Source organism: Sardina pilchardus, chromosome 13 (genome assembly GCF_963854185.1).
Source record: "Sardina pilchardus chromosome 13, fSarPil1.1, whole genome shotgun sequence".
NCBI lineage: Eukaryota > Metazoa > Chordata > Actinopteri > Clupeiformes > Clupeidae > Sardina > Sardina pilchardus.
In genome coordinates this window covers 1,512,501-1,794,474 of record NC_085006.1, presented here as the reverse complement: position 1 = coordinate 1,794,474, position 281,974 = coordinate 1,512,501, and the positions used below count along the sequence as shown (strand labels likewise).

At 40.4% G+C, this 281,974-nt stretch overlaps 6 protein-coding genes and 2 long non-coding RNA genes across 10 annotated transcripts; 3 read left to right on the top strand and 5 right to left on the bottom strand.

Annotated features, from left to right (window-relative positions):
• Nucleotides 1–21,992: 21,992 nt before the first annotated feature.
• On the top strand, nt 21,993–25,223 carry hmgb1b (high mobility group box 1b). Its single transcript, XM_062552478.1, has 5 exons — nt 21,993–22,149; nt 23,642–23,803; nt 23,943–24,088; nt 24,173–24,347; nt 24,435–25,223. Exons 2-5 carry the CDS (start codon nt 23,657–23,659, stop codon nt 24,555–24,557), a joined length of 591 nt encoding a protein of 196 aa, XP_062408462.1. The 5' UTR covers nt 21,993–22,149; nt 23,642–23,656; the 3' UTR covers nt 24,558–25,223.
• Nucleotides 25,224–30,288: 5,065 nt separating this feature from the next.
• Nucleotides 30,289–63,363, bottom strand: supt5h (SPT5 homolog, DSIF elongation factor subunit). Of its 3 annotated transcripts, none has more exons than XM_062552359.1 (31): nt 63,213–63,345; nt 62,459–62,615; nt 62,045–62,170; nt 61,720–61,876; nt 61,541–61,609; nt 55,211–55,222; nt 54,095–54,164; nt 51,477–51,545; nt 50,996–51,061; nt 50,768–50,798; nt 50,612–50,680; nt 50,252–50,503; nt 49,167–49,256; nt 49,008–49,078; nt 48,758–48,863; nt 47,813–47,906; nt 47,580–47,716; nt 47,176–47,331; nt 46,906–47,052; nt 46,679–46,825; nt 44,449–44,574; nt 42,266–42,353; nt 40,770–40,895; nt 40,578–40,680; nt 40,345–40,472; nt 39,880–39,985; nt 34,662–34,820; nt 33,377–33,545; nt 32,972–33,175; nt 32,400–32,495; nt 30,289–30,681 (listed from the first exon to the last, which is right to left on the bottom strand). In XM_062552359.1, exons 3-31 carry the CDS (start codon nt 62,123–62,125, stop codon nt 30,541–30,543), a joined length of 3,270 nt encoding a protein of 1,089 aa, XP_062408343.1. In that variant the 5' UTR covers nt 62,126–62,170; nt 62,459–62,615; nt 63,213–63,345; the 3' UTR covers nt 30,289–30,540. The 3 variants fall into 3 exon arrangements, with proteins under 3 accessions (XP_062408343.1, XP_062408342.1, XP_062408341.1); XM_062552358.1 differs by having other exon boundaries at nt 62,459–62,618; nt 63,213–63,307; XM_062552357.1 differs by lacking the exon at nt 62,459–62,615 and having other exon boundaries at nt 63,213–63,363.
• Nucleotides 63,364–78,379: 15,016 nt separating this feature from the next.
• Nucleotides 78,380–102,357, top strand: si:dkey-182i3.8. Its single transcript, XM_062552365.1, has 5 exons — nt 78,380–78,653; nt 89,560–89,797; nt 98,454–98,527; nt 98,644–98,731; nt 98,825–102,357. Exons 1-5 carry the CDS (start codon nt 78,480–78,482, stop codon nt 100,225–100,227), a joined length of 1,977 nt encoding a protein of 658 aa, XP_062408349.1. The 5' UTR covers nt 78,380–78,479; the 3' UTR covers nt 100,228–102,357.
• Nucleotides 102,358–104,626: 2,269 nt separating this feature from the next.
• Nucleotides 104,627–107,096, top strand: LOC134099487 (uncharacterized). The gene is made up of 3 exons (XR_009941132.1): nt 104,627–104,912; nt 106,425–106,630; nt 106,796–107,096. It is a non-coding gene; the product is annotated as an uncharacterized LOC134099487 (long non-coding RNA).
• A 2,824-nt stretch (nt 107,097–109,920) lies between these two features.
• Nucleotides 109,921–115,451, bottom strand: LOC134099483 (cytochrome c oxidase subunit 7A2, mitochondrial). The gene is made up of 4 exons (XM_062552372.1): nt 115,318–115,451; nt 112,587–112,673; nt 110,505–110,589; nt 109,921–110,104 (listed from the first exon to the last, which is right to left on the bottom strand). Exons 1-4 carry the CDS (start codon nt 115,330–115,332, stop codon nt 110,043–110,045), a joined length of 249 nt encoding a protein of 82 aa, XP_062408356.1. The 5' UTR covers nt 115,333–115,451; the 3' UTR covers nt 109,921–110,042.
• A 30,849-nt stretch (nt 115,452–146,300) lies between these two features.
• Nucleotides 146,301–151,217, bottom strand: dlc (deltaC). The gene is made up of 9 exons (XM_062552364.1): nt 150,966–151,217; nt 150,616–150,855; nt 150,445–150,505; nt 150,078–150,323; nt 149,260–149,621; nt 148,935–149,151; nt 147,850–148,558; nt 147,548–147,659; nt 146,301–147,430 (listed from the first exon to the last, which is right to left on the bottom strand). The coding sequence occupies exons 1-9, from the start codon at nt 151,017–151,019 to the stop codon at nt 147,425–147,427; spliced, it is 2,007 nt and encodes a 668-aa protein (XP_062408348.1). The 5' UTR covers nt 151,020–151,217; the 3' UTR covers nt 146,301–147,424.
• Nucleotides 151,218–177,020: 25,803 nt separating this feature from the next.
• Nucleotides 177,021–250,669, bottom strand: timm50 (translocase of inner mitochondrial membrane 50 homolog (S. cerevisiae)). The gene is made up of 11 exons (XM_062552369.1): nt 250,435–250,669; nt 237,171–237,327; nt 229,238–229,269; nt 216,811–216,832; nt 211,449–211,507; nt 211,238–211,357; nt 196,795–196,899; nt 194,401–194,499; nt 186,681–186,837; nt 185,787–185,893; nt 177,021–177,641 (listed from the first exon to the last, which is right to left on the bottom strand). The coding sequence occupies exons 1-11, from the start codon at nt 250,639–250,641 to the stop codon at nt 177,543–177,545; spliced, it is 1,164 nt and encodes a 387-aa protein (XP_062408353.1). The 5' UTR covers nt 250,642–250,669; the 3' UTR covers nt 177,021–177,542.
• A 19,778-nt stretch (nt 250,670–270,447) lies between these two features.
• LOC134099484 (uncharacterized) lies at nt 270,448–273,324 on the bottom strand. The gene is made up of 5 exons (XR_009941129.1): nt 273,170–273,324; nt 272,336–272,400; nt 271,820–271,897; nt 271,145–271,220; nt 270,448–270,789 (listed from the first exon to the last, which is right to left on the bottom strand). It is a non-coding gene; the product is annotated as an uncharacterized LOC134099484 (long non-coding RNA).
• Nucleotides 273,325–281,974: the final 8,650 nt, after the last annotated feature.

Sequence of the window (281,974 nt, the reverse complement as noted above, 5' to 3'; positions counted from 1 at the left end):
TCTCAAAATGTGGTTATATCAGCAAGCACTGTAGATAGTTAAAAAATATGCTGATGCATTTTACAGAAAATTGTGTCGTGAACTACAAATGAAAAAAAGGATGAGTCGACTTACTGTTGCCTGCATATTCCGCCAAAAATTGCACATTAGAGCCACATGAGCCACAGAACATTTGCACGGCCCCCAGAGCATGTCCACAGCAAGGACAAAACATAGTGGCCTGGAAAAAAGATAATGATTTATTCACTACCTCTTGATATAGACCGTTTTAGCAATGTAAACGAAAGCAATGCTTGAACATTCTATTTCGTTCCCTGACAATGTAATGTTAAACAGGAAGACTTGTGGTAACAGCTATGGAACTAGAACCTGAAATGGTCAAACAGATCTTTCATAAATGCTTAACCTACAAGTTATCTGCTGTCATCACATTACTAACTTTTCTTATGTTCCTGGTTGCTGCCACACGCACGCACACACACACACACACACACACACACACACACACACTGTTAATGAGGGCTAAAGGACTGTATGGATTGATGTGGACAGTGTTGCTTGGGTGGCGTCAGGTAAGGTATTCCATACAACAGTATGAATAAACGTCTAAATGTATATGTGTGTGGTCTGTAAAGAACCAAATAAACTGCCATTAGTGATATGGTCACTAAACGGAATCGCTATATTTCTCACATTCTATGAGCAAAACTTCTCTCAATTACACGTAACATAAACAGGATTCATTCATCCCCCTTAATGCTAATTCTCCGCTTAGCATACTAAGTCCTGCATATCAAACGTGAACGACACATCCCACCCACAATATACATAACCAAACGTTATTTTCACTTACTTTTGTTGTTATACACGCACACAACTTCAACTTAAGGTAATTGGCAGTAAACTCACTCTGTACTAATCTCTGTAAAGCTAATGTCATGAACTTCACCAACACTGTGGTCTGTAAAGCTAACGTCTGAATGAACTGCACGAGAGGGCGTTTAAGTCTTTCATACACACACACACACCAAAACTTTGTGATTTGCAAACCTAGTCCACACAACGTTGTATAATAAGGAAGACTGGCATTAGAGGGCTTTTTAATGTACTATTAAAACAGGTGTTTTGCATTAGTCTCTAATCTTATCCAGACTGTATCGCTATTCACTACTAGCAAGCAGGCTAATCGACATGTCAGTGTGCAACCTTGTAAAGTCTGGTGTAAAATGTAGTACAACGTCACGTAATGTACAGCGTTGTACATTGACATAAACATAATATATGAGTATAAACAAAGACAAGTCACATTACCTTGCTACGCTGTAATGCAACTTCTTCTTGCGATCAGTTTTTGATTGAGAGTGAGACGTTAGAAGAACTCGTCATCCTCCTGTGTGTCTGCCTCTCCATGGCGCTGTCACTGTGAGAGCGCCGTCTGGAGGTTTGGAGCACTTCCGTTGTAGGAGCGCTGTTCTTGCAGCTTTTTTGAATCTTGCATCGTTTCTCTATTTGTAGCGCATTTCATGAAGATGCAGCGTTTTGTGTTTTGCATCGTTTCTCTTCCTGCAGCGCATTTCATGAAGATGCATTTGCTTTTGTTTCTTGCAGTGCGTTTTTTCCATTTGTACCACGTTTCTCTGTTTGTACTTTTGTTAATTTGCACCGTTTTGTATTTGAAACTGCTTTCTCTAATTGAGCGCGTTTGGCCCTTCTCGGCCACCGTAGTAAACAGTTGAACAGGATATGTACTCTTAAGAGAGCCAGAAAGCCTGAGACAGAGGCTCCGTTCGAATCGGGAAAAACTGCTGCCTTCTATATCTAACTAGAGAGCAAGGCAGCGAAGGCCGTTCGAAACCGAAAAAACGATTTTCGCTGCCTTCTAAGATATCTTAGAATTCCTGAATAGCGGTCAATTTTGAAGGCAGCTTCGATGTACACTTCAAGCTCCCTTCTACCCATAATCCTTTGCGGCCACGTCTGAATCTCTGTGTAAACAAAACAAACATGACTGCCGATATCGGTAAACGACTGCCGAATCTGTTGAAATGTCATTTGTGTGACGTTATTTAGCTTGGATTTGTGGAAAGTAGATTGAAAATAAATGATTTACTACCTGGTTATACCATTGTTGTACCCACTAATAACGCCTGGTCTGAGATATTAGCTGCCAGTGAAAATTTTTTATACCGTTAGTCTGCTAGCTTACGTAGGCTAATTTAGTTTAACGTCAGGCTTTTGCTAACGTCATACCGTAATGTTAACCAAAGATTCTAGAGTGCTACGCTCATTTTTAAACGATGCGTTTAATCTAAAGTCATGTCTAGTTAGAGAGCTCTCTATTTAGGGAGGGAGGCAGTAGGCAGCTGCCCTCCGATTCGAACGGAGCCAGAGAGTTGCTGCCAGGTGGCTTTGAACACCTGGCTTAAGATTCTAATTGCTTAATGACTTTATTGTGATGTCATAATCCAATGTTAAGTCTATGGGAGAAAAAATTTGTTTAAAAATTCATATAAATTAAACGATAAAGTTTTCAAAGATGAAATTTACATAGCTGAAGTCACCTAAGTAAGACCTACGCAGCGCAGTTTGAATGAAGTTTCTACGTCGAACGGTTGAAGCTGAATTGAACGCACAAAAAGCGTTAGAAGAATAATATCGCCTATAAAGAAAACTAGAAATGCAATTCCAAGGAATTACCAGTGCATGAAAATGCAAAAATGTGTAGATAGATAATGTAGATATGGTTACTAAGGTGTAGCTAGGGCAAACATGGTGGTTGCATAGTTTAAATAGAGTTGATAGTGTGAAGGTAGACAGTTTAAAGCTTAAACATTACAGTTCTAACTTAACTAATGATTTTTAACAGGTATGTTAAAATGTTAACTATGTTAACAATGATCACCAGGTTTATTGGTTTACTTAGCTAATGATTTCTAACACTTATGGTAAAAATGCTAACAATGCTAACTATGTTAACAATGCTAACAGGGTTGATCAGCTAACTTAGTTGATGATTTCTAACAGTTATGTTAAAAATGCTAACTATGCTAACCATGCTAACTTTGTTAAATGCTAACCAGGTTGAGAAGCTAACTTAGCTGATGATTTCTAGCAGTTATGCTAAAAATGCTAACAATGCTAACTATGCTAACAATGCTAACCAGGTTGATTAGCTAACTAAGCTGATGATTTTTAGCAATTATACTAAAAATGCTAATTATGCTAACCATGCTAACTAGCTAACTTGCTAGTGAGGACTTTTATTTTGAAACATTTTTTGCTAGGGTATCCATGGTTGCCACTATCAGGAATAAAGAAGTTGCAGTAGTATAATCATGTTGGTTGCTATGGAAACAGTCATAAACGTTTAATTTTAATGGTTGCTATGTTGGTTGCTAGGTACATGGAGGTTGACTGGAGGCGTAGTTGAAGATAACTGACAGTTGGAATGGTTGAACAGTTAAATAGTTGAGTAGTTATAATGGTTAAATGATTTAATAGTTTATTATTGCAGTGAGGACTTTTATTTTGAAACAGTTGTGGACAGAGGAAACAGTTTAACAGGTATATGTAGTCTTCATAGAGAATGTATGCTTAAAGCCTGAGAGAGAGAGAGAGCTGCTGCAGCTGGCCTGGCCACCTGGCAGAAGATTCTAATTGCCCTATTATGATGTCATAATCACAATGTTAAGTCTATGGGGAAATTGTCATTTTGATTAATTAATAGTTAAAAAAGTATAAAAGTTACAAAGTTGAAAAATACAAAGCCCGGATGGCCTAAGTAAGACCTACGCAGCGCAGTTTGAATGAAGTTTCTACGTTAAACGGTTGAAGCTCCATTAAGTGCGTTACAAGAAGAAGAATAATAAGAAGTTTTGGAATAACAGTACAGTGCATTTTCATGCACTGTAATAACTAGAAAAGCAATTCCAAGGAATTACCAGTGCATGAAAATGCAAAAAAAGATAGATAATGTAGATATGGTTACTAAGGTGTAGCTAGGGTAAACATGGTGGTTGCGTAGTTTACAGAGAGTTGATAGTGTGCAGGTAGACAGTTTAAAGCTGAAACATTCCAGTTCTAACTTAACTAATGATTTCTATTCATGTTAAAATGTTGATTAGCTAACTTAGCTAATGATTTCTAGCAGTTGTGCTAAAAATGCTAATTATGTTAGCAATGCTAACTTTACTAACAATGCTAACCAGGTTGATTAGCTAACTTAACCGATGATTTCTAGCAGTAATGCTAAAAATGCTAACTATGCTAACAATGCTAGATTTGCTAACAATGCTAACCAGGTTGATTAGCTAACTTAGTTGATGATTTTTTGCAGTTATGTTAAAAATGCTAGCTATGCTAACAATGCTAACCATGCTAACTAGATAACTTGCTAGTGAGGACTTTAATTTTAAAACATTTGTTGCTAGGGTATCCATGGTGGGCACTATCAGGAAACAAGAAGTTACTGCAGTATAATCATGTTGGTTGCTATGGAAACGGTCATAAATGCTTAATTTTAATGGTTGCTATGTTGGTTGCTAGGTACATGGAGGTTTCATGTAGTTGACTGGAGGCATAGTTGATGATAACTGACAGTTGGAATGGTTGAACAGTTAAATACTTGAGTAGTTTCAATGGTTAAATGATTTAATAGTGTATTATTGCAGTGAGGACCTTTATTTTGAAACAGTTGTGGACAGAGGACGTAGTGAAACAGGATCTGTAGTCTTAATGAGATTGTATGCTTAAAGCCTGAGACAGAAGGTGCCTCTCATATAGCGTTTACGCGTCCTCTCTCGCTCCTCACTGATCTACATAAAGAATGATGGAGCGGCAACAATGGGATAGTCTAGCCATTCTTCTATCTTTCTTTATGTAGATCATTGAGGATCGAGGAGGTTGCTAGGCGACGTCGTGGCGCTGCTCTTGTGGCGACCGCTGTGTTGGCATAGTGTTTTTTGTTATATTGTTTGTTTTATCGGTGTTTTTAACGTTTTAATGTTCCTGCATCCTCTTCCTCTTTGTTTTTAAGTCATAACGATATAAGACACTGCTTCAGTTGGACACGGCAAACTTTTTCGAGCTGCATAGTAACGGAATGCGAAAAGACGCTACTTTGTTTCGTTGTATTCCATCAAGCTACCGCAACTTCAAAAGGCTACTTTTGATTCCATCCGCTATGGGATTTTCGAAATGGACAAGTGCAAGCAGTCTCCCAGATGACAACCAACCTGTCAGATACTCAAGAGATTTTTTACTAAACCGGAGAAACCTGCACGATTATTTGCGGTCATCATGGATAGGCCTATGGAATATTCCGGAGGAGCTGACTCAAGCTGACAATCACAGAAGACGAAGGAAACGAGGTAGGAAAGCTGGTGTCAGAACTAAACTCAAAAGAGAAAGTAAACACCGAGCGCTACCCTCTGTCATCCTTAGTAATGTACGTTCCCTAAGGAATAAGATTGACGAGCTTCAAGCAAATGTAAACTACATGCATGAATATAGAAATGCTTCCATCTTAGCGTTCACGGAAACGTGGCTTGATAGTAGCATAGATGACCAAGCACTTTTTATTGAAGGCTTCAACACTCCGTTAAGGCTGGATAGAGACAAATGCAGCACTGGAAAGGCACACGGAGGCGGCGTCTGTCTTTATATCAACAACCGCTGGTGCTCTACAGCCATCATTCGCGAGAGTCTGTCTACGCCTGATATAGAGCTCCTGGCCGTGTCACTCCGTCCTTTTTATCTACCAAGAGAATTTCCCCAACTATTTTTTATTCTAGTGTATATTCACCCCAAAGCCAATGCGAACACAGCATCTGAAGCAATCAAGAACACTGTGAATAGACTGGAGCTGATTTCACCTGACTCACCCAAATTTATTTTGGGAGATTTTAACCACTGCCCTATTGACAAATCATTGAAAAAATTCCAGCAATATATCACATGTGCCACACGTTTTGACAGAGTTCTTGACAAGTGCTATGGTTCTATTTCAGGGGCCTATAAATCTGTACCCCTTCCTCCTCTTGGAACTGCTGATCATAACTCTATCCTCCTTGTCCCTGAATACACACCAGTTGTGAAGAGAAGAGAGAAAGTGGTTAAATCTGTAAAACAGTGGAATGAGGAAAGCATTGATGAATTAAGGGCATGTTTTGAGTGTACATCTTGGGACATATTTTTGCAACCTGATCTCACCCTGAATGAACAGGTAGACAGTGTCTCATCTTATATATCTTTCTGTGTAGATAATATTATCCCCAAGAAAGAAATCACCATCTTTCCCAATAATAAACCCTGGGTCACTAAAGAACTTAAGTCTATTCTAAACAAGAAGAAACGACTGTTCTACACTGGAACTATGTTGGAGAAGAAACAAGTAAACAGAGAGGTGAAGCAGGCCATCAAAAAAGCTAAAGCAGCTTACAAAAGTAAGATCGAAAAGAAATTCACACAAGGTAATCTCCAGGAAGCCTGGCAGGGTATAAAGACAATGGCAGCAGTCAACACTGTGCGTGACTTCAGACCCGTGTGTGTGGCTGGCAGCAGCGATGAATCCCTCCCCAATGAGCTTAACTCTTTTTACACCAGGTTTGAGAAAGATCATCAGTCTCAGTTGGCGGACATCACCACTAGTTTGACCCCGAGTGACCCTATCATCGTCACAGTTGAGTCTGTGGTGGAGTGTTTGAGAAGGACACAGATCAAGAAAGCTCCTGGTCCAGATCACATCTGTGGTTACACACTGAAATACTGTGCTGAGCAGCTTGGAGGCGTTTTCCAGCAGATATTCCAGAGGTCTCTATCTACTGCCACTGTCCCACAGTCATGGAAACACTCCACAGTTATTCCCATCCCCAAGAAGACCAGCATTAAAGTCCTGAATGACCTAAGACCCATTGCCCTCACCTCCCTTGTCATGAAGGCCTTTGAGAGGACTGTGAAAGCTCATATCATCAACGCCACAGCTTCAAAGATGGATCCTCTTCAGTTTGCATATCGTGCGAAAAGAGGGGTGGATGATGCCAAAATCTACATACTGAATACCATTCATGCACATCTAGAAAGCCCAAATTCTTTTGCCCGACTCCTATTTGCAGATTTCTCGTCTGCCTTCAACACCATTCAACCTCACATGCTGGCTAAAAAACTTATCAACTGTTTCAACTTGGATCATCAGCTAATTCTGTGGATCATAGACTTTCTCACACAAAGAACACAGAAGGTGCTGGTCAACAAGAGGTTCTCTGACAGCAGATACACATCCACAGGCTCACCCCAGGGTTGTGTCCTCTCACCACTGCTTTTCATCTTATACACAGATGACTGTAGAAGCCGCCATCCTGATCGTCATCTAGTGAAGTTTGCCGATGACACTGTTCTCCTGTCCCTGTTATCAGGTTCTATCCAAGATCACGGGCCTGTCCTCAGTGAGTTTGTGGAATGGTGTGATAGCTCCTTTTTGGAGCTTAATGTTACAAAAACCAAGGAGATGTTCATTGACTTCAGCAAGCATGGAGGATGCAGGACTGCAACTATAATACATGGGGAACCTGTTGAAGTTGTACAGGAGTACAAATACCTGGGCACCGTCATGGATGACAAACTGCGTTTTGACTCCAATACAGAGGTGATTCTCAAAAAATGTCAACAGCGGCAGTATTTCCTGAGGAAACTATACTCCTTTGGAGTGAGCAGGAAGATTCTCAATATTTTTTACACCTCCTTTATTGAAAGTATACTGACCTTTTCATCAATATGCTGGTTTCACTCTCTATCGATCAAAAACAAGAAACACCTCCAGAGCATTGTGCACACATGCTCTAAAATCATTGGCCACCCTCTTCAGTCTCTGACGTCACTGCATGACAAGGCAACCCTAAGAAAAGCCAACTCCATCTTAGAAGACTCTACCCATGTCTTACACAGAGTTTTTGAATGGCTGCCCTCTGGCAGGCGTCTGCGCTGTCCTCTTGCTAGGACCAACAGGAGGAGGGCTACTTTTACTTTTGAGGCTATTCGCCTTCTGAACTCAAATATGCTCCCAGCCCCCTCCCCCTCTCTCTCCTGGTACTAGGAGACTGGGACCCACACACACACACACTCACACCCCTGTCTGTCCTGTCCTGTGTGTCTTGTCTTTTGTCGTGCGTCTTATGTCACTATGCCTGCATGGAGAAATTGCCCCTCGGGGATAAATAAAGTTTTTTGAATTGAATTGAATTGAATTGAGCGAGGGAGGACATATAAACGCTGCTTGAGAGGGACCCACAGTAAATACTTTAAACGTTGTATGTAGATAGTCTAATTAATGTTGATAGACAGAATGTTTATTGGATGTTGATAGGCAGATTGTTTAATAGATATTGATTGACAGTTTAATGGGTGGATGAGTGAATGGTCTGAAGAAGATGAATGGATAGAAGGTTGGATGGAATGTGCCTTATATTCTTGTTAAGAGAGACACTGATACAGCTCTCTGAGAGTAGTTGACACAGGTGTAATCAATTTAACTGGCTAGTCTTAAGAGAGCCAGAGTACTCTTAAAGCCTGAGACAGAGTAAATCATTTAAAAGTTGAATGTAGATAGTCTAATTAATGTTGATAGACAGAGAGTTTAATGGATGTTGATAGACAGATTGTTTAATACATGTTGATAGACAGTTTAATGGGTGGATGAGTGAATGGTCTGAAGAAGATGAATGGATAGAATGTTGGATGGAATGTGCTTTATATTTTTGTAGAATGGAGAGACACAGCTCTCTACTGAGAGTAGTGGATACAGATACAGGTGTAATCAATTTAACTGGCTAGTCTTAAGAGAGCCAGCCTGAGACAGAGTAGATTGTTTAAAAGTTGAATGTAGAGCGTCTAATCGATGTTGATAGGCAGACTGTTTAGAATGGGTGGATGAGTGAATGGTTTGAAGAAGATGAATGGATATAAAGTTGAATGGAATTAGGAGGACTTATTTTGATACTGTTGTGCGCAGAGGATACAGGGGAACAGAATATGTAGTCTTCAGAGAGATTGTAAAGCCTGAGAGAAACTGACAGTTGGTGCCCAGGTGGCTGACCAGCTGGGGTAACATTCTAATTGCTGCCGTGATGTCATAATGAGCCATGTTAAGTCTATGGGGGAAATTGTAATAGTTTTTAACTAATAGTTTAAAAAGTATAAAAGTTACAAAGTTGAAAAATACAAAGCAGGCATGGCATAAGCAAGACCTACGCAACAACGTTTGAATGAAGTTTCTACGTTAAACGGTTGAAGCTGAATTGCGTGCGTTAGAAGGAGAATAATAACTAGAAATGCAATTCCAAGGAATTACCAGTGCATGAAAATGCAAAAAAAGATAGATAATGTAGATATGGTTACTAAGGTGTAGCTAGGGTAAACATGGTGGTTGCGTAGTTTACAGAGAGTTGATAGTGTGAAGGTAGACAGTTTAAAGCTGAAACATTCCAGTTCTAACTTAACTAATGATTTCTATTCATATTAAAATGTTGATTAGCTAACTTAGCTAATGATTTCTAGCAGTTACGCTAAAAATGCTAATTATGCTAGCAATGCTAACTTTACTAACAATGCTAACCAGGTTGATTAGCTAACTTAACCGATGATTTCTAACAGTAATGCTAAAAATGCTAACTATGCTAACAATGCTAACCAGGTTGATTAGCTAACTTAGTTCATGATTTTTTGCAGTTATGCTAAAAATGCTAACTATGCTAACAATGCTAACTATGCTAACTAGCTAACTTGCTAGTGAGGACTTAATTTTTGAAATATTTGTTGCTAGGGTATCCATGGTGGCCACTATCAAGAAACAAGAAGTTACTGCAGTATAATCATGTTGGTTGCTATGGAAACGGTCATAAACACTTAATTTTAATGGTTGCTATGTTGGTTGCTAGGTACATGGAGGTTTCATGTAGTTGACTGGAGGCATAGTAGATGATAACTGACAGTTGGAATGGTTGAACAGTTCAATAGTTGAGTAGTTTCAATGGTTAAATGATTTAATAGTGTATTATTGCATTGAGGACTTTTATTTTGAAACAGTTGTGGACAGAGGAAACAGTTTAACAGGATATGTGTAGTCTTCTGAGAGACTGTATGCTTAAATCCAGAGAAACTGACAGTTGGTGCCCAGGTGGCCGGCCACCTGGCGTAAGATTCTAATTGCTGCCGTGATGTCATAATGAGCAATGTTAAGTCTATGGGGGAAATTGTAATAGTTTTTAACTAATAGTTTAAAAAGTATAAAAGTTACAAAGTTGAAAAATACAAAGCCCACATCGCATAAGTAAGACCTACGCGACAAAATTTGAATGGAGTTTCTACGTTAAGCGGTTGAAGCTGAATAGCGTGCGTTAGAAGAAGAATAATAACTAGAAATGCAATTCCAAGGAATTACCAGTGCATGAAAATGCAAAAATAGATAGATAATGTAGATATGGTTACTAAGGTGTAGCTAGGGTAAACATGGTGGTTGCATAGTTTACAGAGAGTTGATAGTGTGAAGGTAGACAGTTTAAAGATGAAACGTTCCAGTTCTAACTTAACTAATGATTTCTATTCATGTTAAAATGTTGATTAGCTAAATTAGCTAATGATTTCTAGCAGTTACGCTAAAAATGTTTATTATGCTAGCAATGCTAACTTTACTAACAATGCTAACCAGGTTGATTAGCTAACTTAACCGATGATTTCTAGCAGTAATGCTAAAAATGCCAACTATGCTAACAATGCTAAATTTGCTAACAATGCTAACCAGGTTGATTAGCTAACTTAGTTGATGATTTTTTGCAGTTATGCTAAAAATGCTAACTATGCTAACAATGCTAACTAGCTAACTTGCTAGTGAGGACTTTTATTTTGAAACATTTGTTGCTAGGGTATCCATGGTGGCCACTATCAGGAAACAAGAAGTTACTGCAGTATAATCATGTTGGTTGCTATGGAAACGGTCATAAACACTTAATTTTAATGGTGGCTATGTTGGTTGCTAGGTACATGGAGGTTTCATGTAGTTGACTGGAGGCATAGTGGATGATAACTGACAGTTGGAATGGTTGAACAGTTCAATAGTTGAGTAGTTTCAGTGGTTAAATGATTTAATAGTGTATTATTGCAGTGAGGACCTTTATTTTGAAACAGTTGTGGACAGAGGAAGTAGTGAAACAGGATCTGTAGTCTTAATGAGATTGTATGCTTAAAGCCTGAGACAGAAGGTGCCTCTCATATAGCGTTTACGCGTCCTCTCTCGCTCCTCACTGATCTACATAAAGAATGATGGAGCGGCAACAATGGGATAGTCTAGCCCTTCTTCTATCTTTCTTTATGTAGATCATTGAGGATCGAGGAGCGAGGGAGGACATATAAACGCTGCTTGAGAGGGACCCACAGTAAATACTTTAAAAGTTGTATGTAGATAGTCTAATTAATGTTGATAGACAGAATGTTTCATGGATGTTGATAGGCAGATTGTTTAATAGATATTGATTGACAGTTTAATGGGTGGATGAGTGAATGGTCTGAAGAAGATGAATGGATAGAAGGTTGGATGGAATGTGCCTTATATTCTTGTTAAGAGAGACACTGATACAGCTCTCTGAGAGTAGTTGATACAGGTGTAATCAATTTAACTGGCTAGTCTTAAGAGAACCAGAGTGTGCTTGAAGCCTGAGACAGAGTAAATCATTTAAAAGTTGAATGTAGATAGTCTAGTTAATGTTGATAGACAGAGAGTTTAATGGATGTTGATAGACAGATTGTTTAATAGATGTTGATAGACAGTTTAATGGGTGGATGAGTGAATGGTCTGAAGAAGATGAATGGATAGAAAGTTGGATTGAATTTGCCTTATATTCTTGTAGAGTGGAGAGACACAGCTCTCTACTGAGAGTAGTGGATACAGATACAGGTGTAATCAATTTAACTGGCTAGTCTTAAGAGAGCCAGAGTGTAAGCCTGAGACAGAGTAGATTGTTTAAAAGTTGAATGTAGATCGTCTAATTGATGTTGATAGGCAGACTGTTTAGAATGGGTGGATGAGTGAATGGTTTGAAGAAGATGAATGGATAGAAAGTTGGATGGAATTAGGAAGACTTATGTTGATACAGGGAACAGAAAATGTAGTCTCAAGAGCCTGAGAGAAAGAGAGAGCTGCTGCACCTGGACTGGCCACCTGGCGTAAGATTCTAATTGCTGCCGTGATGTCATAATGAGCAATGTTAAGTCTATTGGGGGAAATTGTAATAGTTTTTAACTAATAGTTTAAAAAGTATAAAAGTTACAAAGTTGAAAAATACATTGCCCACATCGCGTAAGTAAGACCTACGGGACAAAAGTTGAATGAAGTTTCTACGTTAAGCGGTTGAAGCTGAATTGCGTGCGTTAGAAGAAGAATAATAAGAAGATGAAGTTTAAGAATAGGAAGAACAGTACAGTGCATTTTCATGCACTGTAATAACTAGAAATGCAATTCCAAGGAATTACCAGTGCATGAAAATGCAAAAATAGATAGATAATGTAGATATGGTTACTAAGGTGTAGCTAGGGTAAACATGGTGGTTGCATAGTTTACAGAGGGTTGATAGTGTGAAGGTAGACGTTTTAAAGATGAAACATTTCAGTTCTAACTTAACTAATGATTTCTATTCATGTTAAAATGTTGATTAGCTAACTTAGCTAATGATTTCTAGCAGTTACGCTAAAAATGCTTATTATGCTAGCAATGCTAACTTTACTAACAATGCTAACCAGGTTGATTAGCTAACTTAACCGATGATTTCTAGCAGTAATGCTAAAAATGCTAACTATGCTAACAATGCTAAATTTGCTAACAATGCTAACCAGGTTGATTAGCTAACTTAGTTGATGATTTTTTGCAGTTATACTAAAAATGCTAACTATGCTAACAATGCTAACTATGCTAACCATGCTAACTAGCTAACTTGTTAGTGAGGACTTTTATTTTGAAACATTTGTTGCTAGGGTATCCAGGGTGGCCACTATCAGGAAACAAGAAGTTACTGCAGTATAATCATGTTGGTTGCTATGGAAACGGTCATAAACACTTCATTTTAATGGTTGCTATGTTGGTTGCTAGGTACATGGAGGTTTCATGTAGTTGACTGGAGGCATAGTGGATGATAACTGACAGTTGGAATGGTTGAACAGTTCAATAGTTGAGTAGTTTCAATGGTTAAATGATTTAATAGTGTATTATTGCAGTGAGGACCTTTATTTTGTAACAGTTGTGGACAGAGGAAGTAGTGAAACAGGATCTGTAGTCTTAATGAGATTGTATGCTTAAAGCCTGAGACAGAAGGTGCCTCTCATATAGTGTTTACGCGTCCTCTCTCGCTCCTCACTGATCTACATAAAGAATGATGGAGCGGCAACAATGGGATAGTCTAGCCCTTCTTCTATCTTTCTTTATGTAGATCATTGAGGATCGAGGAGCGAGGGAGGACATATAAACGCTGCTTGAGAGGGACCCACAGTAAATACTTTAAAAGTTGTATGTAGATAGTCTAATTAATGTTGATAGACAGAATGTTTAATGGATGTTGATAGGCAGATTGTTTAATAGATATTGATACAGTTTAATGATACAGTTTAATGGGTGGATGAGTAAATGGTCAGAAGAAGATGAATGGATAGAAGGTTGGATGGAATGTGCCTTATATTCTTGTTAAGAGAGACACTGATACAGCTCTCTGAGAATATTTGACACAGGTGTAATCAATTTACCTGGCTAGTCTTAAGAGAGCCAGAGTACTCTTAAAGCCTGAGACAGAGTAAATAATTTAAAAGTTGAATGTAGATAGTCTAATTAATGTTGATAGACAGAGAGTTTAATGGATGTTGATAGACAGATTGTTTAATACATGTTGATAGACAGTTTAATGGGTGGATGAGTGAATGGTCTGAAGAAGATGAATGGATAGAATGTTGGATGGAATGTGCCTTATATTCTTGTAGAATGGAGAGACACAGCTCTCTACTGAGAGTAGTGGATACAGATACAGGTGTAATCAATTTAACTGGCTAGTCTTAAGAGAGCCAGCCTGAGACAGAGTAGATTGTTTAAAAGTTCAATGTAGAGCGTCTAATTGATGTTGATAGGCAGACTGTTTAGAATGGGTGGATGAGTGAATGGTTTGAAGAAGATGAATGGATATAAAGTTGGATGGAATTAGGAGGACTTATTTTGATACTGTTGTGCGCAGAGGATACAGGGGAACAGAATATGTAGTCTTCAGAGAGGAGCCTGAGAGAAACTGACAGTTGGTGCCCAGGTGGCTGGCCACCTGGCGTAAGATTCTAATTGCTGCAGTGATGTCATAATGAGCCATGTTAAGTCTATGGGGGAAATTGTAATAGTTTTTAACTAATAGTTTAAAAAGTATAAAAGTTACAAAGTTGAAAAATACAAAGCCCACATCGCGTAAGTAAGACCTACGCGTCAAAATTTGAATGGAGTTTCTACGTTAAGCGGTTGAAGCTGAATTGCGTGCGTTAGAAGGAGAATAATAACTAGAAATGCAATTCCAAGGAATTACCAGTGCATGAAAATGCAAAAATAGATAGATAATGTAGATATGGTTACTAAGGTGTAGGTAGGGTAAACATGGTGGTTGCATAGTTTACAGAGAGTTGATAGTGTGAAGGTAGACAGTTTAAAGATGAAACATTCCAGCTCTAACTTAACTTATGATTTCTATTCATGTTAAAATGTTGATTAGCTAACTTAGGTAATGATTTCTAGCAGTTACGCTAAAAATGCTAATTATGCTAGCAATGCTAACTTTATTAACAATGCTAACCAGGTTGATTAGCTAACTTAACCGATGATTTCTAGCAGTAATGCTAAAAATGCTAACTATGCTAACAAAGCTAAATTTGCTAATAATGCTAACCAGGTTGATTAGCTAACTTAGTTGATGATTTTTTGCAGTTATGTTAAAAATGCTACCTATGCTAACAATGCTAACTATGCTAACCATGCTAACTAGCTAACTTGCTAGTGAGGACTTTTATTTTGAAACATTTGTTGCTAGGGTATCCATGGTGGCCACTATCAAGAAACAAGAAGTTACTGCAGTATAATCATGATGGTTGCTATGGAAACGGTCATAAACACTTAATTTTAATGGTTGCTATGTTGGTTGCTAGGTACATGGAGGTTTCATGTAGTTGACTGGAGGCATAGTGGATGATAACTGACAGTTGGAATGGTTGAACAGTTCAATAGTTGAGTAGTTTTAATGGTTAAATGATTTAATAGTGTATTATTGCAGTGAGGACTTTTATTTTGAAACAGTTGTGGACAGAGGAAACAGTTAACAGGATGTAGTCTTCTGAGAGACTGTATGCTTAAAGCCAGAGAAACTGACAGTTGGTGCCCAGGTGGCCGGCCACCTGGCCTAAGATTCTAATTGCTGCCGTGATGTCATAAAGAGCAATGTTAAGTCTATGGGGGAAATTGTAATAGTTTTTAACTAATAGTTTAAAAAGTATAAAAGTTACAAAGTTGAAAAATACAAAGCAGGCATGGCGTAAGCAAGACCTACGCAACAACGTTTGAATGAAGTTTCTACGTTAAACGGTTGAAGCTGAATTGGCTGCGTTAGAAGAAGAAGTTTAATAATAACTAGAAATGCAATTCCAAGGAATTACCAGTGCATGAAAATGCAAAAAAAAAATATAGATAGATAATGTAGATATGGCTACTAAGGTATAGCTAGGGTAAACATGGTGGTTGCATAGTTTAAAGAGAGTTGATAGTGTTTAGGTAGACATTTTAAAGCTTAAACATTCCTGTTCTAACTTAACTAATGATTTCTAAAAGGTATTCTAAAATGTTAACTATGCTAACAATGATAACCAGGTTGATTGGTTTACTTGGCTAATGATTTCTAGCAGTAATGCTAAAAATGTTAACTATGCTAACAATGCTAACTATGCTAACAATGCTAACCACGTTGATTAGCTAACTTAGCTAATCATTTTTAGCAGTTATGCTAACAATGCTAACAATGTTAACTATGCTAACAATGCTAACCAGGTTGATTAGCTAACTTAGCTAATCATTTTTAGCAGTTATGTTAAAAATGCTAACTATGCTAACAATGTTAACTATGCTAACCATGCTAACTAGCTAACTTGGTACTGAGGACTTTTATTTTGAAACATTTGTTGATGGGGTATCCATGGCTGCCACTATCAGGAATAAAGAAGTCACTGTAGTAAAATCATGTTGGTTGCTATGGAAACGGTCATAAACGCTTAATTTTGATGGTTGCTATGTTGGTTGCTAGGTGCATGGAGGTCTCATGTAGTTGACTGGAGGCATAGTTGATGATAACTGACAGTTGGAATGGTTGAACAGTTAAAGGAATAGTTCGGAATTTTGGACATAGGACCTAATTTCCAACTTTACCGAGGTGATATAGGTCGGTGGAGACCGTTTTTATCGCGGATAACCCCTTCCTTCAGTTGTAGCGTCCCCCTTTGCTAACGCTGTTTCTTAGCTAAAGCATTTCTACGGTAACATCAGTCTGACATCAACAACAGTCTTACTCACTCCACCGCACACCCGAGACAAGTCAATTAAAACGTCAGACTATCGATATACGTGTCCGTGTTGATAGAATAATTTTAGAAGTAAAACTAACCTTGCAACTCAATGATTTATTACATTTTGAGGGACTAGTTTCACAATATCAATCCGCCACTGCCATACAGGGAACAAAGTAGGCTATTGCAATGCGATGCAAGGTTAGTTTTATTTCTAACATTGTTCTATCAACACAGGCATGTGCATTGATAGTCTGACGTTTTCATTTATTTGTTTCGGGTGTTCTGTGGAGTGTTTTCAGTGGCAGGCTGGATGTTACCGTTGACTTGCGTTATCTCGGCACCTAGGTTAGCACGAGATGAACGCTGCAACTCAAGGAATGGCAGAAATTCACTGAAAATGGTCTTCGCCGACCTATATCACCCCGACTAAGTTGGAAATAAGGTCCTATGTCCAAAATTCCGAACTATTCCTTTAAATAGTTGAGTAGTTTCAATGGTTAAATGATTTAATAGTGTATTATTGCAGTGAGGACTTTTATTTTGAAACAGTTGTGGAAAGAGGAAACAGTTAACAGGATATGTAGTCTTCACAGAGAGATTGTATGCTTAAAGCCTGAGAGAGAGAGGGCTGCTGCAGGTGGGGCTGGCCACCTGGCATAAGATTCTAATTGCTTAATGATCCGATTGTGATGTCATAGAGGCCAATGTTAAGTCTATGGGGAAATTTGTAATAGTTTTTAATTTATAGTTTAAAAAGTATAAAAGTTACAAAGTTGAAAAATACTTAGCAGCCTTCCCCTATTTAAGACCTACGTTGCGACGTTTGAATGAAGTTTCTAAGTTAAACGGTTCAAGCTGAATAGAAAAAATGAATTTGATCAGCGGAATAATAAGAAGAAGCCTTGGAAGAACAGTACAGTGCATTTTCATGCACTGTAATAAGAAGACTTGGAATAACAGTATAGTGCATTTTCATGCACTATAATAATAATAATAAGAAGAAGACCGAGGAAGAACAGTACAGTGCATTTTCATGCACTGTAATAATAAGAAGAAGAAGACCGAGGAAGAACAGTACAGTGCATTTTCATGCACTGTAATAAGAAGACTTGGAATAACAGTATAGTGCATTTTCATGCACTATAATAAGAAGAATAGGAAGAACAGTACAGTGCATTTTCATGCACTGTAATAAGAAGCCTAGGAAGAACAGTACAGTGCATTTTCATGCACTGTAATAATAATAAGAAAAAGCCTATAGGAAGAACAGTACAGTGCATTTTCATGCACTGTAATAAGAAAAAGCCTAGGAAGAACAGTACAGTGCATTTTCATGCACTGTAATAAGAAGAATACTAGGAAGAACAGTACAGTGCATTTTCATGCACTGTAATAATAATATCGATAATAAGAATAAACAGCATAACAGTAGAGTGCATTTTCATGCACTCTAATAAATCGGATAACAGTAGAGTGCATTTTCATGCACTCTAAAAATAAGAAACCTAGGAAGAACAATATAGTGCATTTGCATGCACTCTAATTAAATTAACAGTGAAATTACAAAATAGGGAGAATAGTAATATTATCAGTAAAACAATAATTTTAAGCACTAACCTAATGAGAAATAAAACAGTGAAATGAGAATAGCAATCAAATAAGTCACTCAGTTAATTATATATAATAATAATAACTAAAGCATGTAAAGGCTAAATTTAAGGACAATAGCAACATTCTATCAATGGACAAATGATAACAAAACAATACTATTATACAAACCATAACACATCACAAACTCAAAGGACTAAGTGCATATTAAACAAATATGTCTTAAGACCCCTCTTAAAAGATCCAAAGCTGTTGCTGGAACGGAGAGCACTGGGCAACTCATTCCACCAACACGGAACCACTGAAGAATAGGATCTACAATTTGACCTAGCATGTATGGTTGGTCGACATAACAGACGCTCCTCAGAAGATCGCAATGGGCGGTTGGGAATGTACATCGTGATTAAAGAACTGAAGTAGCTGGGAGCAGATCCAGTCAGTGTCCTATAGGCCAGAGTGAGAGATTTAAATTTAATTCTGGCAACTATATGGGAGCCAGTGGAGAGTAACTAGGAGAGGGGTTACATGTGTCCTCTTTGGCTGATTGAAGACCAGTCGTGCTGCAGCATTCTGAATCAACTGTAGTGGTCATAATACACAAGCAGGTAGGCCAGCTAACAGAGAATTACAGTAGTCCAGCTTGGAGATAACCATTGCCTGTACAAGAAGCTGAGTGGAATCTTGTGTCAGATAAGGTCTGATCTTCCTAATGTTGTACAGGGTATACCGACATGACTTTGCAATTGAGGCAACATGCTCAGAGAAAGTAAGTTGGTCATCAATTATGACACCCAAGTTACGTGCCGATCTAGTTGGAGTCAGTGAGGATGAATCAAGCTGGATATTGATCTGTTGGGGAATAGCTGTTTTTGCTGGAAACACCAAGAGCTCAGTTTTGGAAAGATTAAGCTGAAGGTGCTTAATTAAAATATAAGTAATTAGTAATTAGAAAATACAAAAATACCCCCACAATAATCATGGTATACCAACTTTTAAAATAAACTACAATAAATACTAGTTTTTTATTGGCGGACAGAGGCCTAAATTATTTACTTTGGGCTGAAGTAGCCTGGTCCTACCATACTCTCGTACATTCATAATGTACAGAGGGTCTGGACACTTTCCATTGCCAAGCATGAATTTCCTTGAATGCGGATACTCTGCCCAGAGCCTCTCAGATCTGCCATAACCAATCGATAAACGTTTGGTCGTGAGGTGACATGCTCAAACTAGCGACCTCAACGTCATCGTTCTCAGCTACTCCCTGTTCGCTGATTGGACCTGCACATTTTTGCCTTGAGAAAACCTGTGATTATACCGCAGACCCAGACTACGTAGTGGAGTGAAATGAAAACTGAACGGAAGTACGTAGGAAGGCGGAGCCAGGCTACCCATGAAGTAGATCTAGTAAAAAAAAATAATCAGCATCCTATATCAATATAAACGATGATTGAACTGACAACAAGCAGGCTTTGCAACAGTGGAATCAACTCTGACGAAGCAAACTACCCACCATCATTTTCCGTATTCAATGAAAGTAGTACAACAGATTGAACAGGTTAGCCTTTTTAAATTGAAATGCATTTCCCTTTTTGTGCTATAAATGCATGCCTTTTGCCTTCATACATGACTGCCAACACGGGGGACAAATAAAGTAACATCCTGTAAGGTGTCTCAATATACAGAATTAATTACCGGTAACTGGGAGGTGAAAACTCGAGACTGTTTCCCATTGGGGAGGTTTTTGCCTCTGTCTCCTCCATTATTTCTGCAGATCAGGACACCTTGGTTGATACCTTACATAAATCCTCATGTCATGGGGTTCATGTCCTAAAGGTTCTGACCTTTGGCTCCCAGACTATGATAAGCATAGCATATTGTCATGGTTATACTACAGTTACTACATGTTTCTGTAATCTCGGCTTCATTGAAAATGAGGGCTACCCTCAATGACTCTCCGAGAATAAATAAAGGTTGAATGAATGAACATACATACCTACAAATGTTGAGGATTCAGAACTGCCTTTTTATATTAAATGATGCTTTTGTATATTTCAGCTCTTCTGCGTGACCTGCTTGTGAACCAACAAATCATGTTGGACCAGCAGAGGAGCATGTGATACATTCAAGACCTACACTAATCCATCAAGATGTCCCCCACCTCCAGGCATGTATTGCCTATTCTCCCCTGGCAACCCAGCGGGACCTTCGTCAGGAATTGTTGAGCTGTTTTGACTTCTAAGTGGGTAATGCTGAATGAATGGTAAAAATGTTATGGTAATACAACCGGACCGGTTATTTTTCTTTTGTAGGTCATCACTATTGGATTGGCAGGGGGAGCCAATGTCAAAGATGTCTTTTATAGAGAAACTGCATCTGAAGGCAGTAGTGATGGGTAAGCATTTACAGTAACTGTTCATCACTGTTTATTACAAGCATCCTGTTCTAGGCTCTGATCAGAACTGAACTTCCAGAAAACTTCCTGAAAGAGTTCTGGGAGACACAGACACACAGCCCCACACACCTACAGTGTATCTCGTACACTATGAGTTCTATTGGAACTTGCATAGTGAAAAATATTGTTGCATGCATTATTGCTGTTTAAATCCAGTTATATCTCTTAAAATCACTGACACAAACTTACTTTGTGTATGTCTTCAATTTCAGATGCAGTGAGTCGCAATCCAACCTGCTCGGCTGCTACGGATTTACAGATCGCTACAAAGGCTACGAAGAGGTGGTTTTACTGGGAGCGATGTGAGGAAAAAAACCTTCAGCCAGCTCCCAACCAGGAGCAGCAAACTGAATGAATACCAATAAAAACAAAAATTCACTTTAAAATACATTGTCACATTTTTTTTTGCATAATCCTCATAGAACATAATTTAACATTTTAACTTATGAGCCTAGGACATTTTTGCGCAACTAATCCACATAAATAAATAAAAAATAAATTAATTAATTAATAAATAGCTATACTTTGGGTCAGTTATGGCGTCTTTTTGGCAAGGTTTTGGGGATTTGGCCACTCTTTGGGATACTTCTGGCTACATTTTGGTATTCCACAATAGGTTTTGGCTGGGTTTTGGCCTGCTTTTGTTTTTCTTTTGGCACGCCTAACTTGGGCCAAATTTGGGCCGTACATCATTCCAAAGCTTTGCCAAAATGGCATGCCAGTTTTGGCCCAAATTTGGGCCATAATGATTTTGCTATCTGGGTTGGATGTAACCCCAGCTAATCGTTGCCTTGTTTTGTAAAGCAATGACTTGATTTGTTTAATATGCACTTAGTCCTTTGAGTTTGTGATGTGTTATGGTTTGTATAATAGTATTGTTTTGTTATAATTTGTCCATTGATAGAATTTGACATTTATTTTGCTATTGTCTTTAAATTTAGCCATACCATGCTTTAGTTATTATTATTATTATATATAATTAACTGAGTGACTTATTTGATTGCTATTCTCATTTCACTGTTTTATTTCTCATTAGGTTAGTGCTTAAAATTATTGTTTTACTGATAATATTACTATTCTCCCCATTTTGTAATTATTCACTGTTCACTTAATTTGTATTGTTATTTATTTGTATCGCTTTGGACAAAGGCGTCTGCTAAATAACCATAACCATAACCACTTGATGGCTACGATTCGGATTCCAGTGAGGGCCCTTTTTGATGCGAATGAAGAAAACACAATAATAAACGTGCCACTGGCAAATACACGACGTCGCTTCAAAACAAGCCAACCAACTGTCGTAGATATTTCGAGGATGGACGTCGAATCAAATGAAACCATGAGTTGGCGGTAGCCAATCGGATCCGTCATCTTGCTGTATTCCGCTGAGGCAGGTCTAGCTACAGGCACCTTCAAGACCGCGTAATAACGTTTTGTTAGACCCCATTATCTAGCCGGAGAAAGAACGCCTGCTACGGGTATGTATTTCACTGTGATTGAATGTAAAAAAGGATAGTGATGTTAGCCAGAACACTAAAACAGTGAATGCAGCGAGTTTAAAGGTTAAAATTATTGCCAATGTGTCTGTTAATCTTGTCAGTTCGCCAGTAACGTTAAGCTAAACAACATCTCCGTTAGAAAGGGCATGCCTTTGTTGGATTATCATTACGAGTGTTAGCGAGATAGACAGGGCCATTTGTCCCCTTCTTGAATTAAATAATGTCATTTTCTCTGGAACTAGTCCTTGTTTTTTGTTAAATGTGTGCGTGGTGTAGCATGAATTTGTTTATTTGTCTTACATTGCCATTGCATGAACGTTACCAGGATTGTGATACGTTCATGTTAGTAGTTTTGTTGGGTTTAGAATGGCAAACGTCTGTTGGGAAGCGAGCGGTCTTACGTTAGCACATATCCATGTTGAATACTTATTTTCAGTGTGTTTTGGTGCGCATGGCATAACTATGTTATGTCATTCATTTCATATCTTATTTATTTGTAATTTACCTTGTACCTCCGTTTTCTCTTACAATGCCAGCTAGCTTTGATAGCTACTAACGTAACATGGCTGGCTGCTGCGTGGTAAGAACACAGCACTGCTTGACTATGAAAGAGGGGGTGGGGGCGAGACGGGCGCAAATTTATCTGACAGAACTTTTTAGATAAATATTTTCCTTCGTTGTCAGCTACATGCAATGGTTTGGAATTCCACAGAATCTACGTCGTTTTTCTAGTGTTTTGCCTTATTTTAACAGTTAATGGCCGTGCATTAATTGATGGATGTTTTCTCCTGGCCAACCCGACCCCAGTGCTTGCTGGAAGGCTGCAGCACACATAAAGAAAGGAAGCCATATTGGCAAGAAGAGCTATGCTAATGCTAGTTTAGTTAGCATCGTTCGACGGTGACGACCATTCGCAGGTTTCAGCTACAGAATGTAGTAAAAGGGCGAGTAGCGAGTAGGTCTCATAGCAAGCTAGCTTACGGCTAATAGACATAATATTGAAGTCCATTCAGTAGTTGCACAGTATTTGCCGAAATGGCTGGAAAACTAATATTAGATTTTATTTCCAGCCTCAAACTTATCTGGGAATGTGGGTGGAGACAAATGAGGGGGACTTTCTCTCATGAAGATGGCTTTTTCAAAATGGATGAAGAAATGTTATTGTTAAAACGTTTGCGTTTTTCTCTTTGACTCGGAAGGAACATTTACTGTTAGTGTACAGTAGGCTCTTGGAGCAATTAAATGTACATAAATCACAATGTTCTTTCATCAAATTAACGTTTACTCTTTACTCTGAGGACCTGTGTTTATTTATGCATGATCACGGACTGATGTGTGTTTTTTGTTTGTTTGTTTTTTTTTGGGGGGGGGGGAGGTCACCATTTGTTCAGTCTCCAAATATGTGTTGTTGACATGGGAAAATAAGTGATGAAAATGGTATAATATATTTATTTATTTATTTATTTCTTAGGACAAGGTTGATAAGATGGGTAAAGATCCAAGGAAGCCACGAGGAAAAATGTCCTCATATGCCTACTTTGTGCAGACGTGCAGGGAGGAGCACAAGAAGAAACACCCTGAAGCCTCTGTCAATTTCTCTGAGTTCTCCAAGAAATGCTCTGAGCGATGGAAGGTGATGCAGAAGGAAATGTGGCAATTAAAATCAGACATTGTGATCCTCCATGTGTTATTAGTAGTACTCTGAGTGATTAAAAAAAAAAATGGGATGGGTGCAATCTACTTGACATTGTTTTCTGTTTTTTTGTTCATAGACCATGTCTGCCAAAGAGAAGGGGAAGTTTGAGGACATGGCTAAACAAGATAAGGTCCGCTATGAGCGAGAAATGAAAAATTACATCCCACCTAAGGGCGAAAAGAAGAGACGGTTTAAGGACCCCAACGCTCCCAAAAGACCACCGTAAGAGATCTCAAATTCTAGTGGATTTCCAGTGAATCTGTTGCTGTACTCTGAAGTAAACCTTCCTTGTTTGTGGCCTTGCAGGTCTGCCTTTTTCGTTTTCTGCGCAGACTTCCGCCCAAAGATCAAGGGGGAAAATCCAGGTCTGACTATTGGAGACATTGCAAAGAAACTAGGGGAACAGTGGAACAACTCCTCTGCTGAGGTTAAGCAGCCTTATGAGAAGAAGGCTGCAAAACTGAAGGAAAAATATGATAAGGTAATAAACTCAGAATGTCATTTGAGAAATGTATGGTTAGAATTCTTAAATGTCCAAACTGATGTAAGGTGTACTTGCTTCCAATAGGACATTGCTGCATATCGTACAAAAGGAATTGCAGGTTTGTCCAAAAAGGGTGATGGAGACGACGATGAAGATGAAGACGACGACGACGAAGATGATGACGATGATGATGACGACGATGAATAGATTAGCTACTGATATAGCCTGAATTCCTGTTGATGCCATTAAACCCAATTGTACACACTTTCACCTCTCAAAGTACAACAGGAACAAGACATGTTAGGCTGTGTATATGAAAGGTTTTTAAGATGTACAGTGTTATTCTCCTTTTGTAAAGTTAACACTATGTGTCTTCAGTCCTATTTTTTATTTCTTAGTGGTAGTTCTTGCCTGGAGCAGTTTTAGGGAGAGGATTTAAACTATGGAAGTAGCTAACTGTTTTCCCAAAGGTGCACAGCACAATATCTTGTGTATGTAGGTTGGTAGGTACATCTATCATATTTTAGTTTTTTTTTTTTTTGTATTTGCCATCATAAGGTCCTTATAACTGTACTTTGAATACCACTCTAATTGCAAGAATGCAGCTCTTTTGTTGACATTCAAGAATGTGTCTGAAATAAATTTTCTTTTTTTAAAAAAATAAATGTTTTAGGACTGCTTGTATTTTGCTTGTATTTTACGTTTTGCATTTGCAGAAATGTTTGGTGAAACTCATGCAGGGACAGGATAGCATATTAGCATTTCCACAAACATGAACTATATGGGAAAATAACTCATCATTCCCTTTTCTTCCCCTAAGGTAGTCTGATAGTGTCATTGCTACATTTGTGAAATAAATCAACTTGTGGGTCATGTCAGTTTTTGTCTTTGTAGATTAAAAAGAACACCACAATGTGCACAAAAGACCACAGGGTGAAGTTAAATTATTTAAAATAATAAACAATACTGTAACCAACTAGGTTTCACCAAAAGTGGACTAAATTGAGGTATGGCCACATACAGACTAGCTTCTTCATGAAATGTAGAATTGTCAACCATTAATGATGATGCATCTTGATTAGAAATGTGCAGCACAGGAAGAATGGTGGAATGAATAGCTTAGTAATGAAGTTTCATCTGGTTGATTACCTAGCAGATGCTTCCAAAGTGACTCAATCATGTTAGAAACCATAAAACTATAGACTTCAATAGTGACAAATAGCACGTTTTCTTGAAACAAACCATGACCGTCTTGGTTTGAGCACTGGTGCACAGCCATGTTGGAACAGGAAGGGGTCATCCTCAAACTGTTCCCACAAAGTTGGGAGCATTGCATTGTCCAAAATATCTTGATTAATGCTAGGAAATTCAGAGTTCCTTCTTTTCAATGGGACTAAGGGGCCAAGCCCAGCTTGGGGATGGCCTCTTCCTGTTCCAACATGACTGCATCAATGTACAAAGCAAGGTCCATAAAGACATGGATGACAGAGTTAAGTGTGGATGAACTTGACTGGCCTGCGCTGAGTCCTGACCTCAACCCAATAGAACACCTTAAGGATGAATTAGAGTGGAGACTGAGAGCCAGTCTCCTCATCCAACATCAGCGTGTGACCTTACAAATGTGTTTCAGGAAGAATGGTAAAACGTTCCCATCAACAATACTCCTAAACCTTGTGGAAAGCCTTCCCAGAAGAGTTGGAGCTGTTATTGCTGCAAAGCGTGGACTGACGCCATATTAAACCCTATGTATTAAGAATGGGATGTCACTTCATATGCGAGTCAAGGCAGGTGATCTAATACCTTTGGCAATAGTGTACTTTCAGTACACTTTCATATTGCATTAACAAACCCAACAGGAAAGTGAGATATTTGGTATTTTATGCATTGTAATCACATGATCAATTTCAACACACTTTTCCTAGATGATTCATTTGATTTATGTCAAATATTTTATACAAGATGTTGCTGATTTTAAATTGAGAGGCTCTTTGATATGTTGTAATATGCAGAAATAGCGATATGATGAATTTGCATACCTCGCCACATAAACAGGAAATGAGGCTTGAGCCATATTATGGCTCAAACCTCACAGGTTGTTATGGTAATGATGATATTCACATGCTCACAATGCATATTTGGCATAGCGCCAACATCTGACAACTGATGGCTATTACAATCGTGGCACATGATCAATTTCTACACACTTCACTTAAGTAATGCATCAGAACCATATCGCCACCATCTGACCACTGATGGCTATTACAATCGTGGCATGATCAATTTCTACACACTTCATCTAAGTAATGCATCAGAACCATATCAAAATTAGAGGACATGATGTTGTTGATGATAAATAGTGAAGGTATTGTTGAGATGTTGAAATGGTGATGCAATTCATTTAAATGTCACTGAATAAACACTAGCTATCACCATACTAAGCTCAATCTTTTAAGATTGAACATTAGTCTGGGGAGTCTGCACTTTATTTCCACTGCACAAGAGGTGTGATCAATGGGCGTAGTTCAAATGATTGAACGTTTGTCCTTCAACTAATCAGACCAACGATCCGTTGTATCTTTTGGATAAGCTAGTTTGTGATTGGACCCAAAGGTTGTGGAAGCAGGGGCGATAGATAGGTTTTCAGCCTGACAGGGGAGCTAGACGCGTAACTGAAGCGTTCCATTCGCGACGCGTAAAATCCATTTTAGAAGATGGGTCTATTTTTTTCGAATGTACGTGCCACTGTCGCGTCTGGTGTATCTACTTCCATTGATTATAGTGATTATTGCTGCAGCATATGCTTCGCGAACTGAACGCTTCAGTTACGCGCCTGGTAGCTCCCCTGTGAGTTGCGGGGCGTTTATTTAGGCTGGTTCACCCAAAATGTTTCATAAAGTTACAAAGCATTAGCTGATTTGTCTGAAACTTCACAATTCATGGTTATTATGGTAATGATGACATTCACATGTCCAAATGTTTACCATAGCACCACCATCTTAGCCTGGGTGTTCCCATGCTGCTTTGCGCACAATTTCATTCACATTGCAAAGGCAGCCTAGAAACTACCGCCCTAATTTTTGCTTGAGATAGGGGACCAATCACAGAACAGGGGGGAAAGCAAGACAATGGTGAGCCATGCACAGGCACATTTGATGAACGGATCTGGGGCCGGTTTCCCGATAACGTTCACTCTTAACGAGCTACGAAGATTCCAAAGGTACTGTATAATTTACCAAAGTTGTTTACCTTTATAGTCGTGGTTCCCGAACTATCACTTAGGAGTCTTCTTACGAGAAGCTCCTACGTCCGACGTACAAGGCACTGTCCACCATGAAGGTGCTGAGTGACATCGATTGCTCAGAAATCGATTTTTTATTTTACGAGGAGGCATGACAGTATTATGAAAGCAGTCTTTGCACAAAAAAACATTGCTCATATAGCATATAGCCCTATAACATTCACGCAACTTCAGCGTGGATGAACTTATTAGCATAGCCTACAATGATAAAAAGTAGAAAATCAATGATCTAGGCCTACCCTTTATTGCGTCCGCCAAGGAGGTTATGTTTTCATCAGGGTTTGTTTGTTGGTTTGTTAGTTTGTTTCCCGCATTGATAAAAATTGCCAGACCACGGGTGCGTTTCCCGATAACGATGGATAGACGCACTTACGAGGGTTTTCTACGATTCATCTTAAAGAGACCATAACTTTTTCATAGTCATAAAATCGCTTAGAAATCGTTGTTTTGCTTGACTGACCAGTTTAATCGAAAACAGTAATATTTCCTCCTGCCCCCAGTGTCCCTATCCGCTATTGTAACCTTGCAGTTTCTGCAGGAAGCGATCGCTCCTTGTTTACATCTGGAAGTTTGAGACTCGTAAGGAACAAGAAGCTTGCAATTTATAAATATACATATAGCATATGTATTAAATATAGGCTACACGCTAAAGCTGTAGGGGAAGCTCTGAAGAGAAATATGCAAGCATAAAAACGAGCGAAAACGAAACGCGAAACCGGAGATGAAATCGCCAATCCTGCATAGTTTCTCTTTAAGATCGATCGTTTGGTTTTTCCGACTGTTTCCCGAACATGCTCGTAGCGTGAACACGCATGCACCGCTCTTAAGCACCGTCTGAACTTCGGATCTATACATTAATTAACATCAATACGAAAATAGAAAACCATTGCCATCTGCATGTAAGCATCCCAAGTAGGCTGCAACTCCAAAAGTATTGGAACACATGCTTAAAGTTTAATATAAAATCATCTTTTGGAAATTGATCTTAATGCCTTAAATGAAACAATGAGGAAATATTCAACCTTTAATGACATCAATTTTCTTTGTGAATGAATAATGTATTGTAAATGAATAAATGTTTTCCTTAAAATATAGGGGGTCATAAGTGAGCAAACGCTCCATCTTACAGCTGTCCAGCAGACCTTTCGAACACATCTTCAAGACGCCTCGCATTCTTGTGCTTACTGGGCGAGTGTTTTCTTAATCTTAAGCTACGATGGTTTCGGGAAACAGTCAGAAAACCTTAAGACGTTTGTAAGAGGGACTTTACGATCATCTTAGGCTTACAATGCTTTCGGAAAACGCACCCCACGTCTCATTGAGATGTGGTCGCGTCAGCCAGGCTACCACCAACAGACAGAATGTCTATTTCATGGTCTTACCTCTACCATTTCTAGTTTCATCAGATTTATTACCTCTGCCAAGGAGGTTATGTTTTCATCAAGGTTTGTTTGTCTGTTTGCAAGATAACTCAAAAAGTTGAGGATGGATTTCGATAACATTTTCAGGGAAGGTCTGAAATGACCCAAGGAAGAAACGATTACATTTTGGGAGTGATCCGTATCACCGTCTGGATCCAGGAGGCGTATCTGGGTATGTTTTCGCTTGGTGGAGGTCTGCGCTCTTCTAGTTTCACATTTGTTGCATGAACTTGCAGGTGTTTTGATTTTAAATTAGATGTACCGCAAAGCACTACAAAATATGACCGCAGCTCAGTCCTGCACATTCTCTCCGCAAAAATAAATCACTCGTTTGTCAGTGTGTGTGGTGAGGGTAATGGTATGTGTGTGTGTGCACGTCTGCTTGCCTGCATCTGTGTGTTTTATGTGTCCGCGTGTGTATGTGTTCATTTGTGAGGTTGTTTTTTAATGTGTGTGTGCGTGTGTTTGTGTCTGTGCATTCGTGCATCACTGTGTGTACGTGTTCATGTGTGTGTGCCTGCCTGTCTACTTAGTGTTTATGCATGTGTGTGCGTACCTGTGTGCACGTACACTATATTTCCAAAAGTATTTGCTCACCTGCCTTGACTCACATATGAACTTCAGTTAATCCATAGGGTTTAATATGATGTCAGTTCACCCATTGCAGCTATAACCGCTTCAACTCTTCTGGGAAGGCTTTCCACAAAGTTTAGAAGTGTTTATGGGAATTTCATCATATTGAATATCGTAATACCATCACTCCTGAAAAATCCTCTCTTTGGTTCGAGTGATTATATTGCTGCGCAGAGTCCAAGTGCTACCAAGTGCTATTCCACCATACATTATAGTTCTCCTTTTTACCCGCTTAGAGAAGTGCCACGGCTAACGATTAGGCAATGCATGCATTTGATATAAAATGGTCAGGCTGCCAGTCGAATAATAGCCTTGATAATGTGAAAAGAAACTTTCTAACAGTGGTACCAGTTGCAGACTCTTAAAATGCATGCGGTTGGAAACACGACACCTGAGCTGCAAATTCACACTGGGAGCAACAAAAATTCTAGGTATCCACACGTTTCTTATGTCTCAAGTCTACTTAATTAAGAGTCATTTTAGAAGTAAATTATTACTCAATATTGACTCGGCGTGTTTATTATATTATCACATATAACAAATAGTGTGTAGATCTTCTAATTCAGAATTTCAGTGACAAAGGAGATAACCAGAAGACACTTTATTGACATAAAATTAAGACACCCAAAGTGGCATCTATAAAGAGAGAAAACAGCATAGACAGGATGACCATAACAGACTAATGTCAGCTTTGATGGTAAGGGTAAAATAACTTGCAACTCATACTTTGGACAATCTGTACTATAGTAAGTACAAATTATGAAGTACAACAACAGATTTGACATACTTTTGCATAAAGTATAAACTAAGGATAGGACTTGCGATCATCATTACTGAATCAAACTTCCAGCTTTCCAAGAAAGCGAAGGTTAAGAATCTTCAGCTGTTCGTCAAGCTCCATTCGGACAATGCCATCTTCTCCATCAATGCTGAGCAGGACGCCACTGGCCTCTCGATCCTCTCCCAGAATCACCTTCACCTGAAAGAATACACCACATGAGCTGGATCAATAACAGGATATCATCTGGACAAAATCTGTTAAATGTTAAATTTGACTTAGTGGCAGGGGCGCCACTAGGAGTGCAAAAGATCTGGGGCTTTAGCCCAGCATTGTTTTTTTTTGTTTGTTTTACGGGGTCCGGGAATTTCTTAATATTGGGTTGTTAAAGGAGAACTTGTCAACTATTTCAACTTAAATAAACCTGTCTAAACCTGTTCAATTGGATTAGGAAATTATCTGTTCCGGTGAAATTGGTAACTTTCCCTGCTCCCTACAGAACCTTGCAACATTGGAACTTATTGCCCCCATAAGAGAAGTGAGAAACAGGAAACTTGTGTTGTTCTGCTGAACTTATGCTAACCATTTCACTAAATTGTAAACAAATCCATGTGCTTTACTGTTCCTTTTTTTCCACAGATAATTATAAATAACATGCACACTTTTTCCAGTAGAGGGAATCATATAGCTAATTCTAAGGGGGACTTAAAGGGATATCATTACTCCAGATGAGAGTGTAGTTCCATCTCAAATCAGCCTAGAAAAACGCCAGGTTTCATTTTCAGTTGGTCTTATTGCACTTTCTAACTTGAGGAGACACGTTTTAAATGGAAAAATTACCAGAAATCTTAGTCACTTTTAAACATGAAGCTAGCAGGTGAGAAGCTAATGGTCTAATCCGATTCAATGATCTATGCTAGGCTGAAGCTAAAAGTTGTATCGCCAGACTCACAGAATGGCTGGATGAACGGGAACAAGGTAAATATCGATTGTTTTGCTCGAGGGGAGGTGGAAAATTAGCGTATTTCCAAAAATGGCGGAATATCCCTTTAAATGATGCAATTTAAACGTAGTTTGAGAAGGAAAGGAAGGCCAATCATTGGGGTCCGCATTATATTTTAATAACAAATAAAGCTAATTTTCCCTCACTAGACCTAGGCCTACTGTGTATATGGTATTTATGGAGCACAGAAAAAAACAACAATATAACAGAGACCTTACACCCAAAATATTTTTTATGCTTGTGACGTGATGAATGAATGCATCACTGTCAGGTGTCACTCTAATCGCTAACTCTAAATGGATTAATCCAACATAAGTCCTTGTTCAATTTTCAGTGTGCATGGGAATCATTGGTTGCCTAGGACTACCTGTGGCTAGCCTGGCTCTTCCACTTGGTTTATACCTTATGGTAGCTAGCTAGCAGTGTTTTAAAAAAGCCTGTTGACTACTGTACTAGTCGACTTAATGGAACAAGTTCATGGAAAACAAATACTTACGAAGAATGTAATTCGATCCTACAGAGCCGGTAGGACACAAGTAAGTTTGTTTCTTTAGCTATCCAAATGAAGTGTCTTAAAGCTAATATGAGGTACAGAGGCTGGCTAGCTAATAAAACAGACCATTAAAATCAAAGCTAGAACTGGCTGCTTTTTTCACAAACCTGAGCTGATAGAGGTATTATCATCTACCACCAAGACCAATCTGAATAAATAATTATAGAAAAAACATTGCCAAGACTATGAAATCAGGTTTTATAATAATTTATTATTAATTTAACTAATTTGATTGTTGGTGTATTTGTGAAAAATAAATGTTGTAATACTAAGTAACTTGACAACAGCACTGTACTTGGTACCTACCTACCTACCTACCTACCTACCTACCTACCTACCAATGTAGTGTATGATCTTCCTCACCTTGTTGTTCTTGGTGGGAGTGATGGGTTCCAGGTGTTCACTGGAAATGCTGACCACTTTCTCAGTGTCCTGCAGGAACACAGAGCACATGCCGCCCTGCAAGGAAATATCAAAAGTAGGCTACAACTTAGTCCATCATCAAGTCCAAAAGTGCTTTTACCATGATTAAGAAATATTGCTGCACTTTTACAATAACCATCACGATAAAATGAGACCAATTCCCTCGTCATTCTCAATTGGTTTCTCAATGATGCAATGTCACATTTTTTATTTAACGGAACATGCCGCTGTTTTATGAAATCGGGCTATTTGCCGTCTCCCCTAGAGGTAAGACAGTGAATAATGCAATTCATAAAACAGTGTCAGGTTCCTTTAAGTCCAAAGTTGTCAAATGACTCATTTTACTCGCATTAATTCATTCAATTCAGAGAAGACACCCCAGTTGTATTCAATAGATTAAATATGTAAATGAAGTCACATGCTACACATTGTGGTATCAACATCTTTTTTTTTTATCATTATTTGCTTTTATGGTACAGTGCAAATACAAATGAGATACTTAAGAAGCTCACCGTGACACTTCGGATGACGCCAGTCTGACTGACCACACCTCCATCTAGGAATGTGTCCTTGACCCGCACCAAAATGTCTGTGGTGACCCAGTCACAGGAGGTCTGGTCAATATTTGACCCAGGAGTATGGGGGTTATAGCCGCCAGGAGAAGGAGCCCCTGGAGTCATAGGACTATAGCCCACAGGGCTGGGGCTTGGACTGGCCTGCAAAGCCACACACACACACACACACACACACACACACACACACACACACACACACACACACACACACACACACACACACACACACACACACACACACACACACACACACACACACACACACGGAAAGCGTGGTTATGTTGCATGATCATGTAGCACAATCTCAAATGGTTTCAAAAGGGACTTATGGCCTAACTTTACCTGATAGGCCATCGGAGAAGGTGTGGGATGGTAACTGGCAGGTGAGTGAGTATTCTGGTATCCTACAGGACTGGGAGCCACCTGGTGGTAACTCTGAGGGCTTGGGCTGGGCTGGTAGGAGCCCTGAGGGGACGGTGCAGCATAAGGAGAATACTGGTCGGTGTTGTACCTGAAACACAGCAACTCCAATCATTATGAAGCCAAACAACCCATAAATTGCATTAAATACATTGAAATGTTCCCCTCATAGGGCAAACACAGATAGAAGCTGTTCAGAGAACTTCTGGCCTTGGCAAAAGCAATACTAACAGCAGCAACATAGGCTGTGTCCAGAAGTCAAGCACGCACGCTGGATAGTACCTTCTTTCCAGTAGCGTCTCAGTTAGCTTGCTCCTCAGTATGCGTCCCTACCTACACTAACTAGTTGGCGTCACCGGACTCGCGGAGGGGGGTGTGTTGACGATTTGCATGACGGGTGGAGCTTGACCTGCGCTGCGCAATGGATTATGGGATATCTTAGGCCAAAAAAGATGCATGGATACACGCTGGGAAATCACGCCAAACAAAGTACCCATCTAGTAAGAGCGCTTGACTTTCGGACAGTCTATTCTGACGTAACTTCCGGAAAATGCACACTGCCCAGCGTGTGTACTTATGTTTCAGACACAGCCATAGCTAATCCAATGATGCAGAGTTGTTAACACTGTTTTTGACTTTGACAATATAGGCAAATGCAAACAGATATCAGAGCTGCTTATAGCCATAGTCAAGAGAGTCTTGGTACCAGTCTTAACAATCGGCCCATAGTTTGAGAAACTAGCAGCATTGAAATATTCAATAAAAGACATAATTTTATTTAAAATTCAAATCAACATTGTATGTGTTGTCAGAGGGTTAAAAGTTGCTCCCCATTTGTGCCCAAGTGTCCCCCTATCTGCTGCCTCCTTCACAGATGCCCCCGTTGAGAAATCCTACTCTAAATTGTATCAAAGGTATGCTTGAAGTTTGTTGCAAAGACACACATTCAATTCATTTATTGTTGCGCTTCTCAACTGTAGGGGCATCCCGAGGGCAAAATGTTCTTTAGTGCTGCTTTGTCCTTATGACATTTTCCACTGAGATAAAAGAAAAGTGGATAGGATCCAATGATAGGAAAGAAAATCTGATCATGTCACATATGTGCTTGCTCCAACAAACATCAAGAGGCAAATACTTGATCTCAACTACAGTAAGACATCATGACATGACAATGCATCAGCAATAAATAGAAGTAGTCGTGACTCACATTGCAGGGGTTCCTGGCGTCTGGGGGTTATACTGAGGGTTGACCTGTGGTGAGGGCACCTCTGGGTAGCCTGGTGTTTGAGGGTTGGGGGTACTCCCGTAGCCCTGAGGGGATGGTGATGGCTCATCATCATATCCAAACTCATAGTCATCATCCGCACTAATGAGGAAAAGCAAATGGTTAGGCTGCTCTGAAAGTGTAGTGCAGCTTTGCATAGCTCAGGGTCACAATATGGTTTAATGAACTTGTTGGTTAGTTTGTCAGTGTCCGATGGATATCAAAAAGTTAACCCATTACATTCCCCTTCCACACGATGCTGGATGTTTTGAAAACCAGTGTTTCCCCTACAATGTATTGAGCAGTAGCGTAGCACCACGGCTGGATTTTTAGCGCCACTGCAACGTCTTCACATGATCAGTAATGTCACGGCAATTAAGCCTACTTCCACGTTCTAAAAGCACAACAGTCAACGTCACCGTCAAAATAGTTTTCTGAAAAGTCTTCACTAAGTTGCATCAAATCCTGGTTTAGCCTCTATATTCAGGATTTTTAAGCTACATAAAGATTTCATTTCAGGCTATTAGAAAACTGAAGACAAGCGGCGCCTGCAGCAGGCAGCAGCCCATACGTTCTGAGGCAGTAGGCTTGGCTAACATTACGGCTACATCATAACATCCCATCCATCGGCAAGCCAAACAATTCAGTTTACTGTGCCACAGGAAAATATTTCGTCCAGGTTCAACCAGCCTAAATTCCTCGCGGAGTAACCTAACCGTCGTAGAAATGTCACACCATACATCACATGAACGAGTGAAATCTCATCTCATCCAATGGAGTTAGCGTAAAGTTGCTATGATAATTTTGCAAGAATATTAACATTGAACTTGCCTGAATCATATTTACATTCTGCGGTGCACAGCCCTATGCATCCATTGCTCTCTGTGAAATATTTCACAAATTCATTCAACGCATGGCAACCCGTATAAACAGCAGACCTTACCGAATAGGATGTAAAGCATGTCTCTGCAATGAGCGATTGCTGAGTAATTTCGGTTTTGAAATTGCAACACATTTTTGCAAGGTCTCCAATTTAGGGCCGACATTATAACATATTCTAAAGTTAACTACTATGTCAGTACAAAACATTTTGTACATTGCTTATAGTCAGTTTCCTTGTGTAATTTCGTTCAATTTTTTGGGGGATTATGAAAACTATATATTTTTGGAATCCTTAGAACCTGAAGAATAAACGGTTGTCTTTCAAATTCCCTCTCCACGCAATAGGATAGTGCTACATCCAATCATCTTCTTGTTTTCAAGTAGCAGGGCGGGGAATTCACGATTAACAGTCGCAACTTATGGTCGCAGGTCAGTCATCATTATGTTAAGCCCACCCACCAACTCTATAAAAATGTGATTGGCCCAATAGAAGTTTAATTTTTCCAGCTTGCAAGCCAACGGAAAGTTGCTCGACTACCATGACCAACATTTGCTGCTGCTAGGGTGCATCTAGATTTCTAGGCTATGACTGACATACTCTAAAGGCCTATTCGGACGGGATTAGTTTTATGGGGGGACGTAGAGTAATGCAGGTTTATCATATGACCTCTGTAATAAAAATGTCCAATTCGGACGGGACTAGACATCTCTGTCATTTTACCTGACATGGGAGGAGTAACTACGTTTACGTTCTGCCGTCACATCTTCGTCGCCGTGCACGTGATACTTTGCGTCAGGTACGTGCGGCATTTTCAGATTTGAAAGACTACACAAGTTGGTTAAACTAGCAAACATTAGCTTTATGTTATGCCATACGTAGTTTGAAATGGCTAACAATATCAAGCTATTAGGCAAACTAGCGACATCCTATTAGGAGCTGCACAGCATGTTATGTTTTCATTCAGACTAAAGGCCTATTCGGACGGGATTAGTTTTATGGGGGGACGTAGGTTTATCATATGACCTCTGTAATATAAATGCCCAATTCGGACGGGACTAGACATCTCTGTCATTTTACTTGACATGGGAGGAGTAACTACGTTTACGTTCTGCCGTCACATCTTCATCGCCGTGCACGTGATACTTTGCGTCAGGTACGTGCGGCATTTTCAGATTTGAGACTACACAAATTGGTTAAACTAGCAAACATTAGCTTTATGTTATGCCATACGTAGTTTGAAATGGCTAACAATATCAAGCTATTAGGCAAACTAGCTAACGTCCTATTAGGAGCTGCACAGCATGTTATGTTTTCATTCAGACTATGGTGGAATTGTTTTCAAATCAGGATGTGACGAAATATTACAGACATCTTTACAGAGGGTTGCGTTCGCACGGGATTAATATTACCTAAGGTAATTTCTCCGGACCGTTTTACGGAAGGTAAAAGTGTCTGTAAATGTCACCGACATACTCCGTTATGTTTACTGACATGGCGCGTCCGGACGGGACTACATTACCTGGTAATTATTACTTTACCTGATGTCACCCCATAAAACTAATCCCGTCCGAATAGGCCTTATGGTGGAATTGTTTTCAAATCAGGATGTGACGAAATATTACAGACATCTTTACAGAGGGTTGCGTTCGCACGGGATTAATATTACCTAAGGTAATTTCTCCGGACCGTTTTACGGAAGGTAAAAGTGTCTGTAAATGTCACCGACATACTCCGTTATGTTTACTGACATGGCGCGTCCGGACGGGACTACATTACCTGGTAATTATTACTTTACCTGATGTCACCCCATAAAACTAATCCCGTCCGAATAGGCCTTAAAGGCCTACATTACCTGGTAATTATTACTTTACCTGATGTCACCCCATAAAACTAATCCCGTCCGAATAGGCCTTAAAGGCCTATTCGGACGGGATTAGTTTTATGGGGTGACATCAGGTAAAGTAATAATTACCAGGTAATGTAGTCCCGTCCGGACGCGCCATGTCAGTAAACATAACGGAGTATGTCGGTGACATTTACAGACACTTTTACCTTCCGTAAAACGGTCCGGAGAAATTACCTTAGGTAATATTAATCCCGTGCGAACGCGACCCTCTGTAAAGATGTCTGTAATATTTCGTCACATCCTGATTGGAAAACAATTCCACCATAGTCTGAATGAAAACATGACATGCTGTGTAGCTCCTAATAGGACGTTAGCTAGTTTGCCTATTAGCTTGATATTGTTAGCCATTTCAAACTACTTATGGCATAACATAAAGCTAACGTTTGCTAGTTTAACCAACTTGTAGTCTTTCAAATCTGAAAATGCCGCACGTACCTGACGCAAAGTATCACGTGCACAGCGACGAAGATGTGACGGCAGAACGTAAACGTAGTTACTCCTCCCATGTCAAGTAAAATGACAGAGATGTCTAGTCCCGTCCGAATTGGACATTTATATTACAGAGGTCATATGATAAACCTGCATTACTGTACGTCCCCCCATAAAACTAATCCCGTCCGAATAGGCCTTATGTGTCACTAATTGTGAGAGGAGGGGGAACTACAGTAGCCTACTTCACCAGGAGCATCAGTTATTTCGTAAACTCCCACAACTGTTCCATGAAGGGCACCCTTGCCATCAACTGTGTCCTCAGCAAAATCAGTGTTGTTGGCAGCAAAGCAGACAAATGTTTCCCTTCTTCAGGAGAAGGTGTGCATACATGCCTGGGAAGTGTTTTGTGTTCCATAGCATTGGCAAGAGCTGTTTCCATACAATTGCCCTGCTTATTCATATGACCCATCAGTTCTTTTTAATTTGTATCATTGTTTTTAATAGTTACCGTACTGTTTTTTATCAGGAACTATTAAGTATTTTAATAATAAAGGGCTAAAACCTTAATCCTCCATAATAGATAGCTACTATTATATGTACATGTCAGGTTTGGAAGTTTGTGCAAATGAACGCCTATTTCAGTATATTACGCCTCATTTGCATACCCATTTGCATATTTAAACATTACATTTCAGAAAACTTGTAATACAAATAAATCTTGTCTTAATACAAGTGAATAACTGGGAAAGTTTTGTGGTGATACATAAAAGTTTAAAATGTTACCCTATCTACCAATATAGCATTATGGCGTTTTTAATGCAATAGTACACCATTTTCAAGACCCAAAATGACTGCTTTAATGACTTCTGAAAATTGTCAAACAAAGATTTCCTGATTCTTCAGGTACACTATACCAGTGTGATTAGAACTTTGTGAGCAATCCAACACATAAGAATGGGAGTGCATTTTGCATTTTTCGCCCGTGGCTGATAATGTGCAGAATGTTAACATAATTACATTTCAAGTAGCCTAAATTCACATTGATTTTCTCGCAAACCCTTTATTACAGCAACTAGAATTTAATACCATCAATGACGATTAACGATGACGTCGAGCATATGCTTGTTGTGAACGTTAGCGATTGGGTAAAATCAGGCCTAATCGTTTCAAACTTCAACAGAGTTCACGCCTCCTGCCTGAAATCGATTTTGAATGGAGTAGGTCAGACCCTCAGTACGATATTAGAGGGTTTGGTATGACCAAGCTACCAAAATTGGCCATAAATTATGAAATATTGTAAACATGAAGATGCATTGTGGTACCCTTAGATCATGATCAATCTTCACTAAACTTCATATTTTGTGTTTATTCATCAAAGAGCATAATATTATCCACCACAGAAGAGGGGAGAGCACTTAATGCACCCTTACCGTCATCCCCCAGACACTGGTTTATCTCTGAATTTTACCTGGACCAATAAATCCAATAGAGTCCAGGATCAGACCATTTGATTTTGGTGTGTGTGTGTGTGTGTGTGTGTGTGTGTGTGTGTGTGTGTGTGTGTGTGTGTGTGTTTGTGTGTGTGTGTTTCAGGGACACTTCACCGATTAGCATTAAGCTTTGTATCTTTAGAAAACCAGTCATGTTTTTGAATGGTTGTGCATCATTCCCTCAGCTTGCCTTGAGATGGGAGAAATACGGATTTCAATCATTAAAAAAAATCATAATTTTAAATAATTGAAAGCAGGAAGTCCTATTCATGGGTTTCACTGAAATCCGTATTTCTCCCATCTCAAGGCAAACTGAGGGAATGATGCACGACCATTCAAAACATGACTGGTTTTCTAAAGATACAAAGCTTAATGCTAATCGGTGAAGTGTACCTTCAGCATAGCTCTCTCAATGATGGGATGTTGAGTGGTGTGAGAAATGTGGCTAACCGTGATGGTGTGTTGGGGTTGTTGGGGTCCCACGCTCCACTTTGGCCCGGTGTTCTGCTCCCATCATGCAGTGGGGTCTGAGAACCATAATGGGGCGTTCTGCTGCCTAAGAACAGAGGGACAAAACTGCCGTTAGCTGAGAACAAGAGGGCAAAACTGCTGTTAGCTGCTTCAGAATGTGTAAAATCTGCATGATTTGTGCTCACTTTTTCTACAAAAAGGGAGCACACCTTTACTGTAAGGCACATTGGGTATCTGGGGAAAGCACTTTATAAATGTAATGCTTTGTGATGACTCCTAATTGTGATTGAACAGTTAGGAATTATCCGGACTTGGTATAAAGCTGAAGCACTGGCTGTGGGCAGTAATGAGGTACTGAGATGCCATGGACATAGTCACTCTGCTGTACCATTTTAGGCTGAGATAAGAGACAAATGGAATGTTTCAAGATGTTCCAAGTCTTACCGTCATGCAGCGGCGTTTGGCTGCCATACATGGGTGTGCGAGAGCCAGTGCCGTACATGGGGGTCTGAGAGCCATACATAGGGGTACGGCCATGGGTAGAAGTCATGCCGCCATGCCTCTTTGCACCACTGTAGGAGGAAATGAGATTAACAGATTAGCCCAATAATGATGTGTAAGAATTAATGTCAGATTTTTTGTCTTTTTTCAGAAGTAAAAGCAAGTATTGCACGAACACAGTGGTGAGTCGCTGACGATCAACAGAGATGGTCTGGCATGTGGAGTGCAGCTCAACACGAGCTGTAGACTCCGTGGCATCTTTGACGACCCCAATGTAACCTGAGGGCCAAGGAAAACACACAGTCAGACTGGCACCTCAAACCTTCATAATACTATTAAGAAAGGAAATACAAAAACTCAAGACACACCTTTATAGGGTCCCTGAGAAATCCTGACAGTTTGACCAATTAGATCATTGTCACGTCTTCCTCGACCACGCCCCATTCCTCCACCTCCTCCTCCTCCTCCTCCTCCACCTCCACCCCTTTGCACGCCTGTTAACCACAAAGTCACACACACACAACAATGCATGAAAGCATTTAATTAATGACCTACGGACAAACCTGACCCATCTGAACAGATGTTAATAAGGATAAGATCAAGGCATGCTCTGAATGCACAACATAGGATGTATTTTATAAGCAGAACCCAGCAGAACATAGATGAAAACTCAATCTCCTAAATCTCATCAACTCGATGTCCTTATCAATGATGAACCATGCACACAGCAGAGACAGCAGCCTTCAGAGTACTACCTATAATGCAGACATATTTGAGTCCCCTTTCCCTGGCAAAAAAGTTTCACTGCATACACACCATAAACACTACCCACCACCAACAAGAGTGTAGGCTACATTCTGCTGCTAGTCAGATATGCGTTCATACTGTTGCAATGTCGAAGACTTCTCTTGTCCACATCCATCCTACCTGCTTGTCCCAATTTTAGTTTCAAAGATCATATGATATCTTCCTATTACAGAAGCAATTCCTAAATGCATGACAGTGTCCCATCTTCTCATGGCCTGGACAGACTATACGATTTTTTTGTCGCTCACGATTGTCGTTTACGATCTACTACGTCACACTGTACGATTTTAGAACTATGAAAACATATCCGCATCTTGGTCGGGAGAGTGGGCACATACACCGAAAGCATCGGTCGCGTCATACGACTCCCCGTCAAATTTCTGACAAGCCAGACTTTTTGTCGGGCTGTTTTAGAACGTCGTGAACGACAAATCGTAAGTCGTGAAGCATGTCACATTATAAGATTCACTCCGCGTTCGATGTCGTGCCCGACCATTTTAAATCGGTTACGACGCTGTAAACTTATCGGTCATGACAAATTCGGGCCAAAATCGGGCCAAAATCAGACCTCCTATTTTCTACAATTCTAGAATTCTTAACTATAAATGTCAATTTGATTTTTCATTCATGTTTGACTGTGTCTGCTTAGAATATAAAATACTGCCTGTATCTATGATTATAATGTATGTCTGCATTAGTAATGATGAGACAACATCTACAGAATCCTGCATAGAAATGTATGGGGACAGTTGATATCACCAAGATGGGAGCTGTCTACACATCTGCCACCCTTTCCTGTAATGGAAGTAGCCAACCGCATTGTTGGAAACGGCATGACTGACCCTTTGCCTTCTGTTCACTTCCCCGTCATCATGGTAATAGCCATGCTGCAAAGTTGTGTCAGACCTCTGACTGTCAGCTAGGTCTGTGTGCGTCCAAAGAGTTATGCCCCAAACCAACCTACCCACCACTCTCTCGTTTGCTGTAGAGCCTACTCTGTGGGGTTCAAGCTGTAGGCCATGAGCATTGAGGGAGGCAGGAATCCCTGGAGACTCACCTGCTCCACCACCAGGATGCATGGGGCTGCTGATGCGGGGACTCATGGGTGCAAAACCACCAACCGTGAAATTAGTCACATCTCGGGGCTGTGAACACAAAGACAGATAGTCTTGAAAACCTATCATATCAGACAGAAAACAATAACATACATTACCGCAAGTGGTTATCATAAGGGTCAAGCAAAAATGCAAGAAGTGCATTAAAGCAGGAAAAGGGTGCATGTCACCAAGAATATGGGATGAAATATGAGTCAAAATGCAAATGTGCTCATGTGAATCAGCCATTTACAATGGCATATCCTGCAAACTGAAATTTGATTGGTTGCCATTTAGAAGAGTGAGTTAATTGGCACATTATGAAATGAGATGAAATTAAATTAAATTTAACATTTTTATGTAGAATAGTTCTTGGGATATTGACATGTGGCAGGTGTAGTGTCCCCGATGAATGGGATTTATTGGAATTGGGTGTGCCTCCACAGAATGTGGTGATTATATGTGCCAAGCATGATAAAAAAAACTAAAAAAGCACTCAGAGAGCGCAGAGCCCCGTTTGTATTGTTCCTGTAACTAGGCTATGAAATGAGAGAATCCACCTACAGATGGTACGGGTTGAGAATGCTCCTTTCTTTGCCGCACATCGGGAATCCCGAAGGGTGCAGCATTTGTAACTAAAACTGCAACCGCAAGGGGGCAACATAAGACCGCCCTCATAACATGCAGGTTCGGCTAATGCCGGAAAAACACGATAAAACCCGAAGACACCGCGCTGGTGACAAGCGGAGAAAAGAGACATGACGCTCAGCATATCAGATCGCAGTTGCAGAGTTTTCGAACGGCTTGTTAGCTTTCACCGACTCTTGCTACACTTTCTCTAGCCTACTTCTTCCGTGGTTGTCAAACATTTGAACATGAACCGCCTACACGTGGCCATACTATGCCATTACACCGCCAAGTGAAAAACAGAAATGTAACATGTAAATAGGTGTGATTATCATAGGAATGGTTTGCGTTACAGTCTGTCTGTTCAGATTCGCCCGTGTTTTAGCTATCATTTCCATGCCCACGATTTGCATTGAAAGGAGGAAACAACCATGTTTCTGGTTCAAGGTAGCTTCGTGGCAAAGCTCAGAAGTCTCCTTATTTACGGTTAGGCTGGAGTTATACTTACTGTTAGACCAAGCGTAAGCGTATGCGCCCGTGTGCGACCTGCTTTGTCCTGTGTACAGACTCGCAGCAGCATTATGCACCCTACTGGAGGTCTTCACTAGGGGGAGACTAGCCTAAAATCAGATGTGGATGTGGCCATGTGCAATTGTTTACTCTCATAATTGCCCCCAGCTTTGATGTCGATAATGCATCTCGCAGTCACCTTTTTTGGCAATGATCGCCCCTACTTTCTTATCAGTATTGCATCTCGCGGACACGTCATGTTCATTTGCGACGACGTGCACGACCGACGCACCAAACGACCGCAAAATACGTGAGGCAGGCATGATGCGAACCGGAACGCAATGTCTGCAGCAAGTGTAACCCTGGCTTTACAGTTATGCGTAAAGTTTTGCCAGACGCCTTTGTCCAAGGTAACATACAAATAACTAGCATTTGCACTCAGAGAGCGCAGACCTCCGCCTAATTGTTCTTCCTAGGTTGTCATACATTTGAACCTAAACTATTCAGATCGCCACCGCGTGGCCATACCATGCCAATACACCTCTAAGCGAAAAACATAAACACCTCCTGAATCCCGACGATGATACGGATCACTCCCAAATTTTGGAGTCATCTTGCTAACAAACAGACAGACAAACAAACAAACCCGGATGAAAACATAACCTCCTGGGCAGAGATAACAAACAATACTATAATTAATGCAATGTGAACAAGTTCAAAAACTGGTCAGACTAAACAACAAACCCAAGTCAAAAATATTTTTTCCATTTCAAGCCGTTTTTAAAAAAGATTTTTAGTTTGATGAAATCAATGCAAATGTATGTTCATTTTCTTTTCAACTACCAATTCTACCCTTTCATCTCTAAATGACTAGGTGGATCAATGATTGAGTGATTTGAGACTAACCATGACAGTTTCACTCAAAAGCCCTAATACAAATGTAGATATTAGGAAAAGTAGTCAGTGTGTAAAAAGGAAGAAAGATGAATGTATGAAGAGTGGAACTAACCTTGGAACCACCGGCGAGAACTACGTGACGCGTCTTACAAACAAACATGCCACCATTTTCAACCAGCTTCTTACAATGAAGGAAGGCGAATCCTCGGAATAGGTGACGGATCTCTCCTTCACGCCCCTGCATCAAAAACACACAACCATTAGTTAATGAAAAGACAGATATGCTAAACAGTGCTGCAACAACCTATTTGATTTGACACAGAAGTGTGTGTGTGTGTGTGTGTGTGTGTGTGTGTGTGAGTACACATACTACACAAGACCAAAAAAATGGCAAAAACGTTGCTCTGCATCATCAGTAATTTATAGCCTCTACATCTATTTGCCTCTATATAGCCTCTACAAAGGAGGCGTAGGCCACCTTTACCTTGACTGGGTGAACTCTGCCTGATCTGCCGGTGAATTTGGATTTTGCCCGGCAGCTCGGGCTGGAAACCTGCACATCTATCTCCCCTGCTTCCTGTCCACAACCTTTGGGTCCAATCACAACCTAGCTTATCCAAAAGACGGATCTGGATCGCACTGGATCGTTGGTCTGATTGGTTGAAGGACTATCCAAGCGTACAGTCATTTGAACGATGCCCATAGATCACGCCTCTTGTGCAGTAGAAATAAAGTGTAGACTCCCCATACTAATGTTCAATCTTAAAAGATTGAGCTTAGTATGGTGATAGCCAGACACCTTTACCCTTAAAGGAATACGCCACCCAAAAATTAAATTAAGCTAGTCTTGGTCACCCCCAGAGTTAGAACAGTGAAAAAAACCCGGTTAAAATCCGTCCGGGCATTCTCCTGCTTTGGGAGCAGCGATTTTAGCTTTAGCTTAGCACAGTTGCTGTAGATGAAGGGTGTCAGTGAGCACGTCCTCCAAAAAAGTGACCGAGACGTCTACATTTTTTTCTAAATATATCTTGGGAGCCGTGTGTTCAAAACGAGTACAAATCATAATGCAAAATCGAACGAGACTATTACCTGGACAGATCTTTACTTGGAACTATATTTAGCCTCATCGCCGGCAAAGCACCGCTAGCTAGGCGAAAGTTCTCACGTAGCACTTGAATCCCATCCCGTGAAGTTCCAGTCGAATCTAGAAGTTGGGAGTTTACAAGACTGCTACGTGAGAACTTTGCGCCTAGCTAGCGGTGCTTCGCCGGCGATGAGGCTGAATATAGTTCAGCCTCATCAGTAGATGTCTTGGTCACTTTTTTGGAGGACGTGCTCACTGACACCCTTCATTTACAGCAACTGTGCTAAGCTAAAGCTAAAAACGCTGCTCCCAAAGCAGGAGAATGCCCGGACGGATTTTAACCGGGTTTTTTTCACTGCTCTAACTCTGGGGGTGACCGAGACTGGCTTAATTTCATTTTTGGGTGGCGTATTCCTTTAATGTGCATAATGGACTGGGATATTGGCTGCTGTTGTAGGTACTGACTCGATTAAATTCATTCTGGACTCTCTATCCGACCACATAAAGACGTGGGGATACTTCGGTTTGGCTTTAGGGACCCTCTACTCACTACCACGTAAGTGTAGTGTTGTTTGGAACAGTAGAAGAGGTATAAAAATAGCGTTTTGTAGCGGCGAAAGGACTTGCCCCGGTCACTTCCAGGCTAACGAGTTTTGGCTAAAAACGGTGAACTGGAACTTTCTCAAAATACATCCGAATTACATGATTTTGGTGTCAACTCTACGTATGTACTCCCAAAAGTCCGAAAAATTGATCTAAAGTGCATTTCACTCCGGATTATCCCTTTAAGAATGCTTTGTCATGCATTTCAAACAACTCAATAAGCATAACCAAAATACAAACCGTTTGAAAGAGGCATGCAGAGTATTTTGGACCCACACTCTGAGGTGCATTTCCCAAAACCATAGTAGGCTGGTAATGGAAAATTGTTGCTAAATTGCTAACTTAGTTAACAATTATGGTTTTGGGAAGCGCGCCCCAAGTCGGAATTTCATTCTGTCTCAACATTTTAGTAACTCAGACTAGTTGCAGTTCACTATCTAGCCACAGCTTCACATTGTTTTAGATTGGGCAATAGGGGGGCGCTATTCTGTCAGCGCAGAGGATGGCTGACCGAGAGAGGGCAGCTGAAAGTTTCCATTTAAATGTGTCTCCATTCCATTATGAAATCGAAATATATTGGCTTAAGAAAAACAAAACAAAAAAAAACATAACCATCCCAAATTTTAAGTCCCTTCATACAGGACATGCTACATACCGAATGAGGTCCATCGATGACTTTCACAATGTCCTTCACATGGATGTTGTTCTGCTCAGAGTCCAAGGCCACAGCAAAGCGGTTGTCCTTGCGTCGGTTCACTGCCTGGTGGCGCACTGTCTGCACTTTACCATGCATATTCAACACCTAAAACAGAAAACAGATGGGTGATGAGTGCAAAACCTCTGATGAGACATGCACTCTGAGCTCAGGGAGTCTTGGTGTACCTGGAAGGTCTCTCGTTCCAGCCTGACAATCACTCCTACAGTCTGGGGCTCCAGCTGCACCAGCTCTCCCCACTCATGCTGCCCGCCTGCATCAACTCCAGAGGCCGTTTCTGAGCATAACTGGAGATCTCGTGGCAAAACTTTCAACTGTAGCCAAAAGAAAATGATGAACAGTTAAGAACAGTTATGAAAAACAAGTGCCAGGGGGCTATGGTATCACCAGCCACAGAATTTAAACATCCAGAAAGCATCCTAGTAACAGTAGCTTACCTCATGCATGGTGAGGTCAGAGAAGAGGATGACAAAATTCTCTTCGACTCGCACAATGAGTCCTGTGTCACCTTCATAGCGCCCTGCGATCACCTTCACATGATCACCCATGCGGAAGTATTTCCTCAACTCATGTGCAGGGAACTCCAGTGGGTCCTGTGTAGAACCAATCAAAAGTATACAATAACAGCTGCAAGCAACACGGGAGCTTCTTTTTGTTTGAGCAACACATGTTGCAATTGTTACCATTATGACAACCCTGTATTGCTATCCTATGAAACACCACATCATACAGTTATTCTTCCAGCATCAGTATTTAGCATTATGTGCGTCAGTGTTATCAGTAAGTGTGTTCACTATAACACAAGGCATAAGATGAGTGATGCTGTAGGTAAATGTAGCACCTTGAGGTCTTCGTGTTTGGGCATGATTGTGATCTTGTTCCCATCCACACTGAGGATTTTTCCCTGGAGGTTGATCAGCTCACCCTCACACACCTCCACGTTGTCCCCAGCCTGGAGATTATGCTCCTTTTCCTTACCTGCAGAAAGAGACCACAGTCCGCTTCACAACACTGAAGTCACTTGACAGACCACAGACAGTAAAGTATAACAGATATCCACATGAAAAACAGTACCTGTGGTTTCTGTGACCACCTCCAAATCAATTCCCTCAGGCTGATCCTCAAACTTTTCCAGTTCAGACAGAGTGGGTTTTACACCTTCAGTAATCTGATGGAAAGTGGCAGAACCAGGAAAAAGTCATAGAATTCAGAATCACATTACACTTGGGCATGTTAGCTTAATTTTAGAAGTGCTTTGGACATAGATATGGGCACACGGCTTTGTTTAAAAGTGCTGGGGACATATGAGGCGTTTACATTATACTACTTTAATATAGTTATGACATATGAGGCATTTACATTATAATGCTTTTATCCTAACACTTTAGTTATATTTGTCATTCATCCATACTACATTAGAGTTTGAGACCCTGAAAAGGAGCAATTTGGGGAAAGCTGCTGACCCCATTCCAGTTCCCCATATGCGGATAGGCAAAGCAGCTACAAAAACATACACACTAGCCTATACTACAAAAGATAGACTGACTAGTCAGCTTGAATGAATTAACTTTAAGCATCAGTACTGGATTGATGGGCTGTAGGGTGGGCTACGCCATAACTGTTGCAGAGCTTCAAGCATAAGACGATCAATTCTTCTATAACATTTTTCAAAAAGGAAATCAATATGATGCACTCAATGTGTATTTTGTAGGCTTTGGCAAAATAGATCTCAGAATAGTCTCAGCTCAAGTCCTACACCCCAAGGTCGTTTAAGCAGCTTAGCTCTGCTGGTTATTGACAGCACAATGGTCAAGTCACTGGAAAAGATGTCTAGTTGGTTTGACAGGGTCACAGAGCATTTTCTTGAAAAGGAACGTAGGGCAGAACTTCCGTATAAATAAATGGACAATTTTTATGATGTAGGCCAAAAATTAACTTCCCCTCTTTGAAAGACAAGCAGCCGCCACTGCATTTACACTATACAGTCTCAATGATGTAGCTAATAGCATGGAGGCTCACCACAGCAGACATGGCAAACGTTTTGAAGAGGAAACCTTTACGGCTGTAGCGGTTTCCTTCAAAAATCATGAACTCCACATCATGAGTCACTTCCCCTCCAAGAGACCTGCATAGTTCAATTACACAAGAAAAGACAACATTAAGCCAAAGCAAGTACAAGCTTTTTATCTAAAAGTTGATCTCCTCTATGTAACCTGCTATACATCTAGGTCTCTTGCTCATGATCAAAAAGACATGAGGAGTATCATACCTAATCTTTTCAGCATCAAACAACCTCTGAGGAGGCCTCTTAGACTTCTTCCTTTTGGCAAACCAATCTTTCTGTGAAGGGAAGACGAACTTTGAGTAGAACAAATACAGAATGCAAACATCCATTAACTCAACCTACTACATAACATTAAAGCCTCACCATGCTCATGCGAGCTTTAATGCGGTCCAGATCTATTCGTGGGATCAGTTTCAGTGATATGGTGTTCTGACTAGGTTCAACATAGTCAACCTATGACAAAAACAAAAAGACATGAAAGAATCATTAAAAATGGGATATGCCCACTTGACAACGGGAGAGATAGAACTAACGACTGGCTTTTGGCCGTAGCAACCAGCCATTTAGAACTAACGAATGGCCTTTGGCCATATCAACCATCCATTTAGAACTAGTAACGGCAGTTTTGTCCTGCAAGTAGAAAGTTGATATGTGGCGGAAAATAGTTCCACAATCAAGACTGTTTTCGCGATGTAATAAACGTTTACATTGTAATAGAAAATGAACACTACACAAGTGGCAACCGGTCACCTCGTCGGCCGTTATCCCTTACGTATTCGGGACACCTGACTGATTCCAAAACACCCTTTCATGAAGTTCAAGAGGAGAACAAGAATTTTGGAAATGTTAGCAAACCAGGAAAAAAACACATCAAGTTTGAGCCATTCTTTGTTTTGTGTTTCTTGAAACTTTGCAAAATTCGGCTAACTAAAGTCTAATGTTTAATCTCAAAAGATTGAGCTTGCTCTGGTGATAGCCAGGCTAGATCTCTTGTCTTGAGTTGTCTACTTAAGATGTCTTGTTTTTGTTTCTTTTGTTGTGTTTCTGTGATTAAATTTATTAATTTCAACTTGGCATTGAAGAACAAATTGAACAATCAATTAATGGCTGTTACAACATCTTGCCAGATTGCACTTTCTAATTTGAGAAGAGACAGGTTTTAAATGGGAAAATTACCAGAAATCTTAGTCACTTGTAAGCATGATGCTAGCAGGCGAGAAGCTAACGGTCTAATCCGATTCAATGATCTATGCTAGGCTGAAGCTAAAAGTTGCATCGCCAGACTCACAGAATGGCTAGATGAACGGGGAAAAGGTAAATAGCGATTGTTTTGCTCGAGGGGAGGGGGGAAATTAGCTTATTTCCAAAAATGCCGGAATATCCCTTTAACTGTAAGTTAACTATAACTTAAGTGCACTTATTTGTTTGTAAGGGACTTGGATACTTACTTGAGCAATGTCGTCTTTATAGAGGCCTCTCTTCAGGCGAACCCAGGACTTAGGCTTGAGATTAGTCACTTCTTTCACTACCTTCAGCACATCAGTCATTTCTTTGATGGGGACCATCTGCTGGTTCCAGAAGCCCATGCGCAAGTTTCCGACACCCTCTATAGCAGCCTTTACATGGGTCTGCTTGTAAGACTCCACATAAATGTAGCCTTTCACATGCTCAGGAGCAACTACTGACTTGATTTGGAGGGGCTGCGTAGATGAGACAAATAGCTCAGTCAATAGTACAACAGAAAGACACTCATGAGTCAGTCAGTACTGGGGGAAGATCGTGGATCAGTGGCCCTGCAAAACACTCACCGTGTCAGTAAACTGATAAGCAATGAACTTCCTCATCAGGGCAATGGCAGTGGCCCTCTCCTCTCCAATCTGACATGGGATAGAATTTAACATTTACATTTCCCATCAAATTAAACTGCTTATATCTGGAAATCTGATAATAGACTGAGCCCATACCTTACATTTGACGGTCCATAAGTTAGGATCTCTTTAAAAAAGAGAGGGTGGGTGGGGTAAGTAATCACCTATTCCATTGCCATTTACTGATTTGGCACACACAGTTAAAAAATTAACACATTTAAAAAAGCAAATATCTTCACAAACACAGCCCTCTAAATAAATATAAAATGACAATTATCTGACAGTGAATCAAGTCCAAACAGCTGTGGAACCGTGTATACATACTTGACACCAGGAAGAAGCTGCTGCTGGGTAATGTCATCAGACAGATCCTCTGAACCTCCATAAAAACTAGAGAGAAATGATGAACACATATAGCTTCAGCACACTCATCAGCAGGTCAAGAGCAGCAGGGTTTCACAGACGTTCTAATCACATTTTCAGTGAATAGATGTGATCCAGGAAGCATAACCCACATATACCTCACAGTTCCAAAATTCAAATTGAGTCCATTTACTTCCATTGTTTTCACTAATTTGGGAGCAATAGGCCTATTAGATGGAAATTAAAATATTCAAACATAACTGAAACTAGGCCATAAAAAACTTCCCAGAATTTCTGCCAGATGTCACAGAGACGTATACTGTGCGAGGATTGTGTTACCCACAACAGGTAGCATCTTTCTCAGCCAATTTTTGACACAACAGCACAAGCAATGAGGCAAGATGTAATAGGTCACAACTTGATGGGACATTTTCATACTCACTGTTCTCCTCCTGAAGACTTGGCATATTTTCTCATGTAGTACTCTCCTAAGGCCTCTTCTCTTGAGTCTCTGGAGAAAGAAAGCACAGCTACATTGCATAACGAGCAACATACAACATATCCTTCCGACACATCATATAAAATGCATTGCTCAAAGCCTGTTGGGGAACAGTCACCAAATTACATCATGAGACAACATATCAAACACATTCAGTCGCTAGCACATACACAGCATAGCTATATTATTACAATTTATATGCAAGTTCTCAAAGAAGCCATGCCCACCGAATCAAATTAAACCATTAATCATCAATAATGTTTTTCAAGTATTACAAAAATGACAATCAAAACATAGCAATTATTTTTAGGGTTACATTTGTCAACAATGCTCCTGTTTTGTCTTGAGTAACAAATACAATGTAATTCACTGTTTGATAGGGTTGGGTACCGACACTCGGTACAAGTACGTGATGAGGGCGAACATCAACGGTAGTAACCATCCCGGAATACAATGTGAATTTCGGTGCCTCATTTCGGTATTAAACATGCAGCTGCTTAATCGCGCCCTCTCGTGTTCACTGTTAAAAACGGCAGCGTCAGTGCACACACCACTGAAGGCTGTTTTCCACCGACAGCGAACCTGGTGTTGAACTGGTGCAGCCGTTCGAAAGTCTTTGAACCGTGGTGCTATCTAGTGAACCAGCCCGCATTTCCACCAGTTCTGAACCGAACTAAGGATGTGTCATCAACAATGGGTGTTGCATGCAAAAGCAAACGTTAATGAGATGCATAAACGGGAGAATGATATGATCAGTTGTCCCATAAAAATGGCAACACTAGCTGTTTAAAATGCAAGTCAACGTCTGCAGTGCAATGCTAGTTGAATCGTTTTGTTTACTCATGGCAACAGTTGATATGGACGGAAAACTCATGCTTTCAGCAGAGACATTTCTTAGGCAGACTGGTCAGGTAAATGTCATCGGTAAAATGAATACATATGTATATTTACATAGCCTACAAGTGTAGTGATACACGATTAAACGGCAGAAGGGGATCATCCGTGTGTTGCTGTTTAACTGGTAGCCTAACGTTAGATTGCGAAGTTGATGAGAAATGCATGCATTCCATGGCATGACCGGTTAGATCAATCGGTAAAACGTGCAAGAATGACATATTTTTCACTGTAAGACGGCATTGCATATCAACCATAAGTACGTTAAACTCTCTGGCTATAAACTTAGTAGGCCTATGTGGTTGCTGTTTAGCTGGTTGCCAAAAAAGATCGATAGATGCCTAAATGCGATGTCTATGAGAAATGATTGCATTACATGTAACATGACCTGTTAAAAATACACATTGGGTTATTTATTTAGTGGGTTTCAAGGTAGGCTACTGCTTAATATGCTGTTGGTCAAATTTGACCTCTGGCCTTATAATATATGTAATAATATGTGATTTTCTGTTTTATTATTTGCATATTATGAAAGCTTTTAGATTAAAATATTGTTGGTTTGTTCTTGACCTTTGCCTCAGAAAAAAAAAATCATCATAAAAACTTGTTTTTTTTTTTTTTTTTTTTAAAGTACCGATTTAATTACCGTTTAGGAACCGGCACCGCTTTGAAAGTATCGATTTAGCACCGGTATCAAAATGTACTCTTTCAGTACCCAACCCTACTGTTTGATGATTGATGCTTCCAAACTCATTGAGTAATTATGTTAAATAATCATGATCTCAATATTGACCAAAACTAGATGTACTGCATAGCGGACTAGATGTATTGCATAATCCTGTTCATCCTCTCTGCGACAAGAAATCACACTTGTCAATTATCCATCTCCTAATTCATCTCCTACTCTTGCAACTTTTAAGTATGCTTGTCTGTGCGTGCCTGTGTGTGTGTGTGTGCGCATGTGTGTGTTTAAGTGTGAGCGTGCCTGTGCATACCTGTGTGTGTGTGTGTGTATGCATGCATGCATGTGTGAGTGTGTTTATGTGTGTGTGTATGCGTGTGCATTTGTGTGTGAGAGAGAGTGAAGAAACTTTAAAGCTAGTTAACACTTAAAGGGGTGATCTGGTGTATGCAAAACCTAGGCCCTATTTATGGATAATAATTAGTGCTCTCAAAAATATCGCACTAACGAGTTAACTCAAAACAATTTTAACAGTGTTGCTTTTTTATTGCGAGATGAACACTCTTTCTGACCTGTGACAAGTTTTTTTTATAAACTGCTGTGGCCACGTTAGTAAAACTTAATAACTATGATTTTGAAAATTTGAACAATGTGACTGATTTCGCCGTGGAAGGTCACATATGTTTGATTGAAGGGTATTGTCGTGCACCGTTTTTTTTTTTTGAGGAGGCTGACAGAAAGCATTGTTTACAGGATCTTGTTCTTGTTCTTCTGTCAAGACAGCAGCACTTTCTGTTTAGAGCACCATTGGTGTAGCTTTAATTTGGTTCTGTGCGGGTTGTGCTAATCTGTGAATGGTACCGGATGTACGTTTTTCTGAATGTTGACGAAAAGGCGGTTTAGGAGAGCCTTCACGATTTATTAACCGTGAAGTTTCACACCGTGGTTAATAATAATACCGGTTTATCGTGACATCCCTACCTACCTCCATAAGTTCTGAAGTCTGCGAGACCCTGAGTGATCCTCATCCAGTACCACATGGTCCAGGTTAGAAGCTGGAGGAATAAAATCAGGCAGGATAAGCATCACATCCAAAGCATTGAAGACATTGAAGAGACAGCTCATTTTAAAGACGCCTATTACCTGCACATTAAAATCCTACATGAAACTCCTGTAAATGACAATTAACATTGCTACAGGTATACAATTTAGACATCCTCGCCTTGACCAACAAAACTTTTCTCCAAGATACCTTTGGGCTTTCTAATAAATGAATTGTGTAAAAAAGTTATTGTGTAAATAATTCCTGCATTTACAAGATATTGGCTACCAATGGTCTTTACATACTGTAGAAGGGAAAACTCCCTAGCATTAAACTGACCTAAGTTCGCTAAGCCCCACCCATCAACCACAAATAAGCCAACAGCAGTTCAGTATCAGCTGCACTATGACCATTTCAGCCTACAACTCCATAGAGTTGCATTAGAAGCTATAATTCTTTTATGGCTTCATTGGATTTTATAGAGATTCTGAGAAATCACAGATCAATAGGCAAATGGGAGAAGCCTCATTTCTTGGTCACCATGCTAGTCCAGCAGATAGCATCCTAACGTTAGACCAACATTGGGATTGTGCACAGCAATATACTGTAAGATTAAGTTACTTTAAGTTAACAAGGTTGGTGGTCAATTAAACATAGACTGATAAATAGTCTATGTTTAATTGTGTTAACCTTAACCTTACATGTCAGTGTCCTTGTAACATAACATATGCAAATCTAGTATAACTGTGCATACCATAATATCAAAATAACCGTCTCAGTTTGTCCTTCAACAAAGATAGATTTGAATTTTGTCCTATGATGGATACTAAACTAAATCAGATCATTAATTCTCCAAAAGTACCTTGAGTGTTCATTTTTACAGACATGCTGACACCTGTTCTAGTCAACCCAGGTAATGTTTGACCAAGGAATTAAGGGGGGCGAAGTTTAGCAATAGGTCTGTTCTCAGAGCACTTAAAATCTTCAATTACCACCCAGATGCTAACGCTGAAATTCTGATTCCCATTACAAACATATTTTATAGAAGAGAGCACTCACCCTCTGCCTCCTCTGTCCATTGTCCAGGAGAGTTGCAGTTTAGAAAACATACACACACAAAATAAAGGGCAGCAAAGCCACAAGTAGCACAAAACAACCAGATGGAAGGGGAAGAAAATCAATTAAAGAACAATTGTGACCCAATGCAAACATCAAGTGATACAATTATCACAATGTAATCAACACATGACAATAAACAGAAACAATGTTCAGCAAATACAACAATCACTAGATCTCATCCACTAATGTACACAAACAAGACTGCACACTTGCTGAAATGGTGCATGCAAAATCATTTCCCATTATCTCTGACATTGCGTTCCCAAAAGACTTGGATGAGTGTATGAAGTACGGAAAGCGCAACGGACAAGAGAGAATGCTGCAGCACTCTAACGTCATGTGGAAATGCCAAAAGCTGTGGAGCCCACGCCACATTTATCACAAAATCAAGACCATGAGATTACTACTCTTCTTTTATCTTTACCACCTCATGGCAAATCCTGAGTGAAATGGGTCAGTACAATCTCCTCTTTATGAATAAAATAGGAAAAAAACAGGAAGCCAAGTGTGGAGCAGATCTGAACAAGGACCAAACCCGGTCTCACTAAAAGGACTGATTCTGTCCAAACAGGGTACCCCCAGGATCCAACTTAAATTCAAGACTTTTTAATACCACTTTAAATGAAATTTAATACCAACTTTGCATCTGTTCCCACCTATTTTGGAACTGCAACTGTGCACGCGTGCATGAGTGCGTGGTGGGGATACTTAAGGAGTAAAGAATATCATACAAATTACATATAAAGGCTACTTTTCACATAAAATATAATTTGGGTGTGTGCAATCTTAGGGCTGGGCAATATGGCTAAAAAAGAATATCTCAATATTTTTAGTCTATTTCACAAAAGAAGATATATGTACCGATATTTTGAAATTTTCTAAAAAGGACTTCATGAATTCTTACGTTCACACCCTGTGATTTTAAAATCATACCAGTCCAATCCCTGCAATGTTATTTTAATTTATGGCCTGTTATTTGGCTTTAGCATTCTCTAGTCTTCTTTGAAAGGCCCATTTGCCTATCACACAAAGAACATTTCTGTGCCTGGATTATCAAGCATTTCTGAAGGGGTCATGGGCCTTATGGACACTTATTAGCATAGCTACTAGCTACATGATAAGATATGCATATATGTTGGAACAAATAAACTTGCTTGAGGCAGGCACTTTTTCAGGCTAACATTACTAAATAAAACAGGGTAGACGAGGCTTGTACAGTGCCCTCCAAAAGTATTAGAACACATGCTTAAAGTTAAATATAAAATCATCTTTTGGAAATTTATCTTATGCCTTAAATTAAACAATGAGGAACTATTCAACCTTTAAGGACATTCATTTTCTTTGTGAATGAATAATGTATTGTAAATAAATAAATGTTTTCCTTAAAATACAGGGGGTCATAAGTATTGGAACGCCCATGTTAAATTCCCATAGAGGATTTTTATTTTTATTTTCAAAGGCCAGTTATTTCATGGATCCAGGACACTATGCACCCTGATTAAGTCCCCTTGGCCTTTGGAATTCAAAATAACCCCATGTCAACACTATACCTTTAACATACTAAGAGTTTGGCATGCTTTATGTCAGTTATTAGCTGTTAGCTAATTAGCTGGTTTGAATTGCATTGAGCTCAATGAGAATGAAACCAGCTAATTAGCTAACAGCTAATAACTGACATAAAGCATGCCAAACTCTTAGTATGTCGTGCTAACTGACTCCCTTCATTTACAGCAACTGTGCTAAGCTAAAGCTAAAAACGCTGCCCCCAAAGCAGGACAATGCCCGGACGGATTTTAATCGGGTTTTTTTCACTGTTCTAACTCTGGGGGTGACCGAGACTGGCTTAATTTCATTTTTGGGTGGCGTATTCCTTTAAGACCCTGTGGGTACCCTGTGAAAAGACAGACTTTCAGACAAACAAATGGAGGGTTAGCAGTCAAAACTTTGCCGGTTGTTTCTATGCAGAGATTCTTCTTCAAAGAATTTTGTCAAAACATAATGAAACTTAATAACTTAATGAATTTAAAGGAGAATATAGATTCTAACTGTAAGTCAACATAGATGGAATGACGTCCATGACTATATAGTAAAGTTGCCTGTTCCAGACCTGCCAAGCCAACCTTTATATAAAAAATATTTGAGTACCACCTTGAGTCGGGGGTGTGTGTGTGTGGGGGGGGGGGGGGAGATTGCTCACCCTGGCTGCATGCATGAGGCCAAAAACGGACATAGCAAAAAACACAAGATATGCCTAGCCTACATTTAGCAGACCCATCTTTAATGTTAGATATCCATCTAAACCCAATCCAGTGTGTTCCTGAAAATGCAAACCAAATCTTTTACAGTTGGCCCAATATAATTTTTGACAATCTGTTAGATCCAAATCTTTATCTATGGAAAACACTTGATACGGACGCAAAATAATTCAAAACTGCCAGCTGGGGAACGTGAATCTGCAAGTGACACTTGTTAATGTCACCTCGGTGACTCAATTTCATTTATCCCACTGGGATAAACTAAAAGTGACCGTGAGACACACTATGGTGTTTCACATCACGTCTATAAGCAGAGATACACTTAAAGCAACACCATGGAGTTTTTTAACCTTCATAATATATTTCCAAGACCCTTGTGATGGTACATTGATTTACAATCGGTTGAATGACACGTCTGCCATAGCCTGACGGTGTCTGTATCGCTTTTACTGGCACTACGGAACTTTGGATTTCGGGTGTGAATCCATGCCCAAAAAGAACTACAAAATTAGACTGCTTTATGGCATAGGCTACACTTCCCCCACCACTTCAAATTCAGTGCGAGTGTGTATGTTGAATAGACAGTTGATGGCCGAAGCAGCAACGAAACCGAAAGTGTTATGATACAAGTGTAAACTTTGTAGGCTACAGCCTAATGTTGTAGTAGCGATTTATGACGAAGACCCTTTTATATTAGGACAAAAAACAGTCAGTTAACGGGGTGTAGGCCTACACGTTTGGTAGGGGCTATCCTACACTCTTGAAAGTAAATCACGATTAGACAGAAATAAGATTTTAGGCTAACTACCTAATGACTGAGTCATGTTTGTTTATTTACTTTTCTGGTGAAAATGTCTTGCCACAGGCTATAATGCAAATCGACTTTCCTACTTTGCAGATTTCTTCATATCATAATATTGACCATATAGCCTATGCCATTACCATAGGCCTACAAACAATTGAATTATATTCATTCTGTAAGTATAATGACGCTGCCTTATAAACGAGCTACGCAATCTTTTGGCGTTTGAAAAAAAAAAAAAAGCCATGAAATTATATTCATATGATGATATGCTGAAATGTATGCTATAGGCTACTGTAGGCTACCTGGAATATACATTTCACACGCAACGCAGGCAGTCCGAGTTTGCCCAAGACGTGAGAACTCCTCCTGCAGAATTCGGCTCGTCAACAAATGCACATGTATCCTAGCTCTATCACCATGCTGCCAACCAAACTGCTCGGGAGCTGGTTATGTGTGCTAGTTATAGCTCAACGTGTAAATCTACTGCCTATAGGCTACTGACCAAACAATTATCTTGAAAAACAAAGTTATCACGTGTAAGATTCTGTCATCATATTATAAGAGCTCTGCCTCTCCAAACATTTTGGGCGTGCAAATATATGCATATATAGATTTTTTTTTTATGTTATAGAGACACTAAAAATGACCACCCTAGATTAGGCTACGCTATTGCTCATAAATATCGTAATCGGTTTTTTTAAATAAGTAATTGACCAACATTATCCCAACACCGAGAACGTGCACAGACCAGAGCTAAAAGCCTAGTTTTACAAATGTATCACATAACTGGTATCGTAGTACCACATAATTTAATATTTAATGTGCAGCCTCAATATGTCTAGCCTATATTGTACGCTATGTCTAACTTGCTTCTGGTTTAACCGTGACAGATTTTACGACATAAGTAGAAGAAATTACCGTTTCCCAACTGTAGGGGGACCCCGAGAGCAAAACTTCCATGGTGTTGCTTTAAGTGTAGCATGAACTTTGTTTAAAGCCCTATTCGCACGGGATTAGTATTACCTGTGGACCTTTGGTGATTTGTGATAATTGCGGAGAATGTCTGAGATCTTAGTCCCGTGCGAATGTGCCATGTCTGTAATTTGAAAAGTAAAAATTCCGCCGCAAATTACCTACTATACTTCGCCAAACACAGACGTCCGGTGATAATACTAATCCCGTGCGAATCTGTATCTCAGTGATTGCTGTTGCAATTGCATATCTTTTCTACTTTCTGTATTGTTTTCGGACGTTAGCATACGACATATCCGGGTGTAATGTCAGTGAAAATAGAGTAATTTACAGACTTTGCTTATCCCGTGCGAATGCGCTGCAAGTAACACAGAGGTGGGGCGATAATTTGAAAATGACCGGAGGTCCACAGGTAATACTAATCCCGTGCGAATAGGGTTTAAGACATTCTCTTTTTTGGAGCCTTCCGGCAGTTATATCGCTGCAGTAGGTTGTGAGTAAATCCATTTGCAGGACATTCCAATTCACGCCTTTTAAGGAGCTTTCTGGAATAGTGGGATGTATGCTTGAGTTTGTGTACACTTTAAGCAACAAATCGTAACGGTGTACTTTCACATGAAAGTGTGTGCAAGGTATGCAGAATGCATACAGGTTGGCAGGTCTGTTCAGCTAAAAAAAGGCAATAATCATTTGCCAGGATCGGTTCAATGACTGTGCCTTTAAGGTCATGTGTTATTTAAGCAATGAACAGTACATGGAAATTATCACACTTGGCTTCTTCCCTGCTCTAAGTTACATTAAAGGGATAGTTCGGGTTTTAAGACACGAAGTTATATGGGTTCCCTGTCAGCAACGTTGTGCATCAGCACTGACTTACCCCCCGACAGCGTCCTGTGAGCCGAGATCCAGCCGGTTTTTGATGCTGAAGAAAGTAGTCCGGCAAGTTGCTGGGGTCACGAAAGTAAAGTGTTTTTCTTCTCAAAACCATATGCGTTCAAAAGAGTGATATATTTGCACCACAAAAACGTTGTCCAGGAAAAATTCAAACCTCGTTATCACTTGGCACTATTTTTCTCGATTCCTATCACTGTGCGCTACTGACAGCTGGACAACGTTTTTGTGGTGCAAATATATCACTCTTTTGAACGCATATGGTTTTGAGAAGAAAAACACTTTACTTTCGTGACCCCAGCAACTTGCCGGACTACTTCCTTCAGCATCAAAAACGATCAAAAGCCGGCTGGATCTCGGCTCACAGGACGCTGTCGGGGGGTAAGTCAGTGCTGATGCACAACGTTGCTGACAGGGAACCCATATAACTTCGTGTCTTAAAACCCGAACTATCCCTTTAAAGGAGAATTCCAGCGATTTGTTACATAGATGTCTGTTTCTCAAAGTCATTGAGGACTGTTGGGATGACCCCCCACCCCCCCCCAAAAAAGTACAGCTCAAGTTACTGCAGCCAACAGCTAGAGCTACCAGGCTACAGAGCTACACTCTGGGGGCATGTTCATGAGCCCCCATGTTTCTGTCCTCTGTGAAAAATCGCTGGAATTCTCCTGTAAGTCGAAAGTCCCGTCTAAAAGACTACTTCATCCATTTCACCAACAGCCAACTGAACAGCCCAATAGTGTGTTGGCCACACAGTGCTCCCCATCTTCTGTGCAAAAGTATACCAACACATTAGAATGCCACTGCCACATCAAGTTAAACAGTGTGCATATGGATATGGACTTGAACACTATGTGAGAATGAGATTAATAAATTGCTTGATAAGTTAGTGTGCGTAACAAAGAGCAGGAAAAGTCTGGTCGTTTTTACCGTTAACTGAAGGAAGCATGCATGAGAAATAAAAAATTGTGAGCACAGCAGACATTTTAGAAAAGACTAGCATTTAAAATATACACTCCCTCAGAATTTAGTAATGGACTATTATCTATGCATAGCATTATAGTGCAGACATGTCTAAGAAAACAGTATGAACATGTCTGCACAATCAGAAAATGTGGCAACAACTGAATTTAATATTTAGCTTAAACCGGTTACAATCTTAATATGTTGCTTTCAGTCAGTCTATCAACTACTGTTACAGCAAGTATCTTAGAAAGCCACCACATTACACTCTCAATTTATGGACAAAAAGCTCTCTGATTGAAATGGATGGATGGACAGAGAACCCACTACAGCTAAATTATTAAAAAACCTAAAATAATAATCAATAGTATCAATAGTTCATACCTTTCTCCAAAATGTCTTCCGCTCCTTCCTCCCAAGGGTCCTCTTCGTCTTCATACTCATCATCCACATCTGAAACCATTTGTTAAATATATCAGTGAGTTTGAGATGAGTGACAGGCAGATGGTATGCATTAGGTATTACAATAGCCTAAAAATAAATGTAAAAGTAAATGTCCATACCGGCTTCATCTAAGATGAAGCCACCATGACGTGGTTTTTTCCTGGGTCGGTCGTCATCCTCTTCTTCCTCTTCTTCATCATAATCCTCCTCATCCAGGTCCTCCCCTTCCTCTTCTCCTTTATCACTGCCAGCTACACTTCCTGCCCCTTCCTCTTCCTAATAAGAGCACAGCACAGACAAGCTGCTCATAGCGAAATGTTATTTCCTTCTACAATAAAAACCTCCAATAGCCTAATAATTCAAATTTAGAATGTAAAGTTGTTTTCTAAGTTTACAACATGCATGTCAGAAAAAGGTAACAAGCCAAGCCAAAATTGACATTACCTCATTTTCCTCTACCTCCTCTGCTTCGCTGCTATGTTCGCTGTGGTTGTCAGAGAAATCACTGTCGTCGCTATCAGACATTTTCAAATTACACAACTTTGGTGGCGACAGCAGATGGACTGTTTCCTGTAATAATCAATGAAGAGGTTCATGTATGCGGTAGGTAAAAGACATCAGCAAATGAAGATTAACAGCTTATGAAGTTAGCCAACAATGCTACATAGCATCAGAATTGGGTTTAAATGATTGTGCAGAAATCAAAGTTGGCAAAGTTTACACATTCCAGATTGAAAGTTGTTAAGAGACAAACTTAATGCAAGCGCTATGGCATGTACCTTGTGTGCCCTGTAGGCTGTGCAACTATTTATGACCGTTGCCTGTCACATAGCTGGTTTAAGTGATGATGAACCTTACCTATAGTACTTCTAGTTGTTTTCAGATATGTAACAGCTGTTGTATACTCATGCTACAGATGTTGACCTGTGCTACAAAACCATCTCTCTCTGTAGAATCAGTAATAGGTTTTTTTTTAATGTCCAAGCCCTGGTGTCATCAACTGAATCTAGAGCGTCTACTTTTTAAAATGAAAAACAGAAAACGTGTACATGCATTAATGAAATAAACAGGCTATTGATGAATGTCACATGGTTTAGCTTAAAGTTGCCACTTATGCTTATTGAAATGCAAACCGACAAAACCTACGAAATACGAACATTATGATATACATTTCAGAATCAACATAAGACCGCCAACATGGTATCCCTGTCGGTCGTGATCACGTGATTGACTACAACATATCCCAGGTATCAACTCAGTTCCGCACAATAGGGTTTTGAAAATATCAATGCTAACACAAGACAGATACCCTAGCTGTCTGGTTTCCCAACGTTACCAGTTCCACCACGAATGCAGTTAATTCTACTGATGAAGCGTTATAATTTCATATTGCATAAACACGAGCAAGTGAGCTAACAAACCAATAACCTCGCAAACATCAGGCTAAATGTTAAGGCAAGAACGAATAGTTAGCTAATGGTAAGTTCGCTAACAATAACTTGCCAATCGCAAGTTAAACTGTTTGTATCTACCACAGATAAGGTACCTAGGTGACGTTAAATTATATATTTAAGTCATCTTAATATCTTATAATTGTTGTATAGGGTCTTACCTGTTAAAGTAGACAGCACTTCGTTAGTAATAAAATAAGTTAATGTCGATTCCACAGCTTAACGAAATCACACTCACTGGAGAGCTGCTGCATACGTTCTTCTTCTTCAACTTCTTCTTGAGGTATACTGGCGGATTAGGCACCATTCAGCGCATTACTGCCACCTACAGAATACATAAGGTTACTTCAGTTTATTACACGACCTTGGCCTTTGGAATTACAGTGCCCTCCAAAAGAACGCATGCTTAAAGTTAAATATAAAATCATCTTTTGGAAATGTATCTTAATGCCTTAAATGAAACAATGAGTAACTATTCAACCTTTAAGGACATCAATTTTCTTTGTGAATGAATAATGTATTGTTAAAAAATAAATGTTTTCCTTAAAATACAGGGGGTCATAAGTAGGCTATTGGAATGCACATGTTAAATTCCCATAGGGGATTTTTATTTTTATTTTTAAAGGCCAGTTATTTCATGGATCCAGGACACTATGCACCCTGATAAAGTCCCCTTTGGAATTCAAATAACCCATGTCAACATTATACCCTTAACATACTAAGAGTAAAGCATGCTTTACTGTTGGCTAATTAGCTGGTTTGAATTGCATTGAGCTCAATGAGAATGAAATCAGCTAATTTGCTAACAGCTAATAACTGACATAAAGCATGCTTTACTCTTAGTATGTTAAGGGTAAAATGTTGACATGGGTTATTTGAATTCCAAAGGCCAAGGGGAAGAAGTTCCAAGCCCGCAAGTAAGTTCACTCACTTATTAGCGAGGTTAACGAGGTATGTTGAGCTCAAAGCCAGGATATGCTGTGACACGAAAGTGGTTCTGTTTTAGCGTCGCGATATCACCATGGTATCTTATGCTCACAACTAAACCTGGTCATAGTTTTTATACAATTATGCAAAATATTTACACTTAGTAGTGGTAGAGACACACATACATACACTCATACACGCAGAATCGCATATAGCATTAGCCTATATTATGTGTGCATGTATTTGTGTCTGTAGCTGTTTAGTTTATCCCCTCCTTTCATGTGTTTATGTAGTGGGCTCCATCAACTGTCCAGGGTGAAGTCGGTCTGTACTGATTGCACTACCTTCTACTTGATGATGTCTGGTAGCCGTGGCTACTGCCCTCAACCTGGTGTAAGTGTTTGTGTGTTTTGAATGTAATTTTTTTGTTCCATAGTGAGGGCTGTAGGGTACGTTATTGAGCATGCTCTAATTTGTTTGTCATATATGTGCTATTTAATGCATTACTCCAGAAAGTAATCATGATTATTACAGTTACTTAAAATAGTCCTCTTTATTAGAAGATTTTAAAAGCAAGTTTCTTTGAAAACAGAACAAAAACTTGCTCTGGAACAGTTCATACAAAAGAAGTTTAATTCACCAACTAGCCCGCTCGTGGCAATTGCGTGAGTCATTTGAACAATGCCCATTGATCACGCCTCTTGTGCAGTAGAAACAAAGCGCAGCCTCCCCAGACTAATGTTCAATCTTAAAAGATTGAGCTTAGTATGGTGAAAACCAGACTACCTCTTTGTAGGCTATTATAAAAAACACCCGACTGGTGAATGGTGGTGTATATGTTGTACACATCTGCATTACTTCTAAAGCCCAATTCACACCAAAGAAGAGTTGCAGCGGTGTGAATTAGAGGTTGCATGGAGTTGCAAGCTGTTGCAAGCCGTCTCAAAGCATTCAACATTCATGACTAGTTCACGCATAGACATAGCGATTAGGTGAACTCATGGAGGTATTAGTCAGGTAGAACTTTGTGGAATTTGGGCATAAGTGTGACATAAGGTACTAATGCAATTTTTTTGCATAAATTGATAGTTTAGGGGGTGTCCTTTCAGAATCTGATGGGTGCCGCTCCGGCACCCTTGAGCATTTTCTTTAAAATGACATCATCTGCCACACCCCTTTTTTATCATAGAAAGTCGTCTAAATATACATTAACATATAAACCCATCATGTATGGTATCAAATTAAAGCTCTTCTCATGCAGGAATCAGCACATGCATAAAAATCATTAGTTAAGTTAGAACTGGAATGTTTCATCTTTAAACTGTCTACCTTCACACTATCAACTCTCTGTAAACAATGCAAACACCATGTTTACCCTAGCTACACCTTAGTAACCATATCTACATTATCTATCTATTTTTGCATTTTCATGCACTGGTAATTCCTTGGAATTGCATTTCTAGTTATTATAGTGCATGAAAATGCACTATACTGTTCTTCCAAAATCTTCTTATTATTCTACTTCTTCTAACGCACGCAAATCAGCTAGAACCGTTTAACGTAGAAACTTCATTCAAACTGCGTTACGTAGGTCTTACTTACGACATGTGTGCTATGACTTTTCAACTTTGTAACTTTTATACTTTTTAAACTATTAGTTAAAAACTATTACAATTTCCCCCATAGACTTAACATTGCTCATTATGACATCACGGCAGCAATTAGAATGTTACGCCAGGTGGCCAGTCCAGGTGCAGCAGCTCCCTCTCTCTCTCTCAGGCTACATACACTGGCTCTCTTAAAGGGATAATCCGGAGTGAAATGCACTTTAGATCAATTTTTCGGAGTATTGGGAGTACATACGTTGAGTTGACACCAAAATCATGTCATTCGGATGTATTTTGAGAAAGTTCGAGTTCACCGTTTTTAGCCAAAACTCGTTAGCCTGGAAGTGACCGGGGCACGTCCTTTCGCTACAAAACGCTATTTTTATACCTCTTCTACTGTTCCAAACAACACTACACTTACGTGGTAGTGAGTAGAGGGTCCCTAAAGCCAAACCGAAGTATCCCCACGTCTTTATGTGGTCGGATAGAGAGTCCAGAATGAATTTAATCGAGTCAGTACCTTCCGGAAATGTCGCTGTGGCAGCTGCGCAACGCTTCCACAACACTTTACTAACATTTCCGGAAAGGTACTGACTCGATTAAATTCATTCTGGACTCTCTATCCGACCACATAAAGACGTGAGGATACTTCGGTTTGGCTTTAGGGACCCTCTACTCACTACCACGTAAGTGTAGCGTTGTTTGGAACAGTAGAAGAGGTATAAAAATAGCGTTTTGTAGTGGCGAAAGGACCTGCCCCGGTCACTTACAGGCTAACGAGTTTTGGCTAAAAACGGTGAACTCGAACTTTCTCAAAATACATCCGAATGACATGATTTTGGTGTCAACTCAACGTATGTACTCCCAATAGTCCGAAAAATTGATCTAAAGTGAATTTCACTCCGGATTATCCCTTTAAGACTAGCCAGTTAAATTGATTACACCTGTATCTGTATCCACTACTCTCAGTAGAGAGCTGTGTCTTTCCAGTCTACAAGAATATAAGGCACATTCCATCCAACTTTCTATCCATTCATCTTCTTCAGACCATTCACTCATCCACCCATTAAACTGTCTATCAACATCTATTAAACAATCTGCCTATCAACATCCATTAAACTCTCTGTCTATCAACATTAATTATCTACATTCAACTTTTAAATGATTTACTCTGTCTCAGGCTTTAAGCATAAACACTCTGGCTCTCTTAAGACTAGCCAGTTAAATTGATTACACATGTATCAACTACTCTCAGAGAGCTGTATCAGTGTCTCTCTTAACAAGAATATAAGGCACATTCCATCCAACCTTCTATCCATCCATTCATCTTCTTCAGACCATTCACTCATCCACCCATTAAACTGTCTATCAATATCTATTAAACAATCTGTCTATCAACATCCATTAAACATTCTGTCTATCAACATTAATTAGACTATCTACATACAACTTTCAAAGTATTTACTGTGGGTGCCTCTCAAGCAGCGTTTATATGTCCTCCCTCGCTCCTCGCTCCTCAATGATCTACATAAAGAAAGATAGAAGAAGGGCTAGACTATCCCATTGTTGCCGCTCCATCATTCTTTATGTAGATCAGTGAGGATCGAGGAGCGAGAGAGGACGCGTAAACGCTATATGAGAGGCACCTTCTGTCTCAGGCTTTAAGCATACAATCTCATTAAGACTACAGATCCTGTTTCACTACTTCCTCTGTCCACAACTGTTTCAAAATAAAGGCCCTCACTGCAATAATACACTATTAAATCATTTAACCATTGTAACTACTCAACTATTTAACTGTTCAACCATTCCAACTGTCAGTTATCAACTATGCCTCCAGTCAACTACACGAAACCTCCATGTACCTAGCAACCAACATACCAACCATTAAAATTAAGCGTTTATGACCGTTTCCATAGCAACCAACATGATAATGCTGCAGTAACTTCTTGTTTCCTGATAGTGGCCACCATGGATACCCTAGCAACAAATGTTTCAAAATAAAAGTCCTCACTAGCAAGTTAGCTAGTTAGCATGGTTAGCATTGTGAGCATAGTTAGCATTTTTAGCATAACTGCAAAAAACATCAACTAAGTTAGCTAATCAACCTGGTTAGCATTGTTAGCAATTTTAGCATTGTTAGCATAGTTAGCGTTTTTAACATTATTGCTAGAAATCATCAGTTAAGTTAGCTAATCAACCTGGTTAGCATTGTTAGTTTAAGTTAGCATTGTTACCATAGTTAGCATTGCTAGCATAGTTAGCAATTTTAGCACAATTGCTAGAAATCATTAGCTAAGTTAGCGAATCAACCTGGTTAGCACTGTGAGCATAGTTAGCATAGTTAACATTTTTACCATTACTGCATCAAATCAGTAGCTAAGTTAACCAATCAACCTGGTTATCATTGTTACCATAGTTAACATTTTAACATGAATAGAAATCATTAGTTAAGTTAGAACTGGAATGTTTCAGCTTTAAACTGTCTACCTTCACACTATCAACTCTCTGTAAACTATGCAACCACCATGTTTAACCTAGCTACACCTTAGTAACCATATCTACATTATCTATCTATTTTTGCATTTCATGCACTGGTAATTCCTTGGAATTGCATTTCTAGTTAAACTTCTTCTTCTAACGCTCGCAATTCAGCTTCAACCGTTTAACGTAGAAACTTCATTCAAACTTTGTTGCGTAGGTCTTGCTTATGCCATATGTGCTTTGTATTTTTCAACTTTGTAACTTTTATACTTTTTAAACTATTAGTTTAAAACTATTACCATTTCCCCCATAGACTTAACATTGCTCATTATGACATCACGGCAGCAATTAGAATGTTACGCCAGGTGGCCAGTCCAGGTGCAGCAGCTCTCTCTCTCTCTCTCAGGCTTAAATTGATTACACCTGTATCAACTGTCAGTTTCTCTGGCTTTAAGCATACAATCTCTCTGAAGACTACACATATCCTGTTAAACTGTTTCCTCTGTCCACAACTGTTTCAAAATAAAAGTCCTCACTGCAATAATACACTATTAAATCATTTAACCATTGAAACTACTCAACTATCTAACCTTTCAACCATTCCAACTGTCAGTTATCTTCAACTATGCCTCCAGTCAACTACATGAGACCTCCATGTACCTAGCAACCAACATAGCAACCATTAAAGTTAAGCGTTTATGACCGTTTCCATAGCAACCAACATGATTTTACTATAGTAACTTCTTTATTCCTGATAGTGGCAGCCATGGATACCCTATAAACAAATGTTTCAAAATAGAAGTCCTCAGTAGCAAGTTAGCTAGTTAGCATGGTTAGCATAATTAGCATTGTTAGCATTTTTAGCATAGCTGCTAGAAATGATTAGCTAAGTTAGCTAATCAACCTAGTTAGCATTGTTAACATAATTAGCATTGTTAGCATAGTTAGCAGTGTTAGCATTTTTAGCATAACTGCTAGAAATCATCAACTAAGTCAGCTAATCAACCTGGTTAGCATTGTTAGCATGGTTAGCATTGTTAGCATAGTTAGCATTTTAAACATTACTGTTAGAAATCATTTGCTAAGTTAGCTAATCAACCTGGTTAGCATTGTTAACATAGTCAGCAGTGCTAACATTGTTAGCATTTTTACCATAACTGCTAGAAATCATTAGCTAAGTTAACCAATCGACCTGGTTATCATTCTTAGCATATTTAACATCTGTTTACAGCATCTGTTTCTAACATTTGTTAGAAATCATTAGTTAGGTTAAAACTGGAATGTTTAAGCTTTAAACTGTCTACCTTCACACTATCAGCTTTCTTTAAACTACGCAACCACCATGTTTACCCTAGCTACACCTTAGTAACTATATCTACATTATCTATCTATACATTTTTTTTTGCATTTTCATGCACTGGTAATTCCTTGGAATTGCATTTCTAGTTCTTCTTCTAACGCACGCAATTTAGCTTCAACCGCTTAACATAGAAACTCCATTCAAATTTTGTCACGTAGGTCTTACTTACGCGATGTGGGCTTTGTATTTTTCAACTTTGTAACTTTTATACTTTTTAAACTATTAGTTAAAAACTATTACAATTTCCCCCATAGACTTAACATTGCTCATTATGACACCACGGCAGCAATTAGAATCTTACGCCAGGTGGCCGGCCACCTGGGCACCAACTGTCAGTTTCTCTGGCTTTAAGCATACAGTCTCTCAGAAGACTACATATCCTGTTAACTGTTTCCTCTGTCCACAACTGTTTCAAAATAAAAGTCCTCACTGCAATAATACACTATTAAATCATTTAACCATTGAAACTACTCAACTGAGGCCTTGAGACGAAGAACCATATAAGTCCATATTTTCACATTTTGAATAATAACATTTTCTTAATTTGGGCTGTGAACATTATATTATACATTTTTATTTTACTTGAAGATAGACAACAAAAGCCTCCCAATTCTAATGAGATACCATGTTTCAGTGTGAATCTTACAAATAAACAGTAAGAGTAATTTACATTTATGGAATGTGGAAGAACGGTATATGTCCAGATGATGTGGAATAACAGTATAAGTCCAATTCATCATATCACTTTAAACCACTGGAGGTCTAATTCCTTTAGCTATATTTATTTATTTATTTATAAATAAATATATATATATATATATATATATATATATATATAATATATAAATATGTATATAAAATGATCTATAGAATGTAATACATATATAGTTTTAATACAGTAACAGAGCCTTAAAAAAGCATTTCTTTCTTTCATTTTTTTTTATTTAACACCGACCTCGCTTAGAGAGAGCATAAATAATCACCCCATTCATTCATTTCATAAAAATAAATAAATAAATAAAAAAATAAAAATAAATAAATAAATGCATAAATAAACAAATACCTATTTCTATTATAAAACATACTATAATACATACAAGATAAAACTACTATAATGATTAACTTTATACAATATACATGTGCAGGCCATGTGCAGGTTATGGTAGAGTATATTGTGTATGTTGTATATATCGTATATTGATGAACTATATACAATACACAATATACTCTACCATAACCTGCACATGGCCTACACATACTAGTACTACACATACTAGGCCTACTCTTCACACTGTAGGTTTTCATAAAACGCTTGGGCCTCCGCTGGCATGTAGGCGAGCATGGTCATGAGGTCACGGTGCTTCTCCTTCTTGACAGGCAGAGGGTCCTCGTACGCTCGAGCGTATGAAGTGGAAAACAAAGGAGCTCGAGGTGGTTGGTTTTTCCTCTGTTTGGTTATTAGCCAAGTGTTCCATCCCTCATAGTGGCTGTGGCTGGATTTTGTGTGCACACACCATGGATCAGCAGCTGAAATCATGATCCAATAAGAAATTCAATTAGGATTCATCCTTCACACACATATCCCCAACACTTTTTATCTCAGAAACCCAATTCTTTAGTTTTTTACCTGTCACTTTCAGCCACATCATGGATGTTATTAGGAAGCCAGATGGACGCTTCAGTGTGGCATCAGGGAGTTGCCTGAAGTCTGCACATTTCATTTCCATGGTGTTGAAAGGATGCTGCTGCCTGGCTCCACGGATCATATCAGTGACATCGCTGGGAGTGTAGAGGGTGGACACCTTCCGCCTCTTCTCAAGCGTGGCAAAAGAACGGTCGCAGGGGAGGAAGGAGTGACCTGATACCATAAACTTTTGCTCTATTTGGCTAAAGTAACCTCTGGATATCAGAAGGGCGAGAAGGTTTAGAACCCTCCAGTTGTTATTCTGCCCACAACATCTGTCACTATACATGATCAGCTTCCGTTCCTTTGCCTGGACAAGGGGAGCAAAAGATGTTTCAGCCCACTTCAACAGACAGCTTGCCACCTCGATGGAACCTCTGTGAGCGATGCCCTCATGCCAGAGGCACATTGTCGGAGGATTGTCAGTGCCCATCTCCTGGATACAGAGGTTGTAGTTGGCCAGCTGCCGTTGATAGTACACGTTGGAGTGTGTCAGGTTTGGTGTGTACACTACCCCCTGCATGTCGATGCAAATGACATGGCAGTCATCATTGGCTTTGGCCCACTCTGTGTCAGCCTGCAACTGAGTGTACGCCTTTTCAGCTTTCCGATGGTGAAGCTCACTCTCGGCTGCAATCGTTGACCTTTCTCCATCTGATGTAGCAGCTGTTAATTTTGAGAAAAAGGCGTCACATTTTGCACAAGTGTCACTTCTTGGCTGCCCAAAACGGAGGTTCTGCTGCTTGAAGATGTCCCTATAGAGCCAGAACTTTGCAGTGGATGTTGGATTGTTTTCCTTGTACAGGCGGTACATGCGGAGCAGGTTTAAATCGGGGCTCAGGTACTCCCTCTCCACATCTCCCTTCATCCGGGAGTAGTGATTTGGTTGGCGTGGGAAGCTCAGGATATGCTCTCTTATCCCCTCTCTTACTGGAGTAGGAATGCTATGAGGCCTAAAAAAATAAACACAACTCATGAACAAGGAAAATATATTAAACTATACTGGTCTGTTTTGCACATTTGATTGTTTCTGTGACAATAAATGTATAATTCTAACATAGTTGATTTCCTCTCAACTATAGGATTTTGTTTTCATATACAGTCATTAAGATCAACATGTTGTAATGATACAAAGAATAATCATACACAGGGTGACAGGGTGGCGGCAGTAAGTTGAATCCTAACCATTACCGTATGTGCACACTGCCACTGTCAAGAGTGAAATCAGCCGGCGACCATTCACTTTCAATGGGCACTGGCGTTAAGGGTAGCAAGGCGTCTGATGCCCTATAATGCCAGCGTCCATTGAATGTGAATGGTCGCTAGCTGCTCTTAACGTTCATGATGGTGGCGGTGTATGCGCACCATTAGACCAGAGAATGTTGTGGGGCAACTGATTCTGACATGATGCAGCATAGCAGTACAAGCAGGACAAGAGTAGGAAGTCCTTCCATTTTTTTTTTACATAGACTAGGCTTGGATAATAACTTACCTGTTCTTATGCTTTCCTCTTAAGTCCTCTAATGGAGACCTGACTTCAGCTACCTGCTCTGTTTCCTCACTCTGACTGCCTAACTTTTCTTGAATAACCTTTTCAAAGATAAGTAACTTTAAGTAAATATGCTATTGACAATGTATCTCATTAAAATCATGCATGAAATAAAAAGTTAAACAGACAATACTAGGGTATATTAAACTTGCCTGTAGGCGACTGTTAGTCAGTTGAAAGACTGACATAAATGTCAGTTTACAGACACTAAGTCTTTGGCCTCCTTGTTGGACATGGTACATAAAGGTGTACCTCCTCTTAGGAATCTCAGTGTCAGGCCCACGTGGTCGCCTGCGACTCACCTTGTGCTAGAAGTAAAAATAGAGTAAAAAGACATGAAGTGAAAAGACATTTACCAGGCTAGCTGTTGTGTAGAGCTGTCAAGTTAAAGTCATTAAGTATGTGAATGCTTTGTTGTTTGGTTAGGAGAATGCATAAGTCACTTTTTAGGGCTTATGTTATGCCTACATGATGCTCATGCCCATCATCCTGCATCTATCCTCACAAAATCATCAGTGATCAGGCACATGTGCAGTCTTAGTGAATTGAAGGCATACAGTAGCCTAGGCCTACAGTATGTGTACAGTAAGAGTACAGGGCCGCTCAGCCTCATCTAAATATGACGGGAAAGTGCATCAAATAATACTATATTACATTAGCCTACTATTCCAACTAGAACATGCTAAAAGTGTTCAATTGCATGGCTAGTTCGTTCAGCAAAAAGGTTTTGCCCATCATCTGTCGTGATTTCGCACTCTTAATACATTGCTGTGATGACACACACAAAAAAAAAACATAGACCTGGGCAGAGTGGGCTGATTAAAAGCTGATAAGCTAGATGTTTATTGGACAAACGCCACACAATCGTCATTTCCAGGGAAGCTGGGCTTCTCTGGGAGTGAATGGGACAGTGGGATGGCCCACTGACCTTCTGCGTGATGATTGGAGGAACTGCATAGTGGCTGGACTCTTTTTGATTGACAGCATGAGTCGCGATTGGAGCAGAAGAGTTTCAAGTTCAGGGATGCATTATCGTTCGTGTTGGCAGGTGAAGTCGGGAGGCAAGGCAAGTTGCAGCTCAAATTCTCATATTTTGGAGCAATACAGTACGTTTCTATTCACTTTTTTTACATATCCTACTGTAATTAAAACCTTAATATGGAGTTACAGAGTTAGTGACTTGCTTTTGTTTCAGTTGTAAGTTGTAGCCAGATAGCTCACTATAACTTATAGCGTCCCCAAAGAGCAGCAACCTGTCCTAAAGACTTAGCTTGGGCAAATTCACTTGTTATTTCATGGGCCTACAATGTGTTATGTTGCATTGCATATTGTTGACATGATACGGTCATGAATCGCTGAGTTAGCCTACCTGCTCCAAACCAGAAAGAATAATAGCCTGTTGCCTCTCATAGGAGACCGCATAAAACTCCGTGAAGAGCTGTAGTTTTCTTTGCTCTGTTAGGCTTGAGCACAGTCTTGAACACGTCTCCTTGCACACCTTGCCCTTAACAGAAACAAAGTCACGTTAACGTTTTTAGTTTTAAACAGCCTTATTAAAGTCACTAGCTAGAATATACAGCTTACACAAATGAATTGTTATTACAATGTTAGCTGCTAACCTACGTGACGCAGCTAGGCTGGCGTTGGAGAGACATAAACACACCTAAAACGTTTCGATTGATTTCTCCGTAATTATAATGACTAGATACATGCTTTAAACATCTCCTGAATCCTCATTTTCTCGGATTTCATTCTGACCCACTCATGATTTGATACATTAAACAGACTGAGTTGTATGAACTGTATTAGACGAACAGTACACGCCCCTCTAACTGTAACCGCTAACGTTAGATAGATACTTTGTACATGTACGGTTCTTCCACTCACCTCTTTCGGTGGACTTTTTCCTTGTTTTTGTACTCCTTTTCGGTTAACGTATGGTTTCCCAGCGTCCCTTAAGGTCTTCCTGGCTCTGTCCTTCCATTCGGTTAAATGGACTTTCCTTTTTTTGCCGATATTTTGCCTTCGTATGTCTGCGGCGGATACTGATGCAGCCGGCGTCTCCATTTTTGGCAGTGGACATAAACGTTTTTTCCGCGTGAGACTATTTTAACTTTTAAATAACAAAGTTTTGGTCGCGCGACCACCGCCCAAACTGCTTATGTATACAAAGTGGCACTAATACATCCATGTTACATGGTTATCTCATTTTTTTTTTTTTTGGACTTATATGGTTGTTCGTCGCATGGACACAACTATTGAACTGTTCAACCATTTCAACTAGCTAGTTAGCATGGTTAGCATAGTTAGCATTTTTAGCATAACTGCAAAAAATCATCAACTAAGTCAGCTAATCAACCTGGTTAGCATTATTAACAAATTTAGCATTGTTAGCATAGTTAGCATTTTTAGCATTACTGCTAGAAATCATTGGTTAAGTTAGCTAATCAACCTGGTTAGCATTGTTAGTAAAGTTATCATTGCTAGCATAATTAGCATTTTTAGCGTAACTGCTAGAAATCATTACCTAAGTTAGCTAATCAACATTTTAACATGAATAGAAATCACTAGTTAAGTTAGAGCTGGAATGTTTCATCTTTAAACTGTCTACCTTCACACTATCAACTCTCTGTAAACTATGCAACCACCATGTTTACCCTAGCTACACCTTAGCAACCATATCTACATTATCTATCTATTTTTGCATTTTCATGCACTGGTAATTCCTTGGAATTGCATTTCTAGTTGCTTTCTGTTGTTGTTCCACATTTTTACATATTACTAGCAGAGATCCATTTCTCAATTTCTTAGCGCTTCTTACCTCCCCAATATCTTTTTGAAGAGACTTAGTTGAATGGACTCCACTCATCAAAATTAGTCCCCTCTTGCACTAGTTCAGCGTTTCTCAAACTGTGGGGCGCGCCGGAATTTTAATTGCCGCGGAAACAAAAAAACCCGTCTATGTTCGAGACGAGCGCAGTAAAATTGGCTTGGCTATCTGTCCGACGACACAATTGCTGTTCTGCGATCTCGAAGAACAACTGCTTGACAAACGCAAACACCCATGTTTTGCCTTGCAAGTGGACAAGGCCACCCAGTTACAGAGGTGGTTTAGTTATTGCTTATGTCCGCTTTGTTAACTTGACAGCGGGCGAAGATATTCTATTCTGCGAGTATGCCAAAAGTAGGCCCACTGCAGATGAACTATTCAACATTGATCTCAACAATTAGTCTACCTGGCAGAACATGACATCAAATGGGAAAACTGTGAGGGACTTTGCTCGGTTGGCGCACAGACGATAGCAGGTAAAAGAAATGCTATCGTCGTGATAAAGAGGGTAGTGCCCGATGCGCAACAGACGGAATGTTTCATTCAGGGAAGCGCTCGCGTCAAGGCTTGACCTGAATAAGATTTTGAACGAGGTTGTGATAGTGTTGAACTTCATTTATAACACAATGGTAGCATATAGTTGGCCCTTTTGCTGTATTATTGGAAATCAGTTTTTTTTTTGAAGCAAGGATTGACACCTTGTCAATGACAAAAAACTGACTTTATTGGTCATTGATTTAGATTTTTATTTTCTCTATTTTTGAACTGATATTTATCTTTAGTAGCCTAACTGTTATTTGTTAGGCCTACTGATGTAGGCCCTATATTTAGCAAGTGACGTTATAAATATGACAATTTTGAGCTTGACCTATACTTTCTATAGAGCGATGATGGACAGGTCAGGTGGGGCTCGAGAAAGCCCCCTTGATCAAAGTGGGGAATGAAAGAAAAAGTTTGAGAACCACTGCACTAGTTTGATAAATACTTTGATCTCATCTTCACTCCGTTTCACCGTTTTAATTTCTTTGTCAATGTCACTACTCTCAGATTCGCCTCTATCTTTATTTTTGCGTTTTTTGTTATTGACTAATTTCCACTCTTCTTCGAAACTCCCGCGTCCAAGATCCATTTCCCCATTCTCACTTCCTGAATCATCACTTCCTAACCAGAGACGGTTTATAAAGCTATATAGTAACTATACGATCTTTGTCCTAACCCTTGACCACTCACAGCCCAGTTGTTGCCAACCGCCTGAAGCTCACTACGCTCCTTTCCTCCAGATGTCGCCATACCGTCAGCATAGAGAGCCGAAGTCCCGCCCTTCTACTTCCGGTCTATGGGACCTATTTTACGATTTTTAATGCACGGGAGTCAATGGAGAGATAACAATTATTTTTTGGTCCCGTTCGAGTTGGACCGTGCATTTCACATATGATGTGTGGGAATTTAAAAGATAATTTTTCACATGAATAAAGTTCTGTTTTTCGTTAGACTTTAAAAGTTATGTAAGTTTTGTGCGAATCCCTTCAGTGGACTACATGTCTCGTCTCAAACGATGCACGTCACCAACTAGCAAATAAGAGGCTGGCTAGTTAGCTAGGTATTATGCTAGTTAACGGTTACATCTTGCTGCCAGCTAAGTCACTTAACAGTAGTGTTTGTACAGTCTATGAATGAAATACAACTTATCTGATGTGTTTAATCCTCTGACTCATGATATTTTCATCGGCAAGGGGGAAGCTCAAATAAGACCTGTTGCTGTCGCCCGTGGCTATGAATTGGTCTAACGTCACTAACGCGACTGATGTGTTTGTAGTCGTTGGAAACACGATCTTTCACATTGTTGTAATTCACTAGTTACGACATACTTTTCAAATGTCTTTACATGAAAAATTGTCATTAAAATTGACAAACATCATATGGGTAATTCAAGGCACAAGACGATCGGGACCAGAAAATAATTTATTTTTCTCCATTGACTGCCATTAAAAAAAAATCCAAAGATAGGTCCCATGGAGGCAAACGGAAGGGGCAGGACTTCGGCTCTCTATAGGGAGGGAAAGTGAAAACCAGCGCCCCAAGTGGTTGCGTTCCTATCGAAGAGCAGCTAATGTTAAGTCCCATAAACCGACTTTTCAAAAAAATACTACGCAGCTATTCCAGCGATCTTATCCACCAAAAATATTTTTCAGTCTTCATACTGTAATAATCTACTAACTATCAGACCCTATTTCGCCTTAATAAAAAAAAACGTAATTGCTCGTTTCATTTCATAAATGGACTACAACTTCAAGTGACGTGACACCCTTCCACGACGTTACTCGCCTAGCATGGTTTGTTTATTAGCCTGTTAGCTAGTTGGTTAGTTAGTAGACAATCAGACTTACTGCCAGCTCTTGTGTGAGTAGGAGCACAACACAAGTTGTCCCAACATAAAGGTAATTACCACGCGGTTTACATCGCTCTCTGTTATTACAAAAATATGTAAAGCCAGTTCAGCAAATTGCCGTTTTGATCAGTTGGAGATGAAGCGCCCAAACTGGTGACGTCAAATGCTACTGTAGCTAGTACTGTAGTTCGTTATCACCATGTTACAAACAAACTCAAAACAATTAAACTGATCCTAAAAAATAAAGTATGACCACTAGAAGCAATAGAGCTGACCTAAATGCATAGCATATTGAGGGCATTTAACTAAGTTCCCATCATGGGCCGAGATGTATTTTTTCTAAAAGAAAATCCCATCCCCTCCCGCTAGCCTCTAGGAACGCAACCGCTAGATGGCGATGAGATTACTTTCCCTCCCTATTGCATTCATGGCAACAGACTCCGTTGTTCCCCCTCCCTCGTGCTATTTGGATTCCCGGAAGTGATTCCGGATGAAATATCTTTCTCCGCCATTTACTCTTTGTCATGGCGACAATATCTTTGATTTCACGTCGGTTTTTTTGACGACAGGGCGTTTATTTTCAAATACATAGTACAATATGGCAGTTCCAGATGTCTTCCAAACTGAAATTACTGTTGTTGTTAAGGAGTTAGTTAATGTTGCCATGATAGAAATCGCCAGAGTTGTAACGTCAGGCGGAGATGGTGAACTAACAGCAAATGAGACCTGCAATGCCCTGTCACATACAGTGGCGTTGAGGAAGGACCACATGGTGAGTAAAGTTAACTTTGCCTTTGCTTTATCAACAAATGTCTTCAGGTTTAAACGTATTCATAAAATAGTAAGTTACAACATTCATGTTTTAAGAGGGCACACTGTCCGTATTTGTTTAGTCACTCACAACTAAGAAGCGCCAAACAATTAGCTCTGAGGAAAAAATCATAGGCAGTACAATAAATGTACAGAGCCACTAACTTATCAGAACGTCGCCCTCTTCCGTGTATGAGTCACTTAATAAGACGGAGGATTCGTAAAGAAACGCAAGCACCCATACCACAAGTGTGTCTTACCAAAAATGACATTTTACCGTGACTCGAAGAGCTATAAAACACTGTTATACGGCTGCAATGCATGTACAAAACCGCATGGCGCTCCACTTGTATTTTGATCAGCAACGAGCTAACCGTTGATGTACAGCAAAGATTCTAGAGCGGAGCAAGATGGATCAGATAATATTTATACCCAGGGGGGCAAAGGGGGTTTTACAGTCATAGAGCTCGTAGCCTAAGTCACGCCCCGATTTTTCCCCTTCCGTTTTCCCCATGGGACCTTAAGCTTCTATCTTTTAACATGAGAGGGGATAGATATCTTCTGTTCCCAGTCCTTGTATGACCTGCATTACACATGCTGATTTAGGAACTAAATATGAAATGTTCATGCAAAAACATTGTCAATTTGTTCGGAGATTGTCCAGATAAATTATGTTAAAATAACGTTCGGATAACAGACTACATTTGTCGCATAAGTCACGTCACTGTCATTGTCCCTCCAACTTTCAACACTAGTACCAGAGAATGTCTAATAAGGGGAGAAGGACCACTAGCGAAATACTTCCGCATGGTACTGCAACTAGAGGGCGATCGCGAGCAAGTGATGAATGAATGGGTAGCAATGGAGCTGAACCCCCCAGTACCACATTTGTCGTTATATAATTTTTTCTCCTAAAATTGCATTAATGCATGCGATGCAGGATAACTTGACTTGACAATCAGCTGACCAATAAAATTTTCAATATGTGTTGTTATTCCTAAAAACCCTTTCAAAGTTTTCATGTCACGTGACACAAGCGAACCACTTTACGGCCATAGACCTAAAAGAAGGTTCAGCTTCACGACGGTCGTAATCGGTCGCGAGTGTCGCGAGCATCCATGAGCTAAATGCTAGCATGTTACAGGGAAAACGGCCCATCCTATGAAAAGCAGAAAGGACATGAGTGACTTTTTATTTCATTTCCAGTGGAAAACCTATACTCAGGTAGCTACTACGACAATGTACATTAAGAAATGAAGTTGTCAACTGTGAAAAAAACGAGTTCTAGCCGCTTAGCCCCATAGACCACAATTCATTTATCACTTGCTCGGCAACGTCCCTAGCGGAATTTCAACAGATTGCAGGAACAATCCGGTACAATGGAGTTAATAGGAAGTGGACCGGCTCTCCCTAAAGGGGCTCTGCTAGTACCTTTCCAAGTAAGATCGCTAACGTAGTTTGTGCTAAACTCAGTATGCCTGTTTGTTTTGCTCCTCAGTGGTTCCCGAAAGACCAAAATAGCAGGAGTAGCTGGATAAAACTTATCAGGTGGGAGATATATGCACATGAAATGAACTTATAGTTGACTTAGCTGCTAACTCGATTAGCAGCTAACAATCGTCAACAGCTAATCGCCTGGATGCTCTGTTCCCGCACCTCGACGTTGAGAGGTGACGTTGCTGTAGTTCGTTAAGTGCTCCCGCAAATATCTTATCAGTATCAAGCATCTTCCCACTAGATTGTTACGTTATCGGTACTACAAATTCTATAAAAATTTCAGGAACAGCATATGTGTTATTTATGACCCAAATCAAACGGGACCAAAAAAATTATTTAATTCCGCTATTGACTTACATGCATCAGAATTTCTTTTTGAGGTCCCATGTACAGGAAATGTACCGGAACTTGAATGGCGTCACTTACGAGCTCTATGGGCTGCTGTAAAAGGTTGTCATGCAAAAATAAAATCTAGGATCCCAGCTAACAATTTCTAACCTGACTTTCGCGAGATCCTGTAGTTCGCTGTCTGCTTCACACAAGGATCTGGGACTTCTCGATAGGAGATATATTTATGAAGGCGGGTCCTTCTAAAACATCCTCGCATGTGATTTGATAAACCACTTGCCTGTTATCTTGAATGACGTGCTAGGCTTCTTCAAGCTCTTGCCAAACCCGGTCGGAAGAAGAGTAAAAACATCCTTGCCACCAATAAATGTCTTCAAAACTATTCTCTGTTAATCTTTTAAAGAATGAATACTCGATAGATTCAACAAAACGGTTAAAATAGCAGAATCAATGTCAGCACAAGACTCCTCGCTGCGTGCCGCCATTGTTGTTTGAATCAAACACTCCTGATTGGATGATCAATTTTTGCTCGCAGGAAAGGAGTTTGGATTGCCCTCGAGTCCAGACCCTTGTGTGGAGCTCAGCGAAACGCCTCTGGTGGAGCATGGCGGAACTACAAGGGTCTGGCGAGAGTCAGGCTAAACAATTTCTGGTTAGGAGAACGTTTATAGAACGTTTTTTTCTTGGTTTGGGGAACGTTGCCTGAAAGTAGCGAAAGTTGCCCCATGGTTCCCCAGGAAAGTTTTCCTGACGAAAATACAACGTTTTTTTCTGGTTATTTATATTGGTTAGCAGAACGTTCTCCTACCCTTTAGGGAACGTTACAATATTTGGTTGCATTAACGTTCCCCTAACCTCCCAGCAAGAACGTGTAAAGGGGAAAAAAATAAGTAAATTTATCGTGACATCCAGACATGGCTCCGCTTTACACTCGCCGTCTGCGACGACAAGCTCTCTGTGACCTGGGAGCATGAACGTCTCTAATGATTAAGGCAATGTCAATTCACTACACGTATATATTTTCACTTACCGTTCACTGCTTGCTGAACTGCGACGAATACGGCCCGTTACTTCCTGAATGTGTCAGCTAAACTTTTAATAATCAAGGCAACTTGCAAACGTACCATAGGCGCAGTGATATCGTACGCAGCATCTGAAAACAGTCCCCATAGACAACAAGCAGTAGTAGTGCCAGTAGTTTGCAAGTTGCCTTGATTATTACGCCAGATGAGAGTGTAGTTCCATGTCAAATCAGCCTAGAAAAACGGCAGGTTTCATTTTCAGTTGGTCTTATTGCACCTTCTAACTTGAGAGGAGACACGTTTTAAATGGGAAAATGAAATCTTAGTCACTTTTAAACATGAAGCTAGCAGGCGAGAAGCTAATGGTCTAATCCGATTCAATGATCTATGCTAGGCTGAAGCTTAAAGTTGTATCGCCAGACTCACAGAATGGCTGGATGAACGGGAACAAGGTAAATATCGATTGTTTTGCTCGAGGGGAGGTGGGAAATGAGCGTATTTAACTCGGGTGTGCGAGTTAACCGCTTCATATTCCGAGGCTCGTAACTATTGGTTCTCCAGTCAACCTGGAATCCCCGAAAGTCATCATCCTCCTCCTCGTCAGTGTCCCACATGGTCAAATCCCTCACACTCTACCTCACAATCTACATCAATATCACTTCCCTCGCTGTCAAAATCCTCCATATTCATTATTGCTAATTGACCCTTCCAGAGCCACGCCCTAAAACCGCCACAGGCCAATCGTGGCTTAGCAACCCGTAACTACGCAAGCAAGGCCTGGCAAGCTTTCGAGTTTTTGCCATGTTAACCTATGGAGACTGCACAGCCTGTGGGCCATTAAGGGCATTTATTTGGATGTGTGGTGCCCCCAAACACGTGAAATCACGGTGAAATAACATGTTGAACTATAAAGACATGATATAGTTTCAAATACGTATTTTTCTAACTTTACATTTTGCATATTGCGTGATATTTCCATAACCGCGAGATACGTTTCACGATGGCGGCAAAACGTTCTTAACAGACATTCAACGAGACGTATGTATAGCCCGTCAGCAATTCTGTCTAAAATAATACCTATTTGAAGTACCAATCATGTTATGTTGTCAAATATTGACGTTATGGAAGTATAGCTTAAAACGTTATGCTAGTTTTGTCCCCCGGCGGTTTCATTCGTACTAGCCTGGAGGAACCATCGAAAACAACGCGTACCTTAGACTTTTGCTTGAATAACTCATGAACGGTTTTGTTCAGAGCTGAAAATGCAACTGTAGTTGACAGAGGACAGATGTAGCTCGCTAGTGACCAAATATGAGCTTTCAGTGTGGTGCGATGTCTTTGTAAATTACATTTGTTTAAAAAATCCCGTGTCTCCTCCATTGTAATAGACGGGCAAGGTGCGAAAGTTTGACAGGCGTAGCAACAGTAACTATGGAGGGCGGGACTTCTGGAAGGGTCAATTATCGCTAGTTCTCGCTAGTTAACTGTTTACCGCTAAAAACATAAACAAAACTGCACGTGTATGTTTGATTGATTGACATGATTTTCAGCAAACCACAGTACATTTTGGTTGCCAAGTGGGCTTTGCCAAATAAACAAGGCCCACCTCATGTGTATTTGAACCAATGACAGTGAGTTATATGCCACACTTGTCTTGAAAACGATGACGCGAAAAAATGTTGCGCTACGCAGCAACCAGCGGGAGATAGAATGTTGCGCTACGCAGCATACGGCGTGAATGGGTTAATTGATTGTGATGACGCACAAGGAAATTGGCATCGTTTGGACTCTCTAGGGGGCGCTGTGATACAGGAAGTAAGCTCGTATCTCAGCAACACTTTGATATACGAAGTTCAAACTTGATATGTGGACTTGGTACCTGATTGTGAGGACGTGCTAGGAAATTGGAATTATTTGGCATCCATAGGGCGGGCTGCGATACAGGAAGTGAGCTCATATCTCAGCAACGCTTTGATGTATGAAGGCCAAACTTGTTACGGGGGATTGGTACTTCATTGTGCGGACATGCAAGGTTTGTGTCATCATTTGACCTCCGGGGTTGCTGTGATGAAGGAAGTAAGCTAATATTTCAACCATTCTTTATCCAATTGCCGTGAAAGTTGCTGTGAGTGCTTGCTCATGCCATGGCAAGTTGCTGCTTGCAATTGTATTTCTGTAGATGTTCAGTGTGGATATTGTGTGTGTGAGGGGTTACGCCATATTGAATTACAAATACAATATACGAACAAGGGACTTTTTAGAAGAAAGAATACAAGCATTTGATTAATACAGATCATTTATATTCAACCTTCCTATTATCATTGGAACGTTAACTTAAAAAGAAAAACACAGAACGATAGGTTTATTCCCTGTGTTGCAAGGTCGAACTTTCAACTTTTTCTCAACAGAGTCCAGATATGGGGGATGATGATGAGAACTCATTCAGTGATAGGAAATACAGTAGATGTGAAAATCCTATTTTGCATTTGCAGCAATGGATACCAGTTACGTGACCGGGATAGCCATTCTTGTGTGCACACTTGCCACACGAGCAGAGATCTGGAAAACCTTCAGGCTTTGATATTCCAATCTCAGGGACTAATAAACTAGCCTCGCGAGCCATCCACGTACTTCCGGCCAAGGATTGCCTCCACTACGAGTTTGGCCGTGCTCCTCTGTGGAGCATTCTGCTCGGTAGAATTGTAACAGAACGCCCCCCCTCCAGAAAGCAGCCAATAAACGAAGAGACGGGTTGGTGGGGGCGAAAGGGGGAGGGCGCTCGTGACGATGACGTTAAACGCCTGCGCTATGTTGTTATGAGTAACTATCGCCGATTGGGTGAGAGCTCCAATCCAATCAATTCAAACCAGAACTGGGCGTTACTTCCCGCTTCCTGCAAGCGCTTCAGAGCAAAGAAATGCCAGACCATAATACGAAATGAAATGGTAGTATTATGGGATGGTTAGGACCAGGCTACTAATAAACTGCCCTTTCTCACAAAACCATAAGCATTCTGCATAAGACCAGGGTGGTGACTGTAAATTGTGCTTGGACCCAAAGCTGCTATAATAATCTTATATTAAGATCAAAAATCTTTATTTGGTATTGTTTTAAGTATGAACATACAACCTAGTGCTCTCTCTAGGGATGTAACGGTATGAAAATTTAACCCCACGGTTATAGTGACCAAAATTATCACGGTTTTCGGTATTATTGCGGTATTTTAAAAATTGTGTGTACAATATGTTAAGAAAGCGCTGATGGGTGTAGACAAGCTGAAATATTTCAGTTTAAAAAAGTGTTTCTTACATTAAAAGACAAACCCTTATTGCCTTCAGCAGGATACCGATCATTCACAGCAGTGGCAATCCTAGTCTCTGCTCAACCTTCCACACACACAGAAAATGGCTTGTCTTGTTTCTATTGCATATTTTGAATTCATAAACTTTGTATATTTTGCTAATAGTTTAGAATATGTTAGGATCTGCATAATTACTTATACCTAAAAATATTCAGTAATTTGAATACTTCATATTGATTTTTAAACTATTACACTTCTTTAATGACATTACAGGGGTGTTGTGTAGGTCAAATTGAGAGCCTGTCACTTTAAGAGATACGTGAAGTAGCCTAATTATATTAACCTTCATTCGGTTTTAGGAAAGTAGTCACGCATAGTTCAAGGATATCCGTTTTCATTGAATAAAATGAATGTTCAAAAAATTAACAAGTCAAAGAAAATATTGCTGGGATCATAGAAAAGATAAGTGTCTTGCAATGTTAACTTCTATGATTTTGGTGAGCACTAGGCTACTACTGTACATTAGCCTAATGATAGACATGATGCGTGAGCTAACGGGATAGTTACCTTGATGGAAAAGATTGCCAATAGGCTGTGTAGCTTTTTTCGGAAATTGAATTAAGCACTACAGTAGGCCTAAATGAACTAAATTCCATAGCCTACTGTAGGTAGGTTACCATGGCATTGTGCTCACGTTTTCCTTGGTTGGAAATGTTGGCTGCTTATAGCTTAACTTATGATTTGGAGTTTGGTATATCTGTTATATCCAATGAGTGACACCCAGCGCTCAACATAAAACTTTACGGCATTCTCCTGATAACGTTAGTGGAATAGCCTAGATTTAATGTGAACGTGTAGGCCTACATAAAAAGACGCAGAGTGGCTACATGATACAGCGCACGTTTTGGGGTGAAAATGTTGCGCCCTTTAAAAGCAGGTGTAGCCTTATCCGAATCATGGTTAAATCCATCAATTAGAAAACAGAATTAGTAAGATAAAGTTTTGTTTCATAGTAGCCTCCCAGCTTGTGTCAAAAGCAGGCTCGGATGAAGCTGGGAGGAATTAAACACGCGGTTATCACACCGTAATATCAACCGTGATAATAATGATATTCGAAATGAACGCGGTAATTGTTATCATCAACATTTTTATCATGGTTTACCGTCACACCGGTAATCGTTACATCCCTAGCTCTCTCATAAGATAATTTTGACTTAATTTAGGAAGAGTTTGACTTATTTTCAAGTCAAGACAAATTCACTTACTGCACTGGCAGATAATTGGGGGCCAAGCAGCGAAGCTGCGAGAACCCCATTGTGTTTGTATTTGTTAGTTTTCTTATTATTATGCTTCCGCCATGGGAGTCAATGGCAGCCCATAGAACCGACTACTGGAAAGTTGTGAAATTTGGCACACTGATTAGGGACAGTCCCATTATTCATGTCACCAAATTTCATGTCGGCATCTCGAACTCTCTAGCGCCACCAAAAGGTCAAAGTTGGACGTGCGTTCACGCACGTAACTTTTGAACCCTTGGGCCAATTTTCAAAAACCAGGTATCGTTGGATTCCTTGGACCTGCCTGAGTTCAACGCACCCTATGACGTCATTTTCCGCCATGATGGATTTCCCGCCATTTTGGATTTTGTCAAAAACACTCAAAATGTATCAGGGGTCACAAATTTTGTCCGATCGACACCAAACTTTTTTTTTTTTTTTTTTTTTTAAGATTATTTTTTGGGCTTTTTATGCCTTTATTTGGACAGGACAGTTGAGAGAATGACAGGAAGCGAGTGGGAGAGAGTCGGGGTGGGATCTGGAAAGGACCACGGAGCGGGAATCGAACCCGGGTCGCCAGCGTACGGTGCAGGTGCCCCAGCCAGTTGCGCCACTGCCGGGGCCGATCGACACCAAACTTGACACAGAGCATCCTCAGACCATGGTCTATTCAGCTCGTGCTTTTTGTCTTCGGAACTTTAACCGTTGGCCTGTGATAGCCAATCGAAATTCACGGCGAAGCCACCAAACAGGAAGTGGGCTCATATTTCAGCAACCCTTGCACGCATCAAAACCAAACTTGGTGCATGGACTCAAGACCCCATCAGGAGGAGGCTAAAGAAATTTGGTGACCTTTGACCTCTAGGGGGCGCTGCAATTAGTAAAAGACATTTTGGCCTGTAGCTGTTGATTTGTTTGGAATTTAAACTTGCTACTGGTGTCTGGTTATACTGTGGGAGGTCCTTAGGCTGACCCAGCTCAATTTGTGACATCAACCTATTTGATTCGGCCGCCATATTGGATTTAATCAAAACCCCCTAAACATTTCCACAGGTCACAAAGTTTATCCGATCTGCACGAAACTTCACACGGATGATCTTCAGCCCGAGCCTAATATAGGCCTTGGTTTTCGTAATGATGTCTTAAACCGTTCTCCCGCAACAGCCAATCGAAAATAGCGGCGAAGCCGCCAAACAGGAAGTGGGCTTGCATCTCGGCCAATCTTGGGTTGTTTGACATCAAAATTCTTGTGACTGCTTAAAATTATATACCTGACTGAACAGCATTGAGTTACCATGGCAACTCTGGCCTTTTGACCTGCCTGCTTGGCCCCCACATTGCTGCTTGCAGCTATATTTGTGCTTGTTTTACGACAAATTTACTTATTGCACTGCTGATAATTTTGCTTGTTTTGAGGGAGAATTGATTAGTTTGATTTTATTAGACAAGCAGTTTTTTGCAGTGTTGTATTTATAATTCCATACAGCACAACACAGGACATCCTCCTCACACACACATCCACACTGAACATCTACAGAAACAATTAAAAATGTCAAACCAGAATTCTTACTTTACATGGTCATTGTAAACAGTGTGATCACCTAAGAAAAACTGTTGCTTCAAGAGTGTATCTACGCATATTTAATGAGATATTGCCTCATTTGCACATTTAATATTTTAAAGTGTAATGCAAAAAGCATTTCTCTTAATATGAACATTAATCTGGTAGAAATGTATGAGGATATCTATAAAGGGAAAAATAGTCCCACCAAATAATGTCAATTTCCTAGCACGCCCTCACAATCCGGTACCAAGTCCACGTATTAAGTTTGAACTTCGTACATCAAAGTGTTACTGAGATACTTACTTCCTGTATCACAGAGCACAGAGTCCAAACGATACCAATTTCCTAGTGCATCATCACAATCAGTTAACGAGTCCCCTTACCAATGTTTGGACTTAATACATCAAAGCGTTGGTGAGATAGGAGCTCACCTCCTGTTTGGCGGCTTCGCAGTCAATTTTGATTGCCTGTATTGAGTGAATGCTTATGCATATCGAAACTCTGCAGCTTTGCTGCTAGACCCCAAATATCAAACCAGAATTCTTACATTACATGGTCAGATAAACATTGAGATCACCTCAGAAAAGCTGTTGCTTCAAGAGTGTATGCATATTTAATGATATTGCCTCATTTGCATATTTTTTAAAAAAAAAATAGACAAAGTGTAATACAAGAAGTATTTCTCTTAATATGAACATTAATCTGGTAGAAGTTTATGAGGATATCTATAAAGGAAAAAAAGAGTCCCATTCACCTCTAGTGTAAAAGTGTGATATATAGTGTCACCTATTGTGGTCATTTTCAGGACTTTCGTCCCGGATAGAGATTTTGGCACACATCCCATGTTGTTCAATGGGGTCATATTAGTCTAGAACAGTTGAGATATTCTCCGCTAAATGAAGCACATACAAATCTTACACAGGACCTGACTGTTTACTTAGTTCATTGCAATGCAGTAAAAACAAATATTATAGAGAATCATCATCTGTGCACGTCATGTGTGCTACCACGCAAACAAGTCAGGTCAGATCAGTGTCACAAATATGGAGCGCAAAAAGTGTCAAAAAGTCATTTCTCATCACTAAATAAAAATGGGCATTTATTTCTGGAAGGCACACACCACATATTTCTGTAAAATTGCTCAGCCCCAAAGTATACCTCCACCATAGTTCTTATATTGCAATTTTCAGGACAGTCAGGCCTATACAACCATGCAAGTCATGTCAAGCTGTCAGCTTGCTGTGGTGAGATATACGTCAAAATGTAAGAATTTGTATAGTATGCTTTTTAATTTTTTATTATTTAAAAATCTAAATCAAATCAATGCAAGTTTACATGATATTGTGGCAGATCTGGGTAGCCTAGACTGTGCTGAAAAAAACAATATGTAGCAAGTGTGAATGGCTCTTACAATGATACATTTGATATGCGTATCTGTGCGATGCCGGGTTCGCGAGTAATTGAAGCGAGAGTACTGGATGCCTGGGTGAACGCAGAGCAATATAGACTGTAAATATGATATACTTTGATTTAACTTCATGATTTTATTTTATTTTCATACTTGATCGTACAGACAAGTCACTAGTGTCGTTGGAAAGCCCCGGTTCTGCTCTTTCGTGCAATATAATGTAACAGAGAAGAATGGGTGTGTTTTTTGACGCACTTTGCGTCTGTCGAGCTCATGGGGTTAAATAAATGGTTTATCCTCGATGCACACCGGCCAGAGGATGTGCTCTGTAGATGTTGTGGTGGGGCACCACATTACCACAACAAACAGCTCCTAATGTCAACTACAGACTGAATTGTCTTTGGTTTTTCATGTACGCGCAACTGATTCATATTTGTATACTACTTTGCAGACACTTATTGCTTCCATACTGGGAATGTTGGGACAAGAGGCTGTACGCAAGCTCAGCAGAGTTTTCACAGAATGCTGTGCAGTTTTGCAAAAGCAGTGTCAGCAAAGTGTACAGGAGAATAAAAACCTAAAGAAGACCCTAAGAAACATGGAGAGGAAGAATAGTGAAGTTGACTTGAAGGACACAGCACATCTCAAAGTCCCTCCTGAGACTGAACACAGCAGCACAACAGGAGCAGGTAAACTTTCCCTAGCTCAATTCTCAAGCTGACATCCACTTCACTTTCGCTTCACTCCAATGTTTGATTACTTTTCTTCCATTTTTTCTATAGCTGTTTTCGGACTAAAAAGTTCTCTGAGCTATTGACTGGACATTCTACCCCTGGAAGTACACATGGGGGGGGCATTACCCCCCTCATAATATAGCATCCAGTGTTGTGCCTGAACGCGTTCATTGAACGAAAGTTCATGAACTCATTCATAATTTTGGTGAACTTGAACTGAACGAACTGTATTTCTGCCTGATGAACGATTCTGTGAATGGGTTCATTCTGGTGTATGTGAAAGTCACGTTTACTCTTGTTTAATCTCGTTCAATAAGGTTCCGGCAAAAAAAAAAAACCTGTCTGAAAATGGCTAATGAAATAATTGCAATTTTAAAAGAGTATAGTTCGCATATTATTCCTACAGTTTCATTTTTTTGCATTGCATTTTTTGTAACTGAAAAATCTAAATAAACCATGAAAAAAAAAAAAAAAAACGGATCATCGGCTATTCACAAAAAAAAAAAAGAGTATAATTCGCAACATATTGAAAAAATTAACTGAACTAGTTCATTTTTGGAGCTGTGAACTTGAACTGAACTAGTTCATTTTACACCAAACATGAAATTAATCTGATGAAACGTCTAGGAATTCTGAAGTAAAGACCAGTGAAATAGATTTTTTTTTCTGTTGCCAGATGGTGGCACTATGCCAAGACGTGTGTTTTGGGCATGTGGATAGCATCATTACAATAATAATCAATAGACTGTTAATTATCAACCAGTGCATTGTGACATTTCCAATTTATTGTGCAAGACTTTGAGGAGGGGAGACCAACGTCATATTAAACCCTGTGGATTAAGAATGATAAGAAATAATACTAACAGAGGGGTTGCCAGGATGTCATCTTTGTGGGGGCATTTGGCCTATTAGGGGGGCAACAAAAATGGGTGCAAAAGGTATCAGCACAATCTTTAAGTGCAGGCCCATTGGCAGACACATGGGGCCCATAGCCTAGACCAGCGGTTCCCAAACTTTTTGCCCCGCGTACCACCAACTACATCCTGGACTCGGCTCACGTATCCCCACCACCGGGCTCGGGGGAAAAAGTAACACATTATATTGACGCGTTCCAGGCATCATGTTTGATTAGCTGCCCTGCATGATAGCAAATAACTAAATCTACTATGCATCTATGAGCTCTTACATTAAAAAAAAAAACAGTGTGGAGAACAGCATTATGAAACGCCACTAACAGCAGTGTTATGACTTAAAAGAGAGGGCCCACCCCACTCTAAAACCCACCTGTGTTTGCGCTTTACTGTATTACATTACATTACATTACATTTCATTTGGCTGACGCTTTTTAACCAAAGCGACTTACAACATGAAAAAAACATTTAGGTTTTTAAAGGAACACTTCACCGTTTTTTCATATTAAACTTTAGCACTTAAGGCCTATTCGGACGGGATTAGTTTTATGGGGTGACATCAGGTAAAGTAATAATTACCAGGTAATGTAGTCCCGTCCGGACGCGCCATGTCAGTAAACATAACGGAGTATGTCGGTGACATTTACAGACACTTTTACCTTCCGTAAAACGGTCCGGAGAAATTACCTTAGGTAATATTAATCCCGTGCGAACGCGACCCTCTGTAAAGATGTCTGTAATATTTCGTCACATCCTGATTGGAAAACAATTCCACCATAGTCTGAATGAAAACATGACATGCTGTAGCTCCTAATAGGACGTTAGCTAGTTTGCCTATTAGCTTGATATTGTTAGCCATTTCAAACTACTTATGGCATAACACAAAGCTAACGTTTGCTAGTTTAACCAACTTGTAGTCTTTCAAATCTGAAAATGCCGCACGTACCTGACGCAAAGTATCACGTGCACAGCGACGAAGATGTGACGGCAGAACGTAAACGTAGTTACTCCTCCCATGTCAAGTAAAATGACAGAGATGTCTAGTCCCGTCCGAATTGGACATTTATATTACAGAGGTCATATGATAAACCTGCATTACTGTACGTCCCCCCATAAAACTAATCCCGTCCGAATAGGCCTTTAGACTCTGCGCAGTAATATCATCACTCCAAAGTGAAACTGAAAGTGCAAGAGTGAAGATATTACTGCGCCCAATCCCTCCCCATCTCTTTCACTTGCACACTCGCTTCCTGTCTATCTTCACTGTTCTATCTGAATAAATGTCCAGAAAATATACTTGCAAAAAAAAGGAATATAATCTGAGGCTATAAAAAGTTAAATCTAAGTAATCTCATTTTACAACCAGCATTTTATGCTTATTAGGGCCCGAGTACTGAGGTGCGGCCGCTGAAGAAGCGGCTGCACCGTAGGTGCAAGGCCCTATTGTTTTTGCTCAGATTATTATTATTCGGGCCTGAGCACCGAGGTGCGGCCGCTGTAGCAGCGGCTGCACCGTAGGTGCAAGGCCCTATTGTTTTTGCTCAGATTATTATTATTATTATAGTTTTTTCCTCCTTACCTGTTTGGCCTTTTTTCACCAACTTGGCATGCCTTAAAAACTCATGTAATTTGGCAGTCATTTGTAGAATTGCACTCGAAACTCAGAGACAGAGCTTTGGCCTAGGGTGTGGCTCAGGGACAGTATAGCGCCACCTAGCGCTTTGTCTGTTGTGGTTGACACATACATACACGAAAATGTACCAAATTTGGTGGACATGTGTGTTATGTTAATCTGAACAACTTTCACATTTAAACTACTTAGTGAATCTTACAAGAATTTGAGTTATGATTATGATTATGATTTTTGCACATCATGTATTTTGAAACACTTGTCATATCAGCACTAAAATGATCTTGAGGGGTTGCTCAAGAGGAATTTCAACCAGATTTTTTAATTTTCGAAGTATATTGAAATGGCGAAGGTTTGAATTATGGCGTTTTATTAAGAAACAGGAAGTTGGTGTTATAGGCAGAAAAAAGGTTATGAATTGGATGTAATTTGGCAGCTACATGTGGACACGTACATTCACGAAAATGAACCAAATTTGGTGGGCATGTGTTTTGTTATAGCTATTCAGAGACAGAGCTCTGGCCGAGGGTGTGGCTTAGGGACTCTTTAGCGCCACCTAGTGTGTTACCTGTTGTGGTGGACACATACATTCACAAAAATGAACCAAATTTGGTGGGCTTGTTTTGGTTGGGGTCTTTGTATTTGCCATTTGAGTCTTGTTTTAGTAGCAATGAAATTACACTTTATTTTTGGGAATCAGCAAGCGTGCCTTTTTCATTAGAGAAGTTAAAACATTCAAGCAATGGTTTCCTTATATATTTATAGAATACTTGGTAAATCTCTATCGGAATAAATAATATCTAAATAATTGTTTATCCCAGCCCTACAGCCTATTGATTCGATTTGTCTTTTGCTGTGGCGTTAACAATTCATGTCATGTGCAAAGGGTAAATATAAAATTTCTGATTATGGCATAGCTTTCTCCCCCCTCAATTAGGCTAGTAATGATTCAAAAATAATAACAATAATAGTAATAAAAACAAATGCTTATTCAAGGGCCCGACCTGGGGCCTGTACTACGAAGCGGGGTTACTGGCTTAGCTGGATAACTTCGAGAGTAAGTTGATCACGTGTGGCGTTAACCACACCCTTTATAGGCGAAGTACCACCCCACAATGTCGACATAGGCTACCTGGAAGATCCATTATTGGAGCGCAAATTGTAAGCGGCTCTCTTCGCAAGGCAAGGGTTTTTAAAGACCGCCAGAATCTTTCTCCATATATAGAATATTCTCTATGAAAGATAGCCTATACATTCTCAGCAGAGGGAATTTGTTGCATTTGTCAGCTCATCAAGGCAAAGTGGAGGCTATAAGCATAGGCAATATAACATATTTTCATAATTAAGAAATATGAAAGCAAGCTATAACTAGGCCTCTATAAACCTTCTGAATGTTTTTGAGTTTAATTTTCACCTTGTGAGGGACCGAGGCGGCCACCCCACGTTGTGGGAGGTACAACACTGGATGTGTTGGTGTTGAGGAAGGAGATGGCAGGAGACAGCAGTTCCAAATACAAAAAATATAATTTATTCCACGGGCAGATCAGGGAATCACAGGGTCCAGGCATGAAACACAGGGCTCTTCATGTCCTCTAGGCAACACCTTTTCTAGGCAACATACTATGCAACAAACTAGGCAACAGAACTAGGCAACAGAACTAGGCAACAGATCCACACAAGGCGACTTCGCATAACTATGGACCGACTTCCCCGCCTCACAGCAAGCACGGGTTAACTTATTACACTTCAAATAATTACAGGGCTTCCCTTTTCTCTGGACCTCCAGCTCTTCCTTGCAACTTCCCTGTCTCCCGTGTGAGTCTCTCATATGTCTCTCCCCCTGTGTGAAAGAGCCCTACCTTAAATAGGCTAACCAATTACCCAATTAGTGTTGGACTGAACCACTATAGGATGTGTGTGTGTGGGGGGGGGGGGGGCTGTACCATTAACACCACTGTTAAAATCAACAGTTCAACACAGACACCTACATACAAACACACATACATATACACAACAATGAAAACAAAACTAGTGCATGTGTGTGCGCAAAGTCTGTGTAGGACAAGGCAGAGTCAAAAGTTATCAGAGGGGGAAAAGGAGAAGTTTTCTTTTTCACACCTGCTGCCAGCGGCACTGCCGTTGCATCTAAAATGTTCACAGCTATTAGGCATTCACTAAATCAGTCAATGGGGCTAAACATTCAAATATCGGTAACACTTTACATTACAGATCAGTAATAAGTGGGTAATGTTATGGTAATATATATATGCAATTTCATGGTAATAATATTTAAGCATTATCGCACGAGTGGGAGTGGTGTTGTTGGCCAATATCGCCACGGCTGTGGTTCGCCGCAGGCACGAAGCCGAAGGCTGAGTGCCGTAGGTAACTACAGCCGTGGCGATATTGGCCAACAACACCACGACCACGAGTGTGATAATGCTTTTATACAACAGTTCCATTGGCAACAAAAAAAAGATACCCGAGTGCATTTTTAGGACGGATAATTATTATTTGACATCGTTTTATTTATCCCAGTTCCTCCGCTATGCGAAGTAGGCCTAGCTCAGAACGCTTGTGGTTGCTATGCAACTGCTAACTCTGGTTAAATGAAAGCGAAGAATCAACCGTCGCGGAGTGATTATTAGCTGTGAAGAGTCACCAGTGGTGATATCGGTTAATATCACCACTGATAGAACGCGTCTCGTCCAATCAGATATAGCTAAATCGTTCGACCGGACCTAACTGTTGTATAATTTTAGACCACATATTACAAATAATTAATGTGTAATTTCTAGACAATTACTGTGTAATTGCCATACAACAACAATGCAAATAACTTGGGTAAAATAAAATGGTAATAACTGCTGTAAATATGTACTTATCGAAGCAATAAATATTTAGGATTTACTTATTGTGACATAATATGTAATTATACCAAGATGATGGTGCTATGAAGGACTAAATTACATAGTAACTTTTAAGTGTTATGGCACAATTACACAATGGTCAAAGTTTTTGTGGTAGTTAGTTTGATGGTAAAATGTGACCTGTTATCTGTTATTACGATGAAATAAATACGGTAATTTCGCAATAACTATATGGTATCAGGGCTGTAAAATACTGTGTTGTCTTTTCGAAAGGATTTCAACAACTCCCCACCGTACAGAAAACCTTTGGAAAAGACAAAACAGTATTTTACAGCCCTGATACCATATAGCTATTGTGAAATGACCTCATTTATTTCATCATAACAACAGATAACCGGTCACATATTATGTGACAATAAGTAAATCCTAAATATTTATTGCCTCAGAAAGTACATATTTACAGCAGTTATTACCATTTTATTTTACCTTTAAACCCAAGTTACTTGCATTGTTGTTATATGGTAACTGCACAGTAATTGTCTAGAAATTACACATTCATTATTTGTAATATGTGGTTTAAAAATATTATTACCATTAAATTGCATACATATATTACCATAACATTACCCACTTATTACCGATCTTTAATGTAAAGTGTTACCCAATTATCCTTATTAATCTACATGATTTGAATTGTGTTGCATCTGTAGGACTCTTATGAACTCAAAATGTATTTAATTCAACACATTTCAGACATTCCGCAAGCTATTAATCCTCCGTGACACATAGGCAATTTGAGGAACATGAAATAAAACTTTGCTTATGCATAAATCCGATCTGCAATACGTTGCCAACAGCCTTGTCTTGCTTTGTTTGCTGCCGACGTATTTGATTTGTGTCGTAGAGTGGGTTTTTAATTCCTTGCAACTTTTTATAATCATTGACCATTCCTTATCCGTAAAATAACGTGATTGCGTCATCATTAAAAGTGGTGGCTTTGCGCTGCAACCCTCCCATTTTATGTGAACGCGCACCAACTCCGATAAGGTTAACCCCAGTTCAACAAATCAACTTCTTACTCAGCGTTGTAGTACCGAATAACACCAATGAAGATAACCAGGTTTTGTCAACCACGGTTTAGCAAAGTAACCCTGGGTTACATCTGGGTAGGTTGACCTCCCTTCGTAGTACAGGCCCCTGAGGATAGTGGCGGGAAATAGGCTTTTTCTCTAATAACAAGAGAAGGTAATTTATTTGTTCATTTTCTTTAATGATCATCACAAAAGTACAGTGGCGAGGCGTAAGGAAAATTCCTGAGGAAGCCAAGTGACAAATGCATATTTATTTTTTTATTTGTTTGTTTGTTGTTTGTTTGTTTTTTTTGGGGGGGGTATACATTTTGCGCTATGCATAGCGATATACTCTAACCAACAGACCATACAAAACAGACTGGACGAGGGACATTGATGACTGCAACGCTGTCTCTCTCCCTCCCTCACACATCTCCATACAAAGTTACTCGGTCATCACTACACTAGGCCTATGTGTAGACATAGCGTAGGCTACGGAGATATGAATAAGCTATATGGCTACACGCATTGTCACGGCAATGTAAGCTAACAACTCAGCTTGGACTAGCCTACTGCCACTCGTAACTCGCAACAAACAGGGGCTATCTCTCCCTCCCTTGAAAGTCCTAAAAACTTCTACCTCGAACCTCCAGATTTAGCAGTGGACTGCTGTTGGCTTTAAGTCATTGTTGAAGTAGTTGTTTACTAAAATAAAATTGAAGGCCTGCTAACAATTCCAAATCTCCTCTGTCCTTAAAGACACTTGCTAACGTGATCTGACCTCGATGAAACTCATAATTATCGCACCTAACGAAACGACTGATAGAAAGGGAAAGACGAGGCGGATGGCTTCCCTTTCTAAGGTGTTGACGAATCAGTTTTACCGCGACCGTGACATTCCCTAATTTGATTGGTTGATCGTCTTTTTTGTTTACACGTTACTTGGTGATAAGGAATCCAACTCGAGCTGGGTGCCACTTGGAGACGACGGGAGTGTAATTACTGTGTTTCACCACATTCACATGCATACAATTTATGGGGGCGCTGTTTCACTCATTGCAAAATACAAAATGAAAACGGGAGATTACGGCACAGAAAGAATGCACAAAACCATAAAACGATTAAATGAAGTGCTGTATTTACAATAGCGATTGTCTGACGAAATAGGGGAAGCATGGCTTCCCTTGGCTTCTGGGAGAAAACGCCACTGCAAAAGTAGGAAGCGATAAGCAAACTCAAAAAAATTATTCCATCGAGATGCATCGATAATCGGTTTAGAACCGAATTGTTAGCCTCTGAATCGGAATAAAATCAAATTGTAAGGTGCCAAGAGATTCCCACCCCTATAGTCAACTATGCTACTTTGTTTACAATATTTGCAGGCTTCAACCAGACAGCTGAAGCATCGAGATGTATCTATCGGTTTAGAATTGAATTGTTAGCCTCTGAATCGGAATAAAATCAAATTGTAAGGTGCCAAGAGATTCCCACCCCTATAATCAACTATGCTACTTTGTTTACAATATTTCCAGGCTTCAACCAGACAGCTGAAGCATCGAGATGTATTGATCAGTTTAGAATCAAATTGTTAGCCTCTGAATCGGAATAAAATAATTTTGTAAGGTGCCAAGAGATTCCCACCCCTAAAGTCAACTATGCTGCTCTGTTTACAATATTTCCAGGCTTCAACCAGACAGCTGAAGAGTTAGCTAGAGCTAGAGGTATAATAAAGAATAATTGGCTACAATTTGCATAAAGTGTGCTGCAATGAATATCAGAAATTCAGTGTATTCTCCTGAATTCTATCTTAAATTAAGATATAATATAATATAATACAGATATACAATAACATTCTAATCATCTGGTGTTCCAAGGTAGGCTATTGAAATGTTATTTATTAAATTATCTAAAAGTAACAGGCTCTAAGTGGAGGTCTGGATTTCTGCATTTTCACTTGATTTCGGTATGGACGAGGATATTTCTGGAAACAAAGTAATGTGGACACGTTACGTTTTGAATACGCAAAGGAAAAATTTGGTTTTCAAAAATGTTTTCATGTGGATGATGCTAGTGATATAGCTGTACTGTATGTTGAAGGTGAAGTTTTTTTCGCTTTAATTATGTCCCCAGGCTTGATATTTCCCCCCTCTTCTCAGACCATCCCAGAATCTAGTCTGATGAAGACAAGCACCGCTAAGAAGGAAGTAAGTTCACCAACATTGATCTAGTTTTGGCTAGTACACATGTCAGTTTTTACACACTTCCCAATGTTAAGATGAAATGCTGTTGATTAATTCTGGGTAAACTTTGTTTCATGCAGCTTCTTGAAAGACAAATTGGCTCAAATGCGGTCCTCATAAGCAAGGATTTGGAAGATGAGTCAAGTGAAGTGGCCATTATTAACAGAGGTGGTAATTGTATAGGACTTTTATAGCTATAGTTTTTGTTTGAATATTCCTTTACTTATGTTCCCTTCATGTTTTTTCTGTATTTGTCTGCAGAGAAAGAAGATGTTTTTGATGCTAACCAAACTGATGCCCAGAACAGGGCTGCTGAAGAGGATGCAGCTGTACTTAGTCTGCTAGAAAGGGATAACTTATCCAAAAGAAAGGCTTTTGTAGTAAGCATCAGTCTCACTCCACCAGACCTCTCCTCTCAAAGTAAATCTAATGCTGTTGTGAACCACAGAAAACCTGAAAAACCACATAGCTGTGCGCTGTGTGGAAAGAAGTACTGGCATCTGAAAGCTCTTAACAAACACAAAATGCAACATGATCAAAAATACAACTGTGAGACCTGCGGTAAAATGTTCAACAAAGAAAGTTCTCTGCGATTACATGAACTTGTACATGCCAAAGTGAAGCCTTTCACCTGCACAATATGCGACCAAGGTTTCACTATCCACAGGAGTCTGGTGAGCCACCAGCGAATTCACACTGGAGAGAAACCCTACATGTGTGAGACCTGTGGAAAGGGCTTCATTCAGTCAGGCCAGCTTAAGATGCATGAGAGAGTTCATTCAGAGGCAAAGCCCTTTAAGTGTGACAAGTGTCCAAAGGCCTTCAGGAACCCAGGCACACTGAGGTTGCACCAGGTTGTTCATACAGGTGATAAGCCATATAAGTGCAACATATGTGAACGAAGGTTTGGGCTGGCTGTAAACCTTAGAAGACATCACCTGATTCATACAGGTTTGAAACCATATGTTTGTATGGTGTGTGGCAAAAGCTTCAACCAGAGGAGTATCTTGAAAGGTCACATGCAGGTGCATACTGGTGAAAAGCCTTTCATGTGTGACATTTGTGGCAAAACCTTTGTTTACAATTATGCCCTAAAAAATCACATGCTAACACATGATGGAGTCCACAAGCAAAGACTGAGAACCAGTTTAGAAAGTTCAAGAAACCCTCAAAGGTGTGATGTGTGTGGCAAATGCTATAGTTCTGTGGCCTCACTGAAACTCCATAAGCAACTCCATACAGGAGAGAAACCATTTAAATGTCAAGTGTGTGGCAAAGCCTTTGCTCAGAAAAGCGCATGTACGACTCATCAAAAGGTTCACACAGGAGAGAAGTCTTACAAATGCGGCTGGTGTGCAAAGTCCTTCAGTCTGTCTAATTCACTGAGGGTGCATGAACGCATTCATACTGGGGAGAAACCATACAAATGTGACTCCTGTGGAATGGCTTTCCGTATGGTTGGGAATTTAAAGAGACACAAGCGTGTACACACTGGAGAGAAGCCTTTCAGCTGTGATATTTGTGGGAAGAGATTCGGCCAGACTAATAATGTGAAAGCACACATGCAAGTCCATACGGGTGTGAAGCCATATTTTTGTCAGAAGTGTGAGAAGAGATTTGCCTATGTTAGAAATTTTAAAGACCATAAATGTGTTCCATGTTAAATTTCTTGTTATCTATGTTGCAGACAGAAATGTGTTTTTAGAATTGCACTTTTCATGTAAACCACAGAATGATTTATGGCTGAAGAATGTTATTAAGAAAAATATTGCTGGGGGCCGTGTTTGAATTTGGGATAGATTTTGTTCTCATCAAAAAGCCACACATTAGAATCTTTGATTCTCATTTAGTTATTGGATAACATTTCAAATAAAAGATGTATTTCTACATTATAAGGGCATACCAATTATTACATTTCACTTCAGCCCACATATGAAACATTTCTTAAATTGTCTTTAAGTTGTTGTAAAAAGTTGGAACATTGAAGGAATGTATATAAAACCAGAATGTAATCTGCAAAAAATAGTAGCAAGCATCAAATGTTGGAAGTGACCAATTTGATTGTTTCATGGAAAATATAAGCTACTTTTGATGTCAGCTTTTTGTCTCCAAAAGGCTGCTACTCTGATAGCACTTAGCTAGCCCAGTTTATTCATTAGGATCCAAACAGAGATGAAGTTAGAAGCGACCAAACACCTCCATGTTTTCCCTATTAAAATACAGTTACACGAGTAGTCACACGACCAAGTATGGTGAGACAAAATAAAACATGGTCCATTTCTAAGCAGGTAAGAGGGATAACTATATTGTGTGGCAGAATAACAATTGGGAGCACTTCGGCCCAGCTCAGTAATATCCTCACTCCAAAGTGAAACTGAAAGTGCAAGAGTCAAAGTCAAAGTGCTCCCAAGTATTATTCAGCCACATAACATAGACGTGACGCTACGGGAGATGGAAGGACAGAGCTTGCGGCAGCTCTGTCATGTGTTGCACCAACATTTATGAGTTCCTGTGCAAGTTCTAAGAAGCTGTCTCCTTGAACAAAATAAAATGGCAGTAGCCTATTGTTGCTGGGCTATACGTCTTCGTGAATAGCTAACAACTCATCATGAAGCATTTGAAGTTTTCTCATTTATATCATGTTTCTATTTTGGAAAATATCGTTTCACTAGGTTTTATGTGGGCTAGGTAGGCCACTGCACATAATTGTGCCCTTAACGACCGTCCGTCTCCATAGATAACATAGGAAAACTCGACCGCCGGCGTCGGGCTGCGGGCCGGGTTCGGGTAGATAATTCAAATTTATGTGTCGGGTTACATCGGGCTCGGGCTTTGAAAGCCACGGACCGGGTCGGGTCAGGTTGTAATTTTCAGGCCCGTTGAGAACTCTAACATAGTTTACCTCTGCCAAGGAGGTATATGTTTTCATCGGGGACCGGCGTTTGTCTGTCTGTTTTTGTTTGTTTGTTTGTCTGTTTGTTAGCAAGGTAACTCAAAAAGTAATGGATGGATTTCGCTGAACTTTTCAGCGAATGTCAGGCATGACCCAAGGAAGAAACGATAAAATCCGTAATTCTGTCGGGATTCTGGAGCCGTTTATGTATTTAGCTTAGTGGTGTAATGGCATGCTATGGCCACGTGGTGGCGATCTGAATAGTTTAGGTTCAAATGTATGACAACCTAGGAAGAAGAAGGCAGGCGGAGGTAGCTGCGCTCTCTGAGTGCTTTTCTAGTTTAATATGAAAAAATGTGTTCCTTTCATGTCAAAACAATATACAGTCATGGTTGAAATTGTTGGCACCCCATGCTAAAGTTGACTAAAAAGAGGAATATAAAATCATCTTTTGGAAATTGATTTTAATGGCTTAAGTAATAAAATTAGGAAAAATCCAACCTTTAAGGACACGCCAATTTTCTTTGTGAATGAATAATGTATCATAAATAAATAAATGTTCTTCCCAAAATACTGGGGTCAAAAATATTGGCACCCCTATGTAACCCTATGGGAATTTAACACATATGGTTAGGCAGTTTTTTATTTTTAAAGGCCACTTATTTCATGGATCCAGGATACTATGCATCCTGATAAAGTTCCCTTGGTCTTTAGAACTAAAATGTACCCACATCATCACACACCCTTCACCATACCTATAGAGGCAGGCATGGTGTTTTGTTCAGTTAGCCTATTAGCTTGTTTGATTGTTATGGATTTCATAGTGGATCTGAAGTTTGTATTTACGCCATTTTCTTTCAGTCTTCCTACACTCTCTTATGAGGAGTTTAACTGCAGCATTCTGCTTCCATGGTGCTTTCTGTTTCTCCTTAACTTTCTTGAATTTTAATGGAGCAATGTCATCCATATCATTTGCCATTTTTGCATTAAAGTGATCCAGTAAGTCTTCTACCGAGTCTGACAGATTACTTGACGCCTGTGAGAGTGCTTGCTCAAAAAGAACACTTGTCTGTTCATTTATGACTCTCCTTTTTACCAACATAGATCTGTTCTGACTGTGTGGGGACATAGACACATCAAAAAACACGCAGAAATGATCGGATAACGCCAGGGGCCTCATTTATAAAACTTTCTTACGCACAGATTTGATCTAAGACCGTGCGTACGCTCAAATCCATGCCAACGCTCAGATTTATAAAGACCGTCTTTGACGTGGAAAAGTGCTTATCTCCACGTCAGGTTCCAACCTGACGTACGACCATTTCCTTGTGGTAGTGCCAGGGTACTGCAAGTAATCTGAGGTCCAAATGCGATGAATTCTCAAAATTCCAAGAAGATCAACGATCTCATGTAGTTCTCTACCATATGCATGATCAATATCAGCAGAAGTTGTAAGTAGTAAGTATAGAAGTTAAAGTTTTAACTAACTCTTAAAGGTTGGAAAAGGAAAGTGAAAAAATCCTATAATATTGTAGTGGAGGCTAAAAGTAAGTAAACGCAGTTTATTCACCCCAGGCATTTTAAAAATAGAGTTTATCAACCTCTCCAAAGACGTATTCACCTATTTCAACTTTTAACATTGAAAAAGCACACTGTATTATCTGCATTCACAATATGAACACTCATCAACACGAACCATTTAATCCACCAATCTTGAATTTCCCCTTGGGGATCAATAAAGTATCTATCTATCTATCTATCTATCTATCTATCTATATCTACCTATCTAGCCTATCTATCTATCTATCTATTTTATAAACACTTGATAATATCCTCTACCATAATCAAACATATTCTGAATGCGTTATGAAACAGCGCATTACCGTGATCACAGAATTCATGGGTTACCCACTTCTTATTTTACTACTACACCCGTGCCATGCCTAGGCTATATCTTATCTATTTCATAGCATTCAAAAAAGCAGGCAGGCCATAGAGTCATCTATATATTTAATGTTCCCATCGATATTGACCATAAAGTGTCCATTTACGCTTGTTTAGAAGAGGGAAATATGACTTGCGTTCATGATATTCCAAGCTCCACAACAGAAAGATAATATTATAATGTAGGCTATATATGGACAGGTATTTTTCAGCATCTTTACATCGCAAATAGACATAATCTATAGATAGATAGATAGATAGATAGATAGATAGATAGATAGATATTTTATTGATCCCCAAGGGGAAATTCAAGAATTTGGTGTTAACATTCCATTCTCACGGTAATTGCATTGTTGCCTTTATCAAACGCACGCACAGGCGCATTACCGTGATCACAGAATTCTTGGGTTACCCACTTTAGCCTATATAAAAATATATAAAGGTAAATAGACATAATCTATCCTCTGAAAAGCAGAGTTTTGCATCTTCATAATTGCGGCCGAGTTGCAATGAGTTATAGCACGCGTCTGATTGCATAGCCTGTGTCTGATGGCAGTGCCCAAGACCAGATGGCAATACGTGGATAATAACAATTAGGATAATGCAGGCTAACATATAAAAAGATATAAAGGTAGGCCTAAAGGTCACTGGACATTCTTGAAAGTAAACAGCCGCTGACATCGATATTGCTTGAATCCCGACGCGCAGAATGAATGAAGAATGACCGGTGAACTACTTATACTATTCGCTATACACTAGAAACATAGCCTATCCATAAACGTTCGGTCTACATGACATACAGTATCTCGCTTATAATGTAGTCCGCCGTAGGCTACATGGGCAGTATCTAACCCTGGGTCATATTGGAAACGCCATACTGTACCATAACGTATAGGCCTAAATTAGTATGATGTAGGCTACTGTAGGTATTTCCGTCATAAGGTAGCCTACTATGTTCTATTACCAAAGTAAACCTACTACATTTGCCACACATTGCCTACTACATTACTGCAAGCAGAAGGAATAAAAGCAAGCAGAGGGCAATGGACATGGATGCATATTTCTTTCCAGAAAGCGCTGCTTGGAAAATTATAATTAATTATTCGAACTAACAGCGCATAAACATAGGTTAACATCAGATGGCATAGGCTAGGCCTTTACAGTTTTCAATATATGTATTTTAGGTACAACTCAGCCATTGATTGCATTAACCCTTTGTTGACGAACCACGTAAATATCGTTCCTCCAGGAACGATGACGTTGAGTCTAATAACTCCGCCATACCTCAACTGATTTTATTAATGAAAACTTCCTCATAAACGTCACATCATAAGCTTTACAGTGATATGATTGGTTAAGGGATTTGTGGCGCGAAACTGTTTCACTACTTGAAGAGAAAACAAGAAGTTGAAATGTCCCTCTGCCTGCTGCATCTGAAGGAGCAACGCTAGCTGTCACCATACATCAGACATGATAACGTCGTTTGAAGGACAAACTGGTGGATGAACTGAGGTAAAACAGTCTTTTTATGTGTTGTTATTGTACCTATCCACGTTATTACTTCAAAATCGTTTTTATTTAGCTGTTTTTACCAGTAATTGCACCGTGAGTGTGTGACCGTAACATATGCGTCTGTGTTTACTTCAGCTCGCAATATTTGCGGGTATAGCAAACTGTTATCTTTAGTAAAATGTTGCTATTTTCAATGATTTTTTGGGGGTAACTATATGTAAAACATGATGAGCCAACTACTAGGACTGTCACCTTAGATATGTATTCAATTTGAACGAAATAGCCTGTCATGTAATGCTACAGCAACTCATAACGTTAGCTGTAAGTAGAGCTTCTCTCTCCAGAAATATTTTGCCCACGACGCGTCCTCCTGTCCTGACCAGTGTCTCTCAAATACTCTATCTATATCATCTTATGTGAAGGACACCTGATTGGTAGGCTATTTTATTCCCAAATAAACCAGTTATTTCGTCGTTTTTATTTAGCCATTTAGTAATTGCACCGTGTGTATATGACCATTTTGCGTGTGTTCACATCAGCTGGTTGCTGGTGTTTTAGCAAACTGTTGTCTTTAGTAAACTGTTACTATTTTCAATGATTTATTGGGGGGTAACATGGAAAACATGGAAAGCTAACTACTAGGACTGTTACTTTAGAGATGTATTCAAGTTTGAACAAAATAGCTTGTCAGGTAATACTACAGCAATCATTACCGTTAGCACGCTAGCTGTACATTTCCAGCTCCAGATATATTTTTGGTTCGACATGCCCGGGACGCGCCCTCCTGTCCTTCAGTTTCGCTCAAATGCTCTATCTATATCACCTTATGTGAAGGACATCTATTGGTAGGCTATTTTATTCTCAAATAAATCAGTTATTTCGTCGAAATATGTACCACATTTTACAGTTATATGCAGCCAAGTTGGTTAGCTTGCTAGATATGATCTGTCAAACATGAAAGGTGCTAATGTATCCAAACGCGATGATTGTGCCAGGGGTCTAACGCAAGGTTTTCGTTTATTGTCGGCTACTTTTGCATATGAAGACGTGTAGTAAATGTGTCATAGCTATTGCTTAGGTCGTAGACTATAATTTTCTTGATCAAGGTTATGGCGATACTTGCCAACTAACGTTAACACTTGTAAACTCAAGTGGGTATTTTCTCTACTCCACGTCGAGACGCAATATTTCGTCTTTACGCTGCCACGAAATAACACGGTGTGTGTGTGTGTGTGTGTTTGCATACATGTGCTCTCTAGATGGTTTCTGTCTTATTTTCTTGCTTAGTTGTCTTATATCAGTGTTGGTTTGCAAGCTGGTCTGTAATGTTTAGTCAAGGATTTAATACTAATTTGCTTCAAGTGAGTTCACAGGCTAATGTTATTTCTCCAAATCATCAGTCAGCCTTCCAGTGACTGATGAAAAAGGACATAGTTAGAGGTGATTCAGATTGTATTGTAACAACCAAGTAAGTTATTTACAGGCTTATCTTTTTTCTCCTCATTATTTTAGATGGAGGGGGAGAAGAGCCAGTATGCACGGTTGATGGAGTCTCTCAGGGAAAGGAGACAACTGATCGCAGAGGAGTTCCAGGTCATCTGTGAGCATCAACTACAGGATCATGAAGGGATGGACACTGAGTACATGGATAGCCAGCTACTGAGTGAAGAGGATGTGGAAGAGGAGGTGGAGAGTGATCTCCCATCATCCTCAGCTGGGTAACTAAATGTTTGTGTGTGTGTGTTATTTCTCCAAGTCATCAGTCAGCCTTCCAGTGACCGTGTCTTTAGTGAAAAAGGACATAGTTTGAGGTGATTCAGATTGTATTGTAACAACCTAGTAAGTTATTTACAGGCCTATCTTTTTTCTCCTCATTATTTTAGATGGAGGGGGAGAAGAGCCAGTATGCACGGTTGATGGTCTCTCAGGGAAAGGAGACAACTGACTGCTGAGGAGCTCCAGGTCATCAACTACAGGATCATGCAGGGATGGACATGGAGGAGTACCTGGATAGCCAGCTACTGAGTGAGGAAGATGTGGAAGAAGAGGAGGAGGAGGGGAGTGATCTCCCATCATCCTCAGCTGAGTAACAATGTTTTTGTTTGTGTGTGCGCACGCGCTTGCGCAACTGCGCATGTGCACAATTTTTATCGTTACAAGAGCATTACTTCTTATAATAATGACAGGAATAGTGGTAATAGTTTCATTACATTTATATTTACATTTCTACTAATTAACATTCTTATGACAAGATTATTTTGGGTTTGGTTAGCCATTCCCTGACAGGCCCATGTCAGGTAGAAAGCGTAGACGCTTGTTACAGTGTTGTCTTCTTACTCTTGTAGTTCTAGTACTGCTTGTTTGTAAATGTTTAAGTGTTATACCTGGGTTCTTAAAGATTTAATATAATTTATCAATTTTAAAATAAAATGAACTATATTTTTTCCATTAGAAATCGTGTGTCAGTGTCTTTTCTCTATTCTTGTTTTCGTAACAGAATGATCCATAGAGAGAAGCATTCTCAATCAGCTAGTCTTTACTTCACCTTTAGTCTTTTTTCACTCACAAAGGTTATTGGCTCTTAAGGCAAGGTAAAACATGCCACATTTAGCTATACAACTGAGATGGTTAAATACACTTATACTTATTACATGAACAACATATCTGTGTATTTTGGAGTTGAATTTTAAATCAGGGAATGAAAGCATTCTACTTTTTAAAAATTCTACTCGTCACTTCAACTTGCAGTTATGAGTAAATTGATCATAACTTTTGAACCAAAGGTAATACATTGATTCTGTTTCTTTCACTGAAGAGAGCACAACATTGTCTATAACTCACACACTATATCTGCGATAGCTATTAGGTAAAACATAAGATTTATCTTGACAAATATATGTTTTCGTGTTTTTTAAGGTTGAATTTTGAAGGTATTGTTTGAAAACAATGTATGTTACACTTAAACGTATTAACCATGATGTATACCATTTTAAAGGGCTAGTTCTTCTGATCACAATGATAGGTATACTATATCTCTAGCATCTAGCATATCCACACAACAAGCCTTTTTGTGTCACGGGGGCATCAAGTATGAAAAACGGAATGTTTAGTGCCATCTGCAAAGGTCCAATAAATTTATCATAACTTTTGAACAAAAGGTGACAGATTGGTTCTGTTTTTTTCAGTGAATAGAGGACAAAATTGTGAATCCCGAACATGCTCTAGGTTTTTCTCTACCTACAACAGAAATTGGGGGAAAAATGAGATTAATCTTGACTAATTGATATTTTCATGTTTTTTGGGGTTGAATTTTGAAGATATATTTTACAAATATGTATGTTCTCTTCAAAGATATTAGCTATATTTTATACCATTTGAAAGCCCTGTTTCTTCTGATTACAGTGGTGGGTATATTGTATCTCTGCCATGTAGAATAATCACACAATACACCTTTTTGTGCCATGAGGCCATTGAGTATGAGAAAATGGAATGTTCGGTGCAGGCAGCAAAGGGTTAAAGCCTATGCTAATGTTATTGATGAGGGGGCGTGTACAAGGCGGAGACCTAAAATCACCCGGCTGCGCACAAATTCACGTTCATTTGCGATTTATAATGGCCACATCTGCAAGAGTGGCCTACGCACGTTTTTTTGTGCGTACGTTCGTTTCTCTGAATCACACGTACGATCATATCAGAAATGATCTAAGATCAAATGAAAGATGGTTTCTACGCGATACTTTTATAAATGAGGCCCCTGGTCTTTAACAGCTGTAGAAACATTGAGACCCTTTGTGATAACAGGGTCGAGTGTATGGCCTTGAGAGTGTGTTGACTCCTGTTTATGCTGTGTTAGGGAGAACGTATTGATTAGTGCAATGAATTCCTTGGCATAATTGTTTTCAGGATTATCCACATGCAGGTTTAGATACATTTTGAGTTATCTTGCTAACAGACAGACAGACAAACAAACAGACAAACGCCGGTCCCTGTTGAAAACATATACCTCCTTGGCGGAGGTAAATAATTTAGTGACATTACGAATTGAATGATGCTTTCTTAAACTAGCCTACCTTGTCACAGATTGAATGGGTCATAGACTCATTGAAAATACGAAGGCAGGCGGAGGTAGCTGCGCTCTCTGAGTGCTTTTCTAGTTTCTATTTTGTGGTTTGTGCACTGTGGGCCAAGTTAAACCTGGTTTGCGCCCCATCACCGGAATAAGCTAAGTATGGCATCTCACCATATTTATTATATTATTTATTTATTGAAATAAAAATGTATTTTACAACACCATTAAGAGCATCCACAAATAGAAGTGGCCTATCCATAATTACACCTAGGCTACTTGGACATGTATGCGGAAACCTATTGACATAATCTGCCTTGTTTATGGATGACTCACTGGCACTTGCATCCCATCCATGGAGCCGGTGATGTTAAGAAAACCTGAAATAGCCAAAGCCTATAAATTGAAAGCTCACCAGCATATACAGTATATTTTTGGTGCAAATTTGGGAAACTTAAAGTAAGTGATGATGGCCTGCCAGTTGGTGAAACTACACTTTGATGATCCTCGCAAGTTCGTATGAAGTTGCGCATTAACCGCAGTGCAAGGCAAACTTTACCCACCGACAGCTTTGTAGAAATGCTATGCGTCTCCAACACTGCGAAAACTCCCTTTCGGAAAGCGATCGCCAGTGCACATGCACTATATTGTCAAAAGTATTTGCTCATCTGCCTTGACTCACATATGAACTTCAGTCACATCCCATTCTTAATCCATAGGGTTCAATATGACGTCGGTCCACCCTTTGCAGCTATAACAGCTTCAACTCTTCTGGGAAGGCTTTCCATGAAGTTTAGGAGTGTCTTTTATTATTTATTTAAGGGTGTAGAGATGCATGCAAGATGTCTCAAGGCAAAAAATAAACATATGAATATGAGGAACTCAGACGAATTTGTATGGGGTTAATGGCTGAAGTGTGTCAATAAGTCTGAGAGAGACGGATTCTGGCAGGCATATCTTTATTTTGCACATTATTGTATACGTCAAAAGTTATTTTGGTATGGTCAAGAAAAGAGTGAAGAAGAAAAGAAAATGACCAATCTTAGGGCTGTGTTGGTGGCCTCTTAGTCCTTCTTACTCCTGGGCAGACAGGCAAACAGAAGCCAGTATAGGGACAAACAAGTGCCTGAAACAGTAGACCAGGGCATTAACACCAAAATCATTAGAGTTTTTAACAGTACACTAATAGACTCACTACACAATAAGACTGTGATCATAGAAAACAAATGTCTAGGTGATTAAATTATACTATACTACAATACTGCTACTACATGTATAGGATACTAGAAATAGTCACACCTTATAATGGATTTCATCACTATCATTTAACATTTTTACAGTTGCCTGTCGCTCAGATATCACAGTGCAATGTTTACAACCAGGCTTCTTTCTCTTTGTGCAAACAGGATCTATCTCAACACACATTCACACTATTCTACAAGAGATTCATCTGAATGGAGTAATTTGATTATTTTGTTATGTGCCATACAATGTCACTGAATATGCCAAAAGACAATGTCTGTTACCTGCCATGGTTATAGTCATGGTAATTCGGTAGAGCAGAACATCTGTGGTTCCACCCTTGATGTGAATAGGCAGACCATTGTCCTCCTGTGACACAGTAATCAAATTTAAACTATGCACTCTCAATAATACAAAATTATTAAATATTTCAATTTATTCAAGTACTGACGAAGTAGAATTACTGACAAGGTAGAATTCTAGAGTGTTCACAGACAGTAGTGATTAAAGTTTTCTGATGTGGATTTCCATCCGATGTAAATGAGAAAAATACCATCTCTGAGATTAGAGTTTATCTGAGGAGATATTGGGCCCCATACTGTAACATGAGCTAAGGAATACGATGAGACGATTTTACACCAAGTCATGAATTTCCATGTGCTCCATTTTTATTAAAGTGTAACTGCACTCCATAACTCCACCCACTTCACATTTCTGAAAAAGGCTTTCAAAAGTGATCTTTGGTTCATGTCTATGGGCGCAAAACGGGGATCACTTCCTCTGCATAAAGAGGCGTGTCATTGCGTGTCAGACGTACAGTATTCATGGCTTTCATCAAAGATCATTAAGGGGCGGAGCAAGATACTTCATGAGAAGCCACTTCCTGGAACCCGAATCGCAAGAGGGGGGGTCAAAATCCCCCTTTATGCAGAGCAGAGGCAGCAACTGTTCCATTGAAGTCTATGGACATAGATCAGAATTTCAAGTATATGCTAAGATCTCCGCTCTCTAGAGTTAGGAATGTGAATTTTGGGCACGGTTTCATGACCCTCAACCCCTTCTGACCACTCCAGGTGCATTTTTAGCATTTTTGAGCATTCCAGTCTGGAGAAAATCGATTTTAAATCAGGTGTGCCCCTCTTGTTTATTCTGCTGATGTTGGCCAGTTGCTACGTACGCTCTACCTTGACAACACATTAGCCAGCCAGCTGAACCAAATCCTGATTTGTGCTAACGATGATCAGATGGCGCTGGGGTAACTTAATGAGAGCAGCGACATATTTCCATTATTCCATTGATGTTTTTATTCAATTCCTTGAAAGTGTACATGCTTTGTGTGTGTTACTTTCCATATTAGAATTAATAAATGTAGAAGGCTTGAAAGAGCAGCAAGATTATTTTGGAACATCATCAAGCAACTGATAGCATGAAAACTGACATGAAAACTTTGAAAGGGTTTTTAGGAATAACAACAAATATTGAAAATTTCTATTGGTCAGCTAATTGTCAAGTCAAGTTATCCTGCATCGCATGCATTAATGCAATTTCAGGAGAAAAAATTATATAAAGACAAATGTGGTATTGGGGGGTTCAGCTCCATTGCTACCCATTCATTCATCACTTGCTCGCGATCGGCCTTTAGTTGCAGTACCATGCGGAAGTATTTAGCAAGTGGTCCTTCTCCCCTTATTAGACATTCTCTGGTACTATCCAGCGTGCACGCTTGACTTTTGGACACAGTCTATGTCAGCATTCCAATAGCATTTTGGACCAAAATGCCATGGCATGTTTCAACATGTGGAGGGCGTGGAGAGCTATATCTCCAATACAAAATCATACGAAATGTAACTTTTCTCGGGAAACACGATTTTTGTCAATATTAACCCTGGTAATAGTGTAGTTCACCACTTATGAGTAATTTCAATCAATCAACAGCTCAAAAAATATATTTTAGGGTGCAGTTACACTTTAACCCTTGTGCCCAGGGGTGTGGCAATTAGCAAAATAAGGGGCCTTATCGTCCACCTGGTGCAAGGAGGCGCAAAGCACAACGCAAGTTTTATTCATATCGTACACCCAGTCAGTGGTGAATTTGTTGCCATGAGCTCCACTTTTATTAACATAACATTTTGACTGTGCCCAGGGTCCTTTGCAGATACTGTGCCCCTAGGCAAGTGACCAGTTGCCCAAATGGTTACTCCAGCCCCGTGCAACACGTTTTCAACTCAGTAATTGTGAAGAAGAAACTGTATAAATCCAGTGTTTGCACATGTAGCCATACAGTATACCCGTTTCCCTCTGTTGTTTCCTGTAGCCTAAAAGTCCATACCAAAGTCAAACTCATGCCTTATTAATGATGTTCTCACCTGGAAAAGCTTCTGATGCTCCGGAACTTTGTTTTTCAGCTGTTTTGTGGTTGTACTGAAAGCTCTGTGAGCCACCCTGGGAAGATTCTGGAATAAATCCACATATAGTCAAGTCAAGTTAAGTAATTTGTTTTATATACACTATAATGCCAAAAGTATTGGGTCGCCTGCCTTGACCCCCACATTAACGTCCGTCATATCCTATTCTTAAAGAGACCCTATGCAACTTTTTCATAGTCATAAAATCCCTCAGAAATCGATGTTTTGCTTGACTGACCAGTTTCATCGAAAACAGTAATATTTCCTCCTGCCCCCAGTGTCCCTATCCGCTATTGCAACCTTGCAGTTTCTGCAGGAGATGATCGCTCCTTGTTTACATCTGGAAGTCTGAGACGCGTAAGGAACAAGAACAACCACACTTGCAATTTATATATTTATATATAGCCTATATGTGTATAAATATACACGCTAAAGCTGTCGGGGAAGCTCTGCAGAGAAATATGCAAGCATAAAACGAGCGAAAACGAAAACCGAAACCAGAGATGAAATCGCTAATCCTGCATAGTTTCTCTTTAATCCATAGGGCTTAATATGACAATATAACAGCTTCAACTCTTCTGGGAAGGCTTTCCACAAGGTTTAGGAGTGTGTTTATGGGCATTTTTTTACCATTCTTTCAGAAACGCATTTGTGAAGTCACACACTGATGTTGGACGAGGAGACTGGCTCTCAGTCTCCACTTTAATTCATCCCAAAGGTGTTCTATTGGGTTGAATCCTTTTCAATTTCAAGGTATTAGGAATTTCTGCTTCTTTTTGAATACGAGAAGTAAAATACAGCCTTTCCATTCCATTCAAATAGCTACCAGAGTTAATGCCTTGTAAAAGTAGCAAAATGCTACTGTTTCGCCAGAGGGGGGTGCAAAACTTTTTTTTTATTGTAAATGTTTATTCTGGTGTTACCAAAACACCTGTAACTACATGCATTTATTCTGTGAACGGGGCTTAGATGCAATATTAGAACTTTACACACTACATGTCCATATACTTTTCTATTTCCACATAGATTTTCATGATCCTACTACCTACCCCACATAGCATTTCAGTTACATGAAAATGACACAAAATACAAACATGCCTTGTTTTATTGTTATTATTGTCATGGTTATTTGTTGTGGAGACTTCAAATTGTGGGAAAACATTAATTAACTGCCATATTTGAAGAGGAGATAGTGACTGATACCAAGTGAAAAAGATAAACAGTTTTTTTAATACCCTAAATATCACACTTAATGCACGTTTTTCCAAAATTGAGGGCCCTTTCGAGAGTCAAGAGACATTTAGTACAAACTTTAAATTGTTTACACATGCTAATTATGAGTTGATCTTCCACCCTAGAAAATGTGGGGAGGCTAGGGAACATATTTGTCAAGATATTAATGCCCAGACATGGCATGTGTTTTTCAAGCTGTAAAAATGAAAGAATTTCAAGGTCTAAAAAAGATGTGAAGACAGATGATTTCCACAGAAATATTCCACAGGCCTTGGTTTTAGGACCCATTGATGATATACACAAAGTCTGAACAAAATCTGAGATGGTGCAGCAACAATCTTATCTGATTTGACACGGAATGACCCGTATGTGAGTTTTCGCTGTGAGTGTGTGTGTGTGTGTGTGTGTGTGTGTCTGCTTGCCTGCTTGTGTTTTATGTGCCTCTGTGTGTATACTTGTGAGTGTGTGTGTGTGTGTGTGTGTTTGTGTCTGCATGCATGTGGGCATGTTTATGCATGTGTTTGTGTACATTTTTATGTACGTGTGTGTGTGTTGGTGCGTGTGTACGTGCGTATGCCTGCCTGTCTAGTAGGTATGTGTCTGTATGTGTGCATTTATGTGAGTGTGTGTCTGTGCTTGTGTGTGTGTGCGTGTATTCCTGTGTGTATGTGTGTGTGTGTGTGTGTGTGTGTGTGTGTGTGACAGTAGCATGGAGCAACCCTTCGCTAAATACCACCATCTGCAGGTAGGCTTAAAGCCTACCTTACACTGACAAGATTTTGGAAAGATTCTTGAAAGATTGTAGTCTTTTGAGTAAAGCTTGAATGATGGGCATTAGTTCAAAGACTACAATCTTTCATATCAAGAATCTTTCCCAAATCTTGGCAGTGTAAGGTAGGTTTAAGACGAGTCTCAATAAATCGTTTACTAAAAGGTTTAACAAAAGCATTGTAGCACATTATAGTATTTAAGGTGTCACCCGTCTTCCAGGAGGGTCAAAGCAGATCATTTCTGTACCACCAACACAGTCGGTTTCTACACGCTGGGACTCATGTAATGAATTTGGCTACCCTTGCCCCTTTGGCTAGAGTGTTTATCTTAACGCATGCGTATGTGAGCTAAATTTGGAACAGACCAGTGTGATGGCGATAGAGAGATGTCCTGGTTTGACCCCTCTGGAAGAAGACTAGTAACTATGGTTAGATACTACAAAATGTGCCATTGATTTACAAATCAATAAAAATACAGTTACCACAATACGTATTTTTTAAAGAAGGTATATAAAACCTTGGAGATGAAAAGGAAATGACAGATAAAGAAACAATGACCTTAAGGACACTGACCCATTCTAAATCAACATGTCAGATTAATTTACCCATATATATTAAAATGTCCTGAAAATGGTTACCGAAGGCAGAACAACATTGGCAGGCTCAAGTAAAAATATAAAAGTGCTCACCATAAGGATCCTCATGGTCAGCACTTGTCTGGGAAAGCTCCTGCTGCTCGTCTGGCCTCAGCTTTCAGAAGGGCACACAAACATATCTCTGACTCTGAACCTCAGCCAAGTATGGTCAGCAGCAGAGAACAAACTTTCTGATGGCACAGGCGTTACTTGGAGTTGAGCCCTACTCCAGAGCCTTCCCAGTTTCAACTGTTCCATCAGCACTGTAGTGATCATTATATGCCACAAAATTACTCTGTCAAAAAGATGAATGAAAAACACAAAATGAACGTATCCGAAGTATCCAAGAATGTAAAATTATTTCTCTGACTTGACGCAACACAATTACATGTAGTTACCTAAATGGCTTTAAACTCATTGGGATGCTTCACTGTGCACCTGTAATGCCTGGTATTGCAGTATATAAAATTGCTGTTGCAGGTAGGAACTTGACTTTTTAATATTATCCACCATAGAATAGTTTTTGAGAAAAAGAGGGGCACTTGATGCACCCTAGCTGTAAGATGGTACCCAATTAGGCTAAAATGGATAAAAGAAAAAGTGAAATTCAAAATATATGCAGCTGTTATGTTTTTTTGTAAACAGAAGCTAGATATATCATTAATTGTCATTATTAAGTTTAAATAGTGTAAAGAAGATTATTGGAAAATAACCAAAATCAGCCATAAAATATGAAATATTGTCAACATAAAGGTGCATTGTGGTACCCCAGATCATTCTCAATCTTCACCAAACTTCATGTTTAGTGTTCATTCATCAAGTGGCATAATACTATATTTATATAAACTTCAGCCTGTACTGATACTGCACTACTCCCACCCTCTCTTCAATTGTATTTTGCATCCTGTGTCTTGCCTGTGCCTGTTGGGGTGTCCACGACCATGGTATACTTGACAGGGACAACAAGGGCATACTCTCCCTCCGGACAATTGTTTACCCAATCCCACCCTTAACATCTATTTATTTGTAAATGTATGTAAAAAAAAAAAAATCTATATAATAGCAGTTCATTTGTGAGGACAGTACTATTGAAATCAATTGCTTGTCTTATTAAAACCAGCTGCTGAGTGGGGTTGGAAAATTGAGATGGCGGGCTCACTCGTACGCACACACAGAGATACACAAGCTGACACAATTTTTTTTCTAATGTTCTGATGTCACTAGTCAAAACACACACAGACACAAAGAGGCACACACTGAAGACCCTGACTCTCCCTTTTCCACTGAGTTTTATAATGTTTGTTTAATTATAGTGCATGAAAATGCACTATACTGTTCTTCCAAAGTATTCTTATTATTACAGTGCATGAAAATGCACTGTACTGTTCTTCCTAGGCTTCAACTTTTTATTATTACAGTGCATGAATATGCACTGTACTGTTCTTCCTAGTCTTCTTATTATAGTGCATAAAAATGCACTATACTGTTCTTCCAAAGTATTCTTATTACAGTGCATGAAAATGCGCTGTACTGTTCTTCCTTTTCTTCTTATAAAACTTCTTCTTCTAACGCAATTCAGCTTCAACCGTTTAACGTAGAAACTTCATTCAAACGTTGTTGCGTAGGTCTTGCTTATGCCATGTGTGCTTTGTATTTTTCAACTTTGTAACTTTTATACTTTTTAAACTATGAATTAAAAAACGATTTCCCCATAGATTTAACATTGAGCTATTTCCCCATAGACTTAACATTGCTCATTATGACATCACGGCAGCAATTAGAATCTTACGCCAGGTGGCCGGCCACCTGGGCACCAACTGTCAGTTTCTCTGGCTTTAAGCATACAGTCTCTCAGAAGACTACATATCCTGTTAACTGTTTCCTCTGTCCACAACTGTTTCAAAATAAAAGTCCTCACTGCAATAATACACTATTAAATTATTTAACCATTGAAACTACTCAACTATTGAACTGTTCAACCATTCCAACTGTCAGTTATCATCCACTATGCCTCCAGTCAACTAAATGAAACCTCCATGTACCTAGCAACCAACATAGCAACCATTAAAACTAAGCGTTTTTGACAGTTTCCATAGCAACCAACATGATTATACCACAGTAACTTCTTTATTCCTGATAGTGGGCACCATGGATACCCTAGCAACAGCTGTTTCAAAATAAAAGTCCTCACTAGCAACTTAGCTAGTTAGCATTGTTAGCATAGTTAGCATTTTGTAGCATAACTGCTAGAAATGATTAGCTAAGTTAGCCAATCAACCTGGTTAGCATTGTTAACATAGTTAGCACTGTTAGCATTTTTAGCATATCTGCAAAAAATCATCAACTAAGTTAGCTAATCAACCTGGTTAGCATTGTTACCAAATTTAGCATTGTTAGCATAGTTAGCATTTTTAGCATTACTGTTAGAAATCATCGGTTAAGTTAGCTAATCAACCTGGTCAGCATTGTTAGTAAAGTTGGCATTGTCACCATAGTTAGCATTATTGCATAGTAAGCATTTTTAACACAACTGTTAGAAATCATTAGCTAAGTTAACTAATCAACCTGGTTAGCACTGTGAGCATAGTTAACATAGTTAACATTTTTACCATAACTGCAAGAAATCAGTAGCTAAGTTAACCAATCAACCTGGTTATCATTGTTACCATAGTTAACATTTTAACATGAATAGAAATCGTTAGTTTAGTTAGAACTGGAATGTTTCAGCTTTAAACTCTCTACCTTCACACTATCAACTTTCTGTAAACTATGCAACCACAATGTTTACCCTAGCTACACCTTAGTAACCATATCTACATTATTTAACTATTTTTGCATTTTCATGCACTGGTAATTCCTTGGAATTGCATTTCTAGTTATTATTACAGTGCATGAAAATGCACTATATTGTTCTTCCTAGGTTTCTTATTATTACAGTGCATGAAAATGCACTGTACTGTTATTCCTAGACTTCTTATTCCTCTTCTTCTTATTCCGCTTACCACTTTTTCCGTACGCAATTTCTCTTCAACCGTTTAACTTAGAAACTTCATTCAAACTCTGTAACGTAGGTCTTCTAATGGATTAGGTTGCTATGACTTTTCAACTTTGTAACTTTTATACTTTTTAAACTATAAATTAAAAACTATTAAAATTTCCCCATAGACTTAACATAGTGATCATGACATCATAGAATATGCAAATGTGAACCACTCAGAGCAAATCAGAAGCCTGCGTTGTACACAGAGGCGGGAGTAACAAAAAAAATCAGAAAACAATGGCGGCGGCCCTGGGGTTCGTAACAGGAAATATTAAATGTGAATTAAGGTTTCTTGACCACTTTTAATGGTTTATTTTGATACGTTTGTTGTTTATATGCGACATAAATGTGTTCAGGACACACAGATCATTGTAGGTTAACGTAAGCTCTCTAACGGTAGAGTTAGCTTGTTAGCTTGTTGACCCATTATAACCTATTGAAAACACATAGCAACTAAATCGCTAGCACACTGAAATTAACTACTATCATGTTTCTGTACAACATGACTTGTTGTCAACATAAAAACATTTAACGGATTGTTGTGTGTATGCCACCTGAACATACTTGGGCTAGATAAACCACTGGATATAATCTGAAGCACTAGACTGTCTCGCTAACTAGAAGGCTACGTAGGCAACAAACAACTTGGACTGGTCCGCTTGCTTCTACTATTATTAGTCCACATCTGTGCGGTTAACATCTGTGCGGTTAACAAACCAAACGATTTCCGACTAAAACAAATAGCCTAACGTTATCAACCCAGGCAAAATTGCTAGCCTAGGCTACTTGAATTAAAATAACGCAGACCACGAGAGACCTAGAGTTCAGCTGTAAATAAAGCTAACTTCACTGAATCAAATGTCAACTCCCGGTGTTGATCCCCGTCTTTTGGCAGGCGATTAGGCATAAATGTTTACCACCGTTAATAGCCTATTGTGAAACTCATAGCCTGCTTCATCTAAAGTTAGGCTACAGCCAGGATGAATATTGTTATACTCCAGACACTTTGTCACACTTGAGGGAAACTTCCCGTGCTTTATTTATCAACCAAGTAGCTTATATCACAACCGAGTTGCTGTCTTAGCCACAAATAGGGTGACCAGATTTCTCTGAACTAAAACCGGGACACTTTTGTGCGTGATCAAATGTAACGTCAACATGCGTCAGGTGAAACTTTTTTTTCGTAGCCGTCCTTAAGTCTAAACGGTAGTGGGGGTTCGGGGGTGTCACCCCCGAGAATTTTTTTTAAATATTGCTGTGTAAATGCACAAATTCTGTGCACTTTCAGTCAGAGATTAGGGCCTGCACTGTCTGACTTCTAAACATTCATCACCTGTTATCTAGCCTGCATGGAAACATTTTTTGAAAACGAAACTCAGCCATATTATTTTCTCAACCTTAGTTTACATTATGTGTGATAACCCTAAACAGCTACTCTTGTCAGATGGCCATTATACATCACTGAAAGGCTGAGATTCCAGGCTTTCAGTAAAGGTATGGTTTGTCCCCTTTTTGATAACGACCAACCCCTCTGGCTCACGGACTAAAGTTATTGAGAATGATGACTTTCTCTTCAGCATTGTCGTAGCGTAACCTGCTAGCCATTAAAACGAGGCAATGAGGCAATGAAACAATGTAACGTTGACTGCAAAGATTGTGCAGACTGCGATTGACTGGCACACGATCACACACACACACACACACACACACACACACACACACACACACAAATCATACGTCGGACGCTTTATGCTAGTTTCTACATGGGTTTAGGTAGTGATCGGGCTATATTAAAACCACACTTCAACAGTGGTTGGTGAAAACCGGGACATATTAGCGTCCCGACGGGCTTTTGTCGGGACTCGGGACACGCCACTCAAAATCGGGACTGTAGTGACTATTTTGTCCTGAGTTTCTTTCTTTGTCACAATGGTGTTTGACTGGGGGAATCTTTGACGCTTGTGTTTGTTCCAGAAAATCAGAAAAAAGGTATCCAAAGGAGTAGTTGAAAAATAGATGGTATTTTATTGTAACCAAAAACATTTAACTGGTAAGGTATAAGGCAGACTGGATATTTGTTAAATCTTTAAGCAAGAGCACAACGTTAATCCAGCAGGTAGCAGGCAAACAGCAAGGTCAAAAAGCTGTGTGCTCCCAGTCAGCCACACCTCCACCAGGTCACCTTCCTATTTAATGCCCTTTTGACCTGTAGAGGGCACAGATTCTCCAGAATAGGACAAAGCATACATTATTGCAAATAATTCATAATTTAAATGAAAAGGTTAAAAATGGCTCCTACACAACCGGCCCCTAATTGTATTTGTAAACAAAACAATTATAGATTAAATCAAAATAGGAGCCTTAAATTAATTATTCTGCCTTTGTATTACATATGAAATAGAAAACAGAATACTAGACCAGATTCTTCAGATGTTATCTTCGTCTGCTTCTAACATCAGGCATAACTTCGTGATTGGCCTCTCTAAGATGTTGTTCTGGGTCTTGAGCCTCACTGAGCGCACAAGTCCTTTTTGGTCTGGGAAAACCTTGATTATTCTGCCCAGAATCCAAGAACCTCTTGGGGAAGCTGGATCGACCACCAACACAACATCTCCACACTGAAAGTTCTTTCTTTTGGTGTTCCACTTCTGACGCTCTTGGAGCAGCGGCAGGTATTCCAGTGTCCAGCGTCTCCAAAAGAGGTTCGCCAAGTATTGAACCTGCCTCCAGCGGCGTCTGGTGTACTGGTCGTTCTTGTCAAATACACCAGGTGGAAGAGTTGGTTTGGATTTGAGTAGCAGGAGATCATTCAGTGTGAGTGGGTTCAAGTCTTGAGGGTCAGTGGTGACTGTTGTTATAGGGCGACTGTTTAAAATGGCCTCTACCTCACACAAGACTGTCAGGAGCCCCTCATCATCTAGCGTTTGCTGTTTAAGAACAGAACAGAGGACTTGTCTGGTGGATCTTATCAGCCTTTCCCATATGCCTCCATGATGGGATGCGCCTGGTGGGTTAAACGTCCACTTTATACCTTTTTCTCTCAGTGTTTTCTGTACTTTGTCCTGATCTACTGCAGCAAAGGCCTTTTGCAGTTCCTTTTTTGCACCAACAAAGTTGGTTCCATTGTCTGACTGTAAGTGCTTCACTTGTCCCCTCCTACAAATGAAGCGCCTTAAAGCGTTAATACATGAGCTTGTGTCCAAGGAGCTGGCCACTTCAATATGAACAGCTCTGCTGGTCATGCAGGTGAATAGCACGCCATACCTCTTTGCCAGTGCTCTTCCACGCTTAACTTGGAAAGGACCAAAGTAGTCCACCCCAGTGTTAGAAAAAGGGGGCGAGTCAGGTTGAAGTCTTTCCTGTGGTAGATCGGACATCTTTTGTTCTCCAACTCTGGCCCTGTATCTTCTGCACACAACACATTTGGTCAGAATCTTCCTGGCAGCTGAATTAGCATTTATTATCCAATATTTTTTACGGAGTTCAGATAACATATGATTTCTCCCCCCATGTCCTGTGGCCTTGTGCACATGCCTTAAGATAAGTGTGGCTACATGTGAGTTCTTTGGAACTATGACAGGACATTTTCTTTCTTCCCCTATGGTTGTTCTGTTTAACCTGCCTCCTACTCTTACCAGGTTGTCCTTTACATGTGGGTCAAGTTTGTACAGGGCACTTTTCTTCTTCAACTCAGGAGTCTTTGAGGTGAGTATCTTTATTTCATCTGGAAAGAGCTGCATTTGAGTGAATTGAACAATGGCAATTTCAGCTTTTTTTAAATCCTTATTAAATACTTATTTGCTGTCCACCCAATGTAGGATCAGGTAAGTGTTTTATCTTGCTTCTTGTGACTACCTTACTCTCACTCATTTTTCTTTTTTGCACCAGTGTTTTTAACATTTCCTTGAGTTTCAGGTACCATGCAACTGCAAGTCGGAGTTTTGTCCAGTCAGAAAAATGAGTAATCAGCTTTTGTGTTGCGTTTTCTTCCTTTGTACAGGTTGCATTCACTGTGTGTGTTCTTTTTACTTCAGGGTCATCCAGGGGTAGTGCACTGTTTTCTTTGAAGTTGGTGAACTGCTTTTCTTGTTCCTGTACCTCTTTCCATAGAATGTCTGGACCATGGAGCCATCGCTTGTTGTGGATGAATTTGTCTGCACTTTGACCCCTTGTTGCATCGTCTGCAGGGTTGGACTTGGAATCAATGTACTTCCACTGAGAGAACTTTGTGGCATCTCTTATTGCTGCAACTCGATTGGCCACAAACGTCTTGAATCTGGAATGTTCATTTGATATGTACTTTAGTACAGACTGGCCGTCTGTCCAGAACATGGAATGGTCTAGGTGCAGCTGTAAGCTTGATCTCAGCAGCTTGTCCATCCTCACAGCTAGGACAGCGGCAGTGAGTTCAAGCCTTGGGATTGTTACTCCTTTAAGAGGAGCCACACGCCCTTTTCCCATGACGAAAGTGACATGGACATTGTTGTTGCCATTGACCAGCCTCACATAGCTTACAGTTCCATAGCCTTGGTCGCTTGCATCAGTAAAGTGATGCAACTCTGCATGCTTTATTGGTCCAAATTCATTATTCTTGAAGCATCGTTGCACTTTAAAGTTTGCAATTTGAGTCAAACCAGCCGCCCATTTTGACCATTGTTCACGTATGCTGAGGGGTGCCTCTTCATCCCAGCCTAGGTTCATCTTGCAGAGTCTCTGTAACAAGAATTTAGCTGTTAATGTGAAAGGGGTTAGGAAGCCAAGAGGGTCGTAGATAGAATAGACCATTGACAATATTCCTCTTCTTGTGAGTGGCTGTGATTTTGGCTGAACATTAAAGGTGAAGTTGTCACCCTCAATGCACCATTGCAGACCTAAAGCCCTTTCAGTTGGAAGTTTCTCTTTGTCAAGATTGAGATCCATGATTTCTTTGGCTCTATCCTCCACAGGAATGAGAGACAACACTTCTCTGCTGTTTGTGGCCCACTTTGAAAGGTGAAAGCCTCCTCTTTGGCAGACAGATTTGACGTCAGCAATGAGTTGCACCGCCTCCTGTACAGTTGGCACTGACTTCAACAGATCATCTACATCAGGGGTCGGCAATTAAGTTTGGCCTCGGGCCAGATATTTTCCGAGCCATTACATAGCGGGCCACAAGTTCACAACCAAAACAATGGCTAATTTAATTCATTAATATCGGAGGAGGTAAAAATGATAGGCGCTCTTGAAATGACATTCAAGCAGGCTGATGTAGGTTAAATTTGTCGACTGGTCATTGGGGGCGCTATTATATGCCTGTGTCTTTAAAAAATAATAATAAAAAAACACCAGAAAAACATTTCCACGCGTTGCTGTTAGCTGTCAAAAAATGGCACTATGAAAAAATCTGAAGAGAAAAGTTAACAGCGAAAACAGGATCTTTAATGATGAATGGACAGAGAACTATGCCTTCATCCTCCCTAATTGTATTAATGCAAAGCCCACATGCCTGATCTGTAACAACTAACGAGGGTTTCTCTGCATGCAAAGAGTAGCCTACAAGACGGCACCACGAAAGTAAGCATGCTAATTTAAAAGGTTGCGTTCCTAAATAACACGCACGCTATTAATGTTTGAAACTCGTGTTTTACTTTTCACAGCTCTATGTGCGTAAATTGCCTGTTTGATGTCAGGCCTGTTTAAAAGAAGTCGTGTTTTAATTATCACCATAAGCCTATGTCCGTTGTTTGAATGACAACATGTGTTTTAAGGACTAGCTTGGAATTTGAGAACCAGCGCTGTCCACTGACTTCATTTGATTTTGTATGTTGTGCGTTCACGCTGCACCTCGCTGCATGCCATCGTATTCAGATGAAACAAATATCTAAGCATTTAGATTGATTGAAATTCTTCTGTTCTGGAAAGTTACATTTCAAAATAAAGAGCATGTTTGAGACTGGCAGTCCGATTTTTAAAAAGTTTTTTTTTTATTTTCATTCTCTGGTTCAAAAGATCTCACGGGCCAGATGTTTTTTGCTTGCGGGCCGCATCTGGCCCGCGGGCCGCCTATTGCCGACCACTGATCTACATAAAAGTTATGCAGAACTGTATCGATTACCTCCAGCTCGAAGTGCTCTCTGTTGTCCTCTGCTGTTCTCCTAAGAGCATAGCTCGCGCAGCTCGGGGAGGACGTAGCTCCAAACAGATGGACAGTCATCCTGTGTTTCACAGGAGGTTGGGATACATCTCCTTCCGGCCACCACAGAAACCTCAGGAAGTCAGCATCACTGTCTGGGACCTTCACTTGATGGAACATGGCGGTGATGTCTGCCATCAGTGCTATTGGCTCCTGGCGGAATCTGTTGAGCACATCTATAAGGCTATTGGTTAAGTCAGGTCCTTTATGTAATTCTGCATTCAATGCTTTTCCACAGAAAGACGCTGCACAATCAAAAAACACTCTTAATTTCCCTTTCTTTGGGTGATAAACCCCATGGTGAGGTAGGTACCACACCTTTCCGTCTTTTCTTGTCAGCTGCCCCTCTGGCACCTTTTCTGCATATCCATTACTGATCACGCCAGTCATGAATGTGACATACTCTCCTTTGAATGACGGATTCCTATTGAACTTCTTTTTCAGGCTCTGCAGACGTTGCTCTGCAATGCAATGGTTATTGGGAAGCACAGTATCATCTTTTCTGAAAGGTAGCTTAAGACTGTAATGTCCATTCACAATTGTAGCCGATTCATCTGCTATTTTCAGAAAACGCCTATCCTCAACGGACATTTCTTTTACTTCCTCAGACAACCTTTCACTGAAATCAGTGTTATGGGCAATCAGCATCTCATGCAGGTTATGCACTGATATTCTGTTGACTGTGTGAGAGGGCATGACATTGCTAGAACCTGTTCCTAACGGGCCATTCACTACCCATCCAAGCAATGTTCTCATGGCATATGGGCCGTCTCCTTCACTGTTCACAATTTGCCACGGCTCTATGGCTTTGGGTGCATTTGTGCCAATCAGCAAATCAATGTCTGCATCGATGGTGGAAATTTGGATATCTCTAAGATAAGGCCACTTTGACAGAGTTCTCGGGTTGGGTATGTTACTCTTTGACACAGGAATCTTTGCTTGTGTGTATGTCTCTGGCAGAGATATGAACACATTGGTGTGAAGTCCACTTACTTCAAGTCCAGTGATGACATTGGTTGACACAGTTCTCTCCTGGCCCATTGTGCGCAACAAGATGTTTGTTCTTTTCCCTTGTACATTTAGTTGGTGCATTAATTTATCTGTACGAAATGTGGCAGAACTGCCGGGGTCAAGAAATGCATATGTCTGTATTACAGTGTTACCTTTGTTTAATTTTACCTTCACAGGCACAATGGACATTAGACACTGTTCTTCACCGGCCCCAGTATGACTGCACTCTTTAAGAGAGACCTGTCCTGTGGTCACCTTTCTTGGTTCTTCATTGGCCACTCCTCTAGTTGTTTCTGCTCCTTTGTCCTGCTCCAGTTTTCCTATGTGCAGTACTGTAGGATGTGGTCTCTTGCAGATAGTGCATGAGTGATGCTGGGTGCACTCCTTGCTCATATGGCCTGTAACGAGACATGCAAAGCAAATACCTCTTTCTTTCAAAAATGAGATTTTGTCAGTGTGACGTTTCCTTTTGAACAACGAACAGCTGGCCAGTAGATGTTCTCCTGAGCAAAACAGACAGAATGGCTTATGTTGGACTGTTAAAGCACTGTTCCTCTGTTTGAGAGTAGGACTGACCTGGTCAACAGCTGTAGCATTGGTTGTGAAGCTTTTGTCAGTGAATTTGGGTTTCACAGATGTTGATTGTGTGGGCTTTACGATGCGTGCCCTTGGTGAAGGATCTTGTATATCACCAAAGACAGGATCAGTCAAGATTTTGACTTGCCTTTCAATGAATTCAACTAAGGTTCTGAATGTGACTCTGCGCTTGGTTGTTTCTTGAAAGTGGCACGCTTCAACTCGCCATCGCTCCCTTAATCTGTAAGGCAATTTGCTGACCAACAGTTTCAGATTGGAGGACAGATTTAATTCATCCATATATGCAATCTCATCTATGGCATTCAAACAACCTCTGAGATACAGAGCATAAGACTTCAGAGTTTGGGAATCTTCAGCTCTAATGGGGTTCCATGACAATGCCTTGTTAATATATGCACTGGATATCTGATACTCATTTCCAAAGTGCTCTTGGAGCAACTCTTTGGCCTTTGCAAAGCCTCTATCTGGATCTAAGAAGAGACAAGTTTTAACCAGCTCTCTAGACTGACCGGACGTATATTGCTCTAGATAGTACAGTTTATCCTTTGCATGCTCAATTTTGCTCTCAATAATATGCTCAAATGAAGTGATAAAAGATCTGTACTCAATTGGATCATTATTAAATACCTTCATCTCCTTTCGTGGCATAAATGATTTGTCCTGTTGCTTTATCAGTGAAACTGATGTCATTTTGCCTCTGTAGAATGTTGTAGAGCTGAGTAGTATCCTGTGGGATCCCAATGGGAGGTTCAAGAGGAGCAACGGGTGGGTCACCTACTGGCTGTTGCCTTGAGCGAGGCCGTGCTGGGCCATGATGAGTTTGCTGAGTGGTTTGAGAGGGCCGTGTTTGGTGAGAGGCCACACGGGCTTGTGGGGGCTCATACGTCTGTGAATGAGATGGGCGCAGCTGCGTTGGTTGGGCAGGGTATGTACAGAGATTGATCTGGCCAGAGCGACTGCCGCACTGATGGAAGAAAGTAGGGCTCCTTTTGGGCATGAAGTTGCATTGGTTGAGGTGGGAGGGCATGAGTTTTAAGTCTGACACTTGCATCTTGAATTTTTGTATGAACATTTTCTGTCTTCGGTTCACTCTCCTTTCCTATGAGTTCTTTTGTCTTTTGTAATTTGAGTGATTTATCTAAATGCTCATTCATTCCATCTCCCACTGAAACATTGCTTTCACTTTTACTTAATATATTGAGTTTGGCAATAGCAGCATCCAATTCAGTTCTGAGGGCTAACATTTCCTTTTGCTTCCTCAAAATGTCCTGTCTTTTAGTCAATTCGGCCTCCTCATTCTCTATGCCATGTTTTTCTTTAAGACCCGTCAATTGAATTTCTAGCGCAGCCTTTTCTGCTGCCGCACGTCCTAACGCGGAGGAGGCTACGGAGATCTTTGAACTCGCATCTCCTGCCTTCTTGCCGAGAGTTGCAGAAACACTGTCATCTGGGCCTATTTAATCTTCTTCTCCTTTATGTCCGTGTGCAACAAGCCATTCTTCCACGTCCTCAACGAATATCCTATTAGTTTGTCTCTTAGATTTATACCACGCTTCACTATCCAATTCGCGATCCTTCTGACTTAATACGTTCTGATACTCCTTATGTCTATCTTCAAAATCATTCATTAACTCTTCGTACTTATCCATTTGTTCCATTACTTCATTAACATGTGTTTCTTCTTTCAGCAACATGTCTTTTACAAAGTTCATTTTGCGTGTAAGCAATCCAAGCTTTATCTTTCGTGCATTACGCAAATCGCTCTCAATTTCTTGAGCGTCTCCCATATCGGGAGGGTTTTTATCCTCATCAGTTTGCAAACACGTTTCTTCATTCTTTTCTGTTTGATTAGCCATCGTGTCCAAAAAATCCAACGCAAAAATATTCACCAAATCTAAGTATCTTTTCAAAAAATATTATTTCACGTCTTCAAAAACTAGACTTTTCATTATCGCTTTAATTCCAAAAAAGTGCGCGCATTAACAAGCAACGCTTCTCAAATGTTCTGTTTAGTAACTTAATATTCGTCCAAACTTGATTCGAAAACAGTCCAAAATTCAAATGAGATTTATATCTAACGAAATCCTCCAATATTTGGTTCCTTAATCCTTGATTTCTTCTGATTTAACAACTTGAAGCAGCAGCGGCTTACCACTTCTTCGGCGTCTTTCGCATGCGGCGTCCGTTTTCCTTTGTTCCTTTGCGGCCTGTTCCTTGCGCAGCTTCCAAATTCCAATCCAAGTAATCCACAAGGTTTTCAAGATCCTAAAGCGAGCCTTTTGACTAATGTAGTGACTATTTTGTCCTGAGTTTCTTTCTTTGTCACAATGGTGTTTGACTGGGGGAATCTTTGACGCTTGTGTTTGTTCCAGAAAATCAGAAAAAAGGTATCCAAAGGAGTAGTTGAAAAATAGATGGTATTTTATTGTAACCAAAAACATTTAACTGGTAAGGTATAAGGCAGACTGGATATTTGTTAAATCTTTAAGCAAGAGCACAACGTTAATCCAGCAGGTAGCAGGCAAACAGCAAGGTCAAAAAGCTGTGTGCTCCCAGTCAGCCACACCTCCACCAGGTCACCTTCCTATCTAATTGCCCTTTTGACCTGTAGAGGGCACAGATTCTCCAGAATAGGACAAAGCATACATTATTGCAAATAATTCATAATTTAAATGAAAAGGTTAAAAATGGCTCCTACAGGGACTGTCCCAGGAAAACCGGGACGTCTGGTCACCCTAGCCACAAATCACGCTTTTAACAGAGCATTCTTTTTTTTTTTTTTTGAAGTATATTTTTTTGGCTTTTTTATGCCTTTAATGATAGGACAGTTGAGAGAGACAGGAAGTGAGTGGGAGAGAGCGTTGGGGTGGGATCCGGAAAGGACCACGGGGCGGGTATCGAACCCGGGTCGCCGGCGTGCGGTGCAGGTGCCAACAGAGCATTCTTTAACAGACCTCTCTGTCCAACTCCTTCACTCTCCGACTCCGGTCCGACCTGCTCAAACAAACACACGCAAACACACGTACCTAAAACTCCACCCCTAAGTTCCCCTTAAAGGGACACAACTATTTCAGGAACTCAACAGGTTGGCTACACAGCCTGCCGAAATGACCGTTGAATATTTTATCAATTTGAAAAATGTAGACCTAATCATTCAGCCAATTACGTCGGCGTCGCCTAACTGTGATTTTTGTGTGCAATGCACACCCTAGCTCTTCTACAGTCACGATAATGCAATTATGATGTTTAACGTAGGCCTACAGTAGGCAATGTGAGCCTGCATGATAAGACAGTAAAAGAATGACCTCTGAAGATTTCACCATTTCTAAAAAAAAATATTTTTCCACGCATATTGTCTACTCAAATGATCTCTTGCTGTGATCCCTCGTGCTCTCATCCTAAATTGCAGAGTTTATTGTAGCAAAAAAAACAACCATTCATGGTTTAACCATAAATGCATGACTTCATATCACAACATAATGTTAGTGTAGTCTGACCAGTGTTAAATGAGAATGATTAATATCCTAGAAATAATACCACAGAGGTAGATAACGGTTGGAAATATTAAAAATAGAATTTATTTTACATGTATTTCATGGAGAACAGTTTGAGAGCACATGCAACACTTAGTAAGCATTCCCCAGTTAGCTAGATCCACCACAGCTTCTAATCGTTCACTTTCTGAGACAGAGCAGGGGGTTTACAACCAAAAAACACTCACATCAAACCAAAAGATCAAATACACTCCAGGGGCCTATTGCACAAAACTAGGATAAGGGATTAACCCGGGATATCTTGGTTATCCTGGCTCAATTTATCCGTGATCCAGTTGCACAAAAGCGGATAGGGGGCAGCAGGATATGTTATGGTATAAGTTACCATGGCGATTTATTCTGTGGAGCTAGCCTGCTCCTGACCAGGCTAACATCCAAGATAAGTTGATTCTAATGGTAATTACATTATCTGATTGGTTCAGCTAGCTGTCATTCAAATGAGACCTCCACGTGATTTTTTTTAAAGAGCTGTAGATTCCATTTATATATTATTTGCTACATGCATTTACTCGCAAAACACAGCAGAATGTCTGCCTAATACCATATGGATGTCATTTAAATTATGGTGGCCTTATAATTAATAACATAGCCTACTCGTTGTTTGCTTCTTTTTTTGACAGATGTTTGATGAATAGGCTGCTGTAGGCTGGAAGTTGATTGGAAGTGGAGGGGACATTTTTCGAAGGTGTTTTCAACTAATTCGGCTTTTAAGACAAATTAAGATACTTTGTGCATTGCGGTGGCAAAGCGCTTCCTTAATGACGTTGCGTGCCGAGACAAGGAAGCTCTCACACGTGGGTGCATACGTAAATTTGCATTCAGTTGATCTGCCACACCTACTCCCGCTATGTAACAGAAATAATCATGAACCCCCATCCAAAAAAGTAAAACTTTACCTCGTTGTTAGTCTATATCAAAAGCGGTTGTTCACTTTGTGTGCAAGACGCTATTTTTCGCGTCTTTTTTATTCCAACCGCGAGTTATTGGGGGAGAAACGAGAACGCGCACATACACCGAATAACTTACACCTGGCTTGATGAATCCGTGTCTGCTCATCCTGGATTGGTCTTTGTGCAACCAATTCAGCCGGTATGCTCTTGTTTAGGATTCAGTGATCGCGGCTCAGTAACTTATCCCGGGGGGTATTCCATCAACCTCGCTAAACAAGGCGGCGCTCAACAGAAATAGCCTGGCTTGAACTAGTGTAGACTTCCACTTGAAGCTAAAGCCGTTCCATTAACTCAAGTTAGCTGCATCTTGCCCTCGTTTATTCAAACGAGGCTAAAATCAGCTTCATGTCTGCTCGTGCACGAGGTAGAAAAGTAGACCAAAACCATAGATTGACGAAAAGACGATACATGTCGTAAAATTAAGGCAAACTAGAAGATTTCAGTTCGATTTACAAGCGCCATCTACAGGATTTCCATCGGAAGTAATCAAATTGAACACGAGAGAAAAAACATACAGTTGTTGCCTAAAAAGGAGAATAACGAAATCGTAGGCCTAGGCCTACTGTAAATCGCTAAACAGTAATTATGATGGTTTGAATTGGGACTTTGATTGTCTTCACTCTGAACAAAACGAGTGAATAAATAGCCTAGGCTATTTAAACTCAAAACAACTTTGGCAGCTATTCAACATTAAAGATAACCTACGTTCTATTAAAAGGGTTCACTCTAAAATATTTTTTCGGTGGTCATAAAATAAATTAGTAGGCCTATTGTCCTGGGAGTATTGGGAGAAAACCTATTGTCTCCCATAAGCATTAGTTCTGCCAAAGTGTTTGTGAAATATCTGAAATGCAATATTGGCTTTCAATATGTCATTTCATATTTAATTTGTGTAATACAGTTGGTTTGATATCTGAACTATAGGCCTAATCAATAGACTAGCCTATATGAAGCGGTTTTAATTATTATAGCCTTTACAGAATTAGGCAGGCTGGCCTCATCACTGACAGCCTGCCTACTGTCACTGAACAAGCTACTGTACATGACCCTTTATCAATAGTGATGCCTTTCATTAAAGAGTATAACTAAACATGGCAATATTAATGTGTTAACATAGCCTATGTAAATTCATCGCATGGGAACCGAACCCGAGAACACGCAAAACAGATCTCGGCTGATATCCTGTCACGCTGCGCATGACACCACGCAAGTTGTGCTTTGAGCAGAGCCGCAAGAGTCCTTGGACCACACACAGATCAAGTTCAAACAATGTAAGTTGCATAATTTTCAGAAATTCTTTGAAACTAGCGAATAGGTAGCCTTAATCAATGCTTGCAACACTGTCGGAAAAAAGTTTCTCCTTCTATTTTTTAAGTTGTAGGCTACAGGTGACGAAAGCACAGGTTGACGGAACCAATGGTTTGGGACTCGTTTTCCGACTGGTGTTTTTTTTTGCAACACAGATTAATTTAGCTCGGCAGTTAGCCTGCCACCGACCAGGTTAGTTCAGAAGCATAATGTTACCCCAGCAACTCAGCTGAGATTCCTGTTAGCGGGAGTAATGGAACCAAACTCTCTCTAAAATTAGCGAGGCTTATCAAAGTTAGCCGCGATTTACGGTTAGCTCGCTTGATGGAATACCCCCCGGATGTCTTAATTCTGCTTTTGTGCAACGGGCCCCAGGCCTCACAGTGCCAAACAAAAGATTCCAACTCAAGCACATGTGTCACAAACATAAGCCCTGCTCCACCTCCCAACAACCCCATACATACACTAGTCGCTGGGTTAGACACAGACACTTATAGGGAATGGTTGGACAAAACAAAACAAACAAACAAACAAACAAACAAACAAACAAACAAACAAACAAACAAACAAACAAAATAAACCTGCTAACCAGCACAGCAATTCATTCACGTAATACACATGAGCTGATTCATATATCAGCAATTACCACGGCTGCTGGCTAGCAGAAAGGAAAATACAAGCATATACACACAGTTACACATAATCAAAAGAAAAGACAAAAAACCCAAAAGGAACAGCGATTGCCACACCCAAGCCTCTATGCGGCCTTCCTCCCAGAAGCAATGGCCAAAGATCCCCGTAGTCTCTACAACAGACAAAAGTAGCATCACCAGCATATTCTTACAAAGGTTAATATATAGAAACTAAATAAAAGAAATTCTCATTACCTGCAGACGCTGAAATTACTCATACATACCACCGGACAAAGTACATCTGCTTACATCTGTTACAAGATAAAACAACTTTTAAGAACAGTCACAATCTCTCCAAACAGAGAACAAAAGAGGCCTAGTACATACCTCCCAGCGTGGAGAAAACTCACAACCTCCTTTGGCTGGTTACACACCTGGTCTGAGGAGCAGCAGCACACAGGTGCTGACAATCAGTGGCACTCCCCATTCCTTCCCTTCCACACTTTATATAGGGAAGGGCCATAATGAGCGCTCATCCCCTCTAGTGGCCATCAAAAATAGTGACCCAAGTGCCACATTAGGTTATAAAATAAACTAAGCCTAGTTTGCCTTTGGACTGTTCAAGAGCTCCATGCTGGTGTGTTATCTATATTATCAGTTTGGAAATTGTCCTTCTGTTTATCAACACTCATGTCTGATTCAATTACCACCTAGGAACCTCCACCTAATTTAGCAACCTACATAGCAGAGTAACCACTATGAATACCCTATGATAAACCTAACAGCTATCTCAATTACCCTTGCAACAATATAGAAATCATCGCAATCACCTTAGTAATGTTAACAAAGACCACTTTCCATTCAATTCAACTTTCCATTTCCACTTTCTCTCCATCCATTTACTTCCAACTATTTATTCCTTCATTAAACTGTCCTCCTATCAACATCCATTAATCTACCTATACACTAATCCAGCGAAACACGGAAGTAACACAATGCCGCCATTACTGCGTGCCTGGCTGCTAAGAAATTAGCCCGTTGGTTCCATAGGCGGCTGTTGCAGAGGTTAGCTGTCATTAATACACATCTTAATACCTTATGGTGTTAATAAATTAAGTTTTGGTACAGTCTGACATCATTGACCCAATGTTCCCTTTCACCTGACATTTTCATTCATGAGCAGGACCTCTGTTAGACATTCTCTGACATGATGCTTTCATTGAAAAGCACAGGCAAGTGTCACTCGTCACACTCGCAGGCACGCAGTAATGGCGATATTCAAGATGGCAGCGCCCATAAAGTTCGCGCTGAAGTAGCGTATACATCCATTAAACTATTTGTCTATCAACATTCATTAAACTATCTGTCTTATCAACATCCATGAAACTGTCTACCTCTACACAGCCCTTAAACTATGTCTATTAAACTATCTGCCTATCAACATTTATTAAACCACGTCAACCTAGCAACCACCATATATGTCTTAGGAACACCTAACAATCTCAATTACCTATTTATAGATCAGTGGTAAATCCTTATTCGCTCAGTTTTACCCCATCTCTTTTTTTTTATATTATTTGTGTTAACTACAAATTATATTGTACATTTCATTTTTGGCATTTTCATGCACTGGTAATTCCTTGGAATTGCATTTCTAGTTATTATTACAGTGCATGAAAATGCACTGTACTGTTCTTCCTATTCTTCTTATTACAGTGCATGCAAATGCACTGTACTGTTCTTCCTATTCTTCTTATTATAGTGCATTAAAATGCACTATATTGTTCTTCCTAGGTTTCTTATTACAGTGCATGAAAATGCACTGTACTGTTCTTCCTAGACTTCTTATTACAGTGCATGCAAATGCACTGTACTGTTCTTCCTAGACTTCTTATTATTATTCCGCTGATCGATTTTTCTAACCGCAATTTCTCTTCAACCGTTTAACTTAGAAACTTCATTCAAACTCTGTAACGTAGGTCTTCTAATGGATCGGGTTGGTATGACTTTTCAACTTTGTAACTTTTATACTTTTTAAACTATAAATTAAAAACTATTAAAAATTACCCCATAGACTTAACATGGGCCTCTATGACATCACAATCGGGTCGTTAAGCAATTAGAATCTTATGCCAGGTGGCCAGCCCCACCTGCAGCAGCCCTCTCTCTCTCAGGCTTTAAGCATACAATCTCTCTGTGAAGACTACATATCCTGTTAAACTGTTCCGTCTGTCCACAACTGTTTCAAAATAAAAGTCCTCACTGCAATAATACACTATTAAATCATTTAACCATTGAAACTACTCAACTATTTAACTGTTCAACCATTCCCACTGTCAGTTATCATCAACTATGCCTCCGGTCAACTACATGAAACCTCCATGTACCTAGCAACCAACATAGCAACCATTAAAATTAAGTGTTTATGACCGTTTCCATAGCAACCAACATGATTATACTGCAGTAACTTCTTGTTTCTTGATAGTGGCCACCATGGATACCCTAGCAACAAATGTTTCAAAATAAAAGTCCTCACTAGCAAGTTAGCTAGTTAGCATGGTTAGCATAGTTAGCATTTTTATCATAACTGCAAAAAATCATCAACTAAGTCAGCTTATCAACCTGGTTAGCATTATTAGCAAATTTAGCATTGTTAGCATAGTTAGCATTTTTAGCATTACTGCTAGAAATCATCGGTTAAGTTAGCTAATCAACCTGGTTAGCATTGTTAGTAAAGTTAACATTGCTAGCATAATTAGCATTTTTAGCACAACTGTTAGAAATCATTAGTTAAGTTAGCTAATCAACATTTTAACATGAATATAAATCATTAGTTAAGTTAGAACTGGAATGTTTCATCTACTGTCTACCTTCACACTATCAACTCTCTGTAAACTATGCAACCACCATGTTTACCCTAGCTACATCTTAGTAACCATATCTACATTATCTATCTATTTTTGCATTTTCATGCACTGGTAATTCCTTGGAATTGCATTTCTAGTTATTTTTCTTCTTCTAACGCTCGCAATTCAGCTTGAACCGTTTAACGTAGAAACTTCATTCAAACTTTGTTGTGTAGGTCTTGCTTATGCCATATGTGCTTTGTATTTTTCAACTTTGTAACTTTTATACTTTTTAAACTATTAGTTAAAAACTATTACCATTTCCCCCATAGACTTAACATTGCTCATTATGACATCACGGCAGCAATTAGAATGTTAAGCCAGGTGGCCAGTCCAGGTGCAGCAGCTCTTTCTCTCTCTCAGGCTTTAAACACACTGGCTCTCTTGAGACTACATTTTCTGTTCCCCTGTATCAACTGTATCAACATAAGTCTTCCTAATTCCATCCAACTTTCTATCCATTCATCTTCTTCAAACCATTCACTCATCCACCCATTCTAAACAGTCTGCCTATCAACATCAATTAGACTATCTACATTCAACTTTTAAACAATCTACTCTGTCTCAGGCTCAGGTATCTCTACACTCTGGCTCTCTTAAGACTAGCCAGTTAAATTGATTACACCTGTATCTGTATCCACTACTCTCAGTAGAGAGCTGTGTCTCTCCATTCTACAAGAATATAAGGCACATTCCATCCAACTTTCTATCCATTCATCTTCTTCAGACCATTCACTCATCCACCCATTAAACTGTCTATCAACATCCATTAAACTCTCTGTCTATCAACATTAATTAGACTACATTCAACTTTTAAATTATTTACTCTGTCTCAGGCTTCAAGCATATACACTCTGGCTCTCTTAAGACTAGCCAGTTAAATTGATTACACCTGTATCAACTGCCAGTTTCTCTGGCTATAAGCATACAATCTCTCTGAAGACTACATATCCTGTTAACTGTTTCCTCTGTCCACAACTGTTTCAAAATAAAAGTCCTCACTGCAATAATACACTATTAAATCATTTAACCATTGAAACTACTCAACTATTTAACTGTTCAACCATTCCAACGGTCAGTTATCAACTATGCCTCCAGTCAACTACATGAAACCTCCATGTACCTAGCAACCAACATAGCAACCATTAAAATTAAGCGTTTATGACCGTTTCCATAGCAACCAACATGATTATACTGCAGTAACTTCTTGTTTCCTGATAGTGGCCACCATGGATACCCTAGCAACAAATGTTTCAAAATAAAAGTCCTCACTAGCAAGTTATCTAGTTAGCATGGTTAGCATTGTTAGCATAGCTAGCATTTTTAGCATAACTGCAAAAAATCATCAACTAAGTTAGCTAATCAACCTGGTTAGCATTGTTAGCAAATCTAGCATTGTTAGCATAATTAGCATTTTTAGCACAACTGCTAGAAATCATTAGCTAAGTTAGCTAATCAACCTGGTTAGCACTGTGAGCATAGCATAGTTAACATTTTTACCATTACTGCATAAAATCAGTACCTAAATAAGCGTACCGAACCGTACTGTTTTAGGGGACCCTTCTGTTGAGGTACCAGTTTGTGGTACGGTATTGAGGATTCCGGGCGCGTCACTATTCCTCACTGTTCCCATAACAACCAGCATATAGATATTAACGCCGCCATTTTGGGAGTCAAAAATTAGCAGAGTCCAATAGCGACACACGTGAGATTGAATCAAAGTTTGCTTCATTGAGTATTTTAAATAACCTGGTGCAAGGTGATCGACTTCCTAGACCTCAAGTAAGATACTGTGACACTGATTATTTAGTTAACACCACGTCTTGATGACGCTTGACCATTAAAGCTTAGAGTTTGAAGATTTTCAGGCTGGATTTATGTAGGCTTTAGATAACGCTGCAGGGAACAGCTTCTATTATCGGTCCTAAACAGTGCTATTTATTCCTCAGGCTTGAACGTGACAGGCAGTCAGCCTACATGAATAAACAAAAATATTTGCCTAGGTATATTGCCTGAAAGAGTGGACGTGCTAGCAGTGCATCCAAGCTGCCTACCACAGATCCTTCAGCGAACTGTTTTGACTGGCTATCAAGCATATCAACGGGAGCTACAGTAGCCTGGGCCTATCTGGATTACATCTATTTATTTCGTTTGGCAAAATGACGACGTGTTGGTCGTAGACGCTAGTTAGCAGGAGTTAGTAATTAGCCCACTGTGTTTCTAAATTAGGCATAGGCTACAAGTTATCTTAACTAAGTTTACAGCACACTTGGATTAACTCTGAAAGACAGCATGACGTTTACTGGATATCTGAGGATTTTTCTCTGTGGACAACTAGAAAGCAGGAGAGAAGAACAGCTAGACTGGCCGTCAGTTTAGCTGGCTAGCTTTCAAGCAAGGTAAGAAATTTTCCCTCCAGTGCTAGCAAAAAAGGGCAGGATATTGTTATTCAGTTGTGGTTATCATTTGCCTTTAAATTGAGTGAACGTATCTATTCAAAATAAACTAAACGTTTCCCCAATCTGGACATACGTTTTAGTTTGGTGCCACCGATTCATGAGCAGTCGTGCAATGTGTGTGGTCCCTGCAGTGAAACCATACGAAGCTAGCAACGATATTTAACATACGATTGATTCCTGCAACTATATCCATGCAAACAGCATAGGCAGACTGCCTAATCCTTGTTTTTGAAACGATTTAAGATGATATGATGGTGAAACGATTTAAGATGGTATGAACACAAATATCCCTTTGCATAGGCCTACATTTGCAAACATGCGTTGGGTAGACAAAACGGAACAACTGCTATCCCGCCTGTCATACAGTAGTGCCTTTTGCAGTGGGTACACAAAGCGGACCGAACTGTACCAAAACGTTCCGTACCAAAACCTAATGTACTGAACCGAACTGTACCGTACTACTCAGTCGAAACGTAGCTTAAGTTAACCAATCAACCTGGTTATCATTGTTACCATAGTTAACATTTTAACATGAATAGAAATCATTAGTTAAGTTAGAACTGGAATGTTTCAACTTTAAACTGTCTACCTTCACACTATCAACTCTCTGTAAACTAAGCAACCACCATGTTTACCCTAGCTACACCTTAGTAACCATATCTACATTATCTATCTTTTTTGCATTGTCATGCACTGGTAATTCCTTGGAATTGCATTTCTAGTTATTATTATTACAGTGCATGAAAATGCACTGTACTGTTCTTCCAAAGTCTTCTTCTTCTTCTTCTTCTTCTTCTTCTTCTTCTAACGCACGTAATTCAGCTTCAACCGCTTAACGTAGAAACTCCATTCAAATTTTGTCGCGTAGGTCTTACTTACGCGATGTGGGCTTTGTATTTTTCAACTTTGTAACTTTTATACTTTTTAAACAATTAGTTAAAAACTATTACAATTTTCCCCATAGACTTAACATTGCTCATTATGACATCACGGCAGCAATTAGAATCTTACGCCAGGTGGCCGGCCACCTGGGCACCAACTGTCAGTTTCTCTGGCTTTAAGCATACAGTCTCTCAGAAGACTACATATCCTGTTAACTGTTTCCTCTGTTCACAACTGTTTCAAAATAAAAGTCCTCACTGCAATAATACACTATCCATTTAACCATTGAAACTACTCAACTATTGAACTGTTCAACCATTCCAACTGTCAGTTATCATCCACTATGCCTCCAGTCAACTACATGAAACCTCCATGTACCTAGCAACCAACATAGCAACCATTAAAATTAACATTACTGCACCTGACTGGCAAGTCCTGAAACGACTTGCTAACAAACAAACGTGAAAATGATAGCAATGCAGTTTATACTAGAAACGACTGTGAGAAGAAGGCTTGAACCTAAATGGTGCAACTAGTTGCTTGTAACTTGCTAGTAACTTGATTGTCGTTAGCTAAATACAGTGTTTACGTTGACGTTAGGTTAGATTGTCTTTAGCTGTTGATAACGTTACCGAGAGCAAACCGGTTACTGTAACGATATAAACAAATCAAGTAAGGAGTAGCAGGAGACAAGACGATAACGTCCTGGTTTACAGCAGCTGTATGGTAGAATGTTTTCATAGCTGTTACAGCTTAATGAGTAGATATAACATTCAGGTTTAGCCTGGTTTAGCGCAGCGGTGGCATTTGGATCAAAGATCCTTGATTACTGACAGCTGAGCACTGACGTAACAATTAATCTTTGCCGCCAAAGGGTCTCAACGTTAACTCTATGGGAATTTTAAAACCTTTTATCGTAAATATCTCTACAAGTATAAAGTTCACAAATGTGAAAAACGCATTGGACAAATCTCCGTTACAAGACCCTTGTAGGAGTGTTTGAATGACGTCAAACGGTTAAGTGGTTTTAGCGTTATAAACCGTGGATTTTGGTCGGAGGAAGAATAATAACTATACTAAGAAGAATAGGGATAACAGTACATTGCATTCACATGCAATGTAATGATTTAATAGTGTATTATTGCAGTGAGGACTTATTTTGAAACAGTTGTGGACAGAGGAAATAGGATATGTAGTCTTCACAGAGAGATTGTATGCTTAAAGCCTGAGAGAGAGAGAGAGAGAGAGAGAGAGAGCTGCTGCAGGTGGGGCTGACCACCTGGCATAAGATTCTAATTGCCCTATTATGATGTCATAATCACAATGTTAAGTCTATGGAGACATTTAATAGTTTTTATTTAATAGTTTAAAAAGTATAAAAGTTACAAAGTTGAAAAGTCATAGCAACTTGGTCCATTAGAAGACCTACGTTACAACGTTTGAATGAAGTTTCTAAGTTAACGGTTGAAGTGAAATTGCATATGGAAAAAGTGGTAAGCGGAATAATAATAAGAAGTCTAGGAAGAACAGTACAGTGCATTTTCATGCACTGTAATAACTAGAGAATGTAATTCCAGGGAAATTACGAGTGCATGAAAATGCAAAAATGTACAGATAACTCATGTAGATATGTTTACCAATGCTAACCAGGTTGATTAGCTAACTTAGTTGATGATTTCTAGCAGTTATGCTAAAAATGCTAACTATGCTAACAATGTTAACTTGCTAGTGAGGACTTTTATTTTAACATTTGTTGCTAGGGTATCCATGGTGGCCACTATCAGGAATAAAGCAGTTACTGCAGTATAATCATGTTGGCTGCTATGGAAACTGTCATAAACGCTTAATTTTAATGGTTGCCATGTTGGTTGCTAGGTACATGGAGGTTTCATATAGTTGACTGGAGGCATAGTTGATGATAACTGACAGTTTGAATGGTTGAACAGTTAAATAGTTGAGTAGTTTCAATGGCTAGATGATTTAATAGTGTATTATTGCAGTGATGACTTTTATTTTGAAACAGTTGTGGACAGAGGAAACAGTTTACAGGATAAGTAGTCTTCACGGAGAGATTATATGCTTAAGGTACCTCATCTCTAGGTTACTGATAACAATTTTATGTCAGTGTTTTTCCTAAAATTGATTTGTTCAAATTAGGTTTGATCTCTAGCTGTGTTGAGTTTGCATTTACCTTTTGCATTTACCCGAATCTTTGGTCCACGCATCCCAGCGGCCCATCACTTTCCGAAATAACTAATGGATTACTAATGGACAATTTATTCCCTACACTGGACTATTTGAACTTTCATTTTCATTGTAACTTTCAAACTACAAATGACTGTACTGTAACTGACCCAAGGCAGATGGGTTGGGCCCTTGAGTCGTGGATCTGTCTGAGGTTTCTTCCTATATGTATCTCCAATTCTAGGGAGTTTTTCCTTGCCCCTGTTACTCATGGGCTCTCTTTGAATGTCTAACACTCTGTAAAGCGCCATGAGACATGTGTAATGTATTGGCGCTCTATAAGCGACATTAAATTGAAATTGAATTGAATTTTGAAGACAGAAATTACATACTTGTATATGTTTCAGGTGTTTGAACCACATTAACGGCCAAGCTCTAATAGTCTTGCCCGCTTTATTTAGATCTTTGCAAGTCACTCTATCCTCCATAAAAGTGGATGTGCTGGCCTGGGAAAGCATTGTGGCAAAGGCCTCAGACTCTTTGAAGTGGCTGTGACTCCTCTCACCCTTCCAGGCCAAGCTCCTTAGATCCTCCTCTTTCTTTATGGTCCATTCCGGAGATCTGAAATCGTACTGCTGTGTGCTCTTACACAGTGACCACCAAGAATGTTTCATCTGTTAAAACACATTAGTATTATTATGGTAGTCCAGATTCCTTATTACTCAGAGATGTGGTGTTGAGTGATGATGTTTGATAAAGGCATGGATTGAGAAATAGCAAAAGCTAATGTCTTGCAGAAAAAAACAAATGTGAAAAGAAAAATCTATTTTGAAAGCATTCAATGCACACTACAATAAGATTAAATGTGTTCACTAAATAAAGAAAATTAGTTAGTAAATAAATTAAATGAATTTATTAGTCAAATGAGTCAGTGAAAGGACAGTCAGCCTCAGTGTCTCATTGAGGAAATACTATCAACACAACATACCTGTAGCTAGAAGTAGAGCTAATGATTACTAAATCTCTATCACCTAATGCTGGGCAAAGCCTTTGAACTCAGGGATCATTGTAAAAGCAGTCTCCTGACACCTCACAGGAGGTGCGACTGATTACATGAGAAGAATCCACTGAACCTGCGGGAAACTTCCTTTTACCCATATGGCAAAAAGGACAAAGACCAATGACAGCAGGGTGTTTGGCTGGAAAAGTGTACAGATAATAACCATTCCAATGCAGATTACATGATGTTTGACTTTTGAAAATATCCTTGCAAAAGCCATTTTGTTTCATTTTAAGGAATTGTTAGATTCCCTCTGCTCAATGGCATGACTGAAAAAGAATACATCTCCTGCTGAAAACATTGCAGTCTTGTTCTTTTGTGTTTATTTTTTATGTTTATCATTATGGTTGTTGTTATTATTCTGTTCAGTTCTATTTAGTCTATGATTATTTTCTTTTTTTTTAACTCTAGGATATGTGACTATTAAACTGTGTTAATGTGTTAATTCTTTGTTTATTGATGTCATTGTAAGTCACAGTGGACATAAGCAACTCGTAAGAACTATAAACATAAACGTTTGTCATGTTGTTTGCCAATAGTTTTAGCCATGTTTTATGTAGTATCTTACTAGATTATGGCAGCATTAACCTGAAGCAGTAAGTAACAAGAATGAATGCACATGCACTATTTCAACTACAACTGTTTCATGTGATGTTTTGGTTTACTTTTATAAAGCTTTATATCTCCTCTACATTTTATATGCTTCACATGTGAATTAATCTTGCCTTTCTTGCTTATTCAGCCAGGTACCATCAGTTGAGTTTGCTTTCTCTTCTGAAATTGGGACTCAACAGGCTTTAGAAGAATGTGATTGATGACTGGATGTCAGCTCCCTTGTCACCATCTCTTCACAGAAAGAAAATTCAACAAAATGAGTCCAGACTGAAGTTGAGCTGGGTGAGCAACAGGAGGTTTGAAAACAGACCGTTTTTTTCTCTGCCGTCTGTTGGAGATGGGGGGTCAGGTGTGAGTTGGTCTGCTAGAGTCATTTGTGCTAATGTTCTTGGTCACGCCAGATCCTACCGTTCCTGTTCCCACAGCTTTGGGGTCATAGGGGAGTTACTCATCGGATGTAAGGAACTCTAAACCCAGTGGATAAGCACCTCAAACACACTTGCACACAAGCAGGGATCGCATGAATCTGCCTAAGACCAGATGTATTGCAATCAAAAACAGTAGTGGTCTATTTCAGGTTACATTAGTGGTCTATTTCAGTAGTGTGGCAGCTACATGCTGACCCATCGCACACAGCACACGTATAGTTTTAAATGTTTTGCACACAATTTTTCAATTTTCTTATGTCAATAAAATGTCATAAGTTTAAGTTTGGGCAACTATTTAACTTGTATAACTATTTGCTATTTGTTTTTGTCTAGTTTGGGTTGAAACCTACATAAAAGCAACCTAACCATAGAAACCTAACTCTAGCAACAGCACAGCTGGCACAGATAAACATTTGTTAACATGCCAGATTGTTTTTTAATGTGATATAGTTGGTAATATCTCTGTAAAAACCTTTCTTACATTTTCATGCTGTAAACAAATGACTTAAAACATTTGAAAAAGTGTTGTAAACAAGAAATCGTCCAATAAACACATGCCACAAACTTTGCACAAACACAAATGAAAAGGAAAAGACATGTCATAGGAAAGGATGCCATAAGTTTTGATGTGTATGCTCAGAAGACTACACGTTGCACGTAAATAACTGGACATTTATAAGTGTGAAAAAAATCCTTGGTTGAGATAGGGCAGAGTCAGAAAACCCAGAGTCCATTTCCTTCAAACTAATGGAGCACTGAGGTAAAGTTCACTTCCCTTGCCTTATCAGGACACAAATACCCTGAAAACAGGAAGCCAAGCAGGATGAAGGTGATTGCCAGATGTAATGCTGAATACATTCAAACAAGTTCCCTTCAACCCAAGACATGCCATTTTCTGTGCCCCCACTGCAGTTTAACGCAAAATCATGTTCATGCCTCTTTCTGTTAGAACAGCGCAGACACATGTGCTCTGTGGGGCTGTTCAGCATTAGCCATTAGGCACAGGCCCAGAGGTGCCAGTACCAGGTGATGCCCATGCATGTCCATGTGTGGGTGTCTATGGCACTCATCAAACCATCTGGCTTGAGCTATTATACATGTAGGACCGAAGGTCAGCACTGGGCCAATGTCAAGTTTGGTTTTGCTACTGTGCTACTCTATTGCTTTCTATTCTATTCTTCACCATTCTTTCCCCAAATACCCTAAAGCACACACTATGCCATATTGGTGACCGCTCTATTTTTTCTCCCTCCCTACCACTTGGCCCGCTTGAAGAGGTGGACTAGGGCACGGTTCAATTGAACTTGAGCATGTTACACATCTACTATGATCACAAACATGCCTCTACAAAAAGTGAATTATGACATGATAAACACAACTGTTCTGTTAACTGTTCAAGTGCAAAGCTGTACCAGAGAGGGTTATAGCAGTTAGTAATCAAGGATCTTTGTCTGTACTCTCAAGCAAAGATTCTAGAGTACTTCATCTCAACCATGCTCTGGTAAAGATTGATAAGTGCAATGTGAGTTTGGCCCAGTGGGGGAAAGGACAGGGGTCTAAAACAGGGGCACTAAAGCAGGTATTTAAAATTCCTGTTTTGGTCATTCAGTGCAATTTCACAATGAGGGAAAATCCTACCTTGAAAGGAAGCAGATTCATTCTGAGAAACAAAAGTACTTCAAAATAATGGGATAATACCCTACCTCCCTTTCCCAATACAGCAGCTCATGATGTTCTCTTTTGACATCCCATCAAGTTGGAGAATACAAAACAATGATTTGAGACCATTCCTCTTTACAAAATCTCTCCAGACAATCCCCATTCCTAGATCCTCACTTGTGCATTCCCCTTTGACTCATACCTAAATTCTGAATTATGTATACATGTTTTGATAAACTGAATGGGTAGGCCTAATTGTACTTTTAAATGTAGCACCAACATTTCAGGCAAATGGAATGAAACTGGGATATAAAGAGGTGATATTCAAGAGGTGAAGCTGTTTGAGTTACAGTAAAAAGTTAGCTTGCAGTTTATCCTGCAAACTTAAGAAATGCACAAATCTGATTTGGACCACATATGTACACTTTCTCAATAGGCCACATATGCACATTCTTCACATATCCACATTCTGGGCCCTACCTTCCTTTCACTACGTGGAGCCTGTTTTTCTCAAATAGATTTTGGATAATGTTTTTGAACTGAACATACAGTATGTTATAGCCCACATGTGTACATCAAGGTAATTAAGTCACTGTATATCTTATGCTGAGTTATGTGGGGTAGGTCATTGCCATACCACTGACTTCTCATGAAGCTGGTTCACTTTATTGTTATGTTTATTGTTTTTTACGTTACAAAGTAGCTTCTGATATAGCAAACTACTTTCGTGAAATGTATGTAACTTAGCTTGCTACATTTTGTCTATAAGTAGCTTTTGTGTAGTTAAGCTTAATTTCATTTTCCAAGTAGCTTGCCCATCACTGCCTAAACTTAACCATTGTCTAAATGATATACTATTGAAGAACCAGTCATGCACATACTGTACTGATTCTAAAGTGCTACTTCAGTAAAACACATACTTCATGTTAACTACACTGAGGACTGCATTATTTGTCAACTCATGCCCCAAGGTGCTCTGATGACAGTAAGCTACATACTTTTGGAAATTACCATGGATTTCTCCTGTACTATCACCATTGGCGAACCCTGCATGCCACAGTTAACAACATTGGGTAAACAGGATATGAACAATGAACAACAACCTCAGACACCCCTAACCTACTGTATACAACTACATCCTGTTTCCTTTGGCCTCTCAGGCACCAATCACCAATTCCAGAAATACCACCCGGACAACATGCATGTGGCTCTTAACAAAAAGTACATTGGACAGACACTCATTAGCCCATTTCTGTAAGTAGGCAAATAGATTAATGTTTAAAAGATTATATTAGAAGTTTTAGCGGTTAACTGCTAGTACATTGGAATTGCATTTCTGTAAAAGATAAAATGTTCCTTATTTAGGCAACAAGGTCTAAATAAAGTAGCTTCTGATATAGCAAACTACTTTCGTGAAATGTGTGTAACTTAGCTTGCTACATTTTGTCTGTAAGTAGCTTTTGTGTAGTTAAGCTTCATTTAAAAGTAGTAAAATGTTCCTTATTTAGGCAACAATGAGTCCAAATTCAATCTACTTGATTAGTTTTTATGATCCTTTGAATTGAGAAACAACACAATAGAACATTTGAAAGTTTTGTGTTTATTTATGAAAAAATATATGCATATATATTTATAGATATAGATATATAGATAGACTTATTCGTAATAGAGACATCATAGATATAGATATATATATATACAATTCTCCTCATAAATACAGATTATTTACAAAATTAAATAGATGAAAATATATTTAAGGAACATGTGCATATTGCATAGTCAACTTAAAAAGCACATGAATCACATAAAACAAGCATTAATTTACTTTCAAAGCTAAATGGTCTTAAAAGACCAAAAACAAAATATCTTCAATTTAGTCATCCCCATTGTTTGAATTAAATGTTTTTGCTTGTTCATGTGATGAAACAGTAGGAAATAGCTAAACTTGGAAAAGTACAGCATCCACTTAAAATTGCTGTGCAAAGAGGCTTTATAAGAAATTGTTTTTCATCCAAGAGAAAAACTGAAAAGTCAAGTCAAGAATGAAGATCTCCATATCAAAGTATGTTCAACAAGGAGTACCTTTTCAGTGGGCCATTGTAAATTACAAGATCAGGCACGTCCGTGTTTGACAATCCCATTCTAGAGATCACTGCAGTAGTTCGTCTCATCCATTAGGCAGGTTTCTCTGTCATCAATCCTGTCTTAACTCCTCTATTCCATGCATTGTCACAAATGATACCCATCCATGGTAGCCCATGTCCATTTGGTTATGGAATAGCTGCTGGTCAAGGCCTGAGCCATACGTGTTTGCCCTTGTCCATGATAAGGCGTGGTTCAGAATTTAAGCATTCACAGAAAAGTTCCAATCTTGATTGTGATAGACAGATCCTTAGTTCTCTTTGGTGTCTCCAAAATTGTCAAATTTGGAATCCCATCGAAGCCGTTTATGTGGTTATGAAAACATAACTCTATAAATCATAGTGCAAATAATTCTCAAAGTCCTTAGCAGCCATCTTGATTTGTCACAAAAGAAAATTTGTCCAGATCAGGAATGAACCACCAATGAGCAGCATAAATAAATATTAAATATAATATATAGATATAGTATACTCTCATATTATCCTTCAATTGTTCTTTTAAAAAGTGTAAACATATTTTAGTAGGTCCCATGGTGATGAGGTGCTTCAGATTTTGAATACTGTCAAACCTACAATAAAAAGACAGATAAGAATTGTTAACCCTTTAGTTTCCTTTAGTTTACCTTATGCAAGTACAGATACTGTATTGAAAAAAGAAAGAAACAGCAATTGACAGCAATCCTTACCTCAGTTGCTAAAACATGCTGCTCCATTTGAGAAATAATGTAGATTGGATGGTATAGGCCGTCTTTAGGAAAGCTCACTGAAGGGACAAATATGCTCGTCTCAGATTTATTTCTAGAAGAGAAATGAAAGTATTTTAGTTATAAAGTAAATCCAAGGCAGGACAGGACAAACAGCACACAGAGAACAACACTATCTAAATAATGTCATAAATCTGGGCATAGTCCAAACTGTGGTTGATAACTACAAGCTAGTTTGATAACATTTGTAAAGCAGTTAAGATGATAAATGACACAAAACTTACATGTCCAAGTTGTTCTTGGTGAGTTCATTGTCCTTGGTTAGGTTGGTGTCTGCAAACTTGTTCTTGTTATGTGTTCGGTCCTGTGGCACCTCCAGTGTAGGAGTACTGAGGGCTGCATTCTTGTTGGACACCTTAATCTGGCTGCCTGGGATCAGGAAGGCTTCCTTCTCCCAGCAGCCAGCAGAGCCACTGCTAGGGCTCAGGGAAGTGCGGTTGTTGGCTGCATCCAGGTCATTGCGCACTGATGAGGCAAGGGCTTTGTGATTCCTCCTCATCTGACGCAAAACCATAATGGCCGCACACACCACAAGTGTAAGTGTGATCAGGCCTAGGGTGAAGGACAAGGCCAGGGCGGCTGGGAGGGCTCCTGCCACTGTAATGGGGGGCTCCTTGGTAGGCTTTGAAAACTCACAGCGGGATCCCATAAAGTTGGGTCGGCACTGACAAACTGGCCCACTAAAGTGGGCATAACATGTGCCACCATTCTGGCAGGGGTTCTGGGAGCAAACATCTGCACGGATATGGCAGTCTTTGCCGGTGTATCCAAGTGGACATGTACATGTGTAGTCGTTAATGCCATCAACACAGGTACCAGCATGACGGCAGGGGTTCCTGGCACATTCATCAATGTTTATCTCACAGTGAGCACCTCTGAAGCCAGGACTACATCTACATTTCACACTGTGACCAAGGTCGAGACACTGACCGCCTATGGGAGAAAAAGAGGAAAGGAACAAATGGAACAGAGTTAGCAAAAAATTGCCAAAAGTGAGCTAAACTCAGCACACTCAGTAATGAGATCTCATGGGAGGCATAATGATGCATTCATGCAAGACCAGTGTGGGCAGCTTCACTATCTCTGCTGCCTGTCTGCATATGTGTCTCTGATATAAAGGCAGTCATATCATGTTAGAACAACATTCTCTGCCGCGGATGACCAAGAAAAAAAAGAGCAGAGAATGTGGTGACTGCCAGACAGTACCTAGTGATGCCAGATAAGGTTCACAACAGCCGTGACAGACTCATAACAAACAAAGTTTTTCTTCCATGAGCCAAAGTAGAGGAAGAAACGATCTGTTGCATACCATTAGCACAGGGCTCACTGCTGCAGCGGTCCATTTTCTTCTCACAGTTGGATCCCGTGTAGCCAACAGGGCAAGCACAGCTGTAGCCTCCACTGCTTTTCTCAGTGCATGTCCCACCATTGAAACATGGGCCATCTGCACACTTCATGGCGCTCACCTCACAGTTCATCCCATAGAAACCTTGAGGACAACTGCATGAGTAGTCATTAACCATGTCCTGAAAAGAAACAATGATTTAGGTGAGTTTCATGTGTAGGTGTAAAGAGATCAACAAAGCTCTTGGAAACAATACATTATTTGGGGCAAAGGTTGTTTGTCAACGTACATTACAGCTGCCTCCATTCTTGCATGGGTTGCTGTCACACTCGTTGATCTCTATCTCACACCTTTCACCAGTGAAGCCTTTCTGGCATGTGCATGTGTACATGGCCTGGCCTGTGTTGGTGCAGGTTGCTCCGTTCATGCAGGGCTTATGGTTTGTGCAGAAGTTAAGGTCCTGATCACACAGCAGGCCTCCCCAGCCCTCCTTGCAGTTGCACTGCCATGGCTGGCTGCATGTGCCATGCACGCAGCTTGGGTAGAGAATGCACTCATCACAGGAGCCACCCTCCCAGCCAAGGCGGCATTTACATTCACCAGGCTGATCACAGTAGCCATGGCTCTCACTACAGCCCGATGAGCAGATTGCTGTTGAGGAAGAAGAGAAGAGAAATTAGATTGATTCAGGTCACAGAACAGCAACCCTTTGCAGGACTCTGGCACACCAAGTAGTCTATTTGTTCAATATGAAAACAAAGAGATAGTGTGCACACACAAAAACAAACACATGCTATATTTTCCATTTAGAGCATGCTATGGTCAAGTTATAGCTTCTATGACGCCACAAAGCAAAAGCAAGCGAAACTGACAAACAAGCCTTTCAAGTGAGGGAGTTTGTAAATGAAGATTACATTAAAAGGAACATACAGACTGGTGACTGTGGTCCCTGATCCAAATTTAAGCAACGATATAACTACCGTGTTAGTAGATGACTCAATTAAGGACGACGGACTGCGTGGCAGACTTTTGCAAGTGGGTTAGTTGGTCTCTTTTAGGTCTCTTAACAGTGCGCTAAACAGACAATGAGACAGACATATTACTTACGTTCTGAGCAGTATTCGCCTTTCCATCCAGTAAAGCATACTCTGTTGCCAGTTGCATCACAGGAATAATGTCCGAAGGAATCATCGCGGGGACGGCAGAATTCCGAGCAACTCTCTCCATGATAGTTTTCATCGCACACGACGTGGTAGGAGAAACGCAATTCACTTTGCACATCCTGTGACCATTCTTCACCGACTGATAGCCTTCTTCGAGTGGCCAATCTACTAATCAGGTTGTTCTTGTTTTCTGTATGAGAACATAAGCAGGTTAAATACGCAATGATAAAAGAACAATCAAACGACAAACAAACAAACAATCAAGAGCGCAATAATGATGATAAAATAGCCTATAGGAAAGAGCTCCTCACCTAAGGAGTGGTCAGCGGAGGACTCTGCGTTCCAAGCCTCTACGATGAGCGAAAAAGTTCCCTGTTTAAGGAAAATGAATAAAGTTCACATCATTTCTGATGAACGGCCATTTATAGCTGCATAATTGCCATGATCACAAGGAGGGTAGCCTATAGTAGGCCTATACTCACCGGCCATTTGAAATGAAATGGTATTTTTACTGGTGAGCTCCTGGAGATGGAATCATCGTCAGCGCGAAAAACGTCCGTGGCACCAGTGCCGTAAGTACACGGGGGTTCGGGCAAAATCACATCTTGGGAGTGTTTCAAGCACACTAGGAAAAAAATTTGACATTCTTTGGACCGTTTGCAGACATCATCAGTGGTGGAGAAAGAATGAACTTTCAGCTCAAACACGCCAGACGATTCTACCTGCAATAATAAAATGACATTAAGTTACAGGCGAAACTTTTATGTAGGCCTATAGGGCAAATGTAGGCTACACATTGTCTTATCTTTAACGAAGAGAAAGGCAGACTTACCAGCTGTGTAGATAAGAATGTAAAAAAGCATACTAATAAAAACGTGTAAGCCATCTTCTCTATGGGTTCAATATCCCTGCTAAGCAACGGTGACAGACGGCTAAATTAGACGTAGGCTTAGGCGAACCACAAACAAAAACCCCCAGAAGAAACTGGTCTGGGTGGATCAACAGAAAGAAAAACTGTAGCCTAAAACCGAACTGCAAGGACAGTTCAACGAAACAAGGTAGGCTAGGCAAAAGACAAGTTCCAGTTCTCTTCTGTACTTTGAACTGAAGTCCAACGCGATGGCAGTAGGCTAAATAGGTACTCGCACACGGGGGCGGGCCAGATATGCAAATCATTATGAGAGCGACCCTCATCCTGGGTGTCATTTCGTCTACCCTCGCACATTTAAACAGTCAACCTAACACAAATAGCCTACATTTAATACTATGGATGGTTTGTTTAATAGAACACATAAAATAAAATTAAATAGTCTATAGGCTATATTGAAATACGCAGTCTAAGCTGTGTCCCTCTGTGGCTCTACCTTACACCGCCTATTTTGCAAGCCACCTGCAAAATATTCCATGGGAATAAAACAAATAGCCTAAACAACGGGTATCTTAACGGTAGTGTGGTCTGGCAACTATAGGCTAGTTAGGCAATACATTTTATTAGTTTTTCCAGTAGCCCCTTGACATTTTAAGCCATACCATTATGAAGTGGCCTGGATGTATCATGAATTAACGATGTCATTACTGAAGCCTATAGCCTTGCATTACTAGGTCTAGTTTAACTTACTATGCGTAGGCCTATCACTCGATTACCAAAATTGTATGAAAGGTCAAACGTTCAGTGTTAGGCCACAACGCTAGTTAAACTTTTTAAACGGTTCTTTATACATCGTCGAAGATGGGATCTCCTGCGGAGGGGAGGGGGCGCGTGGATAGATGGAGTGGGTGGAAGCCACATTCACCCCAGAATTGCTAATTGTCTTGACGCGTGTGGGTCGTTAAACCGACAAGGTCTTTTATCATGCCTCAGAGAGATCCGGGTGGAATGGCGTCGGGTGGGGGTGGTAGGCCTACGTTGAACATTTGAGATTTCTGATCAACCGCTTTTGTGCGCGTGCTGTGGAGGGGGTGTTAGGCTAGACTAGTTTACAGCTGTATGGTAATTTAGAGCACCTGGGTTTTTCCACCACCCGTTGTGATGACCTGGACACTGAATAACCTAAACAATTGGAGCACTGACATTTTTTACTATTCCAATGTCAGTAGACCTATTTTGCTAAACCACAGCATATATGATTAAGCCCGATCTTGAATATGTGCATGTTTGCAGTTATTCCCCAGGCTCCGAAAACTGGAAACAAAGAGTATGGACAACCTGCTCATCAAACAAAATCGAAACTGTGCAATATCTGGGAATACTGGTGTGATTCGTTTGGTCTTTGGTTAGGCTACTGTATGCCTTTTGGCATAACTTCTCTGTTAATACATGTGGATATAGGCTAAACATAAACAAAGACGTGTTTAAGACCGACATCAGTTTGATTTCGACCGTTTGTGGCTGGGCTCATAGGCCTACATCAGTATTTGTTCGCGTGTGGTTTACGCGTAATGCGTGCATGGAGATATGGACAATCGGGTGGTTGGAACTGTTGCGCTTTATGCTATATTATGCGCGTGTCTATTATGATGGTAATGAAGTCAACGCGTGCCTCCGGTAGCCTGGCTTTGCCGTCACCCCGGCACGTCTGTTCACTGTAGCAAAAGCACGTCGCTGCAGCTCACTAAGCATCGACAAAAGAATTAGAGCTATTAGGACACACATACGCGCGCGCAGGCATACACACAGGCTTTGTAGCTTAGGCCTGCTATTCGTTTCAAGTGTCTTGAAGATCTAGGATAGCCTAGTAGGCCTATGCTTTATGTGCTCATGTTTTTGTAAAGTTACTAACATCAACGTTGGTAAGGACTAGGTCTGGTCCATCATGAGAAACATTGACACCTCAACACCTCTCCTCCATATTGCACGTGTCACGGTCCCACAAATGGTGAGGCAACTGTCGCCTTTGATGAGTGGTGGCGTGTGTCTCGTTTTAAGTGAGAAAACGGCTTGTGGCAGGGATGAAGAGGACGGTAAGGCACACGAGTCGAGGCACACGGGTAGGCGGCTACTGGCATAAGGCAACAGCTGTGAAAGTTCTCACATTTGGACAAAGGTGTAAGTTTCACTTTGTGGTTTTGGGAGCCAGAATGACTTAAGGATGCACAGGGAAAATTAACTCATAAAGACAGTGTAGGCTATGCGTGAAAGGGTTTGTAAAGGCCAGGTCAGGCCTACACTTTTAGGCTACAACCAAGCTAGCCTATATTTTACCTTTTTATTATTAGGTCTATGTGACAGACCTTTGTTTCAGCTCAATTTGACACATGAGACGGCGAGCTGTCATGCAAGCGCCTAACGTGTCCGGAGTCTGGATGAGCTCTGATAACGTCACAGACTAGCATAATGTGGCAATGAAACTATGAAACAAACTGTCGCTGTGAAAAACGCTGTCAAATCCACGGAGCTACTGAGATCACCCATGATTTAAGACTGCTGTGTGCTTCCAGTGCTCTTTAAATGACTGCGAGTAAATCCGTTGGTCACAGCTGTGCGCGGTCACGCAAGTCATCATTGCCTTGTACATTTTTCGCCTGTTAGATGTTAGAATGATTAACTAATGTAAGATGAAATATTGTAAATGTATTTTCTTTCTTACATTTGAGCATTTGTTAATTTCTTTGTTTTCTATCTTGGTGTCAGGCTACACTGCACTACACGCCGCTCCGTCCTCCTTGTGTGTCTTGTAGGCTGTGGGACGTTTTCATCTGCACTGTGCATACAAAATGCGCTAGAAATAAAAGTGACTGACTTGATGAAATTTAGACTAATACATGATGGCTGTTAGTCAAAACATCAAGTGCTCACACACTACATATAGGTCTATAGGCTATATGCCTCATGAAGATCGATTTCAAGTTGATTCTGGAAAGTTCTCAGCACCCCCTTTCAACTTTGATCTTTCCTTATGACAAACTCCGCATTATAGGTTAATAAGCGACTGCAACCATTCTGCTGTTGGAAGAGTAGCCTAATGATCTTTTTCTAGCTCGATGACTGGCTGGTAGGTTACAGCTCCCCTATTATAGAATAGCCATATCGATAAATCAGTTGCACTGCTAAGCACTGGAGAAACTAATCCGGCTCGGCCTATGCTTAGTTTAACCTGTTCTAGGTTTGGCCTACATTTTTTTGTTAAATTCATGTTCTTTAGGCCTATAGCCTACGACAAGGAGAGGGGAGGCTGACGACTAGCCTGGTCTACCATGAGAAACATTTACACCTTAACACCTTGGCTCTAAATTACTGCGCGTGTCATGGTCCCACAAATGGTGAGGTAACTGTCGCCTTTGATGAGTGGTGGCGTGTGTCTAGTCTTGAGTGCTAAACGTCCTCTATGAGAAGAAAAGGAGCGGAAAGGCACACGCACACAGGTGTTACTGGCAGAAGGCTACAACTGTGAACGTGCTGGCTACAACTGTGAACGTGCTTTCCACACTCAGGTGTGAAGTTGAAATTTCCCAAAGCCTCTTTCATACGGTTGCCGTTTGCATCTTTGTCCTTTAGCCTACTGTAACGGGATTTGCTTACATTTCCTTTCGCAAAGTGGCTTTTGTTTTGTGCTCAAAAGCTGAGGTGCTCGTTCTGCGTTTGGTCTGCAGCATTTTTTTTTTAACAGGGAGGATATTTCGAGTTGGGGGGCTGAAGTAGAACAATTATTAGATCTAATTTTCTTAATTCTGGTGCATTTTAACAGGTGCTGCCATGAAGAAGGGCGGCCTTTCGTTCACATTCGTAAAGCGGCCTTCTGATGCGCGGTTCGGCCCATTACCCGCGGTCGGGCAGATTTGGGTAGTTTTTTTCTAAATATTGTGGGTGGGTCGGGTTAAAAAAAATAAAAATGCAAATTTCTCACTTGGGAACTAGCCTAATGACATATTGTGCAACGAATTAGGCTAACATTTTGCATCTTAATCGCATGCGACATGCGATACGACCTTATAAAGGCAATTAGCCAATTGTGCACAATGCGAGAACACCTTTGCTTCTGTCCTAGGCCTAGGCGAATAAACAGCTGTGCTCATGTAGCCTGGAAAACCAGCGCCAACTGCTGGACGGCAAAATGTTTTGCCTGCATTTGGGTCTGGCCTCGGACCACTGTACATTTTGAAAACTCTGCCCTGAATCTGGCAGATGGCAACTAAACCAATCACAACGCAGAGATGTGTTTTGAATCAACGCGGGCGGGGCAGAGGGCTCTGGGGCGGGGTTTTGAGGGAGCGTTGGCCTATAGGCACACGGTTTGAAAGACAACGGGTTGTGCTCATCAACAATGTTCCGTTGTATCCATTCATCGGAGCCAGACTAAATTAGACATCCAATCCATTTAGGCTGGTTTATCAGGCTAGTGCTCATGCACATATCGTTTGTCCATGAAGGTGAGATTTAACGCTGGCTATGTCTAGGCAGATTCCAATTATGAATGGTGTGGAAGAGCGCAGATTGTAAAAATGAGCATTTTAACCACTGCTGTCCTCACGTGGGAGAATGAGAGAACTTCATTTCAAAGACAACGTTTGGGTAGCCTAAGTCCTGCACTGTAGGTTGACATTTAGATGGGTCTGAAGATTTTATACATTTTTGATTGCGCACCCTAGTTTGTCACAGATGTTAGCCTAGGTCGAGTTTGTTCTTTCGCCACATCTGCCAAGTTGCTTTGCCTATACTCATGATACGATATAGGAATCCACAGTGTAGGCTACCTTTGATACGTTTAATATTGTCCTTGTATTTCATAACTTTGAAAAGACTGCCTGATCCACCAGAGTTCATATGAGGAAACATCGCCTCTGTGCGAGGCTATATGGTCAGTCTGTCATAACTCCAAAGCACACAAATCGCGTGCGCTTCACGTGATAATCCTTATACAACTGGTAGGCTATAGGCTATGTCTTCATCCGCTGGATTATTAAACAAAAGAAAATCATACTCGTGATTAGGCTACCACTGTTAATTGATATATCCGGTCACAATTGCCTGCTGTATTGGTCTGAATGAGTTAGGTTCAGGCATTGAATGCGTGAGTTTTTTTTCTTTCCTCGGGTCGGGTCGAATTTGGGTCACGATTCGAACAAATTTTTGCGGATTGGGCTGGGATCTCCTGAAGATGTGAAGAATCGGTTTCGTGCGTTTTTTTTTTTTAAAGCCCACCCGCGCGCTATTAGGAATGAGAATGTGTCGTCACAGCCGTGAGCTGAGCTCCTCCAAACGGAGCTCCTCCCCTGGTTGGAAGGGTGGTCCTGATACCGGGCGGCAAAGAATTGTTCAAGGTCGTGTGTTGTTAACCCGGTAGGTTCTAATTCCGCACAACTTGACAATGATTGGAAATCACTGCTGTGTGAAGAACTGCCCCCGTACCTCTTCTTTGTTTTCCCACTTAAGAACTTAGCTAGATAAGAATGCCTTGCACCATTCGTACACTAAACGCGATCATGCGGTAGAGTTTTGTTTACAAGTGGCAACCGTTGCTAAGAGGAAAAGTCATGCCTTCAGGCACTCCCGGTTATCTTAACTTTGAAACGCTTTTCTTTCTTGGAATTTGCCGTTTTTACTAGATAATGCTGCCATTTCCATGGACTTTAGATATTTAAGAAATGAAACGTGTTCTACTCTGACGTCGACGTGCGCCGAATGCTGGCAGAGCCCTCTCAATGCTGGCAGGAACCCTTCGGTCTAGCAGCTATGCGAGTTTTCAGAGGACTGAGCTACCGAAAACAATAGCAGCAAGCTAAAATTAGCAATAAATGTTTGGCTCATATATCGTGAGTACACATAATAAAGGCTGATATTTCAAACGAGCTGTCTAAAACTGGTAAATGTGTTTATATTTATGACTATAAGAGGCCCGACTTTACACTGTAACGTTTTTTAAGACAGGTGCGGGGTTGTCTTAAAGTTGCGAGGAAAATTAAGCCTACATTTAAGATCTTTGTTTTCAAGAATACCATTTGTTCTTAAGTCTTTATTCATGAATATCAAATCTTCTTAAATTTGCTCTTAAGACAAAAGATAAGAAGAAAGCACCACTTGAAGTATTTTTGTCTTAAAAAGGCTTCGTGAATCCGGCCCCTCGAGGCTTGTAGATCCTGCACCCAACCACAGCAGAAAGTCTCATAACTTTCTAACGACTTGTGGCTTTTGAACTCTTGCATAGTGTAGTAACTTTGGATGCTGGAGAGCTTCTCCAAATATCGCTGCTTTGCGCTTGGTATAAGCTTGTCCTTGTACGGTCCTTGTAGACAAGAATCTAGACTACAGTTTTGATGAGTCTCTAAACGCGACTCTTCGGAAGGCGTTGCCCCTGGCAACCAATGATACACCCTTCCAAGATGGAGGATAGGCTCAACCCCCTCCCAAATTGTCACGTGCTCGCTCATTCCTAATAGGCTACTGTCTTCACGCTGGCACTCGACACTAGGCTCGTTTGCGATGAGCTGCGGCTGACTTAAAGTGCGTGCGTTAACTTAAAACTTTTATTATTATTTATTGGATAATGGTTAGATAGCTCAGTGAAGATATAATTACCATTAAAAGTATTACTATAATTGCAATACAGTAACATTTATAGCCATTTCTGTCAAAATCACATTTTAAAATCACAGCTGAGTTATGACGTCAGAAGAGTAAGTCCCATGTATATATGTCTATGGTGAGTCCTGCCACGAAAGTTCTATTTAAGTATTATGCAATATGGAGAGTTTTGAGTCTGAGGAGATCCAAAATCTCTCTCAAACCTCTATAATGGCACCCAGCCATACAATTTTGAGCATCCCAGACATGAGAGGGATGAGGGACTAAACACAAATATTAAATAATTCCCATTAAGGAATATAAATATCTGGTGTGAAGAAGTCAGTTGTCTTGGTAAAGTAGCCTATAACTTGGCCAAAGAACGATAGCAGCTACTTTTTTCAAATTCTCACTCTCATCAATTTTTAATAAAGCCAACTCAAAAGTTCAGACACTTTAAATAGCAAACATGAAGATTAATTTGGAGGCATAACTTGCAAAATAGGCCTAGGCCTATCCAATGTAGAAAAATGCGCCTTCACTAAAACACCTTGAAAGTAGCCTACAGCTAATTTAGCTAATCGTCCTCCCTCTTAACATTCACCTGACCTTCCTTATGCTTCATTTAAATCTGTCTGAAATACATCATATGACCTCTAGTGTTCAACGTAACTCTTTCCACTACGCTTTGTGTGCATTTATGACAACTCCCAACTCCGACAGGCGCTCGGTGTCCAGGGACGCACCTCAGTGTATGCTGCTTGTAGGATGTGCTACCGTTGTGTTTAGCATTTCTGAATGACACGTTTGTGCTGTTTCTGCAAGCTAAAATGCTGCTGCAGCCACCCACTATCCAATGTTTAATCGAGGAATCCCAGGTGGTGCATACAGGCCGGACTAGCCTATTTCAAAACGGAGAGGTGAAATGAAATAAACAACATAAATATGTCCGGTTTTTGTTTTGTTTTTGGCTCAGCGATTTTGGTTGACTACGGTAAAGGCTGGCTTCATACGTCAACGAGAGCTGCAGAGTCTTAGCAGGAGGGGCAACTAGCACACGCAGCTCATCCCGGACAGTCTGACCAGAGCCCCTTTAGGGAGAGCCGGTCCACTTCCTATTAACTCCATTGTACCAGATTGTTCCTGCAATCTGTTGAAATTCCGCTAGGGGCGTTGCCGAGCAAGTGATAAATGAATTGTGGTCTATGGGGCTAAGCGGCTAGAACTCGTTTTTTTCACAGTTGACAACTTCATTTCTTAATGTACATTGTCGTAGTAGCTACCTGAGTATGGGTTTTCCACTGGAAATGAAATAAAAAGTCACTCATGTCCTTTCTGCTTTTCATAGGATGGGCCGTTTTCCCTGTGACATGCTAGCATTTAGCTCATCGATGCTCGCGACAATCGCGACCGATTACGACCGTCGTGAAGCTGAACCTTCTTTTAGGTCTATGGCCGTAAAGTGGTTCGCTTGTGTCACGTGACATGAAAACTTTGAAAGGGTTTTTAGGAATAACAACACATATAGAAAATTGCATTGGTCAGTTAATTGTCAAGTCAAGTTATCCTGCATCGCATGCATTAATGCAATTTCAGGAGAAAAAATTATATAAAGACAAATGTGGTACTGGGGGGTTCAGCTCCATTGCCACCCATTCATTCATCACTTGCTCGCGATCGCCCTCTAGTTGCAGTACCATGCGGAAGTATTTCGCTAGTGGTCCTTCTCCCCTTATTAGACATTCTCTGGTCCGACTGAGCTTACGTACCTGAAGTTACTCGCAAGAGACCTGGCTGGAGACCTCGCGGTAGATATCGCGGGATTTTGTATTAAATACAGTAAAACTTTTATTCTTGCTCATTAAAATGAGCATGGTGACTGACGAAATAAATTGATATGATGTGTTTAAATAAACCACTGTTGTCATACAGTTAACAGGCCTGCATTGCAGCACATTAATTAAATATCAAGTGTTTTCCGTGTGTATATATTTAACCAACAGCATAAAATAGCAGAGTATCCTCACGTTTTCAGTAGGCTAGCCTACCGCTGTTCCAGAAATCACAAATAAGAAGGTATCCGTTCGATTTCTGTTCATTTTAGCAGATTCTAACGTAAGGAGCAAAGATTCTAGAACAGAGCAAGATGGATCACAGGGATAAGCTCCAGCGTCATCCCAGACGTTGGTTTTAGTGCAGTTGAACTGATCCGTCTTGGTCCGCTCTAGTGTCTTGGGTAAGGAGGCAGAACGAGACACCTGTCATACTCGTCATGGGGAGATTCTTCCAAACGGCCCTATCACAACTTTGAACTGACGTCATTGGGGTGGGTTTTGGCCAGCGCAGTTGCTTAAAAACCAACTGCGCTGGCTGAGCTAAGACGCAGTCTCCCGAGATCTTGTAAGGACATGTGACATGATGTCACGGGGGTAACTCCCACCGCGACTGCAAGAAGTCGGACATGATTTCTAACCAGTTTGCATTTCGTCTGTCCCAGTATGCACTCTGTTTAACCCAGCATGCATCACATCAAGTCAGATCTGCGCAGATTTTCGTCAAGTCAAACGCACCTAATGCCTTGTAAAAGTAGCAAAATGCTACTGTTTCGCCAGAGGGGGGTGCCAAACTTCACTTTTTTTTTTATTGTAAATGTTTATTCTGGTGTTACCAAAACACCTGTAACTACATGCATTTATTCTGTGAACGGGGCTTAGATGCAATATTAGAACTTTACACACTACATGTCCATATACTTTTCTATTTCCACATAGATTTTCATGACCCTACTACCTACCCCACATAGCATTTCAGTTACATGAAAATGACACAAAATATAAACATGCCTTGTTTTATTGTTATTATTGTCATGGTTATTTGTTGTGGAGACTTCAAATTGTGGGAAAACATTAATTAACTGCCGTATTTGAAGAGGAAATAGTGACTGATACCAAGTGAAAAAGATAAACAGTTTTTTTAATACCCTAAATATCACACTTAATGCATGTTTTTCCAAAATTGAGGGCCCTTTTGAGAGTCAAGAAAGAGTCTTTTGAGAGTCTTTTGAGAGTCCGGAAATGTCGCTGCTGCAGCTAGCAACGTTTTAACAACACTTTACTAACATTTCCGGAAAGGTACTGACTGGATTAAATTCATTCTGGACTCTCTATCCGACCACATAAAGACGTGGGGATACTTCGGTTTGGCTTTAGGGACCCTCTACTCACTACCACGTAAGTGTAGTGTTGTTTGCAACAGTAGAAGAGGTATAAAAATAGCGTTTTGTAGCAGCGAAAGCATTTGCCCCGGTCACTTCCAGGCTAACGAGTTTGTCAACTCAACGTATGTACTCCCAATAGTCCGAAAAATTTATCTAAAGGGCATTTCACTCCGGATTATCCTTTTAAAGCTAAAGGAACTACCACACCTATGCTGAGACGATGTAAATCCAGAGTTAGTGTTACCAGACAGAGAGCTGCCAATTGTAGAGAAATGCTGGCTGAAAGCCTCAGCAATTAATAAAGGTTCACTCACAATTTGATTGTTGAGTGTAATATGTGATGTAGGGCTTTTTGTGGATTTATTGGTTATACCATTAATATTTTTCCAGAATTTCTTTGGGTTCTTAAAATCAGTTGATAGGCAATCCTTATAGTAATTTGCTTTAGCGTTTCTTGTATTGGTTGTACATTTATTCCTTAACTCTTTATAAGCATTCCAGTCAGCAGAATCCTTTGTTTTACGATGTTCTTTCCAGGCCTTGTCTCTTTGTTTAAATGAATGTATGTATATACCTTGATCCATTTCTGCCCTTGACCTCAATTGATATCAGAGGAGCAAGCTTGTAAATAATCTCGACAAACTCAGTATAAAAATAGTTCCAAGCATCTTCAACAGATGGAATTAATTGGAATCTCTCCCAGTTTATATTTAATATGTCCTGTATGAAGAGTTCAGGGTTAATTTTTATTGAACTGTCTTACTTTAATCAATTTAGCAGGAAGATGAGGCACTTTAATTTTCCAAATACAAAAAAAACATAGAGTGGAATGAATCAGGTAAACCCCAGATTCTAGAATTCTGCCTGGGTGGGAGACTAATCAAGCAAGGAAGAAGAAGTAGGACTGACTCTAGTGGGTTCAGTTATGAGTTGTGTTAGATTTGTACTGTTAAAGAGATTGCGATCTTTTTGAGAGGAGCGATCAAGCCAATTGGAATTAAAGTCACCTAATATAATCTTTTCACTGTTGCAATCTAAGGAATTAATGGAATTCCAGAATACAGTCAGTCGTTTCTGCTGGAGCAGATGGAGGTTTATAAATATTTCCAATGATAAGTCGTTTATTTTCATGAAGAATGCACGAAAAGGCCTTCAAAATGCCGGGGATTCTCATTTGGAAGAATAAATTCTGCAGTCAGATTACAGGATACATAAATTGAGAGGCCCCCACCTCTTGAACCTCTGTCGTTCCTAAATAAAACATAATTGTCAAGTTTGACTTCATCATCAGTAATATTGCTATTTAGCCAGGTTTCAGGCAGAGTGATTATATGAGGTTTTGTTATAGGTAAGCCAGGCTCTCAATAAATCAATTTTAGATAGCAAGCTCCTAATATTCAAGTGGATGACATGCAGACCTTTAGTGCAATTCATTGTTCCAAAATAAATAAATAAGTATGCATATAATCTGGCAGTGGAAGTGCACACAGAGCATCATCACATGTTGTGGTGAACAGCAGGCAGGAACAGGTGGAGAGAGGGGCAGATGGAGAGCAGTGGACACAAACACAAGCACACACACATTCACACAGATCATTTTGGAGAAGGCACATATAGCACTTAATAAAAGTAGAGTGTCCACGCACATCCTACGTCAATTTGGCCCGGGTGCAAGATCTTCAAGAGTGATAATACAAAAAGATAAAAAGTATCTGCACACCAGTTCGGTCTGTGTTTAAGAAAAAAACGGAATACAGGATGGCTGATAACCTGGATAAAGAACAAAGAGATGAATTAAGGAACTTAAAAGAGGACAAGTCATTAGTGATCCAGAATGCGGATAAGGGCGGCGCCATAGTGATTTTGGACAGAACACAATATGATCAAGAGATCAAGAGACAACTCGCCAACACTGTGTTTTATAAAAAACTTGAATGTAACCCTACTAAGACCTTTCAGAAACGCATTCATGGCATACTCAAGTCTTTGCTGCAACAGGGTATGATCACTAAACAAGAAAAGTCATTTATGACTGTGGAGTTTCCCATCACCCCAGTCTTTTACATTCTACCTAAGATCCAGAAGACCTTTGTAGACATCCCACCAGGGAGACCTATTATCGCAGCGATTGGCTCTTTAATGGAAAAAATCTCAGCCTTTGTAGACCATTTTTTACAACCACTGGTCACAGGTCTCCCTTCCTACACTAGAGACTCTATGGATTTCATAGAAGTAATTAGGTCAATTGGACAAATTGAAGACTCCTATATCCTTGTGACCATGGATATTGAATCCCTATACACCAACGTTCCATTTGAGGGTGGTATGCACGCAACCAAAACTTTTTTGGACAAAAGAATTGAATGCAACCCCAGTACTGAAACTATATTAAGTTTAATTAAGGAAGTTCTGACTTCTAATACATTTTTGTTTGATGATGACTATTTCCTTCAGATCTCCGGTGTAGCCATGGGTTCTAGGATGTCCCAAGTTAAATTCCCATAGGGGATTTTAACACGTCTCAGGAACGCCCATGTTAAATTCCCATAGGGGATTTTTCTTTTTTCTTTTTAAAGGCCAGTTATTTCATGGATCCAGGACACTATGCACCCTGATGAAGTCCCCTTGGTCTTTGGAATTCAAATAACCCCATGTCAACACTATACCCTTAACATACAAAGAGTAAAGCATGCTTTATGTCAGATATTAGCTGTTAGCTAATTAGCTGGTTTCATTCTCATTGAGCTCAATGCAATTCAAACCAGCTAATTAGCCAATAGCTAATAACCACCAGGAATCCTCCCGAATCTCCCGATTAGCCACCCGGGCCTGCACACACACACACACACACACACACGCACGCACACACGATACATGCGTAGCCTAATTGCACCTGTAGGGGGAACACGGGGCGCTGTGTGTGGCTTATAAAGAGGTGGGTGATCGATTTGCCTGGCATCGATTGATTCAGTTTCAGCACCACAGAGGTGAACAGCTCTCGTTAAGAGCTTCTTTAGGAGCTTCTTTGGCTTGATCTTAAGGTTCTCCTAAGAAGGCAGTTAAGAACGCGTTTGGGAAACACCCGTATCTTAGCGCTCCTTCTTAGCGATTCCTTCTTTGGAGCCTTCTTATGTCCTTAAAGGAATAGTTCGGAATTTTGGACATAGGACCTCATTTCCAACTTTACCGAGGTGATATAGGTCGGTGGAGACCGTTTTTATCGCGTTTAGCCCCTTCCTTCAGTTGCAGCGTCCCCCTTTGCTAACGCTGGTTTTGAGCTAACACATTTCTACGGTAACATCAGTCTGACATCAACAACAGTCTTACTCACTCCACCGCACACCCGAGACAAGTCAATTAAATCGTCGGACTATCGATATACATGTCCGTGTTGATAGAATAATTTTAGAAATAAAACTAACCTAAACTAAACTAAACTAACAAAGTGCTATTGCAATGCGATGCAAGGTTCGTTTTATTTCTAACATGGTTCTATCAACACTAGGCATGTGCATCGATAGTCTGACGTTAAAATGTATTTGTTTCGGGTGTTCTGTGGAGTGTTTTCAGTGGCAGGCTGGATGTTACCGTTGACTTGCGTTATCTTGGCACCAGATTAGCACGAGATGAACGCTGCAACTCATAGGAAGGGCAGAAATTCACTGAAAATGGTCTTCACCGACCTATATCACCCAGACTGAGTTGGAAATGAGGTCCTATGTCCAAAATTCCGAACTATTGCTTTAAGAAAGATCGCATTTGGGAACCGCGGCCAAGAAGTTCACTGGAAGGCTATAAAAACAGAAGAGTTTGTGAAAGAAAAGAGTTCATCAGTAGGCAGAGTAAAAATGCTTTCGCTGGTAAATAACCTACTCCTCTGATCACCAGCCATCAGTCTGCTGCCATATCAGAGTCCATGGTGGAATTAAGGGAGGTGATTGACCCGAGGAATTTTTCAGCTTCACCAGGTGTATGAAAAAGGTGTTTCTTACCAGCGTGGGTAACTCTGAGCTTGCAGGGATAGATCAGGCCATATTCGATGTCCCGATCACAGAGCTTTTTCTTCACTGCATCAAGCTCTCGGCGTCTCTGGACTACACCTGCGGAGAAATCCGGGTAGATGTACACTCGAGCGTCTTTCAGAGAGCCTTCCTGGTTGTCAGCCCTTGCATTATACTGAAGGGGATCCTTTTTGTTCCTGGCTAGTTGCATTATCTTCAGCTTGTCTTGAAAGTACTGAAACTGTACTAAGATCGGCCTGGGACCCTTAGCTTTGGTGTTATCCACTATGCCGATGCGATGACAGCGTTCAATCATAGGAGGAACGGAAAAATGTACTTCACCTAGGAGCTGTGGGATCAGACGACTCATGAAGCCGAGGATATCCTTGGCCTCTGCTTTCTCAGGTATGCCAACAAATCGTAGATTAGAGCAAAGCCATCAATATCTCAAAGTTGCGACACAACCATTCACTCCCGTGTCCAAAAAATGGCGGCACATCCGGTATGTCATGGTCGTTCAATAGTTCCTCTCAATGGGGAAATGAATGAATATCTCAGGTGTTATCATAAGACTTTTCTACACGACTTATGGTCGTGTGCATAATGCATTTTCAGTGAGTAATATATGTATGTGGCAATGCAGTTTATAGTAATTTTCATTGAGTATTAACCGTAAATATTAAGCGATCGCTGCTGTCAGTCCCGTAGTAAACCAGGGACCAAAGGAACTACTGAGACTACCACTAACCACGTGACCGCTCTAATCTGGCTCTAACAGCGAAGTCAACGGCTGACGAAACTTTGAGATATCGATGGCTTTGGATTAGAGCGTGGACTTCGGTTCTCGGCGTCTTCAGTCCATGATTTAAGGTCGGTGTTTTCCTTTTCAAGTATCTTTACACGGTTGACCAGTTCTGTTATGTAATCTGCATTTGCACTAACTCTCTGCTGAATCTCACTGACTTGATCTCCGAGCATAATAAGTGAGTTATTTATTTTCGCCAGACTCGGTGCAAGTGAATCAATTTTAGAGTCAATGTGTGAAATCATGTCGAGCTTCAATTGCTGCATCATATCAGAGATGTTCTGAAGGGTAATTTAGGGCGTATTCACACCAGGAAGGTCCGTTAGTTCACTTGCTTTGGTCCTGGTGCGGTTCGCTTTCACACTGTGATTAATTGCAACCGGACCAGAATTTATAAACAAAGCACATGTGCTAAGGTCGTTCAACCATTGGCTGGTAAACGTGTAGGCGGGGTGAAGAATAGGAAGCCAAAGTCAAAGTTGGCCCACGTAAATACTATGTTTGCGTACTGTACTCGTTATTATCCTAGCAATATAGTTTATACAGTTACAGCTTTGCAGAAGTGAAAAGCGTCAAGACCGTTTGATGCAACATGAGTTTAACAATATCATGCTCGTAATTTTGCAACGACGAAGACGTGCAGCAAAACAGCTGAGAAGAGCTCTTATGTGTGTTCAACATGCTAACAGCAGGCCTATGGAAGACGGAACGGGTAGGAGATGCAAAATCAAATTATTGTTGCCAAAAATTGTTAGCCCACTGCTGCTTACAGCTGTTGTGCGTCACGGAGCTATCCTACATTTCCCATAATGCGCAAAAACTACGGGAGCTCGTCAAATCCAAAAAAGGTAGATTTCTGCAACTGGGTCGGATCGAGGTCGGGCTGCTTTCACACCATAAACGAACCGCACCAGGGTTCGATAGGAACCGCTCCGAGACCACCTCCTCAGCTGGGTCTCGGTCCGCTTGTTTGGTCCGCACCAGAGTTCGAGTGATTGTATTCACACCAGTCAAAAAGGTCCGAACCAAGCAAGAAACGAACTTGAGTTCGTTGTAATCGAACTAAACAAGGCAGGTGTGAATACGCCTTGAATCACCCATTGTCTAGCCAGCAGCGTTTCCACTCACACAAAGAGAAGGGTGTAGTCTCAAAACTCCATAAGTTTGTGCTGGTTTAGTTCTCCTTTCTTGTTTCACCACAGTTCATTAGCACCAAATACTTTATCTGGGGTGGGGTTTTGACTTTGAGCCCCCAACGCTGCCTGGAAGGCGTATAGGCATGGGTTAAAGGGATAGTTCGGGTTTTAAGACACGAAGTTATATGGGTTCCCCGTCAGCAACGTTGTGCATCAGCACTGACTTACCCCGCAACAGCGTCCTGTGAGCCGAGATCCAGCCGGCTTTTGATGCTGAAGAAAGTAGTCCGGCAAGTTTCTGGGGTCACGAAAGTAAAGTGTTTTTCTTCTCAAAACCATATGCGTTCAAAAGAGTGATATATTTGCACCACAAAAACGTTGTCCAGGAAAAATTCAAACCTCGTTATCACTTACTTATTTTTCGCGATTCCTATCACTGCGCGCTACTGACAGCTGGACAACGTTTTTGTGGTGCAAATATATCACTCTGTTGAACGCATATGGTTTTGAGAAGAAAAACACTTTACTTTCGTGACCCCAGAAACTTGCTGAAGAAAATAGTCCGGCATCAAAAACGATCAAAAACCGGCTGGATCTCGGCTCACAGGACGCTGTCGGGGGGTAAGTCAGTGCTGATGCACAACGTTGCTGACCGGGAACCCATATAACTTCGTGTCTTAAAACCCGAACTATCCCTTTAAGGTTAGGGTTAAGGTTAGGAGTAGGATTAAGTGCTTTTAAGTCAACAGTGGCAGCGCTGCCTGGAAGACAACTCAGAAAACAACTCTTTGAAGTAGCTTGCCTTTGATGAAGCTACCACATGACCACTCATTAGCCTAATATTTGTATAATCACTTCCAAGTAACCCAGAAATGGCAAAACAGCTAAAAACTGTTGAAAACTAAATTAGGCCTAGCCTACTGTAGAGCTGGTAAATACACAGGCCTATTGACAGAGAACATGGATGTTAGACATCGGGTGTAAATAGTATTGTTGATTATTACACTATTTACGCCCAGGTGTAAATAGTATTGTTGATTATTACACTATTTACACCCGGGTGTGAATAGTATTGTTGATTATTACACTATTTACACCCGGGTGTAAATAGTAATGTTCATTATATCCACCCGGGTGCAAATAGTCTCTGCCATATATATATATATATATATATATATATGAAGTGGCCAAAAAAAGCAAAACAGGCAACAGGACAATGGGGCGGAGAACAAAATATGAGACAGTTGTGCAGACGGTGTAGGAGAGAACTGGGAAGGGCAGTGGGGCAAAAACACAGGGAGGATGCAAGGTGTGCTGGTGGTGATTGGTGACAGTTCTGTGGGAGGGAATAACCCAAAACATCAAAAAAAGGTTTGGATGACATCACGGCGGGCCTCAAAACCAGCCTGATAGTGTCAGCCATGGCTGTTACACAAATTACAGCGCAGGCCTTGGCTGGACTGAAGAGGAGTCCCCCGCTGGATCGGTGAAGACACCTGAAGCGCATCTTCCACCGCCCGATGGTGCGCTCGACCACGCTCCTCGCCAGACGGTAAGCCTCGTTGTAGGCTCGCTGGTGGTCGTCTTCAGGGTTGGCCACAGGTGTGAAGAGGAACCACTGTCGCCGAGGAGTCGCCACTCACCCCTGGATGCAGTTGCCTCCCGGCCAATGGTGGATTCCCTGAAGATGAAGGAGTCGTGGGTGCTCCCGGGCCAGTTCACCACGATGTCGCGAATGATGCCTCGGTGGTCACACACAACCTGGCAATTGATGGCCGCGTAGCCCTTCCTGCAGATGTAGATGTGACCATCATCGTGGGGTGTCAGTATGGGAACTAACGTGCCATCCACCCCTCCGGTCACCTGCGGAATATGATGCGTGCGGAAAAAATGCCCCTGTATCCCCGTCATGGGGAAGGCCAGGTGTTCAGGTACCAGGCGCAACAGGCAGTCGGTCACCGCCTGAACGGACCGTGACACAGAAGCCTTGCATAGGCCATGGCCATCACCCACGACCTGGAGGAAACTCCCTGTGGCGTAGAATCTGAGGGCGGCCAGCAGTTGCGTTTCCGCGGTGAGCACAAAACTCACGCAAACCTCCCTCGGCAGCCTGTACCTCTCAATGATCGCACGATCATTAAACACCTCCATGGGGTTGTTATTCGCCCGAAGGGTAGCGTTCAGACGCACAAGGTGACTCCGGGGACGCCTCTGCCTCTCTCTCTCTGTCGCTCTCTCTCTTGCGCACGGAGCGCGAGCACTCGCTGTCTTCCAGCCATGGTTTGCTCTGCCGGCCTACATTTTCGCTAAGTATATGTAGGTTTGTATAGTAACTACAAAAACATGCAGATGATTAAAGATAATTGATGTGGAGGCTGTGAGGTATCATCTTGATGTAATCACATGCGCAACAATTAAGTGTGTGTATGTGGCCAATGCGTACTGTATGTGTACGTCTGCCAAATAAAATGTAATTACACACACTGGCTTATGTGAGGGTTCATGTGTACAGGTTACACAACACTGCACAGGTGACTCTGATCCTTTGAGCCATTAGGAGTGTGTGTTTCACATCAAGGTACTTGTGTGTCGAAAATGCAAACGACTCATTTGTGTAATTCCTCATGGCAGGCAGGCAATAACGGTTGTCATTAGTCAAGGTTGTGTTCTGCATGTTCTTTATATTATGGCTCAGACACATGCAACAAAGGCAGCATCATTATATGCAGGAGTGAAACTGTGTCATGTGTATTGGCTTTAACAACTGATGGTTCACATGTAAAACCTTTAAAATTAAGTAAGCATTTAGCCCCCCACTTTTCAATGGGAATAACTTCATCATACTTTATGCATAATTAGCTGGTTTGAATTGCATTGAGCTCAATGAGAATGAAACCAGCTAATTAGCCAACAGCTAATAACTGACATTAAAGCATGCTTTACTCTTAGTATGTTAAGGGTATAGTGTTGACATGGAGTTGTTTGAATTCCAAAGGCCAAGGGGACTTTATCAGGATGCATAGTGTCCTGGATCCATGAAATAACTGGCCTTTAAAAATAAAAATGAAAATCCCCTATGGGAATTTAACATGGACGTTCCAAACATTTATTTATTTACAATACATTATTCATTCACAAAGAAAATTAATGTCCTTAAAGGTTGAATAGTTACTCATTGTTTCACTTAAGGCATTAAGATACATTTCCAAAAGATGATTTTATATTTAACTTTAAGCATGTGTTCTAATACTTTTGGAGGGCACTGTAGTTGGCCGAGCCAACTTCTCCTCCAAGGCCACCTGTCGAGCCAACAGGTGCAACTTGGCCCTCCTCAGAGCCAGGACCTGCTCCTGATAAGTGGCATCGTGTTTGGAGGCCTCCCTTGCGATGCCACACTGCTCCTTCAGCAGCTCCAGCTTCTCCTTCTCCAGCTGTAACAGGTCCTGGCTACACTGGCAGGTGGCAGCGGGAGCAGCAGCAGCAGCAGGACCAGCAGGAGCAGCAGCAGGAGCAGCAGAAGGAGCAGCAGCAGGAGCAAGTCCAGCAGGAGCAGCAGCAGGAGCAGCAGAAGAAGGAGCTGCAGCAGGAGCAGCAGCAGGAGCAGGAGAGGCAGCAGCAGGAGGGATGTTGTGTAAGGGGCTCCTGGATTCCTGGGGTGGGGGTGGTGGTCCTGCTGAGGTCCCTGGCTGTTCATGGTCGATGCCCCCCATGACATCTATGCCCCCAGGGATCCCCAGCGACGCAGTGGTCCCCAGGATACCCAGGGCCATCTCCTCTTCAGGGGTTAAGGGAGGTGCTGTGCTGCTGCCTCCACCTGTTGCAGCTATCTGCTGCCGTACAGCAGCAGCTTTTTTCTTCGCTAGGCTGGCGAAGTCCTGCCACTTTTTTCGCAAATCTGGCCCTGACCGCAGAACCCCCGTAACAGCTGCCAGGTTCTCTGCTATTTGTGCCCACACCTTCTGCTTTTGCTGATTGGTGTGGGCACCTTTAAATCTGTCAAAAATTACCCGTTTGTGCGCCTCAATCTCCTCGATGAGGAGGCGCACTTCGTCTCGCCGGAAGGACTGCTTGCGCTTTCTCTCCATTTTGTCCAAACCCCTCGGTGTTGATTGTGGCCATTAAATAGACAAGTCTTTCCACGTGACCAATTACAACGGAGGTTGATTGAATACATTTCACAGACGTTTTTTTTTTTACTTGAACATGTTTTTGTGCAACGACATGTGATAACGGAGAGATGCGTTAGTCATTTCAGAAGCAATTTATTGTTTTACTATAAACATCATCTTCCAGGCGCGCGGGAACATATTTTTGACAAAGGGTGCTGAATAATAAAGTAGCCTAGGCCTAATGGATGTCCAACTATTTCTCCCCCAACATGACGTTTCGAATTTAGACAGGTCTTAATGCCTCCGCCAAAGAGGTTATGTTTTGATCAGGATTTGTTGGTTTGTCTGTCAATTAAATGTTCGGGACGTTGAGTGATCCGTCTGGATACAGGAGGCAGTTATGTGCTCACTTAGCGGAGGTTTGCTTTCTCTGAGTGCTCTGTAAGTGCGTTTGATTGTAAGACATGCATATTAGCCAACCTGTTAAAAGCAAAGCAAGATTTTCGGTTTTGTTCGGGATATTTACTCTTGGAATGCCGCATTCATTCATTGATGGAATGGAAACGTTATGCATAGCCAAAACCAAATAGAATTATTTTACAAGTATACATGATATACTTTCTTGAATTTGTAGGCTGGAGTGAATCGCGCCAAAAGGTTTTACTGCCGGGAGAAAAACGTCGCCTATAGGCCTAGTCCTATTCTTTTCTGTGGGCAAATATATTTTCTGCGACTCGAAATAGTCAACTAGCCTGCTTGCGACGTCTCTCCTCAGCGAGTCACGTCACTTTCACTTACTTTTATACTTAGGCTGTAAAACATTTAATGTATGGATATCTATAGATAGGCTACTCAAAGCTATTCATAACTGTTTTTACTATGTGCATATAGGCTACAAAACGTGCTCGCTTAAGGCAAATTTTGTATTGATAAAAAGGAATGTTTTGCTATAGCATGGGATACAGTACCCTCAGCACCCACTTCCCGCGCCCTTGTCATCTTCGTGCTTACGTGTCTTCTTTCTAACAGAGTTGTGAGATATTCAGCACTGCTTCGGTGGACAGCTCCCCTTAAGAGCATCTTAAGAGCTGTTCACGCTTCGAGCATGTTCGGGAAACAGTCGGCAAATCCAAATGATCGATCTTAAGATGAATCGTAGAAAACCCTCGTAAGAGTGGCTATCCATCGTTATCGGGAAACGCACCCCTGAGCTATACCATTTTCATCTGACCCCAGAGAACTGTTGGTAACACTTTATTTTACAGTCTTTTCTGCATATAGGTTACTTTTATTGTGTGTTGAAATTGAATGAACAAATACAAAATTGTTGCACTGCCAATTTGCTAGTGATGTTTAATAAGTTCAGAGCACTGTTGGTGACATTTTATTTTACTGGATTTTCTGGATAAGGTTACTTTTGTTGTGTGTTGAAATGATCTAAACAACTACTGTACAAAATCGTTGCATTTGAAATCCACTGCCATTTGCTAGGTAAGAACACTGATGGTAACACTTTATTTGACTGGCTTTTCTGAATATAAATTACCTTTGTTGTGTGTTGAAATTAAATAAACAGTTTAAACACAGTGCCCCCCAGCGGTCAAAGGTCACCATTTTTGGGGTATCCCCAGGATGATGTCATGAATCTATGTACCATGTTTGATTATGATATGTTGGTATCTGAGAAATGGCCTTACTTCCTGTTTTGCAGCCATACTGTCGTATTTGGATAGGTGTAGAACAGCCAAGCTGTCTTGAAATTTGAAAAAAAAAGCTGTTTGACAAATTTGTTAAGCTTTGCCTGAAGATCATACGCCAAGTTGCATAAAGATTGGACAGAGCATGTAGGGTGTCCCCAGGATGATGTCATGAATCTATATCAAATTAGGTTGAGATGTTAAAGGGATAATCCGGAGTGAAATGCACTTTAAATAAATTTTTCGGACTATTGGGAGTAAATACGTTGAGTTGACACCAAAATCATGTCATTCGGATGTATTTTGAGAAAGTTGGAGCTCACCGTTTTTAGCCAAAACTCGTTAGCCTGGAGGTGACGCGGGCATGTCATTTCGCCACTACAAAACGCTATTTTTATACCTCTTCTACTGTTCCAAACAACACTACACTTACGTGGTAGTGAGTAGAGGGTCCCTAAAGCCAAACCGAAGTATCCCCACGTCTTTATGTGGTCGGATAGAGAGTCCAGAATAAATTTAATCGAGTCAGTACCTTTCCGGAAATGTCGCAGCTGCAGCTAGCAACGTTTTAACAACACTTTATTAACATTTCCGGAAAGGTACGGACTCGATTAAATTCATTCTGGACTCTCAATAGTCCGAAAAATTGATCTAAAGTGCATTTCACTCCGGATTATCCCTTTAAAGGCTTGCTGAGAAATAAGCTTACTTCTTGTTTGGCGACCTCAACACCTAGTTTTATTGGTCGTCACGGCTAAGCACCTTTCAAGATGATGTTGAATGCCGGTGTGTCATGGTCTGAAGATCATCTGGGCAACGTTTTGAAAAGGTTAGACAAAATACAGTATGGGACCAGAGAAGCCATTTAAGGGAGACACTACAGGTGAATAGGACAAAAAAAAAATAACTTACAGATATCATCATGAAACTTCACCAGCTGATTACTCACGAACGCTAATTAGGCGTTCTAATTAATTATGCGCTAATTTGCATATAGTTAAAACCTCAAAAACTCATTAGACAAAGCCAGGTCCAAAATTCTGTTTTAATGTTCTATATATAGTAAATCCAAAGACATGTTCAGAGGGGTTTATGGATTTCATTTCGTTTTCCAGTAAACCTGAAAATACTGCCAATACCCATAAAAATGTGATTTTTGCCTCATTTTTAAGAATAAAATGTCATATTAATCAGGATTATAATAATAAATCAACAAACCCCTTTGAAGAAGTCTTCACAATATACTTAGGAATAAAATGGGAAAGTTTGGTGTATGTAGGTGATACAGAAGTGGAGTCTTTGAGCTTAGAGTGGGAGAGGAAACTGGAGGAAACTCGTTTCGAGATAACAGCCTTGAAACCATAGAAACACAGCCATTGAGATACCGTTCTAAAGCCTAGACCCGCCTATGAACGTTCGCGATTGGTTGCTAATACAAAGGAAATGCCTACAGCGCCCTCCACAATTATTGGCACCCCTGGTTAAGATGCGTTAAAAGCCTTAACATAAATACATTTTTTATTGTAGAAGCATACTCTCACACTGAAAATTGTAGAAAAATGTAACCTTCAACTCAAGAGAATTTTAAGGTGGGAAAAAAATCCCTGACTGAGAAATAATTATTCTTCATAAAATCACCTGTTCCACAATTATTGGCACCCCTAACAATCAGAGTATGTAGGAACATTTAATTAGTAATTCTTAACATCCTGTTTCCCTGGGCTATCAATATGACGTGACAGAGGCCATTTCTCTTCAACATGGGAAAGACAAAGGAACACACTGTTCAAGTAAGGCAGATGTGTGTCGACCTTCACAAGTAAGGCAATGGCTATAAGAAAATAGCCACTCGCACACCTGCCCATATCTATGGTCAGAGGAATCGTTAAGAAGTTTAAAACAACTGGAACAGTGGTAAACAAGCCTGGAAGAGGACGCAAGTTTATTTTGCCACCACGCACAGTGAGGAGGATGGTAAGAGAAATAAAAAAATCTCCAAAACTCACTATTACAGAATTGCATCAAATGGTTGCATCCTGGGGTCACAATGTCTCCAAAACAACAATCAGGCGCTATCTACATGCCAACAAGTTGTTTGGGAGGCATGCAGTGAAAAAAACCTTTCTCACTCAAAATCATCAGCACAAATGTCTGGAGCGATACTGGGCCTTCAACTGGGACCGTGTGCTTTGGTCAGATGAGACAAAGTTAGAGCTTTTTGGCAACAAACATTCTAAGTGGGTCTGGCGTAACAAAAAGATGAGTATGCAGAACAGCACCTCTTGCCCACTGTGAAGTATGGGGGAGGATCGGTGATGCTGTGGGCCTGTTTCTCTTCCAAAGGGCCTGGGAACCTTGTTAGGGTGCATGGCATCATGAATGCTTTGAAATACCAGGACATTTTAAATCAAAATCTGGTGGCCTCTGCCCGAAAGCTGAAGATGGGTCGTCACTGGGTCTTTCAGCAAGATAATGACCCTAAACATATGGCCAAGTCTACACAGAAATGGTTCACCAGACACCGTATCAAGCTCCTACCATGGCCATCTCAGTTCCCAGACCTCAACCCCATTGAAAACCTGTGGGGTGAGTTGAAGAGGAGAGTGCAGAGGAGAGAACCCAGGTCGTTGGATGAGATTTTGTGCAAAGAGGAATGGTCGAAGATCCCTCTTTCTGTTTTCTCTAATCTTGTGAAACATTATACGACAAGATTAGGTGCTGTTTTATTAGCAAAAGGGGGTTGTACAAAGCATTAACATCAGGGGTGCCAATAATTGTGGCACACATGATTTGATGTAAAATAATTATTTCTTAATGTGGGATTTTTTTCCTTCTAAATAAATGCACTTGTATTAAAGGTTGGATTTTACGCTTTTTTTCATTGTGGTCCTATATTATTTGGAAAAAAAATGAATTTATTAGAAGCTAAAGAACACATCTTAACCAGGGGTGCCAATAATTATGGAGGGCACTGTATATTTGGATGCATAGCGTCGCGCACGAGGAACAGGGCTTTCCAACGGTGCCACACACGATATGCTTCGGATCACGGTCGCGGTAGGACATGACACTTAAGAATGGGAACTTTTGGTGAAATTAGGAAAAATATATAGGCGCGAGTAGACAAAATGTCAGAAAATAAACACCTAAATGTGCCAATCGGACTTTGTTGTTGTAGTAGGGTGAAAGAATACATGCTAAGGCAGGGGTACTCAATTAGAAACTCAAAAGGTCCACTCACCAAATTTGTAATCTTTCCAGGGTCCGGGACAGTGCATTTCCAAACTTAGAAAAAAAAAGTAGGCTAAATAAAAAGGCAGTAAACAAAGGGTTTGTGGATAATTCTGCTCGAAGTGAACATGCTTTGTTTCATAATGACGTTTCAAGTTTCCACTTTTGATAAGTGCAACTGTTTCATTACCTCCGCCAAGGGGGTTATATTTTCATCAGGGTTTGTTACCACCGTCAATTAAGGAGGTTATGTTTTCATCGGGGTTTGACTGTTTGTCTGTTTGTTTGTTAACAAGATAACTTGTTTCTTAAGGAAGAAACAATTACATTTTGAGAGTGATCAGGATCACCATTTGGAATCCAGGAGGCGCTTGGCGAAGGTCTGCGCTCTCGGAGTGCTAGTTAGAGATTAAACACATTGATTTCGTTCGTGCTCCCCGCAGGCATCAATGCGTATTTGCCCGTCCTGACGCACTCTGTCTGAACTCACGATTTTCGAAATCCAACTTCAGCTTTTTGTCAATTTTGGAGCATACCATGATATTTGCTTGGCTTGCTAAAGAAACAAATACCGCTTGTAAATCGTTGTTGTAGGCTTAGGCTAGCTTTCTGATGTCCCGTGGGTGAGCCCAATGGAACAGACTCGCAGACCAGGCGCTAGCGGCTACACAATGAGTTGTCATAGTGATGTAGGCCATAGACATATATACATATATATCTATGGTGTAGGCTGTTCAACCACTGATAGGACATTAGGATTGGGCACGAGCTAGTAGATGAGTGATCGGAAACACAGGTAGAAATCTCAACCCAATGAAATCTCGCTTGGATCACTATGAAAAAAAAATAAATGAATAAAATCTCGATTTTTGGCTCAGTCCGGATGTCACTACGTTTGGGTCCGGATCCGGACCGGAGTCCGCCTATTGAGTACTCCTGTGCTAAGGTAACAAACTAGCACAAAATCTCAAAATTGGGCGATGCATGGAAAAACAATATTTTCACCTGCCGTGTCTCGCCTTAAAGGTTTTTAAGCAGCTTGACCCAAGGGTTCCAGTGATCCATTGTTTGTGAAAAATGGATGAACAGGTCAAAGTTAATAAACATTCATGTATGTCTTTATGATCAGTCCACAGGCCAAACTCAATCAGCAAAACATACAGGTGATTCAAATGAATGAAAAGAAGACAAAATGATGGTTGCCAGAGCTTATTTATTGGAGAATAACTGGATAGGCAATAGAAACGGCACTATACACCACAAGCACTTCAGGCAACAGAGACGGACACTGACACTGGGTCTGAAGAAGCTCTGAACTTCAACATAAACATCCCAGTAGAAGTCAGCTACCCTTTTATTACAGTCTGAGTTGAGTGTTGCCTTAAAATGTGTGTACCCTCGTTTATTGCCAGTCTTTGCAGACATGTTGTGTAACCTTTATGGAAATATGAGCCGACAGTCGTCAGAGAAAAGAGCCCACCCACGTAATGCCAGTGAGGGCAGGAGGACCAGTGCTGTCAGTCACCAACATCCATAACAAGTCTCTTCACTAATGTTAAATGAAGGAGGTATCCTGCCCCCAAAAAGGTGACAATTCAGTGGTGGTGACAAGATGGGGTTTGCTTGTGTCCGCTTGTATCTCCAACCCCATTAAGAGACTGTTTCTTTGGGGTCCTCTTCCACTGGTGGGTTATGTATTTTCTGTATTTTCTGCTTCATTGCGGCTTTGATCTAAACCAGCGTCCAGCAATAGAGCCTAGAGAGAAGCCTTGCTTCTTCTGTTGAGCCAACTCTGATTGTCGCTGTTCTTCTTCCTGCTTTTATAAACAAATGAGGAAGAATTAATGTACACATGCATGAACAAAGGTAAGCATGTAGATTCAGGGTATTGGTATTAAAGGTGACATAGAATGGATTTTTGTCTTGGTTTTGATGACGCGGTGGGGCATGAGGTTGTGCATAACCAAAGAGCTATCATGAACATGATGGGCATGGTTGTGCTCTCCTTTATATGAAGATCTTTATCTTACAAATAGCCACTAAAAAATGGGCGAATTAGAACAAAGCCTACTTGTGATGTCAAATATCGCAAAGCCATTGAAGTTCAATTGGGGTTGCCAAAGAGGGCGCCATTTAGTCAAAAGGACCATTTCAATACCCAGCCTAGATAGATAGATAGATAGATAGATACTTTATTGATCCCAAAGGGGAAATTCAAGAAAATAGAAGAAAAAAAGAAAAAGAAAAAGCCTAAATAGGGTTTTAAAAAAAGGTTTTAATTGGGCTTGTAAAATTGCAATTGAATTTATTATTTATGAAAGTTGAATATATACTATTTTAACATCAGAGAAGACGATACAATACTAGATTCATACATTCTATGTCCTCTTTAAGAATGCTTTTAAAGACCTGTTCTGGTTGGGCTGCTAAAGAGTCTGGATCATCAAATGATTATATACAGTGCCCTCTAAAAGTATTGGAACACATGCTAAAGATGACAATATAAAATCTTCTTTTGGAAATTGATCTTAGTGCCTTAAAGAGACCCTATGCAACTTTTTCATAGTCATAAAATCGCTTAGAAATTGTTGTTTGGCCGCTCTGACGTGGTAGCATTCTATGTTCGTTTGCTGGTTGTTTGATCGCTGAACCGCGTAATAGCTCATTACCATTAAGTTGAGCCACTTTCAACTTTCTCAAGTCGCTCAAGACACCCAAAATGCTGCAACGCCGTTGGATTTACCGCTGCTGGCAGCTGAGAGAAGCCGGCTTCCATTGAAAATGAATGACTTCCGGAATCTTTGGAAGCTCAAGTCGGCGGCGGTGTGAATGCACAGTTATTCATAGTTATTAAATAAGATGTTGCATAGAATTATGACCTAAATATGCATGGCTCAGTATGGGGCTTGTAAGGTGGTAGTACCACAAGAACATTTATTCATCCCTAATAATCCACGATATTCCGTAGCCAACAATGGGGGTCGCCATAACACCAGAAACGGTTATCTATTTCCGGCGAAGCTGCGTTGTATCTATTTTAACGTGACGGTTGACAGTACTTAACTTATCATAACGCATATAAAAGTAAAGTTTTCTATTTTATATTGGTTATATGATGTAGTATATCCATGCTGAGGGCAGAATTGTCAACATTTTGAAATAAATTTAAGTTGAAGCATATTCTAGATAGTTAACGAGAACGCACATGTAAACAGAATGAATGGAAGTTGAAAACAGTATCTTTTGACCGCAGTGATAAAAAAAAAAAAATCCTTTCACTCGATTAAATTCCAGGACCCTACGTTCACGACTTATCCTAAATATGCATGTTTTATCACCCAGTATTTTTACATGATCAAAAGCACACCGGTACAAGCTAGTTTAGAGCTATTTTGCTCTTCTTATGTGACAACACTGCAGTCTCACGTTCGGCCATGTTTTTTTTTCAGACTGCTCTTCTCTTTTCTCACAGCAGATGTCGCAAGAACTCACTCGTATAAGTTTCCTGTCAGTTAGGCATGAGAATAATATTTTACCATAAACATATCGTTTATATATGTGCAATATGCATTATATATGTGATTTATTTTAATAAGTATTTTTCATTTATATGGCATAGTCTATGGAGGCAATTTACAGTGGTAAAATGCAAGTTTGTTTTGAAAACGTTGCGACGTTGTTCTATTAGGCAAAATATTTTCAGCTGAAATTCGTTGTAGCCTATTTAAATTAGTTTCGGCCAAATAATTCATCTGCGTACAACTAACAAAGGACATTGGCTAGCTATTGTTATGAATTATTTCCAGATGAAACTCGTCGAATTTAAATTAGTTTCGACCAAATCTTCTTCAAACTTTTCTTATGCATTTATTTGGGCTTACTTAGTATGCCTACGTACATTCATAGTTGTATATCTTCTAAGTTGTATATCTTCTATAGTTGTAGGCTATCTTTTACAGCTCAGACTAATGTATAAGCATTTTCTTACATATTTGCTGGACTGAGTTACGTCTCGACAGAGACTTATTTCCTACGCATTTAGAAGTGTAGTGTGAAGTGGCGCAACGCTTGCTCTCTCGTGTAACACTCAGACGACCCGGGTTCAATTCTCAGCGTGTGTGTTATTTTGCAGCTTACATTGACTGAATTCAGTGACCGTTTTTCAACGTCGAGGAACAACTATTTTTTGTTAATGGTTTTTAATAACAAACTATCTGAAATAAACAGATTAATCACAATACTGTTTACAAGTGTTGCGCAGGTGGGCTTTTTAAAAAACCTGCCCAAACCTGATTCTTCAGGAGATCCAACCCGCCCCGCCCGACCCGCAAAAATATGTTCGAATCTTGACCCAAATCCGACCCGACCCGAGAAAAAGAAAAAATGCACCTAACGTCTTTCGTGGCCTAACTCAGGGATTCCCAAACTGTGGTGCGCGCACCCCCGGTGGTATGCGAGCTGCTTCTAGGGGGTAGGCTATGTAGATGAAAAGGGCAATGGCGGACAAGTGTTCAAAAAAATCAACCAATTTCGAATCAGGTCATAATGATATGGAAACGTGAAATTAAGCATGATGCCTGGAATAGCGATGCATCAATAGAATGCGTTAATTTTGAATGTGTCGGATGGTGGGTTGTCCATAGGCTAAAAGTTTTGGAATACATCCCTGACAGACGTTGTTGTAGGCCTTTTATAAGATATTGTATGTGGATGTTGTTAGCCTATGCAGGCTACTTTTTAGCTGACCAATGCACGAACCTAACCGGGAACCGGTTACAAATATTGTCAACGCTTTGAACATTTCGTTGCGGGGGGGGCGGGGGCGGTGGCAATACAATGCGTTACGTTTGCATTGTATGTGTCGGATGGTGGGGGTGCGCGAGTAAAGTCAGAATGTAGGCAGGGGGTACGAGGGGGAAAAAAGTTTGGGAACCGCTGGCCTAACTAATTCTCCCACGTGAAGACAGCAGTGGTTAAAATGATCTGTCATTTCGACAATCTGCACTCTTCCACACCATTCATAATTGGAATCTGCAGCCTAGACATAGCCAGTGTTAAATCTCATCTTCATGGACATAACGATTTTCCATTAATTTTCCATTTCCCCTTGCAACTTCAGAGGCTACTTTTGCGTGAAACACTGCCAAGCATAAACAAATTTTGCATGAGCACAGCTGTTTATTCGTGTATGACAGAAGCAAGGTGTTCTCGCATTGTGCACAACCTTCCATATCCCAGATCATTAGGCTAAAATAGCGCGATTGACTTTTTTCAGTCAGTCACACATGGTGCAATTGGATGCTGTTTATTTATATACCTTCGAAGAAAGGGACGCGCCAGATTCAGACAGTTGTGCATGTGAGAGCGCTTTAGAGTGCAAGAGAGCTCTGCATGTGTGAAAGTGGTCATGTTAGCCTAATGTTAGCCTTTAAGGTCATAGCATGTTGCATGCAATTTAGAAAGTCTAATGCAAAATGTTAGCCTAATTCGTTGCACCTAATATGTCATAAGTTCCCAAGTGAGAAATGTGCATTTTTACTTTTTTGACCCGATCCACCCGCAATATTTAGAAAAAACTACTAGGTCTACCCAAATCCGCACGACCCGTGGGGAAACACGCGGATATCCGCGGGTAATGGGCTGAACCGCGCATCACATTGTAAACATAGCCTATTTGAAAACTTCGCACATGGAGGCATTCAATAGAAGAGCCATTAGCAGTTGTCTTGTGCGATCATTCCCCCTCCCCCATACACTCGTCTAACCAGTTCACTTAAGGCTCTTGCATGGTCCTGCGTCTGCGTCACGCGCACGCGGCACTGGACGTTTGATGAGCGTCATTTTAGACGCGTATACGAGGCATACTCCAATGTCTGTTGTCCTGAATGCACGCCAGCTGATCAAGGTTAGCGCCTGCGCACTACGAATTAACTGTGATACTCTGCGATGTGCGACCACTGAACGAAGTAAGAGCCAGGGAAGGAGTGTTCCACACTTATACAAAAAATGCGGCTGTTAGATGAGGAGAAGCACCACGAGTACTTTTGCATGTCTGTTGAAAAGTTTGATGAGTTGGTTCGTCGCATCTCTCCATTTATCATCCACCAGAATACCCACAGCACACCACACATAGGCTAGCATTCAAATAGAAACGAATGCGTTAGCTTATGGCTAATGTCTATGAGAAATCCCATAGAGATGCTAACGGTTAGCATAATCGATAAAAGTATACATTTAGAGCGAACTTCAGTCCATTTACACAACTTGGATTACATAGGAGGTGTTTATTTACAACTGAGTATTAAAATACTCAAAGGCTAATGTTTTGTCTCCATATAAAAACGCTACCATGTAGGAAAAAACACCTGTAAGTGTTCTTCTGTCTCTGTTTGCTGCGTTGTTTCTGTGCGAGCTCCACCTACTGGAGCGGCGTCTTTACAGCAGTTCCGTTTCACACATGCGCGGTCTTAAATTTTGGTCGACTCAAAAACGCGACGCATGCCGTAAAAATTACGCAATTCTCGTCACGCGCTCACCAGTGCCGCGTGTGCGTGACGCAGACGCGGGACCATACTAGCCGCTTTAGGCTACAGACATCACTGGAGCATTGAGGAGAAACTTGCCCCCCACCCCCCACCCCCTCTCTCTGCCCCCTGCATCTTTTAGTAGGCTAGGCCTATTAGTTGTTTGATTTGTGAGGCAGAGCAGGCTGGCTGTTTCGGCAACTCGTGGAAGAATGCGCAATCATGTTTCATCGCATATGCGCGTTTCAGAATGTTCGAATTCGCCTGCGTGTGTGTAGTTGTGTAAATAGAAAAGAATAGAATAGAATATATACTTTTTTGATGCCTTGCTCAAAAGAACTTCACCTATGAACAGGTCGGGGATCGAACCGGCAGCATTCTGGCCCTAACCAGTAGGCCACAGTTCTGTCCCATCTGGGCATGAACATTTGTAAGTGAATGCTAATCCACGATTTAACATAGACGTTAGCTCAAAATGTAGAAAAAATATAGCTCTTTTCAGCAGACATCGCAAACATAGCCTACAACATTCGCAAAACGGAGAACATCTTTCACTCATAATTTTTCATATCTTCTCGCGCCTATGCCTGCTCAGCACAGCCTATAATTGCTCTCTCTATCTCCCTCCCTCCGAGGTAGCCTAGACCCTAGATGCTTTTCCCTAAATGAATGAAAATTATTTTAGAAAGTAGCCGCGGTAGCCTGTAAAATTCGGCATAAAATCCTGGCTACTATGTAATTGAAACCAGACTAGGTTTCGTCTTTGTTCAGGTCCGATCATTTTCGGCTGCGCGAACATAGGCTACCTATTAAATGAATAGAGGTGAATTTGGGGAGTGAATTAGAACTAGCCACCCATTCATTTTAGAGCTTAGATTATCTGCCCAAACCCGAACTGCAGGCCGGTGTTACGGATCTCGAGATCCAACACCACCTCGGTTCCGTCGGGTCAGGCTCCTAATCACAGAACGCATGCCTCCGTTTTAAAATAGCCTCTAAATAACATTTCTAAGTAGCATACAAAATGTACAAAACGGAATATAAAAAATTAAATACTATGAAAAAGTTGAAACCACAGACACAGACTATCAACACGGTCTGACACGAATGATGCATAGCTTAGTGCAAACTGAATTTATGACCAAGCGATTTGATTCGTGCACAAAGCCCATCTAGCGATCATTATGTGTAAGTAACAGCGTCTCAGTCTAAGGACTCAGCCTCGCTTTAAGTAGTCCACACCAGCACGGCGCTTCTAGTAGGACATAAAGCGGTCAGATGACCGGGGCGCGGCGCTTCTAGGTATAAGTGGGTCAGAACAGCACGGTGCTTCTAGTGTTAAGGCCCAGATACACCGCCCAGACTCGAGCCAACTCCCAACTCCCGATTCCCGACGTTGGCGTCTCAGCCAACGACAAACTGCGAAACACACCACTGCGACGTCAACCGACCCCGCCACCGCTTAAACTTTGTGCGCCTGCGCATATACTCGCTGGGATGGCACCGATAGCACCAGGGGCGCTAGGGTGGCTAGTCTCGTGCGCAGCACATAAACAAAGCACACACATTTCACACGTGTCCAATGTCCGCTTGCCAAGAAAGTATCTTGTTGTAGCACTAGTAGGCTAGTAGTAGCAAAACTAGCAAGTGCTAGACTAGCAAACAAAGCAAGCCATTTCGTTTTGCAACCAACACGGACAACTAGCCTAGTAGTAAACAAAACAAACCAAACCAGCCTGTGCTACACTAGCAAACAAAGCAAGCAATTTCGTTTTGCAACCAACACGGACAACTAGCCTAGTAGTAAACAAAACAAACCAAACCAGCCTGTGTTACTCTAGCAAGCAAGGCAAGCCAAGGGGTAGCCATTTCGAGGTGCAGCAACCAACAACACCTCCCGCACAACCAATCAGAGTACCCCAACCGCCAACACCCCGACGCCGACGCTAGCCCCGACTGAGCAAGCTCAAACTCTCCCAACGAGGTCCCGACGGGAAAAAGTCTCCCGACCACCTCTGATGAACTGTTACACACCGAACCGATTTCTTCCCAACCCCATCCAACTCCTCCAGACGTCCAACTGTCGGGTTGGTGTCTCTCGTGCTTTAAACCCCTTGGATTAAGAATAGGATTTGACTGAAGTTCATATGGGGGTCAATGCAGGTGACCCAATACTTTTGGTAAGAGCTGCAGAGCTTCCCCGACAGCTTTAGCGTGTATATTTATACATATATAGGCTATATATAAATATATAAATTGCAAGTGTGGTTCTTCTTGTTCCTTACGCGTCTCAGCCTTCCAAATGTAAACAAGGAGCGATCGCCTCCTGAACAAACTGCAAGGTTGCAATAGCGGATAGGGACACTGGGGGCGGGAGGAAATATTACTGTTTTCGATAATGTAAAGAGTTACTGATGATTTTATATTGTCAACTTTAGCATGTGTTCCAATACTTTTGGAGGGCACTGTATTTCTTAATGGGTAGAAGTTTGACACAAGACCACATAACGTCCATTTAATAACCAGGTGGTTTAACCAGGCCATGTTTTTGCACTGTTGCCACCTGCCACTTTCATACAGCAATTATCATGTAAGTTAAGCTCCACTGAGGAAGTGTAGCTTAGTACCCAACTCAAACAGTAAGCACAAGACTAATGCTGCAATATACTTTTTTCTGTGCAAAGTAAAACTAAAGATCGACCAACAATGTTCTTCAGCTGTTGAACTGGAATTTTGGCACAGAATGTTGATACATATCAGATTATTTTTTCCAGGTACTGGAAAGGTACAGCTCCTGTAATCAGTAAATCAGTCTAGTGAAAAACTGTGAGCATATCTATTCTACGAATGCAAATCTTGTGCTGTGCACAATGTGCAATGGGATACCTGTTCACACTGTTGTCACTGTTTTTTTTCAGAGTTTTCCCCCTTGCCCTCTGGACGTAGATTCAGAATGCCTCTGACTAAAACCAAACGTACCATTACATCATTTGTGCCAAGGAGCATACAGTTACTGAACAGATCAAGCTCAGGCACATAGACATTTTAAATGTGCACCATTATGTATTTAATTTTATGCATTTTAGATACTGGACTGATGCATTGGACTGCATATCACTGTCATTCCTGTGTTGATCCTGTTGTTGTTGATGATGTTAATGTTCTGTATTCTCTACGTCCTTAATGTTGTTAGATGTTTGTTGTGTCTTTTTTAGTATTTATTTATTGTTATTTATTGTTGTCTGTGCTGAAATGTTCATTGTGGCTCCATTGAGTGCAAGACAAATTCCCCTCGGGGCAATAAAGGTTTCATTTATTCATTCAACTAGACAGCAAACATGTACACATTTCAGTGAACATATTAATGTAGATACCGCCTGGGAATCCATTACATGTCCTTGATCTGATTCAATATATTTTATAGGAATAGTTTACCTGTGCCAGCTGTGCTTGTCTTCGTTTGAAGGCTTCAATAGGGTCATCCTCATGGGCATAATTCTCCAGCACTGTGCGTACATCCTCAACCCCACTGATTGCTATGGCTATCATAGACAGAATCCCATTGTTAGGTTTTGTGCACTGTATGAATGGACTGAATAATTGACTAACTATTTTCACAATTTCACATTCACATTTTCACAAAATGCTTATTGTGATTTGCTTAATAGTGGTAAAATCCATTAAATGCAGACATCAGGCACAGCAAGTAAACTTTGAGCAAACAGTTACCTATATCTGCTAAACAGTCATCCTATATCACACGATTAAAAAAAAGAATGCTTTAATACTTAGTCCTTCAAGGGACACTTCACCGATTAGCATTAAGCTTTGTATCTTTTAAAAAAACAGTCATGTTTTTGAATGGTCATGCATCATTCCCTCAGTTTGCCTTGAGATGGGAGAAATACGGATTTCAATGTTGGACTTCCTGCTTTCAATGATGTAAAAATCATCATTTTACATCATTGAAAGCAGGAAGTCCTATTCATGGGTTTCATTGAAATCCGTATTTCTCTCATCTCAAGGAACAACGTAAAGGTGTTTCATAGTCCTCTATGTTGAAATAGAAAGAGGTCAGAGGACCACTGAGAGATGGTCCACAGAGATTTTGCAATGAACACAGTAGCTGTCTTCAGAGTTGGAATATATGCAATTTGTATTAGGAATTTCTTCCATTTATAATAAATAAGTGATTTTGTAAAGTCTTCAATTTCAAAAACATTTTCAATAATCAGGGAGCAACATCATTCATACCACAAATGTAACATATCATACAGCTATCTCAACAGAAAGCATAGTCTAGTAGATACATTCTACAAACAAACATACTTTTCAGAAACGCAGCCAAGTCATAGAGAGTGCGGTCTTCAGAGTTTCCATCCCACTTGCGAAGCGCCATACCGTTGAAAGGCTGCAGGCTGAAGGCCTCCCTTTTGCAGTCTACCACGATAACTTTAGAGGTGTCCCTGTTCAGACAAGATACATCCTGCAAAAGACAAATCCTTTTCATAAAAGTAATACTGTAATTCATGTAAGGGATAACAGTGAGATACCCGACACACAGAATGAATGGACTAGGTGGAGGCCATTAACTCCTCCGCCTTGTCTGTTAATTCAGTGTACTGGGACACCTCAAATGCTGTTATCCCCCTTATCTCCCGATTACAACTCATGCATGTAAGCATTTTTTACAGCAGACAAAGGATTAAAGATATTCCGAAACAGTTTTAAATCCAGACTAAGTCTAATATGACAGCAAACATTTTTAATGTGGCAATAGAGCTGGTTAATTATGCCCCAAAAACATATTCACATAAAATACACACTTACATACTGATACTGATCATACTGATCAACTAACATATGCATGTAAACAGTGCTGATATGCATTTTTATAACCATCGTTAACACTAGAAGCGCCGCGCCCCTCTGACCCACTTATACCTAGAAGCGCCGCGCCCCGGTCATTTGACCGCTTTGACGACCTACTAGAAGCGCCGTGCTGTTGTGAACTACTTAAAGCGCGGCGAGGCGGTCAAAAGACCGCTGAGTCCTTAGACTGGGAGGCTGTTACTTACACATAATGACAGCTAGATGGCGCTTCGTGCACGAATCAAATCGTTTGAATACATTTGTCAGACTGTGTTGTCTGTGGTTGTTTCATTATGACATAGGCCTACAGCACGTTTGAGTTATCTGTTTATTTATTTGTGTTGATTTGTGTCGTTTGAGGAAAAAACTCTGGAGGAGTTCTTGAACAAACCTTGAGCAAACTTGACTTTCAACTTTTTCATAGTATTTCATTTTTTATATTTCGTTTTTACATTTTGTATGCTAGCCTACTTAGAAATCTTGGCTATTTTAAAACGGAGGCATACGCGTTCTGTGATTAGGAGCCTGACCCGACGGGAGGGGAAGGATGAAAAATGTCGACCCAACACCGGTGTTGTTGGATCTCGAGATCCGTAACCCGCAGTTCGGGTTTGGGCAGATAATCTAAGCTCTAAAATGAATGGGTGGCTAGTTCTAATTCACTCCCCAAATACACTTCTATTCATTTAATAGGTAGCTATGTTCGCGCCACCGAAAATGACCGGACCGAACAAAGAGCCTAACCTAGTCTGGTTTCAATTACACAGTAGCCAGGATTTCATGCCGCATTTTACAGGCTACCGCGGCTACTTTCTAAGACAATGTTCATTCATTTAGGGAGAAGCATCTAGGGGGTAGCTACCTCGGAGGGAGGGAGATAGAGAGAGCAGAAATGCTGAGCAGGCATAGGCGCGAGAAGTAGCCTAGGCTAATTAAAAATGATGAGTGAAAAAGATATTCTCCGTTTTGCGAATGTGTAGGCTATGTTTCGATGTCTGCTGAAAAACAGCTATAGGCCTAGTGTTATGTGAATTCGTGATTATGTATTGAGACACACATTAATGTTACGAAGGGACAAAGCCGTAGCCCACTGGTTAGATCTTCAGCCCTTACATCAAAGAGTTGCTGGTTCGATCCCCGACCTGGGTAGGCTATGGCAGAAGTACTTTTGAGCAAGGCATCAATAAAGTATATTCTATTCTTTTCTATTCACACAACTAGGCCTACACGCACGCTGGCGAATTCGAACATTCTAAAACGCGCGATGAAACATGATTGCGCATTCTTCCACGAGTTGCATGTAGACAACAAACAGCCAGCCTACAGCCATGCAGTGGGGGTGGGGAGGCATTTGTCGATGCCACAGTGATGTCTGTAGCCTAGACCATGTCCACACGTAGCAAAACGACCCCCACCCCCATCAGTGAACTGGTTAGACGTGTATGGGGGAGGGGGAATGATCGGTTTCAAATAGGCTATGTTTGCAATGGACAGTGTGTTATGTAGCCTATAGACCCCGAAGCCATTTGCTTTGAGAATACCGGCTGGCTGAAGTTTTCATGGCTGATGATGGCTTTAGTTGCCACTTCATGTCTACAGAACATGCAACTGAGTCCTGTGTAGCCTATCGTAGGAACGAGCACAATACTGATAGTGTATCCAGTGGGAATCGTTTATAGGCTCGCGTTTATTTTTCGCGTGTGTCTCTGATATAATTATTTTTAGATGCAAAAAGTCTAACTGGCTTAGCCAAAGTTTGTCAGATGGCGGCTCAATTTGGCTTAGAAAATTATTGGCTGGCGAGATTATTTTTCGTTAATGGTAAACACATTTCAGAGAGCTTGTTATTAAAAAACATTAACAAAAACTAATTGCTCGTCGACGTTCAAAAACGGTCAATGAATTCAGTCAATGAACTATAATATTACGTCCCTGCCAGGATGTGAACACGGGTCTCCAGCGTCGCAGTCAGGGAAGTTAACGCTGCGCCACTTGACGTTCTCACAACACTGTAACGTAACTCAATCAGTCCAGCAAACAAGTAATGTCTCAGTCATGCTCTCAGCAAAATCTGGAATATAAAAGAGGGCCGTGCTGGTGTTGCTCTTTACATCCACCAACGACAATGAGAGTGGTTGTGTGGCGATGACGTATTTTGACAGTTCAGTCACTTGTGCGAAGTCGTAGGCTACTCAGAAATGAAAGCCTACCTGTAAAGTTTGATTTCGTACTTGTAATTTTTGAATTCGTATTTTTTTCCCATCCGTATTCTGATGGATAAAATACACACAATATATTTTATGCACGACTGGACTCATTTGAGAACTCACAAATATTTATTTTATGCACGACTACAGACAAATACGAACGTGCATCAAATCTATGACACGAATATATTGACAGCTATCTCACTCCATACAAATAGAAGATAAGATATACAACTATGAATGTACGTAGGCATACGCGCCCTACGTACATAAATAGGCTACGACGGACGAATTTCAGCTGAAAATATGTTTTACACATGTAGGCCTGCCTAATAGAACGTCGCAACGTTTTCAAAACAAACTCGCATTTTACCACTGTAAATCGCCTCCATAGACTATGCCATGTAAATGAAAAATAGTTATTAAAATAAATCACATATAATACATATTGCACATATATAAACTATATGTTTTATGGTAAAATATTATTCTCATGCCCGACTGTCAGGAAACCCTTCCGACATCTGCTGTGAGAAAAGAGAATAGCAGCCTGGACAAACATGGCCGAACGCGAGACAACATAGTGTTGTCACATAATGAGCGCAAAATAGCTCTAAACTAGCTTGTACCGGTGTGCTTTCGATCATGTAAAAATTCTGGGTGACAAAACACGCGTATTTAGGAAAAGTCGTGAACGTAGGGTCCTGGAATTTTTTTTTTTTTTGTAATCGCTGCGCAAATGACCGCAGCCCGGCAGTTCTAGGTATATCTAGGTCAAACCCACACGGCGCTTCTAGGAATACGCGTCAGCGGTCAAATGACCGGCGCTTGGCGCTTCTAGTGTTAACACAGGGCTTGTTTATGTTTCTGGTCTGTTCTGTTTTCTTCAATGATTTTGGTCAATGATAACAAGACCCTATTTCAAATGTCACAGAAGTTGGAGGAATGGGCACATATTCGGACTAATTCTGACTCCAGAATTCTTAAACAACCTACATCACTTAACAGTTTATAAACCAAATGCAAGGGCATGGCACACCAAGACGTACATGTATGGTAGATGAAGGAACACTTTAATACTGCAATACACAGTGGCTTCAATGTTACAGATGTCAAGTAAACCAAGGCCGTAGCCATGATGTCAACATTGGGGGGGACCAAATTATTCATTCTTAATAATAATTTTCCATACTTTTTCCAAATTTTCAAATATTTCAGAATAGTTTTTCTCCTCACACACCTCCAGGTCAGCATGCTCATGCTCTCTATCAGGGAACCCCATAGCCTAGACCATAGACTACATAGGCTATATAAACATGGTAGTTGTTCAACCAGGTGAATAAAATAGAACAGAATGGGTTTCCCAGTGTTATTTGTAGTGGTGACTGATACAACTCACACTCAATACAATAATAGTTAGCCTAATTACAGAATCATAGAAGTTCTGTAGGCTATCTATCTATCTATATCTATCTTGCATCAGTCAGGAGCCATAGCCAATGAAAAAGACATGATAAGAATTTTGGTGTCACAATTGTTTTGAAATTGATAATACGTCAAGAAGTTTGATATTTCTTGATTTGATTTGGGAGTGAAAAGTCTTTGTTCCTCAAAGTCAAGAGCGCATCCTTGATAGAATGCTTTCTTTCGAGTCGGGTGCTAGAGAGACAAGGCTACACACCTTCCCAGTACCCTCCCCAGCCGTCAAGATCACATGCAATGGAACAGCCTAGCGAGTGTGGAAGTGCACGCCGGTTCCGGCTGCGTGCTTCATTTGAACCGTGGAAATTGTGCTGCTTTTACAGGAGCTCCGACAACTGTGCAGCTGCACTTTCCTCTAAATAAACATTTTTGAGTAGCCTACAGTAATTCCACATTCGACTTGGTCTTCACATATCACAATCCGTAGTTTATAATTGTGACCTTCCACGGCGAAATCAGTCACATTGTCCAAATTTTCAAAATCATAATTATTACGTTTTCAGGAAGGGGCATAATCAACCTTCAAAACGATACCTATATCTAACTAGAAAATGTAATTCCATGGAAGGAATTACCATTGCATGTAAATGCAAAAAGGTTGCTAGCTGTGTAAAACATATTAGGCCTATAGTTAAAAAGACAACTAGGCTAAACTGAAGAATAGATAAATAACAATTACCCAATTACAATTCCAACTTGGAAAGTCACATTTAAAAAGGGATTTATGAAAATGCATCAAAATTGTGGATATAGGCTATTTTGGAAAATGACTCTTCATTTATTAGAATTTAAAAGACTGAAATGAAGTTCCCAACTTCAAACGAGTTGCAAGAGCTGACTTTAGTAGCCTACAGTGAAACGACTGGTAGGATAGCTTACATAGCCTTTACTAATGCAGGTTAAAAGTAGGCTATAAACACCATTGGAATACGGAATACAATCTCAAACAACGCCAATCAACGATGATGCAGCAACAGGTAGGATATCTAGCAAATGTAACGTTAGCTTACAGTAGGATATTTTATGTAGGCTACACATATTACAGGATGAGCTAGTATGTTCTTCGAAACCGTTTCCAGGTGTGTGAGTGTGATTGTCCTAATAGGAATGTACAATAAGCGACTGTGAGAAGGCTTGAACCTAAATGATGCAGTAGGCCTCTCTATCAGGTTGGACTTCACTTAAAACGCTGCTCTGTCGAGATGGCTAAAAGCCCTTGTGTAAGCCCTGTTCGCCTTGCAGCTTAGTTAGCCTGGAGCAAGTTTGGTTGTCGTTAGCTATACAGTGTTTACGTTGACGTTAGGTTAGATTGTCTTTAGCTGTTGATAACGTTACCGAGAGCAAACCGGTTAGGCTACTGTAACGATATAAACAAATCAAGTAAGGAGTAGCCTAACAGGAGACAAGATGATAACGTCCTGGTTTACAGCAGCTGCAGCGGTTACTGCTTAATGAGTAGACGTAACGTAACATTCACGTAGCCTGGTTCAGCGCAGCGGCGGTGGCATGGCTTTGGATAAGAGATCCTTGATTACTGACAGCTGCGCACTGACGTAACAATTAATCTTTGCCGCCAAAGGGTCTCAATGTAAACTCTATGGGAATTTTAATTTCTTTTATCGTAAATATCTCAAAAAGTATAAAGTTCACACATTTGAAAAATACATAGAACAAATCTCCGTTACAAGACCTGTGTAGGAGTATTTGAATGACGTGAAACGGTTCAGTGGTTTTAGAGCCTTTGATCGTTGATTTTGCAGGGGTGTGATTGGCAAAGGACAAAAAAAAGGAAAATATATCCACGGTGTAGAAACCGTGCGTTAATTCCTCCCAGCTTTACCCGAGCCTGCATTTGACATAGGCCTGGTAGACTTCCATGAAACACAAATGGTATAGCCTACTGATTCTGTTGTCTAAATGATGTAGCCTATTTAACCACAATTCGGTGTAGGCTACATGGCGGAACATTTTCATCGCAAATGTGCGCTGTACAGCATAGCCACTCTGCGTCTTTTTATGGCTACGTTCACATTAAATCATTCCACTAATGTTATCAGGAGAATAGGCTACCGTAACGTTTTGTTTTGAGTTGTCACTCATTGAATATAACAGATATAGGCTACCAAACTCCAAGACAAGTCATGGCAGAGTAAGTTAAGCACCCAGCCAATTAAACATGACCAAGGAAAAAGTGAAAGGACAACTCACAATGCCATGCCACGGTAGGCTACCTAAATCATAGAAGTTAACATTGCTGGACACTCATCTTTTCTATTACACCGGAAATATTTGTCTTTGCCGTTGTTAGTACTTCTTAAAGTGACAGGCACTCAATTAGACCTACAAACCACCCCTGTAATATCATTAAAGACAAGTGTAATCAATATGAAGTATTCAAATTACTTTGAATTTTAAGCTATAAGTAATTCTGCAGATCCTATAATGCTATGAATTGTTAACAAAATGTATACAAATTCTGAATTAAAAATATGAAATAGAAACCAGACAAGCCAATTTCTGTGTGTATGGAGGGTTTGAGCAGAGACTAGGATTGCCACTGCTGTGAATGATCTGTATCCTGCTTAAGGCAATAAGGTTTTCAATGAAATTTCATGGCGGTAATGCACCAAATTGGTATGCCAGCCGCCAAATACTAAAGAAGAAGAAGAAGAAGAATGAAATTTCATAGTGCTCCTAAATTGTTTTCTGTGCTTCTAAATTTTTTCATTTAGGAGCACCTATCGCTCCTAGTGAAAAAGCTAAGCGGACAGCCCTGGCCCTGCAATGAGAGGTACCACACCATGAAACACTACAAGAAGTGTCACCTGGATGAATAGGGATTCATTATCTCAACAGCAAAAGGCCTGCTACATAAAGTCGCATCATCATCATTCCCATCATCTTGCTATTAGTAGCCTATGATTTACACTGTTGATTTACTATTTCCATAACCATTCAGTATGGTACAATGTTTGTTCTTTTTGTGTTTTCATGTCCTTCTGATGTGTATGTCTGTCAGCAAAAAAATCATGAAAATTCTAAAATCCGTATGGCCGCCACCATGTGGCTGCCGGACTACATCTTGACCCTGGTGAAAGGCTGAGTCTAAGGACACAGGAGATACAATCAGCAGCATTGTGATCAAGCCAGGGGTGTCCATTGGATTATCTAGATTATCTAGATCTCGTAGTGGATTTAGCCTCACACTATAACGTGAGATAGATAGTGAGATACTTTATTCATCCCAAGGGAAATTTTAGAGAAGTTAAAAGTTTTATTTGGAATATTCCAGGCGATCCCTAAATTGGACTAAAAGGCGAGAGAAAGAAAGACTACCAAGTGTGAAACTTCAAGTAAAGTAACACAAAACTGCTAACGGGAGGTATAGTTTCATACTGCATATGGATTTTATTCTATGGTTCACACCAGTAACGTTTTTCAATGATAAAATAACAAATGAAAGCAGTCTTGAAAGAAGGAAGACTTACCTTGACATGATGTCCCTCCATGTAGCGTGTGGCATCTCTGAAAAGGCGGTACATGACAAAGCCCTGGGGGTCTATGCTGTCAATGAGGGGATATGCTGTCTGGCAAGAGAGATTGAACATATGGAACCTGACAGTCTGACATAGGACCATGTTAGGAACAAACAGCATACAGTCAGGTGACGGGTGTTACCTAATTATTATAATCAATAATCACTACTTCCAAACCTCATACTGAGAAACACTCAAAATCGTACACACAGGCTTTTGCATGCTAGCCCATCTCCTAAACCACTATGCTAGCACCAATTGGTTAGTCACACTAGGAGGTACATTTACCGATGTATCCTTTGTAAAGCCAACCAACTTCCCAACAATGTGATTAATTACCAAAGTTAAACGTGATAATCCTGCAAACGTAGTGTTGTCGGCCAATGTAGTAAACCAATTTCCCATCAACATAACAATTATTACAAAAAAATATTAAGAGTAGCCTATGAAGTCTTAAATGTAGTGCTGTCAAAAATATTGCGTTATTAACGCGTTAACGCAAAACAATTTTAAGGGCGTTATTTTTTTTTATTGCAAGATTAACGCTCTTCCTGACCTGTGAGAAGTTTTTCCATAAACTGCTGTGGCCACGTTAGAAAAACTACAGGGCCCGGCTGTAAACCAGAAGCAAAACAGTAAGCGCCGCCCCATTGCCATTGTTTAGATGTCCAGCTGAAGAGTTCAAATGGGCTGCTAACAAACTAATAAATGGAACGTTTAGTTTTAAAACATTGCCAGGGTCAGTTGATAAGAGCAAAGTTATCTGTACTGTCGATGTGAACTTAGTTACCATCGTAGCACGAGTTATTCTTAGCTGCATTGAGAATTTGCACGAAACTTAGAAGACTGAGGTAGAGCAGGCGTTGGGGCAGACGCAGTTGCGCTAACGGGAGATTAGCCTACTGGACTCAGTAATGAGAACTATCTCGAGGTAACGTTAATGTGAGTGAGTGTGTCTGTGTGCGACATCTCCCTGGCTCTTCTCTCCCCTTCCTATTGCTGCGTTATCTGTCTTGTGCCTGCGTGCGTGCGTGCGTGCGCGTGTTTGAATTAGGCTTGAATTAGGCTACAACAATTCAGAGCTTTTTTCACTATCCCAGGGTAACGTTAATGTGAGTGTATGTGTTTGTCTGTGTGCGACATCCCTCTGGCGCTTCTCTCCCCTTCCTGCTGTAACTTTAGGCTAACGTTATCTGTCTTGTGCCTGTGTGTGTGTGTGTGTGTGCGCGTGCGCATGCGCGTTCATGCACATTCGGTGTTTGTGTGAGTGTGCATTCGTGCAGATTCGGTGTGTGTGTGTGTGTGTGTGTGTGTGAGTGTGTCTGTGTGCGACATCTCCCTGGCTCTTCTCTCCCCTTCCTATTGCTGCGTTATCTGTCTTGTGCCTGTGTGCGTGCGTGCGTGCGCGTGTTTGAATTAGGCTTGAATTAGGCTACAACAATTCAGAGCTTTTTTCACTATCTCAGGGTAACGTTAATGGCCGGGTTTCCCAAAATTGTTAAGAAGCTCTTAAGTGCTAAGAACTTCTTAGGAGCGTTGTAAGAATGTTCTAAGAACGCTCCTAAGAAGTTCTTAGGACTTAAGAGCTTCTTAACGATTTTGGGAAACCCGGCCATTGTGAGTGTATGTGTTTGTCTGTGTGCGACATCCCTCTGGCGCTTCTCTCCCCTTCCTGCTGTAACTTTAGGCTAACGTTATCTGTCTTGTGCCTGTGTGTGTGTGTGTGTGCGCGTGCGCGTTCATGCACATTCGGTGTTTGTGTGAGTGTGCATTCGTGCAGATTCGGTGTGTGTGTGTGTGTGTGTGTGTGTGTGTGAGAGAAGAACTATGTTTGAATTAGGCTTGAATTAGGCTGCAACAATTACGAGCTTTTTTAAATGTTATTGCAGTATTCTAGGAGGAGAGATGTTTGTTTCTTGCTCAGTGGTGCTGCTACAGACATGAATGGCTGTAACACTATACTGTGGTTTGCAATAAAAAAGAAAAATAAAATAATAATAAAAAAACATTTGCACAAAGCAAGCCTATCCACTTTACTTTGATATGAGTGTTAAAATGATAAATCAAGGGACATTTTGAACCTAAAAATGTGTGATTAGTGTGCGATTAATCGCGAGTTAACTATGACATTCATGCGATTAATCGCAATTATTTTTTTTAATCGATTGACAGCACTACTTAAATGCTTTCATATTTGGGCAGCAAAGCTTTGCTGTGTCTCTACCTTTACATATTCAAGGTTGAGTCAAAAAAGCAGGGAAATGTGTCTTCCAACCAAGTCTCAAAACAAGCATCAATCACATGGATTTTTTATTAATTTTCAAAATTGGGAAAAGGTAGGCTCACCATGCCAGTCTCTGCTGTGAATATAACAATCTCGTAGAGTGGAGCCAGTTGTTGGAAGAGGTAGTCTATGCCGGGTCTCTTTTTGAAACGCCAGCCTGTGGCGAGCTGTGGAGAGAGACACACAGAGACACAGAGATAAGCCCAGAGGGCATCACCTGAAGGCACCACTACCATCCAAATATCCACATACAGTCGTTGTACATCAAATTATTTGAGATCAATCAAACTACAAAAAATAAACTAAAACAGTACCATGGTCATCAAGAGCAGAAGCTCAACAACATGCAACCTTGTCTGCTCACATTACCAAGAACAACTCAAAGTTGCATATGTGTAGTATAGTCATAGCCATCAGACGCTTTTGTCGAAAAAGGAATAATAGCATAACAACCATACACATACCCACCATGACAATGTCCTTAAAAGCTTGTTGAAGATCCCAAAACTAACCAAAAGTATTAGGTAAATCATTCTACTAATTATTTGTAGTATTCTGATTACCAACAGTATTATTCAGTTATTCGCATTCCCAACGCGCTGTTTCGAGGGTGCATTATCAAGACCTGTGTGAAGTTGGCACCCCATATGTTGAAAATATGAATAAAAGTGTTTTGATTGGTTTGTCTATAATTTCTGCACGATCGTGCCGGCAAAATAAACATTTGTGCACAAACCATTTTAAGGATATCGAACTTTGGGGCAGCCGTGGTGTACTGGTTAGGGCTTCGGGCTTGTAACCGGAGGGTTGCCGGTTCGATCCCCGACCAGTCCACCACGGCTGAAGTGCCCTTGAGCAAGGCACCTAACCCCTCACTGCTCCCCGAGCGCCGCTGGTTGGGTAGGCAGCTCACTGCTCTGGGTTAGTGTGTGATTCACCTCACTGTGTGTGTGCTGTGTGTGTTCACTAATTCGGTTGAATTGGGTTAAATGCAGAGAAACGAATTTCCCTCACGGGATCAAAAAAGTATATTCTATTCTATTATTTTTTAAACTTGTTTCGTGAACTGGGATTAATCAGCACCCGATCAACATCTAAATAACTGTAAAATAGTTTGTGCTTCGTTTGTGCAGACAAAATACACATCTGAGCACAATTGTTTCTTACGTTATTAACCCTTTAGGCGCCAGAGGTTTTTTCCAAAAACTTTCGATTTTGACGTCTCAATTTCAAAAGGCTTTAACTTAAAAGTGATAAGAGATAGAGACTTTCTGTAACTAATTTGCATATTATGACGTCATAATGACGTTATAGTGGCGGCCATCCGGATTTTTGAATTGTCTTGATTTGTTTAGTTTTTTTTTTTTTTTTCTTCCTGACAGACATACACATCACAAGGACATGCACACACACAAAAAACACACATTGTACCATACTAAATGGTCAGGGAAATAGCAAATCAACAGTGTAAATCATTAGGCTATAATAGCAAGATGATGGATATGATGACGGTGCTGAGAATTTATGTAGCAGGCCTTTTGCTGTTGAGATAATGAATCCCTATTCATCCAGGTGACACTTCTTGTAGTATTTCATGGTGTGGTACCTCTCATTGCAGGGCACAACACAAAGGCCCACCCCACACTGCCTACACCTGTATTTTGTCTGACTGTGGCCTTTAGATCTGCCACTTTTGTGTTTTTGGTTAGCTGACATACTCATCACAAGGACATGTATACACTAAAATAACAAACATTGTACCATACTAAATGGACAGGGAAATAGTAAATCAAGTGTAAATAATTACTAATAAATGGCAAGATGATGGGAATGATGATGACGGGAATGCAAATCGTAAAAGCATTCATTTTGCTGTAGAGATAATGAATCCCTATTCATCCAGGTGACAATTATTGTAGTGTTTCATGGTGTGGTACCTCTCATTGCAGAGCATGATACAAAAACCCACCCCACACTGCCTGCACCTGTAGCCTATTTTGTCTGACAGCAGCCTATTGGTCTGCCACGCGCGTCTCCCGAGTGGAGTGAATCAGCATGGCTCTGTCCATTCTCATTCTCGTTGCGACTCCCCATGCTGCTTCTACGTTGCCCCACAGCTCTCCCATGGACACTTCGACCTCCATAACATACCTATTAGTGTTAGGCAAAGGCTCCATCACGTTACCGTCCTCGCAATTATGGAGAGGCACACAGAAGACGAAGGAGCAAAATTGCTAGCACGATAAAAAGGCACTGTCCCGACGCTATTTTCATTCTCTACACAACTAACACGTCTTATGAGGGTCTGCTAAATTCCAGATGAACACCCCGACCCCTTGATACACTGTTCCTAACACTGACATTGGGCAAAGGATCCACGTTTGTGCTTGGTGTGACTAAACTCTCACATTGTCCAGCTGCATTACTGCTAGGCAGAGACGCATGAAGCATGGTATTGATATTCATATATTCCCCTTCAGAATCACAGTCAGCAAACAGAAGACCCAATACTTCATTCCTGGTAAACTTTTTTGATGCGTTTAGACGATTATCTAATGCTAGGCTCCATCACGTTACAGTCCTCGCAATTATGGAGAGGCACACGAGGGAGCAAAATGGCTAGCGCGACAAAAAGGCAGTGCCCCGATGCTACTTTCATTCTCTACACAACTAACACGTCTTATGAAGGTCTGCTAACTTGATGAACAGCTTGACCTTGTGAAACACTGTTCCTAACACTGACATGGGGCAAAGGATCCATGTTTAGTGTGACTAAACTCTCACGTTATCCAGCTGCATTACTGCTAGGCAGAGACGCATGAAGCATGGTATTGATATTCATGATATTCCCCTTCAGAATCACTGTCAGCGAACAGAAGACCCAATACTTCATTCCTGGTAGTTCATTCAAGTTTTTTGATGTGTTTAGACGATTATCTAAAGCTAATAGTCGTTTACGTTCACAATACCGCTCCAGTACAATGGCTCACACGCAAACTAGCTCTGCTGATATTTCGCACTTATTTAAAGGGATAGTTCGGATTTTAAGACACGAAGTTGTATGGGTTCCCTGTCAGCAACGTAGTGCATCAGCACTGACTTACCCCCGACAGCGTCCTGTGAGCCGAGATCCAGCCGGTTTTTGATCGTTTTTGATGCCGGACTATTTTCTTCAGCAAGTTTCTGGGGTCACGAAAGTAAAGTGTTTTTCTTCTCAAAACCATATGCGTTCAACAGAGTGATATATTTGCACCACAAAAACGTTGTCCAGCTGTCAGTAGCGCGCAGTGATAGGAATCGCGAAAAATAAGTAAGTGATAACGAGGTTTGAATTTTTCCTGGACAACGTTTTTGTGGTGCAAATATATCACTCTGTTGAACGCATATGGTTTTGAGAAGAAAAACACTTTACTTTCGTGACCCCAGAAACTTGCCGGACTACTTTCTTCAGCATCAAAAACGATCTAAAACCGGCTGGATCTCGGCTCACAGGACGCTGTCGGGGGTAAGTCAGTGCTGATGCACTACGTTGCTGACGGGGAACCCATACAACTTCGTGTCTTAAAATCCGAACTATCCCTTTAAAGCGCCCTTGCTCGAATATTTTGTATAGAAGCATGATGTAATTCTGAGTCGAGGACGTAGTATGACATGTCTGCCAACTAGTGGCAGGGAGTTTGAACGAAGTTTGACACCCTATTTGACTAAATCGGCCGTTTTATTCAGTACCGCATCTTGTCAACTATATCCGCCCGTTGCGCTAAGAGGGTTAAATGTTATTTCCTGGCGAGTGACGTCACCCAGCACCCCATTAACACCAAAATTACTTGAAAATGGTTGGAGTCGTTTGTGCTTTGTTTGCGCGTTATTGAGCAGGGAAAATAAACGTTTGTGCATAAGCCATTTTAATGATAGTAAACTTTAACTTGTTTAGTGACCTGTGGTCACTTGCCAGCACTGTTAACACTAGAAGCGCCAAGCGCCGGTCATTTGACCGCTGACGTGTATTACTAGAAGCGCCGTGTGGGTTTGACCTAGATATACCTAGAACTGCCGGGCTGCGGTCATTTGAATTTTTACATGATCGAAAGCACACCGGTACAAGCTAGTTTAGAGCTATTTGCGCTCACTTATGTGACAACACTATGTTGTCTCACGTTCGGCCATGTTTGTCCAGGCTGCTATTCTTTTTTCTCACAGCAGATGTCGCAAGGGTTTCCTGTCAGTCGGGCATGAGAATAATATTTTACCATAAAACATATAGTTTATATATGTGCAATATGTATTATATATGTGATTTATTTTAATAACTATTTTTCATTTACATGGCATAGTCTATGGAGGCGATTTACAGTGGTAAAATGCGAGTTTGTTTTGAAAACGTTGCAACGTTGTTCTATTAGGCAGGCCTACATGTGTAAAAAATATTTTCAGCTGAAATTCGTCCGTCGCGTAGGGCGCGTATGCCTACGTACATTCATAGTTGTATATCTTATCTTCTATTTGTATGGAGTGAGATAGCTGTCAATGTATTCGTGTCATAGATTTGATGCACGGTCGTTCGTATTTGTCTGTAGTCGTGCATAAAATACATATTTGTGAGTTCTCAAATGAGTCCAGTCGTGCATAAAATATATTGTGAGCATTTTATCCATCAGAATACGGATGGGAAAAAAATACGAATTCAAAAATTACAAGTACGAAATCAAACTTTACAGGTAGGCTTTCATTTATGAGTACGACTTCGCACAAGTGACTGAACTGTCAAAATACGTCATCGCCACATTCAGAGACATTACTTGTTTGTTGTTTGCTGGACTGACTGAGTTACGTCGCGTCAAAGACCTATCCTATTTCCAATTTCGAGGTGATTAAAACGACAAGTGGCGCAGCGTTAACTTCCTTGGCTGCGACGCAGAAGACCCGGGTTCACACCTTGGCAGGGGCGAAATATTATAGCTCATATTGACTGAATTCACTGACCGTTTTTGAACGTCGACAAAGAATTATTTATTGTTAATGTTTTTAATAACAAACTCTCTGAAATGTGTTTACCATTAACGAAAAATAATTTCGCCAGCCAATAATTTTCTAAGCCAAATTGAGCCGCCATCTGACAAACTTTGGCTAAGCCAGTTAGACTTTTTGTATCTAAAAATAATTATAGCAGAGACACACGCGAAAAATAAACGCGAGCCTATAAACGATTCCCACTGGATACACCACATCAGTATTGTGCTCGTTGCTACGATAGGCTACACAGGACTCAGTTGCATGTTCTGTAGACATGAAGTGGCAGCTAAAGCCATTATCAGCCATGAAAACTTCATCAGCCAGCTGTTATTCTCAAAGCAAATGGCTTCGGGGTCTATAGGCTACATAACATACTATCCATTGCAAACATAGCCTATTTGAAACCGATCATTCCCCCTCCCCCATACACGTCTAACCAGTTCACGGAGGGGGGTGGGGGTCGTTTTGCTACGTGTGGACATGATCTTAGGCTACAGACATCACTGTGGCATTGACAAATGCCTCCCCACCCCCACTCTGCCTCCTGCATGGCTGTAGGCTGGCTGTTTGTTGTTTACATGCAACTCGTGGAAGAATGCGCAATCATGTTTCATCGCATATGCGCGTTTTAGAATGTTCGAATTCGCCAGCGTGCGTGTAGGCCTAGTTGTGTGAATAGAAAAGAATAGAATAGAATATACTTTATTGATGCCTTGCTCAAAAGTACTTCTGCCATAGCCTACCCAGGTCGGGGATCGAACCAGCAACTCTTGGGCGTAAGGGCTGGAGCTCTAACCAGTGGGCTACGGCTCTGTCCCTTCATGAGGTTAATGTGTGTCTCAATCCTGAATCACGAATTCACATAGAAGTTAGCTTAAATTGTAGAAACAATAGGCCTATAGCTGTTTTTCAGCAGACATCGAAACATAGCCTAGACATTCGCAAAACGGAGAATATCTTTTTCACTCATCATTTTTAATTAGCCTAGTTCTCGCGCCTATGCCTGCTCAGCATTTCTGCTCTCTCTATCTCCCTCCCTCCGAGGTAGCTAGACCCTAGATGCTTCTCCCTAAATGAATGAACATTGTTTTAGAAAGTAGCCGCGGTAGCCTGTAAAATGCGGCATGAAATCCTGGCTACTGTGTAATTGAAACCAGACTAGGTTAGGGTCTTTGTTCGGTCCGATAATTTTCGGCGGCGCGAACATAGCCTAGGCTACCTATTAAATGAATAGAAGTGAATTTGGGGAGTGAATTAGAACTAGCCACCCATTCATTTTAGAGCTTAGATTATCTGCCCAAACCCGAACTGCGGGTTACGGATCTCGAGATCCAACAACACCGGTGTTGGGTCGACATTTTTCATCCTTCCCCTCCCGTCGGGTCAGGCTCCTTATCACAGAACGCGTATGCCTCCGTTTTAAAATAGCCAACATTTCTAAGTAGGCTAGCATACAAAATGTAAAAACGAAATATTAAAAAATGAAATACTATGAAAAAGTTGAAAGTCTGATTTGCTCAAGGTTTGTTCAAGAACTCCTCCAGAGTTTTTACCTCAAACAACACAAATCAACACAAATAAATGAACAGATAACTCAAACGTGCTGTCTGTCATGTCATAATGAAACAACCACAGACAACACAGTCTGACAAATTTATAACCAAACGATTTGATTCGTGCACGAAGCGCCATCTAGCTGTCATTATGTGTAAGTAACAGCCTCCCAGTCTAAGGACTTAAGGATCTTTTGACCGCCTCGCCGCGCTTTAAGTAGTTCACAACAGCACGGCGCTTCTAGTAGGTCGTCAAAGCGGTCAAATGACCGGGGCGCGGCGCTTCTAGGTATAAGTGGGTCAGAACGACACGGCGCTTCTAGTGGTAGTGCGTCTTGAGCAGGTGGTATTGTCACGGCTTTGCCTGGCTCCTCCTCCTGTTTGTCCTACGTCTGTCTCCTACAGGTGAGCTGGGCGCAGGTGTTTGAAGTTGCAGTAATCACTTCCTGGTTTGGGCCTTTAAAAGAGTTCTCTAGACGAGGCTGGAGGTCGACCGCCGCTGCTCTGTCTCTCCCGCACCGATTTAGGATTTTGCTTTGCTTATTCATTGCACCTCATTATACTGATTACATACACTTTTATTTTCCAAGTTCAACTCCACTACTGACTTTACTTAACCTATTCTGTTCAATTCTATTCATTTAATAAATCTAATATATATGTCGTTACTCCCCGTGTGGCCTTTCCCGACTCTGTTGCGTGCTTTGAGCCAGGCTTGTAACAGTACACACTCAGGAGGAGTCAAGAAGTAGGTTGGAAGATGGGATTTGTATCTCAGTTTCCCGAATAAGGCCAATAATTGGCAATAAAAATAATAGAAAAAAGATAACAAAAATAAATACTTCCAATAAATGAAATAAAAAGTTGACATAATAGTCAAAATCATAACAATATAATAAATGAAGCCGGCAAATACAATTAACCTTATAGCAGGTCACAAATGAGAACACACAGGACCCATGTCCTTTCACTTGCTGCTCTCCCGGATAGACTGTGAGACACAGTATAAATAGACCTAAGAATCACCCCTCAAATTGGCACATACCAATATAGAACAAAATGCAGGGGTGTTCTAGGTAAATACAATAGAAAAGCTAAAACAGCCATAATACAATCTCCTAAAAAGCTAGGAATTACCAGTAGGAATCTACTCTTCACATCGCTCACTTTGGCATAACCAAAATATTTAAAAACAGCGAAAATAATAAATATCTAAACTGCGGGTGACTTCCTGTCGACCCGGAAGTTTAGACTTCAATTTAAGCAACACAATCGCGGCAAACACTCTCTAATACAAACAAGGACACAAGACGAGACACCAGTGAGACAAACATAACGCTATGATAATTGTTACCAATGTATAGGTAAAGACATGCTGTGTGATTATTGCAACGGAATATGTGAAGTGGATGGTAAATGGGTGTAAACGGTAAACCAAAGTGGTTGCTAGCATGTAATAAATCACCGTAGTGTTAGATGGTAACGTCGACTAATTAAAGCATCTACCGGATTACGGCAGAGGTGTATGATGAATGACTATGTTAACAAATGATTTTAGAACAATATGAAGGTCAACTGAAAACATACACACGGCAGACAAACACAGATAACAAGTACACAGACTGTTTTAACAAGGTAGCGCATCGCTACCGTGATGGTACGCATGCGACCCGTCACAAGCACATAACGCTTTATAACACAAGAAACAATAGTTGACTGCACAATATTATTCCTGCACAATCGTGCACAAACTGGATGTTGATGGGGTGCTGGGCGAAAAAAGTGAAAGTTTAATATCCTTAAAACGATTTGTGCACAATTTTTTATTTTGCCTGCTCAATTGTGTTCAAATGAATCAAAACACTTTTATTCATATTTTCAACATATGGGGTGGCAACTTCACACAGGTCTTATCAAGGCCATAAGGTGGACAGCGCCTGGTCTTTCCGGCATGGTGTGCTTAGCAACTAGTCTAGCAATGCAATAACAGTCCTAGGGGTGTAACGGATCATCAATGATCCGTGATCTGTTCGGATCAATATTTTCGGTTCGGCACACACATGATCCGTGGATTGATTTATGGTTAAAAAAAAACAAAACAAAAAAAACGGAGGAGCTTGAACGTCCCGCGTCATTTAAACCCACTGTATGGGAGCATTTAGGCTTCCCTGGCAAATGTAATGATGAAGGAAAGAGGTTAGTGGATAAAGCCCTGATGGTGTGTATGCACTGTCGCTGCTTTCTGACAGACGTGTAGCCTATTTCCGCAATGTTCAGACTTTTTACGGTAGTTTTTTTTTCGTTGTGTTGTCTGAATGCATATGTCCGTCTACCACCGGAACTTTTCCTGCTGCCGACCTAGTCATGTTTCCAAAATGTTGCCGCCACAACTGCTATGCGAATGCACTCCCAGAAAAACTAAGCACTTGTATTAGGCCTACTGTACGTGTATTTAAAGCACACGGTGTCACTGAACAGTTCCATCTCTCTAACACGCTGTCAGGTAGACTATGCACAGCTGACAGCACGGCCCCAGTTATTAGGCGCCATTATCTGCCCAGCGAACTAAAGCCCAATGTGCAAAACTAGGACTTTAAACACATGCTGACAAAAGTGCTTGATCCACGTTACGACATCCCGTCAAAGACACAACTATATTCATTTGTATTGTATTGTCTTTTTTTTTTTTTGCTGATCCAAAAAATGATCCGATCCGAAGACTGATCCGAGGAACGATCCGGACCGTGATTTTTTCGATCCGTTGCACCCCTTAACGGTCCTACATTAGACTGTGAATTCGGTGGTCTCCCTTTTATTTCCTGTTTATTTCTCGGTATCGTGTAGGCTACACTCACAAATACATTACATAAACCAGAAATGGAAAAGGTCTGCAAACTACTTCTATGCTATGCTATGCTTGCTGTGTCATGCTAAATAGGCACATTAATGTTTGGATAGTATATCTCAAACAGTTAACCGATCTATTCACACAGTGTTGGGAAGTAAAGAGTTACATGTAACGGAATTACGACATTTACTTACATAATAAATACACTGCTCAAAAAAATAGAGGGATCACTGGTTCATTGGAGTATAGCATCAAGTCAGTCACACTTGTGGGATATTGATCTGGTCAGTTATGTAACAGAGGTGGTTGTGAATCAGGTTGACCTACTACAGGGCCAGCTGTGAGACGACCCCCAAAACAGGAATGGTTGTAGAGGTGGTGGCAACAGGTAATTTTTCCACCTTCGTCCTTCTTGACTGATTTTTCACTAGTTTTGCATTTGGTTAGGGTCAGTGTTACTACTGGTACCATAAGCCAGTATCTGTAGCCTACAGAGGTTACACAGGGTAGTCCAACTCCTCCAGAATGGCACACCAATACTTTCCATTGCTAAAAAGATTGCTGTGTCTCCCACTGCCGTCTCAAGAGCATGGAAGAGATACCAGGAGACAGGCAGTTGCTCTAGGAGAGCAGGGCAGAGTGGTAGAAGGTCCTTAACCCAGTGCAGTATCTGCTCCTTTGTGCAAGGAGGAACAGTAGGAGCCCTGCTAGAGCCTTACAGAATGACCTCTAGCAGGTCACTGGTGTGAATGTCTGTGCCCACAATGTCTGAAACAGACTTCATGAAGGTGGCCTGAGGACCTGTGCTCACTGCCCAGCACCATGGAGCTCAATTGACATTTGCCAAAGCATGCAATATTGGCAGGTCTAACACTAGCGCCCTGTGCTTTTCACAGATGAGAGCAGGTTTACCCTGAGCACATGTGACAGACATTTAAGGGTCTGAAGATGTTATCGAGAACATTATGCTGCCTGGAACATCATTCAGCATGATCGGTTTGGTGGTAGGTCAGTAATGGTCTGGGGATGCCAGTGGCGTGCGGTGAGGTCTGTGGCCGGGTAGGAAGTGGCCATTCAAATATGTAAATTCCATCCGTACACTCGCAAATATTAGGCTACTATATTTTCATGGTAATACTCCTCCTACTTAATCATTTCATAGAATAATTGTACAGAGATGTACAGAGCCATTCAAGCAGAGAGCCATCACATTTAAAACAATATATATGCCAGTATGCCTATCCTACGTAAGTTGAGATAATATTGATAACTAGCTGCATCTTTCATCCACCTTCCATTGTTACCGTGAGAAACTTGGACAAACAAACCAGACTTGACTAGAAATACAATATGAAAAACGGCAGCTGAAACTATATCAAAGCAGGCTTTGAAGACGTTTTGGGCAATGAAGGATTCATTTTCAGCCGAAGCAATCAAAAGGGTCTTAATTTTGTTATGGAGGGGTATATTCAAAACTTTAAAATACATACAGAAGTTGACTTAAAGTAGCCTAGTGGAAGCGAGCAGATCACAGTGAAAACAACGCTGACGTTAATGCTAGCTAACTAGTGGACGATTGAGACTGAGAGATGCTAGCCTACGTTAACATTCAATGTAGTAATAATATTGTAGTTGACTAATGAACATTTTCATCTTGGGATTTAACAGGGAACCTGGTTACTGTGCCCACGTTGTTGGCTTAGTAGCCTATCACGCTGACCTGCTGCAAACGTGAGAGATGTCTTGTAGGCTACTGTTGATGAAATATAACCTCGTTTTCTAGCCTGTCGGTGTACTGGCTATCGGTATTACTGTACACGCTCCCTAAGCATTATTGTTTGACCATGGTTATCCGTCTGGGTTTTTAATTAGCTAAACCACATAAATCCACCATTCATTTGTAATTGTATGCCTCATCCCAGCTGTTTCCTATGGAGTTGTTCGAACTGATGTCCGATTCCCGTTGAGGCCAGACAGTCATTGGCTTATCTGCGTTCTAAAGGCAGCGCTTGGCGGGAGTAAGCATGCTTATGCTCCCCATAAACTTTCGCATAAATCATGTAATACGCATGCGCAACCTCTGAAATTCACAGCATTGAATTGAATGCTGAGGATAGGCAGAGACCTTAAAGCCTACCCTGGCCTTTGGAATCCAAGCAAGCTTTTGTCGGGACGGCTTGCTTGGGCGTTCCCATGGCAACCAGGCATGTTTGCTTTGCTGCGTAGTTCAGTGTTGTGAATCGCTGTTTGCATAAGCCTTCACGTTTGAGTTTTTTACCTTAAAAAAGATGTCAATTTACTTTTTAGAATTGAAATTGCATTCCAATTTTATTGTTGTGTTGTGTATTGTGACTTCAGTGTGAGCTTTAATAATATTTTTTTTTTAAATATGTGTCGTCCTTCTTTTTTAAATGAAATTTACTCAGGGAAGGCACTGCCTACCCTGCCTACCCTGACTGCACGTCACTGGGGGAGGCATACCCTTGGAGGGATGCGCAGAACAGGGCAGTGAACACAGGTCCCTTTAGAGGCCATCGGGTAACCCTTATGAAGTCTGTTTCTGATAGTGTGGTCTGTAGGGCTTTAGCAAGGCTCCTACTGTTCCTCCTGCTCTCCTAGAGCAACTGCCGGTCTCCTGGAATCTCTTCCATGCTCTTGAGACTGCAGTGGGAAATGGAAAAATTACCAGTTGCCACCACCTGTAAAGCCATTCCTGTTTTAGGGGTCGTCTCACAGTTGGCCCTCTAGTACACCTGCAGAAAGCATCAATGAACATCAAAGCAGGTGAATATGATTCACAACCACCTCTGTTACATATCTGGCCAGATCAATATCCCACAAGTGTGACTGACTTGATGCTATACTCCTACGAACCAGTGTTCCCTTTATTTTTTTTGACCAGTGTATAACTGTAATCCATTAGCGTTACTTGGAAAATGTGTAATTAAGTTACATACACACTTAGGCTAAACAGAAATTCGGCAAGATGAAGGTGTATAGAAATAACATTGATGCCTCGCTGTCTTATAATGCTGTCACATTTCTGTCACAATACTGTCACATTAGGTGCTTCTCAACATGCCTCCTCGATCCTCGATGCTCGATGCTCAAGGGGCGTTCCGATGGGACGAAACGATGTGACAGCGGGCTGAACAACTCAAGTTACCATCGAGCCAATGAACTTGTTGCCCCTGATAACACATCAACAATAAAGAATGAATGCTACCCTGTAAAACAACTGCAATCGTGTGAAAAATGATCCTATTCATCACTATCACCGTGATCCTCAACTAGGCTACAAGTTGATTTGCGAATTCCTCCTCCTCGTCGCTCTCCTCCACTTGCCTGCCATGCATCCCTCTTTGGAGACAGACGTTGCAGCTCAGCCTTTACGCACCCTCTTTGGATCAACCGAGAAATATCTTGCAGCTGCTACTCCCGAATTTTGCTAGGCAAATTTGACAACTGTCATCTTAAATGTCACTTAAATCAAATCATGTCTTTGTCTTTTTCTTTTCCGCCATGGTATTGAGAGAAACGCGGAGAAACGCAGAGAAACGAGAGAAAGTGAAACTAAACAAAGAAAGTTCATGATAAAATATGTTGTCTAGTGCACAAATTTAACAAAATGGCATTTATTAAACTAGGGCAGTGCCCGTGCAAGCAATATTTTCCAAGAAACATGTTACCCTATGACGTTGATGCAGGTAGATCATGTTAGATTGGTGATGATGTAGAATCAGGCCCGTGCAGTTAGAGCTTTTTACGGTCTTTGCAAAGTAAAAAAGTGAAGGGGAAAGGTGTTTGAGTGGCAGCTAATGGCAATATTAGACACATTACATACCCGTGCGTTTTTGCTGTTGTTGGGATTATTATTATTTATAGCCTAAAGTTAACCGCATGACCATGGCCATATGCCAGTGCTATGAACTCGGAGTGATGTTTGAATGAATGTTATGCCCGTAGCCGATGTCCAGATAGAGTCAAGAGCCGCTGTTTTAAATGCAAATTTTAACAGAATGCTACCGACATGTGTGTCGGCCTGATCAGGCAACAGAAGCGCTAGGCAACCGCGGTTGTTGATTAGTAGCCTAGCCTAACCTATGCAACGTTACGTGACTGTAACAGCCTGCTTACCAACATGGGTGCATGTGTGTCGGACTCAGCTTGTTTATCCAACATGAACATCTTGAAACGGCCCGTTGGTTATATGAGACATCTTAATTTCCATGAATGGCAACACGTGAGTTTGTTAGCGACATTATTTTCTATGCTGGACTGGAGTAAGCCAGAGTGAGAATTGGGGAGTGGAGTGTGGAAGGCAGGGGAATTGTGGGATTGCGGTAGAGTTGTATTTTGCTTAATTTAACGTTATCTTTGTCATTTTTTGTCCATAAACAACCAAACTTTGCACTGCACTCACGCATGTCCTTAGCAAGACCTGTGTCAAATTTGAGGTCAGTCGGATGAGCGGTTCGAGAGTTATGCGTGCCACAGACAGACAGACAGAGTGACACACAGACAGACGTTCCTTGCATTAATAGATAGATAATGCAGGACATAGCATAGGCCAATGTCGAAAAAAGTTAAGAATTTGGAACTCTGGCTTTCACCTCCGCAGTCATGCAATTATAAATTTAGTGTGCGCAATCTGCACCATGCTGGCTTAAACAGACGATCTGACGGGTATAAGAAGAATAAATACAACCCGAAACTAAAAAAACAGACCAGGCTTCTGTTGGAGACCGGCCTTTAACCCAAATCTGTAGCCACACCAGGCGTTTAAAAGAGACATGCGTCTATTTGGGACTCGGCTATTGTTTAAAGTTTTACGGTATAACTAACACTAAATAGACTATCCCATTGTTTTCGCCCCATCATTCTTTATGTCGATCAGTGAGGATCGAGGCCCGAGGAGCGAGGGAGGACGTATAAAAGCCCAAATGAGAGGCACCCATTGACTGGAAGGAAAAAGGAGACATACAGTTCTTCCAGCTGATTCGGATGAGTGAATTGGGCATATAAGACAGATCTACAATAAGAATTCTTAGTTGAGGCCCAGGAACTGTGAAAAGCAGGTAGTATACTCACCGACCACTCTGGGTGAAGCAAGACATCAGTGAGCTCAAGCACTAACGTGTATGGAGGCTGATAGTATGGCTCTCGCAGGGGGTCTGGAAGAAGTTTGGGGCTTGTCGGTTCAATGATCATCTATGAAAAAGCAGAAGAACCCGGATAAAATTCAAGCTAAATATTTTGGATAACTAAACCATCTGCAAGTTTACTATAACTTCACACTTGCCTGTCTGTAGTCTTGAAAGTATTTCCATGTTCTCTTCAGTTGTTGAACAACTGGCACATCTATACAAAGACAGAAGAGGGCGGACCAGGTACATTTTCATTGCTTCAAAGGTTTTTCAAAATCTACCTTTTCTAATCTGACCTTTGACCTCTAGGGGGCGCTGTAATACAGAAACATGCCTTTTGGTCTCTAGTTGCTGTTGCGCTTATAACTACAACACACTAGTGATGTCTGATAATACTGTGGAAGATCCTTATGTCACCAGATGGCAACTTGTGACATCAACATAAATGAATTGCCACAATGTTGGATTTCATCAAAAACACTAAAACGTTTTTGTGTGTCACAAATTTCATCTGATCCTCACCAAAATTGGCACAGACCTCCTTCAGACCATGCCTTATCAGTGCATTGATTTCTGTAACAATTGTCGAAAGTGTTAGCCTGGTCCTACCATACTCTTTTACATTCATAATGTACAGAGTCTGGCCACCTTCCATTGCCAAGCATTAACTTCCTTGAATGCGGATACTCTGTTGATGATTAAAACTATTGGATCTGCCAAGAGACACTCAGATCTGCCATAACCAATCACTAACGTTGAATAGCCCACAACCTCACGTCATCGTTCTCAGCTACTCCCTCTTGTTTGCTGATTGGACCTGCACATTTTTTAACATGAATATACATGAATATACCGCAGACCCAGACTCTCTGTACATTATACGAAAGCGTTTGCCCGTCACAGCCAATCAAAATTGGTGGCAAAGGAAGTGAGCTCATCTCAGAAACCCTTGCATGTATCAAAACCAAAGTTGGTACATGGACTCATGACCCCATCAGGAGGATGACCAAGAAATTTGGTGACCTTTGACCTCTAGGGTCGCCGCAATTAGCAAAAATGCAAGTAGGCTTGTCATTTTTTACCTGCTAGACATGAAACTCTCTCTGACTGCTTACGGCCATATGTCTGATTGCAGCATTGAGCTAACGGCATTGAGTTGCCATGGTTACTCCGACCTAACTGTTTGGCTCCCTCATTGCTGCTTGCAGCCATTTTTTGGAATGTTATATTTCAGACAATTCCATGCAATGTTGAGCAAAACATTGCAAATAGTAACTTTTCTAAACTATGTGTCATAAATAAGTCATATTGTAAGCAGACAGAATGCCAAATGGTGTACCTAACTAATTGCTCACCCCTGAAGATATCTCTATACACTTGGAGGTCCGGGGCCTTTTCAGGCACTTTGAGGCAGTCAGCTATACCTTGAGATTTTTAAGTTTTTCAACTAACTAAGAACACCTATGCAAAAGTGGCACATATAATTATATTCTAGAGGTCCTCCACAACAATTACATGAGAGTAAAGTGGATGTAAGTGGATTCATTATGATTCAGTGTAAACAACTATTTAAAAAAATGATTTTCAAAAGTCAAAGGTAAAAATCACCGTATAAATATATTGAGCTAAGGCTTTTGAAATTTGAACCTTGAAAACAATGGTGTTGGCTCTAAGTAGGGATGTCACGAGAACCGATACTTGCGATACCTCTCGACTAATTTGTGGCCATGCGCCACAGATTCAGCACTGGCCGCCACATATTGCGTTTCTTTACTTTTTAATTTATTTATCTATTTTTTAACGCTATTGAAAAACACGCAACATTCGTTAAGCTGAATTTCCTTTCCCTGCTCTCCCTCTCTGTCACTCACGCGTCTGTCTCTCATGCACACACACACAGCCTCTCCCCTCCGTGCACACAGCGTCTGTCTCCATGAAAACCAACCAGGTCATTTCTGGAAGCGTGGTCGTACTGATGCACCTGACGCTGCCCGGGTGGAAGTATAGCATATAGTTCTTCCACAACTTTTGTAGACTATGCGTGCAACTTTACCAAACAGTAGAAGTAGACTCGTTCTCCTTGGCCCGCTCTCGTGCGTGCTCAATGGACACCCGCCCACGACATGCACATTTAATCCAAATAAAACATTCACAATCGTGAACGCAATGACGTACAGAAGACGACTAGCTAAATTGCTATTTAAAATCCGGTTAGCATCATTAGCAGGCTATGGTGCAGTATTTGATTAAAACTCTTGCGTTCAAGTTGACATCTCAGTACCAATGTTTTTCAACTCCAAGACTTAAAAGGGCATGTCCCAAGGAGAAAAAGTAGCTTACCTTGAAAACACATGTGGGGAAACTGAACAGTCCAACCAGTAGAGTATGATAGCTTAGCCTGCTACTTTGTTTACAATATTTTGAGGCTTCAACCAGACAGCTGAATTTAAGAGGTGGAGTTGTAATAATATGAATAGTAGGCTATAATCTGCATAAAGTTTGCTGTTATGAAGATCAGAAATGTCAGTATATAGAATGTATAAATAGTTACAGAATGTGCGTGTGTTTCAAATAAAGACTTTACATCTTGTAAAAAAATCACATTATATGAAAGCAGAGCGATAAAAAGGCAATGCAAGTTGTTGGTTTTTATACAATCCATTAGAAAAGTGATTTAATTAATTATGTGTAAGCCTATGTGATATGCTCGCAATTGGATACTGTATTCTGTTATGCTCTGTATGTTATTGAAATTATATTTCAGTATTCTGCAAATATTTCAATAGAGAAATTCATTAAGTACATGGGATTTTAGAAAATCCTTTTTTTTTTAAACATAGTATCAAATTTGGCATCGAGAATCGTGTAATTTTACTGGTATTGGCACCGACTACTGATTTTTTGGTATCGTGACACCCCTAGCTCTAAGTAAAAAGACCATTCAAATAAACTGCTCACAAAAAGTAAGGAAACTTGACTTTGGCCCATTATATCTCCCCTTTAGTAATACCAACCAGTAAAGTGTTTCATATCATTTTTATCGTTGATTTGTCGCCTTTACAATGAGGTATAGCTTGTAAGCATAGGGCAATCATGGAATGAGCAATACAGCCAAATGTCTGAGTAGTGCCAACCAAAAATGTAGTTATGTAGTTATGTTATGTAGTTTTACTACAAATTAGAGAAAAGCCAGACTAAATGTGTCACTTGGTGAGTGTCTCTTTCAAATGCAAATTAAGTTGAATGGGCTTTTTGAATGGGCCTGCTGCAGGTGAGAGGACTGAAATCCTAGGATTTTCTTTTATTGTTTTTACAAAGTGCCATTGATGCATTTTCTTTTAAAACATATATTTTGGAAACTAGTTGATTAAAGGTGTCTAATGGTGTCACTTATACATTTCTAGGACCAAAAACTAGCATAGATTGAGATGTGTGTTTGGAACAGTTCTTCAAATCCCCAGGGGGGGGTTTAGGCTTTGTTCACACTGACAGTCGAGATCCGACTTTTTGCTTATCTGGATTGTATCTAGCTTGAATTTTGGGTAGTCTGAACAGCACAAAACCACATGAAATGCGATTTTTCCAATGCAGATTCGCACCACATACGGAAGTGGTTTCAAAATCACTTACTATCGGATATGACTCAATGCCTTCAATATGTAATGCATTTAGGTCAGCTCTATTGCTTCTAGTGGTCATACTTTATTTTTTAGGATCAGTTTAATTGTTTTGAGTTTGTTTGTAACATGGTGATAACGAACTACAGTACTAGCTACAGTAGCATTTGACGTCACCAGTTTGGGCGCTTCATCTCCAACTGATCAAAACGGCAATTTGCTTAACTGGCTTTACATATCTTTGTAATAACAGAGAGCGATGTAAATCGCGTGGTAATTACCTTTATGTTGGGATAACTTGTGTTGTGCTCCTACTCACACAAGAACTGGCAGTAAGTGTGATTGTCTACTAACTAACCAACTAGCTAACAGGCTAATAAACAAACCATGCTAGGTGAGTAACGTCGTGGAAGGGTGTCACGTCACTTGTAGTTGTAGTCCATTTATGAAATGAAACGAGCAATTGCGTTTTTTTTTTTAAATAAGGCGAAATAGGGTCTGCTATTTTCAGTTAGTAGATTATTACAGTCCGTCTATGGGACTTAACATTGGAGTTGCTCTTCGATAGGAACGCAACCCTCCCTATAGGATTTCAAAGTGCCCCTTTTGTCATTTGCACTTCGACAAACAAATACAACGTAATTCTGAGTGACGGAAGTGATTGATTGATTGATTCAGCGCGTGCGCCAGGGCTACCAGCAAAACAAAAACCAACGTCAGACTCAATTCATCATTTTATGGTGAAACATGGAAAACTGTAACGTTAAGGGTGACGAGATATTTGCGCCGCGGCTACACATAATAAGTTGGAAAATATAAAAAATAAATCCACTTTCATCCATGACGACTTGGTTGTGTACAACTCTACCTAATGAAACCAATGAATCCAATGAATTAATATGCACTTAGTCTTTTGAGCGTTTGTTATGTGTTATGGTTTGTATAATAGTATTGTTTTGTTATAATTTGTCCATTGTTAGAATTTGACATTTATTCTGCTATTGTCCTTAAATTTAGCCATACCATGCTATAGTTATTGTTATTATATAATTAACTGAGTGACTTATTTGATTGCTATTCTCATTTCATTGTTTTATTTCTCATTAGGTTAGTGCTTAAATGATTGTTTTATTGATAATATTGCTATTCCCTATTTTGTAATTGTTCACTGTTAATTTAATTTGTATTGTTATTTATTTGTATGTCGCTTTGGACAAAGGCGTCTGCTAAATAACCATAACCATAACCATAACCATCCAGGTGTGTGCAATTTATATCGGATCTGAGCATTGCATGCCAAGATCGGATGTTATCGGATGTGATCACTTGCAATATGCAATGATAACAGTCAGTCAGAAAGATCAGGTTCTGATCGAATATGCAAGACATCCCAAATTTACCCAGGAAGGCCACTCTTGCATGGAAGTTGCATGGATGGTTTTCTCGGGAGGGACTTGCTATGTCTATGCTGTATAGCTATGATAACTGAACGATTCGCCTATTACAAGTTCATTTACAATCAAATTGGGCTTCATAAGATGAAAATCTTGCATAATGCACCTTTAATGTAAACAAACAAACAAGCAACTTGTTTAGCCTTCAGAAATGTACTAAAGGATACAACTTTACAATGAAAACACTAATTGGGCAAATATGTGTAGATATGTGTGAAATAATTCCAGAGGGGTTGAATAACTTTGCAAGCCACTCTACCTGCTCACTAGACAAATTAACTAGTGAGTTTCCAGAGTAAGAAATTGAGCAACAAATATCCCTCCTGAGTTATGAGTGATATCATACAAAATGTATGTGAGCCATGAACAGCTAGTGAACGTTTAGTTTTAAATACACAACATACAGCAACACAATATATAGTATATGGTCAGAGACTGGAACTTACCATTATCAAATTCATCTGGAATCTGTAAAATAAAACACACATGTGAAGGTAATCAAGCTTCAAGCTTCAGTGATCAAGCTTCAGTGCCATATAGTAAGCACTTTCTGTCAACTAGTTTACTAGTGAACCACTTTTTCCTGCCCTAATTAACATGTGAGGGCCAAAATGCTTCAACTAATTAACTAGCCAACAGGCCAACGCTGCAAAAAATCTGGTTACATCAATATCAAGATTATGTCTTATTATTTTTTTTATTTTTTATTTATTATTTATTACCTTCTTCCTCCTCACTCACGCACACACCTAACTGCCATCCTACCCCACCTTAAACTACAGTAACCCACATACTTAGCACACTGGTCTACCATCTTTGCCCATACAAGGAGATACGGTATCTGACGATTTTTCCTATGGGAAATTAACATGGGGATTTTGAATTATCACACCTGTTAAACTCTCGCGGGGATGACAAAATTGGAAATTCAGGTGTTTTCCTGAACACACTTTTGTCCTCTGCCTTCGACAAGATACCAGAGATGGGAGTAAGTCACACATATGCAAGTCTCAAGCAAGTCTCAAGTCTTAACCTTCAAGTCTCAAGCAAGTCCCAAGTCGTTTTTGTGAGGGTCGAGTCAAGTCAAGTCAAGTCATAGCTTAGGTCGAGTCAAGTCAAGTCAAGTCATAGCTTAGGTCAAGCAAGTCACAAGTCAAGTCATATAATAAGCTGGAAGACAACCGTCTTAAAACTTGAAGAGACGGCAGCCTACGTTTTATGTAGCCCTCCTTTGTACAAAAGGGCTAACAAATAGAAGAAGGGGACATAAGGCTAAAGAAATGCTCACTAGGACCAGCAGGATCAGAATTACTAGGAACGACTACAGGGCCTGGTGTACCAAACAATAATTACCAGACAGAGTACTCAACACGGTATGAGTACTCAACTTCTATGTCCACTACTCCTTCAAAAAGGCCTCACTCTCTCATACTTTATGTTGTGAATGTGTGTGTGTGTGAGAGAGAGAGAGAGAGAGAGAGAGAGAGAGAGAGAATGTGTGTTTAGCTCATGTTTTCATTGCATAATATCCCATTAATAAATACCATACGGAAATGAAATGGAGACACTTCTATGTTAGGCTATATACTCTTGAAAGTGGCCCATTTCTCATTTATGTCATACATCTCTCATATACTTTTACATACATTTACAGTAATAGGGTTTGTGCATGTTGTTTGGCTGTTATAGGCCTACTTTATATAATGATTTAATAAAAATAGAAGCAGCTAGCGCTAACAAACTAACAGCTACATTGCAGGGATGGGCAACTTTCATGACTAAGAGGGCCACAATTTCTTATCATCACCATCAGAGGCCAAATAGTGGCTGCGCACTTTCGCACATCTGACATGAGAGAAGCTACAAAATAATTCTGAATAAGAATAAAATGTATATAACATATATTTCATTTTTTTCATGCTCAAATGCATTTTTAATAGGCTTATGCATTCCCTAACGACAAATACAAGTATTTTACAGCCACATGAGTGAAAAGTATTAATTTCAGTGCAAAGGGCTCACATAAATCACCATTCAATGATAGCACAAAACTGAAAACCAGTTAGTGCAACATAGCCTCATATTCAATGCATTTATGCTCCCACTCCATTTTTAAGAATGTATCACATTTCCTAACGTCCATGGTGAGAGTACAGATGTGATGTAACATCCATCGCATCTGTAGCCTAGCCTACTCTCATCCAACACAAAGAAGTAGGCTAGCCTACTTGCAGTCATGCATGATTTGTCTCAGCTTCCCCTCGACATTATCGTGAATGTCAATAATTATGTGCGTCGGGACAAAGACCGTTTCGAAGTTTTTCTCTCCACCAAGGAGGTTATGTTTTTATCGGAGTTTGCTGGTTTGTCTGTATATGTTTGTTTGTTCGCAAGATAACTAAAAAAGTTATGGATGGATGCAAGAGGAGGTGATGTGTTCGCTTGGAGGAGGTTTGCGCACTCTGAGTGATTTTCTAGTAGACTTTGGACTAGCAACTAGCGCTAGCTAGACCTGATCTGCCAAGTGAATCAATCTGGCAATTTCAGATAGGCTACCTTATTTCAGTCAAATTCACAGTCTGTTATTTGATAGGCGGGATCAATGTGAAACTAAGTCAACATGATACAACTCTTGTCACGTTTTACTGATGGAGATGGGATGTTAGCTCTGCCAGCTAACGTTAGATTAAAAATAATGTGAAATTAGCTAGAGACATTTCTTACTTTTCTTTAGTCGCCTTCGGAAATGGCGGATAACATTTTACGTGGTGCTGGATGTGTCGGATGTCTCGGCGAATCGTTTCTTTTGTTGAGTTGAATAGTCTTTAAATCCAAATGTTATGATTTTGGGAACACTGGCTGCTGCAATAGCAGCAGGACTGGTAACAACAGCTTCCACCTTCTAAACCCCGACCGCTCTACTGTAGATGGCGGGCGCGTCACCTAGCACCTAGTAGAGAGGTTGCCAGGTTCGCCCACATGCAACAGGAAATATCCAATCGAAAATCGTTTTTATTATTATTATTCACCAATTAACCAAGACAGCAATGACTTGTCGAGTCATTGCATGCAAGTCTAAGTCAAGTCTCAAGTCATGAGTAGCAAGTCCAAGTCAAGTCAAGTCTTTTCTCACTGTTGATCAAGCAAGTCACAAGTCCTCAATCTGGCGACTTAAGTCTGACTCGAGTCAAGTCACTAGACTCGAGTCCCCCATCTCTGCAAGATACTGTGATCTCCGGTGCGCGAAGGCGGCAGACTTTGATTTTTGCTACCCCAGAGCTAATTTGCCATGCAACTTGCCATTAAGTTAGTTACCAGTTAGCTCTGGGGTAGCAAAAATTATAGTGTGCCGACTTCACGTACTGGAGATCACAGTATGCACAAGAAGGCAGAGGACAAAAGTGTGTTCAGGAAAACGTCTGCATTTAAGACTATCGTCCCCGCGAGAATTTAACAGGTGCGATAATTCAAAATCCCTATATTATTTTGCCATTGGAAAAAGATACCGAATACCGAATACCGAATACCGAATCTCAAAGATGGCAGCTATTTTGTAGGCGAACTTCAGAGGTCTATATTAAATTAAAGCAACATCATGGAAGTTTTGCTCTCGGGGGCCCCCTACAGTTGGGAAACGGTCATTTCTTCTACTTATGTCGTAAAATCTGTTACATTTACACCAGAAGCAAGTTAGATATAGCGCAGGGGTGGCACGGTTTTTGAAAAATGCTCCGAACAGTGCGGTTCGCATGTCACGGTTCGGAGTGTGTGTTCGTCGTACGGTCCTACGGTTCAGGCTAGTTATGGCATGCGCAATTGATTCCCATATGTGACGACGTGTTTCCCTTACGTGCGAGAGTAGGAGTATGGTAGCCTGGCACGCCCTCCCAGTGACGTAACACCTTCAGCTTTTCTTGTCTCTGGTCTGGTCAACTGCTAATCGGGAAGGATTTCTGAATTCTCGAAAACTGCGGAACTGCCCCCTTTTTGTCGAGAACCAATCAACTTTGAGCAGCCCCAACTGCTCTGGGTAGAGGCGTGTTCAAGGCAGAGGAAAGAGTGTTGTTATTGGTTTAAACTCGGCAAACCGCTTTCTGACATCGACCAGTAGCAAATCGAGGCACTTAAAGGAGGCGGGTCAACCAGCGCTTGGAGAAACCGTGTTAGCACAGGCTCTTGGTCAGACTAAAGTCTCGCAGAGCCTTTGAAAGTCGATGGTAATCAGGCTAGGAGTATGGAGTTTTGAGTGCTGCGCGCAAGGTTTTAGAAATGGCAAGTGCGAGAGATCATCCCTAGCGTGGTCAAACTGATGCACCTGACCCTGCTGGGTGGAAGCATGTTCTTCCGCAACCGTAGTAGACTATGCGTGCAACTTTACCAAACAGTAGAAGTAAACTCATTCTCCTTGGCCCGCTCTCGTGCGCGCTCAATGGACACCCGCCCTCGACATGCACATTAATCCAAATAGAACATTCACAATCGTGAACGCAATGACGCACAGAAGACGATTAGCTAAATTACTGTTAAAAACGGTTAGCATCATTAGAAGATGCTGCAGACATTTGATAAAAACTCTTGCATTCAAGTTGACTGACCATCTCAATACCAATGTTTTCAACTCCAAGGCTTAAAAGGGCGGAGAAAAAGTGTTAGCTTACCTTGAAACTAAAACACATGTGGGGAAACTGAACAGTCCAACCAGTAGAGTATGATGAGCTAGCCTGCTACTTTGTTTACAATATTTTGAGGCTTCAGCCAGACGGCTGAATTTAAGAGGTGGAGTTATAATGAATAGTAGGCTATAATCTGCATAAAGTTTGCTGTTATGAATATCAGACATGTCAGTATATAGAATGTATAAATAATTACATAATGTGTGTGTGTTTCAAATAAAGACAAGCTTTACATTTTGTTAAAAAATCATTCACACTATATGAAAGGAGAGCGATAAAAAGGCGATGCAATGAAAAATATGGGTGGACGACCTACATTTTGTGCTTGTGCACCATCCCTGCCAAATAAATGAAAAGATTGTTGAAATCATCAATGTCTTCCCTCTTGCTTTATCAAAATCTCAACTGAAGCTTCCTCAGACAATAATGACTAACTGAAGTTTCCTCAGACAATAATGTCCTTTATGTGAAGTCAAATTCAGTTTGTGCATTATTACATGATAACTATTCTCTAAATACTCTAGCCTAGTGCTGGGCGGTATACCGGTTCACACCGAATACCGGTGTATATTTTCGTTATGATATGAATTTTTAATATACCGCCATACCGGTGTATTTGATTACACTGTGGGCGGAATGCTGCGTCGCGCGTCATTGTTTCAGATGGGACCCTTTTCAGTGTTGCGCTTCTAAACACGCACAGTGAAAGTAAACATTGGAGCCTGTAGCACAAGACACCTCACGTTTTCCCTTTAATTATGATGCTGAAGGCTTAATTTTTCCTTTGGTACAGGATTTATTTACGGGTGTTGCACAGAATACCTTAAATTGTTCCCCTAGTTAAAGAAAACCGTTACTGGTCTTAATAACCTACATTGAAAGGGATTTTCCAGTAGGTAAAACAAAAAAAAGATTGTTCACCGCTGTAACTAGCTAGCTGGCTAGTAGGCGAATCCACCGAACACAGGAAAGCTTTATGATCTTATAATTCATCTTACCTTAATAACATTCGCTGAAATTATCCAAGTAGCAAGTAAAGCATGTTACAGACATGAACTGAACAATACTAGCTGGTTAGTTAGTCATGATCTTGACTGTCATCAGTGCACTGAAACAAACTTTTGTGTTTACATTTTGCTTAGCGAACCGTAACATGATAGGCTAACAAGACATCCACGTGAATTCTGTAAACGTTAGCCTACCCCTAGCGTTATGTGTAGAGCACACAATAACAACACGGCATGATTCTGATGGGCCTATTTGACAGAGTAGGCATATTAGCGGAGCAGTCTCTTCACTTAGTCACACTTGTTTTATATTTCCTTTTTATATTTAGGCTACTTGAAAACAGTGTACGTGGGCTTGAACTTGAACCATAAGTATTTGCACTACTTTTTGTGTAGGTTTGTGCAATTTGCATAGTAAAAGTTCTGTATTTTGACTGCAATTGCCCATTAGAATCATGAGTGCCTCTTTGTAAACAGCATCATGGCCATGCAACCTGTAATACTACTACTAGTGTGGAATTATTCTACAATATTCACTCATCATGACAGTAAAATAGGCCATCCTAAGTCAATCTACTGCAGTAATTCCTTGGTCAACCCATAGAAAATGTTGCGAACACCTGTTTATGCATGGAAAAAAAAATACCGTCATATACCGTGAAACCGTCAGAATTTTGAAAAATACCGTGATACACATTTTTGGCCATACCGCCCAGCACTACTCTAGCCTAATTGTGGATGATTAAGCTATATGCTGAAATATGTTTCTGGAGTGTTAAAGAGTAAAAGAAACTAGAAATGCAATTCCAAGGAATTACCAGTGCATGAAAATGCAAATAAGATAGATAATGTAGATATGGTTACTAAGGTGTAGCTAGGGTAAACATGGTGGTTGCATAGTTTACAGAGAGTTGATAGTGTGAAGGTAGACAGTTTAAAGTTGAAACATTCCCAGTTCTAACTTAACTAATGATTTCTATTCATGTTAAAATGTTGATTAGCTAACTTAGCTAATGATTTCTAGCAGTTGTGCTAAAAATGCTAATTATGCTAGCAATGCTAACTTTACTAACAATGCTAACCAGGTTGATTAGCTAACTTAACCGATGATTTCTAACAGTAATGCTAAAAATGCTAACTATGCTAACAATGCTAGATTTGCTAACAATGCTAACCAGGTTGATTAGCTAACTTAGTTGATGATTTTTTGCAGTTATGCTAAAAATGCTAGCTATGCTAACAATGCTAACCATGCTAACTAGATAACTTGCTAGTGAGGACTTTTATTTTGAAACATTTGTTGCTAGGGTATCCATGGTGGCCACTATCAGGAAACAAGAAGTTACTGCAGTATAATCATGTTGGTTGCTATGGAAACGGTCATAAACGCTTAATTTTAATGGTTGCTATGTTGGTTGCTAGGTACATGGAGGTTTCATGTAGTTGACTGGAGGCATAGTTGATGATAACTGACAGTTGGAATGGTTGAACAGTTAAATAGTTTAGTAGTTTCAATGGTTAAATGATTTAATAGTGTATTATTGCAGTGAGGACTTTTATTTTGAAACAGTTGTGGACAGAGGAAACAGTTAACAGGATATGTAGTCTTCAGAGAGATTGTATGCTTATAGCCAGAGAAACTGACAGTTGATACAGGTGTAATCAATTTAACTGGCTAGTCTTAAGAGAGCCAGAGTGTATATTCTTGAAGCCTGAGACAGAGTAAATAATTTAAAAGTTGAATGTAGTCTAATTAATGTTGATAGACAGAGAGTTTAATGGATGTTGATAGACAGTTTAATGGGTGGATGAGTGAATGGTCTGAAGAAGATGAATGGATAGAAAGTTGGATGGAATGTGCCTTATATTCTTGTAGAATGGAGAGACACAGCTCTCTACTGAGAGTAGTAGATACAGATACAGGTGTAATCAATTTAACTGGCTAGTCTTAAGAGAGCCAGAGTGTAGAGATACCTGAGCCTGAGACAGAGTAGATTGTTTAAAAGTTGAATGTAGATCGTCTAATTGATGTTGATAGGCAGACTGTTTAGAATGGGTGGATGAGTGAATGGTTTGAAGAAGATGAATGGATAGAAAGTTCGATGGAATTAGGAAGACTTATGTTGATACAGTTGATACAGGGGAACAGAAAATGTAGTCTCAAGAGCCTGAGAGAGAGAGAGAGCTGCTGCACCTGGACTGGCCACCTGGCGTAACATTCTAATTGCTGCCGTGATGTCATAATGAGCAATGTTAAGTCTATGGGAGAAATGGTAATAGTTTTTAACTAATAGTTTAAAAAGTATAAAAGTTACAAAGTTGAAAAATACAAAGCACATATGGCATAAGCAAGACCTACGCAACAAAGTTTGAATGACGTTTCTACGTTAAACGGTTCAAGCTGAATTGCGAGCGTTAGAAGAAGAAAAATAAGAAGAATACTAGGAAGAACAGTACAGTGCATTTTCATGCACTGTAAAAATAACTAGAAATGCAATTCCAAGGAATTACCAGTGCATGAAATGCAAAAATAGATAGATAATGTAGATATGGTTACTAAGGTGTAGCTAGGGTAAATATGGTGGTTGCATAGTTTACAGAGAGTTGATAGTGTGAAGGTAGACAGTTTAAAGCTGAAACATTTTGATTTGCTGATTTCTATTCATGTTAAAATGTTAACTATGGTAACAATGATAACCAGGTTGATTGGTTAACTTAGCTACTGATTTCATGCAGTAATGGTAAAAATGTTAACTATGCTAACTATGCTCACAGTGTTAACCAGGTTGATTAGCTAACTTAGCTAATGATTTCTAGCAGTTATGCTAAAAATGCTAACTATGCTAGCAATGCTAACTATGGTAACAATGCTAACTTAAGTAGGGTTCAGACCAAAGCGTCCCGACGAGACGAGCTGCGACGTTCTAAAACCTTGCGACTGAGACTCAACATGTTTAATGCTCTGCGACGGCTTGCGACGGCTTGCAACTACGTGCAACTTCTAATTCACACCGCTGCAACTCCGTCTCGTCGCGTCGGGAATCTTTGATGTGAATTGGGCTTTAAACTAACAATGCTAACCAGGTTGATTAGCTAACTTAACTGATGATTTCTAGCAATAATGCTAAAAATGCTAACTATGCTAAAATTGCTAACAATGCTAACCAGGTTGATTAGCTAACTTAGTTAGATGTTTTTTGCAGTTATGCTAAAAATGCTAACTATGCTAACAATGTTAACTATGCTAACCATGCTAACTAGCTAACTTGCTAGTGAGGACTTTTATTTTGAAACATTTGTTGCTAGGGTATCCATGATGGCCACTATCAGGAAGCAAGAAGTTACTGCAGCATAATCATGTTGGTTGCTATGGAAACGGTCATAAACGCTTAATTTTAATGGTTGGTATGTTGATTGCTAGGTACATGGAGGTTTCGTGTAGTTGACTGGAGGCTTAGTTGATAACTGACAGTTAGAATGGTTGAACAGTTAAATAGTTGAGTAGTTACAATGGTTAAATGATTTAATAGTGTATTATTGCAGTGAGGACCTTTATTTTGAAACAGTTGTGGACAGAGGAAGTAGTGAAACAGAATCTGTAGTCTAAATGAGATTGTATGCTTAAAGCCTGAGACAGAAGGTGCCTCTCATATAGCGTTTACGCGTCCTCTCTCGCTCCTCGATCCTCACTGATCTACATAAAGAATGTTGGAGCGGCAACAATGGGATAGTCTAGCCCTTCTTCTATCTTTCTTTATGTAGATCATTGAGGAGCGAGGAGCGAGGGAGGACATATAAACGCTGCTTGAGAGGCACCCACAGTAAATACTTTGAAAGTTGTATGTAGATAGTCTAATTAATGTTGATAGACAGAATGTTTAATGGATGTTGATAGGCAGATTGTTTAATAGATATTGATTGACAGTTTAATGGGTGGATGAGTGAATGGTCTGAAGAAGATGAATGGATAGAAGGTTGGATGGAATGTGCCTTATATTCTTGTTAAGAGAGACACTGATACAGCTCTCTGAGAGTAGTTGATACAGGTGTAATCAATTTAACTGGCTAGTCTTAAGAGAGAGTGTGCTTAAAGCCTGAGACAGAGTAAATCATTTAAAAGTTGAATGTAGATAGTCTAATTAATGTTGATAGACAGAGAGTTTAATGGATGTTGATAGGCAGATTGTTTAATAGATGTTGATAGACAGTTTAATGGGTGGATGAGTGAATGGTCTGAAGAAGATGAATGGATAGAAAGTTGGATGGAATGTGCCTTATATTCTTGTAGACTGGAGAGACACAGCTCTCTACTGAGAGTAGTGGATACAGATACAGGTGTAATCAATTTAACTGGCTAGTCTTAAGAGAGCCAGTGTATGTAGCCTGAGAGAGAGAGAGAGCTGCTGCACCTGGACTGGCCACCTGGCGTAACATTCTAATTGCTGCCGTGATGTCATAATGAGCAATGTTAAGTCTATGGGGAAATGTTTGATAGTTTTTAATTTACAGTTTAAAAAGTATAAAAGTTCCAAAGTTGAAAAATATATTGCACAGGTCTCCTTAGTAAGACCTACGTAGCAAAGTTTGAATCAAGTTTCTACGTTAAACGGTTCAAGCTGAATTGCGAGCGTTAGAAGAAGTTGGATTAATAACTAGAAATGCAATTCCAAGGAATTACCAGTGCATGAAAATGCAAAAATAGGTAGATAATGTAAATATGGTTACTAAGGTGTAGCTAGGGTAAACATGGTGGTTGCATAGTTTACAGAGAGTTGATAGTGTGAAGGTAGACGTTTTAAAGATGAAACGTTCCAGTTCTAACTTAACTAATGATTTCTAATCATGTTAAAATGTTGATTAGCTAACTTAGCTAATGATTTTTAGCAGTTACGCTAAAAATGCTTATTATGCTAGCAATGCTAACTTTACTAACAATGCTAACCAGGTTGATTAGCTAACTTAACCGATGATATCTAGCAGTAATGCTAAAAATGCTAACTATGCTGACAATGCTAAATTTGCTAACAATGCTAACCAGGTTGATTAGCTAACTTAGTTGATGATTTTTTGCAGTTATACTAAAAATGCTAACTATGCTAACAATGCTAACTATGCTAACCATGCTAACTAGCTAACTTGCTAGTGAGGACTTTTATTTTGAAACATTTGTTGCTAGGGTATCCATGGTGGCCACTATCAGGAAACAAGAAGTTACTGCAGTATAATCATGTTGGTTGCTATGGAAACGGTCATAAACACTTAATTTGGAAACAGTCATAAACACTTAATTTTAATGGTTGCTATGTTGGTTGCTAGGTACATGGAGGTTTCATGTAGTTGACTGGAGGCATAGTGGATGATAACTGACAGTTGGAATGGTTGAACAGTTCAATAGTTGAGTAGTTTCAATGGTTAAATGATTTAATAGTGTATTATTGCAGTGAGGACCTTTATTTTGAAACAGTTGTGGACAGAGGACGTAGTGAAACAGGATCTGTAGTCTTAATGAGATTGTATGCTTAAAGCCTGAGACAGAAGGTGCCTCTCATATAGCGTTTACGTGTCCTCTCTCGCTCCTCACTGATCTACATAAAGAATGATGGAGCGGCAACAATGGGATAGTCTAGCCCTTCTTCTATCTTTCTTTATGTAGATCATTGAGGATCGAGGAGCGAGGGAGGACATATAAACGTTGCTTGAGAGGGACCCACAGTAAATACTTTAAAAGTTGTATGTAGATAGTCTAATTAATGTTGATAGACAGAATGTTTAATGGATGTTGATAGGCAGATTGTTTAATAGATATTGATTGACAGTTTAATGGGTGGATGAGTGAATGGTCTGAAGAAGATGAATGGATAGAAGGTTGGATGGAATGTGCCTTATATTCTTGTTAAGAGAGACACTGATACAGCTCTCTGAGAGTAGTTGACACAGGTGTAATCAATTTAACTGGCTAGTCTTAAGAGAGCCAGAGTACTCTTAAAGCCTGAGACAGAGTAAATAATTTAAAAGTTGAATGTAGATAGTCTAATTAATGTTGATAGACAGAGAGTTTAATGGATGTTGATAGACAGATTGTTTAATAGATGTTGATAGGCAGTTTAATGGGTGGATGAGTGAATGGTCTGAAGAAGATGAATGGATAGAATGTTGGATGGAATGTGCCTTATATTCTTGTAGAATGGAGAGACACAGCTCTCTACTGAGAGTAGCCTAGTGGATACAGATACAGGTGTAATCAATTTAACTGGCTAGTCTTAAGAGAGCCAGCCTGAGACAGAGTAGATTGTTTAAAAGTTGAATGTAGAGCGTCTAATTGATGTTGATAGGCAGACTGTTTAGAATGGTTGGATGAGTGAATGGTTTGAAGAAGATGAATGGATATAAAGTTGAATGGAATTAGGAGGACTTATTTTGATACTGTTGTGCGCAGAGGATACAGGGGAACAGAATATGTAGTCTTCAGAGAGATTGTAAAGCCTGAGAGAAACTGACAGTTGGTGCCCAGGTGGCTGACCAGCTGGGGTAACATTCTAATTGCTGCCGTGATGTCATAATGAGCCATGTTAAGTCTATGGGGGAAATTGTAACAGTTTTTAACTAATAGTTTAAAAAGTATAAAAGTTACAAAGTTGAAAAATACAAAGCAGGCATGGCATAAGCAAGACCTACGCAACAACGTTTGAACGAAGTTTCTACGTTAAACGGTTGAAGCTGATTTGGCTGCGTTAGAAGAAGAAGTTTAATAATAATAATAATAAGAAGACTTGGAATAACAGTACAGTGCATTTTCATGCACTGTAATAATAAGAAACCTAGGGAGAACAATATAGTGCATTTTCATGCACTATAACAACAAGAACCGTACCGAACCGAAAACCGTGACCCTAAACCGTGATACGAACCGAACCGTAGATTTTGTGAACCGTGCCACCCCTACCCTGTACCAATAAAAAACTGCCACTATGCAGCTATATACAGTACTATACACAGCTTATTTCAGGATGACTGCATCAGCATAAACCTAGTGAGCGTTATAGATCTACATTGGTTGTTGATATACTGGTTATATATTGGCAAATAATAGTTCATTACTAATTGGGATGAACATTTATGAATACCTTATGCTTAATAAGGGAAATATTTTGCTGGAAAAAAATAACATCACATACTAGTGAAAATTCACGTACCTTGCTTCCTTGATCATCAACAGAGTTACTACCTGTGAAAAAGTGTAGACTTTGTTGATATATGCATACAACACTTTCTGTAGGTAAATGTGCAGCATTACGTGTAACTTTTCCAGCAAATCCATGATAGACAGGTTTGTGTCAGCTGGGTTATTTCACCATGTTTAACAAATAATATAGCAGTTCAAAAACAATACTTCACAGAATATATCTATCTATCTATCTATCTATGTATATAAAACTCCTTGTATCCTTGTGTGTATATATATGTAGAGTGGCATACATACACACACACACACACACACACACACACACACACACACACACACACACACACACTATATATATATATATATATGGGTAATTCTGTGTCAAATCAGACAAAATCCAGGAAAATGGTTGCAGCACCGACTCGGATTTTCTTCAAAGTTTGTCTACACAATGTTTAGGTTCCATAACTAAAATCTGTAAAACATTTTTGTTCAATTCTATTGTTTTCATTGTCCTTTTGCCCTTGCCTTTTTACACTCTCTAAATGACCTTATCTTGGAGGCCATGTTGAGGTACTCATATCTTTAAAAGTATCATTCCTAGCCTGACTAAACGTTATACAATGGAAGACAAGCATGTTCTCAGTATGATTCAATGATTAAAGGGATAATCCGGAGTGAAATGCACTTTAGATCAATTTTTCGGACTATTGGGAGTACATACGTTAAGTTGACACCAAAATCATGTCATTCGGATGTATTTTGAGAATGTTCGAGTTCACCGTTTTTAGCCAAAACTCGTTAGCCTGGAAGTGACCGGGGCAAGTCCTTTCGCCGCTACAAAACGCTATTTTTATACCTCTTCTACTGTTCCAACCAACACTACACTTACAGTGGGTATAGTAAGTATTCACACCCATGCTAAAGTTGACTAAAAAGAGGAATATAAAATCATCCTTTGAGAATTGATTGTAATGCCTTAATTCAAAAAATGAGTAAAAATCAAACCGCTAAGGACACTAATTTTCTTTGTGATTGAAGAATGTATCGTAAATAGATAAATGTTCTTCCTTAAATACAGGTTGCATAAGTAATTGACCCCTATGTTAAATTCCCATAGGAGCAGGAGGATCTTTAAAATGTTTTTATTTTTAAAGGCCAGCCTATTAGCCTGTTTGATGCTCATTGAGCTCAATGTAAATCAAACAGGCTAATAGGCTAACTGGAAAAAGCACCATGCCAATCTCTAGCTATGGTGAAGGGTATGTGATGATGTGGGGCTATTTTAATTTCAAAGGCCAAGGGAACTTTATCAGGATGCATAATATCCTGGATCCATAAAATAGCTGGCCTTTAAAAATAAAAACATATAAAAAATCCTCCTGCTCCTATGGGAATTTAACATAGGGTTCAATTACTTATGCAACCTGTATTTAAGGAAGAACATTTATCTATTTACGATACATTCTTCAATCACAAAGAAAATTAGTGTCCTTAGTGGTTTGATTTTTACTCATTTTTTGAATTAAGGCATTACAATCAATTCTCAAAAAATGATTTTATATTCCTCTTTTTAGTCAACTTTAGCATGGGTGTGAATACTTACTATACCCACTGTACGTGGTAGTGAGTAGAGGGTCCCTAAAGCCAAACCGAAGTATCCCCACGTCTTTATGTGGTCGGATAGAGAGTCCAGAATGAATTTAATCGAGTCCGTACCTTTCCGGAAATGTTATTAAAATGTTGCTAACGCGTTGCTAGCTGCAGCAGCGACATTTCCGGAAAGGTACTGACTCGACTAAATTCATTCTGGACTCTCTATCTGACCACATAAAGACGTGGGGATACTTCGGTTTGGCTTTAGGGACCCTCTACTCACTACCACGTAAGTGTAGTGTTGGTTGGAACAGTAGAAGAGGTATAAAAATAGCGTTTTGTAGCGGCGAAAGGACTTGCCCCGGTCACTTCCAGGCTAACGAGTTTTGGCTAAAAACGGTGAACTCGAACTTTCTCAAAATACATCCGAATGACGTGATTTTGGTGTCAACTCAACGTATGTACTCCCAATAGTCCGCAAAATTGATCTAAAGTGCATTTCACTCCGGATTATCCCTTTAAATGTTTGTACCACAGTCTCATTGGTTGTACAGAAGTCCCTAGTTTCTGAAAAAACATGCAAAAAAAGTGATACTGAGGGTCTCAAAACTTTTTTATTGGGACACACCTGCCATCAATGAGTCTTTTCTATAGAAATATAATCCTTTGTTAATGTTGTCCCAAAATGTGAAGTCTCCAAATCAAATGAATTTGACAATAATAAGGATAAAACAAGGCATGTTTCTATTTTTGTGTCATTTTCATGCAGCTGAAAAGCTATGTGGGGTAGGTAGTAGGATCATGAAAATCTATGTGGAAATAGAAAAGTATATGGACATGTAGTGTGTAAAGTTCTAATATTGGATCTAAGCCCCGTTCACAGAATAAATGCATGTAGTTACAGGTGTTTTGGTAACACCAGAATAAACATTTACAATTAAAAAAGTGAAGTTTGGCACCCCCCTCTGGCGAAACAGTAGCACAATGAGTGCACTATCAGGCACTTTCAAAACCTAATTAATAAACTGTCTGCAGATGTTAGCACTTCTATGATGCAGCACAGGAGTGGTTGATCAGAACACCTATTAGCCTGTTTGATGCTCATTGAGCTCAATGCAAATCAAACAGGCTAATAGGCCCACTGGAAAAAGGACCATGCCAATCTCTAGCTATGGTGAAGGGTATGTGATGATGTGGGGCTATTTTAATTCCAAAGGCCAAGGGAACTTTATCAGGATGCATAATATCCTGGATCCATGAAATAGCTGGCCTTTAAAAATAAAAATCTGCCTGCCCCTATGTTAACCCTATGTGTTAAATTCCCATAGGGTTACATAGGGGGTAAAATACTTCCTTCCCTTAGCATTTAAGGAAAACATTCATTTATTGACGATACATTCTTCAATCACAAAGAAAATTTCCAACGGTGTCACACACGATATGATCTGGATCACGGTCACGGTAGTACATGACACTTTAGAATGGGAACTTTTGTTAAAATTAGGAGAAATATATAGGCGCGAGTAGACAAAATGTCATGAAATAAACACTTAAATGTGCAAATCGGACTTTGTTGTTGTAGTAGGGTGGTAGAACACATGCTAAGGTAGCAAACTAGCACAAAATCTCAAAATTGACTGATGCTAAAAAAAACCTGCCGTGTCTCGCCTTAAGGCATTAAGATCAATTGTCAAATGATGATTTTATATTCCTGTTTTAGCATGGTATCAAATACATATGCTCCTCACTGTACAGTATCTATGGCTAAGTCCACCAATCACGTTTTTTACGCTGAGAGTGCCCTGAACCTCCTTTTCTCAGTGCTTCGGTCAAGTGTTTATTGTTGCTATGTTACCAAAACCGTCTGCTGCTAACACGTCTTTTCGGAACGTTTGCCTAATACTAGCTAACTAGCCAACGAGCTAACTGAAATAGCAGCAGTCGTTCAAGACTCAGCACACTAGTGATGCGTGGGTGGGCTTTTTTAAAAACCCGCCCCAACCCGACTCTTCAGGAGATCCAAACCGCCCGCCCAATCCGCAAAAGTATGTTCAAATTATGACCCAAATCCGACCCGACCTGCGGAAAGGAAAAAACGCACCTGGGTCATTCCATGCCAAACGTACAAATGTCCCCACTCGACCGTCACAGAAAAAAATCAAGGTTGTTCACACACTTCTTAATAGGTGTAGTCCCAAATATTAGCTTTCTACTCCAAACAGTTTTGTCACAAAACATGTTTTAGCAACTACTCCCCCCCCCCCTTCATTTTTAAGCACCGTTTTCTGAAGAGCCGTTTTCAAATTGCTAATACTATAAAAGTGTTCAAGCTAGCTCATTCAAACTTTCCAGGCTCAAAATACACTACCATGACTTGAGGAATATGGATTTCCAAGGGTGTGGTTTTGGTATATCAAAGTATTTGTGGTGCTTGAATTTGGTTGAAAATTTGACTCTATGCTCTGTGGCAGCATTTTTGAAGGCCTGTGGAAAGCTTCATGTTTGAGCTAGAATTTTGATATTGAATACATACCTTCCAATGTATGCTCTGTATATTGTGCTAAAAACCTGTCCTGATGTGGTGAACAGTGTGGAAGATATTAAAGCTTGAAAATTGATGAAACCCATTTTGTGCCATTTTTGACATGCTATTGCAAAAAAATGACAGCATCTACCAACATGAAAAAAAATGTTTTGGAAAGATTAGATGTTTATTCTTAACATATAAAAAAAATGCGATGGTGTTCTGCCTCATTTTCTCAAAATGATTTTTTGAAAATGTGGTATTTTTGGACACGCCCAGCATTCAATGGCCTATGGAAGCATATTCAAAAGCATAAAAGAGCTTACACTGCATGAAATACTTTACTTGAACTCCTTCATAAAAGATGTAGATGTTTTGATGTCACACTCCTGGAGTAGGCTACATATATGCGTCCAGTTGTTGTGGTGGGAACGTCAATCTTAGAAATGATGTGTTGCACAGGTCCCCTGCACAAATCTTCTGTCCCGGGCCAGAAGAAACTTTTTTCTGGACCGTGAGGATGCATGAATTGCGGACAATGTTGGGACCATGTGATGGAATTGGTGGAACAGTTAAGCGGGAGGCTGCACGAGCGAGCCTGCAGACCACTGTTACAGGTCACCTTCTGACCCCTGCGGACCTATTCAACTGGGCGGAAAAGAACATCTCCGGCGTGCAATGTATCTGAATTAGTGAAGAAAGTGTCAAGTCCATGGCTGACAAGCTGGAAAGCAGATTTGCTAGGCAACATATTTCTAAGGTTGACGTTCCTACCACAACAACTGGACATAGATATGTCGCCTACTTCAGGAGTGTGACATCAAAACAGTTAAATTTTTTATGAAGGAGTTCAAATAAAGTATTTTGTGCGGTGTAAGCTCTGCCATAGATTTTTTTTTGCTTTTGAATATGCTTCCATAGGCCATTGAATGCTGGGTGTGTCCAAAAATACCACATTTTCAAAAAATCATTTTGAGAGAATGAGGCAGAACACCATCGCAATTTTTTTATATGTTAAGAATAAAGATCTAATCTTTCCAAAAAGAAAATTTCATGTTGGTAGATGCTGTCATTTTTTTGCAATAGCATGTCAAAAATGGCACAAAATGGGTTTCATCAATTTTCAAGCTTGAATATCTTCCACACTGTTCACCACATCAGGACAGTTTTTTAGCACAATATACAGAGCATACATTGGAAGGTCTGTATTCAATATCAAGATTCTAGCTCAAACATGAAGCTTTCCACAGGCCTTCAAAAATGCTGCCACAGAGCAGAGAGTAAAAATGTCAACCAAATTCAAGCACCACAAATACTTTGATATACCCAAGCCACACCCTTGGAAATTCATATTTCTCAAGTCATGGTAGTGTATTTTAAGCCTGGAAAGTTTGAATGAGCTAGCTTGAACACTTTTATAGTATTAGCAATTTGAAAATGGCTCTTCAGAAAACGCTGCTTAAATATGAAGGGGGGGAGTAGTTGCTAAAACATGTTTTGTGACAAAACTAGTAGAAAGCTAATATCTGGGCCTACACCTATTAAGAAGTGTGTGAACAACCTTGATTTTTTTCAGCCAAATCTGTGACGGTCGAGTGGGGACATTTGTACGTTTGGCATGGAATGACCCACCTAACGTCTTTCGTAGCCTAATTAGCCTAATTCTCCCACATGAGGACAACAGCGGGTTACAATAATCGGTCATTTTGACTATCTGCGCTCTTCCACACCATAATCTGCAGCCTAGACATAGCCAGTGTTAAATCTCATCTTCATGGACATAACAAGTTTCCATTCATATTTCCCCTTGCAACTTCATAGGCTAGCCTACTTTTGCGTGAAACACTGCCAAGCATTTAACAAGCACAGCTGTTTATTCGTGTATATGACAGAAGCAAGGTGTTCTCGCATTGTGCACAACCTTCGATATCTCAGGCTCCATGTCCATAAAATGTGCGATTGACTTTTTTCAGTCAGTCACGCATGGCGCAATTGGGTGCTGAATTTAGGAGAATTATGTTTGGCGCTCGACCACACCACCTGTGTAGCCTATTGCAGGCGCATCGCCACCTAATATGTCGGAAGTTAACAAGTGAGAAATGTGCATTTTTACTTTTTTGACCCGACCCACCCGCAATATTTAGAAAAAACTACTAGGCCTACCCAAATCCGCCCGACCCGGGGGTAATGGGCTGAACCGCGCATCACTACAGCACACTAAAATATGACTTCGACAGACAAAAGGACCTCATTTGGCAGTCAAATAACATAACAAGTGGCCCGCCATCATTTGGAAACTAAACCACGTAGCACTAACATGACAGTTGTGTTTATCAGTTTATCTCCGAGGTCCAAGGCATGCTTAACGTCATTGTTCACTCCCAAATTGCGTGTGACGTGCTGCTAGGCAACGCCTCCCAAAACTCGCCTCGCCTGAACTCGGCTTCAGGCGACCCGGGACCAAAACACGTCTACCTTTCACACTGCAAACTACCCCTGAACCCGCTATTTCTTAAACGCTAACTATACTGCGAATCGTTTTCTGAATCGAGAATCGTTTTTGAATCCAAAATCGATTTTGAATCGAATCGTGAGCCTGAAAATCGAAATCGAATCGAATCGTGAAATTCTCTGAATCGTGCACCCCTAGTAAATACAAGTAAGTGCCGTAAATCTTAAAATAGCTGCGACCTTACAAAGCGTTTGTGAGTGTTGAGCCGACAGTTAACTTCAGAGGCAGATTTCTCCGTTTTTCTCTTGGCATGACAGGATGAACTCAACTCCTTTGAATGTTTATATTTCAGTAATATGACGTTCAATTCATTAGATATCGTTTTGAAGGTTGATTATGCCCCTTCATGACTGATTTCGCCGTGGAAGGTCACATGTAGTTTATAATTTGAACATTTGTTCAGATTAATACAACACACAAATCTGGTCCATTTTCATGAATGTATATGTGAACCACAACAGACAACATGCTAGGTGGCGCTATAGAGTCCCTGAGCCACACCCTAGAGCTTTAGAGCATGCCAAGTTGGTGAAAAAAAGTGGCCAGACTAAGACAAAAATTACTATAATAACTAGAAAAGCACTCAGAGAGCGCAGCTACCTCCGCCTGCCTTGTTCTTCCTAGGTTGTCATACATTTGAACCTAAGATATTCAGATCGCCACCACGTGGCCATACCGTGTCATTACACGACTAAGCTAAATACATAAACGGCTCCTGAATCCCGATGGAATTACGGATCACTACCAAAATTTAATCGTTTCTTCCTTGGGTCATGCCTGACATTCACTTTTTGAGTTATCTTGCTAACAAACAGACAAACAAACAAAGACAGACAGACAGACAGACAGACAGACAGACAGACAGACAGACAGACAGACAGACAGACAGACGCCGGTCCCCGATGAAAAAATATACCTCCTTGGCGGAGGTAAATAATAATCTGAGCAAAAACAATAGGGCCTTGCACCTTTGGTGCAGCCGCTGCTTCAGCGGCCACACCTCGGCGCTCGGGCACTAATAATAATAATCTGAACAAAAACAATAGGGCCTTGCACCTGCAGTGCAGCCGCTGCTTCAGCAGCCGCACCTCGGTGCTCGGTCCCTAATTACATATTGTGACATCTCATATTAACTGCATGACAGTGATTTATGCATCAAGAGAAGAACTGAATTCCCTAATGTAGCCAAAATGTAGGAAAAAATAATATATAAAATACGGTGTCTGTGCCAACCCTGTAACAATTTTTCCCGTTTACGGTTCATTCCCTACTACAGCATTAGTAAATATATTTGATAAATTACAAACTCACCAAATATATACACCACACCCACTGCACCACCAAGTCCCACAAGTCCTGCTATCCGAAGAGTAATTTTCTTGGCATAGGATGTGTTTTCTTTCTGTTTATTTTCTTTACTCTTCTCTTGTCGTTGGTTGGGATCTCCCTCTCCTTTGGAAAGTTGATCCTGCCCATTACAAAAACATGTAAACATCAGTTTTCATTCTGTTTATCAATTCCTTCAAAAACATAAAGGGCCATTCAAGGGAGTTGAGTGGTGAGAAACAGGGTTGCGTGGTGTGACTGAATGAAGAAGGAAAAAAGGGGGAGAGGCATTGCTAAATAAATTGAATGTTTTCATCGGTAACACTTTATATTAAGACACACATATTCACCATTAATTAGCTGCTTACTAACATGTATATTAGTAGCATACTAGCTATTTGTTAGTCATTATAAGTCCCTAATTAATACCTTATTCTGCAAGACCTTATTCTACCCTTACCAGACCCTTAATTAAGAATTTCCCCTATGTAAGCTCCTAATTACCCCTTATTCATAGTTATTAAATAAGTTGTTGCATATGAGTTATGTCCTAAATATGGCTCAGTATGGGGCTTGTAGGGTGGTAGTACCACAAAAACAGTTATTCACCTATAATAACACTCATCAAAGATGGTCTATTCCAGGGGTCGGCAATTAAGTTTGGCCTTGGGCCAGATATTTTCCAAGCCATTACATAGCGGGCCACAAGTTCACAACCAAAACAATGGCTAATTTAATTAATTAATATCGGAGGAGGTAAAAATGATAGGCGCTCTTGAAATGTCAGAGCAGAGACATTCAAGAAGGCTGATGTAGGTTAAATTTGTCGACTGGTCATTGGGGGCGCTATTATATGCCTGTGTGTTTAAAAAAAAAAAAAAAACACCAGAAATTTCCACGCGTTGCTGTTAGCTGTCAAAAAATGGCACTATCAAAAAATCTGAAGAAAAAAGTTAACAGCGAAAACAGGATCTTTAATGTTGAATGGGCAGAGAACTATGCCTTCATCCTCCTTAATGTTATTAATGCAAAGCCCACATGCCTGATCTGTAACAACTAACGAGGGTGTCTCTGCATGCAAAGAGTACAAGACGGCACCACGAAACTAAGCATGCTAATTTAAAGGTTGCGTTCCTAAATAACACGCACGCTATGTTTGAAACTCGTGTTTTACTTTTCACAGTTCTATGTGTGTAAATTGCCTGTTTGATGTCAGGCCTGTTTAAAAGAAGTAGTGTTTTAATTATCACCATAAGCCTATGTATGTCCGTTGTTTGAATAACAACGTGTTTTAGGGACTAGCTTGGAATTTGAGAACCAGCGCTGTCCACTGACTTCACTTGTTTTTGCATGTTGTGCGTTCACGCTGCACCTCGCTACCTGCTTCTTCACTCGTATTCAGATGAAACAAATAGCTAAGCATTTAGATTGATTGAAATTCTTCTGTTCTGGAAAGTTACGTTTCAAAATAAAGAGCATTTTTTTCTTTCATTCTCTGGTTCAAAAGATCTCACAGGCCAGATTTGTTTTGCTTGCGGGCCGCATCTGGCCCGCGGGCCGCCTATTGCCGACCCCTGGTCTATTCAAATGGAACTAGACACTAAACCACCAGTGCTAATAGTGTACAAATAACTAATAATTAAGTCTTTGTAATGTTCCCTATTCTAAAGTTGTGTCTTTTTTCACATTTAATTCACAAATAATTTGGCACTTATTAACCCCCATGTGTTCCCTAAACTAAAGTAGCCTCCTATGTAAGGGATAATCAACGACACGGTGTGCGTTTTATAGGAAAATAATGCACGTTCAAAGTGGTAATAAGGTCCCGACGCCGCATGCTTCGATAAGTGCATTATAAGTAGAGATGCGCCGATTGCAATTTTTTGGCCGATTCCGATTTCCGATTTTTCATAGAATTTGACCAGCCGATACCGATCTTCAGAATAGGCTACTGATAAGTGTATTACTGGATAATTTGGTATACATAGGTGTTACATAGGCTGAGATGTTGGAAAATTACAAAAAACTAATTTTGAGAAAATTGAAACACAGCCAATGACATGCAATTCTCAGTCTAAAGTCTTATTTGAACTTCCGCAATTGCTTGCGGATACAAAGGAAGTGTCCATATTTGGATGCCATAACGTCATGCAGGAGAAACACAGCTTTCCAACGACACCACACATGATATGTCTTGTATCACGGTCGCGGTAGACAAAAGGTAATGAAATAAACCTCTAAATGTTTATTAACAGTACTCAGTACAATGTAAAAATGTTCTCCCATAACAAGGTTCTAATCAAGGTTGGGCTTTATGTATTTGAATAGGCCTAACTATCTAGATTCCTCACAAAAAGCTCTTCATATACAGTAATTTATGTTACTTATAAGTTCAAGTACAAAGTTCAAGTTCGAAGTTTATTGTCATGTACTTAAGCATTTATAAGTATTGACATTCCTTGTGCTGAAGTGTCCATTCAACTACAGAAAAAAAAATAAAAGTATAAATAAATAAATACAGTCATGGTTGAAATTGTTGGCACCCCATGCTAAAGTTGACTAAAAAGAAGAATATAAAATCATCTTTTGGAAATTGATTTTAATGGCTTAAGTAATAAAATTAGGAAAAATCCAACCTTTAAGGACACACCAATTTTCTTTGTGAATGAATAATGTATCATAAATAAATAAATGTTCTTCCCAAAATACTGGGGTCAAAAATATTGGCACCCCTATGTAACCCTATTGCATTTTAGGGTTACGAAAGGGGAACATTTTCTCATTTTATTTAGAAACCTCTCAAACAATTTCATTAAATAACAAAGAACAACAACTTCAGGTAATAACAGCGACCCATCTTCCATGTCCATGCCATCGTGGTCCTTGAGGCCATGTTTGCCATCAGCAGTCGGCTGTTTCCAACCCAGTTACATGTACCATGTACTAGGGCTGGGCGATATACCGAATATACTCGATATATCGCAGTTTACAGTACGTGAGATACATTTTTTGTCATATCGCAAATATCGAGTATTTCACCATTTTGTCATTTTTGCAAGCGGCAACCTTTTACTGTGGTGGCAACACTGCCGTTCTGTGCAGACCCAGGGCCTGAATTTCATTTTTCACAACAGGGGGAATTCCCCCCCTCAGTGACTCCAATGGGGGGATTTATACAGTTTGGGGGGGAGAATTATACAGTTTGCGGGGAACGCTACTTGTAGGCTGAAACCAGTGGCGGCTGGTGGTTTTAGAATCAACTGAGGAAGGTGTGCGCGCAGGGGGTGGTCTTTCAGAGAGGGAAGTTGTTAAACCCACATTATGGTTATGGATATGATTTAATGCCAAAGTAAGTAAACTGGATTAATAAATACAATTATTTGTACCCCAGCTTGTTAGAATACTTTTAGTATCCTGTGCTGTTTTATACCCCTCTACTGCAAGACATAATGCATGCACTGAAAATGTGCTAGGACTTTTATTTTGATATGGGTCCTAGAGTTTCTGAGTAGAAAGTTTTTAGCTGTTTGTTAGCAGCTGGGTAGAAGTGTCAAACTTCTAAAGCAAAGGATTCAGGCTCTACTTTGATGCCCCCAAACCAGTTGTACAATCATATCATGATGTAGGCTAGTCTAAAAAATAAAAGACAACAGCCCCTGGAGGCTCACGTTTTCATGAAAGCTTGATAGTGTGTAAAACAGCAACATGCCATTTAACTAGTTACAATTCAAACCTTGCTAGTTAATCTTGTTAAAATTACTTAAATTCGTTTTCAGCTAAATTAGACCTAAATAGTTACAGAAATGTCTTTGTTCAGACGTTTGTTCATTTGCTAGGTACGAGGCAACATATTACCCTAGCTAGCTGCTAGCTGCCTGCTACCATTGGAGTTTCGTACATCTTTCTGCCGTTCTGACCCTGATTGCAAGTCCAGTGAGTGACACGAAGTTGGATGCTCAATAAAACGTTTGATTCATTAACAACTACGCAACTTAAATGATTAAGTTAATTCAGTTCATTTTCGATCCACATACTCGACTTTCCTGCGGCATGACAACTTCTGATATGTACAGTTAACCTGCATTTCTGATTGGATATTAGCAACACAATCAGCTCCACTGATTGGTTCATTGACGGAGGCACTTCCACGGAGGATCTTCCTCCTGTTGGCCATTCACTTCAATGTTATTCACGAGCCGCTGGGGTTTGGAGAGTTTATTATGGTGTGTGGAGAGTTTATTATACGTGTGCGTGAATCTCCCGCATTAGAATCATTAAGGTGCGGGAAATGAAAAAAATATGCGGGATACCCGCAATCCCGCACACAAATTCAGGCCCTGAGACCTGTGTCCCTATCCATCGAAACCTCTCCCCCTCCCTCTCGGTAACAACATGAACACTGACAAACCAATCCTTAACCATCTATTCAGATGATGGTGTGACGTCTAGGTGTAGCAGACGAGAAGAAGTGAACTTTCAGTGCAAAACAAGCAGCGGTAGCATGTCTAGGCCAGTGTTGTTCAACAACGAGCTAGGTTAATAGATGGAAGCAGTTCTGATTTGGTTATAGCCTACGAAACAAAAAACGAACCGAAACAGCAAGGGATCTTCAAATTAAAGTTACAGCGATGCCCATGCATTAGGCAGAAGGACTACTGTCTATCTTCTAAGTGCACGTCTGACTATATCAAAACGACAGCGCAAATCTCACCCTACACACGTGCATTTATTGTGCTATGCTCGTCTATGCGTCCTCCCGATTGATTTTTAAATTAAATGTATGAGATTTGCGCATTGAGGCAGCTTAGGCTACTGTCTATGAGTGCATCTGACTGTCTCATAATGAAAACGCAAACTTCTTATTTATCAACGAACAACCGAACGACTAATTAAGGAAGCACGCACCACCGTTCTATTAGATGTACTGTAGTTAGGGTTGCAAAGGGGCGGAAAATTTCCGGAAACTTTCTGGAAATTTCCCATGGGAAGTTAAGCTGGGGAATTTTGGAAATATTCAATATTGGAAACTGTTATGGAATTACAGGAAATTAGGGATTTAATGGGAATTTACGGGAATTTAGTTTTTTACTAGCAGCTTACATTAGCTAGCCAAGACTGCCGTGAACACTGACTGAACTCGACTTGTTACAAAAATGTTTAATGAATTTATTTTAATCCTCGGTTGGCCAAAAAATGCCGACATTACATACATGTATGACCCCAAACCTCACAGATTGTGATTATTTTAAAAGTGCCAAGCTAAATCAGACCAGTAATATGACCATATGATTATTAACCATCCCATTAGAGCTTATGCAAAATTACGCTCTCCCATTTGCATGAGGACAACAGTGATGACACGCCAAGAACTGGGCGACTCTGTTCGCAGTTTCCCAACAGTTATTCCCACATGAGATAACATTTGCAATGACGTTTTCACCAGGAATATTAGGTTTCTTATATGTCTAGAAGCATATGTTGATTGTTGTGTGCATGTAATTGGCCTGTGTGCAGGGTAGAAATTCAACTGAATTTGCATTAAATCAGGTTGTTTTAACTAACATTATGCTGAAAGATGGGTTTTTTCCAACTACATTGAGGTCTATGTTATATACTAACTTGCCAAATACAACATTTCCAGTTTATTCCCATTAATTCCCATTTATTCCCGTTAATTCCCTTATATTCCCGTTTATTCCCATGGAAAGTTTCCAACTTTGAAAATTCCCGGAATTTTGCAACCCTAACTGTAGTAGACATCATCATTCATATGGAGACATATCAGAGACATTAAAAGCAGCTTAATTTATTTGGAAAGTCAACTAAAGCCATGAAGCCATGCAAAAGGAGAAGTGAGTTAACATTTTATCCTTAAGAGTGTATAGGCAGAGGGGGCTTTCAAAGAAGGCAGGGAAAGAAGAAGAGAGAATGATAAAGCCAAATAACAGGCCATGCTCTGCAAATAGGCTAAAATAAACCAATTGATGTATATGGGTGTGTTGACATTTTTGCATGTACACGTTTCCCTGTGAGAAACATAGAAGGCTACTGGCAAGATTCAAAAGTAGGTCTTCACCCCTGCTTTTACATACAAATTTAACATAGAAACTAGGGATGGGCATGATTAGTCGACGATCGATGATTGATCATTAAGAATTTCGTCCACGAAGTCAATTTGTTTTCGATTAAACTAATGCAGTTTACGTTGCAATTAAATTAATTTCACTTGAAGCAATTCAATTATTTTAATTGTGTGGCAACAATTAGGCCTAAGCATTTCACCACCCGGGGGCAATATATGACGCCATAGCCTATAGCCTATCTGCGAGTTTCGGTTTCAATTTCAAACTAATCATGAAGAGGTCACGGCGAAGTGTGGCGTGGGACCATTTCGATTTAAAAGGTGAATCCGTTTATTGCAAACATTGCGATGCCGTGTTTAAGTACACCTCGGCCACGTCCCAAATGATGTACCATTTAAATAAAGTGCATCCGACCCTGGTTAATGTCGGTGGCGGTGCATCCTGCTCTCAACCTAGCATCACCTCGGCGTTCGCACGGAGGAGCTGTGATGCACACCGTTCAGAGAAAATTACACAAGGGATCTGCAGGTTCATCGAGATGGATATGCTGCCCTTAAGTATTGTTGAGGGCAAAGGTTTTCAAGACCTTATTAATTTACTGGAACCAGCATATCACATTCCGTCACGGCGTACCATCACCAGACTAATAGAAAGTCACTATGAAGAAAAGAAGCAGGAGCTCCTCAAAGATTTGAACACAGCTGAGAGTTGCTCTCACTACAGACTGCTGGACCGCATTAACAGCTGAGAGCTACATCACGATCACCTACCACTACATCAGTGATGACTGGAAAATGAACTCAGCGGTCCTGCTCACAGAAAGCATGCCAGGCCGGCATACAGCTGACCACCTCGCTGAGAAAATGAAAGGAGCTGTAGTGCAGTGGGGACTTGAGGACCGAGTTATTGCATGCGTTCATGACAACGCCGCCAATATTGTTGCTGCCAACAGTCCCACCAGAGTGCTCTGGAATTCCGTTGCCTGCTTTGCACACACCCTCCAGTTGGCCATAAATGACGGATTTGCTCTGTATCTGTGTCGGGTAATATCAGCGGCTAGTAAACTCGTTAGCCACTTTAACCACAGCACTGCGGCAACCAAAGCGCTGCAAAAGAAACAGGAGCAAATGGGCCTCCCAGCTCACCGGCTTATCCAGTCGTGCAAAACACGGTGGAACTCCATGTGCGAGATGTTTGATCGGCTGCTGGAGCAGCGGTGGGCAGTTGTTGCTGTGCTGTCGGACCGAACCGTGACCAAGCTTCAAGATGCCAGGATCCTGGAGTTGAAGGATGAGTACTGGCAGCTGATGGAGGACACACAGGCTGCGCTGTCAGCTCTTAAATGTGCCACCACGGTCATGTCTGCAGAGAAAGAAGTCTCCATCTCGAACACTTATCCAGTCACCTTTGGGCTCATCAACATCCACCTCATGCGCAGTGAAGGAGACGGGCCCAAACTCATCGAATTCAAGGCAAAAGTGCGTTCCTCCCTCAGCAAGCGAATGAATGTAAGCTAAAGGTTTTTTTTATCTAGTTTACATGATACTAATTACATATGATATGCATACTTTAATCTGCGTTGTGTTACCTACAGTACAGTTTTTATTATTATTATTATTGATTTCCCATATATTTATACAGGTTCAGTCTGATGAGTTTGTGACATTCGCCCCCATGATCTCCTCTAAGCTGGACCCTCGTCACAAGCACCTGGGCTTTCTCACACCAGCACAGAGACTGGCTGCTAATGCAAAACTTATTGAAATGGGAGAGGCGGTGGAGACCGATAGGGCGGCTATCTCACAGGCTGGGGAAGAGGAGGCTGCGTTGTCGGACATGGAGGAGGGGAGCGCAAGCACTAGAGTCGCGGCCTCCCAGTCCTCTGCTATGGCACAGCTCCTTGGGGAGCACTATACCTCTCATTCCAAGGCTGGTATCGAGGCAGAACTCCAGAACTTTCTGAGGGAGACTCCCCCACCCCTGGATTGCACCCCTACAGATTGGTGGAAAGTGAACGATTTAAGGTCCCCCCGGCTGGCCAAATTAGCGCAGAGGTACTTGTGCATCCCGGCAACGTCAGTCCCCTCAGAGCGGGTGTTTTCGGCGGCTGGGCTGACGGTCACCAGGTTGCGGTCGCGTTTGACCCCAGATCATGTCAACATGCTCATCTTTCTCAACAAAAATCAGTAGGCTAGACTGGTGCTGAAGTTGTCTGTGCGTTAGTTTATGAGGCTGTGTTAAGTAGCCTAATTAGGTTAATACCCTTTCTCGACTCCGTGCCTTATAGTTTTGAGTTACATTTTTACAAACCTGCCTAATGATTAGGCCTATTATGTTTTTGGTTAAGTAAAGTTATTGTTTAACATGATTCTTTTTATCATCGCTATTTATTATTTTGGATCAAACGGGGGTCTCTTTAAGAGCGCCGGCTCGCAGCTGCAGGTTTCGCTGTTTTAGAGCACTGAAGCGCATACGTTTAGCTTAACCAAACTGCCACAAGTTGTTGCAATAAAAATTTTCATGGTTGAAAACACGCTGTATTTTTGTATTTTCATTGACTTTTTAATTATAAGAAGTGAAATAAATAATGAATTTTAATATAAAATAGTAATGATTAATCGATAGTTGATCGTTAATTCTCCCGACGATCGACGAAGAGAATTTAGTCGAATGCCCATCCCTAATAGAAACCACTAAGAATGTTTTAATGTGGATATAATTTCCAGGGTTTGGACTGGTATGATTTATCCTAGCCTGCTGCATCATACTGACATGATTTAAAACATCACCTGGGTAAAAGTAAGAATTCATGAAGTTCTTTTGAGAAAATGTAAAAATATCGAGATATATTTCGTATATCGTGAAATGGATATCGCCCAGCCCTACCATGTACCATGTAAAGAGAGCAAAACCCACCAAGTCTGATAGTTAATAGTTCTTACAAAACATCACTTCCACATAATCTTAATCACCACCAACCTCTTTTCACTAAAAGTGTTGTCACTGGAGGACTCCCTATTGCTTGGAGTAGTACTGTAACATTAGTCTTAGAGCTCACTCCTATGTGTTATTCCCTTGGCTAAATCATACATAGCATACCAGCTTACAAGCAAACATTGATTCATGATCATATGAGTAAGGAGATATGACAGAAAACTTCTAGACAGCGTATGCACACACATACACACCGTAAATTGTACTGCAGTGGCGTGAAGACAAAACACCACTTGGAAAAATAATGAGTAAACTGAATGGGTGTATGAGTTCCCATCATAATAAGCCACCCAGAAACTTAATGATTTCAGCAGGCAACCTGCCAGCCTGAAAGCTAAACAATACAGAGACACATGTATCACAAAACTTCAGTCATGCATTCATGAAAACAACAGTCAATGAAAAAAAATCTTGCATTACACCATTGGAGATCAACACAGTCCTCATGACGGTAACATAATGTTGTTATTCATATCAGACGAAAGCTATGCAACTTGGCTACAAACAACTGTAAATTGTGTATACAGTCATGGCTGAAAGTGTTGGCACCCCATGCTAAAGTTGACTAAAAAGAGGAATATAAAATCATCGTTTGGAAATTGACCTTAATGCCTTAAAGGAATATTTCGGTATTGTACACTTTAAGTCTGTTTTCTGTATTGCCTAGCATGAAAACGAGTGTTTGAGATCGAAATCTCCACGATTGAGCCCGTTTTTGAAATTTGGCAGATTTAGAATGGAGCTCTGTATGGCTTTAACAGTGCTCGCTTTGTGCATGGTCTATTCTGTCCTTAAAACACCCCTAAACGTTCACAGCTCACCGAGTGGTGACTGGTCTTCAACCATCTTCTATAACAAGTTTAGCTGCGAAATACAGCTTCTGTCATCTGTTATCAGGGATTTTCAAAATCCCGGAAGCAGGGTGGGAATTATACCGCGGCCATGCGGCCATGGCCGCCGTTGCCCTACACTTTGGCCTTGATGCCCTGTGAAAAAAAAACACAGTGGCCTTTATGCCCCTGACTTAGGGTTGCCAACCATTCAGTATAATACAGAATCGTCCCGTATTTGACACGTTAAAGTCTTGTTCCGCATTGAACTGATACGGAACGCTCTTTGCTCTTTGAGTGAAATTAGGACCGGTGCTTCACCTGATAATTTGCTGCGCAATTGATCACGCAATCGCGGACCGACAGAAAAAGAAAGCAAACGTTTCTGCAATCAGGAGGAAATGCTACCTAATTCGTTGTGATTAAACATAGAGCCATACAATTAAGTGGTAGATTGAGCTTTCATTGAATGCATGCCTGTGCGCGTTTGCGTGACACTGAAAACGTCACGCAAACTGAAACTACACGATAACGTTAGTGGCAAAGCTCTGCTTCAACCTGTCGGAAGGCTATTCAATTATTTAACAACATTTAATAGAGCAACGTGGATTCCCGCAACTTCCATACAAACAGGACAAACATTGTTCAGCATTGAGTATTGTTTACCTGATGATTGTAGCCTTAGTCTTTCATTTAAAGATCTCCAGATTTACGCCTATCTGCACGGCCGTTTACCATAGACAAAAGTTGGTATTGTGTTTTCTTACATCAGGGCCTGAATTTCATTTTTCACAACAGGGGGAATTCCCCCCCTCAGTGACTCCAATGGGGGGATTTATACAGTTTGGGAGGGAGAATTATACAGTTTGCGGGGAACGCTACTTGTAGGCTTAAACCAGTGGTGGCTGGTGGTTTTAGAATTAACTGAGGAAGGTGTGCGCGCGGGGGGTGGTCTTTCAGAGAGGGAAGTTGTTAAACCCACATTATGGTTATGGATATGATTTAATGCCAGAGTAAGTAAACTGGAATTAATAAATAAAATTATTTGTACCCCAGCTTGTTATACTTTTAGTATCCTGTGCTGTTTTATACCCCTCTACTGCAAGACATAATGCATGCACTGAAAATGTGCTAGGACTTTTATTTTGATATGGGTCCTTGAGTTTTTGAGTAGAAAGTTTGTAGCTGTTTGTTAGCAGCTGGGCAGAAGTGTAAAACTTCTAAAGCAAAGGATTCAGGCTCTACTTTGATGCCCCCAAACCAGTTGTACAATCATGATCTAACTCAAAACAATAACAGACAGAGACATGACATGTAGTCTAGTCTAAAAAATAAAAGACAACAGCCCCTAATACAGCAGCCACGTTTTCATGAAAGCTTGATAGTGTGTAAAACAGCAACATGATGTTCAGCTAGTTACAATTCAAACCTTGCTAGTTACTCTTTTTAAAAATACTTTAACGCTTTAACAACATTTTAATAACATTTCCGGAAAGGTACTGACTCGATTAAATTCATTCTGGACTCTCTATCCGACCACATAAAGACGTGGGGATACTTCGATTTGGCTTTAGGGACCCTCTACTCACTACCACGTAAGTGTAGTGTTGTTTGGAACAGTAGAAGAGGTATAAAAATAGCGTTTTGTAGCGGCGAAAGGACATGCCCGGTTCACTTCCAGGCTAACGAGTTTTGGCTAAAAACGGTGAACTCGAACTTTCTCAAAATACATCCGAATGACATGATTTTGGTGTCAACTCAACGTATGTATTCCCAATAGTCCGAAAAACTGATCTAAAGTGCATTTCACTCCGGATTATCCCTTTAACTCTGGTAGCTATTTGAATGGAATGGAAAGGCTATATTTTACTTCTCGTATTCAAAAAGAAGCAGAAATTCCTAATACCTTGAAATTGAAAAGGATGCCAAATACACCGAACTATGTACTTGAAATTATGTTTTCACCATTAATTTAAAAAAAAAAATTAGTCCAATATATTTGCGGCCCAAGACAGATTTATTTTTTTATTTCTGGTCAAGGAAAATGGATCTTTTAGGGGGGAAGGTTGCTCTGACCCCTGGGTTAACCCTTTTGCAGACAGCCCATTCTAATTCTGGTACCTTAGTACCGGAGATGTTCAGTCTAATAGTGCGTTCGTTTATTCTCTCCGAGCTGCCTCGGACCTCGGATGTGATGTCACGTCCACACTTCAACCATTTTTTTCCCTCTTTCGCGCTTCCGAACTTAGGTGTCACGACCACACTTCAACCGTTTTTCACCATTAAAACATCTTTATTATTATACCCTACATAGGCATCTGGAATACTCCCCATACTCTGGATGCTGTATTGTACGGGATAATATTTCCTCTAACTGTTGTGTTGGGACAGTTAGACATACTGTACTTTATAACTTTCACTTTTAGCAAAAGCCAGTGAGCCAGAGAGCCCTGGGGTCACACCAATACAAGGAATATACTTTCAGTCTGATCTCTCTGTAAATAATGTCCTCCCTACTGTCCCCTTCTTTTATGTTAATTCCTGTTACACAAATTACAAAACAGAGCTAGATGTCTGTGGATTGAGCCACACTGTCAAAACAATATAATAAAGGGTACAACATGCTTGTAACTTGGGGGGGGGGGGGGGGGGCGGGGAGGCCTTCATTGTGCTGTGGATGTCATGATGAACTGATCTTGGAGAAGATAACAGCTAGACCAGTCCAGCACTGCTCCACTCCGGAGGCATAATTTAAAAAAAAAATGTATGTAAAAAGAATGTAGCACTATACACTAAGCCATAGCCTATATCAACTTCCTACTCTTTTAATTTCATATTAAATTGCATTTAATGGTTTACTACTTACAATAGATAGGCTACTTGTTTATGAAATGTATAGCCTATGAGCTATATTAATTTGATTTGATGACGTCTATATCTATCTATCGATTATGCACCCCTCCTCACCAAGGTAAACTCTATGGGCAATTCATCGCCAGTAACGATATCATTATCCTAATCATTTGGCAACCTGGGAAATTGTTAACATTACTGTTACTGTTAACGATAGGACAGTTAAGATGGTTATTTAACGTCTCTCATGTGTAGCCTGCCTCAGTATCGTTAAGCCAACGTCAGACAGAGTTCACTACCCAAAAGAAGACTGACGTTAATCATACTTTAATGTTCACATTAACAGAAAGAGGAGTCAATATCAAGATGGGCCATAAAACATATTTCAATGCAAATTCCCAGTGCTATGAATATCTGACAAACAGGTTAATGTTAGAGTTTCTGCCACCAACTGCTTGAGCAAGCCGAAATGCTAGCTGACCAACTCACCTGACTCCTCTGTTGCTGCTGAAGACGTTCTTGCAAAATAGCTTGAGCCAGTCCACCCACAGCATTACTGTCTGATTTTGAGGGATCTGTTGACTGTGCACGAATAAAGTCCATCACAGACGGATCTAGACAGCGGACACCTTTCCGGAGCCGGAGAAGGCCGTGGCTGGCCCGAATACACATGGGGTACACAGACATCGCAGCCATCTTGCAAATCTTGTTTGAAGAGGAAGGAACCACTAGACAGAGGACAAACGTGTGCTATTGGCTGTTCGTTTTCTCATGTTTGATTGACACATAGTAAGTGCAATGACAGTCGTCAGATTATAATACGTATTTTTTAAAAGGGAGGTTCTTCAGTTGTATCACCAATTACTGACCTTGCACTAACCTTAACGCAAACCAGTTTGTGACAGAACATGAGGAAGTACCAGAGCCGTCTGCTTGTGGCTCGTACCCATTCATTAGTCTGGAAAAGATAATCCGGCCAAATGCCGTTATTTAGGTGAACCTGGTTTTGAGGGTTTATTATGGTTTTATTTTATTTGTTTATTTTTTGCTGTTTCTTGTTGCCAAATGAAATGGTAGGCTAAGATTATATCCTGTGCAATTTAAAGGTGATTAATAAGGTTGAACAAACAAACAAACAAACAAACAAATAGCAGATATCATGTGAAATTTACCCAATCGATTACATGATTAAACGGACACTGTGTAAGCCTGAGGAAATTTCATTGTGAAATTCTCCCATCTAGCGGTTAGGGATTACATTGCAGCCTAGAGACCAGCCATCTCATGTCAAAAACATAACCCAAAGATCTGCGACGAGACAAACCTGTTGCGGAGGTGTGAATTAAATGTAGGGGTGTCACGATTCTCCAAATCCTCGATTCGATTTTAAAGCCACGATTCGATTCGATTTTCGATCTTTTTTTATTAATGCATTCCTTGTGTCATTATTATTATTATTATATTCATTTTTATTTTTTGCCCTCTTCCTATTCGGTTGTTAAGTCCGACGTCACGAGCAGCAGCTATTTTGTGAAAAGACGTTTATTAGCGCAGCCAGACGGGTTTTGCCACTTGTAAACTTTGTCATCGCCACCTTCGTTTTAGCGGTTTTAAAACAAAATCGCTAAACTTTAACAAAGTAATCACTGTAGCTATGCAGCCAGATGATATATGAATGGGTAACGTCCAGGCTTCCGCGAAAAAAATATAGATTTGATTAGGTTGAGGCAAGTCCGTATAAGATGAACATTTTCTTAAAGGCTAGTCAGAATAGCGGAAAATAATAGTTTATTTTACTGTCCATGGAGAATAACATGAGAGTTTGAAAGCCGTTGGACCCGGAAAACTATTCATTATCCCATTATTATATCATCACTTAATAACCGAATTCTGTTTCAGGGGGCTTTTATTTTGAAAGCAATTTTTATTTTGAAACCGTTCCATCCGTGAGGTTGTAAACAAAAAAAAAAAAACGTCAAACATAGAGAGCCGAAGTCCCGCCCTTCCACTTCCGGTCTATGGGACCTATTTCACGATTTTTAATGCACGGGAGTCAATGGAGAGATAACAATTATTTTTTGGTCCCGTTCGAGTTGGACCGTGCATTTCACATATGATGTGTGGGAATTTAAAAGATAATTTTTCACATTAATAAAGTTCTGTTTTTCGTTAGACTTTAAAAGTTATGTAAGTTTTGTGCGAATCCATTCAGTGGACTACATCTCTCGTCTCAAACCATGCACGTCACCAACTAGCAAACGAGAGGCTGGCTAGTTAGCTAGCTATTATGCTAGTTAACGGTTACATTGCCGTCAGCTAAGTCACTTAACAGTAGTGTTTACAGTCTATGAATGAAATACAACTTATCTGATGAGTTTAACCCTCTGACTCATGGTATTTTCATCGGCAAGGGGGAAGCTCAAATAAGACTTGTTGCTGGCGCCCGTGGCTGTGAATTGGTGTAGCAGCTAACGTCACTAACGCGACTGATGTGTTTGTAGTCGTTGGAAACACGATCTTTCACAATGTTGTAATTCACTAGTTACGACATACTTTTCAAATGTCTTTACGTGGAAAATTGTCATTAAAATTGACACACATCATATGGGTAATTCAAGGCACAAGACAATCGGGACCAGAAAATAATTTATCTTTCTCCATTGACTGCCATTAAAAAAAAATCCAAAGATAGGTCCCATGGAGGCAAACGGAAGGGGCGGGACTTCGGCTCTCTGTTAGACATGAAATGAAGCAACACAGAGTGATACTTTGAATATGTGCACACTCTGAAGACACTCTGAAGAGACCCAAGGTTAGTGTTAATGGAATAAGTACTTATCAATGTGCATTTTAAGCCTTAAAGTCATTTTGAACTGTAGGCTAACTAAATCGTTTTTTTACTTGCTAAGTTGAGAAGGCTAAATTGGTGTTAGGCTAACTGACGTGAATGAACGCAAAAATGCTTCCACACCCGTGATTTCAGAGTAACAAGAGGTTGATGTGCATTTTTTAACTGGCTGCAGCCTAAAATTAGTGGAGTGTTGATGCTGCACGTGTGTGGTTTTGCGTTTTGGGCATACATACGTTCGACCGGACCCGCGTCACACAGAGCAGGTTGTTTGCGCCACGCCCCTTTTTGGGGGAAACAAGCCCTCAGAACAAGCCTGACACAAGCCAAAGTGAACGGGTGTTGTTCACGGTCACTGATCTATAACGAATAACTTATTATTTACAGATCAGTGTTCGCGGTAGACAGACATGCCCATAAGTTGCTGCGTGGTTGGGTGTACCAACCACAAAGCTAAGAACCCCTAACATTAGGCTACACCAAAAATAAATCAGACCAACGAAAACGGAAATCTAGGCTAACACTTGGCTAACACTAGCAGCTAGGCTATCGGCTATGACAGAAATGATCATATGTTGGAATTATCTAACAAACATACTTTACATCCAAGCCTGTCAGTCAACTACACAACATTACAATTAAAATAAGAGGCCAAAAATACAGGAAAACAATTTAGTTATTTAACTGGAGATTCAATGAGATAAGAGTATGCCCGGGTATGACACTGGCCACTGCTACTGCTAGCAGGCTACTCGGGAGACCGAAGGGACATGTTTTTACTTTGATTGAATTAAGCTTTTGAACGTATTTTTCACGGTCAACGACCGGCAAAGTGGTAATATATTGAGTGGTCCTATTGATTCGTTGTGTTTTCTGTTATCATTTACCCCTACGATTTCGGTACGAATTACGTTTATTGAGCCTAATTTGCATTGGAGTTAATGGGAGACGTAGTTTGTTTCCCCCTAAAAGGGGCGGGAACGTTCGTCGCGAGTCAAGTTCCCGAATGTGCCGGTCTAACGTATGCTGGACGTCACGTTTGGGGTGTGGCTGCATCGTTGATTCTACTTTTCAGTTCGAAGTTCGAGATTGAGATGTAATTTCGATCGATTTCGAATTAAAATCGAGATCGTGACATCCTTAATTAAATGCAATTTTCTTTTACTGTCTATGATTAAACGTTGCACATCGTTGCCAGCATTTGCAAGCCGCTGCAAACATTCATTAGGTTGTTGCAGTATAACGTTCATTTCGTCGTGAATCTAGCAAGACAATTTCCCCTTGGGGATCAAGTATCTATCAATGGCCCCAGTTCCAGTCTCCTAGTCAAAACAGAACTTTTTTGTCGTTGCTTGTGTGTGATGCCAATAAAGCTCACTTTCGGACACGTAATAAATTATTTCACTTTGCCTAATTAGCACAATAGCTAGCTAGCACATTACATAGAAAGTTAATGGGAAGGGCTAGTCAGGCTGGCTAGCTAGGTAGCTATAGAGCTCCAGAGTCCCACCCACAGCCTTGTCCGGAAGTAAAAATCCAATACAATTTCTCCATTGACAACTGGAGAATAAGCCATAAAATCGTAACCGTCCATGGTAGACTTAAAACCAGCTACGATGTGACTAAGCGATTATACCTGCTCATATAGATGTCAAAAGTTAACGGGGCATCAACCTTGTTTTGAGAAAACAATGTTTTATTCACGATTTAACGAGAGAGTACTACACTACCCAACACCCTACCGTGTAAAACTGGTGAAAGCAGAGCCTTTGATTGGTAGAGATCGCCGTTGCCATGGCAATCCCAAACAAACTGTACTCAACTTTTCCCGCGCCTATCGTCCAGCTTCGTCTCACTGGAACTTCAAAACATAAAATGGCTGCAGGGCTGTCAGGACCGATGTGTGGTCTTCCGAAAAAGAACGGGTTTCTCATCTTGAAGGTTGAATTTACTCAGTGGAAACGGTAGGAAGTAATCATCCTCTTTTCTTAGATTAATATGGAACCATGTTAAACTATCGTTAGGCTGCAAATGTTGGAAATGTGTGTACGTTTGCAAAGCATCACGGGATTTGAGTTTTCTAATTCGGAATTTAAGATATGTACACAGTCTTGTACCTTTCGCTTTTTTTACATTTTCTGTTCATTTTTTCACTCGAAAATATAAGTTATATGCTTATGAGTCACATCGTAGCTGGTTAGCCTAAGGCATGGTCTAAAACTCTTTATATACGGATTTTTCCAGAAGTCAATGGGAGAAATGAATGAGAAATTTACTTCCGGACAAGCACCTCTCTTGGAGGAGGGGCGGGACTGTGGAGCTCTATAAGGAACTGTGGTTAAACTTGTTGTTGCAAACTAACCTGAAATATCATTTTGTGACGTTAGCCATCCTGTACATTGCTGTAACTCGTCTGGTAGATGGGATTTTCCCAACAACTGTCAATCCGTCATTACGTTCGTTTTTAATATTATTATTATGTTTACTTGCCTCTATAGGTAATGCTTTACCCTAAACAGTAGGCTACCGTAGGCTACACAGTTTTTCACTGATCTTGCGAATGACTTTCCGTCATGGTTTTCGTGCAGGCTCACTCAGCTTCTTATCCAAACATTACGGGAAATCTCCCCTCGAACGTTAGCTTCCCTACAACCGACATGCTAAAATACTTCTTTACGGGAAACCAACGTAATATACGGGGAAGAAGTGAATTAATTTTGCCTTCGATACCCTATAGAATACACAGAAGCTAAAAGGGAGACAAAGGGCATGTTACATGAAGTTATGGGATCGCAAAAAAATCTGCAATCTATGGCCGTCCAAGGGAGTTAGCAGAGCGTTGATCACCAGCTCATTTCGTGTTTCTACTTCCGGGAATATGCCTGCCCCCTTGGTTTCACCTGATTATCATTAAAAAATCGAAGATTGGATTTTAGTTTCTGCAAGCTCAATATGAGTTATGGGTCGAAAGTTGAGTGAACAATTACTTATGGCCCTTTGGTTTCTCACAGGCTTGGTCGTTGTTGCCCATAACACACTAGCACCCTGCTAATGAATGACGTCATTGACACGTTTTCGGCTTTTTAGAGCTCTAAAAGGACTTAAAAAATCTAATAATCAGCCGTGTGTATTTTCCTTGACCCCCCTTTCACATGCAATATTCCGATTTCTACACAAAAAAATATATCCAGAGAAAAGTGGATTTTAGGAGAAACTCCATCCACCTCCATTCATTGCCCACTTGCTCGTGACCGCCCTCTAGTTGCAGTACCATGCGGAAGTATTCAGCGAGTGGTCGTTCTCCCTTTATTAGACATTCTCTGCAGGTAGTGTTTTATGTCCCTCTCGGCAGTTCATATTGCTCTATACACCGGAAAGACATGGAAGCCTTCCTGTGAACGTCCCTTTCAATGTAAATGCAGAGAAGCAGAGCCCATTTATGGAGAGCCGGTCCATTCGCTATTAAAGGGATAATCCGGAGTGAAATGCACTTTAGATCAATTTTTCGGACTATTGGGAGTACATACGTTGAGTTGACACCAAAATCATGTCATTCGGATGTATTTTGAGAAAGTTCGAGCTCACCGTTTTTAGCCAAAACTCGTTAGCCTGGAGGTGACTCGGGCATGTCATTTCGCCGCTACAAAACGCTATATTTATACCTCTTCTACTGTTCCAAACAACACTACACTTACGTGGTAGTGAGTAGAGGGTCCCTAAAGCCAAACCGAAGTATCCCCACGTCTTTATGTGGTCGGATAGAGAGTCCAGAATGAATTTAATCGAGTCAGTACCTTTCCGGAAATGTCGCTGTTGCAGCTGCCAACGCTATAACAACACTTTATTAACATTTCCGGAAAGGTACGGACTCGATTAAATTCATTCTGGACTCTCTATCCGACCACATAAAGGCGTGGGGATACTTCGGTTTGGCTTTAAGGCACGTTTAGACTTGCTGTAGACAACGCGTTCGTGTACGCATCATGGCTGCCTCGCGTATTTTGCGGTCGTTTGGTGCGTCGGTCGTGCACGTCGTCGCAAGCGAACACGACGCGTCCGCGAGATGCAATACTGACAAGAAAGTAGGGGGCGATCATTGCCAAAACAAAGTGACTGCAAGATGCATTATCGACATCAAAGCTGGGGGCAATCATGAGAGTAAACAATGGCACATGGCCACATCCACATCTGATATTAGGCTACTAGTCTCCCCCTGGTGAAGACCTCCAGTAAGGTGCGTAATGCTGCAGCGAGTCTGTACACAGGACACAGCAGGTCGCACACGGACGCATACGCTTACGCTTGGTCTAACGGCAAGTATAATCCCAGCCTTAGGGATCCTCTACTCACTACCACGTAAGTGTAGTGTTGTTTGGAACAGTAGAAGAGGTATAAAAATAGCGTTTTGTAGCGGCGAAATGACATGCCCGAGTCACCTCCAGGCTAACGAGTTTTGGCTAAAAACGGTGAGCTCGAACTTTCTCAAAATACATCCGAATGACATGATTTTGGTGTCAACTCAACGTATTTACTCCCAATAGTCCGAAAAATTGATCTAAAGTGCATTTCACTCCGGATTATCCCTTTAACTCCATTGTACCAGCATTGCACCTGCAGTTCCTGTTGCAGTTCCACTAGGGGTGATCACGAGCAAGTGATCAAACAATGGGGGTCTATGGGGCTAGACAGCTAAATTGGTCTGTTTCACCTGATTGATTAAAAAATCGAAGATTGGATTTTAGTTTCTGCAAGCTCAATATGGGTTATGGGTCGAAAGTTGAATGAACAATTACTTATGGCCCTTTGGTTTCTCACAGGCTTGGTCGTTGTTGCCCATAACACACTAGCACCCTGCTAATGAATGACGTCATTGACACGTTTGAAAGGCTTTTTAGAGCAATTAAGGGACTTAACAAATCTAATACTCAGCCGTGTGTATTTTCCTTGACCCCCCTTTCACATGCAATATTCCGATTTCTACACAAAAAATATATATCCAGAGAAAAGTGGATTTTAGGAGAAACTCTAGGGGTGCAACGGATCATCATTGATCCGTGATCCGTTCGGATCAGTATCTTCGGTTCGGCACACACATGATCCGCGGATTGATTTATAATAATTATTAATAATAATAATGTCCGTGTGTTCTTTTGAAGTAACATGCGTGTCCACAAAGGCATGCTTCTAGTCCCTCCCTGCTCTGCTCCCCTAGCCTGCCTGCGCGTCTTTTCAGCTCTCACACACGTTAGCGGTCATGCCATAACCAGCAATACATGGCTGCTAGTTTAAGTGCTGATGTGGCTGCATAGCAGCAACACAATAATAGCCTAATATCAAGTTCGTTTGTGCACACTTACATCTCAAGTTTGTTGCGCACCTACCTATGCTATGATATTTAGGTAATTTAGGCTTAGCGTACTGTTGGGTTCAATGTCAGCAATAAGCTACGCAACATTGGCTAACTTGTACATCTGGAGATAGCTAAGTGCTCACTAAAATCATAAAGGAGCATTGCAAGACACTCATCTCTTTTATGATCCCAGAAAGATTTTCTTCGACTTGTTAGTTTTATTAGTATTTTTTACAAGGATATTTTAGCTAATGAAATATCCTTGTCATCATGCACTATAGGCTATCCAACTTATTTTCTCAAGAATAAAACCGTGAGACTGAAGCCTAATTACCCTCACGTATTTCTTAAAGCGACAGGGACTCAATTACACACCTCCTATGCGCACTCCTCCACACCACATTAAAGATAGCTAAATCAGTAGGCCTACACAAATGACTAAACATTTGTAGCTACTAGTAATTATGCAGATTGTGTGTGGAGGGTCAAGCAGAATCTTGGATGGCCACTGGTGTGAATGATCACACAATATTCAATATAAGGTGATTAAACACCAAATCAACTAAAATTGTAAAAAATCGAAAAAGTCATTCTTGACTTAGTATCGGTATCGAAACAATAATTTTGGTATCATGACAACACTAGCCTAAACACATGCTGAAAGTGCTTGAGCCACGTTACAACATCCCGTCAAAGACAAAACTATGTTCATTTGTCTTTTTTTTTTTTTTTTGCTGATCCGAAAAATGATCCGATCCGTGACTCTTGATCCGAGGAACGATCCGAACCGTGACTTTTTCGATCCGTTGCACCCCTAAGAAACTCCATTCACCTCCATTCATTCTCCACTTGCTCGCGACCGCCCTCTAGTTGCAGTACCATGCGGAAGTATTCAGCGAGTGGTCGTTCTCCCCTTATTAGACATTCTCTGAGAGAAGTGATTCTTCGCCCGGTAGGACAAGTCAGATCATTGGCATAGGTTATTTTACACCAAAGAGGATCTATTTATGAATGCAGACGTTGACTTGAGGTACTAAAACACTTAAAATCCTACATAATGTACCTTTAATATGGAAAAATTTATTTCAAAATGCAAATATATGCACATTTGCATAAACCTAAAACAAATATCAACATTGGATGACGCAGGTTCAAATGCCTTTTTATTGTGTTGACATTGGCCTAACTCAGATGAAAGGCCTCCACTGGGAATTTTGTATCTCATTTAGTAATTCCGTAGGCTAAATCTGGAAATACTGCCAAGAGCCTTAACCATGTTTTAGGAATAAAATGTCATATAAATTAGGCTAGGAATAATATATCAACAAACCCCTCTGTAGAAACGTTCTTAATATAGATAGATAGATAGACAGACATACAGACAGACAGACAGACAGACAGATACGATCCCCAAGGGAAAATTCAAGGTCCCAGCTTATGCCACAATACACAACACACTACACCGTAAACAGGATGATAAGATAACAAATCCACATGACTAAAAAGAACAAAATATACTAAAACAAGGATCCACATATATGTACTGGGAATGTGAGATGCTTGCATGGATGGGACAGGAACTGACCCTGTGATTCAAGTGTGTTTCAAGGTGGTAGTGCCAACAGTGCAACAATGCAGGGTTCTAGCAACCAGCAATAAATATGGTCAATAAAGAGAAAAATGTAAGCATGGTAACATAATAGTATAAATATGGACAAAATAGTAAACATGGTAATATAAGAATTATAGCAGCGCAAGGATATATTTGAAGTAGGCCTACAAGGGTATCCCCCCCAGCAAAATCACGTTCAAAAGTCGTTGAAAAGACGACCCAGTTTGGTTTAAAAGTGAAAGGTTAAACGACGTCTTTTCCGGTCGTTGAAAAGACGTCTATTGAAAGATAACGTTTATATTTGGTTGAAACCTCTGTGCCTTAAAACAAAATATGAAAATCGCCCCAGAGTTTTTATGAGGTTCCAAAAAGGTTCCACGGCCAGCAGCCACAACTGCAATAGTGTTACTAACTAAGGAGTCGGGATAATTTGTTGCAAATTCGACAGCAGTGTTCTATTCTTCCCCCTTCTGTCGTTACGTGACGTGACATTTTCTGGTTATCTGTGCTGCCGCTGCTGTTGTGTTGGGTGCACTGAGGTCAGGACTGGGTGTCATGAAACGAAGGCGGATGAAGTTAATTGTTGTATAGGTCTGGGCTACCTTCTCATCATGATTTCTAAGCCATTTGTAAGCCACGTTTTTTTTCTGTATCACAGCAACAGCTTAGCTACACCAACAAAATTATCCTGGCGCCGCCCATGCTATATTATCCTACTATAGGCTTTAATGTGCATTAAGCACTTACTAACTTTACCATCACCCATACTATTGTTAAAATAAGCCTATATTATCCTATTATAGGCTTTTAAAATGTGCATTAAGCATTTTCATTTTCTAACTTAACCATCTATATGATAAATACATAATCTAGGCCTACATTACAATAGCATACTAGGCGTAAATAAACAAGTCAAACAAACGTTATCCCTTTCATTGTAATTTTATTTAATTCTTGAAGTCTCCACCACCGGACCGTCCAGGTGCATGCATGTTTAAGATGATCGACTGCCACAGCTTGTAGCACCGCATTATGTAATAACACCGCATTATGTAATACCGTAAAACTTCAAACAATAGCCGAGTCCCAAATAGACGCATGTCTCTTTTAAACGCCCGGTGTCGCTACAGATTTGGGGTAAAGGCCGGTCTCCAACAGAAGCCTGGTCTGTTTTTTTAGTTTTGGGTTGTATTTATTCTTCTTATACAGATTGCGCACAGGGGCGCCGCCAGAAATTCTGGGCCCCATGAAAGATTTCGATTTAGGGCCCCCCCTCCCCCTCAAAAAAAAAAAAAAAAAAAAATATATATATATATAATTATTAATAAAGTAATATAGAAAATGGGGAGAACATGTATTTGATACCATGCTAAAGTTGCCTAAAAAGAGGAATATAAAATCATCATTTGACAATTGATCTTAATGCCTTAATTAAAAAAAGGAGTAAAAATCAATCATTAGCCTGTTTGATGCTCATTGAGCTCAATGCAAATCAAACAGGCTAATAGGCCTACTGGAAAAAGCACCATGTCAATCTATAGCTATGGTGAAGGGTATGTGATGATGTGGGGCTATTTTAATTCCAAAGGCCAAGGGAACTTTATCATGGATGCATACAGTAATAGCCTAGATCCATGAAATAGCTGGCCTTTAATAATAAAAAATGCACAACTGTCTTGAATCACACTGAATAGAGCTGTTGCCTTAAAATGAAAATGCCATAGTACATATTATGGAATATATCGATTTTCTTTTATGAGCAAATATTGTTAGGCCACTATGCAGTTCTTTCAAGCCAAATGTTCATGTGTTGAGAGAACTTGCATGCATCACTTTATGGATTTATAACATTTTGTATGCACATTGGGGATACTTCAGAGCTCTCCAGCAAACATCATCAGGCTTTTTGTGCGTGCAATTCAGCTTCAACCGTTTAACGTAGAAACTTCATTCAAACTGCGCTGCGTAGGTCTTACTTACGTGACTTCAGCTATGTATTTTTCAACTTTGTAACTTTTATACTTTTTGAACTATTAAATAAAAACTATTACAATTTCCCCATAGACTTAACATTACATTATGACATCATAATAGGGCAATTAGAATCTTCTGCCAGGTGGCCAGGCCAGCTGCAGCAGCTCTCTCTCTCTCTCAGGCTTTAAGCATACATTCTCTGTGAAGACTACATATCCTGTAAACTGTTTCCTCTGTCCACAACTGTTTCAAAATAAAAGTCCTCACTGCAATAATACACGATTAAATCATTTAACCATTGAAACTACTCAACTATTTAACTGTTCAACCATTCCCACTGTCAGTTATCATCAGCCATGCCTCCGGTCAACTACATGAAACCTCCATGTACCTAGCAACCAACATAGCAACCATTAAAATTAAGCGTTTATGACCGTTTCCATAGCAACCAACATCATTATACTGCAGTAACTTCTTGTTTCCTGATAGTGGCCACCATGGATACCCTAGCAACAAATGTTTCAAAATAAAAGTCCTCACTAGCAAGTTAGCTAGGTTAGCATTGTTAGCATAGTTAGCATTTTTAACATAACTGCAAAAAATCATCAACTAAATTAGCTAATCAACCTGGTTAGCATTGTTAGCAAATGTATCATTATTAGCATAGTTAGCATTTTTAGCATTACTGCTAGAAATCATCGGTTAAATTAGCTAATCAACCTGGTTAGCATTGTTAGTAAAGTTAGCATTGCTAGCATAATTAGCATTTTTAGCGTAACTGCTAGAAATCATTAGCTAAGTTAGCTAATCAACATTTTAACATGAATAGAAATCATTAGTTAAGTTAGAACTGGAATGTTTCATCTTTAAACTGTCTACCTTCACACTATCAACTCTCTGTAAACAATGCAACCACCATGTTTTTCCTAGCTACACCTTAGTAACCATGTCTACATTATCTATCTATTTTTGCATTTTCATGCACTGGAAATTCCTTGGAATTGCATTTCTAGTTCCAATTGTTGTCTTTATTGACTTACTGTATGTGATCAAATGTTTGCCTTGATGAATAACTAGGCTAGTTAATTATTGTATTGTATTGCTCACCTCCTCCTTCAATTGGGATTTGGGTTGATATGGGCTGGGGTTCTATTCCTGAGGATGAATCTGTAGTGTGTATGTTGAGGGCTCCTCGTTAAGAAACCAGTTCTTAGCACCAGCAGTCGTGTAGGCTAATATTTTATCTTGCATAGCCTAGTACAATAGCCTAGTTTATTGCTCAAGTTCATCCAGTTACAGACTACTGTAAATTACACTTACAGACCTTCTACATTACATTCATCTGTTCTCCCATGGCAATGAACGTGCAGTGTTTAAATAAAAGAACACTGCACTTCTTAGCCTAGGCTACTGAAAATTGTTGTTTTGATATAGGTTTAGCCTAAACGAAATCATCTCTTTTTATCAGCTAGCTAGCTAGTGTGTTGTGTCATGGCATCCAGTGTCAGTGAATTACCTTTCTTTTGGAAAAACCGAGTGACTTTTATTTCTCCCTCTTAGCTCTCTGCTTCTGCTTGCGTTTGTGATATCCAGACTTCATAATTTACTTGGCAACTTCTAAAATGCACGCACCTATGCAGAGTGCGAATTGGGGGGGGGGGGGGGGGTATATAGCCTGCTGCTCATAGTTCGAATTACAAAGTTCTCACGTAGCACCACTTTTGAAGTTCCAGTCGAATCTAGTTGGGAGTTTACAAGACTGCTACGTGAGAACTTTGCGCCTAGCTAGCGGTGCTTCGTCGGCGATGAGGCTGAAAATAGTTCCAAGTAAAGATCTGCCCAGGTAATAGTCTCGTTCGATTTTGCATTATGATTTGTACTAGGGGTGTGAATCTCTCATGTGAAAGACGATACGATTCGCATCTAGATACATTGTCACGATACGATTCAAAAAAAGATACATGTTAATAGCAAACGATTCGGTACGATTCAATTCGATGCGATTCGATGCAATTCGATGCGGTTCAATAATCGAAAGCATTCTGAAAGTTATTTTTCATTGTGCACATTCACTTTACAATTGTGCACATTTTACATGATCAAGTTAATGGTTATCAATAGGACAAACAACTTGATGTATGAACATGACAAAACATTTTATTGTGAAAAGGTGAGGTTTTTCATATAATATTTTAGTAATGGCACACACTGAGGACACCATAAAGAAATAAACAGAAGAAACACATATCTCTGTATATGTTGTATAAAAAAATTAAAGACCAAAGAGGTGTCGTTACAAAAGAAAATAAAGCAGTGCTTTGCCCTTGGCCTTTTCTCATGTAAAAGAATAAATGATTCTCTGCTTATCTCCCTCAACAATGGAATTCTCTTCTCTGATTGGCTGATGGGGTGGCCATTAACTTCGTATAACCTGCTACCTTTGAAGTAGTTCCCGTATCACACTTGAATATTAATTCGCCAAACTCGTTGCGAAGTTTAAATGAACTGTCACGTTGCATCCCAGCTGAAATACAGACGTGCAGAACCATAGTAACATTGTAGCATATGACGGAGGTGGATTGTAGCTAGTTGGATGCCATGTAGGCTATAAAAGTAGCGATCTTTCAAAGTTAAAGTTAATCAGAATCCTGGGATATGCCCGCTTGACAACGGGAGAGATAGAACCAGAGCCATATAAAGAGACCTTCTCTTTTGAAAAAGCCAAACGACTTCCAAACTTTGGATTTAAGTTTCGCCGGCGCGTTGAATATAGGTTCGGAGTTGTCAGAAATCTTTTCTGAGGAAGACTAGCATCTCATTCCTTCAGGCACGTCCAGGGCACGTTTCGTTGGAATGGATAGAAGAACGTGATAGGCTATGCCATCTTTGACCAATGAGAGGCTGTCATTGTTCTCAAATCAACATTGGGATGCACACAGCCACGCACCAGGCCAGGAAATCGAGTGTTTCATAAGAGACGGTCAAGTCAGAAACGTTTGCGAATGTGAACCGATTTGTTACTTTTAAATCGAAACAATAACCGATTCATGTCATGAAAAATTCGAAACGAGGCTTGATGCATCGATGTAGTCGTCTTTTACAGGTTAAAAACGAATATCGATATGTATCGGTTAATTTTTACACCCCTAATTTGTACTCGTTTTGAACACACGGCTCCCAAAATATATTTAGAAAAAAATGTAGACGTCTCGGTCACTTTTTTGGAGGACGTGCTCACTGACACCCTTCATCTACAGCAACTGTTCTAAGCTAAAGCTAACATCGCTGCTCCCAAGCAGGAGAATGCCCGGACGGATTTTAACCGGGTTTTTTTCACTGTTCTAACTGGGGGTGACCGAGACTAGCTTAATTTCATTTTTGGGTGGCGTATTCCTTTAAATGACATTTCAGCTGACAGTTGTCAAATTTGCCAAACAAAATTCTGGAGAAGCAGCGGCAAGATATCTCGGTTGATCCAAAGAGGGTGCGTAAAGGCTGAGCTGTAACGTCTGTCTCCAAAGAGGGAGAGCCCTGCGCATCGGGAGCTGCGCAACCAAAGCAGGCAAGTTGAGGAGAGCGACGAGGAGGAGGAATTCGCAAATCAACTTGTATAGCCTAGTTGAGGATCACGGTGATAGCGATTAATAGGATCATTTTTAATCACACGATTGCAGTTGTTTTACAGGGTAGCATTCATTCTTTATTGTTGATGTGTTATCAGGGGCAACAAGTTCACAGGCTCGATGGTAACTTGAATTGTTCAGCCCGCTGTCACATCGTTTCGTGGGTCTGAGACTGTAGTCTTTCAAAAATCTTTTCCAAATCTTTGCAAAGTCTGGCAATGTAAGGTAGGCTTTAAAGGCACAGCCTCCAACAGAGACTTGTGGTAGGGAGGGGCAGATAGTAGGATCTGATATAATCCCTCTTATCAATCCTAAAATGGAATCAGGAATGGCATCAAATACAGTTTGATACGTAACAATGTTGCAGGCATACTTCAAACAAAAGCTTGTGTACGATAAAAGACAACCATTGGAGTCAATTAAGTGCAGGACTGACCAGATGCCTTTATCTAACCAGTCCTTGATGTAGGCCTAGACAACTTTTTTTTTTTTATAGCAATGTATCTGTTGTTCCAGATAGACGTGTTGTGTGGGGTAAAATGATTGTACAGAATTTTCCACTACAGAACAACTTGCTGATGGAAGAGGGATAATTTGAGGGGCAGGTTCTGAATACTGGAGTCACATCTTAGGAATCTATACCACCTAATTTCCTGAATATTTCATGTGGGATATGATACCAGAAGCTAGTACTGTTTAAGAATGATTTTAACTTGATTTTTAAAGTTCCATTTATTGAGTCAAAATCAATGGCTTGTAACCCTCCATCTCTGACCTCTTTTGTGATTTCTGATCTTTTAATGTAGTGAACTCTCTTTCTCCATATGTAATCAAAGTTGATTTGATTAATTCTTTTAATTGATATGCTCTCCATTTTTGTCAGAAAGATTTTAGTAAACTTATGTCTTAACCATGAATTCAGCCTGGCAATCCTTGGTTATCTTCCACACATTCATATTCTCTGTGTGTGGGGTCACTCGAAATATGTATACCTAAATATTTAACTGAAGATTTGATGGGGATATTGTAGGCTTCTGTTAGATTACATTGGATAGGCATTAACTCACATTTATTTAAATTCAATTTCAAGCCAGAAGCTTTAGAGAAAGACTGGATAGCCTCCAACATTTTGGGAGTCTCAGCAAGACGCTTTATGAAAATAGTTGTATCATCAGCTAACTGGCTAATCAGAACTGGCAATCCCAAAACATCAAGCGGGGCAATATTGGATTTTTTTAACAAGAATGGAAAGCATTTCTGTTGCTACATATGAAAAGAGAGAGAGAGATAGGACAGCCTTGTTTGATTCCACGTCCGATAGAAAAACGAGGTGAAGTACCCCTTGGTAAGGAGATGGAGCAATAGTATTGTCATATAGGGAAGCTATAATATTTATACATTTATCACCAAAGCCTAATAGGCTTAAGCACTGAAAACTGAAAGGACGTTCAATAGAGTCAAAGCCCTTAAAAAAATCAAGAAACAACATGAAGCCCTCATCCTCTATCAAATGTTTGTAGTCTAGGAGATCAAGTACCAAGCGAATGTTGTGAATAGATCTACCCTTCAAAAAAACAGATTGGGAGTCACTTATAATGTTGTGCAGTTTCTGTTTTAATCTGTTAGCATAAACAAGTGTAATTAGTTTATAGTCAGTGTTTAATAAAGTAATTGGTCTCCAATTATCTAGCAGTTTGGGGTCTTTGCCATGTTTGGGAATTAAAGTTATAATACCCTGTTTTATGGTAGAGGGAAATGTCATATTATCAGTTGCTTCTTTTATCATAAGAAGGAAAGGGCCCTTCAGTGCATCCCGAGTGCTTATAAAAGTTGGCTGTCATCAGACCATCCATGCAGGAGATTTGTTTAAAGATAAACCTTACACAGCTTTTTCAATTTCTTCAACAGACAAGTCAGAGTCACACAATTCTGCAAAATCATGTTCTACACGAGGAATAAGATGCTGGATATTCCTGAATAAACAATCGGCATCTGCTTGAGAATATATGCAGATGAATATAAATTCTGGTAGAAAGAAACCACCTCTTTTGCAATCACAGCTGGGTCTGTATTTGGATGTTATTGTATTTTTTTCTTGTCTTCTTTTTTCTAGCTGGCAAAAATAGGATGTACTTTTCTCCCCTTCTTCTATCCACTTTGCTCTGGATCTAACATAGGCCCCTTCTGCCTGTCTTAAGCCTACCTTACATTGCCAGACTTTGCAAAGATTTGGAAAAGATTTTTGAAAGACAGTCTCAGACCCTCTCACATCTAAAGACAATTCATTGAGTTTTTAGTCACAGACTAGTCACAGGCCAGTCTCAGATTAGGATTTTGCAAAGACTGTGGTCACTATTTACAAGACTGCTGCTAGATTCCTTCAAATTATTTCCATCGTGCACTAGGCTATATGTCATCATCAACAGGAACTCACATGATAGGCTACTCATATCAAAGTAATTTTTTCGCGTTTCTGCAGCATTGTTTGATAGTGTGACATCACTAACAGATATAGAGTTGTTCTGTCACGTAGAATAGCCGACTAATAAATTATAAGAAATGAAATAACAAGTATGTTTAATTAATATTATTACAATGCCCATCCTTTTGCCTACTAATATTGTATTTTTATTATTATTGTTATTATTATTGATTATTATTATTGTTATTTATTTGTTCTATGTAAAGCACTTTGGTGCAATGCTGTTGCTTTTAAATGTGCTATATAAATAAAATTTGACTTGACTTGACTTGACAAGTAATCATACAGGCTACAGCTGTCGCCCTATTTTGCCCCTTCCGTTTTCGTGTTCGTCGACCGAGGTCACTATTGGTTTTTAATGTTCACGTCACTATTTGCATGAGCCACGACTGAAAAGACTTAGGGTGAGATAAGGTAAATTGGGACACTTTTTGGTAGATCACAAATAAAACTATTTAAAATGCCAAACAGGGTGAAAGTGAAGACTTTTATCACTTCATATGAGTCTTAGCAACATTTCTGTGCAGAAAATATGCTTCCAAATATAATATTTTTAAAGATATTAACCTTCAAAGACCACAAGACACCATACCTCAGACCAAGAAAGTGTTCAGGTAAAATGGGACACTCGGTCAGGTAAAATGGGACAGTCAGTTTAGAATTGAAAAATGTGCAACAAATTGTAGAATAATGACAATGTTTATTTGTATTTTTTAATCATTTAATGATAGTGTTCAGATGTGTGTGTGTGTGGGTGTGTGTGTGCACAAGCACAAGCGTGCAAGTGTGTGTAAGTGTGTGTGAGTGTATGGGCCTACTTTGAGTGTGAAAAGGCTAATATGCGGCTAATATGCTAACACCTTAACGCTAATGGCAAATGTAATGTAAAAGTGTCCCATTTTAGCTGATTTTTTTGTCCCAATTTGCCTGATGCACACCAAAGTCACTAAAATTCATTTTCCTTAAAAAGTAAAGGACATAGCCCAAAAGTTTTGATATTAATTTAAACCTCTCATGAAATAGCATACATTTCATGAGAGTTTTGTATAATATTGTTTTTGTTTCAACTACAATATCCTTATGATCCCAGACAGCAATTTAGCTCTTGCCGACGTCGGGGCGGTGTGCCTGCGCCGACATAAAATGCCTCGGCGCGATGTCCTATGCAGATCGGTTGCTAATCGGCAAGATGTCGGGAAGATGTCGGCATTAGAATGATTGCCGACCGTGAGCCCACCTAAACCCGATATTATCATGACCTATGCGGCGCGGTCCCACTAGAGTGGCGGAAAGCATTCGGACGCCGCTCTCCCATTGACTTAACACTGGAACAGCTGATCTTCGGCTACGTCTCTCGAAAATCAGCCCTTCCAAAGTTAAGTCAAAAGGAGCGAGACGTTTGAATGCTTTCCGCCACTCTACTAGGATCCCACCGTTATATTAGGTCTTATTGATTTGCTTACGCTAGCCGCTTTCAGATCGTGTTCACACGTTTCCTATTGTGTAGCCTATCAACAACAGTTATGTGATATTCCACTAATAACGTGACACGGCTTCCTTAACAATTTGACGGGAGCTAGTTGAGAAGTAAGCAAAGCCCGTTTAGGCTACTGGCAACCTGGGAATGCCAGTGTAACAGAAAACAAGAATGGATGAGTGATATCAAGTTTGATGGTTGAATGAGAGAAATAACAAAATAGGAGGGCATCTGGAGATGACCTTGGACATTTATTTTACTTGGTCTTTGCAAAATATCAAAACATTTATTTCAATACTCAACTCATTTATTTAATTCACATTTATTTCAACACTCACCTAATCACATTGACAAATACAACAAAAGTAACAAATCCCTTCAAATAGTCTGTCAGTTTAAGCCTACCTTACATTGACAGACTTTGCAAAGATTTGGAAAAGATTTTTTAAAGACTATAGTCTCAGACCCTCTCACATCTAAAGACAATTCATTGAGTTTTTAGTCACAGTCTAGTCACAGGCCAGTCTCAGATTAGGATTTTGCAAAGACTGTGGGTCACTATTTACAAGACTGCTGCTAGATTCCTTCAAATTATTTCCATCGTGCAATAGGCTACACGTCATCATTAACAGGAAATCACATGATAGCCTACTCATATCAAAGTATTTTTTTCGCGTTTCTGCAGCATTGTTTGATGTGTGACATCACTAACAGATATAGAGTTGTTCTGTCTCGTATTATAGCCGACTAATAAATGATAAGAAATGAAATAACAAATAATCATATAGGCTACAGCTGTCGCCTATGTTGCCCCTTCCTGTTTTCGTGTTCGCGAGAGGTTACTATTGGTTTTTAATGTTCACGTCACTATTTGCATGAGCCACGACTGAAAAGACTTCCGATAATATCAAACATGTTTGATATTGTCGTAACGGCAAAACTAGAGAAAGACTGCCTCCGACGGACTTAAAACCGCTAAGATTGGCACCTTACACTAAACGATTTAGATGACGGGAGCGCGCTGCGATTCTAGCACAACTCTCAAGATTTCCGCCCGATTTTGGAAATTTAGTCGCCGACTGTTAAAACAGGCCAAAATCGTGCAATGTAAGCCAGCCTTTAAAATAAAACAGCCAGTCAGTCAGTCAGTCAATCAATAGGTGGATTCGACTTAATGTAAACGACTGCAGACGTGACTATGGACAATTCCATGCTCCCAACTTTGTGGGAAGTTTGGGGATGGCCAGTATAGTGTACATGCAGCTGTTATGTTTGTATTAAACAGAAGCTAGATATGTCATTAATTTACATTACATTTAAATCTAGTGTAAAGAAGATTATTGGAAAATAACCAGAATCAGCTATAAAATATGAAATAGGCCTATTGTCAAAATGAAGGTGTATTGTGCATTGTTTTTTGGAGTTGTTTTACATAGTCCATTTTCAGCTGGAGTCCAACCTGCTCAGCCTTTCAACAGCTGGGGAAAGTACAGGAAGAAAATACACAAAATTAGACAACACATAATTAACAAGCAATGCGCATAATACAGTAGTTTACTGACAACAGCAGAGAGAACCTGCCAAAAATACCTGTGCATCCAGCAGGAACTGATCTAGCACTTTCTGATCTTTGACCATAGAGGTTAACAAAAATACATAGTATGAAATGTCTTGTTTTTTAATAGAACTGTGTGTGTGTGTGTGTGTGTGTGTGTGTGTGTGTGTGTGTGTGACCAAAAGTGACTACCAAGTGCAATCTCCGTCTCAGCCTCTAGCCTACCATAACACAGTATAGACACATAAAAACACATCATATACTAAAATATGTCTTACTTAGAGGGGTCCTGTGTGGAAGGCCTGGATGGGATTGAAGGGTTTCACAACCATGCTGCGTGTGTGTTCACAGACACTTGAAACACAAAGATTAAAACGGTTAAAACAAAGATTGATTCTTTCAGGTAATTAGTATTAGATCATATCAGATTCAGTCAGAATGACTGTATGAATGAGGGCAGCCTTTTTGCACTTTTTGCTCAGCCTAGCCTACATCAAAGAACCGGCAGAGAGAGAGAGAGACAGACACACACACTTTTCTTCCTACCCATATTAAAAACAAAACAGGCTGCTAGCTACTCTAGTGACTACCAAGTCCCATCTGTGTCAGCCTCTAGCCTACCATAACACAGACTAAAGGCCCATTCACACCAAGAACGATAACTATAAATAAATATCGCTGTCGTTAATATGAATGACAACGTTCACACATAAACTATAACGATAACGACATCAAGAACGATATCGTTGTTGATCACTTTCAGAGCGATTTTGAGAACGATAGAAAACTAACAGCCAATCAGAACCCATAATATTCTAGCCATCACATTCATTAACATGAGTGACTTTTCTTATCGTTGGCCTGTGTGGACGCTTTTATCGTTATCATTATCGTTCTTGGTGTGAACGAAGTATAGACACTTAAAACACATCATACACTAAAATATGTCTTACTTAGAGGAGTCCTGTTTGGAAGGCCTGGACGGGATTGAGGGGTTTCACGACTCTGCTGCATGTTTGTGTTCACAGACACTTGAAACACAAAGATTAAAACGGTTAAAACAAAGATAAATGATTTTCAGGTAATCAGTATCAGATTCAGTCAGAATGACCCTATGAATGAGGGCAGCCTTTTTGCACTCTGCACAGCCTAGCCTACATCAAAGGAGAGAGAGAGAGAGAGAGAGAGAGAGAGAGAGAGAGAGAGAGAGAGAGAGAGAGAGACTTTTCTTCCAACCCATATTAAAACCAAAACAGGCAGAATACATATTATAGTATTAATTAATTGTAGAAATATTGTCTTTAATCTAAAGAGACCTGCTAACTAGCCACCATGCTCTCAGGTCAAACTAACTTGACTGTATAGTTTTAGACTAAGACAACTAGTCAGATTGCAGAATAGACTAGATGACTAGACTGGACTGGTCATGTAACCGCACTGAGTGTCTGTGTGACAATTTTGTTAATTACCTTGTATTCAGTTGAGCGCATCCCTTCATCACTGGTTGACTCTTGCTGCCAATCATCTTGTGGCACTAGGAAATACAGAAAAAGAGCCTTTACACAAAGCACATCATCATCCAGAGCTAACCCAATGCATCACATATAAAGAAACTTACACGTTTACTTATTAGTCAAGCACTCAGACATGCAGAGGTGAAAAAGTCCAGCTTCAGAAAATAAAAGTCCTGCCACATATCATATCTATGCCAACCATTCACTTAAACCAGCTGATTCTAATTACCACAAGTCTTCAGCTACAGCAGCTAATTAATGAGATCACCTGTGATAAGTGCACAGGTGGAACCAATACATGGCTGGATTTTTACTTTCTGAAGCTGGAGTTTTCCATCTCTGCAGGCGGCGTCCGCTCTACTTCCGGTTATTTCGCTGTGTACGGCCAGCAAAGTGGCAAAATAATTATGCTTGCGCTAACGCTAACGCTAGCGCTAGCTACCTACCTGACGTTTGCTAAAAACACATCCCGTTAAAGCATTTTATAGCCACAACAGACGTCATAGGATACAATATCTGATTTAAAACACTTATACAATGAGTTTACTTATGTGTTATCCTAAGTTAGCCATATATATACATGTAAGTTAGCAGTTAGCAGCTAACCAGATAGTTTGAGAAACGTCTTGTGTAACCGTTAGCTGCTAACGTTATTATCTTCAAAAGGTTAATCTACACCGTATTATGCATTTTACCAAATATGATATATCATAGCTGCTATCATATCATATCATATATTAAATCATCATATCATTTGCGACATACGGATTTTACACAAGCTCAACGTACCTTCGTGCTTACACAGCCAGCTTGATGTGGACCAACGAACGGACTTCTCATACTCGTCACCAGCAGGCAGCATTTAAAAAAAAAAGAAGCGGGATCGGCTAAATGGTTCTTCACGGTTCCTCCGCCGATCTCCAATGTGCGCTGTCGGGTAGACTCGTCCCGCCGATGATTTGCCCACCTAAACTGACAAGTTTTATTTGATGTGCATGGGGAAAAAACCCTGCCGACCCTTTGCCGCTGGTGCCCTCCAATTGCCGACGTCGGCAAGACTGAACGTGCTGTCTGGGATCATTAAGACAGAATCGGCTTGCCATGGGGCTTTCCTTGCAATTATTGGGTCCACTGATGTTTTTAATCTTGGCACCTCCCATTTGTGATACTTTAGACCAATCAAAATGATTTTATTTGGTAAAGGACATATGTAGTGACAATATAATGACATGTTTTCTGATTGGCAGCTAATATTTAAAGAGATAAAGGTCTAAAACCAACTTTGTCCCATTTTACCTGATGTCCCAATTTACCTTATCTCACCCTACGATAATATCAAACATGTTTGATATTGTCGTAACGGCAAAACTAGAAAAAGACTGACTCCGACAGACTTAAAACCGCTAAGATTGGCACCTTACACTAAACGATTTAGATGACGGGAGCGCGCCGAGATTCTAACTGGCAAGATTTCCGCCCGATTTCGGAAAAGTAGTCGCCGACTGTTAAAACAGACCAAAATCGTGCAATGTAAGCCAGCCTTTAGATATATTTCATCAAGTTTAGACGACAAGGTCTTTGTTTATCCTCCTCGGTGGGAGACAGCATTTGGCAGAGCAAGTTTCTTTCTGTCGACTTGTTGTCTCTGTTCACTTTGTGATGAACGTGAAAACGCAGGCCATTCGTTTCCTGTTGATTTGGTTGGCGATTGATTGGGGGATGAATGTAAGGACGCAAGCAATTAGTTTCCTGATCATGGGTTGGCGATTGATTGATGGGCCGATGAGTGACACCTGTGGAGGATGAAGTTGGGAAGAAAAAGGGTGTTTGCGTGTGTTCGAGAGAGAGGCGAGAGCAGACAAAGAGAGACTAAGACAACTAAGACTGGGTGAGTGGAGCACAGTTAGCGCGTTGCTACAATATGAGCAGGATAAATTGAGTGGACGGAATCTGGCTACCGAGATCGACGTGGGACGCGTATCCTTTTTTTGTGTGACTCTTTTTGTGGGTATCCGGGACGCCGGTGCCTGCGGACTGAACGTGCAACAACCACACGGGAGGGTCTCGAGGGCTGCCGGACGGAGGGAAGTGTTGATTCTTTTAAATGTGTTTCATGAATTGATGTGCGTTTGTGTGCGTGTGCGTGTGTGTGTGTGGGGAAATTCGGGGAGGGACAACTACTATGATTGAGTGTAGGATTGCGGGTGGTTATGTGGGGAAGTTTTAGAATGTGTTGATTAAGCCATGAATTGATTGATTGCTGTGATACACTTAATGTCTATTTATTAAGTAGCCTAGTACAGCGTTTAGCTGTTTCTGTGTATTTATTCCCTGTTGGGCTTTCGGGTGTGTGCAATAATTGGCCTATGGTGTGTGTGCAATAATTAGTCTATGATGTGTGCAATAAGTAGTCTATTGTGAGATTTGTAGTGGCGTTAAGTGGCTTAGTGCAATATATCCGATAACGGACCTTCTACTCCTGCTAACTGACTTGATCTAGTATTTTATTCATGAATTGTTATTAATAAACAGATCTACTTATATAAACTACCGTCTGTGCGTGTCTTGTGTGGAACTGGGGATGACAACCGGACCATACCGGTAAAAAAAGGTGGTGGCAGCTAATTAGTAACCCTGCTGTTTCATTACACTGGTGGCAGCGGTGGGATTGTTTCAAAATGTCAAACCCTGATTCCATACAAGATGCGCCGGAGGTTCCAAATCAGCAACCTGAGCTGAGACCACAAAGGCCTACATCTTTACAGAGACCAATATTTATGCCAGAAACTTTTACAGGGATGGGGAGAGATTGGTCTGACTGGTCAGAGCAGTTCGACTTGGCAGCAGAAGTAAATCAGTGGACTGGGGAATTAAAATTGAAATTCATGTCTTTGTTGTTTTCAGGTCGAGCCAGGGATATATATGCAGGATTGAGTCCAGTTGATAAAAGTACTTATGAAAAGTTAAAAGTAGCAATGGGGAAATATCTGGAGCCAAGTGGAGAGGAGTGGCACAGAATGAACTTCTCCTCTAGAAAAAGATTACCAACTGAAACAGCTAGGGAATTTGGTAATGCATTGCGAAGATTAGTGTCTAAAGCATACTCTTCTATAGACCCATCGACTAGAGATCTGTTAGCACGTGACCACTTTATGGCTAATGTTGGGAGTGGGGAATTGCGGATACAGTTGAGAAGTGCTAAACCACCTACCCTAGAGGAGGCAATTAATATTGCAACAGAGTTAGAGCTGGTTCGTGATTTGGAGCGGACAGAAATTAAAGTTGAATCTAAAGTAATGGGGGTGAGTGGTAGACCTGTTACAGAGGAATCACAGATGGGTGTTTTATTGGGAGTTGTGGAGGGTTTAAGGAAAGAAATGAAAGTTTTGCAAGCCAGTGTATCTGAAATGAAAAACTCTCAAGCTAATGTGCGACAAAATCCTAATCAATGGAATCAGCCACCATTGCGATCTGCCCAAAACCCCTCTCGAGTAGACCCGGTCCAAAATCAAAATGGTGAACAAAGGATGGACGGCTGCTGGGAATGTGGCTGTAATAGACACATTAGAAGAAATTGTCCCTATTTAAACTAGAGGAGGCTGGTACAGAAGGCCAAATGCCTGCCCCTCGTAGTGTTTATTCTGGCCTAAGGATGGAGCCCTTAGGGCAATCATGTGGTGCTGGGGTTTATTTGTCAGCTAAAGTGGGTGGTGTGAATTGTTCCCTTTTGGTGGATACAGGGGCCCAAGTATCCATTATATCTCATGCATTTTGGCTAAAGAATAAACCAGGAAATGCTCAGCTGACCGGCTACAATGGCCAAGTGTCTGTGGCTAACGGGGGACACATGGACATATTTGGGAGGTGGCAAACAGTGTGTGAGTTTGATAATTTAGCATTGATAACTGACTTTTTAGTAGCCGATATCTCGCCAGAGGAAGGGTTGTTGGGGACTGACTTTCTGTGTAAGTTTGGGGCTGTTGTTGATTTAAAAGGGGGCTTTTGTGTGTTAATGGGAAAAAAATTGCCTTTACAACTCATCCATTCTTTGAAGGAGAACAGACCAGTGACCATCGAAAAGGACCTTGTCATTCCCCCCAGAAGTGAGGTGATCATTCCAGGGACTGTCGGCGGGGCCTTTTTAGAAGGTATGGAAGGCATGTTGGAACCCTCAGCGTCTTTGTCAAATCATTTTGATTTGCTAGTCGCTAGAGTGGTGAGTAAAGTGGATAAGGGCTTGATACCAGTTAGACTCATAAACATGACCGAGAGTGCCCATAATTTGAAACGTGGAATGTCTTTGGGCACCTTCTGCCCTGATGTTTCTGTAGAGGAAGAACATGTAGACATGGCTGATAGTCATAAAACCCATGTGGAGTGGTCTACAGAGTCATTGGTGCAGGCCCTGGGTCTACATGATCGAGGTTTAAGTGAATCTGATACACAGAAGATCTATAACCTTTTGTCATCTCATTTGTCTGTTTTCAGTAGAGATGACTCAGATTTAGGAAGGACCCATCTAATTCTTCACCAAATTGACACTGGGCAAGCCCCTCCCATCAAAATGGCTCCTCGCCGTGTGCCATTGCATTTACAGCAGGAAGTCACAGAGCACATCAAAGACATGCAGCATCGTGGAATAATCCAGCCCTCTGTAAGTCCTTGGGCTGCACCTGTTGTTCCTGTTAGAAAAAAAGATGGGGGATTGCGGTTTTGTGTAGATTATCGCAGACTTAATGATGTTACCCGAAAGGATGCTTACCCTCTCCCCCGTATAGACGATGCTTTAGACAGCCTGACACATGCCAAGTGGTTTTCGACCCTTGATTTGTCTAGTGGTTACTGGCAAGTCGAGGTAGATCCTAAGGACCGCCCAAAGACTGCCTTTGCCACAAAGAGTGGTCTTTGGGAGTTCAATGTTCTCCCTTTTGGCCTAACTAATGCCCCAAGTTCTTTCCAGAGACTTATGGATCTTGTTTTAGCCGATTTACAGTGGACTACTTGTCTAGTGTATCTTGATGATATTATTGTATTTGGTCGTAGCTTTCAGGAGCATTTGAGTAGATTGGGCGAAGTTTTGAATAAGCTGCATACAGCCAATCTAAAAGTTAAACCGTCCAAATGTAATCTCTTTTCTACCGAAGTACAGTATTTAGGACATGTTATTTCGGCTGAAGGTGTAATGGCTGACCCCGCTAAATTAGAAGCTGTGCGTTCATGGCCAGAACCTACAAACCAGACTGAGGTGAGGAGTTTTTTGGGTTTGGCATCATATTATCGCCGTTTTGTTAAGAACTTTGCAGAGATTGCCCGGCCCTTACATACACTAACCGAAAAGGGAAGAAGGTTTAAGTGGGATGATAGATGTCGTGAGGCTTTTATTGCTTTGAAGACCTGTTTGATATCTGCTCCAATTCTGGCTTATCCAGACCCTCAAAAGATTTTTATTCTTGACACTGATGCGAGTGATTGTGGGATTGGGGCAGTTTTGTCCCAAGAGAACAATGGACATGAACGAGTTATTGCGTACGCTAGTCGCGCATTGACAAAAACAGAACGTAAATATGCAACAACTAAAAGAGAACTACTTGCAATGGTAACATTTACAAAGTATTTTAAGCATTATTTACTGGGGAGAGAGTTTGTTTTAAGGACTGATCATAATTCCCTTCGCTGGCTACACAATTTTCAAGGGCTCGAGGGTCAGTTGGCACGTTGGCTAGAACAACTGGCCAATTTTCAGTATCGTATTGTGCACCGACCTGGTAAACAGCATGGAAATGCCGATGCGTTGTCTCGAATACCTACTTTGGTGTCTAGTGTGATTAAGCAGACACCTGAGCGGCCAGCAAGCCAATCGGTAACTGCTACCTCGGTTTGGACATTACAAGAAATGCATCAACATTGCTCTTTGCAGGGAGATTCTGGGGAGGTGAGGGTTGGACCTTCGTCAGGGCTGGGAAATGTGGGGGTATTAAGGGATGTAGATGTAAGTGGAGCAGAGCTCCAGAAAGCTCAACAAAATGACCCGGATATCATGCGTGTGGTGCAACTTAAAACCTCTATGGGGGGAGGGGGAATTGAGACCGACTGCCCAGCAGAACTGAGGAAGTTTGCAGGGGTATGGAGAGAGCTCCAAGTACGGGATGGGATGTTGGTGCGTATACCAGTGGTTCAGGGGGATATGAGCCCGAGGGTTCAAGTGGTCCTTCCTAAAGCCATGGTACCCTATGTCCTTTCTCAGTTACATAACGAATTGACGGCGGGCCATTTAGGGGTACAGAAATTGAGGGGCAAGATAAAGGATCGTTTCTACTGGGCAGGGTGGTCTGGGGATGTGAAGAGATGGTGCGTGGAATGTAGGGAATGTGCTTCACGCAAAAGTGCAGGTCAAACACCCTGTGCGCCCTTACAACCATCCATCACATCACGCCCACATGAGCGTGTGGCCTTAGACATTATGGGACCCCTACCTGAAACCCTTTCGAAAAATAGATACATCTTGGTCATTAGTGATTATTTTTCAAAATGGACTGAAGCATTCCCTATGAAAAACCAAGAGGCGTGTACGGTGGCAAAAATCCTGACAGAGGAATGGGTATGTCGGTATGGGGCACCTCGTGCCATTCACTCTGATCAGGGTAGGAATTTTGAGTCACAGCTATTTAAAGAATTGTGCCGCTTACTGGGTATGCACAAAACCAGGACTACCCCTTATTCACCTCAGTCAGATGGGATGGTAGAAAGATTTAATAGAACCTTGCTATCCATGTTGTCTCTTTTTGTAGATGCAAACCAGCTTAATTGGGATGCCCTGTTACCCTTTGTTCTGATGGCCTATAGGAGCAGCATGCATGCAAGCACCGGATTCTCTCCTTTTCGGGTTCTCTTTGGCCAAGAAATTATTTTGCCAGTAGATGTAATGTTAAACCTGGATAACCAAGAAAAGTTTGCATCTGTTAATGATTATGTTAGCAAAGTGAGTGAGGTCTTATCCACTGTTGTAGAAGCAGTAAGGAAACATCAGATGAAGGCCTCTGACAACCAAAAAAGGAACTTTGATTTCAAGGTTAATTTCCAATACTATTCTGTGGGGGAGTGGGTCTGGTTAAGAGATAAAACAAGACGACGGGGCCTATGCCCAAAGTTACAGAGGAAGTTCCGTGGACCCTATGAAATTCTGGAGCGTATTTCAGAAGTGGTATATAGAATACGGCCAGAGGGGGGTGGCTCAGAGATGACTGTTCATTTTAATAGACTGAAACCATTTGTGCCTTCTACTCTTTCAGGAGCCCCTCTGTCCGGTGGTTTCGAGAACTCCCCTGCAACAGCAGCCAGACCCTCCCAAACAGAACTTAGACATTCCCAGCCAACTTCTCGACCCTCTCAGACAGTATCACAACCGCAGAGATCCCGGGGAAGGAGGTATGGTGCTAGCTGGGTTTTCTCACGATCACAGCCAGCCACGGTGGCGCCTGCTCCTGCCTCTGCTGTGACGCCTGCTCCTGCCTCTGCTGTGACGCCTGCTCCTGCCTCTGCTGTGGCGCCTGCTCCTGCCTCTGCTGTGACGCCTGCTCCTGCCTCTGCTGTGACGCCTGCTCCTGCCTCTGCTGTGACGCCTGCTCCTGCCTCTGCTGTGGCGCCTGCTCCTGCCTCTGCTGTGGCGCCTGCTCCTGCCTCTGCTGTGGCGCCTGCTCCTGCCTCTGCTGTGGCGCCTGCTCCTGCCTCTGCTGTGGCGCCTGCTCCTGCCTCTGCTGTGGCGCCTGCTCCTGCCTCTGCTGTGGCGCCTGCTCCTGCCTCTGCTGTGGCCCCTGCTCCTGCCTCTGCGGTGGCCCTGCAGCCCACCCTCGCTCTTCCCCCTGCTTTCAGCCCTGCCTCCACCTCTGTTTTGCCCCCTTACCCTGTTCCTGTTTCTGCCTTTAACTCTGCAGGTACACAGAATCAGAACTTGGAACATGTGATGCGGTCTGGAAGGACAAGTAAACCCCCAGCATGGGCTAGAGATTATGTAGTATAAAATAGACTCGGGACGAGTCTTTTGTCAAAGAGGGGGGTAGTGTGATGAACGTGAAAACGCAGGCCATTCGTTTCCTGTTGATTTGGTTGGCGATTGATTGGGGGATGAATGTAAGGACGCAAGCAATTAGTTTCCTGATCATGGGTTGGCGATTGATTGATGGGCCGATGAGTGACACCTGTGGAGGATGAAGTTGGGAAGAAAAAGGGTGTTTGCGTGTGTTCGAGAGAGAGGCGAGAGCAGACAAAGAGAGACTAAGACAACTAAGACTGGGTGAGTGGAGCACAGTTAGCGCGTTGCTACAATATGAGCAGGATAAATTGAGTGGACGGAATCTGGCTACCGAGATCGACGTGGGACGCGTATCCTTTTTTTGTGTGACTCTTTTTGTGGGTATCCGGGACGCCGGTGCCTGCGGACTGAACGTGCAACAACCACACGGGAGGGTCTCGAGGGCTGCCGGACGGAGGGAAGTGTTGATTCTTTTAAATGTGTTTCATGAATTGATGTGCGTTTGTGTGCGTGTGCGTGTGTGTGTGTGGGGAAATTCGGGGAGGGACAACTACTATGATTGAGTGTAGGATTGCGGGTGGTTATGTGGGGAAGTTTTAGAATGTGTTGATTAAGCCATGAATTGATTGATTGCTGTGATACACTTAATGTCTATTTATTAAGTAGCCTAGTACAGCGTTTAGCTGTTTCTGTGTATTTATTCCCTGTTGGGCTTTCGGGTGTGTGCAATAATTGGCCTATGGTGTGTGTGCAATAATTAGTCTATGATGTGTGCAATAAGTAGTCTATTGTGAGATTTGTAGTGGCGTTAAGTGGCTTAGTGCAATATATCCGATAACGGACCTTCTACTCCTGCTAACTGACTTGATCTAGTATTTTATTCATGAATTGTTATTAATAAACAGATCTACTTATATAAACTACCGTCTGTGCGTGTCTTGTGTGGAACTGGGGATGACAACCGGACCATACCGGTAAAAAAAGGTGGTGGCAGCTAATTAGTAACCCTGCTGTTTCATTACAACTTGTTTCCCAAAGGTAACACAAAATTCTCTTATTATGAATTTAGTGAATTCCCATTTAGAAATATAAGATTGTATGTATCTGACATAACTTGTGCAAAAATGGCTTTAACGCCATCATTAAACGCTTGGTACTTTAGCAGACTACAATTAAATTTCCAATAACCCTTATTACAGTAGTTGACATTAGTGGGTTTGACAATCTATGTAATAGCTGCGTGATCTGTGAGTGGAGCAGCTGAAATGCAGCAATCTGAAATGGTGTCAAGCAGAAAGTGAGGCCAGCCAGAAATCGATTCTTGATTTGATAGTATGGTTTTGCTTAAACCAGGAATATTGCTTGGTGTTTGGAAATCTGTGTCACCATGGATCTAAAAGATTATATGAACGACAAATCTCTGACAGAAGAGAGTTATGAGAGTGTTTTGAGATTTTGGAGGGTAGGGCCTATCTATCAAGGTGTTCATTAAAGACCATGTTAAAGTCTCCACCCATAACAATAGTAGCTGTTGGATAAGAGAGTTTAAAATGCGTAATAGTGTC

Bases quoted from the DNA above. Each gene is read 5' to 3' on its own strand.
- hmgb1b (XM_062552478.1), top strand. From the start codon at position 23,657: ATGGGTAAAGATCCAAGGAAGCCACGAGGAAAAATGTCCTCATATGCC. The intron at 24,089-24,172 runs GTAAGAGATCTC...GTGGCCTTGCAG, and splicing joins AACGCTCCCAAAAGACCACC to GTCTGCCTTTTTCGTTTTCT. The intron at 24,348-24,434 runs GTAATAAACTCA...TGCTTCCAATAG, and splicing joins TGAAGGAAAAATATGATAAG to GACATTGCTGCATATCGTAC.
- supt5h (XM_062552357.1), bottom strand. From the start codon at position 62,125: ATGTCTGATAGCGACGACAGTGATTTCTCTGACAACCACAGCGAACAT. The intron at 61,877-62,044 runs GTAATGTCAATT...TGCTCTTATTAG, and splicing joins AGGAGGTAGAGGAAAATGAG to GAAGAGGAAGGGGCAGGAAG. The intron at 30,682-32,399 runs GTGAGGAAGATC...GTATTCTTTCAG, and splicing joins CTCCCACCAAGAACAACAAG to GTGAAGGTGATTCTGGGAGA.
- si:dkey-182i3.8 (XM_062552365.1), top strand. From the start codon at position 78,480: ATGGCAGTTCCAGATGTCTTCCAAACTGAAATTACTGTTGTTGTTAAG. The intron at 89,798-98,453 runs GTAAACTTTCCC...TTATGTCCCCAG, and splicing joins CAGCAGCACAACAGGAGCAG to GCTTGATATTTCCCCCCTCT. The intron at 98,528-98,643 runs GTAAGTTCACCA...TGTTTCATGCAG, and splicing joins CAAGCACCGCTAAGAAGGAA to CTTCTTGAAAGACAAATTGG.
- LOC134099483 (XM_062552372.1), bottom strand. The intron at 110,590-112,586 runs GTGAGAACATCA...ACTGTGTCACAG, and splicing joins AGCATCAGAAGCTTTTCCAG to GAGGACAATGGTCTGCCTAT. The intron at 110,105-110,504 runs GTAACAGACATT...CTACTGTTTCAG, and splicing joins CATGACTATAACCATGGCAG to GCACTTGTTTGTCCCTATAC.
- dlc (XM_062552364.1), bottom strand. From the start codon at position 151,019: ATGGCTTACACGTTTTTATTAGTATGCTTTTTTACATTCTTATCTACA. The intron at 150,506-150,615 runs GTGAGTATAGGC...TTCCTTAAACAG, and splicing joins CATTTCATTTCAAATGGCCG to GGAACTTTTTCGCTCATCGT. The intron at 150,324-150,444 runs GTGAGGAGCTCT...GTTCTCATACAG, and splicing joins CTCCGCTGACCACTCCTTAG to AAAACAAGAACAACCTGATT.
- timm50 (XM_062552369.1), bottom strand. From the start codon at position 250,641: ATGGCTGCGATGTCTGTGTACCCCATGTGTATTCGGGCCAGCCACGGC. The intron at 211,508-216,810 runs GTAAGTTCCAGT...GTCTTTGTATAG, and splicing joins TCCAGATGAATTTGATAATG to ATGTGCCAGTTGTTCAACAA. The intron at 211,358-211,448 runs GCAAGTGTGAAG...GCTTTTTCATAG, and splicing joins ACTTTCAAGACTACAGACAG to ATGATCATTGAACCGACAAG.